Here is a 268,008-nt window from a genome sequence, read left to right on the forward strand (position 1 = left end):
GCCAGACTCCTAACAGACGCAGGGAACGCTTCCTTCAAGCCCCTAAGATGCAGAACACCACGTTTCCCGAGGGACATACCCATCCAAAAGTGGGAAGAACACTTTCGCGGTCTCCTCTCGCAGACACACACAAAAATAGGTGCGCGGGAAGTGACGAAAGCCATCCACTCGACAAAAAACAAGCAGCGGGACCCGATAATATCTGCAATGAACATCTAAAAGCATCACTACGGTACTCGCTGAAGCATGGGCAGAGCTCTTCAATAAATGCATCTCAGCAGGCACAATACCCGAAAGATGGAGGGCATCCACTATGAAAGTGATGTACAAAGGGAAAGGTGACGTAGATGATATGAATGCATATATAGAGGAATCGCCTTAGAATGCACTGCTTTCAAGGTTTTCAGCGAACTCATCACCAAGAGACTGAGTTGACCGACAATACGATACCAGAGGAAGAATTCGGCTTCAAACAGGGATGATAAACCCTCCAAGCTGTGCAGAGCCTACTAAACGAGATATTCGAGGTACTCAAACATCAGAAAGAATGATATGCACCTTTGTGGATTTCGCAAAAGCCTTTGACCTACTGGATCGTGGGAAAATGATACAAAAGCTAGCCTATATCATAGGAGCCAAGCACTATATCACATTAATAAAATATATAGTATCCACAAACTATGTGCAAGTGAACGACAACTTGACGACATCCAAACCCATAAAACAAACCATCGACATCTTACAAGGGGATCCCTTAAGCCCATTGCTCTTCAACCTAGCTACCATGGACACCATAAAGGCTGTGAGAAAGAATAAAGTAAAAATGTTCGTGTACGGGCAATTCTCTCCGAATCTCAAAGTCACCTCCAAGAAGCCTTTAACGATCTAGCAAAATGGGCAACCAAGACCAGCTTGAGAATAAATGAAACCAAAATGGTAACGATGGTTTTCAGGAGGGAAGGCAGAACAACACCAAAAGACATAATATACTACAATGAAACCCCATATCATGTGTCAATCACTTTTGCTACCTCAGATCACCTTGCAGCTGCAAGACAGCATTCACAAAACACGTGAAGGAAGTAGTGAATACAGCTCCAACTTCTCCATCAAAGTTTGTGGAGCCCTTCCTGACTGCTTTATAGAACAAGAAAAATTTACAAGATCCTCCAGCTCCTGCACCATCGTAGTCGTTTTGTAAAGATCCATCACTGTAAATGTGTAGCCAGATTTCACAAGGATATTTGCTATTAATTGTTTCTAATGTTAATGGTTTTGCTACATTTGGATTTATATAATTTTTAATGATTGGTTCCAGTAAGTCGTTTTCAGTTTGAATATTTATGTAATCCAAGGGATTTTGTCGGATTTGTAACATTTCAATGTAAATTTGGGGAATGAGATACTTTGTAATCTTTTAACTCCTGCATAAATCCTTCTTGCGTTTTTAATTTAGTAGGTAAGATTTTGTATTTTCTCCAATAGTCTGCTTGTTCTTCAAACTCGTGTATCAGTTGGTTTTTGTTGAGTAAATTGTCCCATTGAATCTACTGGTGTGGATTTCACTGCACCTGTAATTAAACGTAGTGCTTGGTTTTGAAATTTTTCTATTTTATTTAACTGTTGTGGGGCGGCTGTGATGAGTATTTCACTAGAATATTTGAGGACAGGTTTTATGTACATATTATATGTGGAATTTAGTGTATGTCTCTGGCTTCCCCATTTGCCAGCTAATCTTTTTAACAGATTTAATCTTTTTTAGGCTTTTTATACTACAGCAGGGATGAAGAAGTCACTGAGATGGGGGGGGGGGAGAAGCATTGGTTCTCCTTCCATAATCCACCAGCATTCAATGTTTTCTCTGTGATTCGTCTACAATCATGTGGTGGATTACAACAAACTCATGCTCATGGAAAAAATGACGACACAATAATTGTAACAATAAACTGTTCACAAATGAGACAATGTGCTTTGTGATTATTTTCAATACAAAAGTATTAATTTTCCCCATTGCTCTTTAAACTAGTACTTTCCGACCGATATTGCTTCGAATTCCACCTCTAGACAGTGAGTACAAATCTTCTGTACCTTGTCATGTGGCCTTAGGAGAAGGGGTGAATGACATAATCCAGCTCGTGATGTATGCTACAATTGGAGCGGAGTTCTGCATTGCTGTACTACAGTGTTAATATGATCTTTCCAAGATAATTTGTTATCAAATATGACTCCTAGATATTTTGAATTGATTGTTCTTTGTAAGGGAAGTCTATTAAACTTGATGCTTATGTTTAGTGGCATTAGTGAATATTTGATACTTAGTTTTGTCTGCATTAGATTAGTAGAGCACCAATTTTCCAATTTGTGTTAATTTCGGTTTTTAAATGATTTGAGCTTTTTCGTTGGTTTTGAAACCCAGATGACAAGTCATCAGCAAATAATGCATGCTTTACATCTTTGGCCAAAGATTCGGGAAGATCGTTGATAACTATATTAAATAATGTACTCAACATTGCTCCTCAAAGTACACCCATAGCTGTTTGTATTTTGAAAAATATGACTGATATTTAACTGTGCTAAATCGCTGTGTAATAAATTCTTGTAACCAACGGAGCATGTTACCTGAGATTCCTATTTTGTGCAATTTTTCTACAAGCTTACTCTTCCATATGCTGTCATAAGCAGATTTAAAATCAATGAAAACAGCTGCAGTATGTTCTTTTTTGTTCATGTCTTCTTTAATACTCTGATTGAAATAATTTATTTGTTAGGTGAATGGTATTATTTAAGCCAGCTTGCTGTTTTGAAAACAAGTTGTTGGATTCAAGGAACCAATTGAGATGTGCAGCAATCATTCTTTCCATAGTTTTGCATATCTGGCTTGTAAGGGAAATGGGTCTGTAATTATTAATATTAGATGCAGTTTTATTTTTCTTCAAAATGGGTATAATGTTTTTTTTTTCTTCCAGTTAGCAGGTACTGAAGTATTCCACACATAATTGAAAAAGTTCAGTAGGGTTTTTTTAGACTGGTCTCCAAGGTTCTTGATAAATTCTGAATGAATTAAATCTGGACCAGGGGCTTTTGGAATTTATAAGTCCCAATAGCTTCACCTAGTTCATGGATTGTGAAATTATAGTTGTCACTATTATTTTTGGCACGACTCCCCCTCTTTGCTTACGCCTTAAGAAGTGAAGGCTCTATGAAGTCTAGGTAGGTAGTATCATTTGCCATTTTTGTTCTTTTGTTGCCAAGCTACCAGATGAGGGATTTGACGCACCGTTAAACATTATCATGTCGTAGCTCCTATGATAATAAATCAAATGTACTGTAATCGAGTGGCAAATAACGTCCTCATGTGCTTTCTGCCAACACCAATGAAAGATAAAAAATGGCAGGCGACTATATTAAGTATTTATCGAGCCTTAGGAAGTACACAACGTCAACAGCAGCAAATGACAAGACGCACATGTTTAAATGTAGCCGACTTGCAATGTGATTGGCTGCCAGAAATTAGTGTGCCGAGACCATAGCATCAAATACTTCTCTTGTGTTTGATGTAAACAGACTTCTTTTGTTCACCTTCATGTTCTTTTTCATGTTTTTTTTTTTTTTTTCCCTAACTTTTTGTGAGTTGTCGGGATTCTGTGTTATTGTACATGTAGGTACTTAAAAAGGCATTTGTAATAACCTGGGATCTGTTAGTTGTGTAATTATAGGTGAGTTACTTGGTGGATTACTCTTTGTGAGATTAGATATAAATTTGTAAGCTTTTGTACCAAATCTAATATCAAATACAGTAAAATCCCTCGTAACCGGCAATACCAAAACAACAGTACTTTTGGCTGGGGGGGGGGGGGAGTTTAAATATGTCACATTGCCACAGTCTGAGCGTCAGTTTTGCCACATAAGGAAGTTTGCACGAACTTTCATTTTCAGTGAATATTCGGACCTAAAATTTGTGTATTATTTGTGTTGTGTTTCAATAGAGAAAATTCAGACAGTTTTAATGTTTATTTAGTTATGTTCAGGCCGTCAGTGATGCCATATTAGGAAGTTCGTATGAACTTTCGTTTTCAGTGAATATTCTAACCTAAAATTTGTGTATTATTTGTGTTGTGTGCCATGTTTTAATAAGAAAAATTCACACAGTTTTTATGTTTATTCAGTTATGAGCAAGTGATAGAGAAATAAGCTTAATATGGGTGCAGTTTCAACATCTGGCACAATGAATAACGAACTTTTTTTTTTGTGTATACTGGTATTTATTCAATTATCTGGCAAAATCTCGTACCCAGAACTAGCCTGGTCCCTTTGGTGCTGGTAAGGATTCTACTGTAATTATGTGTAAGAATTATCACAGAAAATGTCTTTCAGTAATGAATCTATTAATAGTCACCATGTTGTTTGTAAGCATCTTTTCCTCCTTTGATTCACTAAAACTAAACTTTTCAAGTTAGATTTTTATGAAAGCTGGTATACACATCACGCAACAGGAGTTGTAATATGATATATCTCATAAAATAACATGCTGCTGTTGACTAATGCTGAGTTCTTGGCAATAAAGCAATTAACTCTCTTGCTCTCCACTATAGGAGAGTGATGTAGCAAAATGTATAACCATTTTAATGCAGACCCCATATTTTTATACAATGGCAGTCATATCACTTACTTTCATAAATATGTAGCCAATGTTTAAGCAGTCTACGACTGTGGACATTCAAAGTAATATACATTAACTACTCAGAAATAATTGTCACGGTGCTATATCACCTAATTTATAAACAAATTTGGTCAAAAGAATAAAAAACGAACAAAAATCATACAAAATGGCTGACACAAGTCTTATAATGGTGTAACTGCCCTGTTGACCTGAGTCATGGAGAGCATCTGAAATTATTACAATTTTTATGTGAACAATGATATTTATAAGTAAATACAGTATCATATGTGACTGGTGGGTTGATTGTTCAATTGGTACAGGAACTATGCAACTGGAAGGTCATGGGTTAAATCCCAGGTGTCAGTAGACTTTTTTTTGTTACCAGAACTTCGTAACAGCTCTGGAGTCCACTTAGCCTGATGTAAAATTGAGTACTGGGTCTTTCCTAGGGGTAAAAAGGAGATCAGAGCATGATGTTGACTGCACCACCTTGTCCTAGTGCTGAGGGAATGAAAGCATGCAGCTCTATATAAACTCCCCCATGCATCTTCATGGTGTTTAAAGAAGATATATTTTAAATACGAGACAACTCTAGCACTGGACTCTGAGCAATTTATCCTAACATTTAATTGAAATCTCCACGAAGAAAGCCGCATCACAAATTCAAATGAACTAAATATAACAATAGAATACAGAGACAGATGACGAGCATTTAGTCAGAACAGATCAAAATGTCTGGTTGTGGTGATAACAAATGCACAAAAGGTGTTGAAGGCCAACCCCCTCCACAAAAGTTATGTCACTGAAACTAAACATTAATTACTTGAAAGTATTAATACATGGACATATTGCAATTTCTATACTTCACTCTTACTATGGTATGTGCATTTAAATATTAATTGTCAGCTATGTAAAATATATGCACGTAAGAAATAATACAAAAGTGACGTTATGTTGAGGTATTTTTTGCGTCACCTTTTACGGCAATTTTTTCTATATATTGAAAATAACAAGAGAAATAATTTAAACAGAATGTTTTTGCTAAACTTAAAAGTTTATTTAGCTATTCTAAAGGAAAGTAGGTTATGAGATCATAGAACTTCATTTGATTTTAATATAAAATGGATATACTTGTGTTTTGGTGCTGCAAAAGTAGTGAAACTTGCTGTCTTAAACATATTTCTTCTCTTTAATGAAAATACAATACATAAATTGAAGCATCTATACATATGCACATGTTCAAGATTCATGGCAAATAGCAGTTGAGGGTTTTCTAGGACAATACAAGCATTATTTTACAAATGTCCACTTTATACCGTTTATAGTGCTCATGGTTAATACATTCACTACTGTTAATGATAGATGTGGTGAGTTCAGTTTCAGTTTTACTATTGCTATCAGCAAATGTGTATTTTGCTTCATTATCAATGACGTAGGAAAACAGTTTCTATTGAGTGTGCTGTGCATATAACAAATATTTAATCTCAGAATTCACAACTTGTTCTTCGTCATGTATGCAGGTGTTTTTAAAATACATTCAGTTTAGGATGAATGTAATAGTTGGGCATGTTCCATATATTCGCAAAATCACAGGAATGATCCATCTAAGGAAAATTGTGGGAAATACATCATAGAACAGTTTCTGTAACTTTTTTGTTTCAATTATGTTTCTGTGCTGGACAGTTTCTATTTATTAAAGATATTATTACATAGATTTTCAGAAATATTCTGATAAAGACAGATTTCCATTTAATTTACGTTTCACTGTATGACAGTCCATTATATCGACAACTGTATGAACCATTACCAACTGTCCTAATATCAAACTTTCATTCTACTTTCACACATCATGTGAGTAATCGGAGCATGGCTTAAAAATATTTAATTATTTTTCAGTACATTCTCACTGTTATTCCTATGCAAGTAATAACTTGCAAGTTGATGAAGTATGTTCAAATTGGCAAAAAATACTATGAGAAAAAATTAATGGTCTCCATTTTTATGAGCAGGCAGCAGACTTTAAACCAACTACCCAAGCAGTCTTGCATTGTGACCTTATTTAGGAAGTGTTCATTGCATTGTTTCGTTCAGTTCCAGTTATTTATCTTTTTAATATCAAGAAATTTCATTTTGATATTTATTAGCATTTATGTTGTTTCCATTTTGATAAACTCTAAATATGTTTACATTACAAAGAATATGATTCTAGGTGAATATGAATTAAAAAAAATAATGTTATAGGTTATAGAATATGAACTTAAGAAACAAAAATGTGCAAGGAAAGCTAATTTAGCTGAGAACTGTAAAGGAGCTATTCACCATATTACTGTACATTTTTGTATATCGGCTGAAAGACCACAGGAAACAGAATTGTAGACCAAAAATTACGATTCCTTAACAATACGCCACATTTTGCAAGAGCTTCAGCGTCATCCTGACTTCTTTGAACATTTAATTAATTCAGTGTTACGCTGCTTGAGGTTCTGGCTGATATGTACATCTATTAATTATCAGACAGTACATCTCACTTGAAAAGATGTGTCAGAGGAAGAACAATTTGTTTGTATGCATCTGAAGTCTGACTAGCGTATATGTAGCTAGTCAGTGATATATGCAATGGAGGGGGGAAAGGAACTGGCCACCCTAACCCATTATCTCCTGGCCTAGTTGCCTCATAAGTGGTGCCTTCTTGGTATCACTTGTGAGGTTCAGATCTGTCTTCAGACAGTTGACTGAACAACAACTGCAACAGATTGCAATGGTAATAGGATTTGTTACATACTGTGTGTGTGAGTGGGGGGGGGGGGGGGGGAGGGCCTTGAGAAGTTAAATGACCGTTTCATATCAAATTATATTGAGGTGTCAGGAGTAAAATCTCTCTGTTGTGTTCATTCCTGACCTATGGCTTTAAATAGAGGTTTGTTCAGTTTACTTTTTAACACACACATAACATGTTTATATTATTAATTGTAATCGTATAAATACATTATCCTCAAAATCTGTGCGTCAGAGGCTGACCATGACAATATCTTTGAAAAATATTGGAGTGCAAGAGGTCAAATGACTTTATTGTCAAATGCCTGACATTAGAAAACAACATAAATACATTATGTTGTTATCCAATGCTCAATTATTTTAGCAGTGAAATAATATGTCTATATATGAAAGCGAAATTTGATCAAATTCTTTATTTTTATGGTTTAAACTATATTGTATAGAAGAGGTAATAAGCAAAGACCAACTCTTTTCATACAGTCTGGCACTAGGTCTGTTGTGTTTACTTAACCATACCCGCTTGTGTGTTCTGTCTCAAACAGTAGGCTTAGAGCACAAAAAATGACCTGTTTACATTTTCCTCCCATTTCTCAGAATGAGGGTACAGTGGAATCAAGAGAAGTGGAATTCATTACTTTATGACAGAATGATAGCATGGAAGGTTTTGGAAAAAGCTTAATGTACGAGGTATATGTATATTGCTAAATGCCATCTCAATAGGGAGCAACCTTGTATTCATGCAGTAAACCTATGTATGACATGAACTCTGGCTTCAATTTCCTTCAAAGGACTATTTTCCCTACCAATACACATCAAATGTCCACGTTTGAATTCTGGAAACTCTACTTATTGGCACAGCTAATGAGAGTTTTATTATTTAAAGCTGCCCCGAGAGTAGCATCGAAAGCATGGCTTGTAACTCTCAAGACATTTCTAATTTTGTTTACCACTCCATGTATGCATCTGAGCACACTAGATTCATTGCATTTCTTAAAGCCATTCTCAAACTAGCAAACTACTGTTGTTTCACGCCAAAAGATGGCAAAGAAATATTCTAGGCGGGGCAGGGGGAAGCCGTGGATTACTATGCGCATGCACCACAGCTTCCCTTTCTGCCCTGTCTAGCACATTTCTTTGCCATTTCGTGGCATGTAAACAGTAGTTCTATTTTATCTCTGGACGTCAGCAATTTGGTCTCTCCTATTCTCATACTATGTAACAATATCATAATTGATTTCCAAACTACTTAACTGTAATTTTGCATCTCCACTTAACATTCGTTAATGAGTTTTTGTTTTCTCAACTTACTTGATATGCTAACTGAACACTGTTCAATATGTTAGCTTTAAAAAAAAAAGGAAGTTTTCTGTATAGCAAATTATGAAAAACAATTAGTTCATTTATCATTTTGTTATTGTATGTCAGCATGTTTCGTATGTTGTAGACTTTCTTTTCTAACACATTTCATTATAAGGATGCACGTTTCCGTTTTTTTCATAAAAAGTACAAAGATTAGCCCTTTAGAAGTTTAAGAAAGCAGTCTATCTGTGATGTATCTACGACTCCTCCTTCCACTTTGTTCAGTCCCATCAATGGTCTATTTTTCTACGTGAATAGAAGTACAATCTGTTTCACAAGTAACGTGGCCAGTACTGCTGCCACTAACCTTAGGCCTAAGCACTGAGCCATTAGCAAGTAGTAGTATTTTTTTTTTAAAGCTCTTTAACATTTAACAGTCCCACAGCATAGTGTTGTAATCTAAAGCATCAGTGCCTGGACTTGAGTTATAGGATGCACGCTGGTTCGAGTTGTATAGGACTAATGCCCACCCAGGATTGTGATTAATTTGGGGACTTATGGTAGGTAGTAAATTCTTGGTTCTGAAAGCCAGCTATAATAGCTGAAAGGAACAGGGCAGAGGATCGTGCTAACCACACACAACCCCCATACTGTTTCGATAATGTCTGGTCAGGCATGTGGACACGAGGCCAGCAGCAGTTGGATGATTTGTCTTGATCATCTATAGACTATCGTACCAAAGAGTTTGTAGCATGAAACAATTTTTCAATTTCTCTTACTGGAAAAAAAATATACATAACCGATTTGAAGTCACACATACAAATGCTGTTTCACAGCAATGTGTCTACTATAATGATGTGTATATTGCACTTGAATTTCTATTGGAGATGATAGACTATAACTAAATAGTGAATATGCAGAATTGTGGGGGGAGAGGGGTGGGAAGACGAAGGTGAAAACAGGAGAAAAAGGATGATTATCACCGAGACTGATGTTCTCCCAAAGAATTTTTTTAAAGCAACCAGATATTGTGGTATTATTAGCCACTGCATTTCAAATCTGTACAGATCTTCACACCTACACCTCTATTGCTCCAGAAACTTGGGTGACTAGCTCTCATACAATTCTCTTTCAATTCTTCACCTCTATTTATTTTATACAGGTAGCCCATATTTTCCATAGGCATTGTATGGTTACAGAAATTCCTGTATCTTGAAGGATATATGTAGCTATATACCAAATTCTTAAGACAAATTTCGTTTTTCACATTCAAAAGCATCTAGCGGATCTTTTTTTACAAAAAATTAACAATGAGGACAGTGGTGGTAATGGTAGTAACAACAGAAATGTAAAAAACTTAAGACCTAATTTAAAATAAGTATATATTTAAATATAGTCGAGTATAAAACAAGACATAAATCACAACTTCATGTAAGTACAGTACTGAAAATTGTGGAATAATAGTTAAACTTATTACAGTACTAATTCAGTTTAACTATAAATTTATTATACTTATTGATGGATTGGAAGACAGTCACTTAAATAAAAACTCAACTGTTCAGTTGTTGAGTAAATGCACATTACATTATGTACTGAGATTTAAGCCTCTTGAAATAAAAACGGTTATGAAAAAGAGGGACTACCTGTACCTGTGAGAAAATAGAGAAACTATATAATTAACAAGGACAGGAAATAAGGGGAAAATGGAAAGGAAATATGGGCAATCCAGATAGTGCAAGTCTACAGTGAAACTCCTATTCATTATAACCATTTCATCCACTCTCACAAGTACATACACTTGTTTTCCAATTTTCACAGATTAATGTTACTTTCATTTCATTTCCTCAAACTAAACATTCATTTGTTCTGATTTAAGGTAAGAGGCAAATTTAATCTAAAGAACATTTGGCAGAGGTTTCACTATATGAAAACATGCACCCTTATAGTACGGATGTTCGTAATAAAAAAATGATTGTAACTCTACACACAGCAGCTTGTCTCAAAGTAGAAGGAATATGATATAAGACACTAGTAAATAGTTTACTTGTGCAAGTACTACGAAAAACAAAAACACTCAATCTCTGCTGTTCAAGATTAATTTCTGTAATGAAACTAGGAGATACAAGAACGAAATTATGCTCTTAAATTATCTAATAACAATAATAATAATCATAAAAAAATTCACAAAATTATGTTTACAGGAACTGGATATTTGACATGAAAAACAAGACATTAAGTCACATACAGGTAAAGTAATAATTTAACACTATTAACTGGAACAAGTGGAATTTTAAATGAAAGGCATTTACAATATTTAATATTTCTCCACAATAGCAATTAAAATACTACACAAATTATTTCAAATGTACTACAACCCAGTCAGTCAATTTAGTATTGTGGATGGGTGTGTGAATATATGTAAATACGTATAAATGTAAAATAATTTTGACAGGCAACTAAATGCAGAAAGTTGGCCGTAAAATTCAATGAGATTACATTTTACTGATACCACGCGCTTCTCAATTGTCTATTAAAAAGTAAGCTGCTTGCTTTTATCTTCTTCTCTCTTTGCATACAGATGGGAGAGACATTAAAACTTCAGACTTAAAGAGTATTTATGTATTAAGAGTTTGTTGCATAACAAAGCACTGTTGACAAGAATAAAGAAGCTGTGATGAGATGCATTTTGAGGCCAGTATTGTTGGAGTGTGGAAAGTTCCTCACTAATTACTAATGAATACACTCAACTTCCTAATTAAATTATGCTGTAAAGTAACAAAAAACCTATACAATAAAAAAGAAAAAAAAAATTCCTTCTCCTTAAAGACGGAATGAAAGCAGTTTAGTGGAATATTACTAGTACCTTTTGTCTGGCAGTTACAATTATTTATTTATGCTTCTGTTATATTTCTGTTAATTTTATTCGTGGTTGTACTCCTAATGTTTCAATTCATTTAATTTCCACTTCATGAATATACACAGCTAAACGCTAAGCGATTAACAGGTGCCAAAAAAAAAAAGGCACTGACAATTACCTCAGCGTGCAAATACAGTAGCAATGAATGTAGCCCCAATTCTCAACACTCGATTTCTTACACACAGTACAACGTAACCCACCCGTGGTTACTTAAAATTACATTCCATATACTTAATTGCAACACTAACAAGATTTTGGAAACAAATTTCTTCATTTCTTCAAATATATAAGTGGGGTTCACAGTTGTTGTGAAATAGTAATCTGCTAGCAAACAATTATTAATAATATTATAATAATTTATTCTACATCCATCTTCTCATCACTTTGTCGCTCCTGTTTTGGACTGTGGTCTCCATGGCCATCTTTGTTTTCTGAAGGTGTTCCTTCTTCCTTGTTGTTGGAAGGTGGTGGTTCAACCTTCGGTTTTGGTTTCGTAAGGATTGGATTTACAGTGTTTTCGAATGTCTGTAAAAAAATGTACATCATTATTATTAATACTACACACTACAACAGTTAGTTAATATTATGGAAATAAAGATTATTGAACATACAGAAAGACAATTTAAGAGGTACATAGTTTTCTTCTGGGAATTGTAAGGGAGCAGGAACAAAACTAATTCTAATTAAAGCAATCTGTTTTCCGCAAAGTACAGTATTTGGCTTCCAATTACTGGTACTCACTATTCTATTAATATTACTATCAGTTTCCATGAACAGCTATAATTGGGAACACTTGATGTCAGTAAATAAAACTACTGTAATTCGTGAAAAGTAATTATTTGAATATGTAAATCGTGAAAAAAATTGGTATGTAAATATATAAATCACGAAGAAAAAGTTTGAATTTAAAAATGAAAATCACTCTGTCGATCATTGCATTCAGTACAACTTAATTTTCTTTTGTCATTAAAACAGCACAGTTCCCATTCAAATTTAACCCAGAGAATTTCTGCTGGTGGGAAAATGCCGACCTTGACAAGCAAACTGGTATTAATAAGCCTGTTACACTCTACCTGGAGAAAAGTGGCACATGAATATGAAAAACATTAGGCCTATGTTCATTTGCACACTATGACCAGGCTGCTTGGCTGCCGAATTATCAAAATATATTATTCCTTAGTCTTTGTTGTGTACCCTTGTTGAAAATGTGGTAAATATATCTCTTACACATTTGTTATTATTGTATTAGTGGGTAACAAGCATATGCACTGCTTATGCGCGACATACAGATTTTCATTTTTTACAGGTGAGGAGCCATTCTTTCCACATGACAAAATATGAGACAGAGCTATTAATTTCGTACTTATTTTGAATGTTCCATTGTCAATAAGATAATAGAATTTCGTAACCAATTAATGTATGATTCAGCGATATTCATGGGGGGGGGGGGGCAAGAAGAAGAAAAAAAATGTTACTGAACGAGACTTGTTAATTCATTCATTTATAGTTTACTGCCCAAGGGCAGGTCTTCCAGTGCAAACCCAGCATTTTCCAGTTCATATCTATAAAAACCTTTACCTCTCTTGACTCAATTAGCAGAAATTCGTGAAAAAAATAATTCGCAAAAATCTCGTACCTCTAGCTATACTTCAAGATTTCAGAATACTAGGTCCGGAAAATGAAAGCATCTTGAGATAATTGTTGCTTTACTGATGTTTCCTATCGTTACCACAACCATCAATATGTAATTAAGCACTGGAATTTCATAGTATCAACCTGTGATATTTTAACAATATAGAGAAAAAGTGACTATTCAGTCTAGCTTTATTCAACTTTTTTTTCTTCCAGTCCAATTACACACTGTTTCATTATTCTTCGTCTTCTTCTCTTCAAGTATTAGGCCCTATTGCCTGTTACGATCTCACAGTTAAATTTTCAACCCAGAGTCTGAGAGATGTGAAAGCAATAAAATTATGAAATTACTACCCAAGAGGTTGCTGGCCTGAAGGGGAAAAAGTGTTGGGGTTTCCACCTATATATACACGGCATTTCCTCTGTATGTGATGTTACAGGTTATACCGCCAATACTTGGACCCCAGAGCCTCATCCATAAAAGCAGGTTGCACCTCGGGCAGGTAGAGGATGGTATTTGGGCAGGAGAGGTTATAACATGCACTTTACTATCCCTTAAACATTTGACTGTTTCATTACAATCAATCAATCAATCAATCAATCAATCAATCAATCAATCAATCAATCAATCAATCAATAAAAAATGCTATGAAAGTTAATAGAAAGAATCAAGGTTGATAGTTCCACCAGTGAAATAGTCTTGGCAGACGGTTGTCTGTTCCCTCACCTGTTTTTCTTGTCTAATCTGTGCTACTGTGATTGGTGGATTTTGGGTTCTGGGTGTTCCTGCAAGGGCAACTCTCTTCTCCTCTAACCACTTGTGTGCTTGCTCAGCTGTCTGTTGAACTTTCTGGATATCTGAATCGGCCAGATGAGAGTAACGTTCATCCCCAGATCTATACTGATCAACAGCTTTCCGTGTTAGCTGCAGAGCACATGCTAGTTCTTCTAATGCAGATGGACGCAGTTCATATTCCAGTCTCCTCGTTTTGATTGGTTCGCCTAAGCTCTGAAAATAAATAATGACAATTGAATTTAATTTCATAGAAAACATAAAGATGAGTTGTTGAAAGTTGTGGATCCTGATCTCTGGTGCAGTTGTAGCTGAATTAATAATCTGTATCATTAAGTCAGCTTACTTTTATTTATGATATAAAAATCTGGAGCAGTAAAAATATTTCAAGTAAATCAAAGACAAGCAAACATTTTATAAATGTGTAAAGTGGGTGGAGTCACTGAAAATACATTTATATTCAAATTCTTACTTTAATGAACATACAAAACAATTTTCTCACAAATTTTCACGTTATGTATGTCACACTTCTTTTCTTCTTCCATTCTCAAACCCATTTTTCCATCTCTTAGACATGTGTAACCAATATTTGAATAAAGGATACTATAAAATGTTTATGCTTTACATATTTCAACATTTCAATTAATATTTTGTCCTCTGTGGTCTGTATTTTTCGGGCAAGAAAATCTACAGTACACCCTGAGTGAGGGGTTGTTAGCCTCCCATCAGATGCCTTCCTGAGTGGCAGATAAGGAAATGTGTATAGTTATCAACAATAAGTATTGTTTCATAATGGACAGGTTATCAGGGGCACATGCGGCTCTTCAGTCAAAGAGAAGGCAGCACATCTAGAGAAGATGACTTGAACAAACTTCCCCAAGTGGGAAGATAGCAGCCCCATCACTATGACAGCTTTGAGCAGTACTCATAATGCTGCCAAAGTGGAATTTATATTGCTGATAATTGATAAGCTCCAAACAATAAGCCAGAAAAATACTAATAGAAACACACCCAGGCAAGGAACAAAGACAAACAATTAGGGATTGATGCCACAAGAGAGAATTTTATCAGTATGTTTTAATATCAACACAGGATACATGATTGTAACAGGCATCCGTGCAATGGAAGAAGGAAGAAGGAAGAGAAAATGAGTCAATGTTTTAACAATCACTCCATATGTTGATTGGTCTACGAGTTATATTCAGCGTGACTTCTTTAGTAGGTTACGAATGAGAATAAAATTGCAGTTTTGACAGAGGTAAGGGAGTAAAGGATATCTGTATACTGAAGTCTTAGAACTCCATGAATTCTTCGGCTACTACACTAAACTGACATACAGTATCTATCCAATGCAAAGCACTACAAAGTTGTTCTGAGCTTTGATGTTGGATATGAGAGTTGCAAGGACTTGCGAAGTGCATTCCATAACCTCTCCTACTCAAATCCCATTCTCACCTTTCCGTGATGCACCTGTTTTTAACAGACGAGTCAGGTCACAGTGATACAACTGTTCCATCAAAAATGGAGGAAATGCCATTTCAGCTTGCTGACTAAGCATCCCCCTACATAGTGAAGAGAGGAATTGGTCAGTGGAGTTCTCTGACAATCCTCCCAGCTCCCTCATAGGGACACAATAACCAATGACAGGTTCTACGAACAGTTTGGGGTTGCGTGATATAATTGCCATAACATCTCTCCTACATTGGAGAGCAAGAGACTTAATGGCTTTATTGCCAAGAACTCAGCATGTTGGGTATGAGGTCCCTTATCTACAACAGTGCTTTCATTGCAATGGGACTCATTTCAAACCTTTCATTATACAGAATGATACGAATGTGTAGTCAGTTCTTGGCCGGAAAATATTATTATTCTTTGATTAGGCCTAACTAAATTCAATATTTTCATCTGAGTTCCTAGACCACTAAATAACTTTATAATTGCTCTAGTTTAGCTCGTAATGGTGGTCAGTTACTCATGAAATATATTTAATTAATGTGTATTTCCTTTATGCATAATATGTTGTATTTTCAAACTTTACTGACCTAAGAAAAATTGTAGAATATGTGATAGCTTTACAAGTAAAATTTACGCATTTATAAAATCATTCCACTGTGAAACAAAAATCTTTATAAAGCATGTAAAATTTCAGATTGTGAAACAGAGGCTTACAATTTGCAAACAAAATTTACAATATACAAGACTTGTAAACATTATGAAACAGGCTCCAGGATGGAGGTTTTTGGAGAACAAGTAATCAGCCCTTGTAATAATAAATATATACACAGATAGACAAATAAATAAAATAATAAATAAATATTATGAATTCTCAATTAATCTGGACTGAAACAAATAAGACATTGTTAGAACATCTTCAAAATTACAGAACAAAATGGATTGGAGATATTAACAGAATGGAAAAATTCAAGATTTCCGAAACAAATTCTAGCCATTTGCATGGAAAAAGAAGATTAGGAAGACTTTCAACCTAATTTACTTGACAGGAAGAAGATTTTTTTTTTTAGCAGGTTATTTTATGACGGTTTATCAACATCTTAGGTTATTTCGCGTCTGAATGAGATGAAGTGATAATGTCTGCGAAATGAGTCCGGGGTTCAGCACCGAAAGTTACCCAGCATTTGCTCATATTGGATTGAGGGAAAACCCCGGAAAAAACCTCAACCAAGTAACTTGCCCCGACCGGGAATCAAACCTGGGCCACCTAGTATTGTGGCGAGATGCGCTAACCGTTACCTCACAGGTGTGGACCTGGAAGACGACTCAGAACTCTAATTCTCTAAACTTTCACATTATATTCTGTTGGATGTGAATTATGAGACATGTAAAACCTTCTTCCTTCTTGCCCACCCATTTATTTCACACAACTGCAAGCAAACTTTTATGTTTCTCGCCTTTTAATACAATAAAATCAACATTAGCTTACCTTAAGTGAACCTAATTTGTCGACATACACTTGACGATTACATTCCTCTCCTTCCTCATACAACCAGTTCTCCATATTATCCAGCTGACGACAAAGGGAACTACGGTCATTTTCATTAACAAATGTTGCCAACTCATCCTCACTGCTCAATTTACCTCGAAGCTCGTAGACATATTCTTCTAATGCATTTCTCGCATCTATACGCTCCTTCTCCTGTCTGTCACTGGCAACCATCTTGCACTGAAAAATAATTTACATTCTATATAAGGTTACTAATTAACATTGCATTCTAGGAACCATAAGGAGGTTCTTTGACCTGCAGTCAATAGGAAGGGCTTCGTGCATCTGTTAACATGCAATGTCTTCTTGTATGGAATGAAGACTCTGTTCATTAAGCTACGAACCAGCAGAAATACTTCCTGTGCATCATCCAGTTACACATACCATTACCACTTTTCTTTGTAGATTCGAAATCAAATGAATATATATTGTAGCAACTGTCTGGAATGTCTGGTCGCATCAGGGAGTTGTGCGCACATCCAGAGAGAAGGAAGGCGCGGGGAAACGGAAACTCGAGGAGCTGTAGAGCGGTATGGAGCAAGGGGAGAAGGCTGCGGTGACAGCGCAGAGCAGAGAGAGCAAAGGAAACATATAGAAGCGTATTCCTCTTGAATATTCCAGAAGTTACAGTGTAATAAATAAAAGCTCTAGCCAGTCTCCAAAAGTCAGTCAGTCAGTCTTGAGTCTTCAAGTTTTGTTTTGGATAACAGCGAGCAACGGGAACCTGAGTTCGACATGTGGTGGACTGCAACTAGGAAGACCTGAGTTCGACGTGTGATGGACTGCAACCGGGGAACCTGAGTTAGACGTGCAGTGAACTTGAGCGAGTCCATAACTGTGGCAGTGTCCAGGCGAGTGCGACGCATCCGAAAGACCCGAGTTCGACGTGCAGTGAACTTTAACAGTGAGCTAGAAGAACGAGCCAAGGCAAGCGAACTGAGAGTTTTGTTCTGCACATAGTGCATTGTGACTATTAATTGGAATTAGGAGTACACTGTTGTTCTTCTCAATAATATACGTCGTGTAAAGCCATTATCGTCGTGTGAAGTGCAATAACGACTATTGTGTTGCTGTGTTGAGTGGAATACCCATTGTTGTAGGGTGAATTATTAAGAATAAAAGTCACATTGTTGTCGGGTGTGTAGTGGTTAAAGCAGAATAAAAGTTACAATATAATTATATGAAGTAGCAACATTATATTTTATTGGTTTCACGATCAAACTATCAAAACCTAACATGGTAGAATACAGTATATAAAATCTTTCCTATGTACCAGATCTCCAAATTAACTGTAAGGATCAACATACTCCCAATTACAAAAGTTGTCCTGTTCATATCAAGTTTCTATGTACCACAACATATAGCCAGAAGAGAGAGGTTAGAAAAAATAGAATTAGTAATTATCAGGGCCTGGATAGTTATGTACTAAAAATCAGTAAAATATGTACAAGGATAGTTCTGTACTAAAAATCAGTAATATATATATATATATATATATATATATATATATATATATATATATATATCTATTTAAAAACTTTGAAATATGTAATAAAACAATTAAAATACCAAGAAATATGTAACATCATAATATTATCAGCATTTCCCTAAATTTTCTTGAACTATGTTGCTGTTAGGCTACCTACAGAATCACATGTCTTAACACATACCATATTATGGATTCAATATTACAACTATCTGGAGATGTAAATAACTCAAAAATTAAAATTACATATTGCTGTTAATTTTCCAAATTACGATCCCCATAACAATGTGTGTTTCAAATTGTTAAATAGAAAACTTCTCCTCTTATCGTGTAACATGACTTTGTACTGACTAAATGATCATTCAGCTTCACGTGAAGTAATTTTTAATGTTACATGAAGTGATATTTACGAGCAAATCTCCAAACGCATCTTCTATAACATTCCACCAAATAAATTTGCTGTTCAACCATATACTTCTTTTTCCAATTGATTATTTAATACGCAAACAAGTCACACACATGTTCCGGTACAATTCTCAGAAGCAACTAAGTGCTGGGATGTTTTGTAAAACTGGCTTCCCAAGCTGCAGTCAGGAGAGCAGGAAATCAACTGGCAGCAGAATGATGCAAAGTTTCCTCGTAAAATATGAGCACTTTGTTTCGGGACATATGTTACCAAACAGAGTTCTTCGATAACCCAAATACACTACTATTTGAGTCTCTGTTTTGCTTCTATATATATGTTGTCGTTTTCTAATGCCAGGCGCCTGACAATAAAGTCATTTGACCTCTTGCACTCCAATATTTTTCAAAGATATTATCATGACCAGCCACTGAAGCACAGATTTTTAAGTGTTCCGAATCAATTTCTTGGTTTGAGTTGCACAATGGACAGTTAGGGGACTGATATATTCCAATTCTATGCAGGTGTTTGGCCAAACAATCATGGCCTGTTGCCAATCTAAATGCAGCTACAGACGATTTTCGTGGTAAATCGGGAATTAACTGTGGATTTTGATGCAGAGAGTTCCATTTTTTCCCTTGGGATTGTGTTATCAAATTTTGTTTGTTGAAGTCTAAGTATGTAGATTTAATAAATCTTTTTACAGAGTAATACGTAGATTTAGTAACAGGTCTATAAGTAGCAGTGCTGCCCTTATTTGCTAAAGCATCCGCATTCTCGTTTCCCAGGATTCCACAGTGGGATGGTATTCATTGGAATACAATTCTTTTATTGAGTGATATTAATTGAGAGAGCATTTTAGTTATTTCTGCTGTTTGAGATGAAGGTGTGTGTTTAGAGACTATTGATAGAATAGCTGCTTTGGAGTCTGACAATATAACTGCATTTTTAAATTTACTAATGTGGCATAGAATATTCCTGAGACTTTCCCTTATTGCAATGATTTCTCCATCAAAACTTGTTGTTCCATACCCAAGAGATCTATAAAGTGAGAAGAGACAGCATGGAACACCTGCACCGGCACCTTGTTCTCTGGAGATCAAGGATCCATCAGTGTATAAATGAAGCCACTTTTGTGGAGGGTATCTAATATTAATTGTCTCTAAAGACAATTGTTTTAGTATTTCAGTGTTTACTTCTGATTTTAGTATTTCTTCTGTTAAATTTAGATTATATTCCATATTTAATAGAGTTAAAGGGTTTGGTTTAATTTGTAGGTTTTCTTTTAAATTCGGGATATTGATTTTCTGTTTTAATTCTTGAACAATGGATATGAAACTTTTTTGAGTTTTCAATCTACAGAGAGGACTGTATGAATGCCAATTGTTTCCTGGTAATCTAATAAGTTTTTCATATTGAATCAGTGCTTTTTCTTCTATTGTCATTTTGATGCTGTTAATATTAGTGAGAAATCTCATAGAATCTATTGGCGTTGTTTTGATTCCACCAGTAATGAGTCTGAGAGCTTGGTTTTGAACATATTCTATTTCGTTTATGAAAGGTGAAGTAATTAAAATTTCTCCGCAGTATGTCAGCACTGGCTGTATAAACATTTTGTATGTAGTGTTCAAAGTATTCCTAGAGCATCCCCATTTCTTTCCTGCTAGTCTTTTTAGAAGGGAGAATCTTTTACGAGCTTTTTCAGAAATGTATTTCAAATGGTTGCTCCATGTTAACTTACTATCGAAAATAACTCCAAGATATTTGGATTCATAAGTCCTAGGAAGGTGTTGGCCATTGTATTGGATATTGAATTCTCTTTCTTTTTTACCAAGTGAAAATATTTGGTAGTTACTTTTGCTTAAATTGAGTGTCATCAAATTTGATGTATTCCATTCATGTAGTTGATTTAGAGCTTTAAGAGCAGAATTTTGAATTTTGTCTCTATGTCTGTAAGATCCGGAAGTCCACAAAACTATATCATCTGCAAATAGTGCTGTTTCATGTTTGATTCCTCTAGTAGGGAGGGTAAGTCATTTATATAAATATTGAATAAAGTTGTGCTGAGGACAGCGCCCTGAGGTAGACCTCGATATGTTTGTCTGTAACTAGAAAGTGAGTTATTGAATTTAGTGGCAATGAATCGTTGACTAAGGAATTCTGATATCCATCTGAACATATTGCTGGAGATACCTAATTTCTGGAGTTTTAGTAATAATTTATTTCTCCAAACAGAGTCATATGCTAGCTGAAAGTCAATAAATATTGCCAAGGTATCTTCTTTCTTGTTAAAACTGTCTTTTATTTCTTAGCTGAGGTGTATGACTTGTTCATTGGTAGAGTGTAGTTGTCGAAAGCCGGCTTGTCTTGGTGATATATTATATTATATATATATATATATATATATATATATATATATATAAAAACCCCTCATTTTTTTTTTTTTTTTGATTGTACCAACTAAAGTAAGCTTTGCCGGCTTGTTTCCAATATACTATTTGAATGGACAGAGGCCCCTGAAAGTCTCTTAACATTTCATCATTCGTGCAATATTCACTTAGAGAATAGTTCTCTCTGCAACGTGCAACAATTTCTTCAAGGAGCTCTGTTTTTGGAGCTATTTTTTACAAGACTTCTCTTTCATCTCTGCTATTTATATCATCGAACCTCAGTTTCCATAATAAGCGTCAGAACCATTTGATATTCTGAACCTCTAAATTCCTGTACTATCAACAGATCACATTACACCAGCTAAATACAAGGGTTGGATAAAAAGTTATGGCAACACTGTTGTCACATGAAGATGGTGAGTTCGAGAACTGCCAGCTGTGTGGACATGAACAAGGACTGTTAGACGAGTTAGTGCAGCCAGCACCGACAGTACTCTGTCAATCTGCTGCAGTGTGTAGAATGACTTTCATAGGGATAATGCGAGCACCCTAAGACCATGTTTACAAAACTAGAGCAACGTTTTTGGATCAAAATTGAAGTGGCACGAGATTGTAGCGCACAAGAATGTTTTCAGGGGCTGTGTGACGCATGTGGCGATGCAGTGTTGCCATATCGCACACCAGTACCAAAGGGAAGGTGACGACTTTCTTGAACAAATCGTCGCTATGGACGAAACCTGGGCTTGCTTGTACAAACTAAACTTGAAACACCAATCAAATGAATGGAAGCATCCTGGTTCTCCTCGTCCAAAGAAAGTGCGCCCTACACAAAGAGCTGTGAAGGTAATGTTCATTGTGGCATATGAAACTGATGGGGTAATACTGCACCATGCTGTACCTCCAAGGCAGACGGTAAACGCAGACTATTACTGCATGTTCCTGCAGCACTACCTTCGTCCAGTGCTCAGGAGAAAACGACATTTAGTAGTACAGAACCAAATCATCTTTATCACAATGCAAGGAGTCACATCGCTGCTCCTGTCAAGGACCTCTTGCGCCGCTGGCAATGGGAGATTCTGGAACATCCACCATACTCACCTGATATGAGTATGTGCGATTACAATCTCTTCGCCAAAATGAAAGAGCCATTGCGAGGGACCTGTATAATACCAGAGATGAACTTATCTGTGCTATAGGGCGATCAATACGGAACATCAACAAAGATGGATGTGCTGATGATGTACAATGCCTTCCAAACATTTGACAAAAAGTGATAAATAAGGGGGCCGACTATATTGAAGATATGGAAATATTATACCACTGTGAATAAAGCCATGTCAGAAATATCGAACTGTTGCCATTACTTTTTATCCAACCTTTTGCATAAAGTCCAATAACATCACTTATTACGAGGGTCACTCCAAAAGTAATGCACAAAGTTTATTTAAAAATTACATTTTTATCCTATATCTTTGCTATTTTCACAGAATGTAGATACATCCTTTAGGAACAAAATGTCATTTTTCCACATGATCCCTGCCCCTTCCAACTGCCTTATACCACCTTGGAACGAGGGCCTGTATACCTGCATGGTAAAAGTCTGGACCAACACATCAGAGCCACTCTTTAGCCACTCTAGCATTTCGAAGTGGACTTATTTTATTCTGTAGTTGCTAAAAGTTTTATTTGCCGGTAGTAATACAATATGCTCCACACTGGTGCAAGTACGACATGCAGGAAAGTGTACACCAGGGTTTTGCTGTAATCTAGTTTCCTCATAAAATGAGAGCACTATATGAGACATTTAATTTAAGCTCTTGTGTTGTTACAATATTTAAATTACATCATTCACGAAAATAAATAATTAACTTTTGAAACTAATGAAAATACAATATTAAAATCTAATAAAATGTTCCAATGCTTAATTATTAAGTATTAGAATAAAAAAATAATATTACGAGACAGTATACTGAAACAAAAATCAATAAAGTTAGGTTACTATATTCAATAACATCTTTTAAATAGTGTGATCTTTTTCACTGTATGTGTCTTCTCATGTTACAATGTGAAAGTGCTTTTTCCTGGGTTATTGAAATAAGAACCCAAACCTTGCTGACAGAAGTCTGAAGAATCAAATGTCACTATATTACTCACCTCCTGCTCAACGAAATTATTCAATTCAGCCTGAGAATAACCGTGTGTATAGGCCTCAATTGGAAGTTCTATCGTTTTCACCAACTGCTTCTTCTTTTTGATTGCATCCTTCTTGTCAGTTGGTGTTTGTCCGTCCATTTCCTCCTGAATAAATTATTCAATACAAATTAGCGACAGTAGCATGTTACACTAGTACTTTTTGTATTTTTTTTTTAACTTGCTTATTTAACGATGCTGTATCAACTACTAGATTATTTAGCATCAATGAGATTGGTGATAGCAAGATGGTACCGAGGATTCGTTACAGATTACCTGACATTTGTCTTATGGCTGGGTAAAACCTCGGAAAAAATCCAACCAGGTAATCAGTCCAAGCGGGAATCGAACCCACGCCCTAGAGCAACTCCGATCAGCAACTTTTGTATTAAAAAACTTAAAATCACCTGTATTTATCTGTACTACACTCCATTCGGGAAGTAAAGGGAAGTAATGTATAATTTTGACAGTACCTGATGAGGATTATCATCATGACATACTGCACTTGAGCATTATGACACCAAGTGACATAACTGCAGTGTTTCTCGACATAATCACTTTGCTACAAAGAAAAGTTTTGTGTTGCTTCTGCTAGAAAGAAATACTGTTCTCGAGATATGTATGTCTGAACTCCAACAATTAAGCTCTAATATTTATTAAAATCACAATCCAGCAACAACAGAATAAAATTTATTCTCTTATTAAGGAATTTTCTGCAGGCTTAAATCATACGAAAATGTTTTTCAAAAGAATTCTGGACAAAAGCAAAACAAACTAAACAACGAGTGTAATTTGTGAAGAATGCAGTATTGTATTACTGTACTTTTTCTTAATATTGCAGACAATGAACAAAATGAACTACTTATATACATTGATCTCAATATTCAGCATCCTTCTCAAGTTTTCAACTTATAATAGTGTAAAAGGGAGTGAAATAGTGAAGTAAAATAAATATGCTACTAATCTTCAAATAAAATTTATGTTCCTACTGTCTTGTACACTTGGTCAAAATGAAACTGGACAGCCTCTTGAGCAGTTAAAATCTTTAGTGTCCCTTCAGGTGAGCACACAGTTCACAACCGTAAACTCTCTGTGCACCGCTTTCATTAACTCCATAATACAAGGCACTGATTTGAGCTGCCTCCATTACATGCTTGACATGGAGCAGTGGTTAAGCTACTTAACTTCTATGCAGGCAGCTCGAGTTCGAATCTCCGAAGCGAATTTTTTGTTTTGTCCTTTCTTTTATTTGTTACAACTCGTTCTAGTGTAATATAGTCAATGTTGCTTATGTTACTTACAGATAATTACAAAATTGGTGAAAATATGTGGTTATAATTCCAGAAAATCAGGATATAGTTTGTCATCAGAATTATGTTTTTCTTCTTGTTTACAATTACTATGTTGAGGCACTGATGATCACGGATTTAGGTTAGTATAATAATCTTGCACAACTTGCAAATTATTGTCATTACAGTATTTAACCATCAACATATTTATTGAATGTTCCTTAGGTAATAGAGTGTAAAGCAGCAGAGATTAATAAAATAATTAACACAACATTTTAATATGAAAGCTCGTAATTGTCGTCTTTAGTGTTACTTCCATCTAGTGTCAAAAGTTTCTATTAACACGAAAAACTAACACCGCTGCCACCTGGTGAGCGAAATTCTCACTACTTACTCAAGTGGAAGCCTTTGATCAGTCAGAGGCTAGACGCAAGTTCATTTGACTCTCAATCATCATGGCACACAGAAGTGAAGGAACGAGGGAAGCATTAGTCCACCTAGTTACTGAGTGTAGATTTTCAGCTACTCAAGCTGGACGACAGCTTAATGTCTCAGATCGGACTGCTTGGAGGTGGGTTACAAATTATTTGGCATCCGGTACTTTCCAGCACAAACCTGGTAGTGGTAAAAGGCGTATTTCCATGCCACAGAAAGATGCTAGGTTGGTCGAGGAGGTTGAAAGGAACCCCTTTCATACAGCCACAACCTTGAGAGCTGTTGTTAATTTTCCTGGCCACATTCAGAATGTAAAAAATGTTTAAAGAGTGCTGGAATAAGAACGTGAAGGGCCGCTCGTAAAGATATCCTTACAGATGGATATAAGATAGACTGGCATCTGCAGAGGAAAATCTTGACCGCGACTGGAGTAGAGTTATTTTTTCAGACAAGATTCGATTTTCCACTGCTAATGACGGCCCTGTTCTTGTTTATTGTCCATCTGGTACCTGACACAAGGAAAAATACACTGCTTCCAATGCCAGGAATGGCAGGGTAGGTGTCTCATGTTGGGATGCATTTCTCAAGAGAGAGCTGGAACATTCACTGTATTGAAGAAAAATTTAACGGGCCTAAATATAAACGATTATATTAGAACGTGAAATGCTTTTTTATGCCAGGGAACATTTTCCTGTTGGAATTCTTGAATTCCAGCAGGACAACCACCTAGCACATACGTCTAAGGTGATTCAGGAGTGGTTTTTGGAGAGACAAGATATCGATGCGATATGTTGGCCTCCAAAATTGCCAGACCTGAATCCCATAGAAAACGTCGGGTTTAGAATAAAAACGCATTTACAAAAGAACTTTCCCAGCCCACCTCCGAGGAATGAAGTATATTTGTGGGATACTGTCCAGATTTCATGGGAGGCAGTAGCCAGAAAAAGAAACTATTTCTCACGAATAGTGAATTCTCTGGGAAACAGACTCAGGAAGGTTATAAATGCAGAAGGCTACTGGAGTGGATATTAAGAATGTGTCATTTTTGTTTCATTTTATTTTGTATTTCTTCTTTTGTTATATACTATGATTAACGATTTCATTTTCTATTTAAGAAGTTCAATCTTTTATTTTATGCCACAGATATCCTACATATTTGTAACAAATTATGTGCCCTCTTCCTTTTAAGTTTCGTGTTGGCCAAAGACGGGAGCCAAACTAATAAAGCAAAAAGTATTCTAAGGATTAAAAAAAATGACGAAAACCTGTTATATTTTCACTGATGCATTAAAAAAAAAAAGTTTTTAGAACTTGCAACATCATGAACACTTCGCTAATGCTCTACCATTACACTAAGAGTACTACTGCAGTAAGAACGGCATTGTAACAAGCAATAATCATACTCACTTGAGAACCTGTTATATATAATAGTCTTTGTGTTACAATATTCACTATTTAAACACTCTGAACGATTTGTCTGTTTTAAATCTCGTATATGAATTATTTTCTCGGAAGATTTTAGTGATGAATAGTTGTGTTCCCCATTATAACTACTAGAAGAACATACACAATCTTTTGAACAAAGTCTGGCTGTCCTGAGCACTCACGGAAATACCAGATTCGAACTTGGTCTCTTGAAGCCGGCCAGTTTCATTTTGACCTAGTGTACAGAAAATAACTGCCACTTGAGCACATGTACCACACTAACAAAAAAGATTTTCCGTAATCAGTTCAATATTACAATTATTTTATACAATTTTAAGTCACACTAACAAAAAAGATTTTCCGTTATCAGAATTCAATATTACAAGTATTTTATACAATTTTAAGCTATTTAAAGTCAAGAAGTTGAGGCATGTGATACAAAGTGTTCTATGGAATCCAGTTAATAGTGAAAGAAGTAACACTTACAAAAATCCAAAGGCTTTAGAATTTATTTGCTGACAACTGTTATATGTAATTTTATTCATAGAAAACCTACAAATATAGAATGATACTAGTAACGTAACAAAAATAAATAATTTGAATACTTAAATGAAAGAAAGATAACATTGATTCATGATCAGGGTGTCTACTGGAAGAAAAGAAACTATTAGTTATTTTACAAAGTGTCCTATGCAATCCAGTTAATAGTGAAAGAAGTAACACAAAAATTCAAAGGCCTTAGAATTCATTTGCTGACAACTGTTATACGTAATTTTATTCATAGAAAACAAACAAATATCTTTGTATAAATTAGATACTGGTAACGTAACAAAAATAAACAATTTGAATACTTAAATGAAAGAAAGATAACACTGATTCACGATCAGGGTGTCTACTGGAAAAAAAAAACTATTAGTTACTTTTTAGTTACTATAACTTAATAATACTCAAACATGATAAATCATTAATCACATTTCAATCATATTATAATCTGTCATCAGACTTGTTTCTTAAGTTCTCTGATCATTTCAATGGACATGCAGACAACTTCTCTACTAGCCTTTTACACTACGTTTATTAGACTCGCATGTAGTTTCCTTAATTCCAAAACCTCGTGACTCGCTCAGATTTTCACTTTTAGCGCATTTTTGAAAGTATATTCACAGAGAAAGGAGTTAAGTGATTTCATAATAGTGCTAGTATTTTAAATTAAGCTTCACTGCTTTGTCAGTAGATGGACCTGAGAGTATACCATATTTTCTCGAATTGGCAAAATTGCCCGATTTTCCTCCCACACAACTCCTGGAGTGGTAGCACATGTCATTACCTACCCGCACGGGTATTTCAATTATTAACATAGTTAAATGGCATTTGGATTAGCAATGCATGTGTCAGAATCAAGTTCAAGTGTGATTAGTGTATAGTTTGTGTGTCTTATATTTTCAATTCTGAAAATGAGTACCATTAAAGGTATGCGATTGCGATCCTTTATTTACAGCGAATAACTTAAAATTATCAAAGATAAGGAGGAACATGAAAATCATGACTCTTGCTTTTAATATTGCAGTACATCATATAAACAGCCAATTAAACAAAACTGCTGACATGCGTGCATTGTGTGTGCATAGGGTGAGTATGAAATGTGTCCTCTTTCAGGATAAAATTGATTTATTATTAACTGATTTAAATGTTTTTAATTTGTCGTGAATACATATGTCGAAAGTTTTACTTTTGTAACTCGTGTTTTAGTTTTTTTATATATATATTTTTTGGCCTTCCAAAAGTGGGGTGAGCAGCTTATTCGAGGGAATGGGGTATTCGAGAAAATACAGTATAGTACTTTAAAAAAACGCGCAAAAAAGTGAAAATCGACACCCACGCGAGTTACACACAGCACCAAGATTAAATAAGTGAAGCAGAACAATATACATATTTTCGTTACCCACTATTATTTGTATCTTTGTACGTTCATGCATATGTATATATACTTTTTGCTGGTTGAGTGGAAGAGAAGGCCTTATGGCGTTAACTCTGCCAGCTAAAATAAATCATTATTATTATTATTATTATTATTATTATTCAAATATTTTTAATTTGTTTCATTTCGTTACCAATTACTTAAATTAGTTACTTTCATTACCAGTAGACACCCTGAAGATGGACATGCTGAATAAAATTAAATTAACATAAATATTTTGATCAGACAGCTTAATGAATTAATAAAAATATGGAGTAGAAAGTTAACATTTTGTGACACTACAAGTCAAGGTGAGAAGCTATAATAAAATTTTAAATGAATATGGCAGCTCCTACACGAATTTACAGATCAAAATACTGAACTGTCTAACTGAACAACAAAATATTCGAGAGATATACATAGCTGAAATGAAAAAATTACATGGTAACTAGCAACTTTCAATTTATGAAGATTAAATACTAGAACATCAAACTGGCACATACACTTACAAAGAATATATGCAGATATTTCCTCAAAGAATTTACAAATTAAAACCTAACAATACAAAACACAGGGTAACCACAAAAATTAAAGAGTGATCAATTTTAATGTAATCTTGTCTCATGGATATGGTGAAACCAGCAGCTGGCTAAATCATGTAGAAGAACAAAATGAATATATGATGGAAGTTGATTTACCAGCAATTGAAAATGAGCAGCTCGGGTGAAGACAATGTTAAGCAACTAAAACTACCTTTTGAAATACAGTAACTTTAATGTTTGAAAAACTCAAGCTCAAGTAGCACTGACATGTACTGCCAACATTTGAAACTTCAATATAAAACATCTCACATACAAAAGACAAATAGCATGCAACGTAACATTATTTTCATGAATAACATATAATTATGTGAAAATGTCACTTAATATTGTCTTCACCCGAACAGCTCAAATATATACCCACAATCTTACCATATGAAATGGACAAACAGGATAAGAAATGAAGTTGTGTTGGAAAGAGTGGATGAAGATAGAATGATGCTGAAACTGATCAGAAACAGAAAAAGAAATTGGTCAGGTAACTGGTTGAGAAGAAACTACCTACTGAAGGATGCACTGGAAGGAATGATGAATAGGAGAAAAGTTCGGGGCAGAAGAAGATATCAGTTGATAGTCGACATTAAAATATGTAGATCATATATGAAGACGATGCAGTGAAAGACCTGCCCATGAGCAAAACATGTATGTATGTATGTATGTATGTATGTATTCTTACCTCGTTACCAATATGATTTTCCTGTGAATTCTCAGTTTGTCCCTGTTGATTTGTGGTTCCATTAGCCTCATTCTTCTGTGGTTCTGTCTCCATTGCCTCTGACCCTGTGTTGTCTTGTTCATTTAAATCTTGTTCTGAAGCATCTTGTTTTAACACTAATGTCGCACTGCTTATTGTTAATATCCCATGTAAGTTCACACGGACTTTTACCTTAACTTTTAGACTTTCGCCGTCTGCAGAAGGTTTCACATCCTTTACAATGAACTGACCTGGAATAGCAAATACAATATAAAAATATATATATTTTGATGTACCAAAGTACATATGATATTTCCATGCAGATATTCTGCGTCATTACATGATGAAAGAGTGATGGAACGGAGAAAAATTCTCTCCGGCGCCGGGATTTGAACCCAGGTTTTCAGCTCTACGTGCTGATGCTTTATCCACTAAGCCACGCCGGATACAATCCCGACGCCGTTTAGAATCGTCTCAGATGGAGCTTAATCTGAGACGATTCTAAATGGCATCAGGATTGTATCCGGCGTGGCTTAGTGGATAAAGCATCAGCACGTAGAGCTGAAAACCCGGGTTCAAATCCCGGCGCCGGAGAGAATTTTTCTCCGTTCCATCACTCTTTCACAATATAAAAAGTTTAAAATCATTGCTTCACAAATATCTCATTCTTTAGAGTGCAAAAAATTAATTACCTTAATGCATGTAAATCAAGAACATCACATTCTAATGACTAATTGAGACTGTGGGTAGTTCGGATTATCGAACACATGAAATTACTCTATCTGAACTTAAAAAAATACTGTACAGTAGTACAAATATAAAATTGTTGTAGAAGCCAACATATGAAGTATAAAAATCAAACGAACAGTTAAAACATACAGAATAGTAGAAACAAAATTAACCTTAATACTGTATTTAACTAAACAATAAAAGCACTAAAACAACTCAGCTTATGTACATTCAATACAATTACATTTAACGAAAAAAATTATAGTTTTCTATGCTTTCAGGTAATGTATGTACATTTGGCAGTGTGTTAGGATTGAGTTTCCACTGTACCTACAATGAGGTCTGTGTGGCAAATTTCTATTATGTTACAGCCTGTAACAGAGGGTATGGTGGACTTTGAAAACAATAATTCAGCAGGTTTTCACAGTGATTACTGGAGAATATTTTAAGGATGATAGTACTGTTTTTAATTTCTGCTGATATATGAACCATACTCACCTATGTAAGGATCAGGATATGGAATGTTACCAGCATAAAATGCCTTCATAGAAAATGGTTCCTTGCGAAAGAATGTGAGCATTTTTGAGAATGGGACAGCATGGTTCTGCGAAAATACCTCCATTTCTCTGTCAACAAAGATATTTCATGTCATGTAAGTGATAAAAACACTTCTCATGGAATGGTGGACCATGTCTCAATTATATTTTAATTATACACCAGAGAAAAGACCCCAAATTTTTCAAGTAATAACTTATCCCATATCTAAAACTGCTTTCAGCTAAAATTGTTTCCTAAAGGACAATGCAAACAGGCAAGTTTTAAAGGTGGGTTGGAAAGCTCAAGAAAGATATCATTGCAGATATTAGTACACACTAATTAAGAACAGAAAAAAAAAAAACTGCGAACAGATTTAAAATAAAATTACAGCAACTTATATCAATTGTGCACAATGTTGTAACTCACCCGTCCTCTCCCATTGAAGCATCCCACACCAGTTTGATGGGGTAATTCTGAATATCTGTAACGCTGAACTCACGAACCCTGATTGCAGGTGACAGCATTGCACACTGCAAAGCACAGCCTCTTGCCACAGCCTCATCTTGGTTCAGAGTTGTGCTTGGCTGCTTCCCAAACACAACCTCAATTAAATGTTTGATAGCAGGGATTCGGCTTGAACCTCCAACAATTTCCACAGAATATATTTCATCAGGACGTAATTCTAATTAAAAAAAAAAAAAAGAAGAACAAGAAATGAGAATTACTGCAGTAAAATACATTATGATACGATTTTTTTTTTAACATTCGCCTTACAGTTAAAGAAAACCTCAGGAGAAAACCGAACTATTTAATAAGCCCAACCAGGAATCGAACCCAAGCTTGAATGCAGTCTCATTGGAACACTTCTCAGATTATTATAATGTAACTATTACTTTAGTCTTTTCAAGAAAAGAGGTCTGCTTAACACAGCGAAATAATGACATTCAAATGCAAATCAAAGCTCTGTTGTAAATTACTTCATTAAAAAAAAGTACCTATCACTTTTTGCAATGCAAATTCAAACACTATCTTTATTCCAAATAATCAATAACAAATTTGTATTGTGCAGTTATTATCCATTTAATTAAATAAATATGTAGATGTGTATGTACATATAATATCGGCAGTTGGTTCTGACGAATTTCAGCATGCTGTTCTGAAGCGACTACAAGGTTTACAAAATATCAAAATAATACAGGATATTGCTTGAACAATGCAATTTAATGGCATGTTATTTTTTGAAAATGATAACTTCAAGTAATCCCTTCTGTATCTGATAATTTTCTGCAATTTTGCCTGGAAATTGTTCACAATACATGGCAATAAAAACACATACATCATACACAAAACATACATAAAAAAACACACATCATAGTAAAAAGACACAAACACCCGAGAGAGTGAGAACCTGTTATGTATGGAGATCGATTTGGCCAGTTTGTATTGCCAAAGCGAGAAAGTAAAAAAATTTCTCTAGAATTGCAGTACGTCTCTGGCAAATGCCATTCCTGCTTAGTGCAGCTCTGAATAACATCTGTGGGCATTTGCTGGTACCTTTCATCATTCACTGTAATAATTCTCTAATTTTCATCTTGAAAAGGAAGGGAGGAACCATTGGTGACTAGCACAAACAACACACCATAAAGTCATCTTTCATTTTGTACTGACTGTTCATGCAGTACCCAAGCAACGTTTAATTGCTGCTGCTCTCAGTTACATTTCTGCCAAACTCATCAGAATCAACATGCCATCACGTAAAAAAAATCTGACAATCTAATATGATTAAAAAACAAAAAAGAAAAATCTCTCTCTCTCTCATTAGAAGTATCTAAGACAAAGTTTGTCCTCCTCTGTTCACTACAACAAAAAACCAAAAAGGTAAATCTGTACGTACTTGAATCTTCTAAACACTTCCGCAATGTCTTCTCAACTCTCTGAAACAAGTGGGCACACAATTCCTCCATGTCAGGTCTACAAACAGAAACACATAAATTTAAGGACATATAAAAGTAATCCATAATATAGCACAAATCAAAATCATTAGAAGATTTGTTGTAATCGTCTCTGTTCACCACAAATTTTACATGAATCACTGTTTCCTTTGGATATTCAATTAGCTGAGACATGGTTGCTTGTATCAATTTGCGGAAACAGTAGAACCTTGATAATCTGAACTAATTGGGACTGGGGGTAGTTTAGATTATCAAATATATACAGAATTATTCTACCTCAACTTAAAAAACCGTTATACACGACTATAAATATAACACAGTGTAGAAATCATTGTCTTTCGTGTCTACTTAACATTCCCTATTATCAGATTTACATACCACTGCAGGTAGAGGAGAGAACTTCATTTGATCTTTTCTAGTATTCTTTCATTTTCTATACTTTCCGATACTGTACGTACATTCTATAGTGCATTCGGATTATCGAGGTTCTACTGTACTGCTGCTTTTCACTTACATAAAATGGTTAACTTGTAAGGAATATTGTTTTAACAAAATTGTTGTATTAGTAAATTAGAAATAAATTCCATCATTAAAGTCATTACCAAAAACAAACAGCATGTATAATAACATATTTCCTTTAATCTAGCTAAAATCAAGAGTCATGTAACCTCAAGTTCGTATTAAGAGGTTTCGTCGTTTACATGAAGGATACCACATACTTTTCAATAATGACGCTTAATACAAAAAGAAAATACAGAGCCCATATTTTAGTCATCTACAAAAAAAGGATTGGCAAGTTAAAGACTGTAACCATCTTGTTTGGTTTGTATCAATAGTAGGAATATGCTACATGAGAAAGAGAGGAGCAAGAAGAAACAAATATAATTACGCTCGAAGTGGGAGGAAAAGCACTTGTATTATTAATTTATTAATATACAGCTCCCTTAAGATGTAGAAACTACCTTTTTTTATGCTACTGAAATTGAAGACAATTGAGGCATTGACATGGGAAAGGTCGTAACTGCCAAAAATTCGAGTTTTTAGGTTTTTCATTGAGAAGGTAGTAAATGGCCATGCCAATGGCACAGAGAAGGTAGTATGTCCGTATGTAATGAAACGAAGTTGGAAATGTAGTCACTAGATGTTGTAAGTTTTATGTGCACAGCTGTTGGCAAGGAGAAAGTAGTAACTCCTTTTACAACATCAGAGTGTGTCTAGACAAATATGGGCTGACAACTGTGTAGGGCAAAATAAGAATCGGATGATTCTAATGGTCCTGATTTACATTATAGCCAAGAAACATTTTGATTCAGTGGACTTGAAATTCCTGGTTTCAGAACATTCCTACATACCATGTGATAGGGAATTTGGCATCATAGAGAAAAGAAAAAAAAAACGATGCAAGACCATGGTTCCAGAAGAGGTAGAGCCTAATAATGTAATAATGATGAAGGATGAGGATTTCTTCGACTTTTCTGCAGAATGTGACAAGTTTTTGAATAGAACTCCTATCAAAATCAGCACCCTCAACTGGATTAGACTCTCAAGAGCTGATTTTCCTCTTATAAAAACAAGACAGTCATTTAATGACCTTGAAATGTGGACAGAGCACGGGATTTTTAAGAAAGGACAGTCATTAAAGTCAATCACTAACTTGCAGTGCTTGCAACGCCTTGAAAGAAGACCAGTCGTCCCTGATGCCAAAAAGAGAGACTTGTTATCTATGTTAGACTTCCTCGATGAAAAGTATCATGCATTTTACCGAAAAATTTGTGCATAATGTATAAATATCGTTAATTCTCAGTTTGGCTAAGGAGTGATTTCAATGTTGTATTTTAATAAAATAGGATTTCACAGATAAATCTGTGCCAGACTTTTCAAATTTCATATGTTACAAAAAATGAGTGTATGCCTTTCATTTAAAGCAGTTTCTGTAATAATGTAAGTGAGAAAGTGTTCATAAATTTGTTTTTTGCTTCCCCTGAAAAATTTTGTTTTTGGCAGTTACTACCTTTCCCATGTCAGCGCCTCAATTATTACAATACCACCAAAAACATAAAGAAATTGTGTAATACATGTGTAACGGGTACAATCCTTAATTCATTCATCAGTGCACATAACTGTACTATCACGATCGTGCATTTGATGATTACTAATTAGCAATGCCACTTTTACTGAATTATCTTTCTGAACTTCACATTTCTTTCCATACTTTTCTTAGCCTTCCTATTGCAGAACCAATCAATGTTTTACCCTTTTCTCTTACACATTCCTCTCTTATGTCCATGCAACTTCCTACAAGGATTCATATCTGTTCAATCAATGTTAGGAGTGAAGTTACAGAAGAGAATCAATAGTAAGTAGTCTTTCCAGTACTGTCAGCTGGAGTGCGTGAATAAGAAGCAGGAAGCATTTTGACCATATTTAAATCTTCATTTCTAAATTCAGAAATTTAGCTTGCTTGCTTATCCACTTATCTCCAGCTAGAGTATTTGTAATGTTGTTGTTTTTTTCTAATGCCAGGCATTTGACAATAAAGTCATTTGACCTCTTGCACTCCAATATTTTTCAAAGATATTATCATGACTAGCCAAGGAAGCACAGATTTTGAGGTGTTCCGAATCCATTTCTTGGTTTGAGTTGCACAATGGGCAGTTAGGGGACTGATATATTCCAATTCTATGCAGGTGTTTGGCCAAACAATCATGGCCTGTTGCCAATCTAAATGCAGCTACAGACGATTTTCGTGGTAAATCGGGAATTACCTGTGGATTTTGATGCAGAGAGTTCCATTTTTTCCCTTGGGATTGAGTTATAAAATTTTGTTTGTTGAAGTCTAAGTATGTAGATTTAATAAATCTCTTCACAGAGTAATACATAGATTTAGTAACAGGTCTGTAAGTAGCAGTGCTGCCCTTTTTTGCTAAAGCATCCGCATTCTCGTTTCCCAGGATTCCACAATGGGGTAGTATCCATTGGAATACAATTCTTTTATTGAGTGATATTAATTGAGAGAGCATTTTAGTTATTTCTGCTGTTTGAGATGAAGGTGTGTGTTTAGAGACGATTGATAGAATAGCTGCTTTGGAGTCTGACAATATAACCGCATTCTTAAATTTATTGATGTGGCATAGAAGATTCCTGAGACATTCATTTATTGCAATGATTTCACCATCAAAACTTGTTGTTCCATATCCAAGAGATCTATAAAGTGAGAAGAGACAGCACGTAACACCTGCACCTTGTTCTCTGGAGATCAAGGATCCGTCGGTGTATAAATGAAGCCAGTTTTGTGGAGGGTACCTAATATTAATTGTCTCTAAAGACAATTGTTTTAGTATTTCAGTGTTTACTTCTGATTTCAGTATTTCTTCTGTTAAATTTAGATTATATTCTATACTTAATAGAGTTAAAGGGTTTGGTTTAATTTGTGAGTTTTCTTTTAAATTCGGGATATTGATTTTCTGTTTTAATTCTTGAACAATGGATATGAAAGTTTTTTTGAGTTTTCAATCTGCAAAGAGGACTGTATGAATGCCAATTGTTACCTGGTAATCTGATAAGTTTTTCATATTGAATCAGTGCTTTTTCTTCTATTGTCATTTTGATGCTGTTAATATTAGTGAGGAATCTCATAGAATCTATTGGCGTTATTTTGATTCCACCAGTAATGAGTCTGAGAGCTTGGTTTTGAACATATTCTATGTCGTTTATGAAAGGTGAAGTAATTAAAATTTCTCCGCAGTATGTCAGCACTGGCTGTATAAACATTTTGTATGTAGTGTTCAAAGTAGTCCTAGAGCATCCCCATTTCTTTCCTGCTAGTCTTTTTAGAAGGAAGAATCTTTTACGAGCTTTTTCAGAAATGTATTTCAAATGGTTGCTCCATGTTAACTTACTATCGAAAATAACTCCAAAATATTTGGATTCATAAGTCCTAGGAAGGTGTTGGTCTTTGTATTGGATATTGAATTCTCTTTCTTTTTTACCGAGTGAAAATATTTGGTAGTTACTTTTGCTTAAATTGAGTGTCATCAAATTTGATGTATTCCATTCATGTAGTTGATTTAGAGCTTTAAGAGCAGAATTTTGAATTTTGTCTCTATGTCTGTAAGATCCGGAAGTCCACAAAACTATATCATCTGCAAATAGTGCTGTTTTCATGTTTGATTCCTCTAATAGGGAGGGTAAGTCATTTATATAAATATTGAATAAAGTTGTGCTGAGGACAGCGCCCTGAGATAGACCTCGATATGTTTGTAACTAGAAAGTGAGTTATTGAATTTAGTGGCAATGAATCTTTGACTAAGGAATTCTGATATCCATCTGAACATATTGCTGGAGATACCTAATTTCTGGAGTTTTAGTAATAATTTATTTCTCCAAACAGAGTCATATGCTAACTGAAAGTCAATAAATATTGCCAAGGTATTTGTAATGTTTATATTTTTATTCACATTTCTATTCCAATGTCTACGACTTTCATTGTTCTTGGTAGTTACACTATCCTACACCGCATCAGACTAATTTGTGAATACTCACTATTACTTGAATTGTTATTATTGTCAATTATATATAATATGCCTACATCAGATTAATTTTATCCAAACAATTTAATTATTTTAATGAAATAACGCCATTCTTCATTTCACCAAAAATAGTCAAGAATGGCACGCACCTCATCAGTATTGCCACATGTCGCCTGTGACATTTAACTTGTCGATCTCTATACAGCAGAACATACAAAGTGAATGAAAACTAACAATAACGTAACATTTCCATTATAGTTACATAACAAAGCATACCCATATTAAGACGGCCAAAAGAAGCATACAATCTTACCTTTTCATGTCACCGTGGACATCTTTGTCATCCATAAAGCACTCTATGTTCATTGGTAGCTTAGTTGAGTTTGCAGACATTTGCTTTTTTAATTTCTCAACTTCATTGGTAAGACGAAGGAAAGCACGAGGATTGCTACGTGGGTCAATACGATATCGTGCTTGGAAATCATTGCTGAAGTGTTCTGCTAAAATCAAGTCAATATCACGGCCTCCTAGCTGAGGATCTGATGCACTTGCCAACATCTGAATAAAAAGAAACACCACAAGATAAAGAATAAAAGTAATCTGTATGTATAGTACATGCTACAACATGGCACACTATTAGCAATTGGTTAGTATATTGATTGAATATGTAGTGGACAGACTGTTTGGATAGGTTTTCATGGGATACTCCTATTTTCCTCGCAATCATGCAATTTGTAAATTATCCTCGGATTCTGCAAATATGACTTTGCCATCCACGAGCAGTATTTAAGGTTACAGACCTATGGAGAGATATACTCTACCATGTTTGATTACAAAAGATATGAAGATATAAAAATGACTTTGAAATAAATAGTATAACTGACAAAATAGAACACATATAACTGATCTACACACCCTGCTAAGGACGAAACCACATAGAAATATCAATACAAATATATATTTATATATACAGTTGCAAACCAATGAGGATACAAAATATTGAGACCAAGAACATGCTGGAAAGAACAGTTTTGAGAACAAATCAAACTTTATGAAGCCAGACAGATTAAGAGGTCTAACCCATGTAGTTTGATAAGAGTAACTATTAATGCTATATAAATCTCTAAATCTGCATAGTGCACTACTGACAACAAGGACGACAAAGTAATTTACATTTCCGCCATATTACTCTTAATTGTGGGCTAACTGCACCACTGGTAGGTACTACATGCCATTAAAAAAAATGGCACTAGTTATAAAGATTTTTCCTTACTTTGTGAGGTTCTGTGAAGACTTGAGTATCTCAGGCTTAAATATTCTTCATTATAGTTAGAATAGCTCATACAGGGGTGATGCAAATGGAATGTCTGAAATATTTCTGACTGTTCAATGCCTTTGAGTAGTGGTCAGAGTGGACTTCGAAATTAGCAGGGCCAGAATCGAATCATGGTTGAAAAAAGTTGCTTGGTTAAGATTTTTTTACAGGTTTCTGCCTCAACCCATTAAGAGAAAACACTGGATAACTTTTGGATCTGGATTTTAAACTCATTTCACCATCATTATCACCTTCATCTTCATTTTCATCCACCCTACCTACTTCCATACTCATATGTCATCCTATCACAGTCTAGTATACAGTCACGAAGCTCAATACTTACTAAATATGCAAACCTAGACAGTTGAAATACACATCCATAGATAGTTGCTAACCACCAGGATCGCTACTATCGCCTCATCACAGACACTTTCCCCAGAAGACGATAAAATGTATTGTACTTTCAATATAGTATTCTTTTGAAAAAATTAACACTTTCCTTCCACTATTGAAATATGAAATACATAAGGTTTATATATTATTTTCATAAAGTACCTATTATATTTTATAAACTCACCTTCCTGGATCTTTCGGAAGAAGGATAACTTTGACCTCTTTTTCTTGCAATATTTATAGTACCACAAACGTCTTCTTGTTCCATATTATTATTCAAATTATTGTATTTTAGCCATTTACAGTTATTACAACCGATAACGAACATTTAGTTTACACAACTTTTCACAACAAAGCGAAATACGGCACAGTCAATCCCTTTTCGATCTAGACCAGCCGTAATGTATGTTCGGGTTTTCTATTTCAGTGTATGGAGCTCAGTGAAATATTATATTACAACTTTATTGCGTATCATTGCAATTTAGTGTAATGTATCCATAAGTTCTGTTTACTTCTTGTTGCATAACATGTTGCAGAAATAATTACGAAACTGTGTTATTTTAATGTGTTTTACGTATTAACATAATCTGTTCGCATCAACATAGTTTAGAATGGAAGCTATTTTGAGGTTCAATAAAAACGAATTTATATTGTGATTTTAATTTAGCACATCTACCTTCCTTAATTGTAGACAGAAAATTTACCATACCACTCCTATGAAATTAGTTACGATTGTGTTACTTCGTCTCTTAAGTAGTAGATAAATACAATAATTCAGTACTCAATTGTAGTATTAAAATACAAATAGAATATGATGGGTGTCATACATGACATTATGTTTAATTATAATGTATAATTGCGAATATAGGAATATAAGTTAAATATAGTAAACATAACTTGTAATTTCCATATGATATAACATACATATGTAGTGCAGGGCATTGGAGACCACTAAAATTAGACAGAAATGGGCAACTGGTACAGTAAACATAACCTATAATTTCAACTTATCTAAATATTCGTGCAGTGAAACTGAAAATTAATGAATCGTGCATAAATGAATGTACAAGAATGTCGCAATACTTAATCGAAATAAAGGCAGGTATTACACATACGAACAACGTAATTTTCACACCACAAATAATATTACACCTTAACTCGCAAGGAATTGTCTGAAGTGTCTCCTAACTATTGTTTTAAATTTTATTAATGCAATTACACTTCATTTTAGAGAAATATATGTTACTCTTTATGCATTCCAATTAATTTATATGGTTGAAACGCCGCCCTTCGTGATCGGGTTAAGCGAGTCACATGGTCTGCCCTACGGCCTGTATTAGATAGCAATGACAGTGACACAGTCTATTGTTCCTAGTACTCACAGTGCTCCAGCGGCTAGCAACTATCGCGAGAAATGCTAAAAATCACCCCAAGCTTCGTGACTGTATATAGTAGACTGTGATCCTATCACACAGGGCGAGCAGAATCCGACCTAATGGATGCCCCAACCTTAGAAAAAAGTTCTTCTTCATGATCACCAAAAAGTAGGCAGAGGTGCAAATGGGTGCATGTCAATATGCGTGGCATTAGGAGGGGGGTGGCTATTAAATTGCCTCAAGACCATCATTCTGAAAAAACTGTCACTGACTTTCAACTCCTCAGCAGCAGACAATTGTATCAGCTGAGTGAAAACACTTTCTAATTTTATTCACTATGTTTATGATTAACAGTACACAGTACAGAAAGGAAAAAAGTTTCCTTTAAATTACCTTAAGTTTTCCTTTATTAAATGCGCATGCAGACACTTGAAGAGAAGCATGACCACAGTCTACAAACACAACATTCCTGGGTTTTTCTTCTGGAGCAGGTAGATCTTGCTTGTAGATGCCATATGCCAGTGATGTAGCTGTTGTCTCATTCATAAGACGCAAGACATTGAGACCAGCAACTGCAGCAGCATCCAACAATGATCTTCGTTCAGCATTAGTAAAAAAAGAAGGGACCTAAAAGCAGAGAAAAGTTCGTATTTCTTAATACTGATGAAGATTAAACAGAACCAGGAGAGTTAAAACAAATGATCGAGCTCAACAAAAATCAACATAAAAATATAATAAATGTCAAATTATGTCATGAGAATGGCAGACGAGAAATTTGTTCGGAAAATTTACAAATGGCTCCACTACCAACAAGGCATACCAAAAGGGGATAAAATATTCTGTGAATGTTGAATTGACAAAGCTTCAGTTACGTTTAGTGCACCAACAAATTCTTTAACTGCATTCAAATGCTCTGAATAGAGAGAGCAGCTTCAATCCTTAGAGTAACGAAAAAAGAATCGAGGGAAGAAAAGTTATGTAGTGCTGGTTTTATTTATCTGAAGATTGGCTTATTTTCTGAAATTCATCAGAGCAAGTGATTTAATGAAACAAATCCATTTGCAGTTTCTATTTCTCCAGCACTTTTTAGAAGTATTTGAGAGTTTGTGCACTTACCGAGATCACACAGTCATTAACTTTGGTTTTAAGTGCATTTTCTGAAATATCCTTCAGCTTTGTGAACAGCATGGCTGTAATCTGTTCTGGAGAAAACACATGTTCCTCATCTAAATAATTGACCTGCAAAAATAAAGAAAAAAATCACCATTAAATTTCACTTTAGTGCATGCATACTTTAAAATAAGAAAGATTAGAGGTTGTGACATATTTAAATAGCACATCAGCATGAAATGGCTATTGGCACAATTTCATTAAAATGCTTTTAAAAACACAAAATTTAAAATACTTCACTTGATCCACTCCTCTCTCCCTTGTGGTTTTGAGAACAACAGCTAAAATAACTGAATCACAAAAAATAAAAGCATATTAAAATCACAGTTCATCTAAGAAAGAGATTTGTATGTAGTGGAGTCTAGTAGAGGACCCTGACATTCCTAATTTTAACAATTGGATTGAAGTTTGACAAGACTCAGACCAGTACAGTGTTTAATAGAGCATTAACTTTCCATATTAACATGAGTTCAACTATTCGCGCATATGAAGTTCATTCCAGAAGTTTACTCTTGAAGCAATTGCAGCGAAGGATGGTATGTTACCCACCAGTGTGTAATGAATTAACCAAACAGCCATTTAAATTAAAAATCTGTGGCAAATCTTACTACATATCAGTCTAAAGTTCCTGCAGCTTTATCCGTTATGCATATCAACAATGAACACGAGATGAGGGAACATACATTCCTGCCACACCTTCAATGCATGGAAGAACTATGGATGCGTTCTTTTGATCCACAATAGTAAGAGGTAAAATGCAAAGTCGTGTTTACGAAAGTCACCACACCTAAATATCTAAAAATGTTGTGAGGGCTATGCACATTGTACTTTTACAAGTGCAGGACTAATTGAGCCATGTAATTCCTGGTACCACTGTCAACAATCCAAATTATATTTCTTTGTTCAAAATTATAGACAAATATAAACCTCTTAGAATGCACCCACAAGAATAGCGCACCAAATAATAAACCATCTTTTAGGAAAAAGATCTTTGGATCATTAGCTGAAATGATGGAGTGAAACCGTAAGATGCCACTAGGCCTAATACATGATACGAAGAAGAAAAAAAAGATGACGTTTGTCCTACTATATGCACACAACCCACCAAAGCTATCACAATATGACATTCTCTTAAGGTAAGCATTCATTTCATTGTATAGCACTCATCAGACAAATCGCACAGATCGGAAAAAGACAATCTTTGTTATGTAACCATGTTCACTACATCGTCTCCCATGTATCAGCTCATGGTAAAACTCTCCACGTTTCTCGGATGAGCAACTTTTCCGATGCGTGCGATCATGGCCTTCTTTAATAAATCAATTTTCATTGCTCAAATGTTACTATTATGTTGTGTCATGTTCAGTGTCGCGCAAAAATAGCAGATGGAAAACTTGTTTTGCTTGTAGAAAACTGTGAAGAATTATATAATTTAAGGCATTCCCATTACAGTATTCAAGACGTTTTTACATATAGATATATTTTGTAACCAATATCTTTTGTTTCTCCCTCGTCAATTAAGAAGTATGAAATAATTACAAATTCTTATTCGCTAACACTCATGATTAATAGACCTAACCTCAAAACTCCTCTTTTCAGCAATGTCAATATCGTACGTCATATGTTTTAAAAAGCTGATAAGGAATCCGATGAGACAATGAAGTAGAGTCATTACAGTGAATGCACTTCACTTAAAATATCAGTTGCGTGTGATTCGTCCAAGAAGTATGATACAATGTAGTGAACGCTTACCTTCACAAGACAACAGAACTGCATCCCATCATGATATCTGCAATTTCGTCATGACTTTGGGACTGGGCAATTCTGTAAATCTTTCTGTAATTATTTTCTGTTAGCAAAACTTAATGATCCTTTTCAGAGCCGAAGGCCTCATACAGTTATCGAAGTAAATGCTATCATGCAGCAATGTTTGCACATTGCCTTCAGTGGTCTAATGGTTACTTTGCTTGAGATCGGATCCGAAATTCTTGAGTTCAAACCCTGTCAAATGCGATAAGAATCCTTCGCTTGGCTCCCTTCAGAAGGGATGTAAAGATGGCAACCCTGTTGTAGATTTAAGGCAGGTTTCTGAATGAGAAGACATCAGGCAAAATTCACTGGTCATTTCTCATAATGCCAAAACTGAGTTCTGAATACAGCAGACAGGGTCCACATGAGTGGCCCAAATGCCTGAGGTCTTATCCTATTTTCCATCTGTAATCCATCCATCTTATCATGCAGTCTCTATATTGTCTGGACATAATGAACCAACAAACATGCAACTGATCGCCTACCACAGAGCTGGAAAAATATACTATAACTTCAATGGTGATTATGATGAATAAAGGACAGCTTGCTTCAAGATTTCTAGCATAAACAGTTCGTCTTAACTGTATTTCCCACCTGCAATGTACTTTTGAAATCAACTAAGCACAAGTAGAATTTGTGGACAGAATTTTGGGGCAGGTTTCCTCGATATACTTCTGTTTTTCCTGTCATCATTTCACCACTTTTCTGTAATTCACAAACATCCATATCACTCCAGTAAAAAGCAACAGAAACTACAGTACCATACTACCATCTTCCCTAGAAGATAAACTTCGTAGTATTTTTTTTGTAAGTGGTCTAAGAAACAATGTAACTATGATATCTCTGAAGTTGGTGTTAACACCACCTGAGTAATCAAGCATGGCACCAAACAGGCAAGATTTATGCATTATTACAATCACTTTCTGTCTATCTAGTTATTTTGAAATGTAGACAACTTAAAATTTTCAACCATGCATTTCACTGTTTGTATGAACATTATGATAATTGTCATTCACCATGTGAATAACAAAAAGGACTATGCTCACAGTTTTATTATAGCATTCTGGAGATGCCAGACCCTTAAAGACAGTAATCTGACAGCAATTAGAATGCATTATTTTATCATAACTCTTTCAACTAATTATCAAATTTACATTCAGAGAAACTAATTCAACAACTACATTTTAATTTAACAAAAATGAGTAAAGAAGCATAACAGAAGTTCAGTCAGACTGTTGCCAGAAAGACTGACCACTGAGGAATACTCTTGCAATCAACATGAACTATTACATGCTGCAAGTGGCGATAGTGTTATTTATTTTCTCCGCAGTACAGTAGTACATGTACTAGAATAAGTGCATAAAATTTAAATGTACAAATTAGTACATTTACTATTTTACATAAGTTAATAAACCACTCAAACAAACAAGCTACTGTAAAACAGGTGCTGAAACAAGGCAGTGATGCAATTACTTTTTAAGTCAACAAAGAAGCAAAATGCATGGATGTCTACAAAGCATAGCAGTTTCCCTTACTGATACTGTACACATGCAGGAAGTTTCTGCACCATTAACCATATTCACGAAGTTTCGTTCGAATTATTCAATAGGATCTATTAAGCATTGAAAGGGAGATTTCATTTATCTATGTTTCTTCTCCTTTCATTACGAATTTGCAGCCTTTATTAACGATTCATTTAACTTCTTTAGAAAGAGAATTGATAATTCTCACACAAGATTCAAAGATGAAAAACAAGTCTGTTCAATAATGTTTGTGCGAGATCGTGCATATTTGCTTGTTTTCCGCACAGAACCAATACGCGGTAAGTGTGAAATACCATATTCAGTATTCCCAACCTAACACACATAACAATTTCCATCTTCTTACCGCTTAAACGCGACATTCATTTTACTGCTTTAGGCTTTTAACATATTTTTAGAGACGTTTAACATAGTAATAATTATAAATTGGAAACTTACCACTGCAATTTCACCTAAATTGCAATGTTAATTATTGTTTTTAAATATTTGCAAAAATTAAGTAAAGTCTACTACTCCACGAAACTTATTGCATTCCTGATACAAGTAACATTAAGGAAGCAGTGAAAAAAATCAACAAGATTCCAGATGCGGATGTTATTACTGCAATATGTTATATAAATAATATTGTTAAAATATTAAAATGAAAAATAAATCATTACATAACCTTACCGTTTAAGTTCGCATTTATAGACTGAGGGAAAAAAAAGACAGACGTGTATCACGGCCTGCTGGAGTATAGTAAACATAGAAAACATTTTATAGCAACAATGTTGAAGAAAGATATTTTGGTTTTCCGAAGTTGCAGTCATTAAACAGAAACCAACATGGAGATTTCATTGCAACTAATTAGAAATTCGTCTCTCAGGTATGTAATAAACGATCTTCGCACAAAATAATGTACGATACACAAGCGGTATGTTTGTTTTCATGTTCTCGGAAATTCAATCTTTTCCTCGACCATGAAAACGTCAACATAATGCTCTTGTAACGTATATTACTATTGTGGAGTATTGAAAGCAACACAGAAAAGAACTTACATATATTTTATCCAAAAACAACTTTCATGTTTTAATTTAGCAAGCATTATCTAGCATTCTAGAGACAAATTAAGGACAACAAAGAAAATTAATTCGGTCTGAATTTTCTCAAAATGACGTAAAATTTCATTCATACTCGTTGTAGAAGCTTAAATTAACATGCTGAGTTGTTGCTAGTATTAACTACTGCTATACAACAAAGTTAGGGCCTACATTATTGTACATTGAACTGCAGTAAAATTAACTGTCTCATGATCGAAATTAATTTGTCTGGCAATGAAAATAGTTCAAAACTGTCTTATAGATGAGTGAGGAGGAGGAAAATTGTAGTTTCGCGAAATCTGGCAATGCATACAGTGACATGTTCAGAATATTGTAACTGAGTTCCTTGTAATTCTGGGACGGAGTTGTTACAAGACTGCTTCCAAAATAACAGAAAAATCAATTCTGATAGAAAACACAAGACGGTCGTCATGACAACCAAACTACTGTGATTGGATGTCTTAAAAAAGTTGTCTTGGCAACAAAGCTAATTCTGCTCTCTCCTATAACTCTAACAGAAATGAAGTAATTTTACTATTAGTGTATACACAGATTTATCGGTACTGTCTGTCCCAAAAGTCAATACCTAGTTTGATTAAAACAATACTGACGTATGTAAGTTGATCTCTTAATCTCAATTGTTTTCACTATTACAGTTTGTTTAGAATATGCTAACTACCAAACCTATTTCATTTTCACAAATACAATTACAAAGGAAAGGAAATTGTATGTACTTTACTGATAGTATTATGATTAACAGAGAAATAAGTATATGAAGTAATTTTTTTATGATATTCAGGTTATTGCAAATTACAGAAATCTCATTTGAGGAAGCTGAATGTGGTTCATACACTGCAATTTGTACATCCTTTGTGCATGGTGGATGGCGGGATGAAAATGATAAATTGTAAGAGAAAAAAAAAGGCAAGATATTTATAAATTGGATTCGTGTAAGTTAAGAGCACATAGATTGTAGCAAGCTAGTGATGTATCATCAGGTATCATAGAAGACTTTTTATTATATAATTACACTGGTTAGGCCTAATAGTGATACAAGTTCGTACAGAATTTAAGAACATAACAGGTATTTAATTGATCATACTACAGCACAGTATATTACACACAGAATGTTACTTTTGCAACACAAAGTACAAAGACATGCCAATTACAGGCAAACACATTCAATGCTAAACACACTTATTATAGGTTATTTCAAACATCGCATTGTGTAATCAGTACTATGTTAACTCGTACACCATATTTTAAATGACCTTGATGGAACACATTAGGCTGGTTTCCAAAAAGAACATGCTTTTGATATCACCTAATAACTTAAAATATGCATGAAGAGATTTTGACCAAACTTTATATATGGTCACCAAGAGGGCTATCCATAGCCCAAAAATTGAACAGCTCTAATTCAATGGTTTAGTAGTCCAACATTAACATATGAATTTCACAATCTGGGAGGAAGTATTTCTAAATCATATACAAATGGTATGGGACTGTTAGTTTTTATTACGTATTATATGTAGAAGATACTTGTTATTTAATATACTGTCTAGATTACAATTTCCTGGCCTTTTGGATGAGGTGTAACGTACGGCAACAACATTAACATATGAATTTCACAATCTGGGAGGAAGTATTTCTAAATCATATACAAATGGTATGGGACTGTTAGTTTTTATTACGTATTATATGTAGAAGATACTTGTTGTTTAATATACTGTCTAGATTACAATTTCCTGGCCTTTTGGATGAGGTGTAACCTACGGCAAGGAAAATTATATTCATTGTGTTAATTCTGCTTCTAGGACCGTAAAACAGAATTCTAAGTTTAAAAAAATTGCTACATTTATGTTCTGAAATTTATCAATAAATCAGCTAAAAAACAATTAATGAAAAAATTTGGCACATAAAGCGAATCTGAACGTAAAAACTAGCCAGTGAATAAGTTTTAGGCGTTAAAATTTATGTTGAGTATTTAACAGCACTAAATGATAGGAATCACACTTGCTCCTGGTGTTCAGGTCATGCTTCTTCCACATGATAAAAACATGAACCATGCCTGGAAAAGTACTTTGAGTGTGACAATGATTTCCCAGATCTAATATAGCATATATCTTATTTTACAATACTGAATACCAAATTTTGTAACTATCTTTTTCAGCATCCACATCAGTACGAAGTTTTCACGACAAACTTGAAACTATCTGAAACATTATTTTGTTAGTGCACAAAATTCAGTTTTAACACTTACCTCACTTTACCCTAAATTTTACACAAACTTTATGTCATAAGTTCAGTTTCTTTAATTTAAAAATTGAGCGAGAAAATATCAGAAAGTTTAATTTGTTATAATGGAAATAAATTTTGTTTTGTACATTACACATACTTCAATACACAGGATGTAGCTACATGATGGGGCACAAATGATTTAAACGATTTTGCTACCATTTCTGAACTAAGGCTGCTGATTACTAAGGTTATTGACAGCACTGATGGTGCTATGCTGCAAAGAATACAGGAACAGTTTCAACACCATATCAACCAGTGCCTTGTCATACTGGACAATCACATTGAGCAACTTTAAAAGTTTAAGAAATTTGCCTCCTTCATGTAAAAATTTCATGAGTCTAAGTAAAATAAAACATTTGTAGTAATTAAAGTAAATCGTCTCTTTCATGCTCATAGTGTATTACATACCGAAAACATTGTCAAATTCTATGCGAGGGAAACAGAAGTTAGTCACAAATAAAAAATGTTGCACAGAAATATACTTAAAGCAATCTCAGGCACTTAAGCTATTATTTCAGATAATTATTCAATTTCACATTTTGAAAATATGAACAAAACTATTTTCCCTGTAATATGCAAATCTGAAAACTGATCATTACACAAATTCACTCTCCTTGTCACAAATGATTGATTATAAACACACAAAAGAAAGTGCCAATACTCACCATTGCTGATAATAAATGAAGTAGGCCTACAAGTTTCAATAACTAATCTTACTTCAATTCCATTTCAAGAATTTGAATTCTTTTAACTATGGTAGTTTCACAAAGATAAGAAGTTTATCTGTCATTACTATAATCCATCAATGCATTCAAGTACAGTTGTACCTTGAACTTGGTACTACAGCATGTAAAAAAAAAAAAAAAAACCTTAATTTCGTTACTTTGAAATTATAATTCTGAAGATAAAACTTGTCCCAACAATTCATTACTTTAACCCAGAATGATGAAATGATGTTATGCTTCTTAAATACACATAAGTAAAAATGCGTTAAACTAAGTAATGTGTTATACTTTAAGTCATTAAAAACCTAACATTCAAATTATCTAACTTCTATCGAGTAACTGCTGACAATAGGCTGGTTTACTGCAATCTGCCTAGCAATAAGAAAATAGAATAGGTACTAGTTAACATTCTACTGAATGTTATCTGTTTAAAGTGGGATTTCAAGCAAATGGAAAACCTCAATGAAATGTAAAATTTAATTTACAGCGAATAAACAACTATGTGATGCAAGGATGGAAGGTGAAAAAAGAAGGATAAATATTGCTAACATTCAGCACTGATCTGAAAATTTATACAAATAATGGGTAGAGCATGCGACAGCTCTTCAGATGGCAGAGATAACCTACTGCCCAAATGGCTAAAAACTGGCTAAGGCACAACTGTACGATATGTCAGAACTATGAAACTTCTAATCTACAGGGTCAGACCAATTTTATAATAAAATCTGCAAACTTGAAGCATATCCCATCATAGACATGCACGAAAGGTAAGAACATCAGGGAGTACCAACCTTAATTCCAATGCTGCCATTTTGCTGAGGAACTGCACGATATGGGAGATATTTCAGTTCCTGTTGGACATGTGGGTCATTGAATTTCCTTCCCAATAATCGTTTGAAACCATAAATCGTATTCTTCATATTTGTCACCATTTGATTTTTTGCAGCTACACCTAGAATACGATTCTTCCCACTGAATGCCACACATGATCTGGAAAAAGAATACAGTTATTTGTAATTCAAATGATGACACTGGATGGGTAAATTTGAGAAGTTAACAAGATGATATATTCTACAACAATTTCATTTCCCTTTTATTAATATCATTTATAAATATAACTATTTTAATCAGATAAAAACACCTCCACAATTACCCATTAAAATATGAAAACTCAGTTTCAAATACCCTTTCAACTACAAAAAGACACCTACTGTACAAAAACATACTTAAGCTACTATAAATACTTACTAATTCAAGACAATTCTTTTCGCATATTCACAAAATACAACACAAAAAAGAAACTTCAAAAAATCACTGACACTAAAAAATCTCAACATTTATTAATATTGTATTCCACCCATTTACTATAATACAATACAAAATGTACAATTTACAGCAACAGCTACAGTGTACTGTTCCAACCATAATGCCCAAATAGCAAATTTCCCGAATAAAAAATCCCGTATGCAAAAGTCCATGAAGGGGTAAGGTCAACCAGCGAACTGCTGGCCTCACGTCGATATACCTCAGCAGAGATGAATGATCATCCAACCAGTACGGAGATATTGTGTGGTTAGCAGGATTATTTCTCCAACTGTTATACCTCTGGTTTTAAAAACCATTTATGCTACCTAGCATAACTCCCAGAATTCATTATACACCAGCCGAAATTTCATCAGAAAATTTCTCCTCCATGGGGATATGAACCAGTGCTGAATCCATAGCGCAAGTCCTAGGTATGATGCCTTGGACCATAAAGCTATGGCATGGGACACTATTATCCATTGTTCAAAATGAGTTTGCTGTTAGGCAACCACATGTGAATTAAATTTTTATTACTTATGAATCATGAGGAATCAAATTAATCATTAATGGATATATATTATAAAAGAAACAGTGAACCCGATGGTAAAATTAACCAAGTCTGCAGTAAACTGCAGTATAAATAATGTAACACTCTGGCTATTACACTTGGGCAAGAGAACCAAAGTCAAATAATAAAAAAAATGATGCTCAATCACACTTCCATGCACAAAGTCGTAGAGAGACCCAGACAGAATTATTGAATCGAATTTGAAACACATGGCTCTAGATCACCCTGAATGAAATCCTAGCCCGGTAGCACACGGGTCTATGAAGGAATACATTGCATGAGATGATCTCCAGAAGACTTTGTCATCTACCAGAAAAATAAAATTTGAAGAAAATGTTACAAATAGAGTGACTGCAGAATTTATGTGATATTCCTAATCGGTACATAAAAATGTTACTCCCTCTGTCCCATAATAATTGTCCGGTACACTTTTATTTCTTGTCCCATAATAATTGTCCGATATCCATAATTTTACACTGGCGTTTATATAGGAGCAAAATGAAACACATGAATGAGTAATACAAATGTATTACTCCAGAATCAGTACAAAATTGTCACTCAATTAGCAAAAGAAAAAAATTATTAATCCGGGATCTGTATAAAATGGCCAATCATTGAGCAAAAAAAAGAACACTAATACTATTTGCACAACTTTGTGACTCCAGGATCAGTACAAATTGGCTAGTCATTGAGCCGAAAATAAATACTCCTAGGAGTGCAACTTTATTAACTGCAGGAGTAGTACAAATTGACCAAGAAGTGAAAGAAAGAAAAACATTCTCCTATGAGTAAAGACGAAAAAACTCCCTGTTAGACCGGGAAGGTTGTCATTCCAACAGTTTGCCTAGAACCACAGATCTACTGCTGCCGTGCTACTGTAGCCTCGTCGTAAATGTTCTGAGGACACTCCAAGCGAGATGGCAGGATGTTGAGGTGGTCCAGGTGCCCATTTTGCATATGGGGAATATTGTTGTTGTTCCCGTCATTGACTTTCATTATTTCAATGAGAGGGGACTGCAAGGTGAGGAAGACGTTGAGCTTGTCGAGTGTCAGCTGAGAGAAAGCTGTTTCAAAGCGGCGATCAACTCATCAATAGTTTGTGGAGCTGACTGATGCTGGAGAGACTGAATTGCCCGGAAGTAACCCAGATCTAAAACATTCATATCCAGACTGTTTGGCGGTTGGCACACGAGTTCCAAAGTGGTTCCACTGGCTGCTGCAGCATCCATCCAGGTGCGGTCATTGGGACCGATATGCGGACGGGCATTGTCCTGCTTAACTGACACCTGAATTCTCCCTGGGCGCGGTCCAGGAGGCCATTTTGCATTTATTGCTGGGATTAATTTGGTGATGAGCATGGATCCACTTTCCAAAGATTGCCGCCCCCATTGCCAAATGCAGCGTGCTGTTCTTTTACTGAAATGAAATTTCTCGGCCGCACCTGTTATGGCACCTTTCTTCACTACGTCAACCGTAGTGTTTTTCAACAAAAACTCCTATACCATCTGCAGTTCACTGCCTGTAAGGTTCTTGCTACCCCTGTCACTCACTACCGCCAGTTGTGTTTCCCAGGATGTCCATGTCTGTTTAAATGTACGTACTCACTGCAGGAGTACTCTACTAATGATTTCCAGCTTGCTTTGCTAAACTGGTTTGTATATAGTGCCATACCGGTGAGTTGAAAACAAATACCCACTTTCGGTAATCTTCTGGATGGTGTATGTTGCTTGTCTCAATAAGATCACGTTATTGCTCTGCATAACCTTGTGTACTGATCTACTGCGCATCTCCTCATGCATTCACTTCTCATTTGCCCATTGTCTGTAATTACTGTAATACCATTTCGGCGCACCGGACAATTATTATGGGACAGAGGGAGTAAAAGATTTGTTATTCTATGGTTACACTGAAAGTCTAATGACAGAAATTCATATACTTGCGCCTGTAACAAGGCAAAATATAGAAATTTTAATGAAAAGTCCCATCTGGTTTTTGGTGAGGCCTTCAACTCTTCATGGTAACTGGAATGATAAAATACCATTTCGAAACTCCAATATGATGAAATTTGTGTTCCGCTTCTGTTAATGCTTGTCCTACTTCCTAGGAAAGCACAAAATTCTTACAGTGTTGGGTTTAATGAAACATTAAAAGCAATTCGCAGATTAAGGACTCATATTGTATATTGACATATTCGAGCAGAGGGACTCCAAGAAATGTAAACAAAACCGGAGGACAGAGATGTCAAACTGTTTAAGCACATGATACTAGCTCTTGCTTTGAACACTGTGGAAGATATTCCCAATTACTTTGAAGAACTTTGAGAGCTGCACCACATATCAATCAATCAATCAATCAATCAATCAATCAATCAATCAATCAATCAATCAATCAATCAATCAATCAATCAATCAATCAAAAGAACGTTATGGAGCATGTTGACTCCATGTCGATTTCTCTGTTCTGTCTTTTGCTAGTTCCTCCCTGTTGGTAATTCCCATTTCCATGAATTCCTTCTGAATTTCATCACATATATACATAGGGCAAGAGGGAGAAGACTAGTTGTTCCACCGCAATTTCCAGTTCTAATATGGAATCATTAGAAAGTAATTTTAGCAAACCAAAATCGAACTAATACTGCAAGCAATGGGTGACACAACTGATATCAGCGGCTTCTTGCTATACCCATATCCTATTTTTAGCAAGTCTTGATGGAATTTCAAAAGAAACAGACAGTGAGTACATCATTGAAGAAGTGGATAAATACTCAAAGATGATTATGTCGAATCAGTTCAGAGTACCAAACATACAAGAAACAAACCTAAACAATCATTTACCTAGGTATTTAAGACTTTAGAATACAATTTTACATTGTAATATATATATATATATATAAAATATACGATCATTAGATACAGAGTTATTAAAATGTACATATAGCTGCTGCATATACGGTATATGCAGGCTGGGGAAATGACACTGCACTTATCTGTAGTCGCATTCAGTGTTCTTCCCCACTCTACTCCCCTTGACTTTTCTCATTTCTTTATTTCACCATTTCTTCTTTTCTTTCTTCATTTTTCTCTTTCATTCTTCATTTCTCTCTATCCTCTTTTTTCATGCCCCCATTCCTTGATTTCTCCATTTCTTTTTTGGCATTTCTTTCTAATTTCTTTACGGCTTTATTTTTTCTTTTCTCTTTTCATTTTTTCTTTCTCCCACCATTCCTTAATATCTCTATTTATGGGGTAGTTTGAAAGACGAAGTGTTTCGAACGAATCCGCACACACTAGAGAACTACAGGCTAATATTGAAAATGAAATAAGAATTTCAATTGGTGAGCTTAGAAGCGTGATTAACATATTCTCGCGATATCAACCTTGTACATGAGCGAAAGGACAACACTTTCAACATTTACTATAGACTTCATAATCCATTTTTACTTCCGCCATTGAAGGCAGCATTTCAACCTGCTCATGCTCGACCTGTCGCCCGGGAGCCAGATCTAGGGTTACCATGAGAAGAAATTCTATAGGAGGACATGGAATCTAAAATAAGAGGACATTGCTGAAAAAAGGAGAACTTTTTAAAAATTGGTATGAACAAAATTAAAGATAAAAATAATGGCTCACCTTAATCAGTTTTCTCACTAGTTGCTGGATCAATATTACATCTGTACCCTACTTATTGGTGGAGCCCACTTTGTGCAGAAGAGCCTGAGGAGACAAACTTCTACCTTGTAGGAAATAACTATGGAACTGTTCACAGGATATGTCCTTGAAGTTATATTTCACAATGATAATACCTCTGTCTACGTTAGCATGCGATTTCGTTCTTTTGTCCATTGAGCAGAATTAGGAAAATACTCTCTCAACACTTCCATTGTGACTTGGGATAGAGAAATAAAATTGACATATGTTTAAAAGTTCTGAGAAAGTTTCAGTGTTTGCAGAACTATGGAATTGAAGAATTTGCACCACTGTTTATCTAAAGTTAAATCTTTGTCAAAATTAACTTGATTGACATATTTTTGTACATTACAGAATTGATCAAATAACTTTAAATCATGAATAATGACATTTTTAGAGTGTAAGAATTCAGTGCATGTCAATAGATCATCAAATTTTATGTTTTGTATGTGCTCCAGCTTTAACCATTGAAAGCAGTTAGTCGGTCTGGTTGGCGCAGTTGGTATAGCGCTGACTTTCTATGTCTGAGGTTGCGGGTTCGATCCCAGGCCAGGTCCATGGCATTTAAGTGTGTTTAAATGCGACAGTTCATGTCAGTAAATTTACTGGTATGTAAAAGAACTCCTGCGGGACAAAATTCCGGCACACCGGTGATGCTGATATAACATCGGCAGTTGCGAGCGTCGTTAAGTAAAACATAACATTTAACATTTGAAAGCAGTTAAATTCTTTCATAGGTTTTGACCATTTGTTTAGATATTCTATGCAAATTTCATAGAAATGAATTACATTTTCATGAAAATTTTTACATTTTGTATAGAACCCATTTTCAGAAAATGAATTTAATGACTGTTTATTACTTTTAGTGGGAAGAACTCATTTTCAGCCTATCCTGCAAAGAAACGAGAACTGACATGAAGTCATAGACCTCCACTACAGAATTATGTTCCCTAACAACACTTGAGATTTTAGTGTGGGAGACGTAAATTTTCGAATGAAGAAACCAAAGATACAGTTCTGAGAACTCGTTAAAAAAAAAAAAAAACTTATCATTACTGTCACAGTTTTAGATAGCTGGGGCATAAAATATGATTTCACAGCTGAGAACATTTTAATTAGCCTTTCCAAAGCAGGAAATAAGCTTAACCTTCTTGTTTTAGATGAACTCAGAAGTTATTGATAGTTTATATCAACAAATTCACAGAAGTCCTTCAGTTCCTCTGTAGGAACTGTATAGATTCTGAAATAATTTAAAATTGTTAGTATAATACTCTCCATATCGATAGGAAAACTGTCAGCACCATGTTAGATGCAGTTGTGCAATATGTGAGCAGGACAGTCTACTCCTATGGTGGTGTTGTTTAATATTAATTCTAGTTGAAATGCGGAATGCCGGACATTTTAATTTTTTTTTTAAATGCCTGCCGGACAAGATAAAATAATTAAAAAAGAGGACATGTCCTCCTTTTGCCTGACGGATGGTAACCCTAGCCAGAACATATGCTACCACAGCATATACAGTATATTAAGAACGCTGGTATATCATTACCTTAATTCTAAAAACTCGTAACTCGCTCTGATATTGATGTTCACTTTTTGCGCGGTTTTGAAAGTATATTCACAGAGAGAGAAGGTAAGTGGTTTCGTAACAGTCCAATATTATCGCTAGTATTCTAAATTAAGCTTCACTGCTTTGTCAGTAGATGGATCTGTGGATACACTTTCAAAACCCGCAAAAAAAAAAAAATAATAAAAATCGACGTCCAAGCGAGTTACGAGATTTTAGAATTAAGGTAACGATATACTCTCAATAAAGATATGTTCGAGTTTATTAACATACGGTACTGGAAAACTTGGATTCGAAAAAAAATCTGGATATTGCTCGGAATACTCTATTTTGGATTTTGTACGAGGATCACGGCGTAGAGTAATGTGAGTCGAAGCCACGATCTCGCCTACGATATGAAAGTTCGTCCGTTTTCAATCAAATATCATGTGTTATGTTGAACACACTGACCTCGCGCATTACAGAGTGCTCTTTTAATGCAGAAAATCTTGAAATATATAGTGGGATAAACTTTTCCAGAGAAATGAAAAGAAAGCACTCTATAATAAATAAACTGTACACTATGTGCCACGGTGTATATAATATATTATGATAGTGACGTCACCATTTTAAAATCTTGCATCATTTATTGCTAGCTGCCTTATAAACTTTTCCGAGTTTTTGATTACATAGCAAACACGACAGTCACCTGCACTTACGCAACACTTGATCGAATTTATACAGTTACTTGAAAGCAACAGCACATAATGAATTTTATCGTTCATTACAAACAAAAATTTCACTGCAATCACTATTCTATTTAATTAAACAAATAAATTTCGAATTACTGTATAAGAATGTCGCGTCTTGCAACAAGTTGTTACCCAAGATACCTTTGAAATTGCAGTGAGAAAACTTATTAAAAAATCCAATGTCCGTATACAGCAATTCAGAATATTTAACGGTTCCAAATTCATAGCTAATATTTGGAAATTGGTCCTGAACAGTGCGAAGATAATTTCTCACCAACAAAACAATTTACAAGTAAAATTATGCATTCCATTCTGAAGAATGGGGGTGAGGGAAACGAATGTTATACTGTATGTATTAACATTTACTTCGAAACGAAACAAACTGACAACCAATGCTGAGCAACACTCTGAATACAACAGAATTAACAAAGAAAGCCAAGGCGTGGTCAAACAACGAGAACACGAGAAATGGGATTCTGAACCCATTTTAGTGTAAACAGTATTATTTAATGGTATGAAGAGCACTACAATTCTAACCATTTTCTTTCAGTCATTTTAATGCAATACGAAAGGAAGAATTTGGAATTTTATGGAACTAGTTTCAATTTGTATACGTTTCAAATAGCATTTAAAGGATATGGTATATTCAATTAAACAGGCTAACATTAAAGTATGTGTACTAGTAAAACTGTCAGATCTTATGCTCTGTACGCTCTTTGAATTACGGAATGACAACGGACCAATTACAATTTCATAGACACAAAAAAGTGTTTTTCATTGTCGCATTTGCAACAGACTAATAACAGTAACTAGCATTCCATAACTTCGTTCACTGCCTGAAACAAAATTTCACAGAAATTCCACGTCAACTTAACATTCTCGTTTTCAAAACTCATATACTCGAAATAGTCAACTAATCTAGCATCCCAAATAGCATAATCTGTTAGGTTCGCATTATTATTAGATTAGTATGGCATGTCATTTATTAAACGAATATCAAAACGCCGGCGATATTTTATAATGAGATCTAAAATGTTGAAGCTGTTTCATTCACTTCACTTGCATCAATGTTCTAAGTGTTCTAATTAAAATTAAACGATACTTCCTCCAAATGAGATGACGCTACACAATTTCTTATGAGAATGCGTTTGTCTCCATCCACTTATCCCTACTTCCCAAGCGATCATAACGCCACACGAGTTTTTCCCTGGTCTCATACAAGGAAAGTGAACTGTAAATACATGTCTGACGCAAAATCAACCATTAAAACCGAAACGTAAGCTCATGAGAGGAATGCAGATATTAGCTGCGCTCAGTATAGGGTGGACTGGAAGAAGGGGTGATCTCGTACAAAATATACACAAAAGGGAAGTACTAGTAGGAGTGTTTATGAAATGAATTCCCGTTCAGTGTTTGCAAAACTATCTTGGACTTATTAATACAGAAATATTTATTTTACAGAAATAATAGAAATTTTATACCTGCTTAAATGTACAATATCATTTTGTTATATTTTTATTTATCAGTACATGAAAACGAGGTTTTATGCTGTTGGCAGCTGGAAGGAACAGTAGCTTACTGATCGTAATGATCGTTACAGATGTTCGATGCCTGCCTTTATTAAAGTTGATTATAGAAAACAGTTGCTCACAAATATAAATGTTGAGCCAAACATAGCAATCATTTTCACAGCCAGCCTGTGCAGTCGTGGATATTATTGCTAATGTTTAGTCTTGTAAAACTCAACCAGGCTAGTAGTACTATTCGAACGATCTTTAGCCCTTAGGCCACATTGAAGTTCAATAAGTCCGAGCTGTAAATCGTTAAATGTTGTTTTATTTAACGACGCTCGCAACTGCCGAGGTTATATGAGCACACTTAAATGCAATCGACCTGGCCCGGAATCGAACCCGCAACCTCGGGCATAGAAGACCAGCGCTATACCAACTGCGCCAACCAGGCCCACCTGTAACTTATATGGCATTGTTTCAACTGGTGTTGAATTTATTACGATAACTTTAAACTTCTTTCCAATTAAGACAAGATTTTTAGTAGGTTATTTTACGACGTATTATCAATAGCTTATATTATTTAGCGTTTGAATGAGAAGGTGATAATGCCGGTGAAATGAGTCCAGGGTCCAACACCGAAAGTTACTCAGCGTTTGCTCATACTGAGTTGAGGGAAAACCCCGGAAAAACCTCAACCAGTAACTTGACCCGGGAATCGAACCCGGGCCACCTGGTTTCGCGACTAGACGCGCTAACCGTTACTCCACAGATGTGGACCTTAAGACAAGATCTTGGAACCTAGAATTAAATTCATTCTGAATTTCAATTAATATTTGCACATAATCGTTTAACATGGCTTCATCACGAGCAGTTTCTATCGTTCGAAAGTAAGCCATATTACCTTCCCGAAACTGACTTAAGAAAAGTGTAAATTTACGACTGAAATCCCGTAATTTATTCAACATATCAACACTGAGCTGGCCTTTTCCCTGAAGAGAGATGTTAAAATTGTTGAAGGTTAATATCTTTAGTATCTTTATGTCTGGACTCGTAATGACGCATTATGTTATGTTTCTTTCTACCTTTCAAAATGTTCTGGCAGATAAAGCATTGAGTATTTACTCCAGCAGCTATGAAAAAATAAGCATTTTCCCATGCAACATTGAAAGAATTTGCCTGTTCACTACTTTTCCGTCTTTTAGATTCCTCCATACTGTACTGTAGCAGTAGGTAAAGCAACGTGAAACAGTTACTGAGAATAAACACTGCACTCCACTAGATAGCTGAGTGATCGTTTCCCTCTCCTCTACCTATAGCAAGTCTTGTCATTCTGACTTTATCTTCCTCTCCGATTCGGCGAACGGAAAACACAGCTCTCACGCTCCGAAAGAGCGCGCGCTCGTTGAGCGCTGTTTGTGGAGGTATGCTTTAGAGGATACAACTCCAGTTCCTTAATATCATTACGATATAGGAACATGCTTACTATTCACAAACATCAAATGATCTAACAATAACAACATGATTACACTTCAAGATGTAATGAGGCTTAACGAGGAGAGTCAATTTACATCTCGCACACTGTAAACTATACCACGTAAAAAAGTTGACATTATAGTAAGAATGATGGCAAGAAACAAGAAAAGTAAGAGAGAAATACGGAAGAAATGGATAAAAATTGAAAGTAAGAAGAATATCCTTATGTTTTACGTAAAAATGATATTAACGTCCATCATAAAACTGACTCGGATACTGAAAATCAGTTCAACAGTTCAGGAGAAATCGCCCAGCACGGACAAACATCCGAACTGCTCTTTATGCATATGCTGAAAATTCGTGTTTTTGAGAAAATCTTTAAATATTATTATTTAGTATTTTGTAACAGCAGCACAAAACTTTCTTGGTTAAATCTGTATATTACGCATAAAACTGTTCAATTCCACAGCTCTACTGCCTTATTACATTAATTAACAACCAATTTACGACAAATGGTTCGGCAAGTCTGTAAGCTTTTCCATTAATTATTGTTATGCTCCACAGACCAACTGCCCACTCATGATTGAGCCATTTACTACCCTTATTACAACATACAGTTGCCACTCTGGACTGAACTCCTTTTCATTACGCTCGTTACCAGTACTCGGCCGGTATAGGTACTGACTTATTAGTTTAACAGTGTTGTAATATTTAATATTATTACATATATTTATATAAGATAACTATTAATTATAAACTGTACATTGAAAGCGAAATATTAATTTATTAATTAATGCATCAAAAGACTAATTCAAAAAAGCACGGCTTTACAGCAGAGACCCGCACAACGGCTGAGCCTATGGGCTGCTTCCGCGCTGGGTTTCACAGTCTCGCACGGAACAAGCCCGTGACGTCACTGCATGGGCCGGGCCGGGCTGCCTGCGAAGTGGTATTGTGCGGTGAGCTGGTAACAAGACATAGAGCCCAAGTCTCCTCTTCTATCAGTTACTTATTAATCAAGTTTGCGCGGGCTTGTGTGGTTCAATCAACGATAAGCTACTGTTTCATATGTTTTTGGTTTAGTTTTTTATGTCTGTTTTTCAAGATGAGTCAAAATAATGGTGCATCGCAAAGAAAATACAGTCTCTGTGATGAAGGTTTTCCAGGCTGAGATGCAGTCCACGGCAGGCATCTCAGCCCGGAAAACTTTCATCATAGACACTGAACGTGAAAGCTTAAAATACAGTCTCTCTACAGAAAAAGTGGTAAAGGAGAAAATCGCTGCTAGAGTGTTTAACAAGAGTCGGATGGAAATAAAGAAGCACCATTGGAATAGTTTTTAACGTGTCTGACAGCAATGGAAAATAATCTAATTTCTTATGCGTCCGGTATTCGAGGAACTGTATGTTCATGCAATGGGTTTGACTGGCACCTTATACTGGGTGAACAGTATAGAGCAGAACAGAAGCCTCGCGCGGCCTTGAGTCCCCCACTTCCGCGCGCATAGCCGGCTGGCCAGCCGTGAAACCTGTTCTGCTCTATACGATTCACTCAGTATATTATTTGTCATCCATGTGTTGCAAATCACAAAACTCGAAGTGACGATGGGAAATGTGTACCCATATCGTCGCAAGAATTAACTGAGAAATGTATGCATGGGATTTGCGATCATTTGGAACAGTTGACGATGAACGCTTCCTGGTTCTCGCACGGACATTAAAAAATATTGGAGTTACGTATGGGAAAGTGAGTGCCAAACATGCCATTCCCCATTCGACAAGGCGCAAAATGTTGATTTAATTATTTACACTTTTTGGAAATAAAGTTGTCAGATTGTTTTTGGAGAACTCAAATAGTGTACAAATTTCCTTTAATTCCTGTTGCCACATTTCCAATGAATTGGAATGGAAAGGACTTCCGGGAGAGGGCATTATGACCCAGCCCTACGACCTTTCAAGATCTATTGCGCTAACCCTCGAGCTAGGTGCATTCCCAAACCCACACAGGCTGACTACTCTAAGTTTGCTGCTTATTCAGATTTCGAACAGACCTCACTCACCCCCTCTGTGCCTCGCCAGCCGCCGTTCGGGGAATGTTATGGAATGATAACGGAATGGAGAAATGTTGACGAAATGTAGATACACAATATGGGGCAATGGGAGAACACCGAGAAAAACCCCAACTGCGACTTTGTCCGCCACAAGCAAAAATCCCAGGTCTGACCGGAACTCGAACCTAGACAGCCTGCATGACAGGCTGAAGGTCCGATTACTCAGACCTCGCAGGGGTTTCCAATGTAAGTTATATTACAATAGACGTGAATCAGTGAGAGCTACAGGAAATACAACACGAAAATACCGTCCGACCGAGTAGTTATGTCGCATCTCGTTTCCCCCCATCTATTTCTGCTCACTCCTCTGTAAAGGCTAGTGAATGAGCAGTTAGCCTTTTTCCTGAAAATATTTGCTGTCGGAATTAGAATTCTACGTAAGATTATTCAACTATTTAAAATTAAAAAGAAAGAAAAAAAAAAAAAAAGGAGGGTCCCCGTTAAAAAGTAACTGTCACGTGTTTTCTCCCGTTTATATGACCCTGCGACATAACTACTTGGTTGGACAGCTACGTTTAGTTGGTCTCTGATCCACTGGCCAAGTCAAAACACAACCAATGCACGCAAGCAGAAAAACAGCAGAATGCAACCAACTGGTAGACTGATGTCAGTGCAGTGCTGAGCAGTGCGGTGGGCTATGGTGCGATCGGCTAGGAAGCGACCGCATCAGGCAATGTTGGTCTTGGGTGGGCTGAGCTGCTGACACGTGTGGGCTGGCATTACTGTGAGGTGGTCTATCCTACAATACTCTGCTTTACAGGGAAAAAGATTTGGGACTTCCATGTTTTGATTTCTCATAAATGAAACTATCCTAAGAGTTAGAGTGTGTGGTGGGAATCCCCTCTTTTAGAGGAGAATGATGGGTGGTGTTGTCCAACACAATAGCCACTTTTTATTTTCAGGTAGGTTGATTTTTCATGAAAATATCTGAAAACCAATTTTCAAAACCATCTGAATTAACTCATCATGGCAGTCGGCTTTAGCGTCCTCAAAGTTTTTACTTGAAATACACAATCAGGTACAGATGCCTCAAACTAGCAAGCTGTCTCGTTCGCGCAGGCGCATAGAGCACTTCTCCCCTACCACTGTCCGCCTACTGCTGTGCACTGTGGACAGAACGGTACAGCTCAGTTCTAATAACAGTTGAGAAGGCTGCATAGGGAGGGTACATCTTGAATACATTGTCAAGAGGTCAACTTTTCAGATAATATGACTATACCTGGGTATCGGAGCCTAGGTGGGCCCCCTCCGTTAGCTCTACTACTTCCCCTCTCCAGGCAGCTTCCTAGTTTGAGGCATCCTATCCTTCACATCCGCAGGCGTGCAATTCCATTATCTTCTTCCCTAATGACGCAGGTACACCAAGACAACACGAACAACTCCCATCATCCAAACCCTTTCTGGCAATGTCGTACGTCGTGTGTATCGCATGATGTTTTAAGTAAACAATCTGGTAACGGTACTCTGAAATTCTCAGTTATTTCATTCAATCTCCTTAAATGTTGGTGCCTTCATACTACAATCCTAATGGTCTCCATGATTGACCGCCTCTTATCGATAGAACGAAAAAGAAACTGAATCTGCGACAGTTCTCAGAGTGTGTTTCCTTTATAGGGAAAAATCATCTCTCTCTTGAAGTTTCAGTAGTTTATAAAATTTATACACTTCTCTCCGAACCAAATTGCATGTGAAATTGTCGATTTTTTTTTGAAACTGACATTTTGTTACCAGATTTTATAGGAATTACAGGACATATGTGCACTTTACTCAAGTTTGTCAGCATATTTCCACAGTCCTTGCACCTTCAATAACTGGTTTCTTGACTAACACAAGTTGTTTCTTTACATAATGATAAACACTAAAAAATATTCTCTGTGATTGTTTGTTCAGTGTTCCGATGAAAAGTTGAGAAGTAAAAATGCTGCAACAAAGCACGTGGAGTCGCTTATAATTTTACTTTTATAACCTGACTGATTACAATTGGCACAGATCTTTAACCCGATTCACACGGGGATAGTTTACAGGAGTCAAGTGCTTGAAGCCTCTAAACTTGACGCCATATTTGTGATCACACGGAAACACTGAACTTGAAACCATGTTCCACACGTAAAAAACGCGCACTGAATGTTGTTTGCTTAAGGTACACTGTTTTAAGTTTTTTTTTTTTTTTTTTTTTTTGCGAACCACTTTTACATTAATGTTTTGGACACCTTGTTCCATAAGTTTCGTAACATGTTTATGAAATAACTGCCTCTTGTTTAATTTTAATTATTGTTGAAGTTTTCTCGTGCCGTATATTCCACGGAAGTTAGTATATCTCATGCATTTCTAAAAATAAGGTCTATATATTTATTTTTATTTATTTATTATGACTTACAGGAAAGTAGGTACACAGGTTTGATACCCATCAAAGCACCTTCTTCACATAAATTTAATTTATAATTATTGATAATGATTCACATGGACAGCCGTTATAAAATAGGTAGGCTACTAATAAATGCAACTCATTAGCAATATAAATAAAAGAAATTAAAACATGAAAGAGATGTTGCTTATTATGATTAAACAATCAGAAATTTAATAAATCGATACCAGTAATAAATTGCAGGGCCAAGACAAGGAAAAAGTTTTGATATTTGTCTCGATCTAGAGATATTAAATGCCTAATTTCTACTAGAGGATATTTGGAGGGATATAAAATGGAATTAGTTTGAGTATTTCAACGGAATCAGTATTATTTTTGTTCATATTTTTATGAGAAATATCATCGAGTAAGTCGTTCTTATGTCACTGAGCGTATGAAAACCAAAAATTCATCTCAATAATCTAGTTGGGAACTGGAATGGACAAGGTATTTTGAATATTTTATAATATAGGAACTTAAGGAATTTATTCTGTATCAACTCGATAGAATGAACATTCTTTTTGCAACGAGGATTCCAAATAATTATAGTAGCATATTCCACTTTCTTCTAACCAGGTGTAGGCCTAAGTTAAAAACAGGTGGTTGCTTGAATAATTTTGAATTACAAATCCAAGTGATTTGAGAGTAGGATTAGCAATTGTTAAAATGTGGGGTGTGAAAGTTAAATTAATCTCAAATTCGATACTTACTCGTAAATTAATTAGCTAATAATTTAAACAAACCATACACGCACACAATATCTGTTTACAAGTTGCTCAAGTTAGCATTTACACGAGGAAAGTGGTGGAGTCAAGTTGATCACGTGACGGAAAAGTGGACAAAAGATGACGAATCGTCAACTCAAATTCTGCTTGACCGCCAAGTTACAACTGGACTGTCTCGACCATATCACATGGGGAAAGTCGAAGGAAAGTCGACTTGCTTCAAGCACTTGACTCCTGCAAACTATCCCCGTATGAATTGGCCTTTAAAAGAACTGATAAGTGAGCTAATTTAACACGGTAAACTTTTGACAGTATTACAAAGTGTGCCGCATGTTAACGTAATAAACAGGACGATTAATACTGTACTTCAAAAGTACTGATTGTGAGTGGCAATCATTTTTTGCATCAATGCAAACTTCGTGTGCTTAATAAACTTCATTGCTGCAAAAATTAGCACAGATGACATTATACTTTCTCATAAGTTCCACAATAATTCAGTTCTTGTAGTCAATGATTTTGTCGTATAGTTTCTTATTCAAAATAGGCCTACATAATGTACTATGCACTCAAATACGTAATAGAAACTTTCCGTTTCCTGAACTGCACGTCAGAAGCAATGCTTACAAACTCCTCCCCGCCCCCAAAAAATTCATTCCATAAATTTCACAATTTTATTTAAGTATATGGGTACCCTACATATATTAATTTTACACAAATGCACATACATAACTATTTATAAATGATATCATTCCGAATGCTGTATGTGTCTAATTGCAAAAACTGGTACTTAGAAGTGAAAGTTATGAAAAGATAACTGATTTGTACTCTGATTCCAAAATTATTGTTTTTTTTTTTTAATAAGCAGCAATACTGTCACTCAGACTATTGAAGGTAAAGTTATACAGCTATTTGTTTCTTTAGAAATTCACCACTCATAACAAGGGTAGCTATTCTAAATTAGTGGATGCTTATACCTTTAACAGATACTTTTGCATACATGGATGTCTTCTGTTTTGGAAGCTGCAAAAATTTAAGATTGAGATCGCAATAAAAAGTATAATATTCTCTATATAATGCCAGTTTTTTTATTACGTATTACAAAAATCATGGAAGAAAATAATCTGATTTTGTTTAGAGTAAATAAGTTGTATATTGTTGATTTCATATAAAAACCTGTTAGTTTTTTTGTTATATTTTATTTAGTATTTCTTTACGATTGCGTTACCACATTAAGGTACAAATATATTTATGTCATTGGGTTATAGACGAGTCATACGTACTGTATTAAAAAAAAACTAGTGCTGACGCCAATTTCACATAGAAAATAAGGGTGGAAAGTTGTAAAAGTGGTGGCTTGCAGAGATGTGCAGACAGGCAAGATCGCTCGAGCAAGGTGGAAGAAGTAGGTGGCAGGGAGGGGCAGCACATCTCATTTCGGTGAGTTTCCTTACCGATCAGAGAAAAAGTGAGTTTTTGTAAGGTCAAATCAGTAACAGGTTAGGTTAGTTTAGGCTTTTGGTATGCCTTGAAAGAAGGGGCACATTCTTAGACAATTGTGAGTACATACAATGTATATGAAAAGCCTAAACTAACCTAACCTGGGCCATTTCGAAGTAACTAACGTTACATGCCGTAACTGTTTCTAAATTAACAGTTGCTTCGAAATATATGCATGATGTATAAAATATGATATTGCAAGATATGCCGAATTTCATATACTTTTATAAACGTAATTTAGTTTCTTTACCGAAAAAAAAACTAGGATTGTAATGTAATTAAATATTTTGAGTCAGGTCACCATAACTAACGTTACATGTCACAAATGATTTTAAAAAGTAACATTTGTTGTAATTAAATTTTCTGTTTCCCTATATCAGTAGTGTCAGAGTTGTAAGCTCCGAAACCGGTTGTGGTGCTAGAGACGTCCAGTCAGAGCGTGAACATGCTTATGTCTGTGGAAGCACCAGAGCACGCAACGAGTTATAGTGGAGCGCTCCGCTCCGTTTAGGCTGTCTGACAACGCTGCCTTATATAGTTCATGTAAATGACATTTTCTTTATTTACTGCATTACTAAATATGATTACGTTCGTATATTTATTTAAATTCAATACTGTGAGTTTTCATGGTGTTTAATATTTATAACAATAATACCAACATGCAACTAACGTTACACATAGAGAGTAACAAAATTGTATTCTGTATTGAGTAATAACAAACTCTTCACAAAACTCAACTTCACGTAACAGATCATAGAAATAAAGTTTCTCACATATTTCTTCAAAATTAGGTCCACTGAAACAGCCTCAATTTATTTTTGTTGAATTTGTTAATCGTGGTAAATGACAACTTTTACCTTTATAACAGCAGAAGCCAAACAAAACGTTGTCTGTAATTACATAAATGAAATACCTTGAATTTTCAGCTTATATTTAGGCCTAACAGTTATCAAAATAGGCTTATTTTCTTATCTCTACACACATAAGCTTACAACAGAAAATGTATTATACTCTATGTCTATACAGCCTATATGGCATAACAAACATTTAACAAAACGCTGTTGTGGCAGTCCTGTGGACCCAGGCTCGATCCCCAGTATACCCCGATTTATAACTTGTGTTGGACAAACATATGGTCTGGGTTTTCCCCAGGAGTTCTGGTTACCCTGTAGCATTTCAACAAATGCCAATCATCATTTAATCTCATGTGTATCGTAGATCAGCCTTCTATGGTGCATCCTGCTAAACTGGTATACACAATTGGCTTCATACGGATAAATGATGAACAGTTAAGTACCAGCCATTAGTTAAAATATTTAGCAAAACTCAATGTTACGAGGTAAATTAGAGAAATAATGCCACGCAATTCACGTGGTTTTGTGAAAGTACACTGCGCCAGACTGCCTCTGTGGTCTGGTGGTTAGCATGCTGGCTTCCAGATCTGGAGGTCCCAGGTTCGACTTTCGGGAAATTTTTCTTGAAGAAACATTCCCTGGGTGCTAATGTCTGGAAATATGTATGAATTCTAGTGTGATTACAAGCGTGCTGGGTTATTTAATTAACCAATCCTCAAATAAATTACAATCCACTTATTTCTGGGCAAAAACCTGTAAACATGTTTCGAAGTCAAATTGTTGACAAAGTAACTATCTATGAGCCAAACCAGAAAGCACAAAGAGTTCCTAAAGATTTTAAAAGACTTAAATAAATCTGTGCTTATAATGTCAAAGTCATCTATAGCATGGGCAAACTTTTCTGTGAACCCAAATTACTTTTTTCTTTCCAAGTATTGAACAAAAAGAAGGTTGTCATTACTGATACTTAAATAATTAAAATGTTCCCAACATAGTGTTTATAATTCCCCTTAACAGTAGGGTATTTCACTACTATAAAAAAAGGAAAATGTGATCTGAAATTCAACTTCTTGAATACTAGCAGCTGTTAACAGCAGTTTGATTAATATTTTCATGTCCATCATAAATAGTATTTTGAACTTGACCTTTTCCAACATCAGCAATATGTTTCAATTTACCTGTACGAAGAATACTGCTTTCACCATTGTTTTCATGCAATCTGACATAAATTACTTGCTCCACATATTCCTTTCGCATCCTGAAGGTCTGCAAACATTGTTTCTTGACTGCTATATATATATATATATATGTTGCCTCAGAGTAGATCACAGTCTAGTATATAGAGTCACGAAGCTCAATACGTAGCAAATATGTATCCATAGATAGTTGCGATCCACTAGGATTGCTAATATCGCCTCATTACAGACAATGCGAAATAGTATTAGCACAGTCTATTATTCCTACCACCCTCACAACTCAAGCTTCGTGACTGTATATAATACACTGTGGTTAAACCAACCAGAATGGGTACAGTAAATGTTTGGAGATTGGCTGGCAACCTCAAAAAATTCTTTATGATTTCGCACTATAGCTTTGCCCTGTAAAACACATTTCCAGGCAGTACTCTTTAATGTGACATGAACACCATCATGAGGGCCCTTACCGTCCATCGAACTGCAGGCTGTAAATGCGACAGATATGACATTACTTTTCTGTTATAATGCACCATCAGTCCATATTTCTAGTTGTGTAAATTCTCTTTCAGTAAATTTTCTCGGTTCCTTCAAGATTAAAAGGTTATATAACTTAATACTACAGAGCATATCAGCAATAAGTACTGATTTATTCTTCGGCCGCTGGGCAGCACAGTGCGTGAGCAACTGCTGAAAACCGGGCCCTTAAACTCATGGTGCTTCACCAAATTAAAACTTACATGTATACCATATTATGTTGCATTTAACATTAGTATATGTTATAGTAATTATAGAATTTTTGTACTCATCCTCATGACAGTAGATGCCGGAAGTTTTGACCATTTTGCACTATACAGAGTTCACATCGCCGTAAAAAGACCATCATTCACATTCATGAGCTCCACTGCACTGATTTGTCTAATTGCGTCAGGAATGTTATCTTTCAGTTGTTCAATTGTGCGAGGATTACTTGCATACACTCCGTTTTTTTATTGTTCCCCATAAATAAAAATATATAATGGAGTTCATGAATGTGAACGATGGTGTTTTTACGTTGATGTGAACTCTGTATAGCACAAAATGGTCAACACTTCCAGCACCTACTATGATAAGAGTACAAAATTCTGTAATTAATATAACATATAATAATTAATGTTAAATACAACATATTATAGTTATAAGTATGCATGTAGGCCTAAGTTCTAATTCGGTGAAGCACTGTGAGTTTAAGGGTCCGGTTGCCCAAGCACTGTCCCGCCCAGCATACAAAGTATAAACTGGTACTTATCACTGGAATGCTCTGTACTTCTGTAGTGCTGTGTGACTTTTCATCTGATAGTATAATGACAGATTTTCTTGCAGAATTCCTTCTTGGAAATAAGCAACAGATATATACATGTACTGGTACAGTTGTGTCATTCGGATGAGACCAATGACTGCCGTGACTTCATTTTGGTATGAATGGCATAATTTCCTGAAAAATCCGTCAGCAAAATTACTGTCCCCTTTTCAATGCCTTGTTTTTGAAAGTTCAGTTCTCAAGTTTGTCTAGCTGTTATACAGAGTAATATGTTTAAAATTTCTACAAGTAACTGGACATCATTGATGTTGTGAAAATTTCGTCCACGAAGTTTTCATTTTACCATTGGTTTACTTTGACAGGATGTTCAGTGGGAACTTCAACATAGTCAGTGATATATTTAAAAATTTGGTCATGACAGGTTGTGTGTTATTGACTGAAACACACATGTAACATTAATGACAGAAAAGATTAACGTTAGTTACAGGGAATATGTGTAACGTTAGTTATCATTATAAGATAAACTATTTTACTTGAGCGTAATTTATGAACGTAGAGCTATTGGTTAGAATACATAGAGCTAATGGTTAAAAGTACAGAATCGTCTTATACCTCACGGTATCTAAAAAGTATACATAATACAATGCTGAGGGATCTCATTCATGTTTTGTAACTAACGTTACAAGTAGGTTATTCCAATATTTACCTACGATATTCAGCTTCAGAGATTGTTCTTGTAGGTGAACACATGTGGTCATCCACCATATAGTAATAGTAATTCTACCTAGTGGTGAAATGTAACGTAACGTGGTTATTTAACGACGCTGTATCAACTACGAGGTTACTTAGCGTCAATGGGATTGGTGATAGCGAGATGAGGCCGAGGATTAGCCATAGATTACCTGACATTTTCCTTACTGTTGGGGAAAACCTCGGAAAAAACCTAACTATGTAATCAGCCCAAGCGGGAATCGAACCCGCGCCCGAACCCAACTCCGAATCGGCAGGCAGTGGTGAATTGTGGAATTCTCATTTAAAGTGAGAAAAATTATTAAATTACATCCATCATCAACATTTTGTCCTTTCCAAATTATCTTAGCTTCACATGATATAGGCTATATTCTCTTTAGTTAATAATATAGATACCAAGGTTATATTTACGACTAATGTCGCTCCATCTAAGACCTGTCTTGGGGCACACAGAAAATGAATATTGAACAAATTTATTTTTTTTTTTATAAAATTTGTGTTTTTTTTCTGAAATAATCCACCTGCATCTAATTCCGACCTTATGAAATCGTTTTTTGTCTGTGACTACATCTCCTATTTCGAAAGCTGAGGCATGACAGTTAAGCGGCCGTACTTGCAACTACAGCGTTACGTTGTCAATTTGGACGACCATGCGACCAGCTGATGCGAGCTACCAGCTGACGATAGATGGCTGACAATGATAATTGACGCGGAGTTTTAAAAGAATGCAAAAATCGACTGAGAATGAAATACGAAACATATTAATTGCTGACGTGTGCACAACAAATGACGAGCTACTGAACACTCACGACGTGGGAATTGTAAATTTGGCAACTCAACTGTTGTTAACATGGCAACGGGCTTACCACTCTATGTAATATTCAGTTGTTTTTCCGATCGCAGTGCTAATGCCATGTCCCATCTTTAGAAAAAACAGGTATAATAACGAAACGCACGGAAATTAGATGTGTTGCCCCTCCCTGCCACCTAATCCTTTTATCTCGATGGGGCAATCCCGTCTGCCCGCACCTCTCCGCCGGCAACACTTTCACAGCAACTTTCCACCCTTAATTCGGTGCGAAATTGGTGTCAGAAACAGAAGCCAAGTATATAAATACATCTATACCTGAATGTGGTAACGCAATTGCAAATTAAATTCGAATTTACATAGATAACCGTAGCCAAGATATGGGATGAAACCAACGAATAACATAGTATTTGCATTAAGAAAGACTATCGATGCTTTCTACAATACGGTGCAATAAATTCAATTTCTGAAAAGAAAAAGGTCACTTGAATTGTTTAATTTGTTATTTAACAGCACTGCATCAACTACTAGATTATTTTGGCGTCAATGGAATTTGTGACTTGTTACCTGGCGACATGAGGCAGATGATTCGCCACCTGATATTCACCTTACAAGTTGGGAAACCACAGAAAAAAAACAATCAGGTAATCACCCCAAGAGGGAATCGAACCTACACCCGAAGCTCCGGATCAGCAGGCAAAAACGTCTGCCGACTGCGCTACGCCGGTGACAGGCGTTTCTCTAGGACTGTTTTCATTACTGTTGGAAGAGTAGACCTAATTAAAGCTTTCAGTCTAGTTTTACATATCTGACACGAATGATCTTGGTAGAATATTAATAATCTATTTATAAAAAATGACTACCTACGTTGCTAAAAAGTTTCGTAGGTTCTAAAGAAATAAACTCCTTTCTCATTCGAAAGTGAATTTACTGTACGTACAGAACGATATTAAGGCAATTTAGTCATTTCCATAAATATACCTCGAACACTGCATCTTGTTTCAATAATATGTAACATTTTTTTCACAAGAAGTGTTCTTCTGACAATTAGCGCAATTATGACCGATTATCAATTGTCTGCCAGGAAGCTCTCCACGTGACAAAAGAAATAGGTAATGAAAGACAAGGTCCAATAATTTTCAACCTACCACTTACATATTATATAATTCAACGACACAAAATGTGAACAGTTCAAATTAATTCTTCAAATGATACGCAAGAAATGGGATGGTGAAATATTCTCCGACACATACGCAATTGCACACCTGACAACTATTTTTCGAAATGACAAAATTTGCATCACACTGATTAATTTTCCATAATCCAAATTTGAAAGGGAGCGCGTACTCCATAACCACGGCCTTTGTATACTGCCTTTACATAAACTAGTACAGTCAACGTTATCAATTTGGTATGTAATTATCCAAGCACTAGAGGGTACATAAATCGTAGTATCTTCCTCATTGTTTTTGTTTCTAGAGCTCTTTTATAATACCTTCATGTGTTTTGTTACTGCCCGATAACAGACAGCAATGAAATAGATTGTTCTGTAATTTTTACATGTGCTGGAATCATCTCCTTTGTATGTTACCACTACGTCTTAATCATGTTGCATTTCGCGATTCCTAATCATGTCAAAAAGTATCTATCTTAAAAGAAGCAAATAAGTGCCAGAAGTATTTTTCTTAATCTCTATCTTTTGATAATTCTCCACAGAAATTTTATCTCCACATTATTACACTACCAATAGTAATAAGTTAATAACTTACCCAGTACTTTCGCATGTAAAGTATAATACGGTAATTGCTCTATTTTGTCAGCGAGATTATGTAACTTTTGCATTCGAAATAAATACCTACTATATTTTATTTTATTGATATAGTGTTTCTTAATCTTTTTGATATACGAAGACTCCCCCGCCCTCCATTTCCCTCACATTACTTTAGTGCGACCCCCCCCCCCCTCTAGCCTAAGATGTAAAGTAAGCGTTAAATAAGGAATACAATTTAGGCCTAATTTTGTATTTACTTAACGTAAAATAGTCGAATGATTCAATTTTCATAGAACTTTTTTTTTCTATAAAGTAATTTAGCACTCGGTACATAAGAATTTCCTCCAAGCTTCGAAAGGCTCCGCTATTATATAAAAAGGAAAGAAAGACAGGAAAACTGACGAGACTTTTACGGAAATCCTTCTGCATTCATGGTTGGTCATTTATAATTTACCACAGATAAAGGCTCGGGAAGCTTCTTTTACGGTTACAATTATATTGGCAACTGTCCCAGTGCCCATGAGGGACTTCCCTACTCGCACTTTTTCGTATATCAAAGGCTCTCGCCAACTGGACATGACATACCCAACTTACGCCTTTGCAATGAAGTGAGATGGAATAAAGCGAAAGGTATGAATGAAATTGTGTGTGTTGGTTGAGTAAATTAACTGGAAGAGGAACCAGGCGAATTCTGAGGAGGGGGAGGGGGAGCTCATTCCGCGATCTTCCCTACCAGAAGCATCATTAAAATTAAAGTCAGGGATCGAAACGAAATCTGCAAAATAAGCCCATGCTTTAGAAATGAACCTTAGTCTCTCTTAGTCCTAGTTCAAATTTCCTTAAAATCAATTTAATATCTTAACTCAATTTTACAGAATGGGAAATGTAATATTTTAAAGCCGTAGATAGACTCTCACAAAATAGCGTAGGTCTAGATTAAATTAAGACTTATTAAATTTCACTTGACGTATCTTATGTTTACTGGAGTTTAACCAGCAACTTTATGACAGAGAATATCCTGCTTAGCAGGTTAATATTACGCGTCCTGTGTGTTTTCTCTTTCATCATAGCCTAATTGCTTAAGTTTGCTATGTTGTTTTTATATTAACAATTTCAGTACACCATTCTTTAGTGAGCAACAGTGGTACTGTAAATCAGTAAGTTAAAAAAAAATATCTTTGTAAAAGAATTTCCCTGGATCAAAATTAGGCACAATTAACGCTAAATTCCCTTCGTAGTCAGCTTATACACCTTGCATATAAGAATCTGACAGGTTTGGTTTGGTTAGTTTAGGCTTTTGTTCTCTCTTCTGCAGTCTTCAATATTGCGATTGGTTTGTAAGGCTTTTGTTATGTCTTGCATATACAATCAACTGCACCTCTACACACGCAAAAAAAATTTGGATTTTTTTATAGCAAGCAACACTGAAGGTTTTTTTTTTTGGACGAAAAAAGTGTAAAAATGATTTGGTTCTTATATGGAAGGTAGTTTGGAATGGAAATAATTCATATTGGACGTCAGTTGACTTCAAAACATATTAGAAAATAGGTAAAAACTGAAAAGAATTGATCGGTGTACGACAACCTAAAGTAATTAACGGGTGAAATAATGTGGTAAAACACTTCAAAATGAACGAAACAAGCACACTTCACTTCACTTCACTTAGTATACGCAAGGCATACCAAAAGCCTAAACTAATCTAATCTAACCTGTCAGAGATTCGTATCAAAGTATACCAAAAGCCTGAACTAGCCTAAGCTGTCACTGATTAGTATATGCAAGACATACGAAAAATCTAAAAAAACCAACTTAACATAACCTATCACAGATTCCCGGACGGTAGAACTTAAAAATATCAAATAGGCCTATCAGTGTTGCGTGGTATAGAAAAGTCAAAATCTCTTATAAATTCAATGATTTTCACTTCCAAAATCATCAGAACTACCTCAACGCTAGTTTCACCCAAAACGCTGCTGAAACAACAGTTTCCTGTGTGCTTTTTTGGTCATAATAAATCAATATTAGGCAGATTGTACATGCTACTGCCGAAATTTCTACACTAGAACTGAACCCATTTCAAAATGGGTAATGTGTAATTGAAGACATTCCAAACTTAATAACTGTCACTCAGTATCTCCAGTATTCAACTAACTCATGACACTTAACAGTGCATGGAGGAAAAGAGTGGTCACTAACTTTTTCTAGTTTAGAGACATGACCAAAATATACCATCCAACGCTCAATTCATATAACAAGCGATTGAACTTAGTAGGTGGAATGGGTCATTTTAACCTGACCTAACCATATTAGGCCACCTTTAAGTGGGTTGCTGTATTAATACTTTCTCCTTACTAACATGACCATCCTTGACAAACAAGAGATTAACCAAAGTCACCAAGGTGACTGCAACAACTGAAACACTGAAGGATGAGGAAACCCCAATACATAACTCACCTAGTTTCATCATCTATAACCTTCACAATCCGCCTATTTACGGCAATCTCTATCATAAAAATACGTAACGATCGTACATCTTCTATACTATTATATTTGTGGGTGGAACACACTACTATAAAATACAATGGCTTAATCGATACTTACGGTGTCGCACGTAAACTGTAGTCATTCGCTATGGTTTCAATTCCACCTGCTCTTGCTACAGCAACGTAACAGGATTCATTACCAAAGTCAATCCCTATCACAGACATCGCAGCCATTTGCAATCACAGTACCAAGTAAACCTTCACTTCACAATCGCACCAACTACGAATAAAGTTGTTACAGCGCACAGAAAACAACGAGAAATTATTTGTTCACATACAGTTTTCAAACGCCGACCAATCATCCACCGGCGAGGTGACGAAGTTTCTAGCACATGGGAATGGGATGCACAATAAATATATAGGCTCGCACTGCGGTAAGAAAATTCCAGAAACAAATTCAGGAGAAACAGGGAGCGAGTTTAATCACGGCTTGCTTGACGTTATGCGTTTTGCGGTGTACAAACGCATTGTCAAAGAATGTCTGTGACCAAAGATGATATTATACATGAAATAAGAGTTATGATTGGACAATGTTTCTTGAACGTAAACCAATGATCTACAAAATTTGCATTACGTATCATTCGTTACAACAGAGAGGGAGAAAGTAACAGGAATTCTGATTGGTAAGAGCAAAACAAAACATCCAATGACGTGGGTGAGGGACATGAAAAATTGACAACATCCGGTTTGGAGAATATGCGTAATGTTTTGAAATGGACGAAGTGTACCAAGTCATCAAAATTGTAATAAAATGGCGTTAAACCGTATAGTTTTTTAATCCGTATGTGTCTGACAGGTGACAGCTGTTTGTAGAGTAAGAAAGATGCCACCTTTTTCTGGAGGACCCTCCAACTTTGGAGATCGAATTGAGGTTAGACAATTTGGTCGTGGCGTCTATTCAGTTGTATAATTTACTAATAAAATATGCTTGTCCTATGTTAACTGTCATTGATTTTTATTTCAGGATTATGAAGTTCTTAATCTGTTGGGTAAAGGAGGCTTTGCCAGTGTATATCGAGCAAGATGTTTGAAGACTGGAATAGAAGTGGCTATTAAAATGGTATTTAAGTGTGCTTTATCATAATGCAGATGAGATTAAATATAATATATCATTATTTCAATATTGTTTAACTCAATTCCAAAATAAGTAATCAAGTATTTATTATTGTATCCGAACCCACATTTTCTAAAATCGAAATTGCGATAGAAAAGCTGAAAAGGTACAAGTCTCCAGGTATCGATCAAATTCCAACAATAAATACAAGACGGTGGAACCGCATTATCTATTGAAATTTATAAGCTTGTACTTGATATTTTGAAAAAGAAAATTGTACCGAACAATGGAAGGAGCCCATAAGGTAATTCTAGAATACAATCACTCCACGATTTTCGAACTTTTTTTTTTTTTCCACAAACGACTGTTTTATGCTCCATTTTCGAATGGTAATAGAAAAATAGGGTAACAATTTCGACTGTAACCTAATATGACCTATCACAACTTAACTAGGTAGGCTATAATTCTAATTAAGCTGTCCCAAGTTAACATAGGCCCCTAACATTAGCAGGTTAGCTTAAGTTAACTTAGTTTAGCTTAGTTTTGCTTGGGTTAGTTAAGGTTAGTTTAGGTTGTGATAGATTACGTTAGGTAACAGTCAAAATTATGTTTCCTAAATTTTTTTCTATTAGCTTTCGAAAATGGAACATAAAAATTGTCGTTTGTGGGGGGGGGGGGGAGTTCGAAAATCATGGAGTGGTCGTTCTATAAAATTTTCGTCCATAACTGTACCTAGCTTTAAGAAGGGAGGCGGGAAGAGTGACTGTAATAACTTTCGAGGAATATCACTTTTATTGATGTTGTACAAAATTTTGTCCAATATTCTTTCCCGAAGATTAACTCCATAATTATGTAGTTGAAATTATTGGAGATCATCAGTGTGGTACGGGAGAAGAGTTCAGGGCAGAAGAAGATATCAGATGGTAGTCGACATTAAGATATATGGATCATATGATGAGACAAAGAGGAAGGCAGAAAATAGGAAAGACTGGAGAACACTGGGTTTGCAGTGAAAGACTGCCCTTGGGCAGAACACTATGAATGAATGAATCAATGTGGTTTTATGCGTAATAGACTATTGATCAGATTTTTTATATTCGACAGATATTGGAGAAAAAATGGGAGTACTATAAGATCACAGTACATCAGTTATTCATAAATTTAAAGAAGATGTATGATTCTTTTAAGAGAGAAGTTTTAAGCATATATAACATTCTTATTGAATTTGATATTCCCAAGAAACTAGTTCGATTAATTAAAATTAAACATACAGGAAGTCCGTAAGAGGCCAGTTTCTGTCTGACACTTTCCCAATTCACTGCGGGCTAAAGCAAGAAGATGCATTATTACCTTTACTTTTTAACTTTTCTAGAATATGCCATTAGGAAAGTCCAAGAAAACAGAGAGGGTTTGGAATTGAATGGATTACATGAGCTGATTGTCTGTGTGGATGACGTGAATATGTTAGGAGAAAATCCACACTATGAGGGAAAACACGACAGTTTTACTTGCAGCAAGTAATGAGGTAGGTTTGAAAGTACATCTCGAAAAGACAAAGTATATGATAATGTCCCGTGATCAGAACGTAGTATGAAATGGAAATATAAAAATTCGAAATTTATCATTTGAAAAGGTGGAAAAATTCAAATAACTCGGAGCAATAGTAGGCCTAATAAATATAAATGACATTCGAGAGGAAATTAAATGCAGACTATATATGGGAAATGCCTACTAGTATTCGACTGAGAAGCTTTTGTCATCCAGTCTAATTAAAAAAAAAAACTGAAAGTTAAAATTGTATAACAGTTACTGGTATATTACTGGTTATGAAACTTGGACTCTCACTTTGAGAGACAAACAGTGGTTAAGGATGTTCGAGAATAAGGTGCTTAGGGAAATATTTGGAGCTAAGAGGGATGAAGTTACAGGAGAATAGAGAAAGTTACACAACACAGAACTGCGGGCATTATATTTTTCAGCTAACATAATTAGGAACTAAATCCAGACGTTTAAGATGGGCAGGACATGTAGTAGGTATGGGTAAATCCAGAAAGCTTTTAGTGTTAGTTGGAAAACCTGAGGGAAAAAGACTTTCGGGGAGGCCGAGACATAGATGGAAGGATAATATTAAAATGTATTTGAGGGAGGTGGGATATGATGCATGGGACTGGATTAATCTTGTTCATGATGAGGACCATTGGTGGGCTTATGTGATGTCGCAATGAACCTCTGGGTTCTCTAAAGGCCATTTGTAAGTAAGTATTATTGTTGTTATTAAAAAGGTGTAGTGTACGGTTTTCTCACTGACAACAATTTACTGTATCTTAAAAGAGCAGGTTTGTCGAATGTGCATTATCACTCTTACGAAAAGGCACTTATCAATGGCAACAATTTATTTTGTGTGCACAAGGTAGGAGTGGTGGGGATAGAGGGGAAGGAAGAAACCGTAAACTAAAGTTAATTCATATTATTATCATTATCGTTACCATAATCGTAATTTGAATGTAGGCTATTGTAGCCTATAAATCATTTTGCATGTGTCTTGCAATATTTTGGTACAAAGATCACGTCAAAGAATAATATACAAATCTAACAAAACTGTTTCCAGTGAAAGAGGATATTGTTGGATCATTCCATGAAACTAGTGACACTTACTTACTGACTTTTGAGGAACCCGGAGGTTCATTGCTGCCCTCACATAAGCCCGCCATTGGTCCCTATCCTGAGCAAGATTAATCCAGTCTCTATCATCATATCCCACCTCCCTCAAATCCATTTTAATATTATCCTCCCATCTACGTCTGGCCTCCCCAAAGGTCTTTTTCCCTCCGACCTCCCAACTAACACACTATATGCATGTCTAGATTCGCCCATATGTGCTACATGACCTGCCCATCTCAAACGTCTGAATTTAATGTTCCTAATTATGTCAGGTGAAGAATACAATGCGTGCAGTTCTGTGTTGTGTAACTTTCTCCATTCTCCTGTAACTTCATCCCTCTTAGCCCTAAATATTTTTCTAAGCACCTTATTCTCAAACACCCTTAAGCTATGTTCCTCTCTCAAAGTGAGAGTCCAAGTTTCACAACCATAAAGAACAACCGGTAATATAATTGTTTTATAAATTCTAACTTTCAGATTTTTTGACAGCAGACTGGATGATAAAAGCTTCTCAACCGAATAATAACAGGCATTTCCCATATTTATTCTATGTTTAATTTCCTCCCGAGTATCATTTATATTTGTTACTGTTGCTCCCAGGTATTTGAATTTTTCCACCTCTTCAAAAGATAAATTTCCAATTTTTATATTACCATTTCATACAATATTCTGGTCACGAGACATAATCATATACATTGTCTTTTCGGGATTTACTTCCAAACCTATCTCTTTACTTGCTTCAAGTAACATTTCCGTGTTTTCCCTGATCGTTTGTGGATTTTCTCCTAAAATATTGAAAACATTAAATTTAATAATTTGATGAAATTTTAATTTTGGTTAAATTAGTAATATGTTGAAGTATGTTCATGACATTTTATTTTAACAAAGACATCATTCTTTTGTTATAACTGCTCCTGAATGTCTATGTATGCAATTGACAAACCTAATGTTCACAAATTTGGATATGTAAAAGGAAGTAATGTTATTGTTTATGAGAGATCAGGCACTAAACTTTTCTGTCATTATATTCTTTAACTTTATCTGTATCTGAAGAGACATGAACAATTAGTGAATATTGTTCACACAATTCAAAATTAAGACCTTCTTAAGTAGTAGCTATGTGTGTAACCTAAGTTAGCAAAACATGTTTTTTTTTGTGCCTCAAGTTTAATAAATGGAATTGGTTCATGTTATGATTTGTTTAATGTCATTAAATCGTACAGTATTGTCTTATATATAAAGAAGAGACTTAACCTAAGATCAAACACCTGAAATGTATAAATGAAATATGTAACCTGAGTTACCAGACAAACCATTCATAGAGAATAATGTTGATTTATGCCTTATAATATATTCAATTAAATGCAAACAATTTTCGCGTTTTAAAATGTGTATTTGAGTTTATTCAGTAGGGTTTCCATATCATTTAGTGATCAAGATGCCATTGAAACCAGGAGAGAAAATGAGAAGGTGGCGACAGAAATTAAAGGATGAAGGAAAATATGAGAAGTATTAAGCAGTCCATTCTGGAAAGCATAATCCCTTGACAATTGTATCCTATAATTTAGTCATGGCAAGGAAACTGTTGTTGTATGTATTGACAGAATTCGAGAAGAAATACCATAAGCTATTGAAGATGTGTACATTTGGTCTGATGATCCAAGTTCACAGTTTACAAACAAATTCATCACAGCAAGTTTGGCTATTCTTGAAAAACGGTATAATGTAAGAATTATGTGGAATTACTTCGCCACATCCCATGGCAAATACACTATAGACAGAATTGGAGGTTCAATTAAGCACCAAGTGAGAAATTCTGTCATAAGACGAGAAAATGTTATACTAACTTAAATGCTAAACATTTTGTATGTGTTGCCAAAAATTTTCAGCAATAAAAGTCTTAGAAATGACAGCTGATGACATTAAGTGTAGGAACACTGTAATGAACTTGAAAGGAGTTTTTGATAATGTAGCTCCTTTTCCGGGAATTTCCAAAATCCATTGTCTGCACTTGGAAGACATTAAACCAAAGGGCTATATGTTAACAAGACATGCCACATCTGCAAAAGAGCCTCATCATAACAAACCCAGCAAGAGAAGAAACAAATTTTACTAGGCAGTATATAGATCCTTTTCTGCACTTTTCAATTACAACAATTTATTTTGTGTGTACAAATCAGTGATATACAAATACTAGGTGGGCGTCATGCGCGTAGGCGAAATGAGATGATACATAGCATTTTTAAATAGATATCCATTGCTCTTTTCTATATTTCTTTTGTAAGAAATAAGTAATAGTTGAATATGAAGCAAAGTAAAATGTCACTTTACAACAATAACGAGCACTTTGAAGTAATACTGTGTTCAAAATCCAGTTATATATTTGTAACACCAAATTCGATATAAGAGTTCTTCTGTAAACATGAGGTTTTCGTTTATATCACGCACAAAAACTACAAGCTGTGAGGTGTCAGACACATCTGTGCTTTCATCAAGAAATAATGAGAAACAAATACTAGATTCTTTACATGAGTATTGTACTTTCTTATTCAGTATCCCTTGATAATTCTTTTATTCTCTTGGCAATGTTTCTGAATAAATACAATTCTTCGTACTTTATGTCATTGGTAGATATTTATTTATTATATTTTATTTAACTACTCTCGCAATTGCCGAGGTTATATCTGTCCCTGGTGTGCTGGAATTTAGTCCCGCAGGATTTCTTTTACATGCAACTAAATCTAATCACATGAGCCTGTCGTAGTTAAGCACAATGAAATGCCATCGATCTGGGGCAGGATCGAACCCACCACCTCGGGTACAGAAGGCCAGCACTATACCGCCTGTGCCACCTAGGGCGACTCATTGACATATCTCGGTTGCATCATCCAGAATACAACTTTTAACAAAAAGGTCACTCTGAGAAAGGATGACACGTCTTTGCAGTTTTAAGGGACATCTTATAGCTTACTGAAAATGCCATACATTTTTAATCAGACATTGCAAGATAAAATAAGGAAAGCGCATAGTGAACTGTTACGAGTTAATTCAAATTTAAAAATTAGGAATGAAAATATTTAATATAATTCGTAATTAATTTCAAAGACTTATATCACAACATATTTATACTTTTCTTCGTGATAGTTTTTGTAATGTCTTTAACATTGCATTTTTTAGATACTTTTTCTTAGCATATTGTGCACTGGGTGTCCCCACCACTTTTTTACTTAAAAATAAGTCTCCAGTCTGGATTACATTTACTGCATGTTTTCTTTCATGTAGCCAGCATACGCATTGCACATCCCTAGTCTACTGTTTCTACTAAACACCTACTAGACTAGCTTGTTCATTTGGTATGTCCTTTTCTAATCTGCCGACGAGAGCTATGGGCACACTGAGTTCTAAAGTGCCCGCTTGCGCCTATGGGCATCAATTTACATGGCTGGTTTAGTAGATAGGCCTAATTGTCTAAGCTGTCTCTCTCACTAATACAAACCAGAAAGAACAAACAAGTAGAATTAAGAAAACAAATGTGGGGAAAAGAAGAAAGTATGAATTATCACAGCCTCTTGTAAAAATGGATACTATTTTTACGAGACTTTTTAATTCAAGTCACTGACTTATGTTAACAAGGCTCTTGGCACACCCATTCTTTTATTCATTTTAATATAGTACAGGTTGTGTTATGTAGAGTTATACCAGTTTATTCACAGGACTATATAACATTTCTTTATGTACAGGTTTCCATTATTTACAGGTACTAATATAGTCAAGTTTCACTGTGTGTGTTTTTTCTGAATGCTCCCTTATCAAGTAATAGGCCTACTACCTGTGATTAATACACTTCCATAAATCTTTACAATTCAACTTTCTTAAGTAAACTACACATATTACACCAGTAAACTTTCACAGGTAATATATTGTTGCTTATATTTTAACATTATTATTCTGTCATTGGAATAAGCTTATACATGTTTTTTTTCTTCTCTTATATCCCTGATAATTATGACAAATCTGATTATATTTTATTATTTCGACCACAATTATCTATGTTAACAGTACCAGCATAGTATTTACAATTATTTATAAAATATCTATTCACACCCACACACACAATTTATTGGTATTGGCATAAGCTATTTACATATTTACCATGGATCAAAGTCTATTTTGTGTGTGTGTGTGTGTGTGTATGCGTGCATGCGCGTCACCTTCGCATTCTTTCTGTCTGCTGCATGCTTTCATCTCTGGCAACATATCATCTGTTCCTGGACATTTCTTACAGACTATACTCAGTCTCATGCACAGCTCCCATATAGCTAATGAGGAAAAAAGTGCACTTTCATTTCTAATGAAAACCAAGTAGTGTCTTCAATTTATACTGATTTTGCAGCTAGTATATTTCGTATCTTTAAAGTGGTTGATTAAATATTCCTTTGATAGGGCATTATTCTTGTTGGAACTTATCTTTTAAAGAAGAAATGCAAGAAGTGCAAATTTCAGAGATATTATCCTGAGTGTAATGTGCTGTCAAAATTTTGTGTTATAAGATTGTTCAGAAAGTGGTGAAGAATTTGTTCATTATTAAATAAGAACAAATCTTGTGCTAAGAGAGTCCAGATCATGTTTGTGAGATTGGAACTTAAGCTCTAAAAAAGTCAACTTGCTGTATAACTATGAAATCGAAGTTTCACTGAGATCAATTTTTTAGGAGACTTAAATTATAAAGTTTTTTCCATATAAAATTTCCAACTTTCACAGCCTGGAATGTCCTGATATTAATAGAAAAGTAATTTTTTGTAACTGGAAGCTTTAGTCTATTCATGATGTAAATGTCAATTCATTTTCATAACAGATGAGGAAGACATGGTGTCATGTAAGTAATGTTATACATTTCCGAAGTTAAAGATTTTGGATGACTGAAAACTCCTGTGCTATAAACGAAATTCCATTACACACTAAAAAAAATGAGTCGCAGTGTGGTTCGTAGTTAGTGCTTATCAAATTATTGGCCTATTGTTTCATTATGAGACATATTCTGACCATTATGCAAATGACATGCTAATACTACTTTCTTTTGCATACTTAGACCTACTAAAGAAGAAGAAAAATACCACGCATATTTGCAATGAGATGGCGTAATTACGTCAACATCTCATTACTCAGTGGTTATTCTACATGAATAACATGGACTCAGGCCTTTTCGTTTTTCTGATATGGATGTTTGTCATTTTTGTCTATAGGAACATTTAAAACAGTGTGCCATAATAATCTTCACATGATTTAGAAGCTGAGATAAAGAAAAATAGTAGTCCTTGAAATAACGCAAATAGAACTCCAGAAAATCTTCCAGAATTTTCTTTGTTGATGTCAGTTATGTATATAACAAAGGGGACCCCACTTCCAACAATTGCTTTAATGTGAAGATGAGTGAATTATTTCATACTTATTTCGTTATTTTTCCCCTCACCTACAGAACCCTAAAAGTGATTCTGCATGACAGCCGAATGCAATGTGTCTATTGTTTTCAGATAGATAAAAAGCTTATGCAGGCAGCAGGGATGGTTGGCCGTGTGTGTCAGGAAGTGGCAATTCACTCTCGTCTGAAACACCCTTCAGTCCTGGAACTGTATACTTTCTTTGAAGATGAAAATTACGTATATCTTGTATTAGAACTGTGCCATCACGGAGAATTACAGAGGTACTTGAAGAATAGTGCCATAGTCTTGGATGAAGAGGAAGGTAAATTTGTTACATTGTAATTAAATTATTTCATATGATGAGCTGTAATCACGCTGAACAATAAGAAGCATTTAATAGATTGACATAAAATATCATAATATTTGATCCCAGTCAATTCATTTTGTTAAAAACATTTTATCAAAGATTCTGAGGTTCATTTCCCATAAAATTAAGTTTTTGGCGGTTAAGCGTATATGGAGGAGGTATTCTCTTTTCGTTTTCCCAACCATTCTCATTTTACCATTTCTCCTAGTGTCTTAATGTTTGTATAGCTCTGATGAACTTTAGATGGAAACTTAATAATCACCCTATATTACTTTGTTAGCATTAAGTAAAATTAATTCATTGCACCCAATGTACATTAGCAATTATATGAATGAACTGTTTGTTTAAAGACTACGAGAATACTCTTTCATTTTACTTAAATAGATCAGAAATGACAAAAGAAAAAGAAAAATATGTTATATTATATTACATTATACAGGATGAGTTTTAAGTACAAACTTCAGGGGGTGATTCCTGACTGAAAATGGAATACAAAAGTTCATATCACCTTGTGTCCGGAAATGCATAGATGGTACTGGCGACATTCTCTCATAACTTGCAGTGGCCGCCCTCAGTAGCGCAGTTGGTATAGCACTGGCCTTCTATGGTCGAGGTTGTGGGTTCGATCCCGGCTGAGATCAGTGGCATTTAAGTGTGTTTAAATGTGACAGGCTCATGTCAGTAGACTTACTGACATGTAAAAGAACTCCTGCAGGACAAAAATTTCGGCACACCGACAACACTGATATAATCTCTGCAGTTGTGAGCGTTGTTAAATAAACCATAGAAAATACTTGCAGTGTGCATTTTGTGTGTTGCAGATAGTGTGATTTAAGCAACGTAGAAGCACAATGGTCCGGTATTCATTCCAGGATCAAGCCGAGATGGTGTTCGTGTATGGCCAAGCAGGTGGAAATGGTCGAGAGGCAGCACAGATGTACCTAGCCACGTACCCTGGCAGACAGCACTACCCACATCGCAAACACGAACACCATTGTGGCTTGTTCCTGGAATGAATACTCGACCATTGTGCTTCTACATTGCTTAAATCACACTACCTGCAACACACAAAATGCACACTGCAAGTTATGAGAGAATGTCGTCAGTGCCATCTACCGTGGAAACTATGCATTTCCGGACACAAGGTGATATAAACTTTGTGCTCCGTCTTCAGTCAGGAATCGCCCCCTGAAGTTTGTCGGTGGACTTAAACTCACCCTGTATTATATTACATTATATTATATTATACACCCACTCCGCTGAGTTAGCTCTGTGGTAGCACATCTCTCTCCAGAGTAGCTGGCCCGAGTTCGATTCCTGGTGGGGTCAGAAATTTTCTTGTAAAATTTCTATCTCTGGACTGGGAGAAGTGATGGTGCACAACTTCTGATCACTAGATTGTGCATCAATAAGCCTGGGTTAAATCCCAAATCTCTCCGCAGTGCATATGAATATAAGGCATATGTCATTGTTAATAGTGATTCATCTGTCTGACTGGGACGAAGCCTGACTGCTCCCTGCTCTTCAACAGGAGTAGGCTACGGGTTTTCTTTCTCCTTTCCTCCTCATCATCATCATCCTCACTCATTCCCTACACGAACACTTACATATATGTTCACCCTAATACATAACATTACTCTCCGCAGATGCACATCATGCATAGCATGGCCCACTGAAGTGGTGTGCAACTTGAGAATGGTTCTCAGTTCTGCCATCTATCCGCAGTATGCAAAACCCAAATCACGTAAGTGACGTGATGTGGGTAGGCATTGGATACACAAACACATATTTTACACTCTCCGGGAAAAATCAGTCCACCTATATTTTCTATATAATTTTCGTCATTTGTAGTTTTGTGAAAATAATTTTAGTTGCACTGCAATTCTTTTAGTCATTAATTTATTTCCTGATATGTAACAATGTACCAATGAATACGTAATAGCCAACAATGATCTGAAAAAAACATTGTGTATAAATTTCTCAAGCTGATTTCAAGGAAAGTGAAGAATTTTACAGACCAGTAAGCTCTTGTGACAATATTTGAGTTACTTTATTGTGTAAAAATGTCGGTAAGTCCTACTGATTCAGTAAGAGTTGTCGCATTAATGGAAAATGGGAAAAAGTCAATGTTATGTGGCTAGAGTTCTCAGGATTCCTCCATTGACCATACAGAGAGTGTACCAGAGCTTTAGAGAGACAGGTGGTTATTCCAGGAGATCCAGTTCAGGAAAAAACAAGCAACTTCGACTTGTGACAACTGCTTTATTATCCTGAACACATTGAGAGGGTCAATCAACAACTGTTGAGACCAGAAGACCCCTCCAGGAAATAATATAAGTTAGTGTGAGTGAGAGAACTAAGAAGACATGTGGAGGAATTTGGAGTGTTATCCACAAGACCAGTTAAAGATCCAGAATTGCTCTGAAGCATCATGTTGAACATTTACGTTTTGTCAGAATCACTCTAATTGGTATCTAGAGGAATGGCGATGAGTATTGTTCACAGATGATTCGAGGTTCAGTGTACAGCCTCCAGATGGACGTGGATATGGAGAAGACAAGGAGAACGTTTTTCTCAATGCACCTTCAGTTCACTTGTCAGTTTCCAAGGTGAATCAGTGATGATGTGAGTAGGCATTTCTTTTGAAGCTCGCACAGAACTCATTTACATTGATGAAGGTTATTTGATTGCACCAATGTATATCGACGAGATTTTAATTGAGCATGTCGTACCGTATATTGGTGAAGAGTTCCTGTTAATGCATGAAAATGCCCGTCCTCATGCTGCAATGAACTTGGATGAATTCCTTCACGATATTGGATTGAATAGGATGACATGGCCAACACAAAGTCCCAACATAAAAACCCTATTGAACAGGTGTGAGAAATGCTAGGAAAGAGAATTAGAAGTTTCCTCAAAGCAACTTCTATCAGCTCCAAAATGAAGAATGGAACAGCATCAAGCAGACTGTCATCCAGAATCTGATTGAAGGATTAAATAGGCAAATGGCAGCAGTCTTACAGTCACAGGGAGGCAATACCTGCTATTAGCAACACCTAGATGCCACAAAACCATGAAACATTTGGAAGAAAGCTATACTTTTTGCAGATTTTTTACATGTTTTAATGGTACCTCTTGTTTGATGTTGAAAATAATAAAAACAATAATAAAATAAGTTTATTTCCTTAGAAGCATTGTTTTCGTTATTTCATAATGACTCCTGGTTGTTACATCATAAAACCAAAACAATTGAGAAATTATAGGTGGCCCGGATTTTTTTGCCAGTGAGTGATATTATATTATGTTATATTATTATATCTACTATGGTAATGTAGTTGTGGAGGAAATAAATAAATCTATTTTTTTTTCTCTCTTTTCTAGCTAGCCACATTTTTCGTCAGGTTGTTCAGGGTTTGCTGTATCTACATTCACATAAAATTCTGCATCGGGATATGTCTTTGGCCAACTTGCTATTAAGCAAAGATATGAGAGTAGTAAGTGTGTTGATTTGGTGTAAATTTACAAAAAGTGTAATGTTCATTTCATTTATTATATTCCATAGATCTTACATTAGCAATGAAGCTTTAAGATGTGGAACAAGTCAAAATTTTAGAAGATTACAATTAAAATTTTAGAAATTTCTTACAATTTTTACAATTTTGCAGTTTTTTACAATTTTTTGGCGAGATGTAATGAGATGAGGTGATATAGTTGTATGATTTTTTTGTAATAATGCAGATAAACTAGTATTTAGTATTGATAAAACCAAAGTAATGAAATTTAGTACTCATAATAGTCCTCAATTTTCTTTTAATATTAGGTTAAATGGATAATTTATCTCAAAAATAATCTAAACGCACAACATTTCTTGGTTGGAATTGGATAATCACTCCAACTGAAATATATTACTGCTAAATTGAGCTCTGCTTGTCATGCATTAACTTTCTTATCCTCTGTTAGCAACATAAACATCCTTAAAATAGTACACTTTGTGTACTTTCATTCTGTAATCAAATATGGATTAATATTCTGGGTTAACTCATCTGAAGCTAAACATATTTTGTTTTATCAAAAATAGCCCTATGAATAATGACAGGTGTGCGTAAAAGGATGTCCTGTAAAAAGATTTTCAAAATTTAGAATCTTGACCTTACCTTATGAATACATTCTTTCCCTGATGATACTTTTAGTGCTAATCAGAGCATTCATAATTTTAGGACAGATCCCTATCTGCCATCTGTTAGTCTCAGCTGTTATAAAAGAACAGTTCACTGTCCATGTAGTAAAGTCTTGAATACACTGCCTTATTATCTTAAAACTTTGAAGAGTCCAGAGAAAAAGTTTAGGACAAAATTAACTAAATTTCTCTATGTTCATACCTTCTACACAACTGATCAACTGTGTATGGTTATGTAGACTGATGTAATCTACTTACTTTGTACAGTTAAATGTCGATATAACGGAATTCTATGGACAGTGAAGTTATTTTCGTTGTATTGACATTTTGTTGAACTGAACAAATACAACATTACCATAAAAAATTCAAGTCATGGAGTAAAATAATGAATGTAGAAAGTGTAGGTGCAATGATGGAATATTGTTTCACTGTGTCAGACTCCTTCTGGTCTTTGTCTGCTTTTTCTAACCTTTGTAATTTTCCTTTGAAGAGAAATGCTTACATTTTCTCTTTGCTTCTATATTGTTTGACATGCTTTACCTGTGGATACTCTCTGCATACTGAAATTCTGATCAGTCAGCATCTTCTGAGATTGTAGGGCAGTATATATTTTTAAAGGACAAAACCAGCACAAATTTGTCTCACGCATACAACACACATTTAATTTTATACAACACATGGACAAAACACAAAAGCTGACTACAATCTATACAAAACTAGACAGATATTGACAGTTTTCTCTCGCACACGCTGGAAGGGAGCGACATTGTGAAGTTGTGCGGTAGTGTAGTGCGGCTCTTTGCGCTGCCTATCTTCCATATCGGTACTATGCAGCTGACATGAAATCGTAAAATCATAAATTTGTATCATACAATAGTTTTTGACCAGGCTAATAATACTAATAATAATAAACTATGAATGAATGCAAATATGGTACATAGTGTGTAAGCGATAAGTTGTCTCCATTAATACTTTACACCATTGATTTTTTTCATACTTGAAACTTAAATTCTTTAAGACAATGTGCAGAAGAAACACTGCCGTGAAAAATTCCACATCTTGAAGTGAAGTTTGCAGCTTTTTTTAAAGTAGGATGCTCCTTCTGTAGGTAATATAAATATACATGCTGCCGGATTGCATGCTCCTGAAAGGTATCTAAATTTGTCACCACTTTTCCACTTTTCTTTTTTTTCCTGGACTTTCAAGTCGGGAAGTTCCATCCTCTTACTCATTCAATTTAAATTTCTCCTTTCCTATTTTAACGATGGTGTACTTTCATATTTTGAGAGCCTCTGCAGTACTATTTACTGCCTGTTGTACAGGAATAAGAGGCCTGCCATTGTCTCTTCTTTCTCGAAATAGTCCCACACATTACAAACCATTTCTCTCACCTGACTTGTAAGAGGAGCACCTTTTTCGTTACTTCTAGACTTCTTACTGTCCCTTGTAGCACTCCTTTCTCCCTCTGAGCCCGTGGATTGTTTTGTGCTGCTAACTGCAGCCTTGCGACATTGTGTAAGTGAAACAGACGGACACTATAAATCTCGTTACAAATACACTCACAACTAAATTAAATTTAAAACTAAACTTAAACTTATTCTACCTTCATCAACAACAAAATATCTACGAAAACAATAGCCACTACAGAACACAGTAATGAAGATTCAACACTTCCAGCAAAGCAACTGGCTACCATGTGCTTGCTGCAAAACAGTCGGCAACATCAGCCTGTTGGCATGGTCTCTGATTGGCTAGTTTGAACGGTTGTCATGGTGACGCTTTGAAGCCCCTGAACTGTCAATACCTTTCTAGTTTTGTATAGACTGTATAGGCACATATCTATGCTGGATTGACTGATCCGATTTGTGACAAAAAAAGTGCTTTAGGAATTACATTATGAGGACAGGGGTGAATACTCATTGAATTAGGCTACGATATTTATTTGTGTTGTTAAACAAAGAAAATGTACAAAAAGTATTCAATCGGTCATATTTTGATGAAGGGACATATAATGCATACTGCTTATTATGATTAGTTTCTAATCTGATAACATTAAACAATTTGTAACAGTGATCGAAAAAGTTGTTTTCCATTTTCAATATAAAACTACAAGACAGTACTATGTTATTAGAACTTAAAAGAAAATTATCTATTGATCTTATGTTGCCTTTTCTTTTCACCACACATTTACTTAACATATAACTGTCAATCAGTCCTTTGTAGTTTTATACCCCTTTTCATTTTCATTCTTGGACTGGCAAGTGTCAGAGACAAGGCACAGGAATGATGTACAGTCTCATCTGCATTGTAAACATAATCCAGAGGGAATTCTGAAATAATTTTTGGTCACTGCTTATATATCCACCTTTCTGGCACAGAGAAGTCAGCATCCTTCTGCTGGCCATGCATTTGTGTATATGATATTTTCCCATTTTCTTAACAAGTTCCTCCTCTTTTTGTCATATGAGGTGTTCATCAACACGAGAATCTTGTTCACGAATATTGGGCAAACCGTAGTTTTAAGGGGTTAGATACAGCTTACAGCAGTAAAATTTTGGAAATATTCAACATTTTTTTTCTCCATTACTGTTTCTTGCACAATAATGAAAATTGTATGTTTAAAACACTGTCCTTCTGCTATATGATAAAATATTTTTACGATTAAAAAAAAAAGATTTACTCCCTCCCCCCCCAAATTCAGTTCACTGTGCAGTGATGAAGCGTTTCCCAATAACCCAAAAACTATCCAATATTCTGTGATGAAATTTGTTGTGTGTATTTATACATGTCATATCAACAATATGATGCAAGATCACTCCTCTGCCTTTGATAGATTGTCTGATAAAAAATAAATTCATTTAAAAAATGGTCAAATATCAGTATTTTCTTCTAATACAAAAAAAAAAATATTATATTAAGGAATGTCGTTGAAAGAGCATGATATTGTAAATATGAGTTTCAGCAATAAAGTAAAAGAGAGAGAACATGAAACAGTTAACAAGTTTATGAGTTATGACGGAAATGCTTCATCACTGCACAGTGAACTGCCACCATTTTTAATTTTGAAAAAAAAAAAAAAAAAAAAAAGTAAGTTTTTTTTTTTTTTTTTTTTTTTTTTTTTTTTTTTTTTTTTTATAGCAGAAGGATAGTGTTTTACACATACCAATTTTCATTATTGTACAAGATACAGTAATGGAGGGAAAAAAATTTGAATATTTCCAAAAATTTTACTGCTGTAAGCTGTACCTAACCCCTTAAAGCTGACTCCATCTGACAGTCTTTCCCGCCACGATTCCACTTACAGTTTAAGTTTCCATTTTCCGTTGCCATTCTCAGGATATTATTTCAGTTTTCTAAAATTGAAGGCTATGAAATTTGTAACTGTACTGCTATATTACGTTGACTCATTTTAATAATAATAATAATAATAATAATAATGATTTATTTTAGCTGGCATTTTCGGTAATTTGTTATAGTGTTTAATAATTGAAAGTTTATTTTTATTCTTTAAATCCTTTCGTTTATTTTGCACACTTGCTATAGTTTCACTGCAAAAATATGACCATCACAAATCAAATGCTGAAGCTAAACTGTTGGTATATTGGTTTTACTGTTAACACACAATTTTAAAAAGAGAAAGCTACCATAACTCTCATAAAATTGTTAGGGTGTTGGAGGGAGGGAGAAAATTCCACTGCATTGTGTTTCAATTACCTCTATCCCAATCTATTTCTTGAACGATTGTGCAACCCAGACAGTGTGCATTTTGTTGCCTGCGAGAGAAAACCACCCTCTTCAACTGGCGATTCTCCTTGATAGATTGTAACATTGACCAGAGACAAGTGCTATAGTATAGTATTTCCAATACTGGTACATAATCAGGTACGAAATTCATAAATCAGCAAGTAAATGTTAACATAAACCAATCATTCATTAAAATAAATAAAATTTTTGCAGTGTTTTAGTATCTCTTCATGCAGTATTTCATAAAAGTAATAATATTGTCTGTGATTACAGTTTTATTTTATTTTTTTTAAGTTCTAACGATATTTTCGTAATACTGGCATTTGTGCAAATTAAATTATTTAATATTGCTCTTTATAGAGACGTGGACAAGGATTACGAATATTTTTGTTGAACTGAAAAATTCCTTAAAGTACATGGTGTTTCCTGTATTGACATTTGACTGCATTATAGATATAAAATATATCTTGACTTGGAATGTCTATGTCAGAGATACAAAAGATCAAATAAAATATACATTGCAGTGTTAAAGAAAAAAAGTACGTATTGTATTTTGTTACTCTGATTCAAGTGTAGACTTTTTACGTAATGATTGGGATTTTCTAAGTTCTCCTGTTAAGTTTTTTACCTGTTCCATATCTTAAAGCTATATTATTGATGTAAGATCTATGGAATAGAATAAATGAAATGAAGCACTCACATTTAGAATGTAAGTCTATATAAGTTTCTATTTTCTCCAGTCGAGTTTTTCTTTCATAATTTATGTAAAATTCTCCTTAATAGATTATAAGTTATATATTTTCCTTCGTAATAACTTTCTTAAAAATATGTATTGAATCCTTACAGAAAATAATAATGACTGAAAATTTCTCCAACATCTTTGCAGTACATAGTATGGACAATCTGTCAGAAAATATAGGATTATACAAGCTCTAAGGTTGTGGATAAATTTCCTAAAGAAATGATTATTACTGGAACGGCTCAAGAGCACAACATGGCAGCTATGCTTTTTGGAAGTTGAGCTACTGTCACTGCGTATATTAATCACTTTCGAAAGAGAACAAAGCAGTGAAACTGATGTCTTGAGCTAAAAATTTTGTTCTGTTTTGTCTGTTTACATAATTCCTTTATGTAAATATTTGGGTAAAATATCTCCAGAATTTAAAGTTACTTGGAATAGCGTTCATTTTATTCATAATGAAATTCTCGTATTTTGTAATAACAAATTAAATGACACCAAGAGGATTTCCCTCTTTAATATTTTTACAATGTTATACTCTTCTTGCTGAACACTATAAAAAGTGTGTTGTCATGATTTCATTGTTTGTGATGCTTGAATTATCTTAAGAATTCAAATTTTGTATATAATCTTTCTATATTTTCACTTTTTAATCTTACAGAAAATCGCAGATTTTGGACTAGCAACCCAATTGGCTCGTGCAGACGAAAAACATCTTACCATGTGTGGCACTCCAAATTATATATCACCAGAGGTAACTATGAAGTATAATAAATAATTATTTTTGGTTTATTGAAAAAAAACAAAGTTAGGTCTTAACTGTTATTTTTTTTTCTAATTGTATAAATCACAAATTTTCTTTACAATAAGTACAGAATGCAGAACTTAGTCTTAAGCTATGAGCTGATGAGATGGCCAATGTCAGGAATGCCATTTGTCAGTGACCTATAGTATTGTCACTTTGATCATTACAGTCTACAAGTTTCGCTTAAATCATTGAATGAGTTGGACATCTGCTTATAACAGCTTGTTATGAAAACATCCTTGAGACAGTGGAGTAACGAAAAATAAAAACTCTTTCTAGAAATTATAATACCAGTATTACTTAATTTTGTGCGGTCAGTAGGTAACAGTAGGAGAATAGACTTTATTTATTCTGTTTACCTCTGGAAAGCTGTACAATTAAGCAGTTAATAATTTTAAAAATAAATTTTACATTTCCAGAGTCTTGCTTTATTGGGCATTTGACATAGAAGTTAACTTCAGCAAGGTATACACCACTTAATTCTGATTTTCTTGAATACTATCACTGTTCGTTTTGTGTCTGTATTTTATTTTCTCACTGTATATTTATCAAAGTCATATTTATATACAAACTCTTTCAGTTCTCTCAAACACTTTGTGTACAGGCACAGCACGTAGGTTGTTTATTGCTACATTCCTTTTCATAATACTCTTATACTCAACACACATCTGGCTTGGCAATGTATTTCTAGTTCCTTCCCTTGGTTGATCTCTCTTGCTTGCTCCTTCTGACCTGTTTAATAATAATAAGTAATAAACTGAAGTGAAAGTACTGTTAAATACACATAGTGTTTGCTTCGGGCATGAGTTGAGTGAGTGAACTCAATTGCAGTTAGTTGAGTCACACCATTTCAGGGACATGTAATGTGCGTGCATGCTGCACAGTTTAATTCTGTAGTTGCCTCCACTGTGCAGTGTGGTAAATCTCTTAAAGATCAAGGTGTGTCATTACCTTTATTGTAAAAATGTATTCCCTATATACGCCATGAAGATGCTTGGGAGCATGGAGGTAGAACTCGCTTTCTTGACCTCAGCACTAGAATGAGGTGGTGTTTTTAGCACCACGCTTCAATCACATTTTACCTCCAGGAAGGACCTGATAATCAATTTGTTAGGAGGCTGACTGATCCTTGGGAACTTTCTGAAAAGTTTGGCACTGAGAAAATCCCGACACTACCTGGGATTGAACCCAAGACTTCACAATTCGTAGTCAGTTGCTCTGTCAACAGAGCTAACTGACTGCCCGCTTTCAGTGTTCTTTCAAATGTAATTTTAGTATGTATGCATTAAATTAGAATGTTAGACCATTGAAATACCAACTGAAAAGTTCACGTTAGAGTAAAGAATTTTTTTGTGATCTATAACACACACAAATTTGAAACTAACTCATATCAAGATGATTGTAGATAATTTAGAGGGAGATTCCCTGGTGTTTCAGTTCCATGTAGAGAAACATTGTTTAAGGTGCTTGCCTGCTGGCCTGAAGTTGCACTCGGGCACAGGTTCGATTCCTGCTTGGGCTGATTACCTGGTTGGGTTTTTTCCGAGGTTTTCCCTGACTATAAGGTGAATGCCAGGTAATCTCTGGCGAATCCTCGGCCTCATCTCTCCAAATATCATCTTGCTATCACCAATATCATCGACGCTAAATAACCTAGTAGTTGATACAGCATCGTTAAATAACCAACTAAAGAAAAATGTAGAAAAACAGACAACTTGTTCTTAGATTAAAGGAAACGAGATCATTAAACGCAAGAATTCCTAAGCCAAAGTGAACAGTTCTGATGAAACAAAAACTCGAAATTGGTGCATCATTGGAACGTTTTCCAAATAAATCTCTACATCGTGTTTCACAGGAAGTAGTTATTTCAAAAACCTCAGCCCATAATGCAACTAAACTTTAAAGACTGAAACTTTACAGAGTGGCTATAGTCCAAGCATTTAAACAACTTCTTTAACACAGGTTAGTACCTATTATGAAATAAAAATATAATTGTTTTGCTGCTATTATTAGTAAAAATTATGTAGGGTGGAAGTGAAATAACCCTGCAGATTTTCAGAGCGAATAGCTCATGTTGTATGTAACAAAAAGTGCCAAGTGGAAAGTTCATAGTTTTTCCCCAAATGTTTAAACCCTCTTATTCGGTAACTATTGTGAGTAGCATCGTGATTTTTGTCTATATCGATAGGAAATCTAATAAATAATAATTTATCCCTCTGGTGTATTTCAATAGCATGGACGGTTTTCGTGTAAATTTAATTTAAAAACCACTAATTTCAAGCTGCTGAATATTGCGAACAGATTACAATGTCGTAGCAAGAGAGGGAGGCTCGCATACAGAGACAGACCTGATTTCGTTGACCTTTTACATCTTTATTACTAGAAGAAAGATTACTGTGTTAGTGGCGTTGTTGCTGGAGTGCTGAAACTTCGAACTTAATTTTCTAATTAACTGTGCCTTTAATCACAAAACGTAATATATGTTTCTATTTCTTTAAGTGTACCATATCGTCCCTTTCAATCTGCAGGGTTATTTTACTTCCACCCTGTATTTATTGAACTATGCTGAATGTTACAGATCGAAATTACTCTGTCTACACTGCTCACAACTTGCCACGCATGCATGCATTTGATCAGCCCAGACCTCAGTCATACACACTATAATATAATTAAATAATTGAAAACAATCGCTTAAAGTGACAATACAAAATGACTACATATGATAAACTACAAGCACGATTATCACTTAAAAGGAATTTAAAGTGTGACTGATATATTAGTTCTGTGAGCAGCATTCTAATAAATAATAGAAATGAATGTAAAGAAAGCGCATCATACTTTCTATTAGACATGTGCCTTGAAAATATATTCTCATGTTTTGTGACAACATTTTGTACACATTTGTAGGAATGCTTAAAGTGGTTTTCATCTCTAAACACAGGCAGTCTTCATAAATGTAATTATGTTCTAGGTAGCAACAAGGAGTTCTCATGGGCTGGAGGCAGATGTGTGGAGTCTGGGTTGCATGCTTTATACATTGCTGGTTGGGCAACCACCATTTGACACTGCTGCTGTGAAAAGTACTTTAACAAAGGTGGTCATGGCAGATTATAAGGTATGAATTTCGACTATAAAATAGTAGTATTTTGCTTGATAAGTCATTGTGTTACCTTTACATAGACGATAATATATGAAATGTGTTGAGGAAGTAGGTATCATTTACACATATCTAGTGCACTGTCAGAAGTATTCTTTGCCCTGTGTATTGACTTTATTTTCAAGCCGCAGATGCCATTTGGTACATATTTTCTGTGCAACCAAGCGAAATTCACCACCAGATAATTATGTTAAGTTGTTGTTGTTGTTTTCTAATGCCAGGCGTTTGACAATAAAGTCATTTGACCTCTTGCACTCCAATATTTTTCAAAGATATTATCATGACCAGCCACTGAAGCACAGATTTTGAGGTGTTCCGAATCCATTTCTTGGTTTGAGTTGCACAATGGACAGTTAGGGGACTGATATATTCCAGTTCTATGCAGGTGTTTGGCCAAACAATCATGGCCTGTTGCCAATCTAAATGCAGCTACAGACGATTTTCGTGGTAAATCGGGAATTAACTGTGAATTTTGATGCAGAGTTCCATTTTTTCCCTTGGGATTGTGTTATCAAATTTTGTTTGTTGAAGTCTAAGTATGTAGATTTAATAAATCTTTTCACAGAGTAATACGTAGATTTAGTAACAGGTCTGTAAGTAGCAGTGCTGCCCTTCTCTGCTAAAGCATCCGCATTCTCGTTTCCCAGGATTCCACAATGGGATGGTATCCATTGGAATACAGTTATGTTAAGTAAGTAATCCTTGACATGATAGCCCATGAAGGATCAAGGTCGACCAGCCAACTATTGGCCTCACATCCACATGCCTCAGCTGAGGCCAACCAGTATAGGGGTAATGTTTGGTCAGCACGATGATCTTTCTAGCCATTACAGCTGCTTTTCGAAACTGGATTTCACTACCTACCACAGCTTACCAAATTTATCACAATTCTGGCTGGACACCTATCCCATACACTGGCTGAAATTTCATGAGAATATTTCTTTCCATGAGGACTTGAACCAGCACTCATCCCATAATGTGAGTCCAGGCAGGAAGCCTTAGACCATGATGTTACACTATGGGACTAATTATGTTAATCAATCTTCTTAATGTCTCCAGCTGTTTGCTGACAACATAAAGTCCACTATAGTCCACTGTAGCCTATTCAGTTGTTGTTTTCACGAGAAATGAGAGGTATTTCGATCGGTGTTCATTATAGATGCCTGTTGCTAGTAGCCAGAGTTGGGGTGTAGTCAATATATACTGCAAGACTGTGTCTTCTGCAACTTTTTGTAGTTTATGGATGGACAGTATAGAAGAATGTGTTCCAGGTCTTCATCATGATTATTATACCACAGACAAGTAGGATTATCAGAAAGATGAAATCAGTGTAGTTACAATTGTGTGACAATGTGACCTGTTCTGACTCTTGTTAAAAATGTTTGAACATGTCTGGGCAAGTTTTTGTACATTTTCAGGTCATTTGATTTCTTTTGTACGGACTATAAAATTTTTATTTTGTCAGGAGAGAGCCAATTGTTGATTCATAGGTTTATAAAATGAGACTTTACTGAAGCAAAGGCACTGGATAGAGATATCACTTGAAGAGGTTTTGATTGCAAATATGTTGCCTATTATGCAATGTTAACTTTCTAGTTTCCAGGTATACCACAATGATTAGATATCCATTGAAATGTTATTTCCTTTTGGAGTTTTTTTAGTTTACTTAGTTGTTTCTGAATTGGAATAATTCTATATGCGTGTAGCCCTCTTGGAGTTGGTAAGTATGCAAATAGTTTTTCAGAAATTTGGATAACACACTGAAGAGCAGCATCAATAGCTACATATTACACTAATCATAATCCACAGTTAATTCCCGATTTACCACGAAAATCGTCTGTAGCTGCATTTAGATTGGCAACAGGCCATGATTGTTTGGCCAAACACCTGCATAGAATTGGAATATATCAGTCCCCTAACTGCCCATTGTGCAACTCAAACCAAGAAATGGATTCGGAACACCTCAAAATCTCTGCTTCAGTGGCTGACCATGATAATATCTTTGAAAAATATTGGAGTGCAAGAGGTCAAATGACTTTATTGTCAAACGCCTGGCATTAGAAAACAACAACAACATATTACACTAATCAAATTTCAGATGTATACAAACAATAATAGTTCTTCCTCTGACATACACTGTCATGTGAGGTATATTGCCTGATAATAGATGTACATATCAGCCAGAACCTCAATCAGAGGTATAGACCTAATTATGGTTCATTTAATCACATGGCAATATATTGTAAAGGAAGACTGGGGTTCTGTCCCAGAAAGATCATAGTGAGATTTATACTGAACATTTGACTTCGGAAGAAATTTTGATTTCTGCTGCTAATCTAATTGAAGAGTTCTCTCGAATAAGGGTGTAACGAACAAATCTATAATATACATTTCAGGAGAAAAGAAAATAATTTCAGGAACATATTTCGTTAGGCCTATATTTACTAGCTGAACCATTTGATTCATCAAGGATACAAGTTTATTCAGCTATTGGATGCATTCATTTATTGTTATAAATGAATGCTTAAAAATTACTTTTTCCACCTAAGTCACATATTTCATTAATTCGATCTTACACCCATTTTCGAGGGAGGTCTTCATTTCCATCATTGCTGTATATCATACCTCATTGGTGCAGAATAGCTTCTGTAATTTAGATATGTAGTGAAAGGAAGAACTGAGGAATTAATATTGATAATTCAGTGTATGTATTTTTTTTTATTTATAGGTTCCAACACATTTATCACCTGCAGCAAGAGACTTAATAGACCTGCTGTTAAAGAAAAACCCAAGGGAAAGAATAAAATTGCAGAATATCTTGGATCACCCTTTCATGAAACGCAGTCACACTGAATTCTTGCAACAGGTATTTGTAATATCACAAATAGTACTATGTTTGAATGGTTAATTCTTTTGCGTGATTTTTAATTATGATAGATTGATAGTGATACCTGTTTTAGAATTTCGATACTGAACTGCAATTTTAAAGCGAATGTAAGTATTTGTTCAAGAATTACTTTATTACAGTTTCCTCAACTATTTTAGTTAGTCCGATATTTGGAGTAGGAAAGGTACTTTAACAATAGCAGTTGTAATTGTTTATGGTGCTGGGCCATCTGCACTTAACACTTTACTAATATATTCTGTGCATCATTTGCTACGTCTTATTTAAAAAGTAAGCAAAGGATTCCCAGGTTTAAGTAAATTATGTTTCCTGGGGAATATTGGACCTTATCTATTTTAGTGAAGACATCTGGATTTCATTCCCACATGGTGGAAATGATGGCAATATTAAACGTTGTGGTCCACCACTGTCGAGTAATGGTTAGCATGTCTGACCATGAAATGAGCGAGCCCAGATTCAAATTCTGGTTGGGACAAGTTACCTGATTGAGGTTTCTTCTGGGGGTTTCACCTCAAACCATTAAGAGCAAATGCTGGGTAACTTTCGGCGCTGGACCCTGGACTCATGTCACTGGTATTATCACCTCATCTTATTCAGACACTAGATAACCATAGTAGTTGATAAAGTATCATAAAATAAATCTTTTAAAAAAATTAAACCTTGTACAACAAACCAGTCTTCGGATTATTGACTAAACAAATAGACAAAACAATATGTCTGTTAACCTACGAATTCCTCTTACACACCACTTCTGAGCGATTTTCCAACCTCACGACTGGGGATATTGAAAGTTTTTATTTATCAGAAGTGAGAATTATTTTACAACTACAGTCATAAATTATTTTTGAATGGTAAAAAGATAGCATTTTTCTGTAAAATACAGAACAGAGGTGAATTATGCCATATGAGCCCATAAACTTTGATTTAGTGGAAGTCTAATTCATTGCTGAAACAGAAAGAGAAAAGAGAAATCTCTAAAGAGTAAAAAGTATCCAGTCCTTTTCCCAAAAATATCTATTTCTCTCAATACTGGTACTTCCAAGTATCAGTGTATCGAAAGTATCAAGGACCTAACTCTGCCTTTTAATTAATGACAGATTTTCTTTTTTTCAGAATCATTTGCCAGGGGACACTGCTGACAGTGGAATGGGTACAATGTCAACTAACACCCATTCACAGGAAACAAGAGATAGTTTTCCGACTGTTAATGATCACAGCACCAGAAGTTCACCACCTCTATATTGGAAACATTCTGAAAAATTATTAGCAGATGCTTTGACTGCAAATCTACAACTGGACAGCAGCAAAGACGCTATCGTGGGGAAGCAAACAGTAAAGATAATGTCCAGGTGAACTATGCAGACGTATTCTTTAACCCTTTGTAGCTTCCAGATAATACCATATTTACTTGTTATAATATGTCTAAGATTGATTGGTTTTTATGGTACGAGACAATCTTCTTCAGGGAAGAAGAATCCATAGATGTCTGAGGAGAATATAAGTTGATTCCCTAGCGTTAATAGGCATTTGAGATTTATATAAAGAAAAAGGAGATTAAGTATTAATTTGTCCACTGATTGAAACATAAAGTTGTATATGTACTAGAGATGGACAACACAATTCTTTTTCAGAAGTAGATTCCAACAATTCAATCATATATTACGAATCGATTCTAATGATTCGTTCACGATTTTTCCAAGTCTGCGATTCCAGCTACCGGTACTCTTTTGAATCATCAATGACTTCACGATTCTTCCCAGTCTGTGATTCAAACTATTCTTTTGAATCATCAACGAATGACTCACAGGACACTTCCCTTTGCAAACCATTGGTAGAACAAAAACACAAGGGACATAAAAATCGAGAAACTGATGTGTCAAAACCAATAAAAATACATTTAAACTGGATATAATGTACATTATATGCATGTTTTTATCCCCAAAAAGGCCAAAACATGCAAATATGCACGGAGAAAGTACCTATATTTGGAACCAGAAAGTAATGAAATGGATAAGTACTAAATTTGAGCTATGTCCCATGTTCTGATAAAACATGCATTTGCATGGAATTCTCGTCTCTAATCATGACCTTCATTAGTCTACAGAATTGGCCAAGATTAATTATAATTTATTAACTCAACCTTATACCAAGTACAATTTTTTCCATTACATCTCTATTTCACTATGCAGATTTCAGGTCAGTGTTCATTATTTTTCATACTTAACATATGCAGTATTTTGTTTCCACTCTTAACCTTTTCTTTAATCATTTACACAGTATTTGTTTCATAAGAGTTAGAAATCTTTGCTTATTATCAGCTGTGTATTAGTGTTTCATCTGTATCATCAGATATTTAACCCAACCTTGTTAAACTAACGTAAATTCTTTCTCTCTGCTTGCTCAGGAGCATTCGGCACGGTTCAGAAATGACCGCTGATAGGTTATCTCAAACAAATTAAATTGAATCGAAATGTACTGTTGGTTACGATACCATGCCGATTCGTTGCAATTCTTTTGAACAAAAGTCTTAAACAAGTTTCTTTACTCAATTCATAATCTGACTGGGAATAATCAATGGTAGAAATAAGCGCAGTATGACGATTGATGGTGTTAGTGACTTTTGATCCAGGAAAATGCAGCTTCATGATTCTTGACCAACTGAGTAAATCAAACTGATTGTCATGCAGAAGAAGGACCCTTCTGGGCAGTCTGTTCACTTGTTTAAAGAGAGACTGAGAGAAAAATAATTTGGTCCCATTTTTTGTGATCATATGTAGTATTGTCGGCCAACTTAAAAAATTTATTAGATATTTAAAGTTAAATGATCATACTAATGTATTGAGTTGTCATTCATTTTGATCAGAAATGATTTTTGCTTATAGAACAGATAAATATATGAAATGCTGGAAATCAGCCTGAAGACTAATCATTTGTAGGTAATAAAAATGTGGGGAAGAAAATAAATATGAACAGATGAACTGAACAGTGGTAGATTCGTTTTAAGCAGTTTATAGATATAGCAGAATTGTTATCTTAATCTCCTTTCTGTAGTAATAATAACTTTTAATAATAATAAATTCCATTTATTTTTATCACATACAGGACAGAAGATAGGTTTAATGTGGCAGATTCTTCAGCAAAAGTCAACAGGCCCGGGTACCTACTGACAAGATTTAATTCGAACACAGAAGAAAGAAAATGTGCATTGTTACCAACTCTTCCATCTATTCAGAATTCTAATCTCCCACATACATCTCCTTTCATTTTGCATGACAAGTTTGTTTCAAAACGGCAGGTAGAAAATTATAATGCAGAATATGATAGTGAAATAAATGTGACTAATAGCAGTGGCGGAAAATCTAATTGTGTTGGTAACAGTCGAGAAGATATGGCGTGTGGAAATAAAATTACTCATGCAGAATTTAATGCTAGACCTAAGTATAGTGTTTCTAATAGCTCCTATGGAGGCGAGTGCTGCAAATGTTCATCGAACTGTAATGGACATCACAGTCAATGCAGTGGGAGGACTGATGACGTACATGCGTCTTGTACAGGAACATGCTCTCATCCAGTGTCCAACAGTGCTCAAAATAGTGTACTCACAGCTGCTTCTTGTAGCAATAGTCAGAGAGGTAGAATATGTAGAGACAAGGAAGAAGATTTAGGGATCAATAATTGCTTGATTAGATCTCATTCTGTTGAAAACGCAAGAAGTAATTCACAGTGCAGTAAAAGTAATTGTAACTGTAGGACAGATTCTGCAACTTGTACCCAAACGCATTTGCATGGTCATATTCATGGTCAGTGTCAGAAGTGCAACTGTAGAAGAACTGACGAACACTTTGAGTGTACAGGAAGTATAAAACAATTTTCTAATTCAAACTGTATGTGTAAATCTTCGCAGTGCAGTCACTATGACAGTAGCAGTCATAGAGATTGCAAGAGTGGGAACTGTTCTCATTTTTTCCACAGTCACTGTGATAATACTGCACCCCTACATGATGTAAAAGTACCATGTCCTAGTTCAAATTTGTGTTCGCCATTACACAAGTCGAACTCTTGTACAAAGTTAAACAGTGGACAAGTTGATAATAGAGATATGAACGATTATTTAGTTTTTCAAGCATCAAATGAATGTTTAGAGAAGCAGGACTTGGAGCAAGAAGTACATGTGGAAGTTGTGAAGGCTTTTGATCGGGCTAGTGGCAATATTCAACTCAAGAACACTGAACGCATTACACATACTCCTTTGAGCTCCTTGAGATTGCAGCCTACAAGACATAAAACAAAAAATGCCATCTTGAGTATTCTTGAAAATGGGGAAGTTTGTATCGAGTTTTTGAAGAAAAAGAACGGTAACAAAGATGAAAAGGTTACAGAAGTCTGCAGGATATCCAGTGATGGCATTAGGGTAAGGAGATAGTCAATAAGAATTAAAGTACGAGGGTGGATCGGAAAGTATGCTGGAGCACCTCGCAACCAAATATGTTGATTTTCTCACGAACAGAAGCTGCAACATGGGGGTGAGCATTGTCATGAAGAAGTTTGACATTGTCAGTATTAATGTTACAGCATTTGTCACGAAGGGCATGACACTACTTTACTAACGTTTGAATGTAGGCTGCAGCATTCACAGTGGTCCTGTGTTTAGCAAAGTCCACCAACAAAATACCATGCATATCCCAGAACACTGTTACAAGCACTTTCTTAGCAGATTGTGTCATTGAATTTTTTCTTTACTGGCGAAGCAGCATGTTTCCACTTCATAGAGGCCTGCTTTGTTTTGGGCGTGTAGTGGTACGCCAAGGACTCATCACCAGTGACAATTCCTTTCAGAAAGTCATGCTCTTCTGCAGCATAACGCCTTAAGTGGTCCAAGCATGTAATCATTCCCTGACCCTTGTGGTCGTCTGTCAGGTTCTTAGGCACCCAGTGGGCACTAACTTTATGAAATTTCAATATGTCATACACGATATCATACACTGCATCATATGAAATGTTGAACTGCTGAGATGATAAGGTTCGTAGTTGGATCCCCCAGTCATTCAAATTTGCCACCTCAATGCTTGTGACATTGCACTGTTACCGACTGCCCAGAATGTAGTGAATCACAAAGGTTCTCACTGTTGTCTGCGAAGAATGTGCACCACCTGGAGATGTTGCTACAGTGCTTGTGAATTTCACTTGGGTTATGTCCTTTAGCCCACAAAAATTACACAACACTTCGCTGCTCTTCACAAGTTGACGACAGTAACATGCACGCCATCTTTGTTGCATAGTTTATGCTTCTCTCGTTAGAGTTGCAAAACAAATTGTGTTTGCAGTGAAAATTTCAAATTATGTCTTGGTGAAATGTCAACATCCCAGCTGCAATACCAACGCAGAAAAAAGATTATTGTGCATTATTTTCCGATCCACCCTCATATTTTCAGTCTCAGTTCACTTTTCTGTTATTAAATTCACTAAAATTAAAATGTCTTGAGACAAGAAATTCTTCTTTTGTAATTGGAACATGTTGGTACAGGTTGTGTTGTATCGACCTAACAGTGGTCGTGGCTGTAATGTAGCAGATTCACCACCTAGTCTCCCTGAACAAGGAGCTGATGCTATTTACAGCTTTGAGTCGCTGCCAGAGAAACATTGGAAGAAGTATCTGTATGCTTCAAGGTGTGTCAAATCTTATTATTTGAAAATGTCTTTGGAAGACTTATTGACAATATAAATATTATTATAACATTGTATGACAAAATCTACCAATTTGATTTCAGGCTAAAATTTTACAATTAATTAATTTAATTGTCATAAAATATCACTTACCCCTACTTTCTGTAATCAAATGTTTTTTTCTGTAATTGATTTGAGCTTGATCAATTTCTAGTTTGGAAGAAATAATTGTAAGTTCTTTGAACTGTATTATTTTTTATTCTTATGTTTTATTATTTATTTATTTATTTATTTTTCAAGTTAGGTGAACTGTACTTAAGGCTTTGTGTTTTCCATGGTCGTTTTTGTTTTCTTATTATTTAAATTTATTTCTGCTCTTCATCTTAGGTTTGTTAATTTGGTGAAAGCTAAAACTCCTAAAATCACTTTCTATAGTAATAAAGCAAAGTGTTTACTGATGGAAAATGATCCTGATCCAGACTTTGAAGTGTGTTTTTATGAAGGTAAGACACTATAAGGTACGGCCGGTTTAATGATTAATAGTCATTTCCCTCACTTAAAAATTATTTTGAAATTGACTGGGGAATGTGGAACTGTGTATTGATAATATAAAATTCAGCTTATTTCCTTGGTACCCTTTCTCTTACAACACTTAATTTCTTAATACAGAATTTCTATTATATGGAATGATGGTTGCCTTGAAAGTTTCATATCATCTAAAAAGTGATTGTTTATAAACTCATTTCTTCTATTCTTTAAATTTCGTAGAAAAACATACCAGCATGTTCATTATTTCATAATAATATATATATATTTTTTAAGTGACTTGGAAATAAAAAAAAATCAGTCTTAAAATAACACTGGCTTGTGATAACGAAAACAGATTTGCAAGGTATAATTGGGCTATTGGTACCATAAATAGACAATCCCCAATGTGTAAAAGACTGAAAAGGAATCAAGAATAAAAATATAGAAGTGTTAATTTATGGTCATGTATTGCAAGTTAATGATGAAATCATTTTCAATGTCATTGCATGAAATGTAAATTAAGAATATCTACAGGGTGGAAGTGAAATAACCCTGCAGCTTTAAAGGAACGATAGGGTACACTTAAATGAATAGAAAGCCTATATTATGTTTTGTGATTAAATACACGATTAATAAGAAAATTAAATTGGAACTTTAAGCAGTCTGGCAACATCGCCACTAACACAGTGGTCTTTCTTCTCATAAGACGTCAACGAACTAAGAGCTGTCTTCCTAGGTAAGGCATGTCAAAGTAAACCATAGATGTCATTTGCCATAGCAGTTTTTCGACTTTTCTATGGTGATGAGATGATTGACAGTTCAGCTGAGAGTTCGATTGCTCGAAAGTTAGTTGCTAGTCTCTTGTCATAGTAAACATACTACAAACATTGGCTGTAGTCTGTTTCAGAAGATACAAAGTTTTTTTTGTTTTTGTTTTACTGCTGATTGAGTTTATTTTTTAAAAGTGTATCATTATTGCAGTACTATAATACTAGTGTTGTGGGATTTTAATCGATTAATCGATCGATTTCTGTTGTGAGATTAATCAGTCAAAAATATTTAATTGAATAATCGAGTCAATTAAAATTAATCGGTTGTAGTTGATGTTAATTATTATTTTGTTAATACAAACTCATACTAAAAATTCCGACAATATTTCTCTCTCAGAAATTGCTTACTTAAAAGCACAATAGTATTGTTATTTTCTAACTGTAAACCAGGTAGCGAAGGAAAAATCTTTGCACAAACACTTCAGAAAGAGATGGAGATACGAGAACAATGACCTAGTCTACCTCTATTGAAAGTTGAAACACAATGCGAAACTCTTATTAAGTTTTATGGTTTTCCAAGAAAACTTCCACCTTGTTGTCAGCTCATCTTTCCAGCATATGAAATATATACTTTTCTGGGATTCGTCCCCTCATCCCTTTTGAAATAGCTATGTCTACACTATGTGCAAATGAGAGTGTAACTACCTTCTTCTCTTTCTAAAATCTGGTAATTCGATTACAATACGGGTTAGTCTTCTGTTTTGACTGCTGTAGTTTTGCAGTTGCAGCTTCTGTACTGAGTTTGTATATGAAGGTTGTGTGTTTAGTTTGATAAAGAAAAAAAATCAGTTTTCTGTGGTTTGTGAAAAGTGTAAACTCCATTTTGTCATAGGAGAATTTGAGAGGTAAACTCGGTGAAACGTTTGATTTTAAATTGAACGATTGAGTAGAAATGCTTGACACAAAAAAAGTTTTTTCGTGTTTAGTGATGCAGGAAACATTGTTACTAAATGTAGAGCAGCATTTAATTCCGAGTATATGAATGCACTCACATATTTAAAATCATGGATGAAGCAGTATTAACTAGGTAAGTCTTCATACTTTTTGTTATTTATGTTTGTCTCAAAAATTCTCGGAGAAATTGACAATAAATTATAGGCCTCGTAATAAATATGTTAGTAAGTAATTAAAACAGTTGTTTTGTAATATAGGGATACAATATATACAGATATACAAAATTTAATGCTTATGCTTATCACCTAACACAAGTTAAATTTAACAATAATAGTGTATTACAGTATATTAAAACATTTTTTCAACTCGATCAAAACTCGATTAATCGATTAAATATTTTGATCAATCAACAGCACTATGCAGTATAATACAGTTTTCTAGTGGAACCAAGAAGTAAAACATCAAAAGTTTTTTTTTTCTTTTCAGGTGCAGTTACGTGCTGTACAATATTTACGACTGAAGTAGATATTTTCTTGTGCAATATTTGAAGTGTAAGATAATGTAATTTCAGTGATTTTAAAAATCGAATATTTATAAACCTGTTTTCCACACTTCAAAATATTAAAAATATCACTAGTTTAGAATGCATTATTCATTATGTAAGTGGGGGGGGGGATGTATATGTAATTAGCTAATTGAATATCTTTCAATAAGCATGTTTATATTACAGTTTCGGAGTAAACTACTTACATGAATCTATTTCAGTAAGAACATATTGTACACAGAGTTCTGGATTTTATTTAGAGTATCTTAAATTTAACATTCAATGTAAGAACGTAACATATGTAACTATCCCAAGGTTGTAGTTCATAGTAGATTATTTTTATAGGAGACACTGCTACGATTACCACTCGAGCCACAACCCTTGTACTACTGACCTTGACAAGACTGCGCTCTGTCTCTATGACTGCAGTGTTGCAATCTGTTTCTAAATGTTCAGTGACTTGAAATTAGTAGATTTTAAATTAAATTTACACAAAAACCGCCCATTCTATGGAAATACGCTTACTTACTTACTTACTGGCTTTTAAGGAACCCGGAGGTTCATTGCTGCCCTCACATAAGCCTGCCATTGATCCCTATCCTGAGCAAGATTAATCCAGTCTCTACTATCATATCCTACCTCCCTCAAATCCATTATAATATTCTCTTCCCATCTACGTCTCGGCCTCCCCAAAGGTCTTTTTCCCCATCGGCCTCCCAACTAACACTCTATATGCATTTCTGTATTCGCCCATACGTGCTACATGCCCTGCCCATCTCAAACGTCTGGATTTAATGTTCCTAATTATGTCAGGTGAAGAATACAATGTGTGCAGCTCTGCGTTGTGTAACTTTCTCCATTCTCCTGTAACTTCATCCCTCTTAGCCCCAAATATTTTCCTAAGAACCTTATTCTCAAACACCCTTAATCTCTGTTCCTCTCTCAAAGTGAGAGTCCAAGTTTCACAACCATACAGAACAACCGGTAATATAACTGTTTCATAAATTCTAACTTTCAGATTTTTTGACAGCAGACTAGATGACAAAAGCTTCTCAACCGAATAATAACACGCATTTCCCATATTTATTCTGCGTTTAATTTCCTCCCGAGTGTCATTTATATATGTTACTGTTGCTCCAAGATATTTGAATTTTTCCACCTCTTCGAAGGAAAAATCTCCAATTTTTATAGTTTCACTTCGTACAATATTCTGGTCACGAGACATAATCATATACTTAGTCTTTTCAGGATTTACTTCCAACCCTATCGCTTTACTTGCTTCAAGTAGAATTTCCGTGTTTTCCCTAATCGTTTGTGGATTTTCTCCTAACATATTCACGTCATCCGCATAGACAAGAAGCTGATGTAACCCGTTCAATTCCAAACCCTCAGAGTTATCCTGAATTTTCCTAATGGCATATTCTAGAGCAAAGTTAAAAAGTAAATACGCTAGAGGAATAAATTATTCTTTATTATATTTTCTATCGATATGGACAAAAATCACGATCTTATTGACAGTAGTTACCAAATAAGATTGTGTTAAATATTTGAGGGGGGAGAAACATTTTTTCTGAGAAAACTATCAATTTTCCACCAATATCGTATTACACTTTTTTTGTTACGTACGACATGAGCTATTCGCTCTGAAAAGCTATAAGGTTATTTCATTTCCATCCTGTATATGTGAATTTTGGTTAAAAGTTGAACTCTTCAGTATTTGATTTACAGTATTTAGTTTCTATGTTGGATTTTTTAAGAAACAAACACTGTATACCTTGATTGATGCTATTAATTATTATAACAACAATAGAATTGGAATATATCAGTCCCCTAACTGCCCATTGTGCAACTCAAACCAAGAAATGGATTCGAAACACCTCAAAATCTGTGCTTCAGTGGCTGACCATGTTAATATCTTTGAAAAATATTGGAGTACAAGAGGTCAAATGACTTTGTCAAACACCTGGCATTAGAAAACAACAACAACATAACTTCTTTCAAAAATATTTTCTCTTTCCATTCATTAATTTATTGCTTATTTCGTGTTTCTTGTGAGTGTTTTTAGATTATAAATATTAAGGTCATATTTTTTCGTGAAATAGGTGGCAAGATTACAAAATCTTCTAATGAGGGCATTAAGATTATCAACAGTAATGGACATAGTACTGTTCTGAAGAACAGTAGTGAAGCAAGTTCGTTGCGAGCAGATGCCCACATATTATGGGATCACTTTGAGCAGGTATGTTATATTTCTTTCTAATGGTGCTGCTTGAAAGGGGACCTTAGAGTCAAATTAGTGTTTAATAGAGAAGTTTACAATAGATGTGGACCCAAAACTGTGTGTTTCAGATGAGAAAGTATGTGACAAACAAATGTACTTGAGAGATAGACATAAGTAAAGAAGGGAGGTTGACTTGCTCGTTTTGTATTACATTCATAAACATAAGTTTGCCTGTGAATGGACATAGATAGATTCAATAGGATAGAGAGGAAAAGACAAGTAGAGATACTATTTAAAGTACGTAACTATAATGATTTCAATCAGAAGAGAAATGAAATTCTAGAAGAATTAAAAGTGAAACCAGCCGTGGACAAAATCTAAAGATACAACATATAATTCGAGTTAACATCTTTTGAGGAAGAACAGAAACAGAATACCTGAAATAATAATTATTATGTGGAATGCAAGCAAAAAGAAAGAACTTTCAAAAGAGTATTGGATGGTGCAGAAATAAAGAAATATGTTTCGTAAGAGCTAATTCATGACTGATGTTGATGATGATGGTATTGGTTATTATTATTATTATTATTATTATTATTATTATTATTATTATTATTATTATTATTTCAGTGTTACCAACATTGTCTCTTGTTGGAGAAAACTTTGACTCAGCTTTCGAATGACACTCCAGTCAAGGATGCCAATTGTTTTCCTGTAATTGTTGGAAGACGACCAAGTTCAAGCCTTCCACCAGTTTTTGGTGGAAAAGAGAATGTCACTAATATTCAAGATGGAAAAAAGATGTTACCTGTTCCCATGGTAAGAATATTTAGGTAAAAGTGTTGGAGTTTGTGATAATAAAGTTATCTCCATATCGAACTGTATATGTTGTTGTTTAGTTAACTGTCCGAAGACAGGTTTGAACCTCATAAATGACACCAATAAAGCATCACTCATGAGGCAACTAAGCCAGGAGATAATAGGATAGGCTAGCCAGTTCCTTTCCTCCTCCATTGCATACATTGCTGACTAGTAACATATTACACTAATCAGACTTCAGATGTATACAAACTTTTGGTCTTCCTCTGACACATATTGCCAAGTGAGATGTATGTACTGCCTGATAATAAAGGTGCATATGTATTTACAAAACAGCCAGAAGCTCAGTCAGAAGTAACCATATATGTGTGTGTGTCTAATGCCTACCCACTTCACTTTGCGTGATTCAGGTTCTGCATACTGCAGATAGATGGCAGGACTGTGACCCATTTTCAAATAGCATACCACATTGGCGGACTACGTTATGCATGATGTGTATCTGTAAAGAGTTCTGTCGTGTACTAGGGTGAGTGTATGTTAAGTGTTCGTGTAAGTGTAGTTTAGGGAATGAGGGAGAAGGGGAAATCCGGTGCCAGCACATAGCCTAATCTTGTTGAATAGCACCAACCGCCAGGCTTATTGTCCCCATCCGACGGACGAATCACTATCAACAGTGACATATGCCTTCCTTTCATATGCACTGCAGAAAGATTTGGGATTTAACCCAGGCATATTGGTGCACAATTTAGTGATTCATCACACGACAAGTTTCCCAAAATACAATTCCACTATACTTTCTTTTGTAGAGAACCATCCCTGTATGATCTTTGGTGATCCATAGCCACATAGCTTTGGTAATACCTAATTTGGATGTGTCAATGTACTTAGATGTGACATGATCGAAACAAAAAAAAAATTTATTGAATAACACCGAGGTCCTGGTAAAGTGTGCGGGCTATTGGGATAGAAGAGTAAAGAAACCCTGGCCATAGCGGCGGAACGCGGTAACCTGAACCGGGACTCGGGTCTCCAACTAAGCGCGGCATGGTCACCGGCTATTAAATTTCTCACCGCCCGGACGACGGGCTGTCATCAGCGGAGAACTCGTCCGCCGAGCCCACTGTGAGACCCAAGGTCATTCAGCCGGAAAGCACAAAGCAAGACGACACGGCGGCAACGCTCTCGCCGCGGTCCGCACTAATAACAGCCAATCGGCGCACAGCTCCTCGGCTGACTCCCTCTGGCACTATAAATTAAGGAGCTAGGTACCCTCAGATATCACTTAACCCTGAAGATGAGGAAGATGAACATCCTCGAAACGTCGGTGGATCACCAACTTATGACCTGGCTGGAAGCCCGAGAAAATTTCGAATGATATATTCCAATTCTATGCAGGTGTTTGGCCAAACAATCATGGCCTGTTGCCAATCTAAATGCAGCTACAGACGATTTTCGTGGTAAATCGGGAATTAACTGTGGATTTTGATGCAGAGAGTTATACCGCCAGCATTCCATTGTAAGATATTTAGTTGATTCTGTACCATTAAAGTAGTCCCCGCTCGGAGATCCGATTGGGGGACTATTTTACCTCCGGATAATTTTACCTTAATGGTACTCATTTCATATTGGAGTTAAATGGCAAGTTGTAACCGATTTAAGTGAACACCATATTTTAACGTTTTGGTGGCTACTTCATTCACACACAACCCCCAGAATGTCTGGAGGACCACACCTGCTGTTGGTCGACGGGTCCATTGGACCTAGCTGGGAGATCTTGTTGATCACCAGCTTTCCCTCCTTAAGCCACTGGAGGACGATTTTAGTGCCATAGCAGATCAGCACTAGGAACAGAAAAGTAGAAAGAGGAGGCAGGAAAGGGAAATGAACCCCTAGGCCTCGAATGCTTTAATGCCGTTGGGGTCGAAGAAAGTAAGAGTTCAGTCAGAGGACTGGATAGGAAAGGGTAAAGAGGGAATTAGGTATTGGATAGAGGAAAATTATACCAAATTCAGTCATTAACTCATCAAGCTGACCAGTGCTAATTGATGAGTAGCCCCACCCTTTAGTTCAGCTCGTGGTGCACAACTTCTAATCACTAAATTGTGCACTAATATGGCTGGATTAAATCCCAAATCTGTCCACAGTGCATATGAAGGGAAGGCATTTGTCACTGTTGATAGTGATTCGTCTGTTGGATGAGGACGTTAAGCCTGGAGGCCCCCTTGGTGCTATTCGACAGGGATAGGCTATGTGTCAGCACCGGGTTTCCCCTTCTCCTCTCCTCACCTTCATCATCTTCACCCATTCCCTACAATACACTTACATAAACACTCACACTAGTACACGACATAACTTTTCACAGATACAAATCATGCATAATATGGCCTGCCGAAGTGGTGTGCAACTTGAAAAATGGGTTACAGTCCTGCCATCAATCCGCAGTATGCAGAACCCGAATCATGCAAGTGAAGTGGGTAGGCATTAGACACACACACACACACATATGTTTGCACGTTTCTCAATAACCTAACCACAGACTAAGGCACATAGATCACCTTGAGCGATAATATAGTATTGGACATACATCATGCACAATCTACTGACGCTTCTTTCAACTAGAAGGAGCATTAATTTGGAGATACCGTAGATCAAACAGCAATGCATTGGCAATGGAACATAGATCATGTTGGATGGTAAAAGTGAATTTGGATTTTCTTGGCACATAGATCACTTTGCCCCACCACTCTACATATCAATTCCTGAAGTTAATCTCTTAATTGTTATTGTTATTTTAGTAATTAACATTAGTTATAATCTCTTAATTGTAATTTATAGTAACCTTCAATGTATAGAGAGATCCATATATAATTTCAGAGCAGGTGTACTACACATTGATATAATAATAAGTTATCAATACTTATGTCATCTCCGTCCACACAAGCAGGGTCACTTTTATGGCAAAGCAGTACATGATCATTGATCACAGAGTAGTGTCTGTAATGCAAAGATTTGGTGCAGTATTAGGCAGAGAATTTCTCGTAGTCCACTTACAAGCAAACATTCTGATGGGGGCAGATAAAAAAGTTAAATTTATTTCTTTCACCATGTTAATAATGTCAAAAGAAGTGCTTATATAAATTTTGGCCACTCGACAGCAATTACAAGGGCCGTAAAAAAATTAAGTTTGCCAGGGGCCGTTAACAGAAAGAAAACACAATTTCATCGGAAAAAATTATTGGGATAGACATAGCAATTATTGAGCTATTTTTCAGCATATTCCCCACCGGAATTGAGACATTTGTCATATCATGGAATCAACAGAGAGGTGCAGACAACTGTCAACACTGGTTCCGATCCCAGGCAGCTGACTTCTATGACACAAGGATACAAAATTGATTCCATAGTATGGCAGATGTCTCAATTCCAGTGAGGGAAATGTTGACAAGTAGCGCAACAATTGATCTATCTGTTTCAATAAATCTTTTCATGCAATTGTGCTTTTTTTCTGTAAACGGCGCGAGGGAAAATCACTTTCTGGGCGGCCTCGTAATTGCGGTCGAGTGGCCAAAATTTGTATAAGCACTTCTTTTGATATTATTAACATAATGGAAGAAAAACGTTTAACTTTTTTATCTGCCCCCACTAATCCAGAATGCACTCACTACAGGTGGTGGATCCACATTACACTTGTAATGAATGAATGATGATGATGATGATGATGAAGTGTTGTGATGTCACAGGGGAACTAGAGTAGCTGGACAAAATCCCTTTGTTGCCTGGGCTATGGCCTTACCCAACAAAAGTTATAAGTTCAGGTTAGAAGAGAGGGATTTGAACCTGGACTCCCCGGCTTATAAGCCCAGTGCTTTAGCATTGAGCCACCATGATGGTTACTGTCAAATTAGAAATGGATGTCATATATTTTCATGTCACAAGTTATCTTTATTACAATCTGTAGGTCCATCAGAAATAAATATCTGTTGATTAGATCATCACCCTCCACATATATATTTTAGTAATTAACATTAGTTTGAAACTTATTGTTAACAGATGCCCTCATTTGACATATCTGTCCTGTCTACCAATCATCAGTCACCAGAGCCATTTGGGCAAGATTTGAGACGAAATAGAAAGTTTTCTCCAGTTCCATCTACAGCACCCTCTGTCAAAGAAGAAAAAAGAGTCCATGTTCCAGGAATAGGCTGGGCTACACACGTAAGTGAGAGTTTATTTTCGGATAAAATTTATATGTAAATCAAAACAGAACACTGTAAAATATACGTAGCTATATTCTGCTTATCAGTTCTGCAAGAGTGTATGAAGCAAACTCTCGATTATCCATGTCTAGGTTAAGAATGAAGAAAGGCAGTAGAACGTCAAATGTGCTAATAAGAACAGAACTTACTGTTTTTCTCTTCTCAACACACTCCTTCCCTTCACACCCTCTGCTTTAAGCTTGATTCAAATATGCCTTTCTACGAAGAGTTAAAGTACATTTTACTGTATAATTAGAATAAACAATGTCGATATAAATAGTTTGTTGGAGTCTCCTTCACATGCACTTATTAATTTAAGAACTTTGTCTCGAATTTTATTCATTTGTGTTTTGTCTGTTGTGATGATTTTGATGCAGGAGAGATCAATTGCAGAAAAACGCAAACAAATTGTTTTATTTATACAGGGTCCTCCATAAATGATGCTTCCCACACAACGCATTTTCTCTTACTTGCCTCACACAGTTACTGCAACATTAGCCACTTTGATACGTTGTAACATTAATTTATGAAACTTGTTGGGGAAAATGTTTATAAACAATTTAAAAATTAATACAAGTGCATCTTACTTGAAGCAAGTAAAGCGATTAGTTTGGAAGTAAATCCTCAAAAGACAAAGTATATGATTATGTCTCGTGACCAGAATATCGTACGAAATGGAAACATAAAAATTGGAAATTTATCCTTCGAAGAGGTGGAAAAATTCCAATATCTTGGAGCAACAATAACAAATGTAAATGATAAAGGAAATTAAACACAGAATAAATATGGAAAATGTGTATTTTTATTCGATTGATAAGCTTTTGTCATCTAGTCTGCTGTCAAAACATCTGAAAGTTAGAATTTATGAAACGGTTATATTACCAGTTGTTCTGTATGGTTGTGAAACTTGTACTATCACCTTGAGAGAGGAACAGAGATTAAGGGTGTTTTCGAATAAGATTCTTAAGAAAATATTTGGGGCTAAGAGGGATGAAGTTACAGGAGAATGGAGAAAGTTACACAACTCAGAACTGCACGCATTGTATTCTTCACCTGACATAATTAGGAACATTAAATCCAGACGTTTGAACATCTGTGTAGCAAGTATCAGTGATAAAGTCACTTATTTTGAATGATAGGGAATTTTTCAGGCTTAGAAACCTTTCAACATGTTTTTCCACTACATATCTTTGTGAAACTCTATTTTGTGCCATGACCGTGCTTAAAGCAAAACGGAGGAACCACTTGCTGCAACTTTATGACTGTCTCCATTTGGCTATCACTTTAATTCAACCCAGAATTAACAAGCTAATGAACAGAAGACAGCAACAGGTCTCACTAGCCTCACTAAAGCTTAAAAAATTCTCAGATGTAAGAAAAAATAAAATATGTGAAGCACTAAGGGTAACTTTTTCAATAAATTATAATTATTGCTGTGTTAATATGCCACGTTTTTAAATTCATAATATTAATTAGTGTTGGAAATAGTGTTAAAATATTTGTCAATATGTCACGCTGTTTTCATAGTGTATCAATACTCCAAGTCCTAAGATTATGCCATACTTAATTATTAATAATTATGTTAGTTAAAAGTACGAACTTTAAAAAAACTGGAAAGGTATTTATGATAAGTATGTTGGGACTGGGCCGTCGTCTTATGGAAAAAGTATTTACAGGGCTGCGATCTTTCAAAGGTTGAGAACCACTGGTCTGTGTTATACCACAATGAAATGAGATGATGGAGATTTGTTGGGATGCCACAGGAAAACCGAAGCACCTGGGGAAGACACCTCTGTTATCTGGACCATGGACTTGCCCAACACAAGTAATAAATCAGGGGAATGTTGGGGATCGAACCCGAGTCCACAGGATTATGAGTTGAGTGCTCTAGCCACTAGATCACTATGGTGGCTTGGGCCTTTTAAACTGATCAGAATTGTTGAAGTTGTTGAAATTGTGAAATGTTAAGGGAAACTGAAACATACTTGCAGGAAACATTACACATAACTGCTTCGTTGCACCTTTGACCTCACAGGATCTACTGGGGATCAAACCTAATTCTTTATGATTCAGAGTTATCCTCAGTAATAATTCATATCCATAATGTATGAAAGAATTTTTTTTTTTTTCAGCTTCCTTCTGGAGAGATTCGAGTGCAATTTGATGATGGATCTGAAGTCACCATCAACACTCACAGTGACGGTGTTCAGGTTCAGAATGCAGATGGCCAACTGAAGAAGTACAATCAAAAGGATATGCTTCCCAGTGATCTCAAAATAAAACTCGCCCAATTCCCTAAAATTGTTCGGTATCTCATGCAAACTGATGTGAAAGCACAGACTCCCACTCCGGCATCCAGAACTAGAGCTGTCAGATGAAACTCAGCAAAGCTATTTTGTAAATATGTTTTTAGAATATATTGTCATTGTGCTTAGTACGCTTTTTCTGTAAATACGTAATTTATTCTAAAAATAATAAATTTACATATATTCGTAAATATACAGAATTGAGCACACATCATCATCACAGCTAATTGTGATGAATTGTTTGCTGTGTTCATACAATTCTTAGCATGTTATTCAGTGACAAACTTCGAAATTATATTCACTGGTTGAATATATTTCTCAAAGATGAAGTAACTTTATTTACAAAAATCTGAAGTTTAAACATTTTTTTAACCGAACTACAGGAAGTCTTAAAATAATTCAAGATGTCCTCTTTCTCCACTCCCTGTAAAATTGCACTATTGTATGAACTATTGCTGTAAATACTCTGGTAATGCTTACTTGCTCACACACTGATTCCAGCGAACTTTCCCAATTTAGATGCATTTCTCAAAGTTCTCTTTCTATAGTGTCTTTGGAACATATTCTAATTATATTTGTAATTGTTTCCCTAGAATTAAATCTTTTTTCTTTTAGAGTTGTGTAAACTTTGGAGATAGATAAAAGTCTAATGAGGCCAAATTAGGAGACTAAGGTAGTTGAGCACAGAAATCTTGAATTTAGCTAGAAATGTTATTGCATAACAGCAAGGCACAATGCATTGGCACATAGCCATGGTGCAGGATACAGGAATTGTTGAGTCGCATCTTCCTCTCTTCTTACTTGTACTTTCAGTCATTCTAAAACACTTTTGTAGTAGTGCTGGTTTATTGTTTGACCTTTGGGACGACATATTTATGATTAACATTGCCTGATAGCTTGAAGAAAGCCAATAAAATTGTTTTCACATTGGGCTGACTATCTTGCATTTTTTAGTCATGGCGAACTTGTACTTGGATAATTGAATTTTGGTTTCAGTGTATAGCCATAAACTTATGTCTGGTCGCTAGTAAGTATTAAATTTGGTACACTTTCTGCCCATTCTGGAAGTTCCTGTTATGGAATTGTTTTTATATGACATGTCACTTACGGACAATTTCAGTTAATTTTTTTGTACAGCATAAAAACGCAAATTTAATTAATGGCTATTTTTCTAATATTCAGTCAATGATTTCATCATACCATTTCACTAATTCTGACTGTACTACTGTCTGTCTTTGAAATTGAAAGGTACCCAGAGTGATGGCCATTGCTGACAGATTCTCTGCATCCTTTAATTGTCTCATACTAAATGAAAACTATTGTTTTTCTTATACACTTCTTCCTAAAACCCACTTTTAAAGGCTTAAAAGTTTCAGTTATCACGCAAAATTTAACACAAATACAGTAGTATCTTCACTATGTCTTTCGCTTGTATGTTACATGTCACTCAAATTAATACTATTTTAAAATATTCAGTACTATTTGCGAAGTTTTGTACATATTTCTCTTCATCGTCATTGTCTTCATTAGCAGGCATACAGTAGGTACCTGTTGGCATATAATGTAATTTTCATTCCATTAGATTTTAGTTGTATTTTATTTTCAGTATTTTCGTACTAATTTGCCCATCATAATAAATGTCAATTCTGTGAGTGGTATTGATCGCAAAAATGGTGGAAGGATTTTATAAACATCTCTAGAAATATTTTGTTTTATCTTCTTGTAAATGGTAGTGATTGCAGAAATGTGGAAAGATGCCATAAAATGGAAATATCTCGAGAAATAGTTCGTCGTTGTCATTGTTACGAGTTAGTTATTGAAGTGATGAAACAGAAATATCTTGAGTAAACTTCACTGAATATAATTTTTGCTCATCAAAGATTCCTTTTCAATGTACCGAGATTTTATCATGTCTTCATTTACTTATATACATAAACTGAAATAAATTAATCAATTACTATTCAATGCAGGCATCTAGTGCTATTTTTGAAGCCCTATTATCTTTTCCTTGGAATTAAAAGAAAGAAAGAAATACAATGTGTTTATTGTAGTGAACCATGACTTCCGGTTACATAAAATATATGTATAATTATCGTAATTGTATTGTTTTATAGCGAAGAAATTGTATAATAAATATTACATAATTGTATTTAATTTTTTTTTTCATGAACATTTATACATGACAGATGATTAATCTTGTTCTACAGGATTCATTTGAATCTAGAAAGTTGTCGAAACATTTTTGTGCACAGTTCTATATTGTGCTGCATACTGTGACTGTATTTAATTACTTTATTGTTATATTAACATAGGAGCAAAGATTTTCTTGGCCTGTATAATGCTGTTTATTGTTCCTATCATGCTACAAGCGAAAAAATGCATTTTTAGAGAAAAAAGGAACTCTGAATGCAAGGTTGGAAGTATCCCAAGATCTCAATTTATCAGATAAGTATCGGACTTTTTCCCCTGCTGATTACAATTGGGTGCTGTTTGCCATTGTTTCAAAGGACTGACAAGCTTGCAAGACTGAAGAATCAGGAAGTTTCATTCAGGATAAAATGAGGTAAATTTATTTTTTGAAGTAAATATATGGTCTCACATCTTAGCTGTGTGGTCTAAAGCATCATGCCTTAGAACAGATATGTGAAATGAGTGCTGGTTAGTCTTCAAAAGAGAAGAAAATTATCATGAAATTTAGACCAGTCTATGGGACTGGTGTCCATCCAGTGTCGTGATAACTTAGGGGAGCCACATTGAGTAGCAAAGTATGGTTTCAAAAACCAGCTATAATGATTGTGGGGGATCAACATGCTAACCACGCATTACCACGGTACTGGTTGGATAATCATTCACATATGCTGAGGCATGTGGACATGAGGCCAGCAGTTGGTGTTGCATAACTGATTCTTCTAAACATATTCGTATCTTAATTATAAGCATTTGTAAGAATTTTGAGTGAGAAAATGTGACATCAAATGTCAAACCAAGACATTCTTGCATGGTGAATAACATTTGACAGGTAATAAAAATAAATTTTCAGAGGTAGATTGCATAACTGAGAAAGGTAATACAACTATTTTCATAAAACTGATTGTTTACTGCTATGTGATTTGCTGTCATAAAACTGTCCTATGAGCATACATAATAGAAGTTAGCACACTTGTGCAATATTGTTTTCTTACCTTTTGAAGAAACCGTTTACAAACATCATACAGTTACTTTATTTTACAGTATTTTATTTGGAAAATGAATTCAACTGAGGAACTTATTAACTAAAAGTTAGTTCAGGAAATGCAAAAATTCTCATTTGGCATATTTTTAAGACACCAGACTGCAAACTTCGTAGACTCATCTTGCACAAAGCCCTAAAGTTTTAAGGATCACACAGTTGTTTTGACCTCTCGAATTAATACTGCTGGTCTTGAATTTACTCCAGTGACCTCTTAGTGACGAACAATTAAAAAAATTAACAAGGAACAAATTAAGAAATGAGACTCATCTTCTCTTTCTTCTTGGCTAATTTGGAGTGTCAATAATGGCATTCTTTCAGTGACTCTTTTGCTTGTTCTGTCAGCTTTATTGATTGGTCTTTCTGCAATTGGTGTCAAATAAAAAGTGTGGCTGTGTGAAAAGATACTTCAGGTTCTAAAGTATCTGAGTTCCCTTGTTTACCATTTCATATGCTGCTTCATTTTTTTTCTAATTTTGCAATGAGATGGCATCAATAGTAGGACAACTGTTCAGGGGTTGAATTATTACTTTTACATCTGTAACAGATCTAGTGTGGTTTATCACTGCTTGAATTGATACCTTTGAATTAAACATACATAATTATGTGCAGTAGTGGCAAAAAGAACTGTACCGACCCTTGCAGCTGATTTCAGAGCCTTGTTCACTCCAGAGCACAATAGACTAGTAACTAAGACTTTCGTGGTTCGAATCCTGCCTGGGAAGGAAACTTTTTTCTGTTCCTTATTCAAATTTATTCCCAATACTTTTCGATTGCAGTGATATTTTACTACTTATTATTCCCAGAACATGAATTTTGCCAGCAATCGAAAATCAGCAACAAGGGTCGGTCTAGTTTTTTTTTCCCACTGCTATACATAGTGTTCTGCCCAAGGGCAAATCTTTCACTGCAAACCCAGCATTCTCTAATCTATCCTATTTTATGCCTTCTTCTTAGTCTCTGCATATGATTCATATATCTTAATGTCGTCTATCATCTGATATCTTCTTTTGCCCCGAACTCTTCTCCCGTTTACCATTCCTTCCAGTGCATCCTTCAGCAGACAGTTTCTTCTCAGCCAGTGACCCAACCAATTCCTTTTTCTCTTCCTGATCAGCTCCATTTCTTATTCTGTCTATTCATTTCACTTGCTCCATTTTTCCCCATATCCACATTTCAAATGCTTTTTTTTTCTAGTTGGTTATTTAATGATGCTGTATCAACTACTAGGTTATTTAGCGTTGATGAGATTGGTGATAGCGAGATGGTATTTGGTGATATGAGGCCGAGGATTCGCCATAGATTACCTGGTATTCACCTTATGGTTGGGGAAAACCTCGAAAAAACCCAACCACGTAATCAGCCCAAGATGGGAACTTCAGACTGGCAGGTAAGCGCCTTAACTGACTGAGCCACGCCTGTGGCTCAAATGCTTCTAGTTGCTTCTCTTCACTTTGTCGTAATGTCCATGTTTCTGCCCCATACAATGCCACATGCCACACAAAGCACTTCACCAGTCTCTTCCTTAGTTCTTTTTCCATAGGTCTGCAAAAGATGCTCCTTTTTCTGTTAAAAGCTTCTTTTACCATTGCTATCCTCCTTTTAATTAGATATGATGACAGGATTTTGATAGGGCACATTTCTGCATAAAACTATTTTCCTTCTCCTCCTCCCAAGGACGAGTATTTGGCTGTTCGTCATTCATCCATATGAAGCCAGTTGTGTAGAACAATTTATCGACAGAGTCTTTGCTCAGTGTGTGCCACAGGAGGCTGGTCTATACTACACCTCGATGAGGTGAGCTGATGGAGGTTTGTTGGGATGCCACTGGAGAACTGGAGCTTCCAGATAAAACCCCTGTGTTATCTGGACCATGAGTTTGCCCAACACAAGTTATAAATTGGGAGTATGTTGGGATTGCACTGGGATCCACAGGATTATAAGTCAAGCACTGTAGCCACTAAACCACCATGGCAGCTTATAAAACTTGTATTAAAGCAGTACATAAAGCCTGAATTCCTCAATCTCCATGATCTCTTCTGAGCTTCGTATAAAGAGCAAAGAGTTCACAATAGATGCCTGCTCTAGTACTTTTGGATTTGTTAATCTATGACCTTTCAGTATAAACATGTAACCAACTATCTTGATGATATGTAGTCAAAATAGTTTCCAATGCACTAAAGCAGAGTAATTCAGCAGGTAAATTAGTCTTTTTGGATTGGTGAGTTAGATCCAGATATTATTTCTCAAGAATTTGCTGGAGATGCAACCTGGACAACGCTTATTTTATTTTTATAAGCAGTTAAAAAGTGTACCAACTTGCAGTAAATGGTTTTCACAGAATATGGAAGTATACAAATTTGCTTCTTACATAAATTCAAAAGAGGAAAATATCGACTTCCTCAGAGGATGACATTGCAACCATTGTATATACGCAGTTGTGAAGGTGTGAAACTCGGCATAAAACTAATTGCATGAGGTCACTCAGGTCTGGATTTCCAAATAAGCTTCATAGGTCCGGACCTAGAGAGGCACTTTGGTAGAGACAGCATTTTCTTCATTTAAAAAATACCTAATTTTCGGAAAGTTTTTTTTTTTTTTCGGAAAAAGAAAAAGACTTCATGCAGCATATAAAACATCACGAACAATATTTTAAAGAGATAAGCTAGCAGAGCTAGCAATACGAACTCTTAAGGTACGGTCACACATTGCTACTTTTGCAGCGCAACTTTTGTACTGCAGCTGCAAAAGTTGCGTGTCATGTTCACACATAAGCCAAAAGTAGCGTGCTGCACGCTACTTTTCGTGCTGCAAAAGTTGCAGCTGGAGGTTGCGAGTCTGTTCACACACAAGGCGCTACTTTGCAGCCACAGTCATGCTGCAGGTTTCCATCTCCGTGTTGACTTCTCAATATACATTTTGTGGTTATGTTCGCATTATTAAGAAACTTATGCGAAAGCTTTCTTATCTATTATTTGCTTTTCTGTCGTATCTAGTATTCAGAAATTGACATTATTTTTACTATAAAGCTTTTAAAAACGCTTATATACTTAAATGATAACCAACAGTATATTCACGTGATCAATATTGGCAACCCTCCTGTTTGGAACAACACTATGGAAAATTTAAAAAATGAATTATATTGTCAGCAATTATGCTCAGACTGTATTGTGTATTTAATAGCTGTTACAAATAATTTATTTTCATCATATTTAACATTAAAATATATCCAAACAATAAAAGTATCATTGGCACATCTGGGTGGTAACACTGGTTGCAACCGCAGCAAAAGTTTCAACAAAACCGATATAAAAAATGCTGCAGCTGCAACCCTGAGAACCCTGTTCACACGTCGCTACTTTTAAGCTACATGCAGCATGGAAAAGTAGCGGGCAGCAGGTTCGGTAGCTGCTACATTTCGGGTTGCACCGGTGTTCACACATCGCAGTACAAGAGTTGCACAGTTTTTTGTACTGCATCGCTGCAAAAGTAGCGACATGTGACCGTACCTTTAATGTGTTGCATTATTGAGAATTAACTTGTTGACACAAGCATAATTTAAGCTACTGCACTGTACTCTTGGAAGTTAGTTGTGAGAATATTATAAAAAAAGGTAGATGTTGCGTGAGTGAGAGTCAATGTTTGTTTAGTGATTTCTAACTTTTAAGTTACAAAGTCATTACTCTCATCTTGAGTGATTAAAGAATAAGAATCAGTGGGTCATAATATGGAAAAAAAAGAAGAGAGGAGATAGATGAAAACAGGAAGCATTTCTGAAAAAAAGATTTCTGTAAAAATTAGTTATTTTTTTGTATAAAAATGTATTCAGAAAAGAATGAGGGAAGTGTTGTTCATGAGCCAGAGTATGTTTTGTCAATTCTACAGATGTTCCTAACGCATGTAATAACTCCAGAGCATCAGCATCACAGATATCATACCAGAATTTCAGTGGTGAATCACCTAATGAATCTTCAGTTGCAGTGGTGAACTTTAGTAAACCTGAAACAGAAACTAGTAACAGCATTAATAATACGAGTCATAGCTATTAATGAAAATTAGAATCTTGTGCCAAATAGAGACCCAGCACTGCAGAAAATTGATTAACAACTTTGTGATTACATAGCTGTCCATGGGATCGAGTAGAATTTGGAGTGTATTTCAGTAAATCTAAGAGAATGTTGTGATTACGTAGCTGCCAATGGTGTCGAATAGAATTTGAAATGGATTTCAGTAAATCTAAGAGAACATAGTGATTACGTAGCTGTCCATGGCATCGAATAGAATTTGGAGTGGATTTTACTAAACCTAAGAGAATGTCGTGATTATGTAGCTGCCCATGGTGTAGAGTAGAATTTGAAATGGATTTCAGTAAATCTAAGAGAACATAGTGATACATAGCTGCCCATGGCATCAAATAGAATTTGGAGTGGATTTCAGTAAACCTAACAGAATGTCATGATTATGTAGCTGCCCATGGCGTCAAATAGAATTTCAAGTGGATTTCAGTAAATCTAAGAACATTGTGATTACGTAGCTGCCCATGGCGTCAAATAGAATTTGAAATGGATTTCAGTAATTCTAAGAGAACATCGTGATTACATAGCTGCCCATGGTGTCAAATAGAATTTGAAATGGATTTCAGTAAATCTAAGAGAACATCGTGATTACATAGTTGCCCATGGCATCGATTGGAATTTGAAATAGACTTCAGTAAATCTGATTACATAGCTGCCCATGGCATCAAATAGAATTTCAAATAGATTTCAGTAAATCTGATTACATAGCTGCCCATGGCATCAAATAGAATTTGAAATAGATTTCAGTAAATCTGATTACATAGCTGCCCATGGCATCAAATAGAATTTGAAATAGATTTCAGTAAATCTAAGAGAACATCATGATTACATAGCTGCCCATGGCGTCAAATAGAATTTGAAATGGATTTCAGTAAATCTAAGAGAACATCGTGATTACATAGTGGCCCATGGCATCGATTAGAATTTGAAATAGATTTCAGTAAATCTGATTACATAGCTGCCCATGGCATCAAATAGAATTTGAAATAGATTTCAGTAAATCTAAGAGAACATCTTGATTACATAGCTGCCCATGGCGTCAAATAGAATTTGAAATGGATTTCAGTAAATCTAAGAGAACATCGTGATTACGTAGTTACCCATGGCTTCAAATAGAATTTGAAAAAGATTTCAGTAAATCTAAGAGAACATCGTGATTATGTAGCTGCCCATGGCATCGAATAGAATTTGAAATAGATTTCAGTAAGTCTAAGAGAACATCGTGATTACGTAGCTGCCCATGGTGTCAAGTAGAATATGAAATGGATTTCAGTAACTCTAAGAGAACATCGTGATTACATAGTTGCCCATGGCATCGAATAGAATTTGAAACAGATTTCAGTAAATCTGATTACATAGCTGCCCATGACATCAAATAGAATTTGAAACAGATTTCAGTAAATCTGATTACATAGCTGCCCATGACATCAAATAGAATTTGAAATAGATTTCAGTAATTAGTTGTTGTGAAGTTAAATGATACAATATAAACAAAAGTAGGGATATTCAATTTATAAATGACGTCAAATATATTACTCATCGAGATTATAAAGTTTACCATTTTGGGTGCACATAAATTACTTCATTTATGTATGTCTTTTAACTCCTTATCGCATGGGACAGTCTTGCACACACCGGTTTTATATTCAAATAATGTAAGTAGTTCTTTCTTTCTCAACTGATGTCACATGCTCAAATCCAATTGTTGACAGTGTGCCATATCTGTCCCAGTATGCGGAAAGGGGTTAAATGATAGTCCAAGAAAAAGTATTAGTCATAACTTTCTTTAAATCAATAAGTAGGGAAGGGATAGCAAAAATATAACTAAACTGTAGGAATTACTCTAAGAGAGAGAGACAAGGACATATAAAAAGAGAAGATTTATTTAAAAAAATACAATTGTCTCTTTCACAAAACATTATCTTGATGATTTATGATTACAAGAAATATTAAAATGATTGTATACGTGATTATGAAAGAGCTCTGGCAGTCATGTGTCTTCGTTTCATAGGCATTTAAAAATTAAGTTTAGTCTGTACATACAAGAGAAATGTGACTTCTACGAATTACATACAGTTGCAAAGAATACTGAACTTTGAACTACAATTAGATAAGCTGAGAAAAGAAAGAGCACATCAGAGCAAATACGAGGAAAATTAATTTCCTTAAAAAGAATAAAATATGTAAAAAAAAAAAAAAAAAAAACTATTTTTTTAAATATTCCACAGCTGGGATCTAAAATAATGTGACAGTTTGTTGCTCAAATCATACCTACAAGAGGGCTGTATTAAACATATTACAATTTTTCTTGTTACAGACTTCCGTTAACAAAGTGCACCATTAACTAACAGCTAGAGCATCAGCTTTCCATGCTGGTAAAGGGTTCGAATCTTGACAGGTCCAAGTGGAATCTGTGGTGGACAAAGACTGCTTAGTGGTAAGTTTTTTTTTGCAGAATACTCCTGTTTCTTCTATCAGTATTCCACCATTGTTTGATTAAAATGTTATGTTTTATTTAACGATACAACTTCCGAGGTTATATCAGCATTGCCAGTGTGCCGGAATTTTGTTCCACAGGAGTTCTTTTACATGCCAGTAAATCTACAGACATGAGCCTGTCGCATTTAAGCACACTTAAATGTCATTGACAAAGGCCAGCGCTATACCAACTGAGCCAACCAGGCCAACTTGCTTGATTATCATCATCATTATGTAGTTCGCCTGCCATGGTGCATCAAGGGCAAAGCTTACAGCAGCAAAAAGAACAGCTTCAATATGTTGTTCATAGATGGAGATGTGTGGCTGAATGACACAAAGTCAGTACACACCATTGGATAAAAGAAAAACTTCAGTTAACAATAATATGTTTTGATACCTTAAACAAATATAAGATTAATTTATTCTATAAATGTTTCATATCTTTGCCTACTATAATTGCATTAACAGACTTTTTCCTTCACACTCAAGGAATTGGGAATTTTTTTCCAAGTAAATAACAAGAAAAGTAACAAAGTAGATAGTGCTCTCTACAAATGTACTCATAAAAGAGAGAGAGAGAAAAAAAAATTAAATGATTTTTGTGTTATGTAAGGTGTTAAATTAAATTCGGAATCTCCATGACATCTATCACAATCAAGTTGCTAATAAGTTACAAACTTAATTTCTAGTAAATTTAGCTAAATAAAATTATTCGATTAATTAATATATTAATATCATGAAGTAATAATCACACAAAGCAAGCAAATATTTTCCCACTACAATATCTTCCAAAAAAGTTTACATTTTCCTCAGAAAAAATCTATTAGTTCTTGAAATTAAATTTTAATTCTACCTACAGAAATCATTTGACTTAGTTCTTGCTATTATGATGCTTCTCATACTCTAATAGATGTTTAGTGTGGAGAGAAAAAACGTGATGCAAAATATTAGACTGATACTAAGTCTGAAGTTTTGGGGAAATAACCTTTTTGTCACAGTCAAAATAATTTCATGTGCAACAGAGTGAATACAATACATTATGTGAGAGATCAGAAAAATGCAAGTAAAAGGACACTTATACATACAGTCTCTATAAATTCTTATCTATAGCATAAGACAAGAGGTAGGTAAACATTTTTCGACTTTAAAGCTGTCACATATCTTTCAAATATCGAACTCTCAACAAATTTCACTTCCTATATTTTGGACAAGAAATCGTGATTTGACCTCAAGCAAGTGCTCTTTCTTATCTTATCTAATGTATAAATATTTATTTTTATATTTAAACAAAACTTCACATCATAATTTTTCTTCAATATACTAAACCATATTTACAAAACAAGAAGTAGGACATATGTATAAATCAAATACCCATACTTAATCACTGAAAGCAGTGAAATTAACCACCGAAGCTACTACCTCAATATATGTGCATCACTGAAATTCATAGAAAGAATTAACTATTTTCCTGCATGATATGGGAGGCTGTTACATTACAGTAAAAGCGATAATCCAAAGCAATATGCATCATATTTCAGCTGCAAAACATTAAAAAAATACAATAATACTTATCTTTCATTCATGCTTAAATTTAACAGAATACAAAAACATCAAAAAGTTGTCGAGATTACAGCTTGCAGTGCTGTAATAAGATTGCAAGTATTTTCTCTTCTGAATGTATAGAATGTGATCATGCAGATAACATCTTGGTGACAATGTTATAATAGATATGCATCATATTTCAGCTGCAAAACATAAAATAAAAAAAAAAAATACAATAATACTTATCTTTCATACCTCTTAAATTTAACAGAATACAAAAACACCAAAAAGTTGTAGAGATTACAGTTTTCAATGCTGTAATAAGATTGCAAATATTTTCTCTTCTGAATGTATGGAATGTGATCATGCAGATATCTTGCTGACAATGTTATAATAGATAGCACACTTGCTTCATAAATGAGCGACCTTGGGGAAAGGAAGAAAGAGAACCTTTTCCCGACTAGGATTTTTCGTGTTTTCCTCAGTCTCCAGGCAGATTTCATGACATTTCAACATATGTCATGATCACGGCTTTCCACAACCTTTTTAATAATGTGTCTGAGTTGTAAATAAACTTGATAGGAATTCATTATAAATCAAGTGACTTCCAAGCAAATAGAAATGGGAAGACAGTAATGCATAAGCATCTCTGTGTATTAAATGTAGAGAGATATGTATCCCCTACTTTCAGATTCGTGTTGAATAGTATTATATTTCATCCCACATCTTGTAGCAGAGACAAATTAGACTACAAAGGGTGAAAGAATTAACCTTTACCATGAAGCCAAAATGAATAGAAGTATGCATTAGGTCATAAAAAATAATATTAAATATGTATGTTGTGGTTCAATAAACAAGATTCTCATGTATGTATGGCCAGTCAATGACTTAACATCACTATCATAGTACATTACTGAACTGATATGAAAGTAAGAGTCAGAGTGGAATGTAACTGGCAGTAAGAACTTGCACTAAAGCCGCCTTATTTCTTAGAATCCGCCACATTTTGAATTATGATTCTCTGTGTGAGAAACTGTCAACACTTTCAAACTAAATTACTGAACTGATATGAAAGTAAGAGTTAGAGTGGAATGTAACTGGCAGTATGAACTTGCACTAAAGCTGCCTTATCTCTTAGAATCTGCTATGTTTTGAATTCTCTATGTGAGAAACTGTCATCTTATTAAACCATAATGAAACCTCCAATGTCTGACAGCTGCAACTTAAAGAAATGGAATGTACATCAAATCATAATCACATTCTTCCTCTATTTCTGAATATTATCACCTTCAATATTCAGACAATTAACTACTCTGCAAAGATTATGCTTTATGCATAAAGGAAGAAACTTCTCCCTTCATCATGAAATCCACATTTTTCAATGCCAGGAAGTTTAAAAGTCAAGTTAGAACTGTACATGATGTATCAAAAATGTTTCCATTTATCACGTCTGAGAAACTTATTTATTGAACTGATCACGTTTATCTTTGCAATAAATCTCTCTTCAAGCTATATAATTATGTACACCTCCTATACAAATATTACGTATCACTACATCCATCAAGCAATAACTGCAAGTGAAAATCAGATCTGTTGATGGAGCAGTATATATTTCTAAAACATAGATGTTGCATTAAACTTAACATAGTCTTCATTCAACTTCACAGTAACAATAAAAAGAGTAATATGTAGAAGCATTGCCATACTGAAATAAGATACCCCTTTCCTTTTTCGTGTTTCGCCCTCAGAACACTACAAAACAATACAGTAATAATGTTCTGACTTTCTTTGTGGACAAGATATAAGAAATGTTTCTATTTTCAGCCAGGTATTTTGTTACATCTACAACAAAACGACAAAACTGAGAGAGTAGCTTACTGGACGGAGCTTGGAAAGAGTCAAATATGATAAATTAGCAGTCTGAATGCTTCTAGAAAATACTCATAAAAATGTAAATATATAAAAATATTAAAGAAAACGTTAACTGAAAGATATATTACATTCTCAATATTGTCCTTGAAAACAGTTATCACAAATGTTATAAAGGACAACAATTACATCTACAAAAAAAAAATATATATATATATACTATACAAAGAAATCCCCTTGGAGCAATTATAGGAGTCAATCATTGTTAGTGATATGGACTTATTGATTCTAATATTTAAATTCGAAACTGTTACATGTTAAGTGATGCAGCTACTGTTCATGTTATTATAAAATTAATTAGTTCATTGGGAACGAAATTACATTTTATTTAGCCTAATATGATCTTTTTTCAACATATTCACGAATAATCATCTTCACAAGGATGTTGTTAAAACAAAAGATACAAAAAAAATTGAATAGCAATAATCCATTAATATAGTACATATTCAAAACATGCCCTTCCCTCCCTCCCCCCTCAAAAAAAGTAAAATCTGGCACAATGTAAAATGACCATGACCAAACAGCTCTGAGATCTTTTTTTTCAATTCTCTACATTATTTTTGTTCTAATAATCAATCATACAACATGAAAATGAATAAGTACAAGAAGTTAAGTTTCTTTTATCTACAGTATTAACTTATTTCGAAATCAGTTAATTCAAAATAGCATATATTTCGAAGAATTCGTTATTCCTCAGTTTAGCCAGGCTTTGTTGTTTTATACGAATAAAGATATTAAAAACACATTACTTCTTCCAATGAAGTTCAAAAGAATTATATAGTGAATATATTTCAAATTAAGGCCTTATATGAAGTCTTCTATTTATCACTTTGAACTGAATTCAAAACTTTGACAATCATGTCAAAACAAGATCTAAACCAGCAGTCATCAAAACACTGCACGCTCGGGCTAGCATTTCTTACCCGTGAACAAGACACTGTCCTAGTGTGCATTCGTGGCTGCTGGCGGGTATGCTGTCTCTCTATGCCTTGTGCACAGTTCCTTACCCTCCATGCACTCTACCCATTTCAGTGAATGCTGATGACGACTGATCTAAACTAACTTTAGGCATATAGAATGTTCAGAATTCAAATTAAATAATATTCCTGACCATAAGACCATGCTTTTTCTTTTTGGAAGTAAGACATACCTCTACAACCCAGAATTCTTGAGCAACAAAATTTTAAATATGAACACAGTATAGGTATAACAACAGAATGCAAAATTCATGTGCGATATATGCAGCTATGTGCATATATAACTCAGCAGTCACATATATAAACAACTTAGGAGAAAAATATTGATTAGAGTGTGAGCTAGAGGGGCATAGCCTCATTTCATCATACACACTTTTAAAGCTCATCACTTAAAATCATTATGTGTAACCATTTTGACATTTTTTTTTTCGCTTCTATCTTCCTTATCATAAGTATATAAAAATAAAGTCATTATATGGAAAATACAATTTAAAACAAGACCATTTCTGTATAGAATGGTTTGCTGAAGAGGTAAATTTTCCTGAAATTTCTCCATGACTCAAGTCATGATGAGAAATTTAACATCACAATATGAAAAGCTGCGGGAATGTATCTCTTATTTAAAGTTTACATCATTTTTTTTAAGGCGTTGACTCCAATGTTTCCTCCCTGAAGATTTCTTTGGCTGTATCCTAGAAGCGATCTTTGGATCCAGCCACTGAAAGTTCAGGATCCTGAAGATATTGCAGTTCTTGGAGTTCCTGGAACTTTTCGTGGTCTCGGATGTGGGCATAATTGGCAGACAGGCACATCAGGTAGTGAATCTGAGGAAAAGCATATTCGTGATAAAAAAACAATACCCATAATGGCAGGTACCATTTTACAAACAATTTTTTAATCTATTTTGTCATTAAGAATTTCGTGTATTAAGTTGCAGCTTCACCTTAGATTTTAATGTAAATAAACCAGAATAAATAAGTATAATTTTATAATTTATTTTGTTAATGTTCAGACTTAATCTAAAACAATCTAGCAATAGTATTAATATTTTAGTTAGAAAACACAAAATTAATGATACATAAAAGCATAAAATGTACGCAAATTTCTTTGTGGTACACACATGCAGCATGAGACTGTATAACTATACTTATTTATTTTATTTTAGTAGGTTATTTTACGACGCTTTTATCAACATCTTAGGTTATTTAGCATCTGAATGAGATGGTGATAATGTCAGTGAAATGAGTCTGGGATCCAGCACCGAAAGTTACCCAGCATATTCCATACTTATTGTTCATTTTGGATGTATTTCCGCTTTAGTAGATCCCAAAGGAGACTCAGAGAGTCAACCAATGCAACGAAGATACAGAGAGCACCGGGAAGTTCCAATAGTGCCATGCCAGGACATTATTCTATCACGTACACGCAGTCGCTTTGTGCAACATATGGTTTGCTAGCTGTGGGACGAGTGGGAAAGTTACTTTATGGACGCGCCTCGTACAAGTCAAAATACCTTTATCCCGTAACTGACAATAAATAAAGAATAAATATCATGCAAATAAAATTGTAATGCAAGTAGAAACAACCATATAAAATGAATGGCCATGCTTTACAATTGACAATTAATATTTTAATTCTTAATTGTATCTAAACAAAGTAAAATGAATTTCAATTGTTAATTCAATTAAGTTTTGCCCAACATTGGTATGGACACATACATAAGCTAATTTTAAATACCATTTTCTTAACCTTACTCCTGTATTTTTTACTTCATCAGAATGTGAGCCATGTATCACGTCTCGACTGTGCTAATAGCCTACTTGAGCACGCCTTCATTTCGCTTTGACGCCATCTTGCTGTCAGCACCCTCTTTTCCGTACATATTACTTTCATTCTTCCTGTGTCACCACGTCATACGTCATAAGAGGGGTAAGAAAAATAGTTTTCTTAATAGCTGCTCGGAGATCGCCAACTTACTCGGGGAACTTGTTTCGTGGCGTCAACATCGAAGTTTTAGGAGCCTCGTTTTGTGGTTGAATATCAATCCAGACTTGGGAAATTTGCTTCGTCGTAGTAACATCGGATTCTTAGCAGAATCGCTTGCTGCTTGATCATCGAAACATTCAGGAAAGTCGTGTTGTGTTTGTATGGATTTAGTAAAGTTCCATATTGGCGGTGATTTATATTCGGCAAGATTGTTCCTTTATATTTGGTTGTTATTATTATTATCGTTGTTCAGTTTGGTAATTTGGATTTGGTTTACGATAGCATTTTGATCATCCCGATTAATTTGATTGTACTTTCTTCATACAGCGTTATGACTAATTAAAAATTTATTTTTGTCAAGAAAGATTTATTTATCTCAATTCTCGAAATAGAAAAGCTTAGACTTATTAACTATATTCTGATATTATATACTTACAAGGCTTATGATGACAAGCAAACATGCTACTGTTGCAAGAATGAACATCACTTCAGCACGCTCAACATAATCCTTGCAGAATAACTTAATTTCGTGTGTGTCACATACTTCCATGTCCTGAGGTCTTGTGTTATTTGGAAACATGAAATCTAGAAGAAATTCAAATTCACATTATAGATCATCTTACACGTAATATTATATTTACTTTTTTTAATGTTTTCATATTCGTGAAGCTCTTAACAGAAGTATAGCCAACAATTCATTCCTGAATAGTAAGGATTCTGCAGTAACATACTGACCATTATTTTCCATCATTTTAAATAAATATGATTACATTACAACATTCAACCAACTCCCCAAAACCTACCTGAAATACAGAAAATCACTTGTGTGTATGCATTCTCGCATTAGAATATAAATACTTGGAACACATTCCTAACAACTGATAAACTATAGTTCAGCAGTTGATTTGTATGTAGTCGCATTTCTAAATGACATGCTGTACCACAAACACAACATTATATGAACTTTGAGTATTAAAAACTAAGAAGTATTATTTTATGACAATATGACCAGGGGATATTACGCACTTCCACCATACTGTCATCATGAGCTTCCATTATTTTAATCGTCCCAACCACTGCCTATTTTGCCAAATTTGTATATTAATTCAGCAATGATTTTTTTTCTAATCATTATTTTGTATGCATGCATTATATAGATTTCTTTACCAGTTTTGCACTGATAGTATGGTACTTCTTTGAACCATTTTGCGTAAAATAAAGTCACTCCACCTATAAACAGTCAATGAACTTCATCAATAGCTATGATTCAACTCTTCAATAATAATTAGTTGTGAAGACTATGAATCCCCAAAGTCCAGGCCTAGCCTCATGACTCGCATCATCATGGAACACCAACATCATGGTGTGTGATTCAATGCTAGAGATTGTGTGAATGTTAGTCATTCTGGAGAAATGTACTCTTACATGACCCAGCAAAAACATCGGTTAGAATTTCGATGATAAAGTTACAACAGTAACAAAATGCTAAGTGCTCTGAACAGAGATGTAATTTCGTTCTTTCCTTTTTCTATAGTGAATTACCTAATCAATTTTTACTATTTAACAATTTTCAATAAAATGTGAAACATGTGAAATTACAATCAAAATATAAATAAGAAATCAATTACAGTAGAGCATCGATTATCTGAATACCAATCAACCGAAAGCGTTCCAGTCAGAAAATTTGAATTTGCGCATGCGCCATGTAGAAGTTTCGCTAGCGCTATTTGCGAGATTTAGCAGCTAAAACACGAGTCTCAGCTCTGAAGCAAAAAAAAAAAAAGTTTGGACTTCTTTTCCTAAACTGTAGGTCTACTTTAATGCCGTTTTGAACTTGTCAAACTAGGCTAGTCAGTTTTCTGTGTTATTTTATAAGATGTGTGATACAAAACACTGTATGTACAGTTTTGTGTTTAATATCAGTGTTTCTTTGTTTCATACTGCTCCTATATCACCAGCACAATTTGTTTTTGTAAATGATCGGTTATCCGAAAAATCAATTATCCGAACACCCCCTGTCCCCAATTGTTTCAGATAACCAATGCTCTACTGTATTTAAAAGTAGAGTAGGATTTGTACTGCCAACTTTTTTATTCTAATACAGTCTACTTCCTCAGTATTTGTACACCTCTGAAATTTCACGTGATAAAGTGAATGCACTACATGCACTATTACCAGCATTGTATTCTTCCCTCCAAAAATTTTAATTTTCAATCTTGTTTTCTACACTGTGTGTGATGTAGTGGTCAATAGTCATGTCCTTTCAGGAATTCTGACTCCAAATAATTTAGTTTTGTGCATGGCACAGACTTTGATTGTCAGTATTTATAGTCTTGTATATTCTTATTCAGATTTATTTTATCTTGAATGAATACTATTCAAGATGGTGGGAAATAAAATACTGCCAACTTTTTTATTCTAATACAGTCTACTTCCTCAGTATTTGTACACCTCTGAAATTTCACGTGATAAAGTGAATGCACTACATGCACTATTACCAGCATTGTATTCTTCCCTCCAAAAATTTTAATTTTCAATCTTGTTTTCTACACTGTGTGTGATGTAGTGGTCAATAGTCATGTCCTTTCAGGAATTCTGACTCCAAATAATTTAGTTTTGTGCATGGCACAGACTTTGATTGTCAGTATTTATAGTCTTGTATATTCTTATTCAGATTTATTTTATCTTGAATGAATACTATTCAAGATGGTGGGAAATAAAATAGCAATATATCAGCGAGCATAATATTTTAAAATTAACAATAATGTTGATGACTAAACATTTATTTCTCATGTGCAAATGAGTATGGCCAATCAGTGTCCTGACAGAAAAAAAATTATTATGTACTGGACTAACATAATAAAGGTGCTTTAGGCTTAAAAAACGAAATAAAATCTTACCAAACTGTTTGAAGTCAATGCACTTCTCATTGTTTTGAACTTCTTTGTTAGAACACAGGGACCAAAATATTGTGAAAATAAGTGTCACAATGACCAGGAAACACAACATCAGCAGCCAGGCAATCTGCAGGATATACGTGATACTCATGAACTGCAAAAAAGAATTATATAATTTTACACATACAATAAAATGATTTCACTAGTGCCTATTTAATTTCATTTTTATTTTTTCATTTATTGCATTCCATATATCTCACTTCAGCACTGTAGCTTTCAGGTGTGGAACAAGTCAAAAGTTACACAAAAATGTAGACTACACATGTAGCAGATTAATTCAATTTACAGGCATAAACAATATTCATCAGTTGCATTGAAAGGTATGAGGTATAAATTTTGCTAATTCTGTTCTGAATCTTTTTTCTTGACCCTTCAAAGCTGTAAGAAAATTAGCCAGTGCATTAAGGATCGTAATACATGAATAATGAACTCCACTTTTATAACAGTTTAGATTAACAGAAAGTAGATGGAGATCTGATTTGTGTCTTGCATTAAAATTATTAATGTTTTGATTAGTACTGAATGTATCTTGGTTTCTAATATAAGACATCATTAGGGAAAGAATGTTCTCACAAGGTAATATCAAGATTTCTAAATTTTGGAAAATCTTTTTATGCACACCTGTCATTATTCTTATAGCTATCTTTTGTAAAACAAAATTTAGCTTCAGACGCGTTGCCCCAGAATATTAATCCATATTTCATTATAGAGTGAAAGTATGCAAAGTATGATATTTTAAGGGTGCTAATATCGCCAATAGAAGATAAGAATCTTAATATAACAGGCAGAACTCAATTTAGAAGTAATATATTTTGTGTGTGTTTTCCAGCTCAACTGATATCCAACTTCAAGTAAATAAACTTTGTGCTTACAGATACTTTGAGATCAGTTCCATTTAATTTAATGTTGCATGAAAACTGAGCACTATTATGTGTAATAAATTTGATTACCCTGGCTTTATCAACATTAAGTGCTAGTTTATTTGCACCAAATCATTCATTAGATTCAACACTGTATTATAGTCCCGTCGCTCTAATTTCCGGCAGCCAATCGCGTTGCAGGTCGGCTACATTTAAACGTGTACGTCTTGTGATTTGCTGATTCATTTCTTAAGGCTCGATAAATACTTAATATAATCTCCCGCCATTTTAGCTCTTTTTTTGGCGTTTGCAGAAAACACACGAAGACGTTATTTGCCGCTCAATTATTTGCTGAATTACATTGCGTTTGATTTATTATCATAGGAGCTACGACATGATAATGTTTAACGGTGCGGCAAATAGATTCCTCGTATGGTAGCTCGGCAATGTGAGAACAAAAATGGCGAATGATACTACCTACCTAGACTTCATAGAGCCTTTACTTTCTAAGACGTAAGCAAAGGGGCGGAATCACGCCGGAAATAACAGCGTCGGGACTATAGAAGTATTTATAAAGTGATCATAATGTTTACTCGAGATAAACACATTTGTATCATTACCGGGATATATATATTTCTTTTTCCATTATTAGTATCTGAACTGTCTGACGAGTTAGCTCTGTGGTAGCATGTCTGCCTCCAGATTAGCTGGCCCAGGTTCGATTCCCAACAGAGTCAGAAATTTTCATGTAAAATTTCAACCTCGGGACTAGGAGAGACGGCAGTGCACAATTTCTAATCACCAAATTGTGCACTAATATGCCTGGTTAAATCCTAAATCTCTCCACAGTGCATATGAAGAGAAGGTATATGTCACTGTTGATAGTGATTCGTCCATCAGATGGGGACATTAAGACTGGCAGCCCCTTTGGTGCTATTCAACAGGAGTAGATTACGTGCCGGCACTGGGTTTTCCCTTCTCCCTTCCTCACCATCATCATCCTCACTCATTCCCTACACTACACTTACACTCATCCTAGTACACGACATAATTCTTCACAGATACACATCATGTATAATATGGCCTGCCAAAGTAGTGTGCAATGGGTCACACTCCTGCCATCTATCCACAGTATGCAAGTGAAGTGTGTAGACATTAGACACACACACACACACGTATCTAAACTTATCTTTGTTTCGGCATCATTGCCAACCTAAAAATGGGTTTATTCATAGTAGTGCTGAAGTTATAATCACTCTTTCCCTTTCCTTGACAACCAACACATTACCAAGAAAAGACCTGCAATCTAAAATTAAAATTTCCTTATACACTCTGGTTTACAGGGGAAAGGAACTGGCCACCCTACCCCATTATCTCCTGGCCTAGTTACTCATAAGTGGTGCCTTGTTGGTATCACTTGTGAGGTTCAGACCGTCTTCGGACAGTTGACTAAACAACAACTACTTTGGTTTAGATACTAGTAATGGAAAAAATACTGTATACCACATGAGAGTAAACAGATTTAATGTACTCATGTAAATTATCACCCTTGGCTTTGCCTCGGGTGCTAAACTTTCCACTCATGGATAAAATCAAATTTTACCCTAATGTTTAATATTTGTAAATTCTGAGTGAGTAATTTTGTAACTATAGGCCTATTTGTTTTTCACCTGTTTCATTTAACGATGTTTTTGGATGTAAAAAAATGTGCGTTTGAGTGTGAGGCAGTTCATAGAAGGCCAAACATCATGCGACAATGAACCGAAAGAGTCTCAGTCATGCACCAACTAGATCAACCATACAGAGCCACATACAGGTGTAACATTCCTGACACCACCACCACCACCACATGTCTGTCAACTGACAATGAATGTCGATGGGTGTTATACCATGTAAGTGGAGAATCAGATGATAGCACACTGGTCTTATAATATAACACCCTGATGTAATAACAATGAGAAACCAGATGATAATATGCTGGTCTTGTAATGACAACGAGAAACCAGATGATACCACATTGGTCTTGTAATGATAATGAGAAACGAAATGACAATATGCTGGTCTTGTAATGATGATAACACGCTGGTCTTGTAATGAAAATGAGAAACGAAATGATAATATGCTGGTCTTGTAATGATGATAACATGCTGGTCTTGTAATGACAATGAGAAACCAGATGATAACATGCTGATCTTGTAATGACAATGAGAAACCAGACGATAACACGCTGGTCTTGTAATGAAAATGTCGTCTTTTGAAGTATCAAAAAACACCTAACTCTCACTACAGCTACTTGAGTTACCGTATCATGCATTCGCAAAGAATGCCCACATCTTTTAAGATCAACTGCATGTTTCTATCTGCTCCCAGTACTGAGAAAAAAATTAGGAGATCTTAGAACTTAACGAGACAAGATGATTGCAACTGGCAATAGACAGTCTTCCTTCCTTGTGCCTCACTGCACTAAAATTGTTTTTGGAAGTACGTTATTACCAATGAAGGCAAATGTATTTAATAATAAATATTAGCCAGTTTAAGTTAAAATTTAATGAATACTAAACAAATTCAAACATAAATATGGTCGGTTTATACATAGTGATAAGAGAAGCTATAAATTAATTGCCAAGGAGAAGTTTCAACTGAGGGCAACAGCAATAAAATTAAAGTGAAGGCTAAACTAGGTTGGAAATGTTTTGAAGTAGGTATTAAATACACTTTCAACATTTAAGTAAATTATTATTAGAAAGACAGGAAGGTGGACATAATATATTGACTTTGGATGGGCATTTAGTCCACTAAAGTTCCCCTGCTCATACTATCTCTTGATGGATGAGTATATAGGCCCTATCTATGTCACTTCAAAGCAAAAGAAAAAAAATTGTTGTACATTGTGGGCCCACCAGAACAGGTCATTCCATTATTTCTTAGTTTTAATGCAATCATTATTATCATTTCTCTGCAATTTTAAATGTCAGTTGTTTTGTTGATCTTTTTTAATAAACTTACATTTTACAAAATACTAACATTTAATGTAACTTTACTACTACTTCTGTACAGTTATTTCAGTCAGTCCAATTCCAACAAATAAGAAAGGCTGCACTACTGTGAAGGTATTTTGTTAAGCATGAGTCTTACAACTTACTACTGCACATGAGATACGTCCACCAACTCGAGCACTCCAAGCTCGATAAACTTTGTGCCTTGTTGCTCCAGTTGCTAAACAACCAACAAACAGGATCATCAGACCTAAGGCTCCCATACTTGCTCCGACCACAACAAATACTAGCTGCACTGCTTCCAACCTGAAAAGTTACACAATTTTATTAAAATGAAAAGAATACATGAAGGGCAAATATATTCTAATTATCACATTCTGAGCTTCAATAAACAATCCTACAAAATAACATAGATGACAAGAATATAGCCACACAAACTATATATTATTTTGTAATTACTGGTATGTTACCGGTCATGACGATACCAATAAAATATAAAATACTGTATTTTCGAAAGTAAATGTTGGTTTGAGAGCATTTATTTATGCTTAAGAAATGGCAGCCAAGGAATAAAAGGTTTGTTTTGTGTTTATTTGATTTTTGTGGTGGAACTATTTTCTGGTGATCAGAGGTTTGTATGCTTCTAAGATTATGAAGTTACTATGGCAATGTTTTTTCGTAATGTGTGATACTGTAAAGATTTTCTGTTAGTTGGCATTCGATTAGATGGTAGATTTGATTACATTCTGCGAAGTTAGATCATATCATTGAGTGTTTGGGTTAATGATTATGGAGGAAACAGGACTCAAAATGCATGGTTTGTCCGACGGTTATCAATGAACAGTTTTAGGATTTACAAAGGAGCCACTGTTGAATACTGAAGAACTGCGATCTTATTTGTTGAGATAAGGCATATTATCCGATGAATAGGGGAGAGAGGGGATACATTGGACAGTTTATCTTATTAAATTTTTGTGCACTAAGCTTATGAATTAAAAAGATTCTTTCCACCTGGTTTTGATTTGTTGGACATCTGGTTGTCATTAAAAATTTTAATCATTTTCATATTAGTAAAACTGAAATCATCTTTTGAATATATTTGAAGAAATACACTTTGTCCAGAGTATCCCCAGATATGGGGATACATTGGACAGAAATCAAAATATTTTGTATACAGAAAAAAATGATCATACATGGTCTCTAAATTTCAAATACAATAATACTAACAAACTACAACTAAATTCATATATGTACAATCAATACAATACATTATTGGATACAAAATGGCATGAAATCAAAGTCAAAAGAGGTCATATTTTCAAAACGCTTTTTGTTGTCTTTGATAGGTTCAGGCAACTTCAGCACAGTCTCCTCGTATGACACAAATGATACTGGCTCATCAGTTTCAATGAACCGATTAGAAGCGATCTGACGTTTAAAAAATTTCACATCATATCCATCCACGGCTCGATTAACAATTTGGGCTACATAATTTCTTGAAGTGTTTTTGCCACTAACTCTGACAATTACAAAATCGCCAGAATGTAGGGAGTAAATGGGTTCAACTTCATTTTCATGTGAATCTTGATCTGAGTCAGAGGTATTCTCACCAACTTCCTCTAAAGGTGATGAAGACCTCTGACGAACTCTCCTCTTCTCTGCCTGTTTTTCCTTTGAGTTTTTACACTTCCGTTCTGCGATCTCATTTTTTTCTGGAGAATCTGTTGCTATCATACAACGACCCCTTTTTCGCCCACGACAGGACAATTTGCGAGGTGGTGCTTCTGGAAAGGGCCTTACTTCTTCAGGACTGACATATGTATTTTCGGTTGTCGAAGATGTTGGAGTTTCTAATGTTCTAGAGCTGACAACTGAAGTAATTACAGCATCTTCTACTTTAGATCCTGCTTGTTCTTCTGCAATTGATCCTGGAGAACTTTGATGGTTCAAAAGCACTGGAGGTGGGCGATCTGATACTACAGACGACAAGAAATGTTCATTGGGGAATATATTTCGGTCAAATGGAGAAATTCCACAAGATTTAAATCCCGATTTAATGTTTCCTGGGATCGCTGCTCTGTCCCATGCAGTTGCACTCATTTGTGGTAATTCAAAGATTGTCACACTTTCATTTGGATGACTAAGGTGCCAGGCGTTAACTGCTTCATTGAAGAATTTCTTGAAAGGACCAAACACGCAGTGGTCCAGGGGCTGGAGCTTATTGGATGTGTGTGGTGGGAGGGTCAAGATGGTAATGCCATTTCCCTTGCAATAATCTGGGCCTTCTACACTCAGGTGGGACTCATGATTATCCATGATCAGCAACACCGGATTTCCATTTGAACAACGTACATTTTCTTTAAAAAATATCAAAACGCTCAAGAAATTTTCCGCTGTCATCCAACCTGACTTGTGGACAAGACCCAAAGCCCCTGTAGGTGCACCAACCATCATGCGTGCTTTGTCAAAGCGAACGCGGGGGAATATCCACACAGGAGGTAAGGCATTTGCGCAAATGATACCAACTTGTGTCATAAGTTCACCCCGCTCCCTGGAAGTCACTTGTCCTACCTCTTTTTCACCTTTTTTTGCGCGATTACTTTACCACAGGTGGCACAGTGTTCAAGCCAGTCTCGTCTAAATTGAAAATCTGATACGGCATGAATTTACGTCTCTGCAGCACAATGTCCAACTTATCAAAGAACTGGCCCACTGTTGCTCTATTGAATGCCTGCATTCTGGCTAGACTTGTAGCTTCTGGTGTTCTGATGGCGAGTGCTGGGTTTCTTTACAAAAATGCTGAGAACCAATCCAAACCAGCCTCCTTATTTGCTTTCCAAGATGCAGGTATTGTCATCAGTTCATTCTTTTTAGCATATTCGAAAGCCAATCGTCTTGTTTGTTTTGGTGTCAGCCCATAAAACATAGTTGAACATAACAACAAATAATCAGCAAGAGCTTATTCCAAGTGACCTGGAATTACTTGACGATTCTTAAAATTGGACTTGAAATTCATTGAATCAAACCCAACCTCCCTTGATTTCTTCACATACATTGCCAAGCGGGATTTTTTGACACCATGCTGTTCTGCAGAAGCTCGCAGAGACATATTATTATGTAATACATCATCAACTGCTGCTTTAATATCCGCCTCAGAAAACTCATGATCTGTTTTTCTTGTGTAGACTCGAGGCATCTGCAGACAAATAAAGTAAATAGTTAATTGATCTAATGTAGACATATTTAAAAAAAAATAGAAAAAAATATTAATGCAAGGGGATACATTGGACATCACTGTCCAATATATCCCCATGTTCTGGTTTGGTACTTTTTTCCTTTTCTTTCACAAAGGATTTCAACCTCACTAAAGTATTATACATGAAATGAATTCTCATAATATCCACAAATATACAACGTTATAACTTGCACTATGATTTGAAAAGAAACTATTTAATAGAGAATAGCACTTACCTCAAGATTTACATCAAAATTACGAAAAACTGGAAAATGCTGCTGTTCGAAAATCTTCTTTGTACTTCTGGTCAAAAACACTGTACTTTCATAAGATATGAACAAATGAATATCTCTGGTCATTGATGCCAACATGGAAGGTCATATAGACGGAAATTTGCATATGTCCATTGTATCCCCATGTCCACTGTATCCCCTCTCTCCCCTATATTTGTGCAAACTGTGGAATAAGCGAGTTTTCATAAGGTAGAGGATCACTGACAGGTTAGGTCTGGTTTTGTTCAAGCTTATGTTATGTCTTGCATCTACGTTTTTCTGGTTATAGTTAGTAAGGTAGAAAGCGAGTTTTCGGAAGATCGAGAATAAGTGGCAGGTTAGATTTGGTTTGTTCAGGCTTTTGGTATGCCTTGCATCTACGCTTTTGGTAAACAGGTGGATACACAAATATAAGTATAATTTGCTATGTTTGTGAAAAATACGTTAGGTCTATTTTGTATTGTATTATATTATTTTATTTAATCTTAATATTGCTATAAAGTCTCAATTTATAATCACAGTCTAGTTGAAATATACAGGATGATTCATGAGAAAAGGTAAAAAAAAATTAGGATACGATATCTTAAATCACTTTGAGTGAAAAAGTTCACATGAACATAGGTCTGTTTTCAAACGATGGTGGAGCTAGATGCATTTTTTTTTAGTAAAACATCTCACCCCAATGTGAATCAGACATTGCCATATGCTGCTGACGTGAGATATGAGACAAAATCACCAATCGCAATGACTGACGTAACATTGGAGTCGATACTGTGAGCAATGTGTAGTAAGAGAAGTTCATTCACCTCACAAACCAGGTAGTGGGGGATTACAAATGTCCAATTGTTGCCCTTGTCTGATGTAACGACACAGAAACCTCACATAATACAAACACAGTATCACTTAGTATCAGTTTACAGCAGTTCAGTCAGATACCTACAGTACAGTAGTAGGTACAGTTGTCGGAAGTGTTAAGTTGTGTTTTTCAAGATGCCTTATAAATTTTCGACTGCAGAATACGTCGATATTGTGTATGCTTATGGTTTGTGCGATGGAAGTTCGTTGCGTGCCGTCACTGAATATGAACGATGCTTTCCAAACAGAAGGGTACAAGATCGAAGAGTATTTACTGTCTATGGAGTTGGATGAAAGACTTTGTATACCAAAAGATGGTGGAAACGAGAAAGGCACTAATCGACCGTACGTTGGATGCTGCACGTCGCATAAAGAACAGTCACGAGTAACGAATGCGATTCACACCTGAGTGCAACAGTGCATTGAAGCAGGAGATACCTTTGAAAACGTGCGGGAACATCGATCCCGACATCTAGAATATTAGTTATGTATGCATAGGTGAACATAAATTTTAAATAAGTCCGTTATCTCTATCTAAATGCGAGTTAGTACAATGGAATCCCAGAAGTTTTTGTGAAATCAAAGCGCCATATCTCCGTAACCGTTCGAAAATGGAGCCATATTCATATGAACTTTTTGATTCAGAATGACTTCAGAATCCACATCCTAAATTTTTTACCTTTCCTCGTGAATCACTCTGTATACAGAAGAGGTCTACAATATAGTCTACTAGTACAACACAAAGTTTTAGTATCAATTTCATGAAGCAGTGTTGAACGCCATGAATTCACATACAAAATAGGTGTGAGAAATTAGGTACTTCTTTAATTTCACCCTAAATAATCTCATGTTTTGAGTTTCATTTTTTATATCCATAGGAAGGCTATTAAAAAATTTTACTGCCATATAACACACTCCTTTCTGATAGCACGATAGACTTGCTGATGGAGTATGAAAGTCATTTTTTGACGCGTTTTTATGCTACGAATTGCTAAATTAGTTACAAAGTTTTCACAATTACATACAAGGAAGATTACTGACAAGCCATGGACATTATTCGTAGTTTTTTTTTTAAATAATCCTACATGATTCCCTAGATTTGACACCTACTATTATTCTAATTACTCTTTTTTGTAGTAGGAATATACTGTTACTATCAGTGGAATTTCCCCAGAATATTATTCCAAAACTCATTACCGAGTGGAAGTATGCAAAGTATATTGTTTTTAAGGTATTGATATTACTATCTTTTGCATAGATCTAATAGCAAAACATGCTGAATTTAGTTTGGGGGTAATTTCTTTAATATAATTTTTCCAATTCAACACAATATCGATTTTTAAGCAAAGGAATTTGGTTGTTATTTCTATTAGGGACCTATTGTTAATTATTGCGCTTGAAATTTGCGGATGGATTTAAATGGAATCATGTTAGTTTTGTTACAATTTAATACTAATTTATTGACTGAAAACCAGTCACATATTTTGCGGAGAATTGCCTCTGTTGAATGTTGAATGTAGAGTTATTGACTGTAATTACTATACTTGTGTCATCTGCAAATAATATGGGATGACCTACATCTTTTATTAGGAGGGCAAAATCATTTTGAACACTAGAAAAAGTAGGGGACCTAATATTGATCCTTGAGAAATTCCATTATTAATAGTTCCCCGTGTCGAGATAGATTTCATAGTATTATTGATTTCGACTTTCTGTGTTCTGTGTATTTTTGTCTTAGAAAATATCCATTCTTTAAATTTGGAGTTTGTAACATTTCATGAGGTTTTAGAAATTTTGAAGGGAAAAGAGGGCAAAATCTTAAACAGAACAGCAGCAGAGTTAGTTATACCCACTCTCGTCACACAGCAGCTGCTCTGTCTACCTCCCGCCTCAGTGGCTCACTCCATAGCTAACACATAACATAACAAACCCACGTCCGCAAAAACTTACATATAAAATAATTTAAAAGCAAATAAATGAGCAAGAATAAAACTCATTAAATAAACAAGTAATAGTATTAAAATAATAAGGGTTGTGGTTACTAATACTTTGGTTGATATATAAAATATTTCATTTGACGCTAGTCTTGTAACATAAATATGTTGATACACGAGCATACTTTACATCATACAGTACATCTACAGTCATATCCATTGTTCAAGAATTAAAACAGAAAATCAATATCCCGAATTTAAAAGAAAACCTACAAATTAAACCAAACCCTTTAACTCTATTAAATATGCAATATAATCTAAATTTAACAGAAGAAATACTGAAATCAGAAGTAAACACTGAAATACTAAAACAATTGTCTTTAGAGACAATTAATATTAGATACCCTCTACAAAACTGGCTTCATTTATACACTGACGGATCCTTGATCTCCAGAGAACAAGGTGCCGGTGCAGGTGTTACGTGCTGTCTCTTCTCACTTTATAGATCTCTTGGGTATGGAACAACAAGTTTTGATGGAGAAATCATTGCAATAAGTGAAAGTCTCAGGAATCTTCTATGCCACATCAGTAAATTTAAAAATGCAGTTATATTGTCAGACTCCAAAGCAGCTATTCTATCAATAGTCTCTAAACACACACCTTCATCTCAAACAGCAGAAATAGCTAAAATGCTCTCTCAATTAATATCACTCAATAAAAGAATTGTATTCCAATGGATACCATCCCATTGTGGAATCCTGGGAAACGAGAATGCGGATGCTTTAGCAAAGAAGGGCAGCACTGCTACTTACAGACCTGTTACTAAATCTACGTATTACTCTGTGAAGAGATTTATTAAATCTACATACTTAGACTTCAACAAACAAAATTTGATAACACAATCCCAAGGGAAAAAATGGAACTCTCTGCATCAAAATCCACAGTTAATTCCCGATTTACCATGAAAATCGTCTGTAGCTGCATTTAGATTGGCAACAGGCCATGATTGTTTGGCCAAACACCTGCATAGAATTGGAATATATCAGTCCCCTAACTGTCCATTGTGCAACTCAAACCAAGAAATGGATTCGGAACACCTCAAAATCTGTGCTTCAGTGGCTGGCCATGATAATATCTTTGAAAGATATTGGAGTGCAAGAGGTCAAATGACTTTATTGTCAAACGCCTGGCATTAGAAAACAACAACAACATCAGCTACTATAATTATTATTGCAGTACCAACATTTTTGGCTGGATCTTATTCAAGAGATTTAATTTTGGAAATAGTATCTTTAAGATATATAAATATCTTTGGATTTTTTTAATTTTATTTTGCATTCGATACTCACGTATTTATCATAACTTAACACAACACACAACAAACCTACGCCCGCCCCAAAATGAAATGTGCATTCGACAATCACGTACTTGGCATAACACAACACTCTTTTCAGATTTTCCCGGAAAAGAGGCCATCATAACAAACTAATTTGTCCACACCTGTGGAGTAACGGTTAGTGCATCTAGCCGCGAAACCAGATGGCCCGGGTTCGATTCCCGGTCGAGGCAAGTTACCTGGTTGAAGTTTTTTCCGGCGTTTTCCCTCAATCCAATATGAGTAAATGCTGGGTAACCTTCGGTGTTGGATCCCAGACTCATTCCACTGGCATTATCACCTTCACCTCATTCAGACGTTAAATAACCTAAGATGTTTATAAAACGTCGTAAAATAACCTACTAAAATAAAAACAGACTAATTTTACAGATACTTTCTTCAGGCTCTCGAATGAATCTTTAAATATATTCTCGTCAAACTAATGCTGAGGAAGTTACGATGATTTTGGAAGTAAAATCGTTTCATTTATCAGGGATTTTTTTTTTTTTGTGTTTGAAGATGCAGTTGATCGTATATGCAAGGCATGACAAAAGCCTAAACTAACCAAACACAGATATGTAGCTATATGCAAGGTGTATAAGCGGAATACGAAGGGAACTACCTCAGCATTAGTTTAGCCTACATTCTTGCCATCAACATTATTATGTCACCAAATTACTTGGCACTTTCTACCAAACCACAGTTTCAAATACTATATTTACCATGCAAGACGTAGATGAAACACTTGATCAAACATAAGTGCACTCAGTGTAGCACCCCGATACATAGTACCGCAGAATACTCCGACACCAACAATGCACATGATTGTTGCAATAAGGGTTGCATATGGTATCCGAGTCATACAGTCTCGACACTGGCTCCCTGCAAGAAAATAGGAAAATATGAAAGTAAAGTATATGCTGAAAAACAACACCATTAATTTACTATTTATTCACTTACCACCACCATAACGTCCCAAATAAGCAGAATGCAACGAATGTTCTGAAAAGCGCCCCAAACTTTCATGAGAATAACCATGACGCTGTCTCAGAGGCATCATTGGTGTAACACTTTCGTTTTGATATGCATCCCTAGATGCCATTTTTAAAGTAATGCGACCCGTATGAATGTTTCCTTGTCTGCAATCGCTATCGTTTCGGTTCCAATAGAGTACATGTGATTACGTATCTAAAACTGACCCTATCGATCATATACTTCAATCTACAATCTACTCAAGACAACTGATAACGTAAGATTAGAAAAATACACACCCATTATGAAGGATATACGTCAGAGGTTATTCGATGACTTCACAAGCAGACGTCCCACACAAAGAATAATTTCACAGTGGCCACAAACTGGAATGTTTAGAGCTTTCGAAAAACTATGCGCACATTATATGTACATCTATATTTAGTATCCTTAGATAATGTAGCAATGTATACTACTATTTGTGACCAAAACAGTTAATTAAATACGCCATTTTAAGTGCATTGTACGAAAACAACGAGAATGAATTGACCATCTTACAGAAAACAGCAGAACTACTTCCCAGTAACGATGAAGCGACTTCGCTGTCTCGCTCGGTTAGGTGATTAGCTTTTCACCACTGCCTGCTCGATCGCATCCTGTAGAAGCAGCCATAGGATGTGATCGAGCAGTCAGTGGTTTTCACATTTCGATCACATCATCACATATTAAGGCCAATTTACACGGGGATAGTTTACAGGAGTCAAGTGCTTGAAACCAGTCGACTTTTCTTCCACTTTCCCCGTGTGATATGGCCGGGACAGTTAAGTTGTGACTTGGCGGTCAAGCAGAATTTGAGTTGACGACTCGTCAACTTTTGTGTCCACTTTCCCATCACGTGATCAAGTTGACTCCGCCACTTTCCTCGTGTGAATGCTAACTTCTTGTAGGCTTGTAGCAAGTAGCAACTTGCAAACAGATATTTTGTTAATATTGTGACTCATAGACAACTAAATAGAGTGTGAGTGTTTAAATTAATAGGTAATTGATTTAGGTATCGAATTTGAGATTAATTTAATTTTCAAACCACACATTTTAACAATTACGAATTCTACTTACAAATCCCAAGAGGAAGCGCATTATCTGACGAAATTTATAAACTTGTACTTACTATTTGGGAAAAGGAAATTGTACCAGAACAATGGAAGGAGTCCATAATCGTACCTATCTTTAAGAAGGGGGATAAGACTAACTGTAGTAACTTTCGAGGAATATCGCTTTTGTTGACGTCGTACAAAATTTTGTCCAATATTCTTTTGAGAAGATTAACTCCATATGTAGATGAAATTATTGGGGATCATGAGTGTGGTTTTAGGTGTAATAGATCAACTATTGATCAGATATTTTGTATTAGACAGATATTGGAGAAAAATGGGAGTATAAGGGTACAGTGCATCAGTTATTCATTGATTTCAAAAGGCATATGACTCGGTTAAGAGAGAAGTTTTATAAAATATTCTTATTGAATTTGGTATTCCCAAGAAACTAGTTCGATTAATTAAAACGTGTCTCAGTGAAACGTACAGCAGAGTCCGTATAGGTCAATTTCTGCCAGATGCGTTTACAATTCACTGTGGGCTAAAGCAAGGAGATGCACTATCACCTTTACTTTTTAACTTTGCTCTAGAGTATGCCATTAGGAAAGTCCAGGATAGCAGAGAGGGTTTGGAATTAAACGGGTTACATCAGCTGCTTATCTATGCGGATGACGTGAATATGTTAGGAGAAAATCCACAAACGATTAGGGAAAACACGGGAATTTTACTTGAAGCAAATAAGAGATACGTAGGTTTGGAAGTAAATCCCGAAAAGACAAAGTATATGATTATGTCGCGTGACGAGAATATTGTACGAAATGGAAATATAAACATTCGAAATTTATCTTTTGAAGAGGTGGAGAAATTCAAATACCTGGGAGCAACAGTAACAAATATAAATGATACTCGGGAGGAAATTAAACACAGAATAAATATGGGAAATGCCTGTTATTATTCGGCTGAGAAGCTTTTATCATCCAGTCTGCTGTCAAAAAATCTGAAAGAATTTATAAAACAGTTATATCATTTATGGTTGTGAAACTTGGACTCTCACTTTGAGAGAGGAACATAGGTTAAGGGTGTTTGAGAATAAGGTGCTTAGGAAAATATTTGGGGCCAAGAGAGATGAAGTTACAGGAGAATGGAGAAAGTTATACTGCACAAATTGTATTCTTCGCCTGACATAATTAGAAACATTAAATCCATACGTTTGAGATGGGCAGGACATGTAGCACGTATGGGCGAATCCAGAAATGCATATAGAGTGTTAGTTGGGAGGACGAAGGGAAAAATACCTTTGGGGTAGCCGAGACGTAGATGGGAGGATAATATTAAAGTGGATTTGAGGGAGGTGGGATATGATGATAGAGACTGGATCATTCTTGCTCAGGATAGGGGCCAATGGCGGGCTTATTTGAGGGCGGCAATGAACTTCCCGGTTGCTTAAAAGCCAGTAAGTAAATAAGTATAGGCCTATTAGTACTGTGGCAACCGTGCTGGAAAGTTCTCGCTGCCTCGGGAGTCGAGCACGCGTCCAGCAGAAGGGAGGGCGCCCGGGAAGGAAGGAGGTGCGAGAGACGAGGCGAGCTCCGTGGGGCGTTGGGGCACGGCGCGGGGAAAGAAAACGTGGGCTTCGGCAAGCGCTTGGGCCGTGGCGGAGAGAAGGGGGAAAAGAAGCGAGAAACAGAAGTCTCCAGAAGCGCAAGCCTCGCGACATCCGCAGAAACTTCGGGAAGCAGTACGTTCCATAAGTGTGATTTAGTAATAAGTAGAAGGAAGAAGAGCCGCAAAGCCAGTTTAGACCTAGATCATATATATAAATATATGATCTAGGGTTTAGATTAGTTCGGACAGCGAGTTCACTTGTGAATCAGCAGCGTCCAGGCGGGAGCAACGCGTCCAGGAGTCTTGGGTTCGTCGAACAGTGCTGAGTAACTGTGGCAGCGTCCAGGCAGAAGCAACGCGTCCGGGAGTCTTGGGTTCGACACGCGAGTTAACGTAACTGTGGCAGCGTCCAGGCGGAAGCAACGCGTCCGGAAGTCTTTGGTTCGACATGAGTGAACTTGAGTAACTGTGGCAGCGTCCATGCGGAAGCAACGTGTCCGGGAGTCTTGGGTTCGGCGTGCAGTGAACTTTATCTGAAAGTCTTGAGTTCGAAGTTCAATGGACTGTCTCTGGAAGTCTTGGGTTCGATATACTGTGAACTTGAGTGAATGGGCTAGAAGAACTAGCCAAGGCAAACGAACTGTGAACTGAGAACTGGCAGTTTTGTTTTGTAAATAGTGCTTTGTGAACATTAGTTGAAATTAGAAGTACATTGTTGTTCTCAATTATCCAAGTGAATTGTCATTGTCGTCTGTGGAGTGCAATAACGAATACTGTGTTGCTGTGTGGAGTGGAATACCCATTGTTGACGGGAGTGTTTAAATTCAGAAATGGAAAGCCATTATTGTTGTGAGTAAAAGTAACATTGTTGTGTTGAATTTAAAGTCACAGTACGTATTTTGTAACTGCTGTCCATGTGAATCATTATCGATAATTATAAATTAAATTTATGTGAAGGAGGTGCTTTGATGGACATCTAGCTTGTGTACCTACTTTCCTGTAAATCTATATACTGTATATACATATACCCTATTTTTAGAAGTGCATGAGATGTACGAACTTCCGTGGAATATACGGCACGAGAACACTTCAATAACGATAATAATAAAAATTGAAATTAAACAAGAGGAAATTATTTCAGAAACTTGTTATGAAACTTTAGGAACAAGGTGTCCAAACATTAATGTAGAAGTGGTTCGTAAAAAAAAAAAATCTTAAAACAGTGTACCTTTAAGCATACAACATCAGCGTGCGTTTTTTGTCGTGTGGAACATGGTTTCAAGTTTAGAGTCTCCGTGTGATCAGTGATCACAAATATGGCATCAAGTTTAGAGAATCAAGCACTTAGTCCACACCTGTGGAGTAACGGTCAGCGCGTCTGGCAGCGAAACCAGGTGGCCCGGGCTCGAATCCCGGTCGGGGCAAGTTACCTGGTTGAGGTTTTTTCCGGGATTTTCCCTCAACCCAATACGAGCAAATGCTGGGTAACTTTCGGTGCTGGACCCCGGACTCATTTCACCGGCATTGTCATCTTCATATCATTCAGACGCTAAATAACCTAGATGTTGATATAGATGTCGTAAAATAACCCAATAAAAAAAATTCAAGCATTTGACCTCTGTAAACTATCCCCTTGTGAAAGAGGCTTATTTGTGAGGAGGGGGGTGGTCTTGATATAAATCCAATCAAAGAGAATAGGTCACAGATCACACATTGTGTGCTCTTTGGAAGCAATGTTTGGCCACAGCCTCCTAGATCTAGGCAATTTCGAAGATTCCACACTTCCACAGTGTATGGAACTGGAACAACGGTATGAAAGTAGGATTCGAATGATTTCATAACATGTATAATATGGGTATTATTTGACGTGCTCTATTTATAATAGTTTAATATTTGGTAACGTAAGACCAGTTTAGTGGCGTAGTTATGGTGCTCTGTAGTAATGTATATGTAGTAATTTCGGTTGATATGTAAGGCAATGTAAAATCTGGTTTCATTATATTAGTGAGTGTTAACTAGACGAAGTAAGATCATTATGAATGAAAGGGAAAATGCTTTAAAATGTCGTTCTTTACCGCCAATGGTTGAAGGTAAAGTGAATGGATATTTAACCATGAAAGTAGATGAAGTAGTTTGGTGCAGAAATGCTCAGATAAATACTGTTGTATTGGTTAAATGGTGGGGTGAAAACAAGGCTGCTGTATTCGGGTAAGCATTTTTGTAAATATAACCTTACACTCTTTGATTTTCTTGTGCATTATTTTATTACCGCTAAGTGAACTTATTTTTTTTAAGTTCAACCATCGGAGCTTATGGTTTACTCTAATGACTTCTCTATAGCCTACAATTTATTTTAGACATTATTGCTTGCAAAATAAGTTTCCTATAACCGTGGAAGTGACCTAGGCCGTACATTCCTAAAAATGATCCATTACTAATGGATATTTCTGTATAAAAGGTAGGAGCTAGGCATGATTTGTTATTCAAGGTACATTATCCACCCGTCACTGTAAACGATTATTGCGCACTTTTATCACTGCCAATGTGGTGCTGTAAACCAATTGTATTCAAGGTAGAGCACCCACCCGCCATTGAACGAATATTGCAAACTTTTACACTGCCAGTGTGGGGCTATAATTCAATTTTCTACACTTTTTTCATAACCACTTTTTTTTTTACATTTATATATAGCCTATATGGAATTATCACTGCAATAACACATTGATTAATGCAAACGAAATGATACTAAACGTGAGGAATTTTACTACAAGTGTGTAGTATTATGTGACAGGGTAGGTTAGATTAGGCCTAACTTAGGTGTTTATTATGTGACAGGCTAGGTTTGATTAGGTGTGTAGTATTATGTGACAGGTTACGTTAGGTTAGATTAGGTATGAAGTTATGTGTGAGAGGTGTTGGCGACAATGAAAATACCTTTATTCGCTCCCTCAAATTACGTCACATTAAGGAAATATGGCGGTTTCCTTCATTCACGCACAATTGGTACTGTATATAAAGTAAGGTATGTATTTGGGGAAGACTGGGTGGGCGTACAGCTCTCCCAGTGATCACATCCAATTTTTATTACTCCATATTATACATAGGCAATTTGCTCTAGTGCCAAGTGCATCTTGAGTAACCTCCACCGATTTGTTTAGGCCTACTTACTTGGCTTCTAGTTGAGTTATACGTACCGACAACAAAGGAAATATTGAAGAGCAATGCCAATTTGGAACCGAAAATAGACTGCTTCGCCCTCAATTTACTTGTAATAAACATACTGTTATCAATCACACAACCTCATGTGGTATTGTGATTGTGTCATGTTTACAACTGAATGGCCGTTGAAGTACATTCCTTCCAGTTATATGTTGCAGCATTGCTTGCATATGAATTAATCATATGGTCCTTAGAAGAATTCCCAGGACCTTAAATAAGTTTATACGGATGGCGGTGCATTCAATTCAAACATTTTCCACTGAATATTTGCCTTCCTTTGATAGCACTTAGCTAATGTTCTTATCATTGCATCAAATATAGATCATAAATTCTTCTGCTATTGGTGTATGATTTTGAGTTTTCTTTGACTCTGGGTAAATAATAAGCATAGAACTGTATTGTAACATATTGTTGTAATTTATAGTAGTTTCATTTCAAATTTAGCGGGTACCTTTACAACATCTTTTGATATGGAATGGAATAGTGTCAGTTCTTTGGCATACAACATGCTACTTTGTTGACCATCCTCACACTTACTCTTTAGAGTTTTATTAAATTGTATCGGTAATGTGGGGGATCAGACATTTTAGACGGGCAGGGCATGTAGCACGTATGGGCGAATCCAGAAATGCATATAGAGTGTTAGTTGGGAGACCGGAGGGAAAAGACCTTTGGGGAGACCGAGCCGTAGATGGTAGGATAATATTAAAATGGATTTAAGGGAGATGGAATATGATGATAGAGAGTAGGTTAATCTTGCACAGGATAGGGACCAATGGCGGGCCTATGTGAGAGTGGCAATGAATCTGTGGGTTCCTTAAAAGCCATTTGTAAGTTAGTAAGTAAGTAATGTGGAGGATCATTTCTTTATCACAGGTAGAACATTTGTATTGTATTTTTTTTACTCGTGCTGTATGACAATTCAGTAAGGACGAAAATAAAAGCTACTACATGATACACACTCTTGACATTAAAATATTTCATCATTTGTCAGTGTTAAAGAAAATCTTTGTCACAGCTTTAAAAATATTCAGTTTTGAAATATTTTTACAGATGAGATCAAAAATGGACATAAAACATGAAGCATGACACTGTATGAAGTTTTAGTGTTTCGTAAAAGAAATTCAAAACAATTTCAAACTGATACAAGAAGAGTTGTACCTTACCATGATCTTCATAAAATAAGAATACGTAATTACATTTACTTGCAACACATGTCATGGGTGGATGTGGTGTGAATTGTTCTATAAATTTATTCTTTCTCATGTAGGCTATGTGCAGAGGTTCACTGAATTCATAGAAAATGCTGTTACAGTACTGATTGGGGTAGAACACGCACAATTTGTTCAAATCTTACATATGGCATATTAGATTCATCAGTTCTGAAAACATTCTCTGATTCACCAGCATGCACATTTTCGCATCACTATCCTCATCTACATTACTGTGGCAGATGGTTGTATATACTCTCTCTCTCCCCCCCCCCCGTCCCTCCCTCCCCCCGCGTGTGTGTGTGTGCGCGCGCGTGTGTGCGTTTTTTTTTTCTTTTTGTTCTCTCCCTCTCCCCTTCCCCCACTTAATACAAGATTATTTTTCGGTCGAAGTTCATGAAATTTTTATAACTTGATTCTGACCAATGGGTATTCTGATTTGAACATGTATGCTTCTTTAACAGTAACACCCTTGTGATGGTTTTGTAGTACTCTTCTCTTGCCAGTTTTAGACTGTTTCAAGGTTTTAACATCTTTGATACCAGAGGCTTGCCGACTGATATCATCTTGAGCATAGAACTCCAGAACTTCAGTATCTTAACAGCCTCTTCATGTAAGGAGCAAATATACTGCTTTGGTTTTTTCTCCTCAAGCACATTTTTTCCTTGGACTGTGAGGAAGGACTTTCATAACTACTTACATTCTTTCCAAGTGCCTGAGGAGTCCTATATGAGCCTAATTAATTTGGAACAGCAACTCAATTGTTCTTGTTTTTTTTTCTGTATTCTCTTTTATCTTTTGCCAGTATTTTCTTTTCTTTTCAGCTTCTTTATACATCTGTTTTCTTTTAATGCACTGTTCAATTCTCTTACTTTTTTCCTCATTTTCTCCCACAGTCTTTTGTCCTGCTCTCTTTCCCTTTCTTTATGAATTTCGTACTTGGTTTCATCTTTGAGTCTCGCATGTAATTTCTGCATCCTATAAGCTTATGTTGTTTTACTCATGTCTGGATAAGATCGAAAATGCAGACTTGAATTGCAGGAAAAGAGATATCATCATCATGGTTTAAACCATATTGGTTTCTTTTGGTGTCAAGCATTTGAAAACAGTTTATTTATTTGACTGGTGTAATATACTAGTTATTTTGAGCGCTTTCTGTATATTCTCACTTCTTTTTCGATCATAAAGGCTGTAGCCCGCCACATTATTTAGAAACATCTCAGCAAGGAGATGCCTCTATAAAATCTGTTACAGGTGGGACATACAATAATTGTGATAAATCTCAAGAACCTCTTAGTGTACTAATCTGAAACACTGGATTCATAATGTTAATAAGGACATTTTACTTTAAAGAGAAGCTTTACACAGTAATACTAACTTTCAGTATAAAAATCCATCTCAGACCTGCAAATTTCCACTGCTTTTTTCAGACCCAAATTTCTAGATAAATGATTAACTATTATCCACATATCTTCTTTCACGGATAACTTCAGTGCTTTTTCTTGCTAAATCTTTAAAATTGAATGTAATATAACATATTTTCAAATTATGGGATTAGGATCAGTTTGCCATGCAGTGGCCCGGTTATAGCTGTTAAAGAAATAGCTATGAAAAGAAATAGCTATGATTGTCACTCTAATAAGGTCTGTCTATGTGAACTTATAAAGTCATTTGTTACAGAGTAGGAATATCATAAGAAAAAAAGAAAGTAGATCGGTGCTGGTGCCAGTGATTATTATTATTATTATTATTATTATTATTATTATTATTATTATTATCATTAGCAGATTTATTGACTTTCGCATATGTTGTTGTTTCCTAATGCCAGGCATTTGACAATAAAGTCATTTGACCTCTTGCACTCCAATATTTTTCAAAGATAACTTTCGCATATATGTATATGCATAAATTCACAAGTTTATTAGAATATGTGAAGTGAATTTACGGTCATTTTTTTAGTGTCCAAAGGAAATGATCAGTTTAAGAGTATGACATTGCTAATATGGAATGTGCAGGAGCTCTTGCAAAATTATGTTTTCCAGACCTTGTCTTTAGTGTCCTAAGTTACTTCTTATCCTATGAAACTGACGTCTCTATGCAATCTGTCTTAATTATTATCTCACATCTTGCTTTGATTATATTAGTTCAGCACTATTACAATGCATCCACCGCTTTGGAGTATTGGTTATTATGTTTGACCTGAAACAGGTGAGCCTGGATTCAAATTCTGGTTGGGGCAAGTTACCTTGTTAAGGTTTTTTCAGGGATTTTCTTTCAACCCATTCAGAGCAAATCATCACTGTGCCTCCAAAATCTGCTGTGTGTTTTTAAAAGATTTTGCGGGAGAAAGAAAAAGTCATTGTCACTTTTAATTCCCTTGATTTTCAAAGGTATTTCTGGTATAATTTCATAATTTTTCTTGAAAATCAAGGAATTAAAAGTGACAGTGCCTTTTTCTTTCTCCTGCAAAATCTTTTTAAAAACACATAGCAGATTTTGGAGGTGCAGTGACGAAATGCTGTGTAACTTTCGGTGCTGGACTCATTTCGTGACATTATCACCTTCATTTCACTCAGACACTTGATAACCATCGCAGTTGATAACATATCTCAAAATAAACCATAAAAAATATATCATAATGCCTGTAATGTTTAATGTAAAATAAAACAACGTAGGTCATGTGGCCCCATACAGTGATTATATATTTACATTTAAATTGTGGGTTTTGCTGAAAGTTTGCCTGAGGTTGCGGGTTCGATCCCAGTCCAGGTCGATGGCATTTAAGTGTGCTTAAATGCGGCAGGCTAATGTCAGTAGATTTGCTGGCATGTAAAAGAACTCCTACGGGACAAAATTCCGGCACACTGGCAACACTGATATAACCTCGACAATTGCGAGCATCGTTAAATAAACCATAATTTAAAACTTAAAAATTTTTTAAGTTTGCTACTATTTCTAGATTAGCCTAGATGAAGTTACATTGTCAACCAATCTTAGTGACCTACTGACCAAGGGATTATAATTTTCATTTTTTTATTTGCATGACAAGTGTGCACATATAGTTCTGTGGAAGAATTAATTGAGCTCTATGATTAAGTTACACCTTTTAGTTGAATATTTCTGAAGTAGGACTACAGTCTTATCATTGTTTAGAAGTTGTGACACCTTGTGGTTTTTGTAACAGTGTGCTCAGAATTGCCTTGTAATTTCAGGCCCTTGAACGTGAAAACAGGCACAAGTGGAACTGTAAAAAATACAACCGTGTCATATGCTATAAAAACAAGTATCAACCTATTTGAAGAATATCTGAAGGACTGTGAAGGATTGGAGCTTTCTGTTGTGAATCATCAATTACATTCTGTAGTGGGTCATGTGTTTATTCGAGATGTATTGTCATTAGTTCGAAAAAATATATATCAGTGTTATTTTCCTATTTTAAATAGTTTCGGAAACAGGATTGGTGATCTCCATGTTGGATTCAGTTTACAGTCATCCCATCATCAAATCAGTCCTTGTGTTATGATTCACAATAAATCAAGAGAGAAGAAAGTTTCCGAGCCGTCAAGGCAGAAGGCTGTAGAGAATGAAAGCAGTAGTTTGAAAACCCGAAATAAGGCTCCAAAACATTATCCTGAATATCGTACCATTCCGTCCAGTTATTCATTGCCAAACTTGTATAAGAGTAAAGATAGTGATTTTATAGTTCCGGACTCTATAATCTCAGATCTTTTGATACAAGGACAGAAACTTCGTGATGCAATGGTGAAATCCGTGCTTGAAGATGGTGGGTTGGAGTTAGTAGAAAAAGATATCAGTGATCCTGCAACTGAGAGTCCGTCCGTTGAGCCTTTAGGCATTTGGAATAAAAATGATAAAGAAACTACTGACGAAGCCAAGGTCATGGAATTTCTCTTGGGTAAGAAATTTATTGTACATACATTGTTATCTTCGTCTGAACTCTAAACTGATATTTGAGTCTAACTATAGGAGACAGTTATTTGTAAGAAGAGAGAATTAGTATTACATATGGGAAACTATGTGAAATAACTTAATACACTGCTGCATTGATGTACATGTTACAAAGGAAGAAACGAGAGTTTTTAAAATAAAAGCACAGAATGTAAATTCTTTAAGAAGGTTAATCAAAGAATATGACATAGTATATACAGTTTTTTCATCTTACTTTTAAGGAGGTAAATTTTTGTGAGACTATTGTATGATATCGGATAGTATACAATATTAAAGGTTTTGTCCAAATAATCCTTAGAGCAAATGACTTCCTTAAATCTCCAAGAGTATGAATGTTCTGGTAACTTAGTGCTAGAGCATTGACTTGTCATTCTGTGGACATGGTTTCTATCCTTGAGAGTGACTAGAATAAGGTTTATGTTTTACAAGATGAGATGAGTATTTTTCCCAGGATTCTCCCATTTCTCACAACTTAGAGAATTTTCATTCACCATTACCCTAAACTTATCTTTTTCTATATATATATATAATTCCATATCATCTAAAAACCATATGGAACAGAGATGCATACAAATTTTGGTGATACTGGATGCCATTTTGCTGCTTTCTCTAAAATATTAATGAAACATTGATTATATATTGATGTCAGAGACACCTATTAAGGAAGATTTTCTGGAATATTGGGATGTGTCAGTCATCAAGGACACCTGGTTTTTGAGATACACTAACATATGGGAATGCTGGAATGTCTGGTGATAGATAGGAATCTTTCTGAGCTAACTCTATATTATCTTCAGGGCAGCAAAACTCGCCAGCAAAAGGATACTAAATGTCCATCTGTGCTCATGCAGACGCTGATTAAAATAACAAGTAACAAATTGCCTCAGTAGCTCTGTTGGAAAGGCAGTGGCTTATGATGGCTGCAGACTCGAATTCAAATCTCGATGGTGACAAAATCATATTTGTGGTGGACAAAGCCAAGATTTGTGAGGGGTTTTTTTGTTCTCCCTAACTCTCCAACGTTCTGACATCACTTTCCATTTCAATATTCTGCATCATTTCAAAAGTATCTACTCAAAATAGTGTGGCTGGATGATGTATTGTGACTGGCATATAGTTGGTATCAGTCTTAAGCACACATTAGAACAGTTCACAGTGTGATGCACACTGCAGCCCATTCTGCCCCAACACAATGTGCAACAGCAGGGTGAAATTGTGCACACAGTTTAAGCAATTGGATGCATCTGGACATTCTTCTGATCCTGTCAATTCACAAAATGTGGTGGTTTGTTTTTATGGATTGTGTCACAATCTTTCAAGTAATTCAGAACATTCATCATATGATATTCTAAAATATCAGAAAAAAATGTTTTTCATCTTTAAGCAAATCTTGAAAAAGAGTTAGGTCTATAGATTTCCCCAAATATCTTTCTTTTCAAACAGATATCATGACACCATGTACTATGCTTTCGTTTTTTAAATCCTTTTTGTTCCATTTCCTCGTCAAACAACATTGACATAAATCAAATTCTTCATTCAGACTATCCATTTTAAACATGGTGCAGTCGCAGATGATATGGGTCAAAAGCTGAAAGGAAATCTTGTGTCACTTCATTTTTGCAATGCACCCTGACAATAGTGTGCGCGAACCTTCAGAATGCATAGTACATTCTTGAGAAGTACAAGAATGCTCTAGTGTGGCTTCACCAGACCTTGAGCCTACATCAACAGGGAACACCATGTAGCTGACTCACAATATCTACAAGAAAGCAACCATTCAGACTCCAACAATTATTTCCACTTTCAACATAAAGGAATGGTAAGACAATTAGTCTTGGGCTGCAATGCTAGCCTTCAGGTATACACACATACACAGTTTACCCTCTAGGGTGAACTGTAAGTAATGTCATTAATTTCAGGGAGTTATTCTTTGAAATATTTCAAACAAAAAAGTTAAATACAATTTTGCTCTTTTTTGCTTCCTTTTCGAGATACAGATTGTTTTATATGAAAAGATTTCACAGTGTATTTTGGAAAAGTCATTGATTTAATTCCCAATATGTTAAGTGAATTTAAGAGAGCAGTGTATTATGATAATAAATTATTGAAAGAATTTTAGTTTTTTCCTCTAAATGTTGCAGAAATTTGATCTGAAGAAATACTACCATTTTAAAATTCCTTTTCAGAACGAAATGTTACATTTGTTTGGATCAACTTTCTCCACATCTGAAGGAAAAAAATAAACTTCTTTCAGTCGTTTATTATCATAACACACTGCTCTCTTAAATTGACTGAGCATATTGAGAATTAAATCAATGGTTTTCCTAAAACACACTATGAAATGTTTAATATAAAATAATTTTTAACTCGAAAAGGAAGCTAAAACGAGCAAAATTGTATTAAACATATTTTTTTAAATATCTCGAAGAATAATACCCTGAAATTAATGACATTACTTACGATTCATCCTATATATAAATTATTTACGTTTTCTCATATAGTATTATCAACAGAAAATGTAAGGACATTAAATATTCTATGAATGTAGAAATACTGTAAAGAAAACCATTTCATATGAATCAGAGGAGATAGAGACTGGCATACTATTGGAATTCAGTAAAATTATTTTAAAATGTAATTTCATTTCTAAGATTGCTGATGTATAAAACTAGGTTTTGATGTAGTGTTCATTCAGGCATATGCATGTAACATTTTCTTACGATCTTTTTGAAGGATTTTGTTCCAGTTATAATTTTCAAAATATTTTATAAAGGCTGTATGCAAACTAAATTTGATAAAATAATGAATACTGATCATAGGTAGGAAGTTCGTACCAAAACAGTAGATTTCAGTTGAGCACAGTGAGGAGTATAGATGTCACCCACACCTCACCCTGCTTCCACTCACTACAGACAATACACAGTTCACATACACAATGCATAGTATCAGTCTGCGGAACTGGATACAGTCGTGAATAGTTTGAAGAATATTGTTATTTTATATTAACAGTTTAGGTTTTGAACGAAGTGAGCTATCCTGTTATTATTATATTATTTACTTAATGTTAATATTATGCACGATTCCAAAAAAAGTAAACTCATTTGTTATTAAATAATTATGCAAACAGGAGTGTATAACACATTAATTTTTTCCCGGATTATTCTTCGTTAAATGTTGGTTGAAACACAAGTTTATTTGCCAGGCGTCAATACTTGTATGTTTTGCTGGTCTGTTGCCAGCTTGTGGTGGTGTGCTACTATGCATTCGGTTGTGTTACAGTCAAATTCATCATCAGAATTACAATACGAACTTCCTAGCTGTTATTACAATAAAGATTAAACATTTTCGTGAAAACAATTATGGGTTTAATATTATGTGCCATATACGAGATACACTATTAGATTCACGAAATTGATGTTCACCTGATGATAGTAAGAAATACTGTATCATATTTATATTTGCTCCAATAACATCTTGTGATGTAGAACGAATATTTTCAGAGTACACATATTTTTTTCTCAACATAAAAGGAGTATTTCTTTTGATAAAATGAAAATTTTCATTGTGTGTTATAATGAGGCTAGAATCATAATTGTATACTTTGTTATTTTTGTATGTATGGCTAAATTACTTTATATTGGGAGTTACGAAGTTTATAATTACAAATTATTGTTTTTTATATTATTCGTTTATTCTTTTCTTGTTCTAAGACCATGGACGATTGGAGCACAAATTTGGTTACCACCTGGCTGTACATGTTTGTCATTCTGGTTCACTGACATTGAGAGTTGTGCTACTATTTTTCATTTAGTAGAGATATGGTTCAACCTCACACAACTTAATAGCTTCGATACCAACTTCCTAGCTCTCACTTATACAACACTAGTGTTCTATATGAAGACTTAAGACAACTGGGTAGCTCAATTGATAGAGCATTTGGCTAAAGAGTGAAAAGACCCAACATTTAATCTGAACAGTTTTCTTGTCTCTTTCTCGTCCTTACCCGAGGAATGATTGAGAGTAATAAGAGTATAACAGTAATTTGTCCTTAAGCAGGTCTTAGTTCAGAACATTAATTTGTTTTCTTAGAACGTGCTCAAATTTAACAATTCAACAGAAGCTATATAGAACTTGGAAATATTTATAGGCATACAGTTCAAAGTTATATATAATCAAACATTTAAATATTCGGAATTTATTTCTTAATTTGAAAATGCTTTCAAATTGAAGTTACATTTTTAATGTTACCTACAAAATATACTATGATAGATTTCTGATTATAAAATTTATTTTAGTATAGGTTCTGTATAATTTGACCAAAGTTAAAGACCCAATAGAAGATTTCAATTTCTAGAAATTGAAAGCGAAGGCTTATGTCTGTATAGTAATAATAATAAAAAGAAATTTGTGACTGACCTTGCTGAAAATTTCATGCTAACAAGATGTAAATTATATTTTATTACATTTTCTGAGTATTCTTATGTTAGAAAAATAATTTAACTCATTTTAAATTTGTAATTATACTTTTTTTTTATTTTATGTTTGCTTTAATTGCTAAGTCATATCGTGAATGATACTTTGTTAATGCATTTGGTTTTCGTTCTGGTGATATCAACTGGCAGTTGTGTACATCTATGGATTCAGATCTCGTGAATCAATATTTGTATCTTGGGGGCCAATCCAGCATTTTATTTGTAAAATAACTATCTAGTTATTTATGGTTAAGAAAACACTAAAAACCCAATCAGATTAGCCGAACCTGGGACCTCCTGAATGCAAGTCTATTTTTTTACCACTGAGTCACCTCCCTTGATATATACAATATTAATTTCATTATGTGCAAAAATATGCTGAAGTGAATCATCTAAATATTTTTATATCCCATAGGTAAGAGTATGACTCCTCAAGATGAAGATGATGTTGTGGCAAGATTAAAGAACTTATCACCAGTTGCTAGTTTGTTGGAAATGGCTGAAGATCTGGCCATGGATGAGAAATTTGTGAAGGATCAACATGAGGCTGAAAGCAGAATCAGGAAGATGGAAGCTGAAGAGGAGTCCTCATGTCAATTTTCAGGAGCAAAGGCTAGGAAAAGCAGAAATGGAGAGGAGCATGATATTCAAAATGCTGCCAGTATAAAAGATGGTGCAGAGTCTTTACAGCCAGGTACAAGTGTTTAATAGCTATATATGTATAATCATGAAAAAAAAAAAACTATGTTTGAAACTTTTCAAGTATTATGATGAAAATTTGAACTGTTGTAAAAAATTATGAATGTCACCCCTTTTCTCCCTATTTAATTTGCAAATTTGCTACAACATGCTTGATTTTTACTAGTACAGTAAAAGTTAAAAGTGTAATAATATGATAATTTTATCATCCTCTTTTACTACATTTATTCCTTCAGTTGTAAGGAAATAAGTAATTTTTTTAATATATAATTTCCGGTTATACCTTTTGTTTCATTTGCAGCTCCTATTTATCATGATGACTTAATAATGCAATACATTAACAGCCTTCGAATTACAATCCATAGCTTATATCTGAATAAGATAGGTACCAAAAACCAAAGTCATATACAGTCACAGATGAAAGGCAGTACAGTTCATTTGCTACATGAAGTTCCCAAGAGATGTAGCACTGCCTATTTTGTGGAATATGAACTGCCATATCAACTTGATCCATCTGTGAAAGGAAAGAAAAAGCAAATCAAGAAAAACAGTAAGCCATGGCATAATACTGTAAAAAGATTCTGCTCCAATAAGCAAATTGGTCCAGGTAAGTAGATTTTTTTAAGTAAGGAGAAAATATAGAAAGTGAAGGTCAAGTGATTACAGAAGAAAGCGAGACTTACAATATATTATTGCTTAAGGTGCAAATGCTCATATCCCTCAAAATCAAAATTTTACAGGAAAATGAAAAAATTGTTTTGTGCGAGATCATGTGTATTTGCTTGGTTTCTGCACAAAACCAATCCGTGGAAAGTCTAAAATTCCACATTCAGTATTCCCAACCTAACACACATAACAATTTCCCTCTTCTTACCGCTTAAGTGACATATTGATTTTACTGCTTTAGGCTTTTAACATATTTTTAGAGACGTTCAATATAGTAATAATTATAAATTGGAAACTTACCACTGCAATTTCACCTAAATTGCACTGTTAATTATAGTTTTTAAATATTTGCAAAAATTAAGTAAACTCTACAACTCCACTAAAGTTACTGCATTCGTGATGCAAGTAACATTAAGGAAGCCATGAAAAAATCAACAAGATTCCAGACTCATCATAGACTGGGGGAAAAAAAAGACAGACTTATATCACGGCCTGCTGGAGTATAGTAAACACAGAAAACATTTTAAAGCAACAATGTTGAAGATAGATGTTTTTGTTTTGCAAATTTGCCGTCATTGAACAGAAACCAAGATGGAGATTTCATTGCAACTAATTAGAAATTCCTCTTTAAGGTATGTAACAAACGATCTTGGCACAAAATAATGTACGATACACGAGCGGTATGTTTTCTTTCAATTCTCGGAAATTAAAAAAACTCAACTACGTTTCTCTTTTTCAAACTTTTCCTCGAACATGAAAACTTCACCATACTGCTCTTGTAACGCATATTACTATTTTGTCACCGTTAATTCCTGGCTTACATGGTATTGAAATTTTTCTTCTCTGCAATTAATATTAAAATGTGATTTACGAGACTTTGAAGGTAGATGTGCATTACTTAGATGAATTAAACGGTACCAGAAACTTAGTTTCGAAAATTTTTAAATTTACAACCTTAAGCGACGATATGTTTGCTTGTGGCTAATGGTTGAGATGAAAAAAAAAATTAATTATGCTTGTTGTTTAGTCAACTGTCCAAAGACAGGCCTGAACTTCACAACATATTAAACAGAAGAGAGAGAGAGAGAGAGAGAGAGAGAGAGAGAGAGAGAGAGAGTGCGTGCGTGCGTGCGTGCGTGTGTGTGTGTTTTTTTTTTTTTTTTTTGAGTGATTTGGGTTCTGTATATTGCAGATAGATAGCAAGACTGTGACCCATTTTCATGTTGCATACCACTTCGGCAGGCTACACATTATTAAACAGAAGTGCTTAAATTAATTAAGGTACCATAAATACCAAAATATTGCAATAACATAACAAGACAGTGTTCGTTATTTGTAATATTATAACTCATTAGAGGAAATGATACTAAAGGATATGTTACTGGAGCTAAATGACAGCTGTGAGCAGTATAGAATGAAGATAAATGCAATTAAGACGAAGAGCATGGTCATAGGAAGAAAATTAGGAATATATGGCCATTAGATAAACACCACTTGTATGTAAACTGGTAGAAAAATGAAAATCCAATGTACTATTCCCAGCAGACTGTCGTGATGTGACTTTGCAGTTCAAACATATATAAATACATCAAAAGTAAAATAAATAAATAAATTATCTGTAAATATATTTTCTGTATTCCTGTACTTAATATGTGAAGAAGAATTTATAGTGTGCCTGTGTTTTCTTACTTTTAAATGGCACTTTCATTGTCTGCAATAAAATTATTGTGCTGTAAACTATCATCATGCAGTCATGTGGTTCAATGCATGTGATCTTATGTGCTTTTTGTTTCGTTCATGCACAGACTGTCTGAATTTTCTAACAAAGATTATTCTCTGTAGGATAGCTAAGACTTTGACACCTGAAAAATTTAATGCAAAACTGTCTGTGCACTTTTTGGGCAGAAATAGTGAGTACATGAGAAGCAAAAAGATTGCTGTTATGTAGTAAACTGAGAAATAACCATTTCAATCACACATTCACCACAAAAGAAGTCGACCTGGATGATAGAGTGCTGGCCTTCTGTTCCCAAGGTTGCGGGTTCGATTCCGGCTAAGGTTGATGGCATTTAAGTGTACACTGGCGACGCTGATACAACCTCAGCAGTTGCAAGCGTTATTTAATAAAACATAATTTACAATTACACAAAAGGAATTCTCACTCATACTGACTCTCAGATTAAGTAGGAAATGTAACTTCCTTCCATAGGAACTGGGCGAGTCAATTGCTTTATGTTTGTCCTGTGTTACCTTATTATCCCAGACTTTGATCTCAACCATTGTACACGAGATGCATTAGGGAACTCGTAACACAGCTGTGAGAGTGACGCTTAGCAGTAAGGAAATAATATGGGTGCCCTGAATTTAATCTCATTATCTAGACTTAAATATTTATTTATTTCATCACTACTACAGAACTTGTTTAAATTACAGTAAGATATATGATTATAACTATAACATGCAACTAGAGGTTAACATATTATCATGAAACTATTGCTATACAGTGAAAGTTCTTCTTACGGACACCCCCCAAGATACAGACGCTCCTCATATATGGACCAATTTTTATGTCCTAACTGAAATAATATAGAAATAATGATAAATTCAACTCTTGTTTCCTGACACTATCAGACACTGACATGGACAGCTGTTTGACAGTTCTAAAGCTTGCTTTACCTCCTGACTAAGGACAGAACTTGGATTTCAAGACCCACTGTGTTACAAAAATGGAAAATTTGGTTTTGAGGACTGCACAAAAATTCCTTAACATGGAAGAAGACAATACAGTTAGCTGGAAGTGGGTGAAATTTCTTAACATGAAAGAAGACTAACATGTACATGGTGTACAAAGGTCTTGTAGGCTATTGCTAGCCGAGCCGGCTACCCCTTGTTTTGCTGGAAGTGGGTGTATAAACAAATTCATAAAATTTTATTTAAAGCATGAAGGGATATACTATAGTTTACTTACTTATGGGCTTTTAAGGAACACAGAGGTTCATTGCCGCCTTAAAACAAGCCCGCTATCGGTCCCTGTCCTGTGCAAGATTAATCCAGTCTCTACCATCATATCCACCTCCCTCAAATTCATTTTTTATATTATCCTCCCATCTACGTCTCGGATCTCCCCAAAGGTCTTTTTCCCTCTGGCCTCTCAACTGACACTATATGCATTTATGGATTCGCCCATACATGCTACAAGCCCTGGGATATATAATGGATATTATAAATTTTTTGTTAGACTGGGGAGCCTTCCTCCCAATAAAAGACACTTCCCAGATGCGGACAGATTGTTACGTCCCTTCAATGTCCGTAAATGAGAGGTTTCACTGTACATATATATATATATATATATATATATATATATATATATATATATATATATATATATTGTTCTTTGTAACATAAGATACACATTTAAATACTTAAGCATAATAAAGTACGAATCAGCTCTAATATTGTGGGAATGTTGTTTAATTTTTACTTTTCTTTTCACAGAGATTTATTTTGAACAGACTTCAATACACATGTTACCTATTACGAAGACTCCACTATACAGTCTTCTAAATAATGTTAACATTATGTTCAGAATATATTCTCGCCAATTGCATCAGAAGATTCCTCTTCAGATTGGTGAAGCAGAATTCAAACTGGCTAAAATTTTGAAATCTGAAACACTCGGCTGTTGTGAACATATAGAGTTTTTTTGCATGGCAACAATTCCTGAACATCAGTTATGTGAAGGAGTTTTGAAAGTTTCAGTAGATTTGGGATTAGAAGGAAAACATTTTGGCCACAATTTTCTGTCACTACTAAAGCCTTACTGTTATGTTAAAGCCGAAGATATAAATGAACCTAATAATGGTGCCAGTGTGAAACGTGTGGCAGTGTCCGTGGCACAGAAAGCATTATCTACAACTGATGCTTCCCACAGAGTACAGAATAGTACAAAAAAGTTGAGCAGTAAAGTAAATAAGAGACAAACAGTTCACAAGACTGAGCATCCAAGGCCTCATTCACAAGATGTGTGTAGTTCAACATCTGATTCTGAATCAAATAAGGTACATACTTCTTTACTTCACTGTGTTGAGCATCACTTTTGTTTGTGCTGTTACTGGAACATTAATTTATAATAATAATGTTTGATTTTACAGCCAGTTCTTCTTCATAGTTTATTGCATATATCAGATGGTCGAGATTTTGAGACTGTAAATTCTTATCTACTCTGTCGGGCATTTTGGAAAGATGACATAATCACTAGTGACATCTGTTGGGACACTGGAAACCCTCATTACAACTTTCATCAGGTATTGTAAAACATTTTTTTTCAGTTAACATGTCCTGCTTGTCTAAAGTCTGAAAATTTGTATGAATGCAAGTGTGATTGCAAGTGTGCTGGGTTATAAACTTATAAATTAACTATTCTTCAAAATGTTCAATAAAATATATCAGAACTGTCACTGGGCAGAAACCTGAACACACATTTCATCATCACAATGTTGACATGTAATGCCGTCAGTTAGCACAGCCAGAAAGCACAAAGAGATGCGGGAGAATTAACAATTAAAAAGTAACAGCCATATGATTCTAAAGATCATCTAGATTTTAATATTTTATTTGGACAGTTATCACTACTATATCGAATAAAATTAAAATCACTACATTACTGAATTACAGTACACTACATAACAATTCTTGTACTGTTTGTACTTATTTTTCAGTGTTCTTACATGAGGCATTCTACATCAAATCGAACAGGCTTATGACTTTGATGTTTCGAAACAGTTCGACAATTTTTTTGTGTATTTACTTACTTACAAATAATTTTCAGAGAACCTGGAGGTGCATTGCTGCTCTTACATAAGCCCACCATCAGTTCCTATCTTGAGCAAGATTAATCCAGTCCCTGCCATCATATCCCACCTCCCTCAAATCCATTTTAGTATTGTCCTCCCATCTACGTCTCTGCTTCCCTAAAAGTCTTTTTCCCCTCTAGCTTCCCAACTAACACACTATATGCATATCTGGATTCGTCCACATATGCTACATGTCCTGTCCATCTCAAACGTTTGAATTTAATGTTCCTAATTATATCAGGTAAAGAATATAGTGCGTGCAGTTCTGCTTTGTATAACTTTCTCCATTCTCCTGTAACTTCATCCCTCTTAGCCCCAAATATTTTCCTAAGCATATTATTCTAAAAAACACCTTTAGCCTCTGTTCCTCTCCTCTCACAGTGAGAGTACATGTTTCACAACCATACAGAACAACCGGTAATATAACTGTTTTTGAGTCTAACCTTTAGGGGCACTGTACAAATTGTGGAAGAGGAGGGAAGCAGTGTTGCCACGACCTACTCACGAAACTCAGGAGAATATTATCGAAAAAAAAAACAGGAGATTGCAGTAGATTAATTAAACATGGATTTCCTCTTTGTATTATAATATTAATTAAAATACACTGTACTGTAAGAAAGATGATACTGTTGTATTACTATATAGCACATCCCTAACCAATGAAATGGAACAATTTTGCTAAATATAATTACTGTCATCTCTACTCAGTGTACGTAACTAAGTCATGCAATATTGTTTTTACACAGTAATGTCTTATTGACAATGTTTCGCATTAAAATGTATTAATCAGGAATTTTTCGTGTATTCACAAAAGATTTTCGATAGAACGAGATTTATTTTAAAGGTGATATTAAATGCAGTACTGCATTAGCTGCTACTATAACAGACGAAAAATTATCCCCTTTCTTGCTTTTACATAACTATCCTTTAAACTAACTGTTCATCATTTTCCCACTCTGATTTATAATATTCTGAGAATATTTTACTTTTCTTTCTTGCTGGGACACTTTCACTCATTTTGAAAGATCACTATGCAAGATATGTAACACAAAAATGCCTTACCTACACTTCACACTTTCACTGTTTCACGTGCACACAATCAGAAACAAACTTCACTACTGAATAAGTTTCGTTCCTCCTCTGTTCCCCGAGTCCCCAAAACAATAATGAAATAACTTAATTCTGTCGTCGATTTGCAATAGGGGACACGTCCAAAATAACGAAGTGTTGGAAAATTGAAACAAAAAAATCATAACAGACTTAAAATATTAAAATGTTCATGGATCCTGAATGTATTTACCAATCCATAGTGATCTGATTAGAAAAAAATATATGAACATTTTAATTTAACTTATAGTTTTTGCGATTTTCCAACACTTTGCTATTTTCGACATGTCTTCTTTTGCAAATTGACGACAGTTATCACATGCTTACGTTGCATGAAGATTTTTTTAGAGAGAGAGGGAGGGAGAGAGAGAGAGAGAGAGAGAGCGCAGGGGGTATGATCTTTTCCTGGTAAGGTTTGAAACATTTGTTCTCTGTCATTCTTTAATTATGCTTAGACTATAAAGGGGATTGGAGAGACCCATAACTCTGAGCCATGTGTATAAAACAATATCTGCTGTGTGCTGATATCACAATCCGCCGCTGGACTCTAGGCGAGAGGCAACTCCTTGCTTCTTGTAAGCATCATTGTGGCAACGCATTATGAGCAGGGAGAAAAATGAAAACATTGACTTGTGTATAAGATTAAAAAGTAAGACATGGTGACATAATATAGGAATGCATGCTAAAGTAATGAGTTGAAAATCCGGGCATAGAACTAGGTGACTGCAGCATGCCAAAAAAAGGCAGGAGAAATTCGGACTTTTGACAAAAAAATCAGTAGAGCAGTAGATTCAATGGAAAAACAGGAAATCTCCTGCTAAATCAGTAGGTATGGCAACACTGGAGGGAAGGGGTGAAATTCATAAAATAATACAATCATTTGAAGGTATGAAATCAAACTGAATTTTGCTGTATAAAATTGATATGCCAACCCGTATTCTGTCCCTTTGATTGTTTTATTATATATTGTTAACTTTTTCGTAACCCTTGGTCAATACTATTACATTGGTACGAAAGTTTTTCCTCCTGATTTTTTCCTCAGAAACCTTAATTGCTAGTCTTATGACATTTAAGTGAAGTATTTCCACATCTTTCCTAAACATCCTGTTATTTTTGTATGAAGTCTTCGTTATTTTGTACGCACCTACGCCATCTGTGAACAAGGCAATGTATTCCATCTCAGTAAAAATCCTTATTACAAGTCTGAAGATCATCACGAACACTTTGTTTCAGCTCATAATGATGTATCTAAGATTTGTCTCCTATAACGATGTGTGACAGAAAAATATCTTCCTCATTTACGTATTGCTTCAGAATCTCTGAATAGATGTCTTTCTGGTCCTGTTTTTGCTCAGCATCTGCATTTTTGGTACCCACGACAGTAAATCTTTCTGTAACCAAACTCCTTAATGATGGCTATCAAAGTTGGATTTTCGATGCCTACATACTAAATGTCATAGTTCACTTGTTGTGAGTTGTTCTTTGATGAGTGAGTCGATTTGACTCTCTTCGCATTCTGTCACTGCATTGCTGGCTGGCTGCTTTGAGACTTATCAACTACAGTATATACATTTCTCTTGAAGTGTCTCACCCAACATCTAACTGTACTGATGTCTACACTCTACAGTACTGTTATAATACCTATTTCATAGACGAGTATGGATCTCAATTGGATTAATTTTCTCCACAGTCAGTAATTCAATCACAACACTTTGTTTGGTTATGGATATTGGAAACATCCACCATTTTGAGCAGCTATCGTTTTATTTTCATGAACATTGGAGCAACCATTTGAAATACATTTCTGAAAAAGCTCGTGAAAGATTCTCCCTTCTGAAAAGACTAGCAGGAAAGAAATGGGAATGCTCTAGAAATACTTTGAACACTACATACAAAATGTTTTATACAACCAGTGCTGACATACTGCGGAGAAATGTTAATTACTTCACCTTTCATAAACGAAATAGAATGCAGTAGCGTGCAAATTAATCTGAACAACGTAATTACTTATGCAAAAACACTCAAACGGGAGAAAAAAAAAGGATCTAAGACATACCTCAGTAATCTATGTGGCCTCCCTTGTTCCTAATAACAGCTCTGAGACGATTTGGCGTGGATTCCACTATTTTCCCACAAATATTCTTCATTTCTGCATCGCGAAACCATACACCAATGAAGGCAGAAATCATCTCCTTTGTAGAACAATCCATTTTTTGCATTCTTCTTTTGCAAATTGACCACAAGTTCTCAATGGGGTTGATGTCGGGTGAATTGCCTGGCCAGGGGAGTACCTGAATATTCTTCTTGTTGAAAAATTCTGTAGTTTTTCGAGACATATGGCATGATGCCAGGTCTTGTTGGAACACACCTCTGCCATCTGGAAATGATTTTTGCGGCTGGGGTACGATTCTGGTTTCCAATAAGTGAATATATTTGTCAGAATTCATCATTCCCTTGATAGGTATTAATGCTCCAGGCCCTTCATGTGTAAAACAACCCCAAAACATTACTTTAGGGCGGTATTTGGGTCCTTGTTGGAGATGAGCTGCTGTTACTTTTTCAGATCCTTTCCGTACGTAAGAAACATGGTGGCCGTGGACCTCGAAATGAGACTCATCGGAAAAAAGTACATTCTTCCAGTCATTCACTGTCCAGTGTTGATGTAATTTTGCCCACATTAAGCGTTTTTTGCACATAACAGGGGTTAGCAGTTGCTTCTTAATAGGCTTACGAGCCCTTCGTCCAGCTTCCAAAAGCCTACGCCGCACTGTTGTGACATGAATATTCGCTTCAATGGTAGCCATTAACTCGCGGGTTAAGTCGACAGCAGTTAGTCTAGGATTTAATTTACTTTTCCTGACAATTAAACGATCATCTGCAGGTGAAGTCTTCCTTTTCTGGCCACAGTTTCCTTTTTTCTGGGGTGTGATGGATCCAGTCTCCCTGTATCGTTTTATGATCGAATTAACAGTAGCCAAACCGATGTGACATTCTGCAGCAATTTGCCTCTGTGTCATAGAAGAATGCTCTGCTAATGTTATAATTTTAGACCGTTTTCGTGGAGTTGTATCCATTTGTGAAGACGACAGAATGTAGACAGGATTGCAGTATTAAGTCTTCAACACAACTGAAATGCTTACAAGTACAAAACGACAGGCAAAATGTCACATATTATAAAAAAAATAATGACAGACCTTCAACAATGGAATTACACGTACTACAGATGTCAATTAAAGTGGTATGAGCAGCTGTGAGACCAACAATGACAGAAAATGTAAAAATATGTCGTGTTCGGAATAAATTTGCACGCTACTGTATGTTCAAAACCAAGCTTTCAGGCTCATTACTGGTGGAATTAAAACAACTCCAATAGATTCTGTGAGACTCCTCACTAATATTAACAGCATCAAAATGACAGAAGACAAAGCACTGATCCAATATGAAAAACTTGTCAGATTACCAGAAAACAATTGGCATTCATACAGTCCTCTCTGTAGATGGAAAACTCAAAAAAGTTTCATATCCATGGCTCAAGAATTAAAACAGAAAATCAATATCCCGAATTTAAAAGAAAACTTACAAATTAAACCAAACCTTTTAACTCTATTAAATATAGAATATAATCTAAATTTAACAGAAGAAATACTGAAATCAGAAGTAAACACTGAAATAATGAAACAATTGTGTTTAGAGACAATTAATAATAGGTACCCTCCACAAAACTGGCTTCATTTATACACCGACAGATCCTTGATCTCCAGGGAACGAGGTGCTGGTGCAGGTGTTACATGCTGTCTCTTCTCACTTTATAGATCTCTTGGATATGGAACAACAAGTTTTGATGGAGAAATCATTGCAATAAATGAAAGTCTCAGGAATCTTCTATGCCACATCAGTAAATTTAAGAATGCAGTTATTTTGTCAGACTCCAAACCAGCTATTCTATCAATAGTCTCCAGACACACACCTTCACCTCAAATAGCCGAAATAACTAAAATGCTCTCTCAATTAATATCACTCAATAAATGAATTGTATTCCAATGGATACCATTCCATTGTGGAATCCTGGGAAACGAGAATGCGGATGCTTTAGCAAAGAAGGGCAGTACTGCTACTTACAGACCTGTTACTAAATCTGCATATTACTCTGTGAAAAGATTTATTAAATCTACATACTTAGATTTCAACAAACAAAATTTGATAACACAATCCCAAGGGGAAAAATGGAACTCTCTGCATCATAATCCACAGTTAATTCCTGATTTACCACGAAAATCGTCTGTAGCTGCATTTAGACTGGCAACAAGCCATGACTGTATGGCCAAACACCTGCATAGAATTGGAATATATCAGTCCCCTAACTGCCCATTGTGCAACTGAAACCAAGAAATGGATTCGGAACACCTCAAAATCTATGCTGACCATGATAATATCTTTGAATAATATTGGAGTGCAAGAGGTCAAATGACTTTACTGTCAAATGCCTGGCATTAGAAAACAACAACAACTTTCCTGGACATATCACATTGTTGCTGTGTATGATGAAACTAAAGACATCTCGTGGTCACTAAATGAAAATTGCGACATTATGGATTGCCAGGTTTGAATTAAAAAAAAAAAAAAGTAGGAAGTATTACTTTCGTACCAACCCACATAAAATGTATTTACCTACATGATACAGTGTAGAGAACAAACATTTAGAGGGAAATGTACATATAATTACAGCAATTGAAGCAGTACGTTAATAACATAAATGTTTGTAGTTATGGACAGAGGCGCTTCTGAGTAATAAAACCATCATGTCTCTTAATTAAGACAGTTGCAAGTATATTGGAAGTTTATTTGTTATTATTTATTTTTTTTCTTTGATATAACTGAATGTTTGCTCTTTAGAATCGATCATCTTAAAAATATTATGAGTGATCTTGAGAAAATAAAACAATAAAAAGGGATGACATTTTGGAGTTTTATTTACAGAAGCTGTAAATAAAGCAAGTGTTCGAATATTGATTATGATTATTTTCTCAGTTAATTCCAGTGCTGTTGTCAGCAGATCTTCTGGAACGTAGCCACGACAATTTCCTCATTACAGAACTGTGGGAGAGGAAAGTTTCTTCTAACTGTGATACTCTGATAGGGTATGCAAAACTTCCTCTAAACAAGTTCTATGTTGCATATAGAGATCCAGAGGTTGTTGCTCAGCTTTTGTTGTCCAAGGTTGGTAATTTTTCATAATATGTATAACACATTTGAGTATCCCATATTTGTTTATAATCCATGTCCTGAAAAATCGCCAAAAATCCAGTCTGTAGTGAGTCACTATGCAATGTGTTAAAATAAAAGCAGATAGTATTTTGGTAGATGATGATTGGTAAAGATAAAATCAATAGAAATTTAAAACTCCTCTGCAAGTTTTTCCTTATGCTAATTGTTTGATAAATAGTTTGGGTCGTTCCAACAACAGTCAGGAACCGTCTGTAACTATCGTGAGCATGCACAGTACAGAAAAAGTGTTCCAACACAATCCGAACCAGTCCTGAACCGGAAACATGTACTGCAGTCGGGCGTTCCAATAAATTTTTTGACATGGGTTCGGAACGGTCAGAAGTAGTCAGTGAATTGAGGCATGTACGGAAGAGTACGCGAGACGTGCATGCGCAGAAGCTCACCAACGTCTCCTGGATACTGAAGAAAGACATGATCGACTGTTCGCATCAGTGAGGTTAAGATGAAAAGTGACAGTGCAGACGAATAATAAAACTAGAGATTTAATTTAAATTTTCGCCAAAAAGAAAGGGAATGGAAATTATTTGGGTATTTAAATAGTTAATTACAATTTCAACATACAGCTTTGATTAAAAGTATAATAAATAACGTACATAAATTAATAATTAAAAAAAGGAACTATTTTTAGATGAGAATCCCCCAGTACACGACAATGAATTAGCAGAATTCTTGCCTTCCATATTTTTTGTCATCTTTTTATAGAAAATGATCGAAATTCTATTTTCTGCAATTAGAATTAGCTGCGAAACGATGATAATAAATTAAGCACCCCGTTTTTAGCAAAGATGATCACAGTTCTAGCATCTCTGGATTTAGTATATAGCGATCCGCAAAGCGTTCCAACAGCTTCCAGTCCAGTTTCAATCCCATAGCAGATGCTCAACTAATGCATGCGCATAAGATGGTACAGGAACCGTACATGGACTGATGCATGAACCGCTTGTTGGAACGAACCTATTAGTAGACATTGGATGTTTAGAAATATGCCTGTTTTATTTGGATATATAGTATCAGAAAAAAAGTAATGGGTTGTTTGAATATTCCATGTCTCAGATGCGCATGCTCAGATTCATAGAGCACAGATCAGATACACAAACTATTGTTCACAGGGTTTTTGGCCGATCGTGTTTTTTAACAACCTTACTGATGTTGCTGGTAGGCCTTATAAGTTAAACTCACAACACAGTGTTGTAAGTAAATAAATAAAATCAACTTTTATTTATTTACTTAAAAGTAACAAACTATTAGTGTCACACATCACTATGTGCTATGAGGAAATTACTAAATATCTTATTATACCTGTACTCTTTCTAAATTAATTTATTGGAGTGGAAATTTGTAAGAAAACAGGAATTAATGTAGATAAGTTGTAAGTATGAAAACCATTTTTGACGACTTCCGGTTGTTGCTCTGAGTGCCACTTGTGGTGTCATGGCTGAATGCGAAAACATCCATGGAATAAAATACATATTCAAGCATTAACCTAAATTGATATGCAATTTATTTACACTGATGTATAATTAATGTGTCACCTACCTACTTCTTCGAAGACAAGGTTTCTTTTCAGTTTCTGTATGTATTTTTTATAATATTCCAGATTGGGATTGTTTGATAAACGTTTAACCGGGATAAATTTCTGTATTCCTGTTAATATAATCTGCTTGAACTCCACCAGCATTCTTCTACACTACTGCCCTTTAATACCCATAATAGGTAATTTTCTCTAAGATAATTTTGGAAACCTTCTCTTTCCGCTTTGTTATATTGCAAGATATTTTTGATCTTTGTTCTGCTTTGCTTGTACTTAGCATTCCATAATAGGCTATTTCAAGAATTACCACTCGTGGTCACTAATACCTGGAATCATTTCAATACCCGCGGCTATTTCTGAAGATCTTATAAGAAATATGTCTAGTAAGGAATCTCCCCTCGTTGCCTTATTTGTTACTTTTGTTAGATACCTATTACTGGAGAAAAATTCGTTTCAGAACCAGAAACCAAACCTAGGACCTCTGAGCTATGTGCGCTGAGCGCTCTTTCCATCTGAGCTATGCCGAGAACCTGATTCACAGTGCCGGCCGAACTCTCCTCCTTTGATCTTCAATGACTTACTACCTGCATTTTAGGCATATAAGTCATGTATGCAGGAACACATATTTAAATGATTCCCCCCCCCTTTTCCAACAGTTTTTGAATATGTACTGTTGACATAATATTCATATATGAGGCCTCACTGTTCTAGTGAATAAATAATCATGACTATATGAAGTTAACATGTAAAATACCTATTATTGGAGAAAAATTCGTTCCAGGTTCTCGGGATAGCTCAGATGGAAAGAGCACTCAGTGCGCATAGCTGAGAGGTCCTGGGTTCGGTTCCTGGTGCCAGAACGAATTTTTCTCCAATAATAGGTATCTACTGAATTGATGTACGAATGTAATAAAATTTGTCTTTTTTGTTTCAGTATCCTGTCATTGCTATTGATGGATGGGTTACAGTTATGAACCCAATAACTCAGATGCCTTGTGGTCAGATCCAGGTGGTACTTGCTCTCGGTACAGAGGACCAAGTACAATTACTGGAAGTATCTCGAGGTCTTAAGGAAACAATCTTAACACCATCACAGTGCCAGGATTCTGAGTGTCGCATGCAATATGGTAGTGACATTCGTCCTGGTACTTCAAAAATGGCTGAAGGACAAATTACGTCAACTGAACCTTCCTTGTGCTCAGTGTTGAACAATAGTGACATATTTATAGAAAATCATAACGTGTGTGAAAGTCAGATGAGACACATTAGGCCTAACAGTGGTGTAGCAAGAGGATCTCTTAGAGGAAATGGTCAGTCACTGATAATACAACAGCAAGATTATGATTTGTATGCAGATAGTATGTTTACTTTAGGCAGTCATGAACCTGTTAGAAATACAGTTACAAATAGTGTGCAAGAATCAACAGTATTAAATGGAAATAAAAATGGCCGTCCTAGAAATATCTCAGGGAATGTAAATGGTGCACAAGATTTGTATATACAGCCAAGGAGTAGAATTCAAAAAGACGCATATGTTGGAAAGGTACCTATGCATGTAAATGGCGTTCAAGTAACATCATCTTATCAGTCATCAATATTAAATTTAGAACTGATTCAACAAAGAAAGGATGAAGGCACAAAAAACAATGGGAATTCACTTGGACATGTTCGACAATTTCCTCAAAGATGTCAACCTGAAATAAATGGTGCATGCAAGGACATGAGTGTGCAGAATCATGATTCAGTACCACATGTTACACATACAAATAAGATCACGGAACAAAATAATTTGCCATTTATAAATGAAGATTCTAATATTATCCAAGGAGAAAATAGTGGTTCTCAAAGTAATATAGATCAACAAATGACGCAGTTACAAGTATTTGAAAATAGTAATGAACATTTTGACTCTGAAATGGATAGCCACGAGGTACTTAATGATAGGTTCAATGCATTCCATCCTACAAGTCAAACTGGGTACCACAGAAAGCATCAAGAATCACAAACAGATTTACTTATACTAGATTTAGCTGATTGTGGATCATTGCCTTTACAGAGTTCTTCCACATTTAATAAAAGTACGAGAGAAAACTTGCCTACTGATCCCACATTTGATGACACTTGTAAAGATTGTAATAGGGTCAATGAAATGTTAAACCGAGATGCCAGTAATGGAGATAGTTCTAATCTTTTACATAGTAAGCTAAGGACTAAAGAAAAATCTGTTCAATTTTCGCAACAAAGTTCAGATCTAAAAATTAATAGTTCAGAAGCAGAAACTAATTCACATGCAAACGAAGAGTCTGAACAAGAGATTAGTAGTTTGACTAAAGACAATGTAATGACTGTGTCTGATAAAGTCTTGAAGTCCGGGCATTTGCTAGAAGAGCCAGTTCCATTAAGGTCTGCAGACACTGAAAATTACTTCCATGTTCATGTGGAAATAGAGAGAGCCATGCATCTCCAGTGTTTCAAACAGCAGAAGAAGAATGAAAGTGACACAGAGGCTGAATTTGAACCGAGTACTTACGTGACATTCCTGCTGAAACAATGTTGTTCCAGTAGCAATGAAACTGATGTGAGAGTATTCACTCCACTTGTTCCGCAGACTGTCAATCCTGTATGGCACTGGCATTGTGATACGTGGTTACCATCAGATCTTCTCACAAACGTAAGTATCGATAATTAACCATTTAGCTGTTACAGTGGTGTTGTGGCTGGAGTGCTGTACTTATAAACCTGTGGACCTGGATTCGATCTCTGACATACCTTCAATTTATAACTTACTAGTGGCTTGTGCAGCAAATGTTGCAAACTAAGTTCATTAGATGTTCAAATAAAAATTTTTCAGATTTATTTTCAGTGAAACATACCAGACATTTTGAAGGATATTTGGTTTCATAATACTGAAACATACTCCCTCTGAATGGTTTTTTATGCCAAATACTTTTTCTTGAACCTATCCACCTTCAGTTTTCGAGTTTCAGTGCGAAAACGCAAGTAACAATGTCAGGACGATCAGTGGGTTTTTCATGTGGGAGTAAAGCAATAGCTATTTCAGTCATTGTGGATTGTAGGTGAAAGTTAAAAAAAAGTTATGTTTGCTATGTTTTCGAACAATAGACACAACATCGTGGTATAGCTGCTGCTGCATGTAGAGCTTGAAATGTTGAGGGTAAAATCATTTTATCCTGCTAAGAGATCTTGCTGAAATGATCGGGAGACTACAAAATTTTGTAGGCCTCTTTATCAGTAATACCTTTTTGTCTTTCCTTAGGAACTGTAATTTTTGCGCTCTCTCAAGCCAATACTGAAAAGAATGACGCATATAAGTATCTACACCACATCACCATTAATTATATGAAAAAGATCCAACTCCTTGATTAATAACTATAAAAATATTTGATTTTTAATAACAGTATTATCTTATGCAAGTTTTGTAGTTATATATATATATATATATATATATATATATATATAAAATAGCCGCCACTTACTAAATTATAGAAATGAAGATCTAATTTAAGATATTTTCTACATCTCCTTATATAACCCCAAAACGTTTCACTTTTATATCATCAATATAGCATTAATATGTATAATTAATGGAAAAGTAGTCACATCATGGCATTAACTATAATAATATTTAATTTCTAATGGTAATAATGTCATCAAACCACCTCAAGTTTTGTAGATTTTAATATCCAATACACAATTCTACTCCAAAAATTGCACACCGCAGAATCAGACCTGTAAATTATTTTTAGTAAGTCTTGAAGTTTTTAATAACCAATTGAATTTGAACTCTGAATATGTCAGCAATCCTGCAGGTCATGGCCTTCGTGTAATAGCCTATTGTTTATTGTAGTGTGTGTTTTGTTTTATTCTAAAATGCAATTAGTTCTCAAAACTGACGAAAGATGGATTTTGGAAAATAGGAAAATTATGTAGGAAATCTAACGCTTCACTGAAAGTTACTATATTTCTGAAAATCCTTGGATGCCAAGCTTCAAAATGATGGGTCATTCATTAAAATCTGTTCAGCCATTTTCCCGTAATTTCCATTACCAGTTCAAATTATATATATAGATGTTGGGCAAGCCCATGGTCCAGGTAACACAGGGATTTTCTTTAGGAGCTCCAGTTCTCCTATGGCATCTCAATAAATCTCTTGTAATGTAGATCAGCCTTCTATGGCGCACTGTGGGCAATAACTGTGTCAGTAAGTTGGTCTATAGACCTGGCTTCAAATGGATGATTGATGTGCATTAGAAAAAAATTAACCATTTGATTGAGTAGTTCAGTGAGACGACTGAAACTATAATCCATCCAGAATTAGAAAGGAATTGATACTTTGTGATGTGAGGCAGCAGCTGACATGAACTAATTTCATTCAAGCTTTCTCAGTGTTATCTGTGCGTTTGGAACTAGCATATCAAGGTCACGTATAAACATACAAAAGTACAAACCATGCACAAGTCGCTGAACTGAAGCACTGGTAATTCCGGCTATCCCAGCTGACTTTAGTTGAGAATGGCCCAGGATTGGGGTAAGCACACGTGACAAATGCAGTCCATTGCTTGACATTGAGTTGCCAGTTCGAAATGCACAGATAATGATGGTGGTGGTGGTGGCAACAGTGGCGGCTTAAGTGAGAAAAATGTATAACTGGAATGGCATTTAATAACATTTTAAATAGCATTTGAAGACTATATGGAAAGAATGAATTAAGTCAGTTTAGTAAAATTTCATCAGAGAAATTCGTAACTTCATGTTTAAGCCATCTTTGAGTCCATGATGCAGTACTCAAATTTATAACATGTATTCTTGAAGAATGTAAAATTATTTGTAGGAAATTATAGCTGCTTAGAGTCAAAGCTGGCTCATATATTGCACTTCAAACTCTAATCCAGAAAATTTTACGAAACTGAATTAATGAACATTACATATCTTGTTTTCTGTGATATTCATTTAATAACGTGATTATTTTACAAAAAAAAAAAAAAAAAAAAAAAAAAAAAAAAAAAAAAAAAAAAACGCTTGCTTTTGTTTGCTCCTAAGGAGGTGTAACCATGTCTTGAAATTGTGATAAGCTGATAACTGTTTGGGTTCTTACATTTTCATGACAAACCTAATTAAAAGCAAATAGATTTAGAATGTATAAATGAAGTTTCTGGGACTTAAAATACGATCTTATAAGTGTAAAAAATGAATAAACGAAAAACGTATATACCCTAAATAAATTAATATGGAAAATATATAATTTTGCTGGGACTTCAGAAAAAACAGGAATGTGTGAATAATGCGAAAGTGCAAAACATATGAAAGAAGGTTTACTATAATTGTTTCTTATTTAAAGTACATATAATAATAAGAAGTTCCTTTTAATGAGGCCAAAATAGTATATCGTCGCTGCACCTACGAACTCCGCAATGATTGCATTTAAACAGATTTTTCAGGAGAAAGAAGAAAATATTTTTCATGTAATGATTAAAATTATATAGAGAAATTAACTTCGAAAATCAAGGGAATTGAAAGTGGTAATGCTTTTTTCTTTCTCCTGAAAAATCTGTTTAAATACACATAACGAATTTTGGAGGTGCAGCAATGATATTTAATAAACATAGGAAAATTATTTATAGTGAAACTCATAGCAGAGTATACTGTACATCAACACAAATTACTTTAAACTTGATTTTGCATGCAAACTTTGTATTACTTTTACAGAATGGCAAGCGTTTGATCTTCAAAGTATGGCAGAGTGTGGATGGATCTTCGAAGGATCCTCAAAGAGATATTGTCCTGGGTTTTGCAACAGTGGATCTGACAGTTCTGTTGTGTGGAATGCCCTGGGTATCTGGATGGTTCAATATCATGGATTTTGCAGGACGATGTGCTGGTCAGATCAAGGTATATCCTGTCCTTATGCCTGCAACTAACCTATGGCTTAATGGTTCACAATTGTTAGCTTTTTGACACAGTTGAAATATCAACTTTCCACACAATGTCTCACTTTTGCATGTGGTTTAGAGTTCATATGATGTATATGCATTGGGGTACACAGGATTTCAAACCCATTACACAAAATAGTGCCAAAGGTGTTTCTTTATTAACCTTTAGGAGCCGTGCGTCCATTATAGTGGCCAGCTAGTATTATGGTCATGACATGATATAATATATTATAAATGGTATGTTATATATAAAATACGTTGATATTCTTTAATTTCATATAACATTCAGGACATTGCACTTGATTAGAACAATAATTTTTTTTTTGTAATGGTTTCCCCCCCCCCCTTCTTAAAAAGGAGCAAAATCATTTCAACTACAGTCAACTGAAACCCTGTCACCTTCCATGCGTACCATTATACCGATTGCTTTACATGAGCCCTCCCCATCCTTTACCACAGGCTCAATTGACTGCAGTGGCCGGGATGTGAACCTGCGAACTTAGGCACTATATGCTGGCTGGACATATCTTGTTTGCCTTAAAACGCTCGGCTGATGAACCCAACACGAATTTATCTGATTATGCAGGTATACGAATCCCTGGTTAAGAGTTAGGCATTAGCATACATTAGTGGCATAAGTCTTCTGGCTTCTAAGGGTTGATGGTTATTGCTTGAATGTTAAATTTTGTAGATGAAATTACATTTATTATTTAGATTTGCTTGAAAGTAGATTTCAGGTAGAAGTTATTTTTTTTTTATTTTAATTGAAATACACACCTCAACAAAAGTTTGGAATAATGTGGATACGACTACATTGAATTCTTACAGTCAACCTTTTGATGATTTTACAGTAACTATTTAACAAAAAAGCATAATCTCTCTGAATGAAACATTTTGAACAATATATACAAAAAATATACAAATAAAAAGATGATCTTCTGCACTTAAGTCCTGACAAGAAAACTTTGAAAATCTCTTTATCTCACAGTGCTAGCAGTCTTTAGTAATTGGTACATCCACCCTGTGATGGTTGCTGTGAATGAGGGGAAAATGGTCCCACTCCTCTATTGCAGCTCCAGTAAGATTGTCAGATGGGTTGGGATGCTCTCAAATGGCCACTCTCAGCATGGCCCATGCTTGTTCAATTGTATTCATGTCTGGGGACTGTGCAGGCCAGTCCATTTGAGTGATATGTCTTTGGAGATACAGAAACACTGTCCCATGACGGTGAGGTCTTGCACTGTCATCTGCTAGGATAAAGTGATTTCCAACAGATATTCTAAAGGGCCACACAATGGTTCTAGCACCTCTTGAATGTATCGGGGACCATTCAGTTCGCCCTGGATGGGAATTAGAGAGGTCCGCTGTCCCATCATTATTCTTGCCCATAACATAACACTTCTGCCAGCATATGGATGGATTTCCTGGACATACCTACATTGATAGCGTTGTCTAGAGGTTCTCCATACTTTTGTATGTCTGGTGTTAGTTCTCAAACCAATTCTAGTCTTATCAGCAAACATGACATTACTCCTTTCTGAAATGGCTGATGAGGAAGAGTCCAGTTCCTTCGATAAGCTTGGTTCCATTGGTCCAGTGCCAAGCTTCTCACTGGCCTTTTGGAATGGAGACCAACCTCATGCAGTCTTCTGCGCACTGTTTGATCTGTGATACGAACCCCTGTCACTCTGGTGAGGTCATATCTAAGAACCCTGGCAGTTGATGTTGGACTTCTGAGAGCCGACACTACTTCCAAAGCAAAGGTAAAATATATATATGTATATATATATATATATATATATATATATATATATATATATACATGGTGATTCACGAAGATTGTGCAGTACTCTAGGATGTGATTTCTGGCATCATTCTGATGAAGAAAGTTTATATAAACTAATGTGACCATATTTTCTCGAGCTGAAAACGGGACACTTATGAACTGACTTTTATGAACTTTTTTCATCAGAATGATGTCGGAAATCACTTCCTAGAGTATTGCATAATCTTCGTGAATCACTCTGTATTTTTATGTATAAATTTGAAAGTCATAGAACTTTGATCCTCCTTTAGAGGCCAAACAAAAAATATAAATAAATAAATAAATAAATAAATAAATATTCAGTTGGTATGCCATTATGTGGTATATACAGTGTGTTAAAAAAAAGTATCCAATATTTTAGGAGGTGCTAGTATGCATTAAAACAAGAAAATAATGTCTAATAAACATGAGTCCTACAACACATACTTTCTGAGATCTGAACACTTGTTCATAGGAGGTGCTCAATGTGACTTCGATTTATGGCAATGCATTTTTTTACCCTACAATACAACAGACTACCAGATAATCATACCATAGTTGACACTTCTGACATGTAATACTGATATGTCGCAAGTGAGAGTGGCTGACGGATGATATCTAAAATGCAATTAAACATGATTTCAGACTTCCCCCTCAATATCTAAATTGACGTGATTTTTTGTTTAAATTGAATTCAATTTAAATAATTAGTTATTCAGACTGGGAAGTTTTGATATGAAAGAGGGGGTGGGGGGGTGTGTGTGTGCGTGCGTGCGCGCGCGCGCGCGCGCGCCTCTCTCTCTCGCGCTCGTTTTCCCCTTTTTTTTTTTTTTTTTCCTTTGTTTTAAACAGTGATTCAAAAACTGTTGTCGAAAATGACCATTAAGTCATTTATATATGCACTCCTGCATAATCACATCTAAAATGCAGGTAGTTGGCCTTTGATGATACAAAGTTCGGCTGGTACTGTGAATCGGATCTCGGCATAGCTCAGATGGAAAGAGCACTCAGCACGGAAAGCTGAGAGGTCCTTGGTTCGATTCCCGGTGCTGGAAGGAATTTTCTCCAATAATAGGCAAGCTATTATATCTCTTTGCTTCTGTCTCCTTCAGTTGTTTTGATTTGTATGGTACAGAACGAGAGTGGTATGAAGAGACTGGCACTGTAAATCACAGCCCCTTTTCATCCATGATCTAAAAGGATTTAACTTGTTATTACTTCGATAACTAATGTTTTCTTAAATGTTATTTAAAATATGACGATAATTTATTTACAGATCAATGTCACTCCATTGGAGAACTTAAATCATTTTATCCCTTACATCATATCTGACAATAAACTGATGGACAAAGAGTGCAGTACCCACAAAGAAGAATACACATCTGGCTGCATATGTGGAAGAAATTGTAGTGATGACAGCATGAAAGATAATAGTACAATGTTATCTTCATCAGAAGCTAACAAAAGAATCTGTGATACACATCGTCCAACATTAGAGAAATCTTTGAGACAGAAACCAGAAATGTCTAGAAGCAAGAAAAGAGGTGATAGAGAAGCATCATCACTTAAATCAAGGAAAATGCCAGATGCTGTTGTAACAGAATCTTTGGCAGATTGCGAAACAGAAATGCAAGATGATATGACATCGTCAGTTCTTGCCCATGCTTTAAAGTAAGTGTTTCAAATTATATGAATAAGTGAAACAACTACTTAATTTTTAGAAAATCCTGTATATGGAGTCAGACTTGGAGTCTAAATCTAAAACTACGGTTTGTTTATGGCGATCATCACCAGACGCACATCACCGGCGATTATAAACGCTGACGATGATCGTCAGGAAGTGGTTTCTTTATCAGCATACATTGCTGTCAATTCCCATTTGTTTTGCTGCCATAACTTTTCAATATTTCTACATGGCGTTCTCTAAATGAGGCGTTCAGAAGTCAACATGATTAACTCCACTTTTGGTTATTTCAGAGTTTCTAAGTTGGCAATGTATTAAATTGACCATATTTTCAGTGGTCAATATGATTAACTCCATAGTTCAGTAAAAAGCTCACGGAATGTAATATTCTTCTTGACTACATCACAGAACTAATTATGTGTATTTAACTTTAACCTTGACTATCTCAAAATCTTTGGAAAAGGAGTTAATCATGTTAACTTCTGAACGCCTCAGATATCGATTATTGAACATGTGCGTCCTGAATTTGCTTCAGAAGCAACCTCCAGCAGTCTGCGTTGCATCCAATGATCTACGTTAGCGATCTTCACTGTAAAGAAACCGTGTGCATTCAGTTTAACTACTAGCAACTCCAGGCAACAATCGCCAGTGATGTGCACCATAAACAAACCACAGCTTAAAACAGTAGTTAATATGATTTAAATTTCGAAATGTGGAATAATAATTTCAAGGTTTTTTATTAATGGTTTTAATGATTCTTATAGTCGAATTTATTATTGCATTTTGTCAGTAATTTGTTCTTGCCGTAAATAATAGCTTCAGAGACATTCATATTTTAAATAATACAAAATTTTAATTTGTTTGATTATATTACTGTAATATCATAAAACAACCAAAGGGAACAATTTTATATTAGTTTATTTCTGGGGAGCTAGACTCAGGAGAAATGTTATATATAAATTACCCAGTTTGTATCAAAACAAGATCATAATTACAGACGTGGACAAATTATTAGTAAAACTGACGATTTTTATGGTATAAATTTACAAAATTTGACTTTTCAATTTTGACCGCAGATGACATTTTTATGATTATAGTACTCAGAAATACGTAAAAATGTCAACTGCAGTCAAAATGAAAAAGTCAAATTCTGTAAAATTGTACCATAAAAATCGTCAGTTTTACTAATAATTTGTCCATGTCCGTATGATTTTGGTTCAGCTTGCTACAAAATATACATTTCCACTTACAGAAGGAAGTGGATTATCTTTATCATATATTGTTTTCATATAGAATCTACTGCGAAACCAGATGACCCGGGTTCGAATCCCTGTCGGTACAAGTTACTTGATTGAGATTTTTTCCGGGGTTTTCCCTCAGCCCAATATGAGCAAATGCTGGGTAACTATTGGTGCTGGACCCCGGACTCATTTCACCGGCATTATCACTTTCATTTCATTCAGATGCTAAATAACCTGAAATGTTGATACAGCGTCGTAAAATAACTCAATAAATAAATAAACATATAGAATCTACTAACTGCTTGTTTTGAAAGTCCTCACATATGTTTTGAGTTGTTAGAGATATATTAATATTCTAATTTCTTTGTGTATACTGTATGTTGAAAAATATGACCAGCCTCATGGTCTAGTGGTCAGAGCTTCTGGCTATAGTTCATGAGGTCCCGGGTTCGATTCTCGGTGAGAGCACAGGAATTTTTCCTTAAAGGGCATTATTCCTGTGTTCGTCCATGGTCTGGAATTTAGGTTAAGTTTAGATTTAAGACCTCTCCTGGCACCACATTATCATAATCATCCTATCACATCATCGGGGTAATGTAACTCCGCCTTCCAGGCGCCCCAACTTCAGAAGTGGGTTACAACTAAGCCACGGCCAGGAGAGAAGACCAGAAATGTCGAAAAGACAACCTGGTGGCATTGGATAAAAGAAAAAAAAAATGTTGAAAAATATTGATTTTATGGCTTATAATAAAGTGATAAAGGCTAATGAAGAAGAGTATGCTACATTACTTTTTTTTAGCATTATTTTGTATTAAGTTCTTTAATTGTCATTGCAAATTTATTTTACAGACAAAAACTTGCAGAGCTAGACGAAATTACGCAGAGACTGAAGGAAAGATTACACGTTGTAACAAATGAAGATTTTGTAGCCCCATATTTACCTTGGTTACAAGAAAACGAAATTCCCATCGATATTCAGGAAGCTGATGATGATGCATACCAGGGTAGCAGTTTTAAGATTGGTTCAGCAGGGTCACATCTGAATCTCGCAAATGGAGATGTATATAATGGTGGTTCAAATGTGAAACATACAGGAACAAGTGCTTCAAAAGAGAAACAAACTCAAACACACATACATAAACAGTTGCAAAGTAAATTACAAGCTGATACATCTGTACGAATTACTAGTGATGAAGTATCTTCAGAAACACACAAGAATCATTTAGATAAAAATGAAGGAATTGTGGGAAGAAATGCAGTAGTGAAAATTCCAAACTCTGCTGAAAATATGATAAACCGTAGAGAAGTAATACATAAACCAGAATTCCAGTCAGGTTACAATGAAAAGTCACTTCGAAGGGCTAGGACAAGATCACCATCTGTAGAAATGAGGCAAGAGGAAGGCATAGAGGAGTTTGACAAACTGACAGACTACCTCATGCAGACGTCTGCAAGGGAACTTGAATTAGAGAATGTGTTCAACCCATTACTTTTTCAGCATTTGTTAAGTTCTTGTGGAAGTGTGTCAGATTGTCATTATCGTAGTAGATATGATGTTGAAAATAACAGTGATAATTCCACAGGAAATACAGCAGTTACTAAGCATCAGAATTTGAAGTACAATATCAAAGAGGGAAATAACACATACTTTTGCGGAACAAAGGAATTGAACTGTAATATGTCTAAAAAGAAGGAAAAGATAAATTATCCAGCTTATGACATGGAGTGTAGAACAGAATTGGAAACAAGTAACACAAAATTCGTAGAAATAATTACACTGCCAGAAAGAGAATGTGATTCAGCAATATCAAGTGCCAAATCTACACAAATTGATCCCCATCTCGAACAAGAAGAGAGAAGCAGTGGCATTCCAGAAGAACTATTTGTGGATACAGAAAAGTGTAAAACTGCTGTAGGCTCCAGCACTAATTCCAACAGTGAAGTTTCTTTTATTAGTGGTTCAGTAAGTGAACTCAACATTTCAAATGATAGTGTGTCAGATGAAACAAGTCACCAAACTTCAGTATTTGTATTAAGACAGGCTCCAGAAGGTGGGAATACATTGGAAGAAGACAATACTGCGACTCCAGTTTCAATTACAGCAGATGAATTCAATGGTTTAAGTAAAGGTGAGCAAACAGAAAAGCAAGAACAAGATCTTACTTGTGTTAAACCCGGTGCATCACATAACAAGGAGATATCTAATGACAACAGCTTCAGTTCCAGCCAGATGATGTCACAATGCCAAAAGGTAAACAGGAAAACTACTATTATTCATGAATAAGGAAGCCCAACAAATTGTACCGGGAAATACGTACCACGACAATTCATCCCAAGAATATAATTTGTACCACGACAATTCGTCCCATGGCAAATTGTTCCAAGAATATTTTGTCCTGAATCCACGACGTACCACGATATATTGTTCAATTGCGAAATTTTAATAATTAAGCAATTGTCTAGCAATAATCCTTAGCAGTTGCTTAACAACAGGTGAAAATTTAAAACAAGATCAAAATTCGTTGTTCAAAAGGCAAAACCAAATTAATTTCGAAAGGATATTTGTACACCAAGCATAGGGATGGAAGGGAGAAAACAGGATGGAGATGTAAAAGAAGAGGAGAATGTTCTGCTAGAGTTCATTTAGAAGTAGGGTCAGATCAAGTTCTAAAAGAAAGTGATCAATACACATGCTCCTGATTGGAGCAAGTGCAGAGCAATCGAAGTTTTAGCAGAGATCAAATAGTGAGTGCAGTCATCCAATGAAGCAACATCTTCAATAGTGAATCGTAATTTCAGTGTGGTGTCAAGTGAGGCATACTTAAAACTTCCAAAAAGAAATCAACCATAAATCGTTTGGTGCAAAGGGATCGTAAAGGAAATTTACCTCCCAATCCTAAATCCCTGGATGATTTGGAAGTCATACCAGACCATTTCTAAATTGATAAGGATGGCTCCTCTCTTTCAATGCTGACAGTAAACTAGCAATATTTATGACTTATTTGGCACAAACGTGGGACTAAAACATGATGGGACAAATACTTTGGAACGATTTGTAATAGTAAAAATCTTGTAGTGGTACCAAAATGCGTTGTGACAAATAGTTTGGGACGAATTGTCGCAGTACGGTTTTTCCGGGACAAATAGTCGTAGATTCCATAAATAATCTTTAATTTTGCCTTTCATATTTTGTATTATGTTTATTTATAGGAAATGCCAATAAGTTCTGTAAAGTTATTACTCACTAAGTTAGCTGATTTTGTACAACCAAAGGAACAAAACTTTGTTTCCTATGATATTTGTTGCATGCAAAGCATCTATAGACAGATTTTACTTACTGTATTGTACTTCGATTTTTACAAGTCATTCTATCCTTGCTCCATAATTTCCATATCTTACCAAGTCAATATAGTACGAAAGGTAGTTTAATAAAGAATTACCCTATCTTATATTGGGGGTTGTGGTAGCATCACGATTAAGGCATTGCACTGTAATCCAGAAGGTCGTGGGTTCGATTCCTGATAAGAGTAATGGATTTCCTCTATTGATCTAATTCTTCTGGCTGCACTCTGGCCATGGGTTTCATTCACCCCCCCCCCCCCCTGATAAAAACGATTACCATATATATTGGGGTTAAAGGTGACAAGCATGTAGAACTTAAATTTCTTATGTTACTAACAAGGGATTGTAAATGAGGGAGCCTTAAGTGTAATAGTGATAGCTTTATCGATTTTATATCATCATCATCATCATCATACAAATGCATTTCTAAATTGGTTGGCAGGTTGCTTTTTTTTTTTTTTTTTTTTTTTTTTTTTCCCCCCCCCCCCCATTCCATTTGAGTATTGTTCCGAGTCTGCAATCAGATGATTCAAGATATACAGTAGAACCCCTTTTTAACGAAACTCTGAGGAATTACCGTAAAATAGGGTGATTAAGAGACAAATGTTTATTATTTTTTATTTCTTTGTGTCAAAGATTAAATGTAAATGTTTTTATTTATAACGAGTGAACATATAAGCACTCTTATTATTATATTTACTCTTTGACACGAAGAAATAAAAAATAGTAAAAATTCTGGTCCCTATTCATTCCTTGCGTCCCTATTAACCCCATTTTATGGTACTTAAATAGGGATTTTCCTTACAAGGGGGTTTACATAAAATGGGAAGGAAAGGCTAGTACTAAAATGTGTGTTGTATGCCAAACATTGTAATCATTTATGCCTACAATTATTATTTACAATAAATTTCAATTCATAATATTTTCTAACTCTTCAAATTGTGCAGTAGTTTAGTTGAACTCAAATCTCACTAAAACTCGGCACTGAAAATTTCTTCTTTCTTTTTCGTTATTTCCCAGAATGAAGTACAGTCAACTCCGGATATAGTGAATCTCTGTAGACTTGCATATTTCGTTCACTATATCTGAGGTGTCTCTCCTCTAAACTTAAATGACAGAAATGAATGAAATTGTGAACAAAAAATGAATAATTTAATTTTTGTGGAATAGCTTACACTGTATATTGTTACTCACAGTTGATTTACTTAAACTATGCTGTCGACCTATGTCCACTTGCGAAAGACCACGTTCAATGTCACTTATAATATTCGCCTTATCTTCCATTTTTATACAGTATGTTCACTGTTGGAACACTAGAAACAGACGATCAGGTAGAAATGACAAATGCTGTTATGGTGTGACTGCGTACTCAGCGTTGGAATTTCCCGGGTCTCTTAATGAAAACTGGGAGAGGGTTGATAGAGTTTGAAAGCCATCGAAATCTTACCTTCATTTATGCTCTGGACATAATATCCATCCCCTTTTAATAAAAGAAGGCAATTTCATTTTCCGTTGTTTCGATGCTATTTTTCATAATGGAAATGTTTCTGAGAACAAAAGGCAACAACCCTTTGATGGTGGAGGATTAGAAATAACAGTAGAGTAGAGTGCCTGATAACAGAATGGTGGAGTGAGGCAAGGTCGTCGTCACACGTTGCCTGGATTTACAGTACAGCTCATTGTCTAGGAATCACTAATCCTACCTTTGTCCTTTGACTAAAGGAGTAAGAAACTTATATTTTTGTCCTCAATATATTCTTTAAATTTTATACAAGGTCTGACTTCAAATAAGAATTTGTCAGGATACAAGGTTCACTATAACCGAAGCAAGGGTTCACTATAAACAGAAATATTAATGTACTTTTTAATGTATGCAGGTCGGGACCAACGATTTAGGTTCACTATAACCGAGTTCACTATATCCAGAGTTGACTGAGTTGGCAAACCATGTTTGTTTTTTAGGGTTATCCTCAACAATCCTTACTATTTCCACTTCCTGTCTGATACTTAATTTCTTCCATTTAGTCGCCATTTTAACAATGGATAAACAGCATAAAGTAACAAAAATCTTGGGAACGGGATCCACACAACACATGAGAACAAAGCAAGCAAACAACATCTCTGTGAAAGGAACGCAGAGCAAAACCATAAGAAATGATAAAGAATATTGCTTCTGCATGACACCACATTACTATCAATTAAGATGCTCTATCAGATATGCCAGACTATCGATTATTGAAAATAGAGTTGATATTTCGGGCTTCATTATCACAAAATCCACTAGAAAAGTATTCCTTAAAAGCGAGAATTAATTACATTATTCTCATGGTAATTTGGCTGGGACTTAACAGATTAAGGCTGGTTCACAATAAACCGGGAACGGAAACAACGAGAACAGACATATTGTTAAAATAAATGTATTCAAATACATTTATTTTAACATAATTTCCGGTCTCGTTTCCGTTCCTGGTTTATTGTGAACCAGCCTTTATTCCTTAAAAACGAGAAGGTTAAAACGGGAGTTTTACTGTAGTTTTTCAATCTGTACATCTTATCAAAATTAACATTTAATGTTAAAAACAAATTCTTACATTTACATTTACATCATTTGTTAACGTTGATAAGTTGTATGGACTGAAATTAAACTATATCTTGAATCATCTGGTTGCTTCCTTTCGAACATTTTCACGCTGTATGTTGCAAAAAGATAGCAGGTAACTGAAAGTGACCAGAGCAAAATCAAAAAGCTTTGTCTGACCATCCTTACATAACTATATGTGCTTCACTCTCCACATGGCATCAGTCATTGTTCACTATACAGGGTGGAAGTGAAATAACCTTGCAGATTGAAAGAGACTATAGGGTACACTGAAATGAATAGAAAACTTATATTACGTTTTGTGATTAAATGCACAGTTAATTAGAAAATTAAGTTTGAAGTTTCAGCAATCCGACATCGCCGCGAACACACTTCTCGTGATACAGATGTAAGAAATCAACAAACTCGGTAACTCGGTGTGTCTTGCTAGATGAGCTGTTCTCCCTGGCGCTGTGATGCAACCAACTTGCAGCATGCAGATACTTTACTTTAGAGGTTTTTAAAATTAAATTTACACGAAAACCGTCCACAATATTGAAATATGTCAGAGGAATAAATTATTCTTTATTAGTTTTCCTATTGATATGGACAAAAATCACGATCCTACTTGCAATAGTTATCGAATAAGAGATTATGCAAATCTAATCTTTCAGGTAAAGCTTCCTGTAAAGCAGATTTTAATAATTTCAAGGGAAAAATTGTTCCGGGGCCGGGTATCGATCCCGGGACCTCTGGTTGAATGTACCAGCGCTCTGCCAACTGAGCTACCCGGGAACTCCACCCGACACCGTATCAACTTTTCCCTTTATATCCACACAACTCGAGTGGGCTGACGAAATGCCAGAGACCCACATCGAGTGCACACAAATTCTGTGTGACTTGAAATTGTGGTTTTCTGCTAACGTACACAGGAACATATATATTATGCAAATCTAATCTTTCAGGTAAAGCTTTCTGTAAAGCAGATTTGAATAATTTCAAGGGAAAAATTGTTCCGGGGCCAGGTATCGATCCCGGGACCTCTGGTTGAATGTACCAAATCTGCTTTACAGGAAGCTTTACCTGAAAGACTAGATTTGCATAATATATACGTCACTGTGTACGTTAACAGAAAACCACAATTTCAAGTCACTCAGTTTGTGTGCACTCGATGTGGGTCTCTGGCGTTTCGTCAGCCCACGCGAGTTGTGTGGATATAAAGGGAAAAGTTGAGACGGTGTCGGGTGGAGTTCCCGGGTAGCTCAGTTGGCAGAGCACTGGTACGTTCAACCAGAGGTCCCGGGATCGATACCCGGCCCCGGAACAATTTTTCCCTTGAAATTATTCGAATAAGAGATTGTTAAACATTTGAGAAAACATTTTTTCTGAAAAACTTTGAACTTTCCACCAATATGTTATATTATAGTTTTTGTTACATACAACATGATGAGCTATTCGCTCTGAAAATCTGCAAGTCTATTTCATTTCCACTCTATATATTCCATGAGGTGTGTATAGTTGTTAAAGACCTTACTGGCAGTGTAAAGAATTCCATTACTGAAGTGAACGTACTTGTATAGTAGTATTCATTTCCACAGATAGAATGATAGTCACTTTATATGTAGATGATGATGTATTTTGGGTTACTTGGAAATAATATGTACCTCTTTCTTTTCAGCATGGACTGGAAAATGGAAATGAAGAAAGTGCTATAGATTTGTCTAGAATGTGGGCCAATAGAAAAGGAACACATTCCTTAATAAATGAAGAGAAGATACGACAGATTGCAAAAATTTTTAATATGAATGTGACCAGTTCAGAAGTTTGACAACGACTGTACCTGTTTTATAGACCAAGATGCCAATCAGTTTTTTGTGTATTCTTTGTAAAATGAAGATGAATAAAATATACTTGAGTACTTGCATTTTTAAAAACATGTAATCATTTATTTATTCCTTGAAATTTACATTTAATAAACTGTCTTTTTTTTTTTTAATGTATTTGTTACTGGATGATTAAGAGACAAAATTCAGCAAAGACATGCATTTCTAAACCTCTGTCAAAAATATTGTGTGTTCTTTTACTAAACACTGCAATATCTTTTAATTGGCCTATATATAGAAACAATTTAACTATACACATTTCAACAACTTCACATATAATGGCTACATTTTAACACAGTTAAGGATTGCACTTTGTAGCCCATTTTATTTTGACAATAATAGGAATTGTATACCATTACAAATTTATGACTCTATGACATACATTAGTACATTTGATATGGCACACAAGATTTGAAAAGCATAGGTTAACTGACTCTGACATACATTAGTACATTTGATATGGCACACAAGATTTGAAAAGCATAGGTTAACACAGGATAGGAGAGAGACATTCTATATGACCAAAAAGTAAACTCTTCTATTTTATTTACTGGGAATAGATTCCAGGACTATTGATTTTGGAGTTCTGTTAATACTTTCACTGATGATCTGTTGTGATCAAATGGTAATGTTTATGTCCACAAGCAATAATTTGTGTATTCCAGATTGTTATATATTTTATTTGATAGGTGATTATTAAGTGTCCATTTGACTTTTGTAAATATATAGAGGTTCATATCGAAGTGACTCTGATATTTGCATTTTGGGATGTGGTGTTCTCTTAAATTCGAATCTCTTGATAGGCCTGCAAAAAACAAGAATTAGCTGTATAAACACTTGAACATAGATTTCAACTGGTATGAAAGCCATAATTTTGATGAGTATGATTTTGTGATAAGTATATTGCCACACTATTTTTTAGTAGGTCATATTCTTTGTTTTACTTTGAAGACTTCATTAAGACAATGATGTCGCAAGGCTTGGAGTACAATATTTGACACACCTTTCCTCTATTCTTTTTGTGAATAAAAATTAATTTCATTTGTGAAAATACGAGAATCATTTCATAAGTCATGGCAACTATGTTATGAAACCTGTTGTACACTGTACGGGATGCCACTGCCAGATTGCGGCTGTGTGCATTGGTGGCTAGTTGACAGCACACGCAAAAGTTAGTATGCTAGAAGCTGTGCTCCAAGATGGATATAAGTAAAGTTGAACAGTGGTCGTACATAAAAATTGCAGTTCTTCGTAGCAGAAATGCTCGTCATTCTGAGCTACGAAAAGCATTGGGTGATAGTGCGTTGGAACTATCTCCCTACTCGCTTGATCTCAGTCCATGCGACTTTGATCTAATTCTACAATTGAAGAAGCTGTTGCATGGGAAGCAGTTTGCAAATAGGGATGACAGCTTAACAGCATTTCGACGAGAGGTGGTACACATAAATGAATCACACACATCCGATGGTATTCAGTGCTTGCATCCTTGTTGGCAAAGATGTGTGAAAACCTTGGGGGATTATTTTGAAGGGTGTTAGCTGTGAGTAATGTAAGTTGTCTCCTTTTGTGCATAATAAAACAATGATTTCTATTTGCGCATCTTTCAATTTCCCTTACCAATTGCCTCCTGTACTTGGACCCAATTTGGTACTAGCATTGCAAAGCACGTTCCAGTGACCTTCAATCGCATATAGTGAATTTCTATTCCTGCAGCTTTATTGACTGATATAATATAGTTACCATGACTTGTGAAATGGCCCTCTTATTCCATCATATTATCACCTGACATGGCTAACGAGAAAGACAGGCTATGGCATGACATCACATTCTTAGTCATAACATGGCCAACATTGAGCAAATCTATATATAAATGCACATTTAACATAAGTTTAATATAGCTATTCCTTTGTTTTTTAGAACTTTGAACATGTATTTATATTAGATGATTGTCAAGATGGCCATGACTAGATCATGATAATCATGTGACTCTGAATCGTGCCACAGCCTGTCTCTCTCATTAGCCACGATCACCTGAGGGCAATCAACATTGATTTCTTTGGTGCAATGCAAGTAGCTGAAAAAGAGAACATAGAGTTCACTGCTAATGCCTTAATCAGGCAAGGCATTATTTGCATAGTTTAAAAATATGCAGGTAACATAAACATATGCACCATTTTTGGTCAACATTACTGTCAAAATTTTAAATATGGAACTTTTACTTTTTTAAATTAACTTTTCTCTTGAAGGACATGTCATTAAAGAATAATTGTACTTTACCATGCAGCTACTGGATAGAGATCTACATTTTTGACTTTGCCCTTTCGTGTAAAGAAATATTGAGCAAAGTATGATTCCTTGGTTTGTAGTTCTCGCAGTTTATATTTGTCCAGCAATCTGATAGCTGCTGTGGTTCCTTCATGCTGATGTTGAAATGAACAGTCACGTATTATCTACAATGAATAATTGAAATAATTATTAATTTGTATGCCTTAACAGCTGTTATAACATTGCTACACTTTCAGTTACAATAATATAATATTATTATTATTATTTTGTTTAACCTGACAGATTTAAGCCATACACCCTTCTCTAACACTCAACTAAACTTCAGTACGGAAAACATTACAAATGTACCAAATAAAGTACTCAAAAAAAAAAAAAAAAAAAAAAAAAAAATTGAAAGAGATGGTCATTATACAGTGTAGATAATGAGTCAATGGAAATGAGACATACACAGCAGAATAGAAAGAAAGAAACATAATAGAACGTAAACAGTAAGTTCAAATGAGTGAGACAATGTAGCCTATAGAAATATGAAATATTAATAATAGAAATTAATTAAATTACAGAGTTTACAATAAACACAATTTTTAGGTACACAAAGGAAAATAAAAATTAAGATAATAAGTAACAAGAGTTCCCATATGATAGACGTTGTAGAGAATAATGAGAGAAATAAAATATTTGAAATAAAAAATCACTAAAAATATCTAAATCTAGAGGATATATGGAAGCATACAATATAATACTTGTTGTAACAGTAAGCTTGGCAACTCACCATGAGATAATTTTCGAACTTAAATTTAAAATATTTCAAGATTCAGCAGCCATTGACTTCAGGTGGAAGATCACAAACATTGTGAATTTTTTGTGGGTGAATTGTATTACAAGCAAGTTAACAATAGTAGCAAATAATACAGTGTTCGTTTTGTGAACAAATTATTTGTTACTGATAAATTCATATCTGTTTTAAGAAAGTAACACTTTAATATGTTATCCATTACACAAAATACGAAAATAATAAGCATCTTTACACATAAAAACACAGATCAGTGTGCAAAAAATGTGCCAAGTTGTGTTGTCACTTTCTGTCTTCATGGCGCACACGCCAATACAATAATCACCTTTGTGTATTAAATTGCAAATTACAGTTCACCACATTGGCTCACTGTGTAAGTGTAATGACGCAATGTAAAACATGAAGTGTTCCACATTTTCAATTCAGTATTATTGATGCATTCATGTCCTTAATAAACACATTGTCAGGTGCTGGAAATCTTGTAATGACTATGATGTCACAATACAGCACATATTTTTGCATTTTACTATCTAATATGGTAAGATCTATAATAGTTTGACAGTTTCAATTCAATCTCTGCAACAGAAAACATTCTAGAAGATGGTTGAATTTTTTAACAATTTGTATTTTGACAATTTTGTGAGTCACAACAAATTGTACCAGTACTGTCTTTTGCTTTTCTTTTTTATATCATCAAATGAATGACAAATAGTTCCTAAACAGTGTGCAGAAATTAAATTCTTAGTCTTATTTTCCGAAGGGAATACTCGAACGTATTTAATTTTTGTAGGGACAGTTTCGTCTCTATGTTAAAACTGCATGAAATATCTTCAGATTCTTTCAGTCTAGACATGTAAAATGTTTACAAACTTAGGTCATCGTCATTTTAGTATGATTATTATCTGTTAAGACGAAATATTGCCTTCAGTTATGTATCTGATGTGCTATTTCACTCAAAAACCAGTACTTTGCATTGGAAGTGTCATGTTAAGCATGTAGACATGTAGATTATTTTTAACTTTCATCAATAATATTTCAGTTATTCAGAATGGGCTGCTTTCAATCCTGCTGTAATACGAAAGGATATTTCATGTAGAAACGGTGCTTACTATTTTATGAAACCATAACTTTTAAAACGAACATAAAAAATAGAACTGACCCTATATTGATCTAGTTTGATCTTCTCGTTTACAGATGGTGCCAACTCCTCTTCAAACTTGCATTTTCTACACAGAAATTCTTTCATTTTTAAGTGCCAATAATCACCATATGGAGTTTCACCACATTTCGAGCACACATCTAAATTCACTGGGCAACATTTAATATCAGCACCACTATCTATAATTTTGCGTCCTCCAAAACTGGATTTAAACAGGATTCGACGATTCTGTGGTGTATTGATAGTGTAAGATCCAACTCTAAAAAGAATAATAAGATACCATCAAGTCAGGATCAACAAAGTTCAGAACATGTAACATTTTCAAACGCAGAAAGTTTCAAATTATAATTTAATTTGATTGTTTGCATGGTACCAGTAGTTGTTGAATTATGGAAGAATAGATGTCAAATATTTCAAAATAAAACAATACATCGTACTCAAGATGTAAAATATTTTGAACTCAACTTACTTCATTACGTTAATTAAAAACATATATTTTCTAGATCTATAAATAAGTACACTAAAAAATAAAAAGTACCAGATTCATATACATTTCATACTTTTCACTTGCTTATATATTATCCTGATCCTGGGCCCAACAGCCCATAGAGGGCCAAAGCCGACCAGCCAATGGTGGCCTCACTTCCACGTGCATGAGCAGAGGTGAACGATCATCCAACCAGTACGTCTGGTTGACATGATCACCTCAGCCATTGTAACTGGATTTTGCTACCTATCGTAGCTCCCCAAGTTCATCACTTGAGCACCAGTTCCACACGCTGGCCAAAATTTAATGAGAAAATTTCTTCTCCCATGAGGAGTCCAACTTATTTTCAAATTAAGTATTTAATCCTTTTGAATAATATTTCATGTAATACTGGTAATTGGTGTTTTTGTTTATATTCACATGTGAGTTGCATAGCTTATACAAATATCCTGGAACATTTAACATTGTTTTGTCACCTACTAGAAATGCATCTATCTCACATACACACGTACGCAAGTATAATATGGATTAATTACTCTGTGCAACATGAAATTTGTCCTTTTTATGAGAATATGTGTATTAGGTATACTGTTTCATGGTCAGAAAGAATATGCACTTAGTTTTCTCAGTCATGTACCGTTTGTTTAGAATTCATATTTCATGTTTTTTTTTTTTTTTAATGGTTTACTTAAGAACATAGTTTTAACACATAAAGTGCCAGTATATTTGAACATGCAATATGCATGTTTGAATCTCCTGCTTTCCACATACAGTATTTTATTAATTCAGTTTGTGTTTTTATCTCATATTGGCTGCTCATCCTGTGTTGCCACGTGCATTAGCATTATTAACTAATGTCATTTTCCTTATTTTCAAGAATCTCGGGCTGTTGAGGAAATGCCTTGTATTTCTGCTATAAAGTGTTTTAAGAAGTATCTTTTGCTATAATGCAATGTTTTTGTAAAAATAATCCTGATTTATTTTGTTATGTATGTGGAGAACTTATCTTCAACACTTAAAAAAGTGTAGCCTTATTACACCTCTCGTTTAAAAGACATATCGACTTTATTTTGGATGTCATATTGAGGACAAAGACAAGTCTTGGGCACTCATATATGATGCAATTTATTTCAACGTACAATTTCTTGAACCCTATTTTACCCGAAAGTACATTAGAGTTATAGTTATAGACTGAGTTTTATATTATAATAATACTGTAATTCATCTGATGTGGATTACCCAGTCTAAGCTACTTAAAATACTTACATCTACTACATTTGAATTAATTACAAGTTCTTAAATATATTACATATAAAATTACAAAACCGTTTGTAGCAACATGTTTTCCTGATTATTATAGATTATTATAGATTAAAACTATATACACTTTATCAATATCAATAATAACATTAATACTGTTCGCAGATATGCACGGCTTTACTAGAACACGGGAATCGACATCATACCATAACATATGTCAGAAGACTGAGTTTATATATGCTAGAACTATACACCAGTGAACTTCATTTTATGCAATCTTAATTTTTTAATGTGTGACAATCCGAATAATAGATAAAGAATTTTCAAGTGAAAGTAATATATAGTGCAATTAAGTGAGACTAGTGAAAATTCTCAATTTTTAAAAAACATCGCAACATGTCAAATCACAGAAATGAACTATAGTGATATAACAATAGCCACTGTGACTTTTAACAAGTGTTTTAAATTGTATTTTAGATATTGATTAAGTTTTAGTGTCGTTAGTTAATAGCACACAAGATGCCACCATAGAAAATATGAACAAGTATTATATGCACACAAACATATCATGGAAGTTCACAATATATACACCAACTGGCTAGGTTTTTAATTTTAATTATTACTATGCATATGCATCTGATGATGATACAAAAAATAAGGTATCGAAAACGTTAATGCGATAGACTAATTCATGTAACAAGAATCACAATTGTACAAAAGATAAGCATAGGTGGCCAATTAAAAACTTATTACACATTGTATACTGAATAATGGTTTGTCATATATTACATTTCAAAAGTGTAAATGTACGATCAAAAGAAATCTTCTGTTTTAGAATATTGGACAATGAAACAAAAGGTGGTCCACAGTTTGCTCTTCCTCACAGACACATAAGTAGCCATTTTCCTTATGTAATTTAAATCGTTCTAAATAAGAGCCAAATTTTCCATGACCCGACAAAAATTGCGTCAGTATAAAATCCGGTATAATTTTGTCATTTATTTTACTTTTCTCATATGAATAAAGGCATATACTACAGCTGAAATTGGAGCACTTTTTGCCAGTTCTCTCAGGTGTACCTATGTTAGACATATACGGTATATGTCCATGGTAATTGCAGATATTACCTAGAAATAATTTAACATCCGGTTTGTCTGAACTGGCCGAATATCACCACTGCTACAAAGTAAACTCAAAATCATCTTTACCTTGTGATCACAAGGTGTTCACATAAGAAGACCTCAGTGACCTTGTGAGGGATTTAAACCAGAGCCTTTGATTTAAACCCATCGAGCATAGAAGACATGAGAATAAACATGAGTATATAGTATATACTGGACTTTTTTTTAGTAAATACTCTTGTTAGTAAGAATAAAAACATTTGAGTACCTACTCATTTTTTATTACATCAGGGAGCGTCAAGTGACTGCACTCTCGTGCGTACCTACAAACCCTCAAGCCCTGATGTACGGCTGCGGGCAAGGGTAGCTGCTTCCACAGTGGTGGAGCTGAGAACTTGTATGTTCAGCTTTTAATTTAGGCACACTTTCACTGTTAATTGCACTATACTGAAAACAGTACTCTATACAATTTGGTACAGTTAACTATATACGAAATAAATTTTTGCATGTTTGCACAACAACGAAACAAAACAAAATATACACTTTTATACAGATTAACATACTACGAAATAAAACTGTTCACTGTTTTATCTTCTTCTCATTGCTATAAAGTTCAATTAACAAAATAAAACAACAGTACAAACGTTGTTATTCAAATCTCTAACAATAGAACTTTTTCTTATACGTCAGAGATCCATGGCAATTTTTGCAGTTTTCTGTTAGTAGGCAGCTTTTCAATTCGTGGAGCTATTGTTTTAGTACCACGCAATCACAAATATGCTTTCAAGTGTTCATCACTTAATTGGCTTCTGTGACGTGACTTCGTAAACTTCATTAAAGAAAACAGTGTTTCGCATACGTAGGTTGTCTCGAACATGCACAACGTTCTTGCAGGGAGATTGTGCAGTTTCGGAAACCTTTATCGTGGAAAACAAGTATAGAAATGGTTAATACTTTTTCTGTTTTGATAGTCTACTTATCCTTTAGCTCAATATCGCTCTGTGGAAAACAAGTATAAAAATGGTTAATACTTTTTCTGTTTTGATACTTATCCTTTAGCTCAATATCGCTTTGTAAATCAAGTATTTCTAATTGTAGTTCAGCAGGAATATCCAGGACACTCACTGAAAAGGAGTTGTAAATATCTTAAATTGTTATTCAAGTTCTCTAATTTCCTGATTTCTACGTTCGAAGTCTTCGCATAATTGTTGCATTATTCTTATATATTCTTCCATGTCCAAGGCTTCTGACAGATTTCCCATGTACATCCATAAATAACGTAATTTCATTCCTAAGTGGGAGAAAACGTTCCAGAACTTTTCCTCGACTTAACCACCATACCTCGGTATGGTAGAGTAAATCCCCATACTCACTGTTAATATCATCAAGTAGTGCCCTGAACTCCATGTGATTAAGTCCTTTAGACCTTATGAAATAAATTGTTCGCACAACAACATCCATTACATTGCTAAGGTTCATGTTTTTAGCACATAAATATTCCTGGTGCAAAATGCAGTGCACCGGTGTCCCCAAGCAATCTCGATAGGTTCCACCACTGATAGACTGCAGTGTACAACTGTACTGCCCGCAGTGGAAGCCCTAAGCAGGCCTGTACGCCCTCTCGCGATCTTGACTCGACCTGGCGGAGCCTGGATTACATACTCATAACATGGAAGCATAGTAAAATATATTCAAGCGTCTGAGAGAAGGCTCTGAGGATGGTGTCAAGTAGCACCGAAACAACTGTAAGCAGCACATGCTTACATAATTAACACGAGTAAGATCGCCATTTAATCAGTTATTTATATTCAAGTGTTAAAAGTAGTGTACGAAAGATTCAACATGGACTATTTTCTTGTTTTCTGTTTTATTAACATCGCTTATCTGATTCACTCTCTCTCTCTCTCTCTCTCTCTTTCATGTTTGTTTATTTATTTATTTAATTTATTTACCTCTTTATTTATTTAATTAATTTATTTACTTATTTATTTCATTTATTTAATTATTAAATATATTTACATATTTATTTAATTATTTATTTAGTATATTTATTTATTTTATTTAATTATTTATTTATTTATCCATTATCAAAATTTATAAAAAGCAAAACATAAACCACTACAACATGCCGATCAATCGTGACCTAGTGTGTCACCACATTTTCGGTAATCGCGATCGGAGTTAATCACGATTAGTGACTGTAGTCTGTCACCAGTATTAGATGGAATGTCTTTAATCTTAAGAAAATGAGTATGTTCTAGTGGTTACGAGTATATGATCACAGGAAGTGCTCATACTCATAAATATAAACCTTTGGAAAGTACTTCAGCTTTATTCTTACTACCCAAACGTCTTTGTACAAGATGGACACTTGAGTATATTCTGCTATGCTTCCATGTTATAAGTATGTAATAAAAATAAGTAGGTACTCAAATGTTTATATTCTTATCACCCAAAGAGTAGACAAAAATAGCTTGGAGGTGAAGCCGTGCTTGCGGACAGTCGCCATCATGATGCTACCAAAAACATTCCGCTTAGCACATGGATAGTTGATTGTAGCGTCACATCGTCGTTTATATTCATAAATCAACTAATTTCAAGATGCCTACATGTGTTGCGTATGACTGCACAAACAGATTTTCAAAGAAAATTCCTGGAATACTGGTAACTTTTAATATGCATGTGTGGAATGTACTTATACAGAGTGTTTCAAAAATACGGGGCATAATTTCAGGTATGTATTTCCCACATGTAGGCAGTCAAAATAGTTCCTTACAACATGTGTCCGGAAATGCTTCATTTCCGAGTTATGGCCTTCACAACATTGAAATTCACCGGAACGTTTTTCTTTCCGCAGGTCGTTGTCATTACAGAAGATGTTCAAAATGTCCACCTCCTGCTTGAATACAGACCTCACATCGATGTCTCATTGACCTGCGAACACGATCCCAAACTCCAGGAGTATTGCGTATGTCCTCAGAACATACCACAATTCGATTCTGAAGGGATTCCAACAGTCTCCAGACAGTCGTATGAGGAACATTGACTTGCAACGCTACCCTTCGTGTGCTGATAGAAGGAGTCATGTTCACAGCCTCCAGAATCTCCTCCTGTACTTCTGGAGTTGTAGATCTTGGTCGTCCCCTTCCCAAACCAGGAGAGTTAAATTTTCCATACTCGCATAGACGGTAATGGAGACGTACAAATGTCTTCCGATCTGGACATTGTCGCTGTGGGTACCTCTCCTGGTACAAACGACGAGCCAGCGCAGCATTGCCGTCCGCCTTACCGTACATGAAGTGTATCTCTGCGAGCTCTTGATTTGAATACATGTCGCACAGTCTAACGCCTTCACAACACTGAATGTAACCTTCGCCTCGGAATGAACTGTCAGAGTGCCCTCTTAATGTCTCCTTTGACGGCAACGACCCGCGGAAAGAAAAACGTTCCGGTGAATTTCAATGTTGTGAAGGCCATAACTCGGAAATAAAGCATTTCCGGACACATGTAGTAATTAACTATTTTGTCTACATGTGGGAAATACATACCTGAAATTATGCCCCGTATTTTTAAACACCCTGTATAATGATTTAGCCGATTCGATTTCTATTGTTAATATACTAGTCTGATTAAGAGAAGAGAATAGTGTAAGTATTGGCATTAATTTTTATAATCACAATACCACGCAATCAAACTTAAGATTTGCAGACTGAAACATTTACGAGCGAAGCTAACCTAATTTAACTCAAGTTGGAAGTTTCACTGTAGCGTGCTATAGAAAGCCAGCATTGGGATTGGGAGGACACGACACATCAAATAGCTTACTGCTAGTAGTAGTAAGCTATTTGGACACATTCAATATACAGCCACAGTATCAGTCAGGCCGAAACTATTCGAGTCAACACGAACCAGTCCACACCTGTGGAGTAACGGTTAGCGCGTATGGCCGCGAAACCAGGTGGCCCGAGTTTGATTTCCGGTAGGGGCAAGTTACCTGGTTGAGGTTTTTTCCGGGGTTTTCCCTCAACCCAATATGACCAAATGCTGGGTAACATTCGGTGCTGGACCCCGAACTCATTTCACCAGCATTATCACCTTCATCTTATTCAGACGCTAAATAACCTAAGCTGTTGATAAAGCGTCGTAAAATAACCTAAAAATTAATCGTGGAATTAACACGCGTAATTGAGGTTCGTTTTCTGACCAAAGTCATCAGTAAGCACTTTTCAATAATGTGGCCTCCGCGATCTCCAGATTTCAATCCGGCCGACTTTTGGTTGTGGGGTTACCTTAAAGAGCGAGTTTTTCTGATACATCCAATAACCTTACTGCAACTGAAAGATGCCATCTCGCAAGACATTGCCAATATTCCAAGACATGATCTGCAAAATGCTGAGCATGGTGTCGCAGACAGAATGCTGTACATTGAACAAGAGAACGGCGGACATCTTCCCAATGTTTTGTAAACCCCGTTGTTTGCCCAACACTGTGATGTTTTTGTTTTTTTCTCTATCTCAAATATAACATTATTTATAGCGGTTTAATGTTTGAACTGACTTCTGAAATATCCTATATATGGATTTGTTGTTATATGATGAAGTTTTTGTTTAAAATCCAGTTAAAGTTGATATGACGATTGTCACTGCCGTCTGGATCCTAATCTCATTTAGGCGATGTACAGGACCTCCTATAACCCTATATTATAGGAGGTCCTGCTATGTACCTACAACGAGTTTCTAACTTGTTGACTATGTACGATTACGGCGCTGCATTGATTTTGTTTAAAACGCCGCTAAAGGTTGCCATGACGACTTAGTGGCCTAAGCCACTGTAGTCAATTTTTCGGCCTAGGCCGATAAAGTTCAAGTTTTCGGACTGATAACAGTCCGAAAAGCAACTATTTAGACAGCATGTACTAAAAATTATTTTTAAACACCTCGTTTTCAGCTTACCTTGTGATAATGCTGAGAAATGAATGGCTTAATCTTCCTCCTCAGGAGGAACAGCAACAGAAGAACCGGAACCTACATCTAGCCCTTTCACAGTTCGTTTCATCACGGCACAACCAATCTTTACGTAAATTTACCATAACTTTCTATATATATTCTATATTTTATATTCAAATACACCGGATGTACATTTTTGGAAGTAGGGGGTACAGATACGGAATTAAAAATGGGTCGAATCTTGGTAGCAATTCTCCTGTATGTAGGCAACAAGCTACGCAAGCCTGTCCACAAGTAGCATACATTTAGACGCTCTTATTTACTGCACATGCGCAATGCGTTGTATCTGGAACTTTGTAAAATTAGGTGGCCCAAATTTTGTTTCTGGGTCTGTATTAGGACCACTATCGCTATCTTCTGATTCCATTGCTACTGTTTCACATCAGAACTTATGACAATGATAGGCCTACCTGATTTCTTAATCTGTGCACTACACTACTACAAAACACGAATGGCACAAAAGAGTAATGTTACAGATTGTTCCGTGTTTCTTTGTATGTATACCGGGGTTCTAAAAACATTATTATCAACTTATGCTTACTTGACAACAGTAATTATGTTGAGACTATTGAGAGGATTAGAGAGACCATATCTCTGAGAAATTTGGAAATAAACGAATTGTCCGTATCATTTTTGAATAGCCACAAATAATATTAGGCCTATTTGATTTCTTAGCGCGTCACTATAGGAATAATGTTTAGTCTACGAAAATCAAGTTTGTCACCTAGACATGGAGACATAAGAGAACATTGTTTATAGAAATCAGTGTTGCGCCAATGGATTGTACAGTACTTGTGGCCAATATGCTATACACAGAAACTACTTTTAGTACAGTATAAGTGAAATATAATAATTACTGCAGAAATATATACGCGTATAAAATTCCAAATGTCGTAAATTGTAACAAATTTAAAAAATACCCTCTTTTAACATGTTTTTTCCTATTTGCCGACAGGATCATACATTTTACATACTATCCGTGGGTTGAATCGTACGATCGTATAGTCCACACCTATGGAGTAACGGTTAGCACGTCTGGCCGCGAAACCAGGTGGCCCGGGTTCGATTCCCGGTCGGGCCAAGTTACCTGGTTGAGGTTTTTTTTCCGGGGTTTTCCTTCAACCCAATATGAGCAATGCTGGGTAACTTTCGGTGTTGGACCCCGGACTCATATCACCGGCATTATCATCTTCATCTCATTCAGATGCTAAATAACCTAAGATGTTGATAACCTACTAAAAAGAAAGATCGTATATGATACAAAATTATCATACATGTACGATCCAGATCGTACGGTTGGCGACACTGACACGTACACTCCCAAAGTTGGCCGGGACTGCAGCATACCGCGTTTGGCGCTCGTAAACGAGATGCAACCACAGTATTAGACTGTGATGCAATCAAAGACCAACTGCAGCTGCGGTTGATTTTTACACACGTCGGAGGTGGGGAGCTTTTATTCTTGGCACAGTGACACGTGTAAATGAACAACACAATGTAATCATGCATCATTTAGAAAACGAGTTAGAGAATTCGATGGCTTAGGAAAATAATTTGTATGCTTTTATTGATGTTATGAATTCCCTTATTTAGAATTTACCCTCATTAGTCTACCCGGTAGACTCTACCGTATGTGAAATGTCATTAATGAAAAGATATTTTCGCGAGGAAATGTCAGTACTGTATTTGGTTTACATTAGGGATGGACGCGTTAGGGGTAAAATGGGAGATAAATGGAGATGGGGTTAGATCAGTGGTGATATTCGGCCGGTTCGCAGTTCGCACCAGTTCGGATGAACCAGTTGTTAAATTATTTGTAGATAATATTTGCAATACCATGGACATATACCGTATATGTTTAACATTGGCAAAACTGATTGTTAAACTTTTTGAATATCACCACTGGGTTAATATACAAGTCTGCTAGATATGCAGGGGCAATAACAGCCAAAATACCTTAGCAAGTGATGGACTGGCGAATTAAAACCTTTAATCGTTTTTGCCTTTCTGTTTGGCTTCTATTTTTCAGAAAGGAAAGAACTAAAGGGTAATATGTTTAAGGAACGAGATATTTAATCAGTGTAATCGATTATTTATATCTAAATCATGTTATATATTTTAATTAATTGTATAAATAATAAATTAATAAACAGACACATTAACACATTGAAAACAAACTGAAAAGACAAAATAACATGAAGTACCGTACTGTCTTGGCTGAATTACTAATACAAGGTTTAAAATTGTCTTAAAATACTAGTAGTTTATTGTTATAATTAATTGGTAATAACAATTGTGTGGTATTTGAATCGTTTATTTCTAAAATCCCACAAGTGACAAAAAGAAAACTTTTGGGAAACCAATAAAAACTATTTAGTTTCATTAATTTTAATTTTAATTGTCAAATTGTACTTAACAAGTGATATTAGTTGCTAAATATGACGTTTGTTCACCATTAGTTGTGTTTTATAATACATATAAAGTCCCCAAAAAAATTAAATTAATTACATAGGATGTTATAGGGTTTTTCCAACAAACAAACTGAAACTAAGCAAAGCATTGCCTTTTTCCAAGTATTAGAGTGAATGAAAGTAAGTATGAACAAACTTTATGATCTATGAAGAAACTACATATAAAATCAGAAAAAATTAAAGTTTTTTCTGCTGCAACAGACATTTTTCTTATCAAGATTTATTATTTTTTTAGTCTTCGCTTCCAATGTCATTACTATCTTTGTGGTGGTAGGTCATATTTACAGTTCTGTGTAGAATCCTTTCACTTCATCCGGTATGTACTGCAAAATCTTAAGTTCCTCCATTTTTTTAACATTGATTGGTAGCCTCGAGCTGTTATAAGCTAGGTCTGTTGGCAGTTCAAACGGTAAATTTTCAGCACAAACATTTTTCTCAGGAATTCGAATGGTTTATAATACTATCAATGAACTCTTTACAAAGAACTTTACCTTTTTTATTCATTGCAGTGAAAAAACTCATTCACCTTCGACTAGTTTATTTGAAAAACACCATATGTGATGCTAGTTGTGGGGTTTTTACAATAAATGCGTATTTCTTGTCCATTTTTTTACATGTTACAGTCATGCTAGATATAGGGCTTTTATAGCAAAAGATGCGGATTCATGCTGGCAATAAAAAAAATCGTAAAAAATATCGGTTGTGATGTTTTTACAATAAACGATCCATTTAATAGTAATCATCATAACATTAATAATAATCGTACAATAACAAACATACCAGCCACGGGGACCACATTTGCTCTACCCTGGTTTACAAGAATCCGTTTTATGTGAAGCGAATAGGCCTACTATTCTTCTATAATTATGTATATGTAAAATTTCTTAACAACTTCTTAAACAAATCGAACTTTTGTTATGTATAATGAATGCATCTTTGTTTTCGCAGACGGTATTTTTTGGTTATGCTCCCAACCATTTCTATCAAATGTACACCAAACATGCGCGTGTTAATGCTTTCAACATTCATGTGGTTACTTGTTTTTTTGCCAAATACTAATACCCAAACATATAGCACGTGAAGAAATTATGTCTCCAAGTACCATCAGTTTACCTCATGAGTGATGCCTTACTGATGTCACTTGTGGGGTCCAGACCTGTGTTCGGACAGTTGACTAAATAACAATACCTCTACTGTTAAAAATTTAGGTGTCTATTTTGACGAAAACTTAAGTTGGAACAATCAGATTACAAATATTACAAACATTGTGTTATCAGTTTTCCACTTCCTAACCCACATAAAACAACTCCTCCCCTTTTCTCTGAAAAAAAAAATCGTTATCCGGACTCTTGCAATGCCGTTATTTGATTATTGCTATGTTCTTTTAACTGATACAACTTCAAAATTAGCCGTAAAGCTACAGCGTGTCCATATTATGTGCACAGTTATTGAAATGTACAGTTTGTTTTCGTAAAAGAAGATTATTAAATTATGGAACATAGAAACTTTGAATATTTATTTTGACAAGTAGAGGCGTGCTGTGTAGTGAGTGAACTGTGAGTTCTCACAAATCGAGATCAGTATCATAGACTTACTAAATAACCGCGATCAGTATTCGTGAATTGTGACTTCGGCTCCTCTCGGTTATATTCGGTGGATTGGGAATTCTGCCTGGCTGTACATTGAACGGCTCGTGCATTGCATTGGGTGTACCGAGGTTTCTCTTCAACCGAATGCAATAAAAATATAAAGAATGAAGGTGATACCACGTAAATACTTAGGCTATTGTATGTACAAAGACTGTGCAAATCAAGAATAGGCCTAATTAAAATATGTTTCTTTTAATTGGTGGCACAAGGGTAGATAAATAAATAAGTACATAAAAAGATATTTCCCTGGATCAAAAATAAATAATTCAATAATGCAATAACGACATAATGTTCTTACGCTGTATTTGTTCCAAAAACTTCGGTATCTCCTCACACTAAATAATTCCTCGGCTTCATATCACTTAAATAATGCCCTCAACTAACCCACTAACCTTGTCACATACTCGGCTTAATGCCACTTAGCTATCCTTTCATTAAACCCGTAAACCAGGGGCGGCTTTTGGGATAGTGCCAGTGTGCCATGGCACCACCAATGAAAGAAACAAAAAACAATGTCCTAGAAAGCAGTTGTAATAGTTTATTTCTACACATTTTATTCGTATTTCATTTGAACGAGCGCGCGCACAGATCGGGACGCACTCTTGCAGCGGTTTTCCGAACGTTGGAGCCACTTCGGTGTGGCACTGCCTACGTCCATAAAACACTGTACAAAAGGCTACTGATTCTAATTTATATGAGTTTCTTATGGCAGACTTTGAGCCGAATTCAATTTGACTCAGTAGTTAATATTCCGCCCGCTAGAGTACAGTAATGCAGAAATTTCGCTAGATGGCAGGGTTATTGGAGACGTTAGGAAGGGAACCATCAACCGTAGACTTGCACGAAAACACAAGTTAAAGTTCCGCACCAAATGTTAATGTAATGTTGCCAATTCAAAACTAATGCACATAACTTGGATTTGAATGTGTAAATTATTATCCATTTAACTATATTGAACGCAGAGATAGTCATGGTTCTTTTTAGAAAGATAAATATCTATATTTTTTTCATATTATGTAAAACTGTTTGTTAATGTTGTGTAATATTTGTTTTATTTTGCGGCAACTAAATATCGCTACACTATTGCTATAGTATTGATGCTTCTGTTAACGATACCATGAGATCTGTGCAGGACATGAACATGTGTTATTCAGGCCGCTGCCTTGGATTCATCGGCCTGTTAAATAAAGTGCAAACGTGTTTGTTTATTATCTATATCACTGTTTATCTCGTGTGTTTTTGCCAGTAATTTTACTAGTTATAAAAGTTATTTGTATTTGACTAACAATACTGTGAAAGTTTTGATTATCTGTATCTGTAAATTTCATTATTAGTTTCGGAAATGTTATTGTAACTGTTACTAGATGCATTATTAACTGTACATCTGGTAAAATAGCTGGTTTAATTAATGTGTTTTATTTAACATAATGCAAACGTGAACTGCGATTATCAATTTCACTAGGGTAATTTGCGTACAACTTTTTTTTTTTTTTTTTTTTTTTTTTTTTTTTTTTTTTTTTTTTTTTTTTGGCACCACCACTAGAATGCCTCACCGGCCGCCACTGCCTTAAAGAAACTTAAATGAGACGTAAGTGTCGTGTGTAGTGTGGCGATAACGAAAATTGACCAGAATAAATAATCAGATTACAAAAATTCGGGATAATATTGTTTTACAGAACTAAATCATTTGAAAGTCATTAGCATTATTCTTATCATATTCACTTTATGAGTAGCTATTCTATTACCGTATACAGTACTGTGAAACTATTATTAAACTGGAAACTATTTTATTATTAAATAATAAATACCAGTCAAGACGAAGTAACTGAAGATGACGACATACTTCCATCGAAACGATCTTCCTACCAATACAAGTGGGCTATGTTATATGGTAGTTTACACCATAAACAAACTTAAGTGAAATAACAATATCCTAATTGATCCTCCAGGAAATTAGAGACGTATGGAATTATTCCTCTTATCATAAGATCTTTTATAACGTAGTAGCTATTTTGCAATGTTTTGGTAGCAACAAGATGGCGTTAGGTCCATCAAAGTGGCTTCACTTGTCTAATGCTTTTGAGATGCTTTTGTCTTCTGTGTGTCTTCTGTGATCATTGTTTAAACCTCTCCAAACGCCAAGCAGAATTGTTATGTTCCAAACTGCAAGAAAGGAAACTTTTAGATGGAAATGTTAACATAACTTCGTTTAGAAGACGACAAAATCATTTTACTGAATTTTTTTTAGACAATGAAGAAATATTTTGTTTGCAATTATGTGAATGGCTGATTTCAGACTTTGGGACATGAACATTATCCAGAAGACTGGCGGTAGTTTATTGATTCCTTCAAACTAAATCTAAAGGCAGTGCTTCTCCATATTGGCAATATTCACCAATATGCCTATGGTATATGCTGTTCATATGAAGGAAACATTTGAGGTTATCAGTGCAATATTAAATTGCATTGAATATCTATATATTTATTTTAACTGGTAATGAAAATTACGGGAAAACGGCTGAACGGATTTTAATGACTGACCCGTCATTTTGAAGCTTGGTATCCAAGGATTTTCAGAAAAATAGTAACTTTCAGTGAAGCGTTAGTTTTCCTACATAATTTTCGTACTTTCAAAAATCCATCTTTCGTCAGTTTTGAGAACTAATTGCATTTCACAATAAAACAAAACACACACTACAATAAACAATAGGCTATTACACGAAGGCCATGACCTGCAGAATTGCTGACATATAGAGTTCAAATTCAACTAGTTATTAAAAACTTCAAGACTTATTAAAAATAATTTACAGGTCAGATTCTGCGGTGAGTAATTTTCTGAGTACAGCTGTATATTGGATATTACAATCTACAATATTTGAGGTGGTTTGATGACATTATTACCATTAGAAATGAAATATTATTATAGTTAATGCCATGATGTGACTATTTTTCATTAATTATACATATTAATGCTATATTGATGATGTGAAAGTGAAACGCTTTGTAGAGAATATCTTAAATTAGATCTTCATTTCTTTAATTTACTGAGTGGCGGATAATACGAGTATATATAACAATGTCATTATCGAATGTAAGTTTTGTATATATATATATATATATATATATATATATAACTACAAAACGTACGTAAGATAATAATATTGTTACTAAAAATCAAATATTTTTATAGTTATTAGTCAAGTGGCGTTGGGTCTTTTTCATATAAATGGCGGTGTGGTGTAGATATTTATATACGTCATTTTCTTCAGTATTGGCTCGAGAGACCGCAAAAATTATAGTTCCCAAGGAAAGACCAAAAGATCTTACTTACTGATAAAATAAGATGCCTACAAAATTTTTTAGTCTCCCGATCATTTCAGTAAGATCTCTCAGCAGGATAAAATGATTTTACCCTCTACATTTCAAGCTCTACATGGAGCAGCTATACCAAGATGTTATGTCTATTGTTCGAAAGCATTGCAAACCTGACTTTTTTTTTTAACTTTCACCTACAATCCACAATGATATGAAATAGCTATTGCTTTACTCCCACATGAAAAACCCACTGATCGTCCTGACATTGTTACTTGCGTTTTCGCGTTGAAACTCAAAAACTGAAGGTGGATAAGTTCAAGAAAAAGTATTTTACATAAAAAAACATTCAGAGGGAGTATGTTTCATTATTATGGAAGCAAATAACTTTCAAAATGTCTGGTATTCTTAATTAAAAATAAGTCTGAAAAACTTTTATTTGAACGTCTAATGACCTTAGTTTGCAGCATTTGCTGCACAAGCCACTAGTACTAAATATAAATGGCACGTATGTGGGAACTTGAAAGTTATTGGAATCTTACTTGGTATGCAACAAGGGTACACCAAATACTGTTGTTTTTGTGCGAGTTGGGTAACCAAGACAAAGCAAACCACTACCGGTATCTGTAAACAGTGGCCTGCAAGACAAGCCTTCATTTCTGGAGACAAAAGCATTTCCCAGTTTCTCATGAACCACATGTGAACCCTCAAGATGTCTTCCTACCACCATCACATATCAAGCTTGGACTGATAACGATATTTGTTAAGGAACTAGCCAAAAAATGCTAAGCCTTCATGCACTTCAGGAGTAAATTCCTAAACCTAAATGATGCAAAGATTGGGAATGGGTGTTTATAGGTCCACAAATAAAAGCAATCATGCAAGAGGACACTTTGGAAATAAACTATTGGAAGTGGAAAGAAAAAAAATACCCTGGTGTGTCTTTAAATCAATATGCACGAATTTCCTTGTAAATAAAAAATCTGTAGATTATGAAATGAAATGTCACATTACTTTCATGTTATGGAATGGAATATGTCCTAAAAACTACATTTTTTGGACAGTCATCTCGACTTCTTTCCAAGAGACCTTGGTGCTATATCATTGATGAACATGGCGAAAGGTTTCATTAAGAAGTATATATTTTCTAAAAATGCTTCAGTGGAAGATGGAATGTAAGTATACTTGATGAATAATGCAGGTGAATTATCAGAGATATCCCAGAATCTACCGACAAAGGAAGATCTTCAAGGAAGACATTTCATTTTTGTGTTTTGCAAATTTTTTACATTTACAGTGGTTTTGAACCATCAAGTTCTCCAAAATCAGTTGCAGAAGAGCGAGCAGGACCTAACGCAAAAAATGCTATAATTACTTCAGTTGCCAGCCCAAGAATATTAGAAACTCCAAAATCTTCGACATCCGAAAATACATATGTCAGTCCTGAAGAAGTAAGGCCTTTCCAAAAGCACCACCTCGCAAATTGTCCTCTCGTGGGCGAAGAAGGGGTCGTTGTATTATAGCAACAGATTCTCCAGAAAAAAATGAGATTGCAAACCGGAAGCATAAAAACTCGAAGGACAAACAGGCAGCGAAGTCGTATTCATCATCTTTAGAGGAAGTAAGTGAGAATACCTCTGACTCAGATCAAGACTCACATGAAAATTAAGTTGAACCTATTTACTCCCTACATTCTGGCGATTTTTTAATTGTCGGAGTTAGTGGCAAAAAACATTTTAAGAAATTATATAGGCCAAATCGTTAATCGAGCTGTGGATGGATATGATGTGAAATTTTTTAACCGTCAAATCGCTTCTAATCGGTTCATTGAAACTGATGAGCCAATATCGTTTGTGTCATACGAAGAGACAGCAGTAGCAGACGGTGGGTTTGAAATTTGAGGAGGCCAAGACGTGACTGATGAGAATATAAAAATATAAGGCCTGTGAAGTACCTCATTACCAAGCGCAGAATTTATAGGTTTTAAGAAACTAAAATTAGGTTTTCCAATTTATGTTTTAGGATTTTAAATCTCATGTTTAGGAATTTATATGATTTTACGGAAAAAAAAATAAAAATAAACAACATACTGTTAATATATTACAACGGCTTGATGAAGATTGCCTCTCTTTAGGACATTTTAAGTCCTAACCTACGAATTAGGTCTTTTAGGTCATATTGGATTTAAGAATGTTACTCTTTGCTAATAAAACGAATAAGAAAATCAATATTTAGAGAGCAACGAGATAGCAACAAAATTTATTCGAACCTAAGAATCCGGGGCTTGCCATTATTATTACATAGTCTAATTTTACAGCAAATTAACTCGACGATCTCCGTTCTTCGCAAACCGATCAATTAGGTCACAACATACTGAACAGCTGCTAGTAGAAGAAGCTAGAGACAAATCTGCATTTGTTTCTAAACTCTCGATATATTTTAAAATACTGTATGAATAAATACATCTCGTAACACAAAAGAAAAAAATAACAGGAACACCCGCAAACAAGAGAAAATCTAACAATATAAATGAAAACTTTTACGCAGGGAGAGAAAACTAACAACACGTGACTCAATTTTCTAAAACCAAGAAGAGAGAAAGAGAGAGCTTCCCAATACAGCCGAAACCAGCTGTACAGTTGTCAGCAGTGGGTAGGACGTCTCCAAATTCGACTCCCCTCGCGCGTTCTAGTCAAGTTTAAACACTCCTCTAACCAGCTATCTTATTGGTTGAACTGCTGTTGTCATGGTTAACGGGGAGTAGATTGATGTTGCCGACTCCTCTCTCCCGCTCTCGCATAGACACTGCAGGCTGCTATAGATGTCGACTATACAGGTTACAGCGCTATCTGTTATTTTTCAGTATGAATTATTTGTACCATCTACATTATAGCGAGTGGGCATCACCAACTGGATGTGGTCGACTTTACGTAATTTACATCTTAGTCGTAGTGAATAGTAAAATTAATATAAAAGGAAAAATATTTGTCATTTGCTATAACTAGTCTGTGATCTTAATTCAGCTGGAATTATTACTGTCATATTGTGTTCTGGTAAAATATTAGGAGAGGCACGGCCTCCCTTGCCTCCCCTGAAAATCCGCCGCTGAGAGACAGTGCTGAAGTTGCCTGAACCTATCAAAGACAACAAAAAGTGTTTTGAAAATATGACCTATTTTGACTTTGATTTCATGCCATTTTGTATTCAATGATGTATTGTATTGATTCTATATATGTGAATTTAGTTGTAATTTGTTGTTATTATTATTGGATTTAAAATTTAGAGACCATGTATGATCTTTTTTTGTTTCTGTACACAAAATATTTGATTTCTGTCCAATGTATCCCCATATTTGGGGGTCCTCTGGACAAAGTTCATTTCTTCAAATATATTCAAATACTGATTTTAGTTTTACTGATATAAAAATGATTTAAATTTTAAATGACGGCCAGGTGGAAATTTTTTTTTTTTCAATTAAGAAACTTAGTACACAAAAATTTAATAAAGATAAACTGTCCAATGTATCCCCTCGCTCCCAAAATATTTTGAGAATTCAAAAGTGATCGTGGTAAAGGACATACATGACTGAATCTAATTATTTCATAAGTAGTAAAACGTTATTTTAGAACACATTATTATATTGCATATTTTCCAAGAAATAAAACAAACATGCCTCAAAGAGAAAGGATGATACAGTTTGTACGGTAAATCAAAGTTTGCAGTTTCGTAAAAATGAGAAACAGTTTTGTTACTCTGACATGAGGTCCAATCATAATAAAATTAAATAATTTAATGACTTTTCTCTGGAATATGGAGAGATGGACGAAATCCGTCAGTTATATGATGGGGAAAAGCTGTTGTTGGAAAGATTTTTCTGCAATTTCCTTGCCATCACTTCTAAATTAGGCTAACGGTTCCCAACAATTCATACCATGGCAGTTCATTCTAAGAAACGTATTTGTCGCACGACAGTTCTAACCAAGAATCATATTCATCCCATCACAATTACTTGTGATTTTAGGAAAATATCAATATCATTTGTAGAAAGAAGGTAAAAACTATTTGTAAATAATATTAAATCATCCCACAACATTTTTTCGTTGTTTAACAACAGTCGTGAAGTTACAAGACAAAAATCGTTTGTTAAAATAAGGCAGAAGTAGAAGTAGAAGCCACCGGCGTGGCTCAGTCGGTTAAGGCGCTTGCCTGCCGGTCTGAAGTTGCATTCGGGCGCGGGTTCGATCCTCGCTTGGGTTGATTACCTGTTTGGTTTTTTCCGAGGTTTTCCCCAACCGTAATGTGAATGCAAGGTAATCTATGGCGAATCCTCGGCCTCATTTCGCCAAATATCGTCTCGCTATCACCAATCTCGTCGGCGGTTAAATAACCTAGTAGTTCATACAGCGTCGTTAAATAAGCAACTAAAAATAGAATTAGAAATTTAGAAGATGTAGAAACGTATTTAGTATTTATTGATTTAACCTGGTAGAGATAAGGCCTTACCTGCCCGTCTACCAGGGGATAACAACTATAATATGAAAAATAAAATTACAATTAATATTAAATTTACAATTACAATTACAATAAAGATTAAAGTACGACAAGATTACCTGATTAATGAAAGCTAGACATTTTATCACAGACGTTAAGGACAAAGAATATTTTTGTATTTACTGAATTACAAATTAAACCTAGAATAACGAAATTCTATAGTGATGAAATTATCGGATATTGAAATATTTTGTGATAGATTAAGAGAACTATTTACAAGAAACCATGTCTGAACGAGTTTCAATTACTGACCAAGTGCCTAGTAAGTTTGCGTTTGAATCCAATTGTATTTCGACAGTCCCTGATGCTAGCAGGTAGCGAATTCCAGAGTCTTGGCAGGGCTATTGTGAAAGAGGATGAGTATGAGGAGGTGCGATGGGATGGTATTGTTAGTATTGTTTCATGGCTAGAGCGTGTGTTCAGATTGTGGTGGGAAGAAAGGTAAGTGAAGCGAGACGACAGGTACGAAGGAATAGAAGAGTTCAAGATTTCGAAGAGAAAGAGAAGTGAATGTAAATTTCTTTTCATATCTAGTTTAAGCCAACCTATTGTCTCCAGGGATGGAGTAATATCATCATATTTACGAACATTGCTTACAAAACGTACACACAAATTATGAGCACATTGAAGTTTCGTTTTGTTGTCGCTGGAAAGGTCAGTCAGTAAAATGTCAGCATAGTGAAAATAGGGAAATACAAGCGTCTGCACAAGGGACTTTTTTCAGCAAGAGGGAAGATGAACATTTATCCTTTTTAGCACATGGATAATGTATGTCATCAAATATCCAAGAAGGCAAATCCTTCGCCTGGACACTGGTGGACAATGCTTGGACATGCCATCTCGGGGAATTATTTTTAAAATTAACTTGTAAAAGGTAAAGGTAAAGGTATCCCCGTAACTTGCCATGAAGGCACTTGGGGGGCATAGAGGTAGAGCCCCATGCTTTCCATGACCTCGGCACTAGAATGAGGTAAATTAACTTGTACACAAAATATTATACATACTGTACATAGGACATCTAAAATTTTACACAACACACAACAATGTATGTCTTTAAAATTTGTTTCTCCAAAAACTCGGACTTGTTTAGTACAAACCTGGGACGAATTTTCTAAAGGTACCAATTTGCGTTGTGGCAAATTGTTTAGGACGAATTGTCGTACATTCAAATTAACACAATATTATAATCTCAACACAGAAGTACCCGCAGGTTTTCATCTCAGTAGGGGCTTACATTTCCTCGATAATCATAGTGTCAATTTTTTAGTAACATTCTGTGCTGATTATCTTGCACCGATACATTGAAACGAAACCAATGCACATGGAAAATATTCATATTCATAGTCGTGATTACAGTAGGTCTGTGTTACATGATATTTTAAAAAGTAAAAGAGGTTGACTTCTCAGTAGGGGCCGTAGCTGTTACTGTCAACGCCCCTCCCCCCACCTGCGGGTGCCCCTGTCTCATCAACTGACTCAGTGGCGGCTCCTGCATATTTCTTAAGAGGAGGAAAGAAATTAACAGCACTAAGTGACATCTTCTTGAATGAAACATGCTACAAATTAGCCTACTTGCATACATGTAAGACCAGGTAGTGTTGGGGTTGGCCTTCCCTTCTGTATAGCACTAATCTGTTCTTGTAAACTGAGTTTCCTAAATTGTCCAAAATATATTACGATTTCACTTTCATTCATTATCGAATAATTGCACAAATTAACAATTACAAGGAAATTCACAACCTCGTAGCATTTTTCGAGCACACTACAGCATCACACGTGTTGGAAGAGACTAGCTACTAACTCGTAACCGGAACTGTTTTACGGAAATGGGAATGGGAAATAATCTGAGGAAAGCGAGAACACTGCACCTACCCATGTGGTCTGTGTTGCCACATGTACATTTTACAATTCAGTATCACATACTTTTGAAGAATGCCAGTTTTTGTAAAGTCATACTATACTATCATTATTGTTCAAAGCTGCCGGTGGCCGATTAATTTTTTATGTTAAAAATGATGTAGTTTGGAGTACCTACTTTCAGTTTCAAATATATTTGTACAAAACTGACAACTTGGCTGTTGCCCTGTCTAGTAAACAATGAATAGAAGTGAATTTCAGGGGCCAACTACGTAAAACTACTTCCTCTTTGTTTTACATAAACCCGACTTTAACTTTCAAATATCCACGAAAGTTTCAAACCATGAATAGTAGCCTATATAAAGTGCAATGAATAATATTTTTGATTTATAATTAAAAAAAAAAGTTTACATGGTGTCTTTCATAGCGCTGCGTTAAAACTGTTTTTGTTGTGTTATAGTCTGGTTGAATACAGCATCGTTAAATGGCAGCGGTAGCGAGCTTGCTGCACGACCAATCGGTTTCTATTTTTCGCCCATAACTGATTCAGAGGAGGATCTCCTCCCTCTCCGTTAATTTACTTGCTTTAAAACTCTGCTTCTTTCTCTGGCCGCTAGTGCGCTGTTGTCTATGTGTGTTAACTGCAGTAGAGGAGGAATGGAGTGCCTTTCCTCTACATAGACAATCTCGCATCTTTCTTACAGTTTTATACAGCACATGAGCGTGCGTCGTTTAAAACTCGATCAATCTTATAGCTGTGAACTTAAAAATTATCGAATCTTTCTCGAATTTCAAGACATATTTTATTTGGTATTTACTTTCAAAAGAAGAAAATGTGAGGACGTTCCTCCCTTCCCTCCCCCGAGGAACCGCCACTGAACTGACTAATACTACTTAAATTGCGTGCTTAATCAATATCTACATACCCTGGTATGGAGTTTGAGTCTCCCAACAACTTGCGTGGAACAGAGGAATTAAATGGATATTTATTGCGTTTGACTTTAGGTGGAAATGAACATACATTGTAGGTCAATGGTGATGGTGTTGTGGATACTTCATACTTGAAGCGTGGAGCTGTGGCCGCTACTCCTCCAATACCCCTTTTGCTAACTACCTATCGCAATAAAGAAACATTACGGCATTAAAAACTTAGATATTGGTAAGGAGAAACGTGGACTGAAGAAATGAACTGTAATAAGATTATTTTTGTATTTCCTTGATTTCAGAAAATAATATTTAAGTTTTAAATTCGTAGTAGTAAGGATGTAAACGTATTAATTTTCGAAAATTGTTTAAATAAATGATAATGTAGCTGAAATGTAAACATTCAAATGCAGACTTTATTTAATTTCTGTTAATAGTGTGATTTTTGTTATAATGATGCAAGGCAGGTTTGTGATTGGGGTCACATACTAAATGGGGCAGACAGTTCTGTGAATAAGTGGAAGGATACTTTTTCCTGAATATCACAATATCTAAGATAGAAATAAATCAAGGGGGGGGGGCCTTCGCTTGGAGGGCAAAAGTAAATATGTTGGATTGAATACAATGTACAGTATTATTGTTTCTCAGGTGTAGAAAAATAACATTTATTTAGAACAATACTGTACTATTTACAAAGCTACCTAGTAGTAGTAGTAGTGATACTGGTAGTAGTAATAAAAGTAGGAGCAGCAGTAGAAATAGTAGCAGCAGTAGAAGTAGTAGTAGTAGTAGTAGTAGTAGTAGTAGTAGTAATAATAATAACAATAATAATAATAATAATAATAATAATAATAATAATAATAATAATAATTTATCAAAATATCAGAACCTACATAATTTGTAAACGTACATGAATTACAGTACAAGGAAAAGAAGCGACATAATTATGAAGTATAAGTCACAGAAATAAACTTGTCTTGTTTTTTATTTAGTTATTTTACGACGCCTTAGCAACTGCGGTGGGTATCTAGCGTCTGAACGAGATGAAGGTGATAATGCCAGGGAAATGAGTCAAGGATCCAGAGCCGAAAGTTACCCAGCATTTACTCTTAATAGGTTGAGGCGAAAACTTGTCTTAACAATAAAAATTAATATTGGAGGAGAAAAATTCGCTCCGGCGCCGGGGATCGAACGCGGGTCCTTGGTTCTACCCTAGTTCATATATGTAACAGATAACTCATCGCTATGTTAAAATCGGCAGCACTTTGAAGAGAACAACCGCCAGGATCGCCACCCGTCCGCCGTAAACGAACACGAGATGGCAATACAGTCGTTAATGCAATTCAAATGGGAATTATGACATGACTCCTTATGTAACAATTAGATGTCAGCGTAGTAAACCTGACAAAAATTGTTAATGTCAAAGCCTATAAGGTCGACCTATCTGTTACATATATGATCTAGGGTTCTACGTACCAAGCGCTCTCATCATTGAGCTATGCCTAAATCCAATCCACAGCAAAGGATCGAAATTCCCTCCTCCAGTGTTTTTCCCTTTGTGGCCTGACTCCAAGTTGGGCATGCATGTTGACATTTCATTAGGTCAACTGCCGTTATACAAGGAACGCACTCAGTTGAGTGACTTGATGGCCGGGATTCCACAGTAATATGCTTGGTACGTAAAACCAAGGATCCGGGTTCGATCTCCGGGGCCGGAGCGAATTTTTCTCCTCCAATATTAATTGTTACCATAACAGATATATTCTGTAGGACCAATAAAATAATAATCTTTAGAAAATTAAAATAATAAGATTAATTTTAGTAGTACCGAAAGTAACATGTGAACTATATTGAGTAGACGAAATGTAAACAATTTTTTCTTTCCTCACAGTTACTTCAAGCGACCGAATCGTACATACATTAAATACGTTAACTTATTATTACAAAGGAATGCTGAGTTGACGAAAAAAGATCTATATGATAATTCGCTTTACCTTTTTAGTTATTAATGTTCTAAAAAATCTATGTGATAATTCACTTTAGGCCTACTGTTCTTAGTTATTAACTTATTAGAAATGAAAATGAGATTATGACATTCCATCATATGTATAGGCCTACTCTATTAGAACCGCAGTTTACCATTGAATTTATTCGTTAAATTTGTATTTAAAGACTGACGTACTGTGCTAAGATATAGGTGTCATTTAATATAATTTGAATTTTGTCATGTGGATGTGAACACGTCTAATGCTATAACTGCCAATGCTCTTATTCTGACTAATACACTTTTACTACGTCATACTACTTTTGACCAATAAAACGATACGAAAGGACGTCTTTTAACCAATCATGGCTGCTTATCGCACAATTTTATCGTTTCCCTAGCATTTGTTTAATTTTCTCGCTTCCCTAGCATTTGTTTAATTTGATCGCTTCCCTAGTATTTGTTTGTTTTTATCATTACCCTAGCATTTGTTTATTTGTTTGCCAAAATTTCAAACTGAAAATTCTTTACGATACCATAAAACATGCTTTGCGATTATAATTTGTTTCCCGCATAGATAGTCGACTAAAATGGCGGCTCCGTTCAAACATTTTGGTAAAGGTAACATTAGTGAAATAGAATGTTAGTAAGTCAATTAATATCTAATTTATTATATTAGAGTACTTTATTTCTTCTAATCTTTATATATTTTCTCCTGTTTTTTTATCACCTTCCTATCATTTGTTTCTTTGTTTGCCAACATTTCAAATTGCGAATTCTTTACGATACTATAAAACAAGCCACCGGCGTGGCTCAGTCGGTTAAGGCGGGTCTGAAGTTGCGCTCGGGCGCGGGTTCGATCCCCGCTTGGGCTGATTACCTGGTTGGGTTTTTTCCGAGGTTTTCCCCAACCGTAAGGTGAATGTCAGGTAATCTATGGCGAATCCTCGGCCTCATCTCGCCAAATACCATCTCGCTATCACCTATCTCATCGACGCTAAATAACCTCGTAGTTGATACAGCGTCGTTAAATAACCAACAACAAAAAAACTATAAAACATGCTTTGCTATCGTCATTTGTTTACAGCATAGACAGGCAACTGAAAATGGCGGCTCCGTTCAAACGTTTTGGTGAAGCTAACATTAGTGAAATAGAATTTCAGTATGTCAATTAATATTTTTATTGCATTAGAGTACTTTATTTCTTCTAATCGTGTAATAGTCAATTAAATCACAATCGAGTTTTGATTTTTCTCTAGATAAATCAAAACCTCTAGTGAGATTACTGTTGAAAATAGTGGGAATAACTGGATAAGACCATTTATATGAATGTAGTATATCACCGCCATCGTGATCTAATACAGGCCGTAAGGCAGACCACGTGACTCGCTTAACAGCTGATCGCGAAGGGCGGTCTTTCAACCATATGAATTAGTTGCAGTGCATGAAGAATAACATATATTTCTCTGAAATGCAGTGTAATTGCATCAGTAAAATTTTAAACAGTGATTGTGAGACACTTCAGACACAATTCACTTGCAATTTAAGGTATAATATTATTTTTGGTGTGAAAATTACGTTGTTGCAGGCAAAGTTCGTATGTGTAATACCTGCCTTTATTTCGATTAAATATTGCGCCCTTATGTGGTTAAGTGAATTTTTGGTCTTATAAACAGTAGGCTAAATATGTGTAATAATATATACGTGAAAGTGAAACATTGACTGGCATGTGATTAGGCCTAAGTGCAGCGTTACCGATGTTACTCTTGTCTAATCCATTATTGTTAGTTTACCGTATTTGTCTTATTAAATTTAAATTATTGCGCCCTTTTTATTTGTGAATAACCTACATTATACGAGTAAATAATACGACGTTTGATAATATACACAATTTGAACTAAAAACGAGATACATATAATATATTACGAAAAATTATACCCTATAGTTTTCATTACTGTTACAGTATCTAGAATTGTAATTAGTTGAAATAAAGCACTCATGCTTCATTACGAAATTCTTGCACATTCATTTATGCACGTTTCAACAATTTTCAGTTGCATCGCACGCATATTTTAATGTGTTGAAGTTATAGGTTATGTTTATTCTATCAGTACTTGCCTTATTTCCATATTCGCAATTATGCATTATAATTAAGCATAACGCTACGTATAACTTATAAATGCAATTTGTCTATACTTCAATTGTATTTATTCGTTTCAGACGGTACTCCAGTCTGAAGTCTGATTAGTTTAATATGTTATTAGGGCTAAACTAGCGCCGAGGTAGTTCCCTTCGTATTCATACATCTTGCATATACAAATTAGTTTGGTTCGTTCAGGATTTTATTATGCCTTGCATCTCCACAAAAAATAAATTCAACTGTTTTCAGTTCAGAAATTACCGGAACTATACCTCAGCGCTACTAAGTAATATAACGTATGTACATTTCATAGGAGGGACTGTGGTGAATTTTCTACCTACAAGTAAGGACGGTAACCGTGTTCTGAAGTTTATCCTAAAAATATATTCTTCTTTATTAAATCTCAAAACAGTTTTCGTTCTCAACTTAAGCCTAAAATGTTGACGCAGATAGGTTATGTTAACATGGTAAATTCTCTGCACATAAAAATAGGCCTAACACAGTTTTATTTATTATTCCTGCCACATTATGCAACACATAAATGGAACTTACGCACATATTACATTGAATAAAAATTTAATTGTATTATTTATTTGTTCCCTACTATACTGGGTTGTAATGAATTGTATTTATCTAACCTACCAGATTAACACACAACTGTACATACACTAATTTCATAGGAGGGACTGTGGTAAATTTTGTATCTACAAGTAAGGAAGGTAGATGTGCTAAATTAAAATCACAATATAAATAATTCTTCTTTATTAAATCTCAAAATAGCTTCCATTCCAAACTTAAAATGTTGATGCAACCAGGTTATGTTAACATGTAAAACTCCGTTCACATTAAAATAACACAGTTTTGTAATTATTTCTGCAACATATTATACAATAAGAAGTGAACGTATCTTATACACACATTACACTAAATAAAATTGAGCACCGACACGCTATAAAGTAATATATTTCACTCAGCTCCGTATACTCAAATAGAAAAGCCCGACTCATCGAGTGACGTCACACAACCTGCATTACGGCCTGGTCTAGATCACGATGGCAGTGAGAATATGTTTAAAGTAAAATATTGTGTTATCATGCATTATTCGGGAAAAGACTGAATGTTGTTGGTTTCTGTCAAAGGATTAGAGATGGGAACAATATATCGGTTTTTACTGATATTTTCGTTTCGATATATTGATATATCGGTATCGAAATTTTGATTGAATATATCGTATAATACATCGGTTTTCTCATAAATATATCGGTTTTTGTGTGAAATTAGTATTATTATCAACAACAAACTCGACATTAGACAACTCTGATAATTCCCTGAGAGATGGTGCTAATAAAGGTGGACAGTTGTATAATTGCGCAACCTTGAAATATCAAATCCATTCAATATCTTGCTCCGATTGGCTGGACTGGAATTCGGATGCAGTACCAAATTCAAAATACAGCATTTTTCGTAACTAGTTGTGCACGACTCTAATCGGGACTACCAATAAGAAGAGCAAATGACTCGACAAAACACTATTCTATGATAAACGCAACTAGAAGAGACGTTGGAAAGCCGAAAGAAAATAAATAAGTAATTAACAGTTTGGCTGATCTTGTTTAACATAAAATTATTGTACGAAAACTAAATAACATTTACGTGACGATGCTAGTGGTGTTATATCCACCCTTGATTTCGCCTGCGGAACCATTAAATACTTCTCACATGTCCCGACTCTGTTTGGGCTGCTTAAACAAAAATGAATGGCTGCAGTCAGACACTGTACAGACCCAGAAACAAAATTTGGGCCACCTAGAGTCGACGGCAATTCGGAAGACGGTAGTCTGCTAGCGTTTGCGTCGAGAGAGACAGATAGAGCACAGCGTACAACATTGCCACATCGTACTTCACGCGCACGTGCAATACAAATAGCGCATGAGAGAATTTAAATTATCAAAAGACAATAATGACCTTAGCTGTTGATTACTGTAAGCATGACACCAAACAAATCCTCTTTCCTTCACTAACAATATTCTTTGCACGATTCTCAATCATACACCACATGCTTCTACAGTCGTTTCTTTCCGCGTTGGCAACGTTGCAGCCAGCATCAAGATGGGCGGCAACGTTCTATTCGTTAACGTTTTTAAAGTAATTACTAATCATACACCTTAAACATTATTTTCCGCACCTGCCTGTGCAATACTTGTCTTTTTGCAGCCTCTTTTTCCATGTATTTATCTTAGACACACAGTAAATGTTAGTTTTACTTATTCAATGTATTGAAACACTCACACGTGAACAAACGAACTTGGGAAGTAGCCTACTTGTTATAGACTGATTCCGATTGATTCTACTGTACAAGCATGTGACGTCACATACCAGAAATGCTACAGGCGCATATAGCAGCTGACGGCCTTCCGAAATGCCGTCTAGTCCTAATTTTACTAAATTCCAGATACAACGCATTGCGCCTGTGCAGTAAACAACTGCGCCTAAATGTATGCTACTTGTGGACAGTCTTGCGAAGGTTGTTGCCTACATAGAGGAGGACTGCTACCAAGACTCTGCCCATTTTTTAATTTCGTATCTATACAAGCAGCTCGGACGAACTTGTTTCCTCTTATCCCTCTTTGCGGAGTGGACAGTCTTTCAATAGATGTTGTCCTGGGCACCTTAGGCATCTGGATACTTCACATCAGTAGGGTGTCGCATCAGGGTTAAAAATATCGCATAATACGATAATTTATCGCATGGTTGGCGACGCTGCCTAATGTCTTCTTTCACTGCCTTCGTACTTCCCAACAAAGACATTGCAGTTATACTGTATATCCTCTTGGCGTTAACTACGGCGCACAATTTTTCTAACTTCGTATGCTTTATTTTCGGCCATACTTTAAAATAAAAGAATTGAAGAGGAAAATTCCAGAATTTGTTTTAGGTAGAGAAACTACAAACAAAAACGACAGTTACCTAGAAATTTTAATAATAATTGTATAATAGGAACGGATGAATCTCTAGATTCGAGGCTAGTAATACCATAGTTTGTTTTGCTTTCCATTTATTCATATCTTGAGACAGAGGGTGTGGAGAGAACATAGAGAAAAACTGATAGATGTATCTGCATCATTTATTAAATTCATTTAATATTATATATGTAATGTATATAAATATTCTAGCAGTTCTATGCTGTAATCTTTACACTACTAGAGAAGCACCAGTCACCAAGGTAACCAGACGCCGGCCGCTTCTAATTAATATTATTACTTTAAACCTGACTTATTAGATAATAATATGCAACAAAGAATCAATTAAATACTCCTTAACGTAACGAAAATTGGTTTTCATCAGGCAGACTAACATACAGGGAATGCGGTAGGTTAGATGACAAAAAAGTGATATGAATAGACGACGGAACTTTATGTACTAAAAAACCTGAAAATATGCATGCAGTAGAATCTTGCATAGATCTATTAGCAAAAACATGTTATTGAATTCCATTGTAAATGAGGGTTTTTAAATCATGGCACAGAGAATATAAAACATGTAAAAATGTTGCTGCTTTATATAGAGTAATACCTATTTGTAAGCATGAAAGAAGACTTGTTCAATTTTAGAATTGCAGTGGTTTTACCGGTTGTTCTTTATGGTTGTGAAACTTGGACTCTCACTTTGAGAGAGGAACATAGGTTAAGGGTATTTGAGAATAAGGTGCTTAGGGAAATATTTGGGACTAAGAGAGATGAAGTTACAGGAGAATTGAGAAAGTTACACAACACAGAACTGCACGCATTGTATTACCTGACATAATTATGAACATTAAATCCAGAAGTTTGAGATGGGCAGGGCATGTAGCACGTATGGGCGAATCCAGAAATGCATATAGGGAGTTAGTTGGGAGGCCGGAGGGAAAAAGACCTTTGGGGAGGCCGAGACGTAGATAGGAGAATAATATTAAAATGGATTTGAGGGAGGTGGGATATGATGATAGAGACTGGATTAATCTTGCTCAGGATAGGGACCAATGGCGGGCTTATGTGAGGGCGGCAATGAACCTCCGGGTTCCTTAAAAGCCAGTAAGTAAGTAAGTAAGTAAGTAAGTAAGTAAGTAAGTAAGTAAGTAAGTAAGTAAGTGGTTTTAGTATGGTACAGTTTTTTTTAATTGGCGGACAGAAAAAAAAACACAGTTTCTACGTATTCTGATATTGATCCATTATTAACTTAATGATTTTTAAAATAAGAAAGGTGAATTACCATACTATCAATTTACCTTAGTTTTTATTGCATTAAAGGCAGAGGTGATCTCCGACGTGTTGTACTTGGCTGGTGATATGTTGTCCAGAAGTTCGCTGGTATAATGACATGCAAAGCGGCTGACACCATGTCTCAAGGGTAAAACTTCCCTCTCAGCTGAAGATCCAAATGCGACACGTTCTTTCTCCTTGGTGATTACCACATAATCAAAATCTAGAATACGGAAATACTGTGTTATTTTTGCTAAAAAAGACTTTATGTTTATTGTGTTTAAACAATGCTTAGAATAGGAATTTAGTATTATCCCTGACCACATGTAACAGATTGATCAACATAATGCACTTACAAGACAACAACTTTTATCAGTTTCACTATGCTGCCATCTAGCGACTGCAAAAGAAGTCACGTCATAACCCTAATGAAATTGCATGGAGTAATAGCAAGTCTACTAGTATATACAGTCACGAAGCTTGAGTTGTTGAGGGTCCTAAGAACAATATACTGTGCCGGTACTATTTTGCATTGTATGTGATGAGGCGATAGTAGCTGTCACACTAACAAGAGTTCCCAGGTAGCTCAGTTGGTAGAGCGTTGGTACGTTTAACCAAAGGTCCCGGGTTCGATGCCCGGCCCCGGAACAATTTTTCCTTCGAAATTATTCAAATCAACTTTACAGGGAGTTATACTTGAAAGCTTGATTTGCATAATAAGTTATACGTCACTGTTCGTTAACAGAAAACCACAATTTAAGTCACACAGAGTTAGTGTGCACTCAATGTTGGTTGCTTGGCGGTTGTCAGCCCACTTTGAGGTTTGTAGATATAGAGGGAAAAATTGGATCGGTGTCGGGTAGAGTTTCTGGGTAGCTCAGTTGGTAGAGCGTTGGTACGTTTAACCAAAGGCCCCGGGTTCGATGCCCGGCCCCGGAACAATTTTTCCTTCGAAATTATTGACGAGTACTTCATGTACTAGCGACGTTAATAGAACCTTATGTATTTCCCAAGCATACATCAGAAAGACAAGACCAGATATGCAAATCTAGTCTTTCAGGTGAAGCTCCCTGTAAAGCAGATTTGAATAATTTCAAGGGAAAAATTGTTCCGGGGCCGGGTATCGATCCCGGGACCTCTGGTTGAACGTACCAGCGATCTCCCAACTGAGCTACCCGGGAACTCCACCCGACACCGTCTCAACTTTTCCCTTTATATCCACACAACTCGCGTGGGCTGACGAAACGCCAGAGACCCACATCGAGTGCACACAAACTCTGTGTGACTTGGAATTGTGGTTTTCTGTTAACGTACACAGTGACGTATATATTATGCAAATCTAGTCTTTCTGCTTTACAGGAAGCTTCACCTGAAAGACTAGATTTGCATAATATATACGTCACTGTGTACGTTAACAGAAAACCACAATTCCAAGTCACACAGAGTTTGTGTGCACTCGATGTGGGTCTCTGGCGTTTCGTCAGCCCACGCGAGTTGTGTGGATATAAAGGGACAAGTTGAGACGGTGTCGGGTGGAGTTCCCGGGTAGCTCAGTTGGGAGAGCGCTGGTACGTTCAACCAGAGGTCCCGGGATCGATACCCGGCCCCGGAACAATTTTTCCCTTGAAATTATTCAAGACCAGATATGTTTGTCAGAGAGAAATATAGGCATTTATCATTATTGCAAAAGCCTACCATCTCTACCAGTGCGATATACTCATTATCATTTTTAACTCCTAGTCCTTATTAATTCGAATTCAGTGCTAACCGATAATATTGTTCATAGAAGTATTTTTAATTAATCGGTTATTGTATCAACTGGAAAGTTACGTAGCGTCGATGAAATTGTTGATAGCAAGATGGTATTTTGAGAGATGAGTCCGAGTTTTCGCTAAGTAATTACCTGGTATTCACTTTACATTTAAGGGAAATCTTGAAATTAACCAAACAAGGTAATTAGCCCAAACGGAATTCAAACCCATTCCCAAACGCAGCCTCGGATCAATAAGCAAACAGACGTGAGTAGGCCGATGTAATTGTCACCTGGACTGAACTCCTGTTGTAAGTTACGCAAATTTTCCCTCTGTTTTCTTGTTTCTCGAGAATAAATGTCCAAGTTCTGAAGAACATATTTTATCACGCTATTTGAGAATAAAATGTAATACCAAATTAACCACTAGTAGGGCGTTAGAAGAATGCACATTATTTTCTCTCATGACTGTATAACTTTAGAAGCACAGTGAGAGAATTCTGCTTCTTCTTAACTCTGACGGTATATAGAGGTTAGAATACCTGCCTTAGTAATAGTAGAAACCTATCAGTCATTACGACCAATCACCTCGTCTGCATGAACAGCGGGCATGTCACGAATTAATTTAACTCCAAGCAAATAAAATTAAAACCTCCACCCCCTTCATCCCATCGCTTCCTGGCAATACCAGTCTGTGAAAAAAAGCACGCCTAGGCTCAGCAGTTTAGTAGTTTGAGGAATTCTTACAAAAAAGAATAATTACAGACTCATTTAGGATCGGAATGTTATAAAACACGGAAGTCGCAAAAGAACTTCACAGACGGGGGAATAAAAACCTTAAGAAGTTATAGTCCAGCACCAAAAAATTGATTTTGGGTCTGCCATCTATCTGTCACTCTTCTGTATATAGCAATTTCTTCCTAGTTATTGGTAGAATTTTGTTCATTTTCAGTATCTATGAGTTAATTTATCCGGGAATGATGCGTATGAAATATAACAATTTTAGTAAAGTGGCAATTAATCTTTATTTGAGATTAAAAGGACCATAATGGCTCTCAAGTTCAAGAATCATCGTGCGATTTACGTGATTCTTATATACGCAGAAGAAACTGACAAATGACACAGATTACTTAGTATCTACGAAAATATAAAGACTTTTGTCTAAAAGAAATTAATTATTATGTTCAGAATTATTTTAACTTCTCGACTCGAATTTAGTTCAAGTCTTCAATACTGAAGGTTACAGTACAGCAGGGCGCAGGTATAATGTTGAACAGGGTAGGACGGGCTCATTGTCAAGGATTTATAGACCATTCGTTATCTCGTGAAACCTACCTGCGCGTCAGGGGAAAAAAGAAAGTGGACTGACAAGCTTCCTTCCCTCGCTACGCTTCTACTCGTAGCTACAGGCATCCAACAAGGAAAACTCAGTGCCCAGAAACCAGCGGGCGTGGCTGTCTCGCGCAGATGACGTATGCTCCCGTTCCCAGCATGCTCTCACGCCTACTGCAGGGGGGGGGGTAAGAGGGGTATAGCATGCGCGCCACGAGGAGTCCGAGCTGAGTTTTGCTTGTAGGATATCTATAGCTAGCTCACTTACCTTCACAAAAAGTTTTTACTATATGCTACGGCGCACGCAAGCATTTGCTTTCACGAATGGCCTATACCAGAGATGCAGAACTGGGGAAGAGAGGGGTGGAAACATGGGGAAAGAGTTCGTTCCCCCATCCACAAGGCCGGAGCCTTCAGTAACGTTTCTGTGACGTTTGGCAAACACACTGTTCTCTCTTCTCCTCTCCCCCTACCGTACAATGACGCGAGAGTTGAAGAGAAGGGATGAGTTACATGTTCCTGGTTATGACGCGTGCTTCAATTGGAGCACAGTTTTGCGTCCCTGATCTATACAATCTCTTTTAAATCAACTTATTACGCACGGGTGAGCTACTAAAAAGGATTTATTTATTTATTTATTTATTTATTTAAATTCAAATATACAGAATAAAGAAATATAATTACAAAAACAAACAAAGATAAATACAAATAAAATAATACAAGCAATATAAAAAGAAGATACAGTAGTATTAACAAAATTTGAGACCGAATGAGCAGCGCTCGTGCTCGGTCGCAGTTCAGATATAATATTAAAATAAAAAATAATAATAATAATATAAATAAATAAGTAAAATAAAATAGGAACTAAAATATAATTACAGCGGCAATGGAATTAAGTATATACTATAATATTAACACTAGAGAAGAATACTATCGCACGTGAAAAGTAGGATTAATAAAATTAATAAGGCGTCGCAATACAATACTGATATGTTTTAACATTGTCATCACTTTTTTACACCGATTTTCGTAAGCAGAAACAAAATAATATAATGGAACCTGTTCAAATCGGAATCTAAATAATCTGGAATTCTGTCTATTTCGGAACAATTTAATGGCCCCGGCGAAATTCGTATGTATTGAGTATAATTTTTTCTGAATAAAACGGAAACTGTCCAACGCGGAAACGGAAAATGTCTGCTACTGTTCAAAACGGAAATACTATTTTTAACACATTATTTTAGTGTAAACTATATTTTGAAACAGTGTGCAATTTCAAGAAATGTACGAAATATGTAGGTCACTAAGATGAAAACAGGTGTTCTCTACAAAATTTTAGAGGGTGCGAGGGTGTGTTGGCCTGGCGGTCGTAAATTTTATTACCTTGTTGACCAGGTAGACAAGTTCCTTCAAAGATTTTCAATGTTTCACAGCCGTATACTGTTGTAGCTGGACAGAGCGGAAGTATAGTGAAATCATGGTAAAAAAAAGTTGCGTAAAAATGTGGCACTATCATTAAGTGAAGTAAAAGTTATCGAGTTGAACCAAAATGAGAAACGAAGTGTTTGGGAAATAATGTTGAAGTTCAGCTGTAGAAAACTCAGTTGTGACACTTTAAAAAAATAAATACCGTATCATGAGTGAATGGCTTCCGGTCAATAATGATGACGTAAAATGGAAACAGAAAACAACTGGTTATGTGGAAATAAATGAATCATTGCGTTGTGGGAATGGGTTGTGCATGTCATTTCAAAGACTATACCAATTTCTCTGTCTATTCTACAAAGTAAACCTTGAACTGGCCAAAAAAAAAATTAGATAAGCCAGAATTCAAGGCTTTTAATGGATGGCTTCTAGTCCAATTAAATAATGTGCAGTGATATACAGTACAGTATTATAGTATATTGTTAGATATATTAAATTTAGTGTAAGTAGTAAACTTTAATAGTGTTAATGAGTGAGTTACGATAACGATTTTACACAGAAAATGAAATTTTCATCAACACGAATCACAAACGGAATAAGCAACAGAAATATGATTTAATGTGGGTAGGCCTAGTGTTAAACAAGAATATTATGTACTTTCTGCAGTATGCGGCTTGCCATTTTATTTTTCGTGTATTCAAATAAAATATTCCATTTGATCTTCACGCCTTTAAACTATAAGTTTTAATGAAAAAAACACATACACACACATAAACACACACCCACGACACAGCCTCAATACACAACTAAACTTTAGAGCACACACCCTATTTGACTCCACACTATTGAACACAAACGTACCCCCTCCCCCCGCAAAACAAGTGAAGAAACCGGAAGAAGCAAGGACTTCATTAGTTGTGAAGATGGCTGACATGAAGTCGAAACTAGTCAACTATGTACCCGGTAATTTACAACTAAGTTTTCATTTTAACATATGAAAGTTTTTATAATCATTATATCCATTATCATCATTGGATCGACGGCCCTGTGTGGGCCCTGGCCTTCCTCAAAAGCTTCCTCCATTACTTCGTATTCATAATAACTATATTTCTAAGAAAAAATATTTTCGTACAAAAAGTTGATTTATGCCCTTTCTGCAGTGACCGATTCAATTATTATTTTTATAAGGCTACTTCAATTTGTCAAAGATTAATTTATATATATATATATATATATATATATATATATATATATATAATAGAGAGAGAGAGAGCGAGAGAGAGAGAGAGAATGCGTTTTATTTGTAATCCAGAAAGCAAAAGTACAGTTTCTTATTTGGATGCATATTATTATTATTATTATTATTATTATTATTATTATTATTATTATTGTTGTTGTTGTTGTTGTCTTTTGAATAACAGTTAAAGAAGATAAACCAGAAATGGAAATCAAATTCGTAACATGATAAAGGGACTAAGCTCATGAGAAGCGAGTAAAACATATAATGAAAAAGTAGCATATGTGTCACCTCTCAGGAACTATTTTTTTTCTTGCGCAATGATGAATTGAGGATAGGCTAAATGAACTTTTCTGTATATTAAAACTACACAACAGAGTGAGAAGGTTACACTATTAGCCTTTTGTAAAAGAAGAATGTTTCTGAATGTAAAATGTGTTATAATTTTCTTTAAATAGTGACATCATTAACAAATATTTCTGTCTTTAGTACAGTAAGGAACTCAAGAATTTACTTATGATATGCGAACAGCAGAGTGATAATATTCCAGAAGCTACAGTGCATTGGAAGGATTCCAATGCCATTTAAACGCCAAACTTTTGAAGCAATTCTATCACAAAGCGAAAGTTTAAGTGAGGTACAGTAGTTCCTGCCGTGACGAAGATCTTTTAGATAGTACGTCAAAGTTTTTAAGTGATCCGCTTTCCTCCATTTAAACAAGCGCTGCTATTATGACTTCCCCAAAGTCGGAAAGTTTGTTTACTTTTAAAATGCGTATAGATTATCGACACACGTACATAAATGTCTTGACGAGAATATATTACTTGAACGTGGTTTTATTTTTTCTGACGGTACTAAACGGTACGATATGTCTTCACTTTTGTCCTCTTCTTTACTCCGTCGACTACAAGAACCGAAAATGCTGCATATGAACTGCAATTTCAGCTCATTTGATATATGACTTCACTAGACACTCGCTTTTAGTTTCTCAATGTCTGTTTTTATTGTTGCAAAGTTTCGTATTACAAGTGAAAAGCAATATTTTGTGCTTGATTTTAATAGTATTTTGTATTCCGCGTATAAATATTTCTACAAATGCGATTTTTTCAGAGATATCATAAATTAAAGAAAATATATAGATTTAAGGTTTTAATTCTGATAATTTGATAATTTGCGATTAGATAGAAAACAACGTGTTCCGGACCGTGTGGGAACAGTAAGAGTCCTCGACTCGATGGAAAATCATGACAAGTATCCGAATTAGTGACAGCGAAAATATCCAGGAAATATAAAATTATAACTAACGTGATTAGAGAATTAATGAAAATTGATCATTCCATTATGAAGTATATAAAACGACTACTGGTACAGAATGATATGGACATCTCAGAAGAATGTAGCAAGAGATTACCGGTACCTAGATTACAAAACGTGCAAGACCGAAAAATAACATGGTAGCAGATAATTTGCTCAACTAGAAGGCTAGAAGAAGGTGCTTCGCAAGACACAAAAAATGGAGAAAACTTGTTAAGAAATGTTAACATTTCTGAAATATCCTACAGGTTTAAATGTTGAGCCAGACTGAAATTTAATAATGCTCATTTCTTTATTTTGTTTCAGTTTTTTTTATAAGTTCAACGTATATATAGGCCTATGAGTTATCAGTGTTATTTTGTGATATTTGGTAGGCCTAACAGAAGAATGTATCACATATTATTGTTAAGCGTAAACATTATTATTATTATTATTATTATTATTATTATTATTATTATTATTATTATTATTATTATTACTTTATTTTTATTACTGTTATTATTATCATTATTATTTTATAATAATAATATTTATTATTATTATTATTATTATTATTATTATTATTAATAGATAATTTTAGATGTCGGAAGTTCAATTTTGGTATCAAATTATTGTAGTTTCCCAGCTCTAGTTAAATGTTCCGCAAATATGCAAGTTATTTAGAAGTTGGCGTTATTGTGACAGTATAATTGTTTCTTCTATAAAATGTAAATTTCATTCGTTCACTCTCTGATCACATATAATAGATTGATCAGCCTAATGCACTTTCAAGACAACTTTTATCAATTTCATTCTTCTGCCATCTAGCAACTACAAAAGAAGTCATGTTATAAACCTGATGGAATTGCATGGAGTAATAGCACAGTCTAGTATATACAATCACGAAGGTCAATACGTAGTAAATATGCATCCATAGATAGTTGCTAACCAGTAGGATCGTTAATATCGCCTCATTACAGACAATGCGAAATAGTACCGGCACAGTCTATTGTTTCTAGCACCCTCACAATTCAAGCTTCGTGACTATATACTACTGCGCGTTCAGTTCAAAGTGTGTCATGGCTCGCTGTATGCCGTCATGTGGCTAGCCGATGAGCCTAGAGAATTCAATCTTCCTACACTTCCGCAAAGGAGCATTACGTATGTGCCAGAGAAGTTGCCTGGCAAGTACGGCATTCATTCTGAAGGTACTTACCGATACGTATGGTATTGCCGGTAGTGGCAGGAATGTGAACTGTTTGGAAACACGTACTGAGGTGAGTTTTTTTCTTTATGGGGAGAGGGGCAAGACGATTACTTACGTATTTGTTGACATTAACTTCGACGGTCAACATGGACACGGAGCATTTGATTTGTGTTGTGGAATGTTGCCGTTACCGCTGATAACAAATACTCTGCGTACGACTTGCCCGCGCAAAATACAGTTCGAAAGAGGTTATGGTAGCACACAAACCGTACAGATCGTCGTCTGTTGCTACGACGTTCAAGTTATACCGTACAAGTTCTCAATTTCAGATTGAACGCCTTGAATAATAGGCAACTTCTCTGACATTAAAACTGAAACTCGCTTCAAATCGCTGACTCACAGCAGTGACGTCATGACACACTTTGAAATGAACACCCAGTAGTCAGTGGTAATAGCTTGTAGTAGCACTTCCATGTGGCGGTCGTTACCAAAAAATTCATTTTCGACAGTAGATATCTTGATGGTTCTTTTCTTTTATATGTTGCCAGTTCATAACATGGGAATTGCCAAACAGATATATACGTGACCAGGGGTTCAATACAGCTTGAAGTACAAAGGCTAAAACTCTTTGCATCCTTGATCGTGATATTAGGAGGAGACATGAAGCCAGATTGCTTCTGAGCTCCAAGAAAATAATCTTCGGTCACATTTTATATAAGGCCGAATGTTTGCCTTTCGATGCTTCGATTTCTTTATATAAAACGTGACCATTCGTCCGACAGATTTATTGACTGTATTTGCGGAGTATAAACGAAAGCCCTTTTCGTCTTCCTTTAACGGAAATTATATATGAATAACCCAAACACGGAATGGTACTGCGTATTACGTTATACGTCACGACATCAGAATGTGTTAATTCGTCGCCATGAGCAACTCCGAGAGTGTGAAACTCTATAGCCTACCTGCTATAAATATGTTAAAGAGCATTACAGTATGGTCTCTATTTTTCTATACGACAAAGTAAAAACGTTAATTTGTTACGTCATCTCACAATGTTTCAAGTCACGCTATTTCTCAATTGAAAATGAATTACATATGCTTATCAAGAACTCACAATTCGCGACTCACATGCAATGAACACCATAAAACATATTAAGTTATACATAACGTTGTGTGTGTGTTTTTAGGTTGCGTGCTGCTACTCACTGAAGGATGGGTTCCACAACATGACGCCTTTCATTTGTTAATTGAAGCAAACAACGCGTTCATCGTGTAAGGCACGTTTCGATGTTGCACATTTTCATGTAAACCTGTCCTTTACAACTGAAGTTTTCCTTGAAGACATCTACAACACAATCTACTATATAATTCCACACGATTACAAAATAATCTTACTTTACCAAAGTAAGCTGTCACGTTATTTTATATCCCTAAGACCCCAAGTAATTTAGGCCCGTTTAAAATATCTGATATCTTTATCTTCCTCACGGTAATTAAATTTTTTCATTAATTTTGGCACTGTTGGCCGTATCTGATTTCTTCGTAACGATATTTATTTCAAGCAAGGATATTATACAAGCGGTATCTGGGTATTTTCAACTATTAAGTTGTCTACTTTCCATAATTTTCAGAGACTTCGTAGCTTCAGAAACACATTTTATATAAAGAAATGGGGTCACTAATGTGCATGTAGTTTTAAACACAAAATGACAGTTTATTCAAAATCTTCCCTCGTCTGTTTCTTTTTCTTTCTCATTTATGTAAGAGATGGGCCTGGATGGTACAGTTGACAGAGAGTTAAAATGTAAAAAATGAGACAACACGTAAAGGTAAGTACAATTTTACAATAAAATAATATTACCTAATATTAAAATTACAAGATTGCGAACAAACTATTTAAAATCCTGTGATGTTATGGTAGCAACTACTGTATAACCTCTGCTTTCACAGAAAAATATTGAATGCATTCGTGCAATAAGATTAATTTTTTGTTCGGGAATAATTATTATCGAGCTGAATACCACTCGTTCTGATAATTTTCTGTGATAATTTCATTTCGCTTTAAACTCATGTTTCTTGTCACGAGATAATTATTTCTCGACCTTCGGTCTCGCAATAATTATCGTGTCAATGCACATTCCTTAATAAAATTGAATGAAATTATGAGAAAACTATCAACGCTTGTTGTATTACTGTTGATAATTTGTGATTAACTTAGAAACGTGATTAGAAATCGAGGCTTATTCAGTTAATAGCGCAACTCCTCCAGTAGCCCAGTACTAGAGCTCGGATTTATTTCGCGAACTCTATTCGATCTCCGGAGTTGACCAAAATTATATTTGTGGTGAATAAGATAGGCAGATAGGGTGAGAATTTTTCGGGGGTTTTCCCTCACTCCTGTGGATGAATATTAGGTAACTTTGTCAGGCGATTGGAACCCCACTCATCTTCGCCACTTCCTTTCCTCGCCTATCATCCTTTCATTCATCATCCCGTTACTTCTTCTGGGTTTCAGATCGCTCTACAGGCGGCCCTCCGAAGCTGCTGGCTCTCTCGACTGGCCTCCGTGGATTGTATTCATGCGATGATGGATAGCTTCTGCAACGAAACCCGGGGCAGACCTTCTCGTGGGAGGATTTCTGCCTCGGAGCGTTAAGGGAGCCTTGGGGAATTGCCAAAGCAGGAGTGATACATGGACTCTGTTGGCTGTAGGGACCGGTCGTTAAGAGGGTCAAGTGGTTAGGTCGGTGCACGTAGAGGATCAGTAAGGTGTACAATAGACCTCAGGTCGTAGTGCGTGGGATGTTTCCTTCCTCCCTCATAACAAGAAAAAAAAAAGAAGATAGACAGATGAGAGGTTACGGAATGAGCGCTAGTTCAAGTATTTATAGGGGAAGAAATTTTCTACAGTGAGTAGCAAATTCCGGTTTCGCAAGTTAAGGCTGGGGAGATATTCGTGCTAACCACACATTACCTCCGTCCTGGTTGAATGATCGTTCGCCTATGCTAAGAAATGTGAGGCCACAAGACGGCCGGTAGACGTTGGCCTTCTATGGGCTATAGCGCAACGGGTCTGTCGTTTGTCTATCTATACGTTACCATTGCTAGTACTTATGATTGAAGTTAAGATTAAATATAAATACAATATATTAAAATATAATTACGGAAAAAGAGTAAAATCTTATATGGGTGTAAACTACGAAGAATATGTGAGCATCAACACAAAATGTAGTCCTATTAATTGATCATGATCATTATTCAATTTTGAATAATAGTAATTCTCAAAGTTTGCAAAGCTATTTTCGGGATTCGCCAATAAATAAACAAACAGACGATGACATTTGAGGGGCTTAGAACAAAAAGCAGGTAAGTGACAGAAACATCCTTTTGGGCTATCACAACACGCACTTACCTCATTTTTTTTTAATAATGTCACTTACCTGTTTTTTGTTCTAAGCCCCTCATTTGTCATTGGTTTGTTATTGAGTCTGTTAACAGCTGCTCATTATAATTTTTATTTATTGATTGGTTGATTGATTGATTGACTGATTGATTGATTGATCCATACATCTTGATTGATTGATTGATTGATCCATACATCTTGATTGATTGATCCATACATCTTGATTGATTGATCCATCCATCCATTCATTTGTTGCTGTCAAAGTACCAAAGATACAAGGAAATTTTCAGCATGAAATAAACATAATAACATAGAATTTACTAATATATTTTATTAGTTGCCTCATCAAGTGCTTAGGTAATCGTGAAATTTAAACACAAACTATTACTATTGATGGAAAATGGGATAACATCCACAAATAAAATGCATTCAGAGTTAATATTACATGGCCAATCATTAATCGTTATAAGAAAAAACAAAGGTTCAAGGACAGAGCCTTGAGAAACACCCTAGTCAATATTGACAATCTGAATACTGACCATAATGAAAAACAGCTTAATAACGATTATACAAATTGCTAAGAAATCTTCGGTTTGCAAGCAAAACACATTAAGTAAAAAATATTACTTCCAAAGGAAAGCGTATATAATATACATAACTCAGAATTGGAAAATAAAATACACATAAATAGAAAAACTTACTATAAATAATATTTTGAGGATTCAGTTTTGTTGAGAGCTTTCAAAACGTCTTTTTCTCAGAGGTAGTACATTTTACTTAATGTATTTTGATTGTAAGCCGACGAAATAATGAATTAAGGATAGTACCATTTAGTTTGGTTGTTGCTGAGTTTTAAGATAATCATCTATTTTAAATTCAATTGGGTTCAAACTGCTTGTAGTACCTACAAAGATTATTTTAATCAAATTACATCCAGAATGTGCGTGTTTACTTTAATCACTTCTCGGGAGCTTTAATAAAATAAAACTGAAAGAGGTCTGCTCTGAAAATTATGTTCAGTAAGAATTATTTGTGAGTTAAAGAGCAGATAACGAACAAAAACCCCCATTGTGTTTGTACTTCGAACTTCTCTCAAATGAGCATGAAACTAACTAAAATTCCGAAACATCTCGAAAAAAAAACATTTTGAACACTCCTATAAGAGTTTTTTTTTTTCATATCCAATCTAAAGTCATGAAATAAAAATATGTGCGTACACGAATAAGTAGGCCTAAATACGAAACTACGTTTCTGTTCTCGATTCTGACAGTAGCTGTATACAGAAACACTTTGTCAATATGGACGTCAGTAATACGCTAAATTTCATCGAAACGGGTGAATATCAGCTTGTTGAATTATCGTGCAACACTTCCCGGAAAAATGTTTATCGGACACACACGCATTTTTATTAGGTCGTACCATAAGTAATATCGGGTTTCTAAGTTTGGAGTTTTGTAAGAGTTTAATGATTTTATTTAGTTGGGAAATGAAATTTATAGGACGCTATGGTTATTATTGCGTATTGTGAACATGTAACAGTCGTCAATTTTTAATACAAATAATATAAAATGGAAGTAATAAAGTTTTAGATTATTAGAGTCCTTCTAAAGCACTAATGGAAACAAGATTATAAAACTGCTGCCGCTGCTCGAAAAATATGTGAAGTCATCGCGGGTGAAGGTGTCGTAAGTGAGCGTGTAACATAGCAATGGTAGCAATGGTTTAGAATTGAAGAGTCCACTGCAAGAATGATGGATGTCACTTTCTTGTCGAAAATGAATCAGACTGTCAATGCATAGCTTAAGACATGTAGGATGTACATAGAGAGATATATGGCATTAACACTGATAGTCATTGCCCAGTAATGAACAGAAAATCACAGTTAAGCTTTGAGCACTAAGCATTTCAAACTTTCAATTGCTTCTCCTGAAAAATGTATTCCAAATGACATCCATCATTCTTGCAGTGGACTCTTCAATTTCAATAATAGAGAAGGAAACATTAAAGATTTACAACGTCTTGGAAGACGTAAAGTATGGAATATTGAGAATACACACAGAATTTTAAAAAAAAAAACATAAAAAGTATTCGCAGATTGTCAGAAGAACTTAGTGCTTCAAAAGATACAATACATCAGTCATCGTCACATTAAGACGCTGTAGGCCTACCTCATCGAAGAAAACACTCTGAAAGTGGATTTGGTATCTTTTGGAATCAACGTCCACAATTTTCCTTTATTTATTTATTCAATTTACTGCATGAGTATATATATATATATATATATATATATATATATATATATATATATATATATATATATCTGTGTGTGTGTGTGTGTGTGTGTGTGTGTAAAAGTTTTTACAAGGGAATTACTGTGTTTCATTTGAATTAATTTGTTGGAAATCCGTTAGTATGGGTCTACTTTAAGAAAAATAAGAAATATTTAAATTTATGTAAGAAAGTAAGACTATCCCTCTAGCAAACACCATATGAATACAAGAGTCTAATACGTTGCTAAGAAGGTGACGTGAAATAGTGTGACGTAACTCTTTGCCATTGCTAAGCAAGTGACGTCAGATATTGAAATTCCGTTACATTTTATCTATTTGACCCTTGAGCATAAATGTTTCACGTTACAAGTAAATTGGTTTATTGACGATAAATCTAAATAATTAAGTATTCTTTCGTAACGTATCATTTAAAATAATAATAATAATAATAATAATAATAATAATAATAATAATAATAATAATAATAATAAATACGTGCCACCGGCGTAGCTCAGTCGGTTAAGACGCTATAGATCCGCAGTTGCGCTCGCGCGCGAGTTCGATCCCAGCTTGGGCTGATTACCTGGTTGGGGTTTTCCGAGGTTTTCCCCAACTATAAGGTGATTGTCAGGTAAACTATGGCGAATTCTCGACCTCATATCACCAAATACCATTTCGCTATCACAATCCAATCGACGCTAAATAACCTAGTAGTTGATACAGCGTCTTTAAGTAACAAAGTAAAAAATGAATAAATAAATACCGGTACGTTCTAACTGAAGAAAAATTCGATGACATAGGCTAGTGGTCATCAGCACAGTGCACCCTCGGGCTAGCGTCTCTTACTCTCGGAGAAGAGACTGCACTATGGTGCATCCGTGGCTGCTGTCGGGTATACTCTCTACCTCTTCCTGCTGCACGACGGGGCATATCACGTTATTCCACTTATCCTATACCCATTTCAGCGAATACTAACGACCACTGACATAGGCTATGGGCTAGAACAGTTTCCTACGAAATCGTTAAGAAAGTTAGCTCAACAAGCTGTTGTATCCAGGACATGAGCGTGGTAAGAGACGAAATTGTTAAAACTGAAGGCTTATAAGTAGATCTTGGATTTTAGGTTAAATGTCTATTTTTTCTGTAGGAATAAACTAAAACTACTAAATATACATAGGCCAAATAGAAATGATCAGGACGAAATTGAAATACAAACTGCTGAGCCATTTATACCCGAACCCACACTTTCTGAAGTCGAAATTGCAATAGAAAATTTGAAAAATTATAAGTCTCCAGGTATCGATCAAATTCCAGCAGAATTAATACAAGAGGGTGGAAGCGCATTATCTAACGAAATTTATAAGCTTGTACTTGCTATTTGGCAAAAGGAAATTGTACCAGAACAATGGAAGGAGTCCATAATCGTAGGCCTAACTATCTTTAAGAAGGGGGACAAGACTAACTGTAGTAACTTTCGAGGAATATCACTTTTGTTGACGTCGTACAAAATTTGTCGAATATTCTTTTGAGAAGATTAACTCCATATGTAGATGTGGGTTTAAGCGTAATAGATCAACTATTGACCAGATATTTTGTATTCGACAGATAATGGAGAAAAAATGGGAGTATAAGGGTACAGTGCATCAGTTATTCATAGATTTCAAAAAGGCATATGACTCGGTTAAGAGAGAAGTTTTATATGATATTCTTATTGAATCTGGTATCCCCAAGAAACTAGTTCGATTAATTAAAATGTGTCTCAGTGAAACGTACAACAGAGTTCGTATAGGTCAGTTTCTATGAGATGCGTTTCCAATTCAGTGTGGGCTAAAGCAAGGAGATGCACTATCACCTCTACTTTTTAACTTTACTCTAGTGTATGCCATTGCGAAAGTCCAGGATAACAGAGAGGGTTTGGAATTGAACGGGTTACATCAGCTGCTTGTCTATGCGGATGACGTGAATATGTTAGGAGAAAATCCACAAACGATTAGGGAAAACACGGGAATTTTACTGGAAGCAAGTAAAGAGATAGGTTTGGAAGTAAATCCCGAAAAGACAAAGTATATGATTATGTCTCGTGACCAGAATATCGTAAGAAGAGGAAATATAAAAATTGGAAATTTATCTTTTGAAGAGGTGGAGAAGTTCAAATATCTTGGAGCAACAGTAACAAATATAAATGATACTCGAGAATAAATATGGGAAATGCGTGTTATTATTCGGTTGAGAAACTTTTATCATCCAGTCTGCTGTCGAAAAATCTGAAAGTTAGAATTTATAAAACAGTTATATTGCCGGTTGTTCTGTAGGGTTGTGAAACTTGGACTCTCACTTTGAGAGAGGAACAGAGATTAAGGGTGTTTGAGAATAGGGTGCTTAGGAAAATATTTGGGGCTAAGCGGGATGAAGTTACAGGAGAATGGAGAAAGTTACACAACACAGAACTGCACGCATTGTATTCTTCACCTCACATAATTAGGAACATTAAATCCAGACGTTTGAGATGGGCAGGGCATGTAGCACGTATGGGCGAATCCAGAAATGCATATAGAGTGTTAGTTGGGAGACCGGAGGGAAAAAGACCTTTAGGGAGGCCGAGACGTAGATGGGAGGATAATATTAAAATGGATTTGAGGGAGGTGGGATATGATGATAGAGAATGGATTAGTCTTGTTCAGGATAGGGACCAATGGCGTGCTTATGTGAGGGCGGCAATGAACCTCCGGGTTCCTTAAAAGCCAGTACGTAAGTAAGTAAATAGGGATAAACTAAATCTAGTTAAATATCTTTATATTTTATATAAAGTAGGAACGTTTGAAAGCGGTTTTATGGTGTCTAAAAATGCCTATTTTACACATCGATACCTATTTTTAAGGTTTTCGAGCCTAAAATTGTCTATTTCTATTTGTTACGTATATATTTTTAAACTTTCGTATAGCAGTGAAAGATAAAGTTTTCAGTGTCATGGTGTGGATTTGATTTAAATATCCTGTAATAGTTTGGTTGTAGGATGAAGAAATTCCTGAAATGTGCCTGATTTTGTTGAGCGCTTGAACAGGCAGTGGGAATGTGATGAATCGGGAGGATGTAGGTCTTCCTAAAGAAATCAGTATGAAAATATTACTAGAGTTAAATATGCATCCGTTGCTTCGGAATCATTGGGAAGATTTTTTTTCGCTTATAAAATGATTTTGTCTAAGAAAAGACAAAGGTTCACAATAAAAAATTAGAGAAAAACGTTGTTATGTATTGCAATACCAATAATATGTTAAATGTAAATTCACTGGTAAATAAGTTAATTTATTTGTAATATGAGCATTTATGTATTAGTAGCCTTAGAGCAATGAGGCCGATGAATTCATTAAAAATTACGTACTGATATTCATAATTTAAGATTTAACAAAAATAAAGTTTCTAACAGCAATATTTTTTTATTGTTTTCGTCACTGTATACCATAATGCTTAATATTCACTAATTAATTACATTTTTATAGTTACTGTAGTTTGTGTGGATAGAAATTATATTTTAGCTGCATAAAATAATATTTTTAACTGTGTGAAATTGTATTTTTTAGGAGCCTAAATCTATGTTTTTAGTGCATATTTTGATAAATTCAGGGCCGATTTTAGGTGCCTAAAAGTTAGTTTTTAAGTGTCTAAAAATTCGAATACTACTTAGTAGACAAGAGTCGTTCATAAGGTCAATGAAACGGACCATATGTCTAGAGTTCAATTGTATCAATAGAGACAATATTGGGCGTGTGCCTAGAAATCTTTTCAAAAGATGTAAAATGTGCATTAGAGAGGATGTTCGACAGTTCCAGCACTTATGGTAAGGTAAGCCAGTAAATAACATCAGTAGCCTAATGTAATGTATAAGTCGCAAGATTTTATTTCCGAAACCTGACGTTCTGAATCTCCGCTAATAGGGCTGGTACTTGCCCAAGTCAACTTTCCGAACTGCGCTGTACTAAGCGAAACCTGTTTGCAGATGAACATCTATTACTTTGTTTAGTAGAAGTGATTATATCACGAACATCATAAACAGATAAAATGATATTAAATATGAACAAAATCTGTTCTGTACTTAGGAAAAATCGCTGTAGAAAGGCAGACAGACAGACAAGATAGAAAGATGACATTCTGAAAAAAAATTTACCGATTCAAGGATGCTGTAATTCTGTTAATATTGCTTAATTCTGTTAATATAGCTCAACAGTTTTTTTTTTTACAACTAAGCAATATTTTACCATTCTTGTTCTAAAATGAGAAAGTAAAACAAAGAAAGAAGAACATAAGTTCAATGACGTTTAACTTGGTTTCTGTTATAGCTCTGCCAGGACTGTCGCCACAATTTATTTTTATTGTTTATACAGCCTGATCCGTTTGGGTATGGATAATATTAATTTATTATTATAAAGCTATTATGATAATAGGAACAATTTCTTGCTTGTTATATCATGATTAAAAGATGGGTGTTTCCATATGACAATCAAAAATGCATAATCTGGAAGGACAAATGAAAATCGTAAATGATTAAAATGGCTACTACAAATCAACAGCGGGAACAATGTGTTCTTTGGTATGCTAAATTTGAGAGTGTTAAAAGAGTTCAAAGGGAATTTCGACGTGAGTATGGTGTGCGTAATGTACCTAAATACGATCCCATAATGTTGTGGTATCGAACATTTGTAGAAACACGTTCTGTGTTAAAAACACACGCAGGAGGTCTCAGGCGAAACCCAGTACGAGAAGCAGCTATCTCTTGACTTAGCCCCCAAACTCTCCAGATCTAACCCCTCCTTACTGCTTCGTGTGGGGTTTTGTTAAAGATATTGTCTGTTCAGAGAAACCCAGGACCATTCATGATATGAGAGTAAAAATTGCTCCAGCTTTTCAACAAATCACCTCTCTTATGTTACAACGGACATGGGCTGAATTGCATCACCGTTACGAGTTGTGCAGAGAGCGCAATGGGATCACATTGAACTCTGAAGAATCTCTCATCTTTCAGTGTTGTATACACAAAGTTTCAACAAATAAAGTTCAGCAGTAAATGTTTTACGGTGTTTTTATTTTATCCAGACCCAAACGGATCATCCTGTATATTGCAGAAGCACTGAATTTCAGACATTAAACTAGACAACTTAAACTCACAGATTTCGAACACCCCATTTATAATTTTAAATGATCGTTAAAAATAACTGTATTGTATTACAAAAAATAATTTTAAACGCTTCATGAACCACAGTTTGATATTTAATTTTGAAGCACAAAAGGAAAAGATATTAGGAGAGGTTCACATTTCTTATTTGAATAAAAATAATATAACGTTCACCGTAAGTAGTTTAAACAACTAGACCTATTAATTAAGCCGTTGCAAGATCTTGCCTACCTTGAGAAGACCTCACTTGACACATGTAGACCAGACAACACTTGGAACAACCCGCAGCGGGCAGAGCCTTACTGACTCGGTCACTGAATTATGAAGAAATGAACTGTTGGCAGACTCAAATGGGACTTGTGATCATTTGTACACGTCGCCGCAGAATTTAAGAAAGATTACTGTCATCCCCTTGCCCGCTTCCTCCCCGCCTGACCTACACAGCATCGCGTGCTCGGTAAATTCCAATAAAGTTATTTTTCGTCTTTTCTTTGGCTTTCATGTGTTAGGTTCGTTCATGTCGATGCCCACCAATAAACTACGTAAATGTCTTGAATTGCTCTGCCATTCTGAAGCATTATGTGAAGTTATACCAGCAAAATCTTACGCAAATTACAAACTATTTTATTATAGCTTCCTGGCAGGAAGTTGAAATTGGCTAAGAGTCAGATTACAACAAAATATAGGTTCAAGTGAAGAAATTCTTATACTATATTTCGAAAACATTTTTATTCCTCTTCATTAGAAAAATGTATCATCATCATCATGAATATCATCTACTTGTTAGCTCGTTGTATTTCGACTCAATGAGGATCATACTTACTTACAAATGGCTTTTAAGGAACCCGTAGGTTCATTGCCGCCCCCACATAAGCCCGCCATCGGTCCCTATTCTGTGCAAGATTAATCCAGTCTCTTATCATCATATCTCATCTTCCTCAAATATATTTTAATATTATCCTCCCATCTGCGTCTCGGCCTCCTCAAAGGTCTTTTTCCCTCCGGCCTTCTAACTAACATTCTACATGCATTTCTGGATTCGCCCATACGTGCTACATGCGCTGCCCATCTCAAACGCCTGGATTGAATGTTCCTAATTATGTCAGGTGAAGAATACAAAGCGTGCAGTTCTGCATTGTGTAACTTTCTCCATTCTCCTGTAACTTCATCCTTCTTAGCCCCAAATATTTTCCTAAGAACCTTATTCTCAAACACCCTTAATCTCTGTTCCTCTCTCGAAGTGAGAGTCCAAGTTTCAAAACCATACAGAACAACCGGTCATATAACTGTTTTATAAATTCTAACTTTAAGATTTTTTTACAGCAGACTAGATGATAAAATCTTCTCAACCGAATAATAACAGGCATTTCCCATATTCATGCTTCGTTTAATTTCCTCCCGAGTGCCATTTATATTTGTTACCGTTGCTCCAAGATATTTGAATTTTTCCACCTCTTCGAAGGATACATTTCCAATTTTTATATTTCCTTTTCTTACGGTATTCTGGTCACGAGAAATAGTCGTACACTTTGTCTTTTCGGGATTTACTTCCTAACCTATCGCTTTACTTGCTTCAGGTAAAATTTCCGTGTTTTCCCTAATCATTCGTGGATTTTCTCCTAATATATTCACGTCATCCGCATAGACAAGAAGCTGATGTAACCCACTCAATTCCAAACCCTGCCTGTTATTCTGAACTTTCCTAATGGCATATTCTAGACAGCGTTTCTCAAACTTCTTTGAAGTGGGAACCACTTTTTTAAGTCAGAACAGTTCCGCGGACCACCTTACTCAACATATCGTTGAAATAATTCGACATGTTTACTTTTTACGCGTACACTTGAGTGTTTCATCTCTAAGTGCCGTTTCAATTTCGCGGGTTTCATACACTCGTTTGAAAGCACTCCGTAACAAACAACGCATCGAGGTTTTGGTTCACTCTCATTGCCACACCAAGTAAATCCAAGTTCCAAATAACTCTTGTCATATTTACGAAAATATATTTTTTTAACAGCTACCAGTAGAACTACATATTTCTTTAATGGCACTCAAGTCACTGACATTAACCCAGATATGCCTACTGTCCTATTAAAAGGACAGTTGTCAATGTTTCAAATTACCCTCTCTACAGTCAACGCATTTGTTTTTTCACAGTTGTCACTATTACTGGTCTTAATTAGAGACTTGCTAGGTGTGGTAATACTGGTAATGAGAGTTCTGGTCATCGCTGAGTTTGAGATGTGGACATGAGAATTGTTCGTTTATTTCAGCTATGGCATCCGAGACGCAAATCAGATAAGAATGTTAAATATTTTTACAGTTCGGAATTATTTTACACATTTTTGTAGATCAAATAACTCCTAATAAACATAAATATAATGTGAGACCACAATATGTTCGAAATATCTATTCATTGCGACATGACAATGACGAAAACTTGTGTGTCCTTTTAAAAGGACAGTAGGCATATCCCCATATATTTTGAAATTGTTTCGCTTTTTCAATTTTAGTGGCTTTTCCCTGCATGAAATGCTATCTACGTTTGAAAATTATGCTACGGGCGAAATTTCATCTCAAATATTGACATATCACTATAATGCAACCTACAAATGCCACACAGAGTTCGTGTGCACTAAAAATTTGGTTTCTGGCGTCTTGTCAGCCCACTGAAGTGTGTGGATATGAAGGGAAAAGTTGAGTCAGTGTTGGGTATAGTTGCTGGGTAGCCAGTCGGCAGAGCGTTGGTACGCTAAGCCAGAGGTCCCGGGATCGATACCCGGCTCCGGAACAATTTTTCCTTTGAAATTATTCAATCTGCTTCACAGGGAGATATACCTGAAAGCCAGATTTGCATAGCAAGATCGGTTTACAAGTGGAGGACTGGTGACGTTCTGGAGGGAGGTATTGAACCAACATAAGTTTCTATTGTTTTGCATTTAGTATTTTTGGAAGAGGTCTTATTTTCTATCTACCGGCGGTTTTGGGAGTACCGGCGGTCAGCGGGGGTGAGAGTCTACCAGCGGGCGGAGGGGTCGAGGGACTACCAGCGGGCAGTGCGGTCGAAGACCTATCCGCGGGCGGCGTAGACCTGCAGTGACGGCGAGGTGCCAAGGGGATTCAGAATGTTCAAGTAAGGACAGGCCTACTAAGACTACTGCAGGTTAATTGCCGAAGTATTAGAAATAAACTTATTCCGTTTTGGAATTTGGTCGATGTTTATAATCCAGGTGTAATAATTGGGACGGAATCATGGCTTAGGGAAGACATAAATGACTCGGAAATTTTTAGGTCGGATTATAGAGTCTTCAGAAAGGATAGAAGTGAAAAGGGAGGGGGAGTTTTCGTTTGTACTAAGATAGAAATAAGTAGCAATCTTCTGTGGATACATGAGGAAGTTGAAATATTGAATGTTCAGATAAGAAATGGGCGGGAAACTTTAGATGTAATAGCATGTTACAGACCACCCAGTGAATTAAACAATTTAACTTTGCACAAACTAAATGAATATCTTAATACAGTATCAGAACACCGAAACGTAGTAATTGCTGGGGATCTAAACCTCCCGAAAATTAACTGGAACGGGATTTCAGGTACAAATTCAGATGCACAGACCCTTGTTAATGAATTGATCTGGCGTAAAGATTTCACGCAGGTAGTAAATGGTCCGACGCGTGACAATACCCTCTTAGATGTTTACCTCTCTCTCTCTCTCTCTTAGATGTTTACCTGTCTCTCTCTTTGTCAACTCTGAAAGTCTTCATAAAATAAATGATCACAATAGCGTCTTATTAGAAATCTTCTGGGAAAACACAGTAAGTCCGAGGTCAAGTCCACTGTCTGTCTGGAATTTTAACAAAACCGATGTCCATGAATTACAAACGTTTCTACGACAAAAGCATAATGACTTTCTAAGGACTGAAGGAAATATGGAAAATGTGTGACATAAATTTAAGAGTATAATTTTCGAGGCATTAGTAAAATGTGTACCTTCTAAATTAATTAAGAAAGATCCGGACCCAGAATATTACACTAATTATATTCGTTACTTAAAGAAAAAGACAAGGCGCGCATTTAGCAAACGTAAACGAAGCCATGAGCATTGGGAAAAATATATCGAATTAATTAAGAAACTTGAGTGTGAAAAAAGGTTAGCTCAGGAAAATTTTCTAAAAACTATTTTAAAAGAAGATGAAAGTAACAATTGGAGACAGTTTTATAATTATGTACGCAGGAGAAAAGGAAAAAATGAAGGAGTAGTGCTTTTACGAAATCAGAACGGAGAAAGTATAACTGATGACAAAGAAAAGGCCGACTTATTAAATTCCTATTTCATTTCGGTTTTCAATAATAATAATAATAATAATAATAATAATAATAATAATAATAATAATAATAATAATAATAATAATAATAAAAATCCCGCTGATAGGAGTGGTTGTGTCACAGACCGTGAATGTGAACCAAATTCGACTTTTAAAATAACTTCCAAAGGGATTAGAGAGAGAATAACGAAATTAAAAAATCGGAAGTCTCGAGGACCAGATAGTATTGCTACAGAGATTCTTAAATTAGGTTCCGAGGCCATAATTCCATACTTAATGCGTATATTTCATGTTTTCATAAACAATGCAGCTATTCCATGTGACTGGAAATCAGCTATAGTGGTACCCATACATAAAGGTGTAAATAAATTAGATGTCGGAAACTACAGACCGATTAGCCTTACATCTGTCGTATGTAAAGTCATGGAGCATTTGATATCGGATTATATTCGTCATGTTCTAAATGCGAAAGACTGGTTTTACAACCGCCAGCATGGTTTTAGGGAAGGCTTCTCATGTGATAGTCAAATTACGTCGCTGGTTCAGGATCTAGCTGAAGAGGTAGATAGAGGCGGAAGAATCGATGCAGTTGTGATTGATTTTTCGAAAGCATTTGATTTGGTGCCACATGACATATTAATAGATAAGTTAAGTAGGCTAGGAATAGATAAAAGAGTGGTGCTATGGATCCAAGAATTCTTAAAAGGTAGAACCCAGAGAGTTAGAGCAGGTCATGAAATATCGAAAATTTGAAATATAAGTTCAGGGGTGCCACAGGGCAGCGTTCTGGGTCCATTACTCTTTATAATATACGTAAATGACCTATGCCAGAATATTACATCAAATGTGAGGCTATTTGCAGACGACTGCATTATCTATAGAAAGATTAGAAATAATTCAGATGTAGATACTATTCAAACAGACTTGAATAAAATTTATAACTGGGCGTTAAAGCATAGGATGAAAATAAATGGTTCTAAAAGTAAATCTATAACATTTTGTAAAACCCGAGAGGAAACTAGTCTTAATTACGAATTCAATGGTGTTGTAATTCCGCAAGAACAATGTTGTAAATACCTAGGAGTGTATTTAAACTCCAAACTTTCTTGGGGAGAGCATGTTGATAATGTTACGGGTAAAGCATGGAGGGCACTTCACTTTATTATGAGAATCTTGAGAAAGGCTAGCCCCAAATCGAGGGAAATAGCATATCTAACGTTAGTGCGACCGTTAATGGAATACGGAACTACGTGTTGGGATCCCTATAGAATATATCAGATAAATTCCTTAGAAAGAATCCAGTATAGGGCAGCTAAATTTGTTAAAGGTAAAAGAGAAGATGGAAACGATACGATAAAAGAACTTGAATGGGAAACTTTGGAAAACAGACGTAGGAAAACTAGAATAACATCATTGTATAGAGCACATCTAGGTCAGAAAGCATGGGTAGACATAAAGGCTCGGTTAGAAAAGCCAACGTACTATGGTAGGAACGATCATGATTTTAAAATCAAATGTAGGAAACAGAAAACGGATGTAGGTAAATTCTCATTTTTAAATAGAACTATAAATGATTGGAATGACCTACCTGCAGCGGTCTTTGAGGGCTGTCCTTCCTTAAGGAGATTCAAGAATAATTTAAAAAGTTGTGTATAAAGTGAAAATTAAAATTAAGGTGACATTCAACATTTAATTTTTAAGGTGACATGTATTTATCTAACCTGACGAGTTTACTTCCTTGGTTTGAATTGTAAATTATTTAAAAATAGCGTGTAAGAGGGCCTTAGACTAGAAATGTTTAGTTTAAATGTAGTTCTATTTATAAGTATGCATAAGGATGTAATTATTTGACTTATTTGAACTGTTGTTTCAGTGAAGCGAGGTGAGTCAGTGAAGTTATGGTTTTACAGTGCAGTGAACAGTTCCGATCAGTGATAATTTATAGCGTCAATGAAATGTGTTCTATAATGTCAGTGAAATGTGTTACAGAGTGTCAGTGAAATGTGTGCTAAAGTGTCAGTGAAATTCGTCATAGTGCCACTACAGGGAATGAGATGAGAGTAAAGTGAAAGACTATTGAAACTTATGTAGGACGTATACATAATTATGTAGGTTGTGTTGTAAAATTAGGTATTTTATTTTATGTTTTATTATTATTGTGTTAAATTGTATTGTGTATTCTTATTGTATTGTGTATAAAATTGTATATGTGTTGTAAATTGTATTGTGTATTGTAGATTTTATTGTGTATTGCTTATCATTTTATTGTGTATTGTTAATATTTGTATATACCACTGCCACGGGTGCTTGCCCACTTGCAGTATAAATAAATACATACATAAATTGTCATTGTCATAACAATGTAGATTTTAGAAAATGAACTGAAACCTGTCTTTCGACATTGCCACAGCAATTGCTTCATTTTATATATCGTCACTTCTCTCCCAATATAATCTCCTCCTCAAAACTTCAACACTCTTTTCGCCTATTACTTATTTTTGCGTATCAATAACAATACGGTACTACACAATGACGAAAGCATTCCAGAGTTAAAACGAATTTAGCCATAGTGCATCATTCTTCAGAATAATATAGTAGTAATAATAAAGAAACTATAATAAAATAACAACGTAATAATGTGTTAATAATAATAATAATAATAATAATAATAATAATCATAATCATAATAATTGTAAATTACAACAATTACATTGTTTCCTTTCATGTAAGCATAGTATACAATTATTCCTCAAAATGTATGCTCATATGCCTACTGTCCTTTTAAAAGGACACCTGTTTCTAGCTCAACCAGTTACAACTAGAATGTTTCGACACCATACAAATATTTCAGTTATATGCTGCATTAAATGAGATTTGAAAAATACACAAAAATTACAAAAAAAAATATTTCAGACATATCTGGGTTAATATCTTCACACACAGCTTCTGAACTACTAGCACTGACTAAATGAAGCGTACCACCATATTCCTTTCTTTTCAAAGATCCGGATCGAAGCCAGTTTTCCATTACGTATAGTGGGCGCTATTTAACAAAGACATAGACAACTATAGCGTGTCGTGTACCACATAAGAAGGATTTCAAACAACTGACTGCTAACAGGCGAGCGACAACAATGCACAGAATTTGTTATAAGTTACTTGTGATTTGCTACAAAAAATATAATTAGAAAAGTGTTGTAATTTGAATTTCTGGATGATTCGCTCGGATTTTTAAATAGGCGGAGTCTAAAATTTCTCATATCGTCATCTGGAAAAACAGAAATAAAAAAAATTAATGCAGAAACTTGCCTGATTTTCAACAAGTAAACGTGCAATTTGTCACGTTCTATTATTGGTGTTTGACGTACAGTACGTGACCGTTTCAATGTGCAGACTGGGTGTCGACAAAACTATTAAAAAGGTCATAAATACATGAAAAGGTTCGGCACTTTGGTCCTCTGTTATGAATTCAGGTCGTCTCTGGCTGGGTTACAGATGCTGGCCAAATGTGCAGGGAAAAGATGGCGAGAAACGCCATGTTCATAGTGCTTTAAATCCCTCTTTTGTTGCTGAGAGTAGAGTGGGAGTGGGTAGACGAGTAGGGTAATAAATTTCATAAAATGTCAGTAATGGGAGAAAAAGTGAAAGGCAATTGTCATGTGTCATTTCCAAACGCTGAGATTTTCAGCTATATTGTGATACGCAATTCGTTTGAGTTTTATGTTTTCTTCTATCTTTTTTGAAGGACCACAAGGACAGACTTCGAGGACCACAGGTGGTCCGCGGACCATAGTTTGACAAACGCTGTTCTAGAGCAAAGCTAAAAAGTAAAGGTGATAGTGCATCTCCTTGCTTTAGCCCGGAGTGAACTGGAAAAGCATCAGACAGAAGCTGGCCTATACGGACTCTGCTGTAAGTTTCACTGAGACACTTTTTAATTAAAGGATCATACTACAATATTAATCCTTCATAAGGTATATGCTGGAATTATTTGTGATCTGGTTGTTATTTCCTGCAGCGAATCATGAAACATTTCTGGCCAGCTGACGCTTTGGTAATTACACTGGCATTAGTTACCTATGACTAGGGATCGTATAAGCTCTATGAAGTGTCCATAAATTATCTTTACAACTTCAGATGTAAATAACTAAATAATGAAACGAGGTATCTCAGTCCCGTTTTTTTCATATGAAAGAGAATCTCTCAAAGTTTTGTTTCTACCACCTCAGTGCACTTCTATGTGTGTCTCCCTTGTCGCCCTTAGGATATCAAGGCGATAATCGATTTCCTGTCATGTCCGCTGTAGTACCGCCACAGTAACTGATGCGATGGCGTCTTGAATTCTTTGTCGTAGGACTTGAATATTGGAAACTGGCGTCTGGTACACAATATCCTTTGGTAACTCCACAAAAAGAAATCCAAGGGGGTTATGTCGGGTGATCGTGGTGGCCAAGGGAGTAGGCCACTCCTCCCAATTCATCGCCTAGGAAAATGGTTATCTAAGGATGTGCGTATCTCCAGAGCCCAGTGATGTGGTGCACCATCCTGTTGGAAAAAGATAAATGGTTGGAGAAGCTCTAGTTGCGGGAAAACAAATTCCTCTAGCATATCCAGGTAAGTATTAGTGTTAACAGTCTCTTCTGCGAAGAAAAATGAACCAATGATTTTATTGTGCATAAGACCGTACCACACATTAACCTTTGGACTATGGCGATCAATTTCTCGAATCTTGCGAGGCTTTTCAGACTTCCAATTCGACAGGAAAAAGAAAAAAAAATGATTAAAAACCATCATGCGAGGCAGAACCTGTCTAGAAGTACTCTTAATTTAAGCTTAACTCTGTCAAAGTGTAGAATAACGTTGTTTGTTTGTTTGTGTTTTTTAATAACAACTGAATAATTTGTCAATTTTCTATGTGAAATTCTGCCGATTTCTTAGTTTCCCGCATTTTCTTCAAAAAAAGTTGGCAATCCTGGTCGACAAGCAACTTGTTTCATCACGGATGCCCAGAAGTCTATTTGGGCAAAAACGCTAGGGGTGCTCCATGCTCCGCTCGACAGTCACCTCTGTAAAGCTGAGACGAGATGTTATGGCACCAACCTGCGCGAAGTTTCAAATTTCCGGCCAGCAGGGTAGAGGAGTGGGGGTTGTTTGGGTTACAGTTCTCAGAGCGGCAGGCATATCCGTTTCATCTCTTTCCAAAAACATTCGTCTTATCTTAGTATCACCACTTTCCTACTCAAGAGTCCGGAGGTACCTAATGAAATTACGCCCGCTATTCCATCTTTATATTCTTATTCTCCGTCTGAATCAGACGACTGATCTGTGCTGGAATCAGATGTCCCTAAGTTTATGGAAATGTTCTCCAAAATACTGTCCATCACGTGCTCACTTTCAATGTAATTGTTCTCTACTTTCTTCACATAATCATACACTGATATCCATTCTTGGAAGAAGCGATTACAGAGTCGGCCTCTGCTTATGCGTAGCGTAGAAATTATAGATGAGTCTTCTTAGGACTTCCTCATCAAAACTGTCTACAGCTGTAACAACCTTCTTCTTCGGCTGTGATTTTCCGGACTAGAGAAAGAATCTGCTGTTCCTGCCTCAATATTTTTCCCTTCTTTCCTGATTCTTGCCAAGGTTCGCTTTGAAATACCAGTGGCAGCCAGTATTCTTGCACACACGCTTTTCAATGGAATTGGTATTCCGTTTACAGCCTCTTCTGACATGAATTTCCATACATTGTATGCTATTTCATATCCTTGACTATGAACTATTCTATGATTTCACATCTTAGACAATGCCATAATGAGGGCGCTCAGAAGGACAATGTTTTCAGTATTAGCAATACCGGTAGTAGCAGAACGATCTGAACACTCGGAATGCTAGTAACCAACTGACCCAACACCCCTCCAGTTGAGTGTGAGGGCGAGTCCAAGCAAAGGAACTAAAATGCGTCCCTCGCGCCGGTGCCATAACTTCTCTGTATGTTGAACGTGATCTCGCAGTTAATTTTTAGTTATACGCTTAGAACAAACTATAGCATTGTTATTATTAAGTTGGTCTCCTTTTGTGGGTTAAAATTGTTGCCCAGGACTAGAATGCTAGAAGCTAATGGATGTTGTCTATTCGATTCTTATTTATTTTAAAGCTTGTCTTGCGTAAACAATTAGGACGTAAGAAGCATAATAAAACCACAAGAACATTGCCCAGTTGTACCAATTTCCGTAGGCCTACTGTTATTTTCAAGACAAGCGTCTGCGATTCTTTGCTTAGGCTATTTGACCTTTTGGTAATAAAGCACAATCCACGTTTCTTTCCTAAATATGATATACATTAATATCTATCTATACTAATAATAAATATGTAGCCGAAATTTTTCTGGTAATTTTCGATTTTCGAAAAATATTTGGTCCTAACATATATATTAACCACCCTGAACCCGAAAATCGCTTTTTTGAAATTTTTATTTGTCTGTCTGTCTATATGTTTGTTACCTTTTCACGCGATAATGGCTGAACGGATTTCGATTAAAATTGTAATATAAATTAAGTTCGTTGTAACTTAGATTTTAGGCTATATGGCATTCAAAATACATTATTTAAAAGGGGGGTTATAAGGGGACCTGAATTAAATAAATCGAAATAGCTCGCTTATTATTGATTTTTGTGAAAAATGTTACATAACAAAAGTTTCTTTAAACATAATTTGCGATAAGTTTTATTCCTTGAAACATTTTGATTGGACTGATATTTAATGAGATAAATGAGTTTAAAAATTAAAATAACCGCCATCTAAGGCCGTGTAATGAATTAAAAAACAAATGACTTCGTCTATAAGGGGTCTTGGACAGCAACAATCGAAAGCTATGAAAGATAGCCTACAGATAATGTTTCTGTGTTTGTATGAAGTAATATCGGAAGCTAAATTAACCGATTTGTATAATTAATTATTATTCCACCATTGGAAAGTGTAGTTTCTCTAGATGGACATAATGCTATAATGTTATTACAGTAACTTCTGATATAATATAATATAATATAATATGTAATATTATATAATATAATTTAAGTTATTTGAAGGGTTCACAATCATAGTGAGCCAAGCGCCATTTACTGAATACGTAGAAAACAAGGGTTAAAATGAAGTTATTACCATAATTAAAAGGAAACCTATAACAAGTAAAATAAAATATACACATTAAATCTAAATGATGTCAATCTTCATTAAACTATGGTTGCATGTAATAAAAATTAAGAAACAGGTTAAAGGAATTGCCATTGCACCAAATGAGTGTCTCTGGACCAAAATGATCGCATTTTAATTATTTGGATGCGATTTAAATTAAGTAACATATTAAACGATTTATCCTTCTATCAAACATGAATTTTCCCTGGATCAAATGTCCTATTAGATAGGCCTACAGTAATTACTTTATATTTATTTCTAACGGGTGCAGCGGAGCGCACGGGTACGGCTAGTTAACAATAAATTCTCTGTCTTAAGATCTAATAGGTAGTCTTTCATTCTTTAACTGTAGCCCACAATACAGTATAACACAAACTACATGAACAGACTATTCTCCTAATGAATTTTCCTGTTAGCCAGACTCTCCGAATGTGACAACATTCAGTCACATGGAAAGGGAGTTGCGACAAAACTTATGAATAGGATAGGTGTGGCGAATCCGGAAATAAGAATGACGGAACAATAGTTTCCAATTTTTGAACTGACAAAACAGGAAGTAGTACTAAGAGTGTCCTCACAGGGATAGTTATCAGTGGGTAACGAATATAGCGTTGGCACATGGAGGGAGAAAGAAACAAAACACTGGATTTTCTCGTGCATAATGTTGTCTGGTAGCGATAAATTGGCAATATATTCTCAGAAACAGTGTAGAAAAACTGAAATAAATATGGCTTTGCGGAATAGCATTAGTTTGTGTGTTGCTAAATTTGTTCGCTATTAGATAGGCCTACTGTTAAATTATACCAATATCTTTAAATACAGGGTGGAAGGGACCGATGCACCAAAATTTAATAGGCGACTCTACATGTTAAATATGACAAAACGTTTATTACACTTTTCCTTCGATGAAGCACCGTTAAGCAGAACAAAAACAGTCTTTGCCCAATGTTTGCAGCGGTGTATTGCGGTAACGGCCCGAAAGAAATGGCTAATTGCTATACAAGCAGATAGGTAAAAATAATCTAAATAGTTAGTGCCTTGATTCTTTTTCTTATTTATTATCCTTTTTTTTTTTTTTTTTTTTTTGCAAATTAAACCGTTTACCCATGAATTTAAATTGTATAATTGCGAAAATCATTAAAATAAATCTTGCAACGTAGCGCACTGTCGAGTGTTTCCGACAAGTACAACAGAGGGGGAGGGGAAGGTAACGAATGTGTGGCCGAGCTTGCTAGCTAGAGTTATTGCAATAGCCGTAATGTTGCAAAATGTTTCACAGAAACATAACTATTTGTTTTAAAACGGTGAATGCTAGAAAAAAACTTATTTAGATTTTTCAAACCTCTCCTCATGATCTATTACCAGTTTCATTTTGGTGCAGTGGTTACTTTCCACTCTGTAAACTAGTGGTATCCGTAATGCACTCAGTAAACTTATAATCTATAGCCAGTATGTGACAACAAAGTATCGACTATAATCTATAACACGTTGTTTTCGGTTTATTTGTTTCAAAGAATGAAAACAGTTACAGTCACGTGATTAGCATGGAGCAACGCCACCGTTTCTTATGGCATGAGACAAATACAAGATAAAGGACAAGTTACCTGGTTGAGGTTTTTTCTGGGGTTTTCCCTCAACCCAATATGAGCAAATGCTGGGTAACTTTCGGTGCTGACCCCGGACTCATTTCACCGGCATTATATCTTCATCTCATTCAGACGCTAAATAACCCAAGATGTTGATAAAGCGTCGTAAAATAACCTACTAAGAAAGAAGAAGATAAAGGATACATATACAATTTTTTTTAGAGCGTTTGTTCTGCATTGTTTCAAGCAATGGATTCGTTTCATGTTTGGGGCTAGGATTTCCATGACATGTCATAGCCTATTTTTATCCTAGTCTTTTTATTTATTTATTTATTTATTTTTGTAAACTTAAGTTAAATTAAACACATTTCTAGCCTTTCTGAACACATTGGCACGGTATTTATTGGTAATATAAATTCATATTTTATCGCAATTTAACATAAAGTCATATTTGACCAAAAAATGGTACAAGAACATATTTTTGATCAAATTGCAAGTAATCATTTTAACAATTCTCCAAATATTATTCACACGTTTTGTCAGTAGTAACAAATAGATTTTCTTTGCGTTTCGTTATTTATTTTGGGTTTCCTTTTCTTAGAAATATTTTGTGATTAAATAAAGTTTGAAGGTAACTGGATTCCACATCAGTAAGTTGTCAAAACGCAAAGGACAAAATATGTTATGAATATGGCCAGATTGTTGCTGGACGGTCTCGCCTTCACCCTCTTCATCTCTCTCAAACATGTGAGACTAAATAGGTATCAAACCCCACTGTTGCCAAGTAGCAATGACCCTGTTAACATAGCTGCAAATGAATTAGTCACGCAAAGGACAACAGTTGGCCAATACAGGTAGTTAGTAATAAAAAACAATTTTATACATAGGTTGATTTTTTAGTTTTTTTTTCTCGATACATAGTATACTTACAGATGCCTCAAACTAGCAAGCTGTCTCGTTCGCGCAGGCGCATAGAGCACTTCTCCCCTACCACTATCCGCCTACTGCTGTGCACTGTGGACTAGAACGGTACAGCTCAGTTCTAATAACAGTTGAGAAGGCTGCATAGGGAGGGTACATCTTGAATACATTGTCAAGAGGTCAACTTTTCAGATAATATGACTATACCTGGGTATCGGAGCCTAGGTGGGCCCCCTCCGTTAGCTCTACTACTTCCCCTCTCCATGCAGCTTCCTAGTTTGAGGCATCTGTACATGGGTCTAAGTTTCACAAGTCTTCGATATACTCACCAGCGTTGCGTACAATGTGTTCCCAGCGATGCGGAAGCCGTTGGATCCCGTTGGCATTGCCTAATCTGCTGATTGTGCGAATAGAACGGTCGGTTGCCTGTAAAACGTCAAATGTAGGGAAGCGAATCCCGCGAAGTGGGTCCTTCATCTTAGGGATTAGATTGAAGTCGCAGGGACTTAA

General features: G+C 35.3%; 4 protein-coding genes and 1 long non-coding RNA gene across 10 annotated transcripts; 2 read left to right on the forward strand and 3 right to left on the reverse strand.

The window, feature by feature from the left end:
* Positions 1–8,782: 8,782 nt before the first annotated feature.
* On the reverse strand, positions 8,783–76,518 carry Hsp110 (heat shock protein 70Cb). The gene is made up of 13 exons (XM_069821624.1): positions 76,256–76,518; positions 50,193–50,391; positions 41,893–42,015; positions 41,170–41,403; positions 38,006–38,250; positions 33,106–33,182; positions 31,638–31,893; positions 31,173–31,300; positions 29,928–30,196; positions 23,511–23,654; positions 17,018–17,257; positions 14,011–14,292; positions 8,783–12,176 (listed from the first exon to the last, which is right to left on the reverse strand). Exons 1-13 carry the CDS (start codon positions 76,369–76,371, stop codon positions 12,009–12,011), a joined length of 2,481 nt encoding a protein of 826 aa, XP_069677725.1. The 5' UTR covers positions 76,372–76,518; the 3' UTR covers positions 8,783–12,008.
* Positions 76,519–76,884: 366 nt separating this feature from the next.
* SAK (Sak kinase) lies at positions 76,885–119,416 on the forward strand. The gene is made up of 15 exons (XM_069821625.1): positions 76,885–77,068; positions 77,162–77,257; positions 85,444–85,654; positions 89,081–89,193; positions 95,021–95,113; positions 98,136–98,279; positions 101,050–101,187; positions 102,340–102,575; positions 104,329–105,637; positions 106,751–106,893; positions 107,278–107,393; positions 111,789–111,925; positions 112,538–112,726; positions 116,777–116,941; positions 119,115–119,416. The coding sequence occupies exons 1-15, from the start codon at positions 77,021–77,023 to the stop codon at positions 119,358–119,360; spliced, it is 3,384 nt and encodes a 1,127-aa protein (XP_069677726.1). The 5' UTR covers positions 76,885–77,020; the 3' UTR covers positions 119,361–119,416.
* A 9,038-nt stretch (positions 119,417–128,454) lies between these two features.
* On the reverse strand, positions 128,455–151,531 carry M6 (neuronal membrane glycoprotein M6). Of its 2 annotated transcripts, none has more exons than XM_069821628.1 (6): positions 151,261–151,531; positions 150,712–150,871; positions 142,465–142,624; positions 138,406–138,556; positions 135,942–136,090; positions 128,455–134,343 (listed from the first exon to the last, which is right to left on the reverse strand). In XM_069821628.1, exons 1-6 carry the CDS (start codon positions 151,262–151,264, stop codon positions 134,212–134,214), a joined length of 756 nt encoding a protein of 251 aa, XP_069677729.1. In that variant the 5' UTR covers positions 151,265–151,531; the 3' UTR covers positions 128,455–134,211. The 2 variants fall into 2 exon arrangements, with proteins under 2 accessions (XP_069677729.1, XP_069677728.1); XM_069821627.1 differs by lacking the exon at positions 151,261–151,531 and adding an exon at positions 150,950–151,253.
* A 3,828-nt stretch (positions 151,532–155,359) lies between these two features.
* LOC138696539 (C2 domain-containing protein 3) lies at positions 155,360–199,207 on the forward strand. 5 transcript variants are annotated; one of them, XM_069821630.1, is made up of 12 exons: positions 155,379–155,470; positions 161,303–162,006; positions 166,947–167,225; positions 167,532–167,837; positions 171,392–171,954; positions 172,048–172,200; positions 178,885–179,073; positions 181,608–183,344; positions 186,401–186,583; positions 189,705–190,099; positions 192,203–193,604; positions 198,952–199,207. In XM_069821630.1, exons 1-12 carry the CDS (start codon positions 155,394–155,396, stop codon positions 199,099–199,101), a joined length of 6,138 nt encoding a protein of 2,045 aa, XP_069677731.1. In that variant the 5' UTR covers positions 155,379–155,393; the 3' UTR covers positions 199,102–199,207. The 5 variants fall into 5 exon arrangements, with proteins under 5 accessions (XP_069677734.1, XP_069677731.1, XP_069677730.1 ...); XM_069821629.1 differs by having other exon boundaries at positions 155,461–155,868; XM_069821633.1 differs by lacking the exon at positions 161,303–162,006 and having other exon boundaries at positions 155,360–155,470.
* Positions 199,208–199,256: 49 nt separating this feature from the next.
* Positions 199,257–203,860, reverse strand: LOC138696540 (uncharacterized). Its single transcript, XR_011331412.1, has 3 exons — positions 203,395–203,860; positions 201,434–201,606; positions 199,257–199,961 (listed from the first exon to the last, which is right to left on the reverse strand). It is a non-coding gene; the product is annotated as an uncharacterized lncRNA (long non-coding RNA).
* Positions 203,861–268,008: the final 64,148 nt, after the last annotated feature.

Source organism: Periplaneta americana, chromosome 3 (assembly GCF_040183065.1).
Source record: "Periplaneta americana isolate PAMFEO1 chromosome 3, P.americana_PAMFEO1_priV1, whole genome shotgun sequence".
NCBI classification, from domain to species: Eukaryota; Metazoa; Arthropoda; class Insecta; order Blattodea; family Blattidae; genus Periplaneta; species Periplaneta americana.

What these genes read in the sequence shown, in the direction of transcription:
- SAK (XM_069821625.1), top strand. Translation starts at nt 77,021, where the DNA reads ATGCCACCTTTTTCTGGAGGACCCTCCAACTTTGGAGATCGAATTGAG. An exon ending in TAGAAGTGGCTATTAAAATG is followed by an intron (nt 77,258 to 85,443) that starts GTATTTAAGTGT and finishes TATTGTTTTCAG; the next exon opens with ATAGATAAAAAGCTTATGCA. An exon ending in AAGTATCTGTATGCTTCAAG is followed by an intron (nt 106,894 to 107,277) that starts GTGTGTCAAATC and finishes TCTTCATCTTAG; the next exon opens with GTTTGTTAATTTGGTGAAAG.
- LOC138696539 (XM_069821629.1), top strand. Translation starts at nt 155,696, where the DNA reads ATGAATGAAAGGGAAAATGCTTTAAAATGTCGTTCTTTACCGCCAATG. An exon ending in GGTCATGGAATTTCTCTTGG is followed by an intron (nt 162,007 to 166,946) that starts GTAAGAAATTTA and finishes TATATCCCATAG; the next exon opens with GTAAGAGTATGACTCCTCAA. An exon ending in CTCAGCTTTTGTTGTCCAAG is followed by an intron (nt 179,074 to 181,607) that starts GTTGGTAATTTT and finishes TTTTTGTTTCAG; the next exon opens with TATCCTGTCATTGCTATTGA.
- Hsp110 (XM_069821624.1), bottom strand. Translation starts at nt 76,371, where the DNA reads ATGGCTGCGATGTCTGTGATAGGGATTGACTTTGGTAATGAATCCTGT. An exon ending in TACAGTTTACGTGCGACACC is followed by an intron (nt 50,392 to 76,255) that starts GTAAGTATCGAT and finishes TTCTTTTTCCAG; the next exon opens with ATCATGTGTGGCATTCAGTG. An exon ending in ATAATTTCGTTGAGCAGGAG is followed by an intron (nt 17,258 to 23,510) that starts GTGAGTAATATA and finishes ATTATTTTTCAG; the next exon opens with TGCAAGATGGTTGCCAGTGA.
- M6 (XM_069821627.1), bottom strand. Translation starts at nt 151,091, where the DNA reads ATGGCATCTAGGGATGCATATCAAAACGAAAGTGTTACACCAATGATG. An exon ending in TTTGGGACGTTATGGTGGTG is followed by an intron (nt 150,872 to 150,949) that starts GTAAGTGAATAA and finishes ATTTTCTTGCAG; the next exon opens with GGAGCCAGTGTCGAGACTGT. An exon ending in TTTCATCTACGTCTTGCATG is followed by an intron (nt 142,625 to 150,711) that starts GTAAATATAGTA and finishes GTAACTTTTCAG; the next exon opens with GTTGGAAGCAGTGCAGCTAG.